Source organism: Nilaparvata lugens, chromosome 11 (assembly GCF_014356525.2).
Source record: "Nilaparvata lugens isolate BPH chromosome 11, ASM1435652v1, whole genome shotgun sequence".
NCBI classification, from domain to species: domain Eukaryota; kingdom Metazoa; phylum Arthropoda; class Insecta; order Hemiptera; family Delphacidae; genus Nilaparvata; species Nilaparvata lugens.
The window spans coordinates 11,000,412-11,288,769 of NC_052514.1; the positions used below are offsets into that span (position 1 = coordinate 11,000,412).

The 288,358-nt window shown below is 34.7% G+C and overlaps 1 protein-coding gene across 1 annotated transcript; it reads right to left on the bottom strand.

Annotated features, from left to right (window-relative positions):
- Positions 1-50,921: 50,921 nt before the first annotated feature.
- On the bottom strand, positions 50,922-162,221 carry LOC111045522. The gene is made up of 6 exons (XM_039437584.1): positions 161,581-162,221; positions 95,408-95,461; positions 75,112-75,177; positions 65,453-65,998; positions 56,848-57,286; positions 50,922-52,982 (listed from the first exon to the last, which is right to left on the bottom strand). Exons 1-6 carry the CDS (start codon positions 161,704-161,706, stop codon positions 52,897-52,899), a joined length of 1,317 nt encoding a protein of 438 aa, XP_039293518.1. The 5' UTR covers positions 161,707-162,221; the 3' UTR covers positions 50,922-52,896.
- Between the last annotated feature and the right edge of the window lie 126,137 nt (positions 162,222-288,358).

Here is a 288,358-nt window from a genome sequence, read left to right on the forward strand (position 1 = left end):
GTACTATTATTGAGGGAAATTGGATAATTTCATTCTGCTATGAGGTATAAAATCCATAGATATAAATATAATTGGCAACTATTGTCTTAATGCTTAATGGGTGATCACTTGCAGAACTGGCATGATGATTCCAATATTGTGAGTATTGTATCATAATTTTAATTTTATTCATTTACTCGTTGATATAATTACAAATCATATGAATATGATCGAGATAGAACAACAGGTATAGCCCAAAACTATTCTGTTCCCAAATTTTGATAAATAATGAAATGACCGAAAAAAATAGATTATGTTCTTACTAAGGAAATTTAAAGTTCAAAGTTCTGTCCAAGAATATATATTAGCTAGAAATTTTGGATTTAGAATGATTAAAATACCAAATTATAGTCAAATTTTGCACTTAATATCACCGCACTTTGAATAAATTAATTTATTTCAGAAAATTTTGGAGCCAAAAATATACACACAAATTTCAACTAGGCACAGCTGTTACATATCATAATATTACAGCTGTAATATCATAACATGTTATTTAAGGTGAATCTTAATCGATGATAATTGAGTTATGATTTTGATCATTCCTTAGCAGATTGATTCAGCAAGATGAAGGAAATGTTGAACCATTGCAACTTTTTGAAGCTATAAAATCTCTTAACTGTTCCAGTTAAGCTTATTGATAGTTCTTTCAATAAATAATACAGTAGACTATTAGATAGAAGATTAAGTAATAAGATTAGAGACTATCATAAAGCTTAGATGATAACAGATTAAAGTTATAGTTGATTGGGTAAGTTTGGAAAAAGTCACCAAATATCATCAATTATTGAGAATTATTCATTAGTAGCCTACTAGCCGGCCGGGTTGGTCTAGTGGTGAGGAGCGTTACAAACTTCAGTCTGCTAGCACCGCCTGGTTCGTGGGTTCGAATCCCGCCGATGTCATGGACGTTTGATTATATTATGAATTAAACAACGCACTTGCCATTACCCACGCCCAAGCAAAACGCTCATGTGAGCATCATCTGCAATGGAAAAAAGTATGGTTTAACTAACAATTGTACTGTATATTACTTCACTTATCAAGGTTATCCTATAAGTAATTAATTGTCTCTGTTTCTGTGGCCCCGTGGAATAATGCCACAATAATATCAAAGGTTCCTGATGTGAATCATCATGAGAAAATTCCACATTCTTAAAAAACACTTCATATTTGAATAAAAATATTCACAGTTAAATATTTATTCATTTACAAAGCAAATGAGACTAATGTGATAACATTGAAAGATAAAATAATAAGGTAGTCCTTGTGCTATTTTTCTTCCAAATTTATAGGTGAAAAAGACCAAGATAATGTAAGAATTTACAAATGTAAATTATATAAAAATGTATATTTACAAATGTACAATTTTTGTCCAAAATAAACATTAAAACTATAAATTTTGTATTTAGATATCTTGAATTAATAAATTGATTAGAAATATTCCACTCAATTACCACTTGTAACGAATAATATTGAGTTATTTAGGAAAATCTGGAACCATTGAAGAAACACAAACTTTTAAACACTACAATATTTGACTTCATGTCGTGTGAAATACATGAAAAAAGTGTGTTAATACATCGCAGCTCGGAATGGATCGAGAACCAACATCTCCATATTCTTCTTAGAATCTTATCTGTGGCCCAAGAATTATTTGTTTGTAAATTGTAAATTGTTTTTACACCCTTACTATCAGAGGCAACCTCAAGTTCCATTCACCCTCTACGAAATAAATTTCCCTCACATCTTACCCCTCGAATATATTCAAATCCAAGAGTGGAGCCTCATTTTTTCCAGCAACCCTTGTCGGTGGTAACTTTTTTGGTAGCTGTCGGGTTTCAACATTTTTCTGTAGCAAAATTCCGGTTGCAAAGATTCGCAAAGCACACAGCACAGTTTGTACTCAAGAACACCAGCGGAGATTTGCATTAATTTCAATTTCATTTCACACCATATCCATTGATTCTGGGCTAAGACCGCTTCTATGGAGGAGGCTCTTCCTCTTTCCTCCTCCCCTTTTCCTTTCTCCTTCCTCTTCTTCTACCTCTTCCTCTTCAACTTCCATGTACATGACCGGTCCCAAAATGTGCACGCTACCACTAACTCATTTATTCGTCGAAAATTTATTCAAATGAATATTCATACATTCCAAGTGGAGTCCCGTACCGTGCCTACATTATTTATGGATCTGGCAAACTGTTACTTTGAGCCTCTTTTTCTGTACTTTGTAGATTTTTGCAGCAGATTTCTCAGCCCAGATAGGAGTTGTACCAGAAATTAAAAAGCTTTCTCTCTCTCTGTACCCAGCCAAGTGTATTGGTGCTATGAACAACCCAGAGCGTGTTCGTTTGAGCAATGAGGATATTTTGGCTGTTTTGAACACCATTGACAGTGATGATGTCAAGTGACATGTGATGATGACACCATTAACAGTGATGATACTCTAAATGACAGCGATGGTGATGGTCATATTTTTGTTTTTTTTATTTTATTTATTTACAATGCAAATGACACTAATGTAATAACATTGAAAGATGTAATAATAAGGTAGTCCTTGTGCTATTTTTCTTCCAAATTTATAAAGAAGAATAGCACAAGGACTACCTTATTATTACATCTTTCAATGTTATTACATTAGTGTCATTTGCATTGTAAATAAATAAAATTAAAAAAAACAAAAATATGACCATCACCATCGCTGTCATTTAGAGTATCATCACTGTTAATGGTGTCATCATCACATGTCACTTGACATCATCACTGTCAATGGTGTTCAAAACAGCCAAAATATCCTCATTGCTCAAACGAACACGCTCTGGGTTGTTCATAGCACCAATACACTTGCGCGGGCTATAGGTGTAGCCCAAGCAACTTTGACCAGCATGTTTCAGTTTCCAATATTAAGCAACTGTAATGGGATTCCATGGAAATTCTTAATCACAATCATTATAACAATGTAGTTTATCATAAATCTCAAGAATTCAGAGATGTTTCTTCAATGTAACTATGCATTAGAATGAAAACGTCTGTCAGCCTCACAATACCCATGAATAGATAATTTTCATCGACTTCCAATCTTCACAGTCACTGATTAGGAATAGTGGAGTTCCCTCCACTCAGTTCAAACTTTATAGTATGAGTCTCTATGAATATTACAAAACATTGAACAGATGAGTAAAAGACTTCTAATCCTTGAAGCCATGCTCACTACGTTCAGTGAATCGCTAGCTAAAATACATCTCCTAGAGAAGAATATTTATGCAGCATTATTTCTTGGGAGCTTGATTTTATCCTCATCATGATGAGGAAGAAGAAGGAGAAGAGGAACGAGAAGTATCAAATAAGCTGGAAAGAAATATTATTTGTCATATGAAGATTTTGGGGAAACTATGCGTAATATTTTTTTTTTATTTATTCACAATGCAAATGACACTAATGTAATAACATTGAAAGATAAAATAATAAGGTTGCTATTTTTCTTTGTGCTTTTCCTTGTGCTATTATTCCTTGTGCTATTTACCTTACCTTTCCTTGTGCTATTTTTCTTCCAAATTTATAGGTGACAAAGTCCAAGATAAGGTTAGAATTTCACTTGTACAATTTTTATAAAATTTTAGTCCAAAATAAACATTAGAGCTATTAATTTTGAATTTAGATGGCTTAGATTGATAAATTAATTCGAAATATTCCACTCAATTACCACTTGTAACGAATAATATTGAGTTATTTAAGAGAATTGTAACTATTCAAAAAACATTAAAAATATTTATCCAGTCATGTACAATAATTATTACACAGATTCATGAGAGTAGCCATTTCCAATAATCTTTCCTAGAGTCACGCTATACCTATAGCGTGACTCTAGGAAAGATTATTGGAAATGGCTACTCTCATGAATCTGTGTAATAATTATTGTACATGACTGGATAAATATTTTTAATGTTTTTTGAATAGTTACAAATTTTCTTAAATAACTCAATATTATTCGTTACAAGTGGTAATTGAGTGGAATATTTCGAATTAATTTATCAATCTAAGCCATCTAAATTCAAAATTAATAGCTCTAATGTTTATTTTGGACTAAAATTTTATAAAAATTGTACAAGTGAAATTCTAATCTTATCTTGGACTTTGTCACCTATAAATTTGAAGAAAAATAGCACAAGGAAAGGTAAGGTAAATAGCACAAGGAATAATAGCACAAGGAAAAGCACAAAGAAAAATAGCAACCTTATTATTTTATCTTTCAATGTTATTACATTAGTGTTATTTGCATTGTAAATAAATGAAAAAATAAAAAAAAATATTACGTATAGTTTCCCCAAAATCTTCATATCACAAACAATATTTCTTTCCAGCTTATTTGATACTTCTCGTTCCTCTTCTCCTTCTTCTTCCTCATCATGATGAGGATAAAATCAAGCTCCCAAGAAATAATGCTGCATAAATATTCTTCTCTAGGAGATGTATTTTAGCTAGCGATTCACTGAACGTAGTGAGCATGGCTTCTCGGATTAAAAGTCTTTTACTCATCTGTTCAATGTTTTGTAATATTCATAAAGTCTCATACTATGAAGTTTGAAGTGAGTGGAGGAAACTATTTCGAATCAGAGACTGTGAAGATTGAAAGTCGATGAAAATGATCTATTCATGGGTATTGTGAGGCTGACAGACGTTTTCATTCTAATGCATGGTTACATTGAAGAAACATCTCTGAATTCTTGAGATTTATGATAAACTACATTGTTATAATGATTGTGATCAAGAATTTCCATGGAATCCTCATTTCAGTTGCTTAATATTGGAAACTGAAACATGAAGGTTTCACCCGCGCGAGTATTGGTGCTATGAACAATCCAGAGCGTGTTCTTTTGAGCAATGAGGATATTCTGGCTGTTTCGAAGACCATTGACAGTGATGATGACCCAGATAATATTCTGAATGACAGCGATGATGATGGTCATATTTTTGTTTTTCCTATTTCATTTATTTACAATGCAAATGACACTAATGTAATAACATTGAAAGATAAAATAATAAGGTAGTCCTTGTGCTATTTTTCTTCCGAATTTATAAGTGACAAAGTCCAAGATAAGGTTAGAATTTCACGTGGACAATTTTTATAAAATTTTAGTCCAAAATAAACATTAAAACTATAAATTTTGAATTAAGCTTGAATTAATAAATTAATTGGAAATATTCCACTCAATTGCCACTTGTAACGAATAATATTGAGCTATTCAAGAAAATTTGGAGCCATTCAAGAAACACAAACTTGTAAACACTAAAGCTCAGCTGACTGATCAATATCTGGAATGGAGATCCAGCATTGGGTTTTGGAACAAGCATTGATTCCACATTAAATCGATGTGACATTTGAAGAGTAAAATTTCAAGTGTGGCAGGAAAAAGTCATTTTAGCTTGAACTCGTCACTCCAACTCATTCTAGCCATTTTGTATAAATATGCGATTTTTTGTGAATATGGAAATTTTATAGGTTCACCAATGAATATTGTCTATTATCAAGATGGTTTTCACTATTTATAACCTGAATTTTTTTTAGTTTTCTATGATGGTCAAAGTGAGACATATTTTTCTTTGAGAATCACACTTTTTTAAAAGTATTTTTTGTTACATAATGGAGAAGAAAAATAAATTGGAATATATGTTCCATCATGTGCAATAATGCCATGAACATTCATGGCAATGTATATATGAATATTGCCATAATATGTTGTAATATTGCATGAAATGATCATTTCAAATAAAAAATGTAATGAGCTACAACTGTAGCCCGCGCGAGTATTGATTGGTGTTCCACTAGCAGGCGCGAGTACCGCAGGGTTAAGGACATGGGACAATGTGGCCTCTAAGTATGTTCAAGCAGTTATGAGACAATGTTGCAGAAAAAAACAGTCTATTAATCTCTCGATTCTCTCCAAATTATAGACTACTCATTGGCAATAGATTAACATAAGGAAGACGATAAGGGAAACTACATTGCTCTTACAAACAGTCTTTGAAAGGAACATCATGATAATTTTTTGCATACAACAAAGATGCATTAAGTAAATGAAACTGTTGATGACAAAGATGGGAGCACATCTGATTGACAGCCTGCAGATTTCGGCGTCAGAATTTTGAAGTGGTCCCACTCCAGAAAAAAGGGAAAATGGTTGCAGCATCAGACGCAAGGCTAATTCACCCTTTCTCTCTCATGCAAGTCCCTCTTATGCTTTTACCTCCCTCACACACTCCCTCACTCTTCCTAACAACTCTATCTCTCTCTCTCACACACTCTTTCTCTCTCTCTCTTATGCTCTCCCTTTTTCTCGTATGCAACTCCCTTTTCGCAGGATGTTTTTCATCTTCAGTTGCGAAAAGGGTTCTTCTCCCTGTATGTATGCACATCAGTGCATCCCACTCAGAGACCAATGAGGAGGGAGCAATGAGAAGGAGGAGGAGCATCTAGCTAATGAGTTTCAGGGACTCTTCAGACTGACTGAGAGAGGATACAATAGGAGAGAGAGAGAGAGTGAGAGAGAGAATATAAGAGAGTATACGCCTACTTTTTCACCCCCGCTTATGTCTGGGGGCAACCTAGGTATTGAAAAAGTTTTGCCATTTTGTGTTTCAAAATCTCCAGATGAGATGCAATTGAAAGTTAGAATGGCTTCTAGTAGCTATCAGTGTTCTATTGTTTTCAAAATGGGAATGTAGCTTGATGTTTCCGGAATAAAAAAGTTCTTGGAATGCTTTGGCTTTTTAGTTGTGATTATTTTCTGGTGATGGCGGCGCTCACAAGATCTTAAGGCTTGTGCGTGATAAATCTTCTTTATATGACCGATATGATAAGCTATAGTTTAGTTAGATTATTCAACTGGAAGACATAATATGGAAAAAAAATAATTTCGAACAATATGTGAGCTCACTTACCTAATGTATTTGAACCCCCACTAAATGTTTTTACTACTACACCTGCTCTAGTACATGGGTTTACCATAGTTGAGTAGGTTAATCTCCAAAAAAAATTAATTTATATTTGTAGTAAATTTCATATATTGTATTTTTCAATATTATGTATATCTTATTGATAAGATTGCTTGTTTGTATTTTAATTGAAATAAAATGTATTATTATTATTATTATTTTAAATTTGGTTATGTCATTAACAAATTCCAACACAATGCATGACACATATTTCATCTAAATGAGGATAGATAAGTTAGAATCTTGGATATAATAAATTTGACAAGTGACGAATTCAGATATTAATGAGGAATATTGTAATGGTATACATAGATCATTCTGGATAATATATAATATCTTTTGTACCTGGATAATCTCTAGTATTAATTATATGTAGTGATTTGAAACTCATCTCAAAATTACATTATAATATTCGTATGGCTTTTATTGGTGGAGAGTTCCTGACAGAAGTTCCACTCTCGCCTGAATATATCATTTGAACCGTCAATGGGCCTTACGACTGTCATACTTCAGCCGGGACCGACAGTTTAACGTGCATTACATTTAATCATCAAGTCTGAATAAGACTTGAAATACTCTGCATTTTCCTACTGGAAGTCGAAATGCACATTTTTGTAGACATTGGCGTAGGCATAATAAGTGACAGAATGCAACGAATCATGAAATTATTAACCTAGAACTGATAACCAAAGATTGCAAGGAAAATTACTTGACAACATTTTTTTTCAATAAAAATAGTAGTCAATACAACTAGCAACCATTCAAACTAATATTGGCCTAACATCTGGAGGAGAATTACTAGACAAATTCGTATGAAATCAAGTTTTATTCAATGACATCACTTACATAATAAAATTCCGTTACAAAAATGATATTACAGATCATTGAATACAATACTGTTTGCTTGAGGAAATTCTTGTCTGCAAACAGGAGTGAAATACATTCAGAACTCAGCTAAAAATGCTTATATAAACCCAAATGAAGAAAACTTATCTGAATCAAGTTTTATTATCCTAATTCATCCCACAAAAATTCATTCTAAATTCAATATTATTTTTCAATGAAAAATAAATAAATGTTTTATTGTTGTAGCAAGTGAGAACATCAAAATGCATTACAACGTCAAATGGTAACAACAAAAGCAAACACATAACAGATAAATAGAACAACTAGGTACTATACCATAACTCACAAAATTGTACATCGATAAATCACATCATAACTACGCCCAGAATTCTCTGATCTCAATGTAATAATCATCTAGTTTTCTTCATAAAATTGTCTCTATATCACCTTCCATCAAATTGTCTCCTTCCATTAAAAAGCGATAGAATTATCAACTGAATCTTTCAAGAAATTCACACATCTCTCTTTTATTGAATAATAAATTTCCCATTTATGGAGTAAGAGATGAGACAAAGTGAGTAAGCGAGAGAGAAAGTGTCATACGCATCTCTCACACAGCGAGCAAGTGAAACAAGGCTTCTGCATAGCACATAACGATCCCCGGAGAATAGACAGGAGTAACGCGGCGTTTGTAGGGATTACAAAACCTTTTGAAGAGTGCCATAAATTACCCGAATGCTATATTACGCTTGAAGCTGTAACGCTTAAGGGTTATTTATGGCATGCTCTAAAAATATCAGCCATGTTTTGAGCCCTTCCTGTCAGTGGAGAAGTGGCTCTCGGCGTGAGTGGAGTTGCACACATACACACACTGGTGAAATAACTTTAAAATTGGTACAAACCGAAAAACATTGTCTCGCTGACTAACTCCAAATAATGTGGGAGACAGACAGAATAGCGCGTTTACTGTATGTTTCATCAGTGCGTTTTAGAAAAAAAAACTGACTGAAATTCTCCCCCGTAACTATGGGTCATCTTTCTTTTCGCTGCTTTTTCACGTTTCAGTTTAGCACTAACTCAGTTCGAGGAAAGTTTCCTCTGTGTTTGTTTTCGAACTCGACACATATTTTGTTTTCTTCAAAGAAAATATTGTTCTTTCCAATTTTTCGAGCTCACATTGGATACATTGTCTGACGCACTTTTTATTGCACCACAAGATCAGTGTTGTCTCTAAAAAGGACTAGAACCAGAGTATTTCAGATTACTAGAATGGTTGATGATCAAAGCTCATTTTATTTTTTCAAGAAGCCTGTAGAGAAAATACAGCAGTGAATATTATCAACTGTGGTTTATAAATTCTGAAATCTATATTTGTCTATTGTTGAAAGTAAGGAAAGTAATAATTTTATCTATTGAAGAATGTTAAGAACACATAACCTAGCTACATTTGAACTGTTGTATAAATTAGAATTGGAACCGTTTTGGGCTTATAAGCCTGTGGTACTTTTTTGTAAATTGTGTAATTCTGAATGATTAAATAAATAAATGAATATTCAACAATAAATTATAAGTCATGATTCATTCTGTTTCATAATTTTTATAAAGCACAAATCAAGGGAGAAAAACTAAGGATAGCTTGCACTATTTCTCTCCCGTATTCAGGTGATATTGAAGAGTACAAAATAGGATCTTGTCTTCTAGGTTTTCACTGATTGTTTCCGATATTGAAAAACTGTATAAGTTAATCTAATATTAGCATTATAAGCAATATATGCATGATATATACATAATATTAGCAATATAAGAGTATAAATGTACAACATAGCATTGTCTCACTAGTCACAATACGCCTGTTCTTCATGTGTTTCGTTTGCACTGGATTCTAAATCAACTCACAACCTTTTTCAAATTAGCATTCATTTGAAGTTCAGGTTTTCCATTGTAGATCACCACTTGTAGGCCTACTCATTCCTAAGTTTATTGCAGATTCTTGAATGAATATAATTATGGGATCCATGCTTATCCATTCATTTTGTTTATTGGATTTATCAATAGAATTACAAATCATATAGCAATGACTGGTGGAGAACATCAAACAGCCCACAAACGCTCTTCTCCTAAATTTTATTAACAGTTAAATTTCCAAAAAATGAAAAGGTTTCAAGAATTTTTAGCTTCAATTTTATGTTAACTACAACTTCAATTTCATTGTTATTTGTTTATTGTGATAAAAACTGAATTTTGATGGGTAATTGATGCTGTTTGCATGAAATGACCATCACGAATAAGATTTAAACCTTGCATTAAAAACAATGTGATAGGAGCTAGATTGGGATTTTCTGGACTAGAGAGTCATCACTATGGACTGGAGCAATGACCTATTCCACTCCAAAATCGCTATTAGAAACTACAATAGACTACAATGAGGAAACAATTCTCTCACTGTGAAATAGGAACTGGAACAAGTCCAGTTTTCTGGACTTGAATGTCATCACTGGATTAGTGCAATGACCTATTCCACTCAGAATCGCCATTACAAGAATACGAAGGAGAAAACAGTTTTATCACATCAACTATACTACAAGCCAACCAACAACAATTGAGAAAGTGGATAGTAGTGAATCACACAGGATCAACTCCCACAGAACAACAAGGAGATGGAAAAATTGAGGTGTCAAACTTGTGTTCCCATGGACATTAAGAGGAATTGGAAGGGACAGTAGAAGTTTAGGTAATTGAGAAAGAGGAGGAGAGAAATGGGAAGTCCTGTGGGGGAAAGGAGTGGAAGAATAAGAGAGATGAAGAGAGAGAGCGAGTGGAAGAGAGGGATATAGTGAGAGAAGAGAGAAGAGAGAGAGTTAGAAAGAGAGAGGAAGATAGTGATATGGATAGGAAAAATAGATTAGATTTCTTTATTTTAGATTTTAGATTTATTTATTTATGTATGTTACAATATTTACTGGCTTTTACACTAATTTACATTAAATGACGATAATGCTAGTTATTCAACGAATTTCACAAAGTATAAATAATTAATCAATGAGAATAAAATATAAAATGCAATTATAATAACGATAGTATAATAATGTGATGTCACTTCAGAAATCGGTGGTGTTTCAACAAATAATTGTCGATTCTTTTAGAATCTCTTTAGAGAGAGATAGAGCGAGATGATGAGAGTGTTATAGTGAAAGGAAGAGAGAATGAGTGAGGAAGAGTGTGATATGATGGGAAAAGATGGAAAGAGAGAGGAGGAGAGTGATATAGTGATAGAAGAGAGAGGAAATAGAGAAATGGAGAAAGATTGAGAGAAAAAAGATAGAGACAAAAAGAACAGTCAAAATTAGCCGCAGTCGAAATGACGCGCCACTTTTAAAAACGTTCACCATCTACCAAATAATTTCCTCTTGTTTCATCTCATTCAATTTTATAGCGAGCATTGTGTGACGTCTAGTACTTCTGGATGTTTTCGAGCACCTTGTCCGATGCTACGATAAATGCAAAGGGGTAGAAGATGACTAGAGAAGAACAAGGAAAGAATTATCTGGTACATGGGAGACCAGAGAGAGATAACGATGATGAGGAGACAAACTAGTAGTAGTGTTGAAAAATAGAAGAAGGAATAATTTGGAAGTCCAGAGGAAGAGTACCGATGATGCTTTAATAGAGGTGGATAGAGTGAGATGGAAGATGGAATAAAGGCAGAAAATTAGCTGCTCGTTTTGAGTTGTACGTTCTCGGATGTGGCAGCTAGGCACTCTCAATGAGCTAATGTCACGCAATGCATCGGGGTTCAACAAAATACTAAGCAACAGAGCTACAGCTGATTGTTTAGAGGCTGCAACAGGGGTCCACTCTATTCCAGGGCTGACAAGATAAACACACATCACCTTCAGTTACACTCTCCAGTTTTTTATTTTCTTCCTACTCCCAGGCTCAATTTCTTAGTTTTAATAACAAGAATTAATAACTTGTTGTTGTTCAAACACACACATCGCAACGGGTGTACTTTTATTTCTTCAGTATCATTTCTGAGGTTTGGGAGAAAGGATTTATAATTTCAAGATAGAAATGGTTTGGAATACTCCAGGAACAGTTTAACATTCACTTCTATGTATCAAGATAGCCATCAAATTTTATAGTTGTTAAATTATATATGAACTTCATTGCAATTATAATCATATTGTAACAAAAAACAATAGAACAACGTTTATTACCCTTTTATTAAAAACTTAAGAATATTTTAACGAGTAATTTCGAAAAGTTTTAACATTGTTTTTATTTGAATCAAATAGCCCATATAAGTGGAAAGATTTCATACTGTGAACCATAATGATATTATTATGACTTGGAGGTATATCTTAAGAGAAGTTCAATTTCAGATGTACTCTATCAATCGAAAATTGTAGGTAGCTCAGTTCAAAGGATAGAATATTATAATGCTCTAAACTGTGCAATAAGCAACTCAAAACTATAAAATGGTTTAAGTAATAAATATTTTGAATACATTTATAAATTCTTGAATAATATAATTATCATTATTTCTATCCCTAATATCAGGCTGTTATTGTATCTCTCACTCTGACATCTTTAGATTTACTATTACAATCACATCAACTCCATTTTCTGTATTTTGAAATCGAAGCATTCCAATCATTCTATGCGCATGATCCTCTTCACCTTTCATTGTATTCTTTATTTCAACTAATTATCCAATTCTCAATAATAGAATTTTAATCAAGTGATCGAATCAACAGCTTGATCAAAAATCCCTAAATTAATAATTATGAATTGAATGAATTCAGGAAAATTGAAGTGATTCTCTCAATAAATTCAATTGAATGGATGGAACCAGTTGAAATGAAATTGTATCGATTATTGTAAACTACCTGTTATTTGTGGTTGAATGATATAACTTGCACAAAATCAGGACAATAATGGGGAGATAAATGACGTTTCTCTCCCGGATTGAGCCAGTCTAAATGAGATTATTGGTAGCTTATTGAATGACTACGGATGAATAACTTTTTTACTTTCCTTACCCTATTACCATAGGTAAGGAAAGTATTGCTTTCCGAAAAAAATTATTAAGGTACCCAAATTTCCAAATTCCTATACGTTTCAAGGTCCCCTGAGTCCAAAAAAGTGGTTTTTGGATATTGGTCTGTGTGTGTGTGTGTGTGTGTGTGTGTGTGTGTGTGTGTGTGTGTGTGTGTGTGTGTGTGTGTGTGTGTGTGGTGTGTGTGTGTGTGTGTGTGTGTGTGTGTGTGTGTATGAGTGTATGTGCGTCTGTGTACACGATATCTCATCTCCCAGTTAACGGAATGACTTGAAATTTGGAACGTATAGTCCTTACACTATAGGGATCCGACATGAACAATTTCGATCAAATGCAATCCAAGATGGTGGCTGAAATGGCGAAAATTTTGTCAAAAACTGGGTTTTTCGCGATTTTCTCGAGAACAGCTCCAACGATTTCGATTAAAATTATACCAAAAATAGTAATTGATAAGCTCTATCAACTGCCACAAGTCTCATATCTGTAAAAATTTCAGGAACTCCGCCCCATCTATGCAAAGTTCGATTATAGATTCCCAATTATCAGGCTTAAGATAAAATTCAAACAAAGAATTTTGAGTGGAAAAGATCAAGCATGAAAATCTCTACAATTAATGTTCTGTAACATTTTCACCTAAAATTGAAAATAAGCATTAAATTCCAGAAAATGTTATTATTCCAATTGCAAACTGTTGGCAGCTGTTGATTCTATTAAATGATTCATTATGAAGAGATAGCAGACCTCGTATGTCTCCAGCGTTATTGTCCTGTCACCAGCTGGCTCAGATCTTTGTTTATAAGTAGACTTGAGATGCGCGTGCACACTAGCGTCAGGTGATCGATTATCATAACGGCAAGGAAAGTTGTGTGAGTGCGCCACACCAGATTTTTTAACTCTAGCTATGATATGAATGTTTAATGATGAATCCCCATATTACAAACTCATGGGAAGGCTATAAATTGATGAATAATTCTGTTTCAACTCTTAATAAGATAGGATGAGCTCAAAAAAATGATTTTCTCAGCAATTGTGAGAAATGCCCGCGGCTAGTTTCACCTCACTGATTGATCCGTACCAAACGAGGAGACTTTTTCCTCTTTTTGTGCCCAAAGCCGAGAACTAATGAGGGCTGTAATGAGTGGCAGAGAAAGACAGCCAACAATGATTTACTGAGAGAAAAGAAATGGCCACAGAATAGATGATGGAGGGGAGTGGAAAATTCAGCATTTAGAATCGGAATGAAATCAAAAGAATTAACAACTTTGTAAGAAAGGTATTAGAATATCAATGGTGGTGGAGGATGGAGGAAGAGGAAGAGTGATATAGAACGAGAGAGAGTATCAGGAGAGAGAACGATTAAGTAAGACAGAGAGAGAGAGAGAGAGAGAGAGAGAGAGAGAGAGAGAGAGAGAGAGAGAGAGAGAGAGAGAGAGAGAGAGATAGAGTGTGAGAGAGAGAGAGAGAGAGAGAGAGAGAGAGTGAGAGAGAGGAAAGAGTCAGAGGGACAGGTAGAAGGGCAGACCGCATGCTGTGGGCTTTTGATCATTAAAAAGAACAAGGGACAACTGAGGAGAGTGAGTGAGAGAAGGAAAAAGAGAAAACCCTCTTCTGTTTGATGTAGTCGAGCAGAAGATTTTGAGGACTAGTGAGAAGAAAGAAGGACCATGAAAGAAGACAATGTCAAGTGGCTCTCTCATTTAGAATTCTTATTCTTCTCCTAGTCTTGTTCTCTTTGCCTCAATCATCTCAGTAGACGTAATCATCTTCAAACCACCAGAGCAACCAATGGCAGCGCTCTATTTTCTGCTGCTGCTTCTGTTGTTAGCGGAGATGTTGTTATCTCACAACGCTCTCTAGCTGCTGGCTGGAGAAATTGCCAGGCGACTTTGTGACATAGGTGGAAACTAGGTGAAGTGCTCCTCAAAATAGAGCAGGATCGTATGGGGTTTTTGGGATGGAGTTTGAATTTGAAGTATGAAATGAAGTTATGAATTCGTAATAGGATGAATCAAGAGAAGAATATTATTAATGTGTGCAAGATTTCATGTGATGAGACTCGAAAGATTGATTTCGAAAAGTATGAAATTAAGTTATGAATCGTAATAGGATAGATCAAGAGAACGATATTAGACTATTAACGTGTGCAAGAATTCATGTGATGATATTCGAAAGATTAGATTAGATTGGATTTCTTTATTTATGTATGTTACAATATTTACTGGTTTATACACTAATTTATATTAAATGACGGTAATGCTAATTATTCTACGAATTTCACAAAGTATAGATAATTAATCAATGAGAATAAATATAAAATGCAATTAGAATTACGATAATGAATAATAATGTGATGTAACTTCATAAATCGGCGGTCTTTCAACAAATAATTTTCGATTCTTTAAGAAGGATATAAAATAATATTCCTCCCATTAACACACGGGTTGTGATGGAATAGAGTTGTTAGGAACATTATAACATGTGAATATGTGATTTGAATCTTAGAAATGGGATGAATGGATAAGATGGATGATATTGAAATGAGTAATAGTGAATACAATATTGCATTAATGATTCAAAATAGATAAATGAAACAAACGTTATAGGGTGGGGTTTAATTAAGATTTTAGAAATTGATGGAGTAATAATGACGATATACAATACTAAAGAACAGAAAAAGTTGGGATGAGAAGATGAATATATATTAGGTAAGATGGATGAATGAATGGAATGAAGAATGGAAAGGAAGGGTGATTAGGATATTTGCCATGCAGTGCTCTAGGGTTGGACAGACTCAGTCATTTTCTCTATAAGATATTTTTGAAAGACGAGATAAAGCCTGCTCGGCTATCAATGCATCTAATAGAGTTGGGAAGTTTATTCCATTCACGACAAGCAATGACAAGGAACGATTTAGGATAGATAGTAGTTCGGTGATTAGGTATCCTAAGAGTATTTGCATCAGTTCCAGAATGGGAAGCATCTATCCTCCTAGCATCGGAAAAAAATTTAAAATCATTTTTGAAATAATTAGGATTGCCATATTTCAAAGTATCTCCAACAAGTTTGATTATTCTGAAACGTCTGTGATATTACGAGAGAGAGATTACACGAAAAAGATTGGAGAGAAGAAAACATAATAAAACATACAATGAATATTAGAGTGTAACTTTATGAATAAATTCACTCATATATCAGAATCAATTGAATTGAATGCAGTAATGTCAATAATCATTATTATATTAATGGAATTAAATTATTACTGAGCAATTTAAAATTTAATCATTGTGCTGGATGAATATGTTTATCTCATTCATATAAAATAACTTTCGATCAACAATGGGAAATTTCAAATGTCTAATAACTCACGGTCAGAACTCATTATAAATGATTCAATAACAGACAGCTCATGAGTTAATCAAATTCCAATTATTTTATATCCATCGACTAACTGAATGGGAGGGAATCAAAGAAATCTCAAGTGATCAGCAAAATGTAACTCACAAAGAGAGTCTCTTCTGTGAGAGGTGATATTATTATGATTGTGCTTGAGAAAACATGGCATATGTATAGTTTTTATCAATTTGGAGTATAGAATGAAGTTATGAATTCCTAGTGAGAAGAGTCAAGAGAAAAATTGATTATTCCAAACTTGAATTTAAAACACCTAACCATGGAGTGGAAAATGCACTTACTATTAACAGTGGCGATTGTTTAGACCTAGTGTAGTAGTATAAATTAATGTCATCAAACTCAAGAAACTAGCTTCAGTTTCAAGACTATGTATGATAGGGAATGTAGGCTAGCTTTTAATTTGTGCAAGATTTCATGTGTTGAAATTGAAAAGAGGAATTTATTAATTAATGTGAAAAGAATTGGCAAAATGTATTTGGGTTTCTGTGAGGGAAGATATCAACATATTATTATGATCGTGCTTGAGATAACAAAGGCATAAAAGTATCATTTGGTTTCAAGAATGAAAAGAAGGTAAAAATAAGAATAGAAAGTACATGAGAAACAGCGATATTTCAGTCATTTGGAAGAGCAGAAATTCAATATAATGTATATAATGTAATTCAATATTATGTATAATCAGAAAAGGGATTTCCTTGAAATAGTCAGTTTCGAACGGAATAAAATCTATTCAGATGGGATTAAATAGAGAATGCATTTATTCAAATGCTAATTAATATATAATTATATTTTTATAATTATATAATTATTTGGGATTTTCGTTAAATAGTAAAATCTATCCATTCCATTGTAGAATGAACTACCCACAGAATTATCCCCAGAGCCCCTGATATTGTTTTGATTGATAATAATCCAACAACTGAATTGGCATTTCCATACAGCATTCATCTCAATATATCTGATTGGTGAAATATTTCCACTTGATCAATACTTGACCACGTTCAAAATTACTTGTAGATTGATCAAAGACTAACCGATATTTGAAGATCTATTGCTGGAAAATTCAAAGTTCATGAGAATTGACATGGTAGCAGATGGAGGTGATGAGATATATCTCAGAAAACGAAGGAAATGGAAAATTCTATCAATGTGTAAACTTTCAAAACAGGATTTGAGAGAATGTTCCTCGATTAGTTATTACTAGAAAATTATATTGAATAATAATTGAAAAATAAGCTATGAAACAAGCGGATGCATGAGAAATTCTGTATTTCCGTCCCTTTTTTTCTATTTATGAGTACGAGATCCTCATGATAGAAAAATGTCCTACTTAGAGCATCCTTGTTGCCATTTTTTTGTAAGCTACATCAAAGAACGGAAGGACAGAAGCTCCTCTTTCTCTTACAAATTCTTATTACATATGAGTAATAAATTGATAGCTGTCATAAGGAACACTAGAAAGACAAATGGTAATAGAAATGCATACAATAGTCAGCCATTTTCTTGAATGCTATTGCAAAAAAAACCAAGATGGCGACCGGAAGTAATCGTAGCGGCGGTTTCCTGTCCAATGCAATATTGTGGTCGGTAATTTTTGTATCACATGCCACCTCCCAAGGAACACACAATTATAATCATTATCTCGTTTTATTTATTATATTATATTAAAATGAAGACACCATCACGCAAAGATAAGATTGTTATAGTGGCGAATAATTAGAATATTCAGAGCAGAGTTCCACCAATGTTGAATTGGCAATGTCGGATTACTCACGGTGGATAGTCAAAGCTCTTGATAAATAATTTAATAACAGTCAACTTATGAGTTAATTAATTTCCAATTATTTGATATCAATCGATTCTCATGGGCATGGGTCTTTGTTTAGAGAAACTTTACCAGGCCTAGTAATCGACTAAATCATTAAAAGCCTAAATTATAATTTTGAATTAATTCCCTCCAGAAAATATTAATTACAATGCTCTGTTGAATTAGAAATTGGATAGCAAATCATCAAGCACAATAATTAATTTTGGAGTGCTCAGTGATAATTTCATTCCATTTATATAATAATGATTACTGACAGTATTGCATTCACTTTCTAAGCGAAATTCATTACAATTGATTTGTATATGATTTGATTTTTTCATCAAGTTACATTCTATTATTAATTTCTTTTTCCATATCATCCATATTGAATAACTGTTGATCAAATCAAATCCTCATCAAGAATATTGGGAATGTATCCACTTTGATAATAATTGACTATAATGAATAATTGCTCTTGCAAAATCTGCAATTTGCATGCAATGGTTTTTCAGAATTCTACAATGAATAATAAATAGAGCTATTAAGTATTCGAATAGACAAAAATGTTGTCGCTTATATCATGAACTTTATCTAAGAATTGAATTATATTCTTGTTCATGATTATTTGGATAGAATTATCAGAAACTGCGTATCATGGGAATATGAGAACTAGATCAATTTTTCTAACTCCAAGCCTGACTTATATTAGGAGTTTCCTCACAATGTATTTCCATTGTGAATATATTCAATTTTTGAAGACAAAAACTTCAATAACAAATGGGAAAAATCATGTGAAAAAACGAATTGAACTAGCCCACTATAGTTCTATCCCAAACGTATTTTGAAATACGTAAAATTATGAAGTCACTAGTTAATACAAATGAACTCTTATCAAGCTATGTATACATCAGGATATCAGAAAACATGAATTGAGAATAGTATTTCCAGCAGTTGGTAACAAAATATGACAGAATAGATAATGCCAAAATGAGAAAGAGAGAAATTATTATAAAACAAAATTAATTGAAGATTTAGGATACCGTAAGGTATGCCAAAATGAGAAAGAGAGAAATTATTATAATAAAAAATTAATTGAAGATTTAGGGTACCGTAAGGTATGCCAAAATGAGAAAGAGAGAAATTATTATAATACGAAATGAATTGAAGATATAGGGTACCGTAAGGTACATTATTGTATTGATCGAAAGAATGATAAGTAATTGGAATCTTGTTAAGAACATCTAAACTAAATAAAAAATAAGGTACTTTATTTTAAAACATGATTGCTGATTTCATTGCTGTAATAACTATTATATCTCACAGGTTTCACGGTTAAGAATAGTAAACACACTGATTTGGGTTGGATAGGTGATTCACCACACTTTTTGCAAATCCTTGAACCATTTACAGCATATTTTTATGTGACTTTAAACAGTGGAAGATATCGTGCCTTATAATTGATCAATTTTATTGGCACCATGAATTTCTATTTCTATCTAAGGGCATCGGAGCACCCCGAGACTTATTCAAAGTTATGGCCGTCTCGAATAAACTATGTTATAAAACTTATAGGGGGAGCAGCCAACTATTATTCCAGAACTTTATCTCTGACTATCTATTGTTCGGCTATTCTCAATATAGCTCTGAGTACTCAACCTGTAGGTTGCGCTTGGGATCTCGGAGATGAAACACATTTGCAGAAAACAGCACAGCCAACTATAAAGAATTATTGTGCTGTAAGTCTCGGGTCGGTTTGCAACTTAATTGCCCTAAGGCCAATAACATTATGTTCTCAGAGTCTGCTGTAATTGAATATTAAACCCAGCCATAGAATCGTTACCATTCTTCTAGCGCTAATATCCACCCTATTGCTCTTGTGTCATAAACTTGGCCATGACCATCAAAGGCAAGCCTTTACCACCATATCTTTCCAGAAGCATTAGCAGTATCATTGTAAGCATCATGATCATCATCAAAGACTGAAGCCTTGTGAGAATCATCATAGAGTGCAGCAGATATAAGCAGAAGAACAAACTGTAAATTTAGTAAAACATATTTTACTCATGGAATAAATCGAAAACTGTTCTTAAATCGAACTATTGCTTAATAACATTGAATTTTTCCAATAAAATCACTCGTCAATGTTTGATTCCATCACGAACTGCTTGTTAAATAATCACTTTTGAACAATTAATTACGACATAGCAGTCAGGTAGTCATACAGGCAGTCATACCTGACTGCTATGTCGAAATTAATTGTTCAAAAGTGAAAAATTACTCGTTTGACAAGTAAGTGCCGTTTACACAGTCACAGTTCAAACTAAATTTCATTTCAAACTGGATTAAATTCGTATCAAGTCTTGTTTGTTATAATGTGTTTCATTTTGAGTCTAAGCCACCAGCTGATTTGATTTCGTTCAAGCTTTGACTTGGCAAACGGCTCTAAGTCGTTGTAATGTTCTGTTCAATATAATTTCTGTATTCGTGTTGAGTGACGGAATAAATAAATGAATAAAGTAGTAGGCAATTCGATTATTGAGGATAATTTTTATTTATTAATAAAGTTATTCATTTATTTATTTATTCCTCTGGATACAAAGAAAAAATGATTGGGGAAGGACCAACAGGCACAGCCCAAAACTGTTCTTTCCCGGAATTTTTATTAATACACTAGTCCAAATCAATGTACTTGGAATGTATCCTAGGTACCTTACCCAAATAGTAGGTTACGTTCTCATTCACTTGTGAATTTGGAATGAATTTATTAGAATAAACCAAATTTATTCCTTGAACGTCTTCTTCAATCGTACTTCAATTCAATTTTAATTCAATTTATTAAAACATATTAAATGAACATATCAAATCAAATTCAAAATTTCTAGTTTATTTATTTCTGGACTGAAAAGTGGACTCAAATCAATTTAAGTGGATAGCATAAACTATAATTTTTATTTATTCAAAACTCTACCTTCATTGTATTATCATTCATCCCATCATCATCACCTAGGCTTAAAATACTTCTAGAAACTCGCCTTTGTAAAATAATAGATAAATAAAAAAATATACAAAACAAGACAAAACAAAATGACAAAGAATTACAAAACAAATAAAATTCAATAAAATGTTACAAATATAAAAAAACCATGGGCTTTGTGGTTGGGTGTGTTGGAGAAGAGAAAAAAAATAGAGGAAGATACCTATAGCCAACTATGGTTTCCCATGTAATAGGCAGGCAGAGAAGAGAAGAGAGAAGTGATGAGAAAAAAAGGGAAGGGAGAAAAACAAATAGATGCAACAAATGAGTATGAAGGAATCCTTATGGATATGTAATTAAGATAGTTAGTCCTGAAATAAAAATGTCACGATAGAAATAATCGGCTTTAGGAATTGATTTCATCTATGAAGCGTCAAGTACGAATTAATTACAAATCATTGCAGGTGAATATAAGGAGGTTTATTGGAGGAAGAAAAATTATACAGGACACTAGTTTCAAAGTCCTCAGCAGAAATGAATGCTAAGAATCGGTTAAGGTATATTTTGTAACGATAATTTCCCTCTTAACAACTGGTGGTTGAATTTATAACGCCTCCATAAATTAAAATTCGCAAAGCAGTAAATTTAGGGCTGCATCTTTCACATGGCAGAAAGCTACAATAATTATCACAACAAACAATGAAAGACGTTTAGTGTTTACTATAAATTGAATAGAATATTACGTTTGCTGGTACAGCAACACTATTCATTACTGCGTTGAAATCATAGAATTGTCGTGGAAATATCCAAGGTAATGAATTGCCAATCAAGGGAGAATCCTGCTCTAAAGAGGGTCACTGCATGAGAACTGTTGAAGACTGATTCTAAATCTTATCTTTGACAGTAACCGCTAGGTTACTAGCTAGCTTTCTGAAATCCTATAAATGTGTACATGTTACAAACATTCAGACGTCGCTCTACAAATCTATGTGCGAAATTACGAGTATTTCAACCTAAAACGACTTATTTTATAGCATCACTGTCACTTGAATATGGATGCGAATGTTTCATCAGTGAAAAGGAAGGACGAAATATGAATGTATCTACATCACTTGTGATGCAATGGTTATATTAATGAATCTGCTCAACACATTCTCAATGAATCTGCACATAATCCTCCAACATTATTATTATTATTTGAAATATATATATATATATATATATATATATATATATATCACTGAAAAGTGGACTCAAATCAATTCAAGTGGATAGCATAACCTATGATTTTTATTCATTCATAACTCTACCTTCATTGTATTATCATTCATCCCATCATCATCACCTAGGCTTGAAATACTTCTAGAAAGTTGCCTCTGTAAAATAATAAATAAATATCAGAATAAATAATCACTTTTATAAAAGTGCATTAGTAGGTACACCATAAACATCTCATTTCTCCAATTCATACAATTGTCCATATACTCAGGCTTTGGGGTTTTATCTGTGTTTGATCTACTGAAACTCTGAAACGAAAGGAATAGAATGAATGTTGTATAGAAATAGTTAGCATAAACATCAATCACAAAAATCAAGAAGAACAATATTCGGGAACTGCAAAATTTCCTTTCTGAATTTCAAAAGTAGGCTTTCAGTATTTGCTGACAATAAGTGGTCAATAAAAGGAGTTCATCTCCTTCTTCTTCTTACAAACAAGGATTAGGCTTTAACCTGTTCCGACTCACATCTAGCCAATTATTCAAATAAGCATAAAAAATCCTATTTCCATATAAAATTTCATATTTATAAAGCGGCAAAATTAAACAGAGATAAAAAATAACCCCATTTTGATAGAATCATGGGAATTTAAATCCACATTATAGTTTCAGTTCATAAAATAATATGAATACACTAACATATGATCAAAAGAAGAATCTTCTAGCAGTATTTATTTATTTATTTCATATCACTAATTAAATATTTCAAAAAGGGTACTAAGATATTTATTTTTCTTTCTATCTCTATAAAAGTAGCCCTTTACAGAAAAGAGATAAATAAAAAATCCTATTATTGCCACCGCTTGCGTGGTCTGCCAACATCTCTTTCGCCTACTGGCTGATGATTATAGACTTAAAATGGTATTCTTCCAGCTGACATTCTTTAAACATGCTGCCTCCATTGATGCCGATTCTCCGTAACTCTTTCATTCATGCTGCAGATATTCAACTCTTTCCTAATATCTTCATTCCTGAAATGATCTCTTCTGTCACATCCCTTGGTTCTTCGGAGAAATCTCATCTCGGCTGCCTGCACTCTACTTTCAAGTGGCTTCATAGTAACCCATGATTCACTACCATAGAGGAGGACTGGAGCGGCTATCACCTTATAAAATTTCATAATCATCTACAAGAAGTTAACTTTCATTGTTATTATCATTCATTATTATATCCTATTTTATTTTATTTTTAAATATTGTATTATTTTATTTATTTCATCTACATGTAGGGTTCTGTTTATTTATTATTTCATTATTGAATGTTTAATGATTGTGAAATGCGTTTGTAATCTTGAATGTGATTGTAATGTAATTTATTTATTTTTATTGGTTGAATTATTTATTATTAATCATTTATTATCTATTAGTTTATTATTATTGAACAACAACAGGCTTCGCATGAAATTCCTCCTACTCTAATCTATACAAAAGTCTGAATATGCTTTTGGAAATAGATTGATAAATGAAATTTCTCAAGAATTTCATGTTCTTTCAAGTATAAAAGGGGACAAATTCGAAAAGTTTAGATATCGATGAACTATTGTAAGATCCAAACCATAGAGAACTATTCAAAAACTCTATATCCATAGAACCATCTATAGTTTCTATGTGATTCAAACAGAGTGTAGCTTCCAGTCCGTTCTGAAGCGCTGGAAAACTAAATAAAGAACATCGCTTTTCACAACGTAGAAGCTGCACTACAGATGTAGAACAGGCATGTAAATTGGGACCAGCAGATTTTCGTACATACATTTTCATGTAACTGACACAATAGGGCACACACTCTAGAGCATGCCACCTCCACTCCTCTCACAGGTGCAACAAAGATGAGTAATGTGAGAGAGTTGCAGTGCAACAAAGATGGGTGATGCGAGAGGGTACCAGCGCAACAAAGATGAGTAATGGAGAGAGTATCAGTGCAACAAAGATGAGTAATGCCAGAGAGTGCCAGTGCAACAAAGATGAGTAATGTGAGGCAGTATCAGAGCAACAGAGATAACAAATGTCAGAGAGAACCAGCGCAACAGAGATGAATGATGCGGAAGAGTTGTGAGGAACAGAGATGTGTAATGCCAGAGAGTATCAGTGCAACAAAGATGGGTAATGTCAGAGAAACCAGCCGAACAAAGATGAGTAATGCGAGAGAGTTGTGCGCGCAATCCCCAGAAGACAGACTGCACAAGTATTGTTAGATGAGGTTGGGGAATTGTCGTCGACAAGGCAGAATGGAGCCGCGAAGGACTGCCGCCTCGAAACCGTCGAGAGATTCTTATTCAAACAAGACTTGTGTCCCCGTGCAGAGCAGAGCAGTGTATGCTGGGCTATGCTGGGCTATGCTGGGCCGCCAATGCCGTATTTTGTCGTGCGAAGTGGTGGATGAGGGAGAGAGAGAGAGAGCAGTGTGGTTGTGGAAGTGAGATAGAACGAGAACGTTGGAATGGGGGAGTAGTATGATTGTGGAATGAAGACATGAGAATGAGGATGTGAGGAGTGAGTAAGAGGGGAGGAGAGTAAAGATTGAGGATTGTGGTAAGAAGAGAAGTAGATGAAGCAGGAGAAGAAGAAGAAGTAGAAGAAGAAGAAGAGAAGAAGAAGAAGAAGACGAAGAAGAAGAGAAGAAGAAGAAGAAGAAGAAGAAGAAGAAGAAGAAGAAGAAGAAGAAGAAGAAGAAGAAGAAGAAGAAGAAGAAGAAGAAAAGAAGAGAAGAAGAAGAAGAAGAAGAAGAGGAAGAAGAAGAAGAAGAAGAAGAAGAAGAAGAAGAAGAAGAAGAAGAAGAGAAAGAAGAAGAAGAAGAAGAAGAAGAAGAAGAAGAAGAAGGAGAAGAAGAAGAAGAATATGATGATGATGATGGTGATGAGAAGATTATGAGAAGAAGTTGAGAAAGTAGTATTGTTGTAGAAGTGAGACTGACTAAGAAGGTAAGTATGAGAGAGACAGAGCAGGTAAATAGTAAGTAAAAGGAGATAAAGTAGTATAACGAGATTGAATACAAAGAGATAGAGGATTGTGGTTCGAAGAAGATGGTTACAGATGGGGGTACACGGTGTGGAGCCAGGAAATGAGTAACGACTAAAATGTTAGAAGGAGTAGAAGGATACTATAGTAGAAACGTTTGTGATGTGAATTTACATGTTTTTTAATCAAAGTTTACATAATTGAAGAGACTTTAGATATTGTCAAAAAAACACTTTATTTCAATAAAAATTATTATTTTGAACATCTTGAAAATTATTTTTTTTTATTAAAATAAAGTGGATTTTTTGACATATCTCAAGTCTCTTCAATTCAGTAAATGGAAGTGAAGATGACTATTGTTTTGTTAAGGATAAGGAGAGAGGAAAACATGTTTAGAATAGTTTGAGACATTCAAAAAAAGTGTGTAAGGAGGGAAAATTTGGGACCTCTAAAAGGAAGGTTCGATGATGGAGGGGGAGGGATAAAGTACGAGTGTGAAAATTTATAATATGGTATGTCAAAGATTATAGAAATGAGGGGAAAAATTTAGACATGGAAAACAAATTGGTTCATAGAGCAGTCGTTGGGTCATGTTAGAGGCCCTGAAATTGATCAGTTGCGACCTGATAACTCTGAAAACCAGACCTGAGCCAGCCAGGTCACTCGATATTATTTTTTTATTATTATTATAATTATTGACGGAGCGAAGTGAGGTCAAAGATTCAAGTCGACGGTTTGGCATTTCTCTTAATGCTTGAATGTTCAAATGTTTGAATGTTTAAATGTTTATATGTTGCACATTTACGGCGAAAAGCGGTAATAGATTTTCATGAAATTTGACAGGTATGTTCCTTTTTTAATTGCGCGTCGACGTATATACAAGGCTTTTGGAAATTTTGCATTTCAAGGATAATATGAAAGGAAAGAAGAGCCTCCTTCATACGCCAATATTAGAGTAAAGATCAGACTATAGAATTATTCATCATAAATCAGCTGACAAGTGATTATACAGATGTGTGGAGAAGCCAGTCTATTGCTGTATTTCCATAAGGTCTATAGTTTCAATCAGGTACTCGTGGATGAAAATACTGCGTGAGGTCTACTGTTCACAGAACTACTAGTCAGAAAAAGAATAATAATAATATTATCATAGAGGAAGTGAAGTACAAAAAAGAAGAGAGTATTCGATAAAATAATGATTAGAGGAAAAATGATGAAAATATATTTTTGTGTAGAGAAACAGGAGAGAAAGAAAGAGGAATACATACTTTTGTACAATGGAAGTAGAAGCAGGGAGAGAGATAGACTATGAGAATGAATAGCAGCAAAATGAATAGAAGGACGAAGGAAAATAGAGACTTGTGGTGGACTTGAAACTTGCAAATACAACCCCCACCTCCAGAGAATTCCCACAACTTATCATACCTTTCAGAACTCGGCAACTTTCCCACCATTTTTCCCACTCACTGGAACCAGACTCAAGGGAATTCGCGGTGAAAGCCTCTCTACTCCCACAGCTGGAATGAGAATCATACACTGCAAACTGCCGGCACTAAGATAGCTCAATTGTTCCTGGCTCCTCCAATCCCATTGAGAAAAAAGTTGTTGAATAGACGTCGGTTGGAAAACTTTGGGGACCAAAGCTGTGGTCAGACAGAATATTTTTCGATGGTTTCTAGAGTCTGGATTGAAAATGTTTCATTGTTGTATTCTTTTGTAAGGAATTGCAGTTTATTCCACCTGAATCAGTGTTCGATTCAGTTTCAGTTTTGAGTTTTTACTTTGGATTAGGGAAGCACACCATTTTGGCTATTGAAACAATGTTCCCATTTCGTCTCATGTTCCTAAAAATTGTCAATGACCGAATAATTAATTGAGTGGAAGAGAAGATAGTGGGGAAATTGGGGATTGCAGAAAATGAGCGTCAAATTTTTTATACAAAATTGTGATGAATTTGTAAAGTATCTTGATTCAACGAAACTATCATCAACTAGTAAAGTTTACAGTAACAAACCAAGTTCAACAAAGATCAGAGCAAGGCAGTTACTTATACAGGTACTTCTACTCTTAATTTATCATGAATCATGAGAATGTATTGGAAAGAAATTATCACATTGATCCATAATCGAATAAGATATTTTTTATCTAAAATCGGACAGAATTATGAAATTTTCATTAATTTGTTGCTTTCATTATGAAGTTTCTATTCCACTACTATGAGAATCTTGTAGATCATTATGGATCTAAAAAAAACAATGCTGAGCATAAAAGCCATAAAAGCCTAACATTCACATAAATGCTTTATTCTCTATCTATGCCTATAAATGCTCATAGTTTCGTTTGATACATTTTCTCCTTCGATACAAACTTTTCTCTACAGTAGAGAGGATACCGTATTGAAAATTCAAGAAACTTGAAAAAATTCATTATTAGCTGAGAAATTATTAGCTGTACGTCTTCCAAAGCATTAACAATTTATAACCAATATTCATGTAAATATTTATATCATATGAAATATTTCATATTTCATCATATGGAATCAATGATTTCATAGATATTCTCATAAATATTGGTTATAAATTGTTAATGCGTTGGAAGCCGTACATCTAATAATTTCTCAGCTAATAATGAATTTTTTCAAGTTTCTTGAATTTTCAATACGGTATCTTCTCCACTGTAGAGAAAAGTTTGTATCGAAGGAGAAAATGTATCAAACGAAACTATAAGCATTTATAGGCATAGAGAGAGAATAAAGCATTTATGTGAATGTCAGGCTTTTGCTTTTATGCTCAGCATTGGTTTTTTTAGATCCATAATGATCTACAAGATTCTCATAGTAGTGGAATAGAAACTTCATAATGAAAGCAACAAATTAATGAAGATTTCATAATTCTATCCGATTTTAGATCAAAAATATCTTATTCGATTATGGATCAATGTGATAATTTCTTGTTCCAATTTTAAATTACTCGATAAGGAACAATGATACATTCTCATGATTAATGATAAATTAAGAGTAGAAGTGCCTGTATAAGTAACTGCCTTGCTCTGATCTTCGTTGAACTTGGTTTTTTACTGTAAACTTTACTAGTTGATGATACTTTCGTTGAATCAAGATACTTCACAAATTCATCACAATTTTTCAATTTTCTTGAATTTACAATACAGTGTCCTCTCTACTGTGGAGACAAGTTTGTATCGAAAGAAAAAAATGTATCAAACGAAACTAGAATATGCTCCACTGGGTGAACGGTATAAGCAAAAGGAGGTAACGGTTATTATTGATGACAATATCTTTGAGAAAAAATATCTCCGGGTGCATCTCAGATCTCAATAGAAGCAGGCCGAATCAGAACAAGATATTCGTAACTATAACAAGAATGAGAAACTGCAATAAAGTCGGAACAAAAGAATCGTAACAGCAAAGTCAAGAAGGAAATTTGTCGATGGGAAATAAATAAGAATCGTGAATTCATCGGCGAGGAATGACTTCATTTGAACGCGCCAAAGATACAGATTCAAACGGCAATATATTTCGTGAAAAAAGTTCAGATTGAGAGGCGTTTTGGGGCTTGGTTCGTGGAGAGGGGAGTTATTACAAATGTTAAAGCTCAAATCGGAGTCGAAATGATATAAATATGATCATAGAATTAGATAAAGGACCTAAGATGGTTCCTCGTGTAACACCACTCTAAATTATCCATCTTTAAACGAGGATCTCCTCCTTCTACTATTGCTATCTCTCTTTGTCATACACCACCTCCTATCATGACCTCTCATTTCTCTCAAACACCCCTTCCCCCTTTGAAACAAACCGATCGATTCGTGAAGTCTACAAGTTCAAGATAAGTTCAGTATCGTAGCTGTTTTTTTTTCCTTTACATACAATCCTCTCTCTCTAAAGAGCAGCGCTAAGATTTTTATCCAAAGGTGGAGGAAAACAAGTAAGAGAATCAGAACCTCACGATCAATAGCTTTTATTAGTTGGGAGAAGTTACTGTGAAACCTTGAGGATTCGGTTGGGATGAAACAGTTTAAATACTGATGATGGTGCAGAGGGGTACATCCAGCAAGATAAAAAAGGGGGAAGAGAAAGAGAAACACTAAGCAATGTAACTGTAAAAGAGGGTACAGTCCGTCGACTCTTATCCTGGAGCATCACGAAAATCTTACACTTCTAGATACGCTTTGTAATTCAGAATTGCAGTTTCACCGACTCAACTCATTTTTATCTAACTTACCTCCGAACAATTCCGTCGGGATTAATTATTATTCTATTGTTGAGAATCGTTTTATTTAAAAGTAAAACCCGAGCTTGGGTTCTGCCGCGGTATCTAATTGGATGTGTCTGCCTTGCCGCAGGCATTGGGAAGAGCTAAATCTATTTTTAAGTATTTCGCTACTTGTCTGCTAATGTAACAGCTGTTTTTGTTTATGGCGAATCAGTTAGCATTGTTCTGTCCGCAGTATAAATCTGTGAGCGCGGTCGGCGTCTGTTTTTATGCATGCTACGATAATTCTATTACATGCTAATTGATTGCCGAACTCGACAATTGAATCAGGGCTGTAACAAGGTGTGGCTACGGCTACCCCTTCGGCGATACCCACAATGCCACAGCTTCCACTTTGATAAGGTGAGGGACATCGCCTCCCCAAGCTTCTACAAGCAGAATCTCAAAACATGTGACGGTTTTAGAGTTTCAATTGGAATGAAAATATCTTTGATAAGGCGGAGTTTCGTCTCAAAGGAAATAGATCCAACACAATCGAGAATCCATCCGATTAAGCCATTCATTATTGAATGTACCTGGAAAGCAATAGGAATGATTCTTCTCATTTGAGAATCATGAATATACAAGAAATGAGTAAAAATTGAGATAGTTAATCAAGTGGAAACAAAATAAAAAAATAGAAAAATAATCAATAACATACCATCATTAATTCTATATAATACGATCATTAAGGAATTGAATATGAGCTAAGTACTGTTAAAATGGATGTGTTGTAATGAGTATCAATGAATATATATGACCAATGCAATGCAATGCCCCCAAATAGCACTTTATCTAATGTGGTTCCACTACCAAAAATTTGTAGTAGCGAGGTGTTTTTCCATAATATTAGCAGTTGTAATAAATTCTGACAAACCATATCCATTCTTACAAACTATTTCAAATATCTAGATTTTTGGTCACCAATGCGATAGCAATTCTAGAATCATGTTGTTTTTTCAATTCTGCTTCCTACTATGATTCATTCACTATTCATCATTTATCTACAACAAAGTCTTGATCTTTAAATATCTCACTTCGAACTTCTGCTTTCAGGTACGTCCTGGGAGAGAATATCTTGATTATTTCAACATCGTTCTTATACTATCACATTACCTATATCGAACAAATTTTATTTTGTATTCATGAGGCTAATAAAAGACTTATGGCAACTAGAGAACTTTGAAATAACACCTGCTTCATTGGAGGAGACCTAGGTTAAGTCCTTAAACCATAATTATGTAAAAAATATAACAATTTTTTGGTAGATCAAGAGTTATAAACACTTAACTCCAATCTTATATAAAATAAGTTTCATAGGATATCAAAACAAAGATCAGACCTGAGTGACAAAGAGAGCAAACCGGCAATGAGGTCTCCCAGATCCTTACTTGAACGAGACTTATAAGCAGGTAACTCTAATCTTTGATAAAAGGAGTTCCATAGGATATCAAACAATGATCAGACCTGAGTGACAAAGAGAGCAAAACCGACAATGAGGACTCCCAGATCCTTACTTAAACGAGTATTTGTTGTGCGCGTTTGCTCGTCTGTGTGCAGGAGCTTGCAGGCGCGTGTGCATGCGTGCGCTAGCCGGCGGGATATTTTAAAAGAGGATTCATTACGTATAGCCGTAGTATAAATTAATAGGAGGCAATCGTTTAAGGAGTCCTTAACAAGGGCCTGGTCACGATGAGGCGAGCACGCGTGATTGCTCACAGGCTAAAGCTAAGTCCCAAGTCCCAAGCCCCCGGTAACAAATTGGCCGGCTCCAAAGCCCCGGCTGCTGAGTTGTTCCGTTGCAAAGTGCATGATACACTGGAACAAATGATGCAACAAATAAGTACTGATTACCGAGTTTACATTAAATTGTTTGCGTTGTTTTGCAGCTGTATTCAGCGTTTTGAAGAGTGTGCACTACTTATCATACAAAAAATTACTCTTTTTTGTATTAAGTATATAATCTAGAGTTGAAGAGTATATATAATATACTCGTTTTACAAACACCATGCTCGGAAAATTGATTTATAGATTTAATAACATGGTAGGCACACCCTAATTCAAATCATTGTAAAAACATTTTTGTTGATGATGAATATTTTTCATTCTTCAGTAGCAATCAACCATCACATGTCACCAAGAAGGAAAAGAAATGGAACAGTATCAATGTGAATTAGAACAATAAACTTTATACTCAATATTGAACTGAATTTGTCTGTATTTGTGTATATTCCTTGTGATACTCGATGATACATTAGATGAGAAGTGTATCAGCATTAACGCAAAAATCAAAGAGTAGTTAAATAAAATGGACACCAATTGATTTAAATTAACCTATGTTGAACTTCCAAAATTGGGCTGTTCACAGCAGGGTTATTAATTTTCCAATCGTTTCACAATGGTAAATCATTCACATGAAGATGAATTATTGATCTATGAATCACTGGAAATGATTGACAGAAGAAACAAAGTAAATCTATAGGTGCGTACAGATATACTGATATACAGACTACAGATATACATCATAACATGAGCAATTCACTTTTAATCAGCTGACTATATCTGTATTTTTACATAAACGGTAAGATACAGATATTAAAAGCTTGGCATCAGCTGATTAAAAGTGGATTGCTCATGTTCGCGGCGCGTAAAACTGTACGCACCTTAAGAGCGTTGAAAAATTGTTAAAAAAGCAAATTCAGAAAATGAATGAGCTACTGGCTTGATGAGAAAGTAAGTCTCTGACTATTCTAAGATTGTCACGGATCTTCATTCTTTAATTGTTTTAAAATAAACATTATCTTGATCATCTTACATTAGTTGATAATCTTGTTATCAAGAATTACAAAATAATTTATAAAAAATGAAAGTAGAAATATTGTAATTGTATAATGAAGGACATGGTAACGAAGAAGGAGAAGAAGATGTAGAAGAAGAAAAAGGAGAAGGAGACGGAGAAGAAGAAGAAGGAAAAGAAGAAGAAGAAGAAGAAGAATAAGAAGAAGAAGAAGAAGAAGAAGAAGAAGAAGAAGAAGAAGAAGAGAAGAAGAAGAAGAAGAAGAAGAAGAAGAAGAAAAGAAGAAGAAGAAGAGAAGAAGAAGATGATGGAGAAAAAAAAGAAGAAGAAGAAGAAGAAGAAGAAGAAGAAGAAAAAGGAGAAGAATAAGAAGAAGAAGAAGAAGACGACGAAGAAGAAGAAAATGATAAAGTGGAAGGAGAATGTTAAGTTGCTTGCTGATCCAGTGAGTGAGGTTCGGTGGAGCTGATATTTATGCGACAGTAACGCCCCCAGGGTCATTGTCTCTAACATCTTGACCTCTAAATCCACTTTATCTATAGACGTGAGGTCTAGCTGCAGGGTGGGGGACTCGAATAGGAGGTGGAAAATGCTACTCTAATTGAGCCTCATTTCCATCTTTCATAAACATAAGTAATAGTTTATTTGTTCAACGAAGGTTTAAAATGAGTTACGATCGAATCGCGCTGGCTGTCTGGAGAGAGAACGTTGGTAAGAGTAAGAGAGGGGAGACCTAGCCGTTGTAGAATGAATTTAAAAGATGTGAGAGCGAGAGAGAGTGTGTGAGTGCTCGGCATGAGAGGAAAATTAATTTCAAAATAACCTGTATGCTCTCAGTCTTTCTATATTCCTTCATTCAGGCAAGCTCATCCATCTATCCTTTGGGTTGAACTTCTTCTATATTGTTTTTTACCCGCTCTTCCACGTTGATTCTCAATCTTTCTGATGTAGTATACTGTGTCCAGTCGGTGCCTCAGGGTGAGAATTTCGACGGCTTTTGAAAGTCTAGACAAGAAAGAATGGAATTGAAAAAAGACTGAGATGCTGTGGAGGTTTTGAAGGAATATTATGCATTCAGCATGGAACTCTAGTTTTCAATGGGAACTGCTGTATTCAGGATTATGTTTGACCAGATATTAGATATTATTATTCTCTTATCTATGGTTTGACGTTGAAAAGTAATGAATAATTGATTATCAAATTGAAATTAAATACAATTCAAATTTATTTATTTGCCATAAAATAATACAGATTGATAAAATAAATATTCTAACTTACAAAATGGCACTACCGGCAAAGAAAACTTGTGCGCCGGCAGTGAGTTCGAACAACTAGGTACAGCAAACATGTCAATAGAAAGAAAAAGAGCTCATTCAAACCACTAGAATAACTAAAAATTATGGAAACCAGGTCACATCTCAATAGGTCTCATCAGAATATGAGATTCAGTAAAAAATATCAACAAAAGCTTAGAGGTTCAAATAGAATATTAACAGAAGAATTAATAGAGCATTGGACCGAATTCAATGAATCATCAAACAATTCAATTAGTAAACGTTCCAACAATAAGACTTATTAATTACTTGGTAGTTCAATTGCGCACGAAATAACTCAACTTTTTCATTCTCAATATCTCCAAGAAGAATTATTCAGGACCTGATTTAGCAGTATGTTGTTCTAAGGCCCTATATTTTCTCCGCCCGACTCTAGTTAGAGCTACTTTAACAAATAACATAGCATAGCAATAAAATGAATATGAAAAGTGAACTTTCTATTATAACTCACATTGAAAATCAGTTATTCAATCTGAAAGAAATAAAAGAACATATAGAAATATTACTCTATGAAAATTATTTTAGTTATATTTATTTAATTAAAAAGTGATTAAAATCATAATTGAGTTATAAGCTCATATTATAGCATAACACAATTTTATAGCAAGAATTTTCTCAAACACCATAATATCACATATTGAACTTGATAATTATTGCTATGTTACCAAAAGTATACTGGTTTGTTAACTTTGAAGAGAATTTTAGAGATAACTCTTGCAGAGAAAGACAGAACTAGTCACCAAAAGATATGTGAGTAACTATGTGAATTCAAGCCACGCCCCAAATCCAATGAGTTGTCTCATTGGCCGATGACTTGCACGTGACATTATCAAGTTTCTCGCTTCCTATTGGTTGTGAGTTGTGAGCTATGAAGCTGGAATGGCGACTTGTCAACTCATTGACCAATCAGAGAGCTTTTTGGTTTTGTAGGTATTCAGCTACTGTTTTATCAATCTCATATTATTGCTCTAGGAAGTGTATTCACATACATATATGATATAATAGGAGGGTAACTTATCCATTCCAAGAACGACTAAAATTGAAAAGTTCAATTTAGATTCACAGGTTAAGCTGATAGGCGGGGCTGAAAATTCAGAGTCTCATTTTTTCAATAAATCATTTTCACGTTATTCTATCGATGAAATACGTTAAACCAGAGATAACAGGAATAAAGTATCATATAATATCACTTAGATAAATATTTACTCACTTTATGGTGAAACAAATAGATTTCTTGATTTTTTCACAAGGTAATTCCAACATAAAATCAAGTGTCTATGTTGTAACACTGACTATTATGAAAACAATAGTGTTTTTTCAATATAATATCTCCATTCGGTTCCAAATGTCTGAGTGGTTTTTATGTGTACAACCTGTACTGTAATCCTACATTCTCATTTTATTCTGATTTGATTTCTTTCTCATCGAATGATATTCATCTATTTCTTTTCAATTTTTTATTTAAGAAAATTGTAATTTTCAAGGTCGAGGAAATATATCACAACTCTTAATTTTGTAATCAATTTATCACAGACTGAACATCTATCTCAATTATTTAACTTTGTTATTACGGGAAATCTAAATTTCCAAGATCAAATAGTGAACACATCCAAATTCTTTTCGATTGAATTATGTGATTAATTGTTCTACACTAAAAATGAGATATTCTCATAGAATTGAGATGAGTTTCATTCTTAACGAACTGGGATAGTTATCGAGTGATCCTCGGTTTTAAGCAGTGTGAACACCACTGCAATTCGAAATTTTGCATTACAGTAAGGACAAAGCAGGCAGGCGACGATCCCAACCTTTTAATCACAAATCTGAATATCTCCATACAATTGCTGTCATACAAATTGCAGTATCTCTATCAACTTTTATACATTTATCTTATCAACTATATATCTATTCCAACTATTTATACATTAATACATACAATATCATTCTCGACTGTGAATGATTGGGAAAGGAACAAGAGGCTTAAAGCCCAAAAAAAGGAAGGCCTCACTTGTGTTTTCCAATGATTCCTTATGAGAAAGACAACTCATAAACTCGAGCCACTACAAGGACTTTTAGAACAGAAATATATTTGTGAAAATTAAATCATTTCAACTTCTCTTTTTAGAAGTTTGATAGAGATTTGGAGAAGATTGAAACGCTTGATGCCAGGGGTCATTAAGCATTTTGGACAAGCGTGCAGGGAACGAATGAGCTTTGAGCATTTCAGAGTACTTGTTGAAAGAGCTGAGTCAAAACATTAAAAAGACAAACCATGACCAGAACGGACTACGATTTGGACACTTGTCAGTTTTAGATAAAAAAAAAGAATTAGAAAGAGAGGAGGTGATGGAGTAGTGTATAAAAGGCGAAAAATGAAGAAAATAAATCGAAAAAAGGGCATGGGACCAAATCAAGAGATCACCTTAATGGATTTGTGCCAACATTTTGAATGTTGGAAGATTTGGAGATTGAGAAGTGAATATCCATTGCAGTGAAATCACACATGTTTTTCTTGACTAGAGATGATGAGATTTTGAAAAAATATGCGGATTTTAAAATTTTGTCTAAATTTGGAAGAAATATAGTACAAGGAGTATCCTTAGTTTTTCTCTTGAACAGTGCTTCTTTGTAAAATTTATCAATAAAATGAAAATGAAATACTCATCTATTTTACTATCCGTAATGAACTGCGAGTTATAATCCGTTTTTGAACTATTTTCAACGACACTACAGTCTAATTTTTGGAATATAAGTTATTAAAACTAGTACTCACTTGTGAAGCGCTTTCGGACTTTTCAAATTGGAAATGAGAGATTTTTGAGTGTTGAAAATGGGTTTGAAAAATCCGAAAGCGCTTCACAAGTGAGTACTTGTTTTAATAACTTATATTCAAAAATTAGATTGTAGTGTCGTTGAAAATAGTTCAAAAACGAAAAATAAAATGCTGATTTCCATTGCACAAGCTACAAAGCAGAATATGCTTGATAAGAGAACAATCACTGTAGACAAAGATAATCACATCCCCTCAAATCCGAACAAATTATTTTAATTTCTTGTCATTATTCAATCAAACTTTTCAACTGAAGACCAAAATCCATACCTGAACTTTTGTACAAGGCTTCCACAAACATTACTAAGAAATGTGTCTTTCAAAACTAAGCTTATTTCAGTGTAATTTTTTTCCTCATTCAACTTGACCTAGCGACCTTGATATTAATGGAGTTCTAGTAAGAAGTTGAATCAGTCAAATGTCGTATGTAGCCTAATGTCCGATGTCGACGTTGATTTATAAAGTGAGTGCTTGATTATTCATTGATAGTTTGATCATATTATATTACTAGTTTTATTATAAAAACATTTTTCGATTCCATTCAAATCATTCAACAAAAGATCTTCAAGAGATGGACCTGTCAAGAATTGAGCAGGATCATCCAACCCTTCTACTTAATATTCTATATATAATATTTTATCTTCTACTGCCTAAAAAGCGGTCGTTAGGACATGTCAGATGCCCTGAAATTAATCAGTTGTGACCTGATAAATCTGACACCAGACCTGAGCCAGCCAGGTCACTCGATATTATTATTATCATCACTGAATATTTTATTCTCTAAATATTCCTCCAAATAGTTATAATCTCATCTTCTTCCATTGTAAGAAACTTGTGAGGAAGACTGTTTTGTGTTTATTGCGTTTGAAGAAATGACAAATGCAAGTATAAAAAATATATTGATGTAGATGTTAAATATTCTCCTCCTTTCAATATGATCCATGAGTTGTAGAATCGCTTCCGGTGGTTCGGAACTCACCTAAAACTGTAGGTACATTCATCTCTCATCATAATCCACATTATTTCCCATGCACAAGCCTAGAGCTCATGTGGGCATCACCCTCAACAAAAAGAGAAAGAATGTGTATGTTTTGTACCTCTTGGTTTCATGAGATATATGCTTGAGAGCACAAAATAAACATCGTTCACAATATTTCAAATTACACAAAACGGAAGTCAGTTTGCTGGTAGATATAATATTGAAATTTTATCATCATTGCTAGCAGACGACACTGCAAACATCAGAAACGCTACAACAGGGCCACAAATTCGTCAAACAAATGATTCGTAGTGAGCTGTCCACACAGGAAAATGATATTCTCTGAAATTAATAAATTGTACACGCGCAGTATCTGGCGTGGTACCAGCAAGCCGGCCGGCCGGCGTTTAAGAAAAATGTATAAATAATTTGGGGAATTTACTAGCCACGTCAACAGGTCTGTTAGGCTCTGAAATACTGGCGCATAAATCAAACGCAGAACAAACATTTTGACGGGGTAATTAACGCTGCCGCCATACTGTATTAGGTAGGGGGGGCTGCGTAGGGGGTGGGGGGATCATGCCATTGCGTGTCTGCTCAGTGAATGCTGAAGATGTAGAGAGAATTGGAGAGTGGACCTCATAGATGAGGGGGAAATATTAAAAAATTCGAAAAGAAACAAAGAGAAGGAGAGGATTGGATGGAGAAAGACAGAACCAGGACTGTAGATATTTTAGAATTTAGTGGAGGAAGAGAGAGAAGATGGAAGAGGAGGGAAGGATGGATTGAGTGTAAAAGGAAATTGAGTGAGAAGAAGGCTGGAGATACAGTTGTGAGAGAGAAGGTTGGTGTGGAGTCTTGAATGATGTGGAAATATTATTCTGTTGAAATGAAGGAGGAACAGAAAGGCTCATAGATGGATGATTGAATGAAGTAAGAGAAAAAGGCCCGGTTGCACAAAAGCCCGTTAAATTTCAACCGTAGATTTACGAGAAACAAAACTGGACCATCTTTGAGAGGAAAAAGTAAGAAAAAAGGAAATGACGGTTGAGGTTCGAAAGGTTGAAATTTCAATAAGGGAATAATTATTCAAGAGTTTGGGAATTTTCAAAAATATTGAGAAATTCTACAGTAAGCGATGAACAATAATTAATTATGAGATAGAATGTGTAATGAAAATCAGATAGGATAATAATATCAAGAGAATGTAGTGGATGGTTGGAATGAGTTATAGAACGCAAAAATTCAGTGAGAAATAAGTTTCATTGGGGAGAAAGGCACAGAACGTCAAAATATGTAAGCAGGAGGAAACTAAGAGAGTGGAACACAGAATACAATAATTTTGATAATCATCAATATAAGGCTGGAAATCAACATTATTTGTGGCAGTACTCATAAACAAGAGAGACGACTGAGAGGAAGAAAAAGAGGAAAGAAGGTTTTAAGTGAGAAGGAGAACAAGAGAACAAATGTATGATGGATAAGCATTGAGGAATGAGATTAGACCAAGTTACAGCTCATTCGTGGTGAAGGAAATATAAATATGAAACAGAAACAGAAGATGTTGAAAACCAAATTAGTTGAGATGAAAGCAAGAATTGTCGAGAGTGACAGATGCAGTGGAGAAAGGAGGAAAGAAATATGAAGGCGTGGAAAAATATTATGAGAGAATGAAAAATAAACAACGCATATCAATTGGCTGGCTTGGGCACACACTACGGCAGACGGGAGACAGGAGACAGCGTCTTCAAGCTAGAAGGATGAGATGATGAGAAAGGTGCGGAGTTTGGAGAAGAAATTATTTTAAAATAGCTGAGGCTGAGAAAATGAAGATTTCTGAGTCGAAGTTTATGTGGATAAGGATTCTTCTTTCAACATATCTCTTCCACAGAAATCGTCTTCGAATAATATTTTCAAAAAAATCTGGTGTGGCGCACTCACACAACTTTCCTTGCCGTTATGAAAATTGATCACCTGACGCTAGTGTTCACGCGCATCTCAGGCCACTTATAAACAATGATTTGAGCCAGCTGGTGACAGGACAATAGCGCTGCAGACATACGAGGTCTGCTATCTCTTCATAGTGAATCATTTAATAGAATCAACAGTTGCCAACAGTTTGCAATTGAAATAATAACATTTTCTCGAATTTCGTGCTTATTTTCAATTTTAGGTGAAAATGTCACTGAACATTAATTGTAGAGATTTTCATGTTTGATCTTTTCCACACAAAATTTTTTGTTTAAATTTTATCTGAAGCCTGATAATTGGGAATCTAAAATCGAAATTTGCATAGATGGGGTGGAGCTCCTGAAATTTTTACAGATATGAGACTTGTGGCAGTTGATAGAGCTTATCAATTACTATTTTTGGTATAAATTTAATCGAAATCGTTGGAGCCGTTTTTAAGAAAATCGCGAAAAACTCTGTTTTTGACAACATTTTCGCCATCTTGGATTGCATTTGATCTAAATTGTTCGTGTCGTATCCTTATAGTGTAAGGACCTTACGTTCCAAATTTCAAGTCATTCTGTTAACTGGGAGATGAGGTATCGTGTACACAGACGCACATACACTCATACACACACACACACACACACACACACACACACACACACACACACACACACACACACACATACAGACCAATACCCAAAAACCTCTTTTTCGGACTCAGGGGACCTTGAAACGTATAGAAATTAAGAAATTGGGAAACCTTAATTTTTTCGGAAAGCAATACTTTCCTTACCTATGGTAATAGGGCAAGGAAAGTAATACATTGATCCCCGAATGCATTTATTAAGATCATCATTGTTCATCATGCATCATTATCATAGTGTGGTGAAGTCAAAAACTTATACTTTTATGAAAAGTTGATCTCTACTGGAAAAAGACTTCAACTTACGCCTCTAAGTAGTTGAATTATCGAATTGTGGAGAGATTGAAGTTTGTTATTGAATAACATAGAATATACTGATAACTCAATTTTGCTTATGTTTATCAAATTACTTCATTCATTTGATCGGAAATTAGACAACTAACTGAAGAAAACGACTTGGTATTTTTGCGTCAGTAACTGCATGGCGAGAGTTGATACCGTATTGTAGAAGCTTTAAAGTTATCAAGGAGTGTCCTGGGAATCTGAAAGAGTGAAAAACCTTGAAATCAATTGGTATGAAAGAGAATGATTTGGAGAATTAAGGAAACAAGCATAGAATGTTTGACTCAGAAAACCAAAAAAAAAACATGACATGTAAGGTCATCAAACCATCAGAGACTGTTGGAAAACTGTTATACGGACTGTAATTTTAGAATAGTTTTAGGGAAACACTTGGTCGGGTAGTCCCCACAACTTTGAAATAATTATATCTCAGGCTAAATCATTGTACTATCCCATCAAAGTTCACTGAATGAAGACTTCAAACATTCTATGAGAAAAGTATACATGGAACAATTTGGAGTAGATTTTGAGATACATTAATTGTTGCAGAGTTTATGTGATTTCTCAAGATCTATGATCTACCACAAATTTTGTTTCAATATCCAGAGTCTTCAATTTTTCATGAAGTGTGACGGAGTGCAGGGAGTCATGATGAAGTCAAATTGATTTTTAAAGAAATAAGGAGTCCAATATACATTAACATCTATCATCAAAATAAGTAGCATGCAGATCTTGTTTAAACAATTAGATAATATGTAGTATAAATAGTATGTAGATATTTATAATATGTAGTTTAGTTTTGTTTTCGGGTTGAATTTCGAAATAATTCAATGTTTTCAAGTTTTGAATTACAGTTTGGTGCAATATTTTTATTTTTTTTCGGTTTTCAATCTAATTAAATTCTAATTTTAGTTTGTATATTTCTGGACTCGGATTCTATTACTTTCCTTGCCCTATAAACCATAGGTAAGGAAGTATTGCTTCCGAAAAAATTTAAGGTACCCCAATTTCTAAATTTCTATACGTTTCAAGGTCCCCTGAGTCCAAAAGTGGTTTTTGGGTATGGGTCTGTATGCGGTGTGTGTGTGTGTGTGTGGTTGTGTGTGGTGTGTGTGTGTGTGTGTGTGTGGTGGTGTGTCATTCACGGAATGACTTGAAATTTGGAACTTAAGGTCCTTACAATATAAGGATCCGACACGAACAATTTCGATCAAATGCAATTGAAGATGGTGGATAAAATGGCTAAAATGTTGTCAAAAACAGGGTTTTTCGCGATTTTCTGGAAAACGGCTCCAACGATTTTGATCAAATTGATACCTAGAAAAGTCATTGATAAGCTCTATCAACTGCCACAAGTCTCATATCTGTAAAAATTCCAGGAGAACTGCACCATCTATGCAAAGTTGATTTTAGATTTCCAATTATCAGGCTTCAGATACAATTTAAACAAAGAATTTCAAGTGGAAAAGATTGAGCATAAAAACTCTTCAATTAATGTCCAGTAGCATTTTCACCTGAAATTGAAAATAAGCTCGAAATTAGAGAAAATAAGATTATTCAATTGCAAACTGTTGGTAACTGTTGATTCTATTAAATCATTCACTATGAAGAGATAGCAGACTCAGTGTGTCTGCAGCGCTATTGTCCTGTCTTTATCCACTGCCATTATAACGTGGACCACACTATATCAAAATTCGGAAAGTGAGCAGTTTTGGGATAGGCCTTTTGATCCTTTTCTAATTATTTATTCAATGTGTGTATTGTTGAATGTAAACAATAAATAAATACATTCAAGACAATCATACGTTTAAGGAGTAACGACATTATATTGAAAGATTAAACATCTTTCTTGTGTGTGGTCTTCTAATAGTCAGCTGTTCCTGTATTTAGAAACTCCTTGATTTCTATTAAAAGGTTATACAATTAGTCACTTCAATCGACGATGATTTGTATCTCTTTTCAACAGTCAATCCCATTCTTATCCCCCTCCAAATCTAATATCCATGAAACGCAACATCTGTTTCGAAGAACGGCTACGACCCAAATCTCAATCACAATCTGAAAAAGTCACGTCTATTCTAGCAGCAAAGACATTGGAATAGGAAGTCTCTGTCACAGGCAGCCAATGACATTTGGTTGTGAAACAGATTAAATTGTTACAGTTTAATCTAAATCTCATCTGTTGGATGGTGGAGCGTGGAAAGAGAACACACACGGCTTCAGGATGCCAAGCCATTTAGCAAGTTAGGACACCGTGACACTCACACACATGCGGGCAAGTCACACATGTTTGGCACTGACTGAGTGAGTCTACTGGTCTTCATTTCTTTCAATTTATTTTCTCCTTCTCCCTCTCCATATGTACTCTCTCACTTTCTTGATCTCGGTCTTGGGCCCGGTTGCACAAAAGCCGGTTAAATTTTAACCGTGATTAATTTCACGAGAACCAATCAGAGAAGGCCATTCTTTATTTACTGAAGACGGCTTCTCTGATTGGTTCTCGTGGAACTTGAGCGGATTTTGTTCAACAGGCACTGTGTCTTCATTTCTCTTTCCACCTTCCTTCATCTTCCTCCTAATTTTCAACTTTCATGCTCGTCTGCTTCTCATCTTGTTTATTTGCTTCCTCCTTCTTGTCCAACTCCTCATATTTAGTTTTTGTTTTTCTCTGTGATAGAACCATTCCATCATCTTCATCTTCACATGATCTCTCCCTAAATATAAGAGTTATTCAATTTCACATTATTCTCAAATCATCTCTATGTAGTTTCTCTTGATTACTTTACTCAGTTCCTATTCCATTCTCTTAGTTCTTTATCATTTTTCTGCTCAGTCCACTTCCTTTGTACCTCAACTCTCTTGTCACATTATTCCCAAATCATCTCTCTGCAAGTTCTCTTGATTATTTTACTCAGTTCCTGTTCCATTCTCTCAGTTATTTATAATTTTTCTGCTCAGTCCACTCCCTTTGTACCACAATTTTTACCTTTTTTCCGCATAATATTCCATTTAAACTTTATCAGCCTCAACAGATTACTCATAACCTTCTATACTGACTAACGTTATACTCTACTATTCAGTTTTATCATGTTCATCTATCTCTAAGTGCTTCATTTTTCAATTCTATTCTATCTCCATCTCATGATTTCCACATTCTCCACTCTTTCTCCTTGACCTTTACTTGTTACTCTCCTGTTCCAAGCTCTTCAATTTTTCCACCCTCCTCCCTCATCAACCTCTGTAAAGTCACTATTCCATCTCCTCTTTTTATAAAACTTCTTCTATCTGCTCTCCCTATCATTGAAGCATGACATGTTTGAACATATATTGTATCACTTAATTATCCTTTCGTACTTCAATATTGTCGTATTTTTTACTCTTCTCCTTCTACAATTTTCTTCATGTTTCTTTCAATTCATATCCTTCTATTTCTCCTCCAACACTTCTTATTCAATTTCCACTTTGTGGTCATTCGCTTCTAATTTCAAATATGGTTACTCAAAATAATCTTTCAGCTTCTCTTCTGTTTATCTCTTCGCTCATCTGTTACTTTCCTCTTCTTTCCCTCCTCTCTCTCTCTCCCCACTGTTCATCATCTTCTATATCTCTTCTCCTCTTCCTTCCTCTCTTTTGCTCATCTCTTTTACATTTACCCTCTTTTAGATCGCCCCCTCATTTTTCACACATCTTCCCATGCTCTAATTTTTCTTTGTCACTACTCCATGTCATCATTCCTCAAACCTTTTTCATTCTCCCTCCCTCTTGTCATCCTCACTGCCTATTTCTTCTTCTCACTCCCTCTTTCTCATTCTCCCTGCCTCTTTCTCATTCTCCCTTTTTCTCTCTTATTCTCATTCTCCCTCTTCCTCACTTATTCTCATTCTCCCTCTTCCTCTCTCATTCTCATTCTCCCTTCTCCCTCTTCCTCTCTTATTCTCATTCTCCCTCCCTCTTCCTCAACCTCCCTCATTCTTATTTCCTTCTATTTGTTTTTGTCTTTCTCTTCTAATTTCTTCATTGGTCGGCGCCTCTTGCTCGCCACACGCGTTGAATGCTCCGAATTAAATATCCAAAGAGGCGGAACAAGCGACTCTGAAAAAACTTGGACTCACAAACAACACAGTAGCCAGAAGGAGAAAGACAGAAAGAATGAGACAGAAAGAGAAGAGTGGTGTTTGGTTTTGTGACTACCGTACTGCAGACTGCAACGTGGGAGGTGGCACCTCAAATAAATTTAAACGTTTCTTTTCTTGTTGTCGTGTGTCGTCTGTCGTACATTTCTAATTTAAATTGATGAAAAATTGATCACATCCACAATTTTAATCATAGTCCCATAGTGAGACTTTTTTAAAATTGCTTTAAAAAAATAGATCTCTCATACATTGTGAAGTCCTACTACCTGTAGCTTATACTGTATGTGATAATTATTTATTCATTCATTTACAATCAACAAAACACAAATCAAATACATGATTAGAAAAGGACCAACCAGCCTAGCCAAAAACTGTTTCCTTTACGAATTTTGATAGTAGTAAGCCGATGTCTAAAAGATAGGTTAAGTTATGTTGCTTCACTTTGAAGAAAATTCCGATTCCAGAAATATATAAACCAAAATTTGGAATTTAATTAGAATCAAAACCGAAAAGAAATAAAATTTTGCACCAAATTTTGAACTGTAAAGTTTTCAAAACTTGAAAACATTGAATAATTTAGAAATTTAGAAACCAAAAGACAAAACTAAACTCACTCCAAAAATTATGCTATCAATTATTCCTTTCTCTTGCTGTAGTTTTTCATAAATTTGAGAATACTCTTCTACTAACCTGTAAATCTTTTACTAACCTTGTATATCACCTATATTTGAAATGAAAAATCAACAAGAAAAGGCAATTTAAGAGAATGAAGCAGGATTTTATAAATAATTCAAACATTCTTTTGCTGTAGTTTATCAGAAATATAAAAATTCTATTATAATTAAATTTCACCTGTATCTCAAATAGAACATCAAACAATACAAGACAATTTAAGAGAAGAAAGCTGGATTCGCATACTACAGTGACAGTAAACAGTGAACATATAAATCTCATGAGTTCTTATTGGACTATTCCCACACAGCCCGGCCAAATGACTCACTATGAATAAATTGATAACGATAGAACTTATGGGAATCATATTAATTTTCACTGTTGTGAGCGAATCCAGCTTGTGGGCTCCATACCATTACATTGAAGTTTTGGTCGGATTAAATATTCATATCGAGGTATCTATCCTAATAATAAAACAATATTATATCCTTTCAGGTGTTCGAGTAATAGGGAATCTACATAAAGTCTTAAGTGGAGTTATGTGGTTAGATGAAAACCGACATAGGTACAATTGTACCTATAATTGATAAGGAGAGAAAAAATAAGGTAAACTTGTGCTATTCCTCACTCAGATAAGGATAAGGTTACATATAGTCCGAAATGGATATTAGCAGATGGATTGCGAGAGTTGCAACAATTAAGAGCGTTGAATCCAATTATAATCTAATCTATAATCCAATATTACTTCCAATGTATGATTTCTATCGATTTTCATTGAATTACAGTTGAGTAGACAAAAAATGTGTCATCAGCACTATTTGTATGGAATTTCAACATTGATAGTATTAATTTATTAATATTGAATGGAAAAGACTAAAAAATTGTCAAAAACCAAAGATTTATTGATACTTAGAAAGACCGGTTTCGGTTATTACACCATTGTCAATCTCTGATAAACTACAACTGAATACAAAAGCAGCAGAATTTATACTAGTGGGCGAGTACTGCTATTGGTCAAGGGCATGAACGCCTGCCATTGGCCCAGCTAGACAGTCACCTCCCACTCAACGGTGTGACAAGATGGCGGCTTAAGCAACAGAATCGCCATGATAACAAAATTTACTTTCAGTGCAGAATAAGAACCAACTGAAAGTAAATTCTGTTATCATGGCGATTCTGTTGCTTAAGCCGCCATTTTGTGATACCGCTGAGTGGGAGGAGACTGTCTAGCTGGGCCAATGGCAGGCGTTCATGCCCTTGACCAATAGCAGTTCTCGCCTACTAGTATAAATTCTGCTGCTTTTGTATTTAGTTTTAGTTTATCAGAGATTGACAATGGTGTAATAACCGAAACCGGTCTTTCTAAGTATCAATAAATCTGTGGTTTTTGACAATTTCTTAGTCTTTTTCATTCAATATGAATAATTATCACAATATCAACTTCTCATCTACACAAAAAAATTATTAATACTTTTATCTATTTTGATTCTGAGCTTATCCAATGGATATCATTATACATTTCATCCTCCCAATCATGGTTGCCTGACAAAAAGTACCTATTCTTATTGGTTCTACTCTCTCACTTCAATCAATCCTCATAATTTATTAATCATCAATATTTGTCCATGAATATTGTTATTCGAAAATAGAATATTCTCTAATCTGTATTTTTCCCAAATTTAGTTTGAAATAATATCAATTTTCTTGAATTTAGTTTATAGATTTTAAATTCAGCTAATTACACCAGACCCTCACAAACACAGGCTTAAACCTACATGTGAGTCTCTCACAACGTAAGGGTATATATAAATGTACTGTAACTGAACTGGGTCCTATTATATCAAGACGCAATTTCTGTATTTATATCTCTGGTTATTTTTATATCTGGCTATTTTTATATCTGGTTATTTATGTTTAACGGATCTAGAAAACGGCTCTAACGATTTTCAAGAAATTTGGAACATAGTAGGTTTATGATATGAAGATTCGATTCCTCTAGGTCTCATTTTTGGGAAAACTCGCTGAACGACATTGAAAGGATAATTCATCCTTGTCTGAAACAGCTGTGGATAGTAAAAAAGTGAGTAGTAAAAAATCAAAATATCGCATCCCCGAGATTCATAAGATGACGTATAGCCAGCTGTTAAATATAAACACGATCATTTTAGAGGATTGTGTTCTGTTAATCAATAAATGAAAATAACGAGCGAAGTTCGGTTCCCCGATATTTATTTCTCAATTGTGAGAATGAATTGATTTGATTAGAACAACGCCAGCTGCAGTTGTACCTTCAATATCTCCTAAAACACATGAAACCCCATCAATTCCCATCACCCATCTCCCGGATATAGAATTCCAATACATGCAAACTGTTTTCAATTAACAAATCCAGTGTTTTCGTGCAACACTTGTCGTCCACTATACTGAATACGATTCTAAATTAATCAGAGCCGCATTGCATTGCGCACGTCGCACATACCGATGCTCTGTCAACAGACAGCTGAAGGCTTCTCTGCTGCCACCTCGGATTTCAATCTGTTTTCAGAGAACCGTCAAATTAATTAAGCACGGTGTGAAAATCAGTTGCGCGTGAACATAAAACGTCGACAAAAGAGTGAGAAGATATGGTATAAATCGTTGGTGGAAAAGTGAGAGAGGGATGGTATAGAACGTTGGTGAAAGAGTGAGGAAGGGATTTTATAAAACGTCGACTAAAGAGAGAAGGAGAGGGGGGTGAATGGTACAAAACGTTGTTGAAAGAGAGAGAAAGGGATGGTATAAAACGTTGGTGAAAGAGTGAGAAAGGGATTTTATGAAACGTCGACAAAAGAGAGAGAGTGAGGGAAGAGATGTTATAAAACATCGGTGAAAGAGTAAGAGAGGGATGGTTTAAAATGTTGATGGAAGAGAGAGTGAGTGAGACAGAGGGATGGTATAAAACGTCGACAAAAGAGTGAAAGGGAGAGTGGTGTGAGGCTACATGTGAGCACGTGTATTTTCAAGGGCCTGCTTTCACAAGAATACCGTTTTTCAGGTTGATTGCCTGCGGTAGATGTTTAATTAAACGCTATTTACATGTTGGGGGAAAAAAGGGTTGGTGAAGGACGGGTTGATGATGGAAATTATATGTGGGAAGAGGAAGTGTGATAGAGGAAGGCTGTAGAGAGAGAGGTGGTGGGAGGTGGAGGATCAAGGAAGAGTTGGGATGAGATCTGAGGTGTTAGGAAGCGTGTGGTGGTGGGAGGTGTAATGAGTGGCAATGGGGAGGAGAAGAGATAGTAAAGAGTTGGGAGAGGGATGGAGGCATAATGCCGAAAAAGGGATGAGGAAAATGGGGAATGTGGAGGAGAGGTGAGAATGACAGAGACTTATATATTAGTCAGGAAATATTTATTTCCTGAAAATATGGATTGAATTGTAATGTAAATGGTTTATCAATGTATTTTTGTTGATGGAAATAAATTGAATTGGATTGAATTGAGAGGATTAAGCAGAAACAATGACACTGGAGAGGAGAAATAGAAGATGGACGGTGGAGGAATGAGGAGAAGAAAAGAGAAGAATAGGCAGTGGAGAAAGAAAGAGTTGTAGTGGACTGAGAGGAGTTGAAGGGGATGAATGAAAAGAGAGAGAGAGAGTTATGAATATTGGAAAGAGGAAGATCGAGAGGGGGATTGGTGCAGATTGATGAAGGAGGTAGATGAAAAAATATAAAAGTGGGGGAGAAGAAGAACTTGACGATTGTTCAATAGGAGAATTGATTGATTGATTGGTTGATTGAGTACTTCATTTATGTAGATTACAATATATACTGGCTTATACACTTATATACAATAGCTTAAAATACAGCAAAATTACAGATAAATTTACATAATATAGACTAAGAAAATAATTATTGAAATGTATATGATATGAAAAAGCAATCTGTAATAACTGTAGATAAATAATTATATTGTTATGCATCTACATAAATTGGCATGGCTTTGGACATATCAATGTCCATTCTTCGGAAAGAATATTAAAAATATCTCACACCCCTCATTGTGACTCTCCCTATCACCCCTGTGGTTACACCATCAACACCAGTCAGTCTGTATTTATCTGTTTTTTTTTCTCAATCTCCACAGGTGGAGTGTTTCAAATTGACGCGTCGATTCACGCTGAAAAAATATATTGCTATTCTATGACTGTCTATTTAATTTGAAGTAAACCAAAGACCTTAAAGATGCATAGACTCACATGCAGCTCTAGTGTCGTACTTGGAATTGAAATCGGCCATTGAGGGGGTAACCTATAAGATTATTACATACCAATGCCTTTGTAATCCATAGTATTACAAATATATATCTATAATATCTCGTGCTAAAATACCCCAATGGCGGCCTTCAATTTCAAGTAAGAGCTATCATTGGGAAGGCATAGGCATTGTGGATCTATATATCTTTAAGGTCTTTGAAGTAAACATCACATTCAAATAGAAATGGGTTCAAATGTGTGTTTTAATACATTAATTTATTGTATTGATAGAGAAGCAGCATTGTCAGCAATTCAAATTGGCACTATTTTGATCTATTTGGAGAAATCACAACATTTTGTTTTAAGCTACCGTTTTAAACATTTCCAGCATTTCTCCACAACTTGTATTAGTATTTGTTGGTTAGTTTTTATTCACTTATCAGGCTTCAATCTTAGATGAGAACGTCTCTTATTTACTCATGGATTCTACTTGAATACGTTATTTTGTCATGTAGGTAAGGTATAAGGTATCAATTTTTTTATGTGATGTTGTGTTATATAAATTTGTAATGAGACATCATGAATTGATCCATTTTGATTTTATTGGAGATATTGATGAGTTTCTGAATATTCACATATTTCCCAACATTAGAATTTTCTCTCCAAATCAATCTACTGTAATTGAATTGAACAGGTGAATTTGGCATACGCCAATTTACATCGTCTAAATAAATATGCAAATGAAAGATACAATGATTGTCATGGTGGAATAATATTCTCAGATACGTTCTCATAACATTCATGTTAGATTGATCATGGATTAATAACCATCTTTCATTATTTGTTGATTTATTTCTTGAGTTTTCTCCAACTATTATTAGGAATGAGGGAGAGGATGAAATAGTTGTATCACAAAATTCAATTTGTACACAATTTTTATTGATTTTCTAAACAATATTCTCTTGATTATTTACATATTGCAGTTGATAAATGATACAATATCCATAATTTAAAATCCAGTTACGAAAATTGATAAACATGGCATTCCAGATAGTAATTCAATCACTTTAATAACCTGAACTACGAGATTTTACTCATATTCATCAATTTGGTTCAAATAAAACATTATTATATCAATTGTTAATGGATTTAGAATGGAGAATTACAAACAATTACAATATTATCAAAATTTGTCGCTATATTTTGCTAATATTATGAAGTGAATGAATTTTGAACCAATCTTATTCTACATTTAAACAATAATGGAACTGAAAAGAGTTCATCCATCAATTTTTCCACAGGAATTTAAATGAATTACAATCAATACTGTGAGAAGGAATAAATTACAGTTTTCTACGTTTTGATTGAAATTAATGATTAATTATGATTCTATCATATTATTATTCTATAAAAAAATTATACACGTTTGTATTATATTTACAAGATTTCAATTAATTGTCGAATTCATTCAACACTGAGAATCAGGTTATACACAAATACACATTTTGCAGGTGATAAATCACTATACTCATCCTTTCAATTGTACAATTAAAATGCTAATTCTAATTTTACCGATTATAAAGATCATTTTGAATATAATATATCAATGTTGTTGAAACAAAATGAATAAATACATACAGTCTTATGATAAACATTGAGTAGGCCTAGTAAAATGTACATTGAAAAAATCTTCTTGTTAATTTGAAATGCAATAAAATTGAAATGCGATTAAAAATGATTGATATTACGTATATTCGAAAGTGAAATACTATATGTTATATAATATATTATAGAATGAATTTCAAGTAAGAGTTGATAAGATATCAATATTTTGTATACTGGAACTGAAAGACTGTAATGAGCACCATCGCCTGATAAACTCTATAAAATACAGTATTGAAAAATTGTTTAAAAACTGACGACTGATAGATATTCTACTGTTTAAAATAGTTCACATCATACCTCAAAACGATTTACAAGTACAGTATATAACATTGTAATAACATTAATTCATAATACAAAACGGATTCAGTCGATTTGAGAAAGGAGAATCAGTTATGAAGTAATAAACATATTCAATATTCTAAAGTTATTGTAAAATGATAGAGTAGAAGATTACACAATAAATACTATTAGAGACTAGAATAAAATTTACAAACATTATTTCTTAAGCATTATGTACATTCTCTATAAGATGTCTTATAACAACAATAACAGCTTATATGAGATAAGTTGTCGCATTTAGAGGAAGAATATCATTGACTTTCATATTCTTCATTGAAGCTCATGAAAACCAAACCATTTTAGTAGGACCCCATACAGAATTCAATTAATTACAATAAACTGGGATAGTTCATGTCAAACAGAAGATGTAAATTGATATTCTAGACTATGAAACAGTCTATACACCGACAACACAGTCTTCAATCGAATGAATAGTTTCTTGCCGTTTATCAATAGATAATTTAATAACTTTTGAGAATTCAAAAAACCATTCATCAATGGGAATAAGGAAAGCGAAATTATTGAATAATAAATGATTAGCTTCGTTCATTCAGTGATTCGTTAACTTTTACTTTCTTTCGGAAATGTAGGAATCTTTCTCAAACTATAGATTTCTTTGCTATGAACCGTATTCTCAAAACCTACATTAATTATTCTCACAACTCCAGGTTCATCTGAAGATGTATCGCTTATAAATAAATTTTAAAATTTAGGTAAATATTGAACTTAGATCGAGAAATATTCGACTGCTCAAACTCCATCTTCATTGAGAAAAGTTGAACTAAGATCTCAAATAATATACACTACTGTCATTAAAACCATCTCGAGTATAAATTGAGTATAACTGGAGAAGCACCATACATAACACCATTGATTAACAGCTGATTCATTGATTACACTTCACAATACGTACATTTCTTATTTATTTGGAAGTAACAGTACTGATGGTAATATCAAGTGTCGAGATAGATGAGAATTATTGACATTGTATGGAAATCCAACAAACTGTTTCTTCGAATCATAAATTGATTCAACACTAATTGATCCGTTACAGTCACAATTTGACATCATGTGTTACGTTTTTGTTTCCAAATCTAACGCACAATTAGAGCTAAAAACTCCTCAACAATCAATTTTATCATGATCGTATTATTCTGAGACAACTTTAGTACAGACTTTGTTACAACCAGGAAAATAGTTCCATCTATCAAATAGTGATAGTTAACTATCCAAATCTATTTACAGTCTCATTTAGAATTCATAAACACAACCTTCTAAGCCTGGAAGGAACCGGGTTATTCTTTAGTTGAAATGTTCAAGTCTTTACTCAATAAACAGATCACGTGACTGCAAAAGCGGCTGAGTGCTGTGAGTTGCATGGCTTTAGAACGTCTGGAACTGTCACCACTGATATTGTTGGATATTCTGAAACAAATTTTGAATAAAAAATTTATTTCGTGCAGTAAGAGATGTTCTACTAACTATTCATCCACTTTTCCAAGTAGGCTATCCCACTAATACCAATCAACTACTGTTAATTACTCGTAAAACTAGTATTTACAAAATATAATAATTAGTACAGTAGTCTGTACTCGCCTAATTCTTAGTAAATTTACAGTCAATCCGTTAAACAAAGGAATAGTAAAGTCGAAGTTTCAAGATTTAAAAATCAAGTTATATGAAGTTCTAACGAATTGAATGGAGAAGACTAAGAAATTGTCAAAAACCACAGATTTATTGATACTTAGAAAGACCGGTTTCGGTTATTACACCATTGTCAATCTCTGATAAACAGAGATTGACAGAGTTTATCAGAGATTGACAATGGTGTAATAACCGAAACCGGTCTTTCTAAGTATCAATAAATCTGTGGTTTTTGACAATTTCTTAGTCTTTTTCATTCAATATGAATAATTACCACAATATCAACTTCTCAACTACACAAAAAGTTCTAACGATTTCCTGGTACAATTCCCAATCCAATCAATCCCATTGGAATCAAAAATTCGACTGAGTCACTATCAATGCTGTAGAAACGTTCCATAATGGAATAAAAACACACATATATCGGCGAATTCTACAGTTTTATATTTTAAAACCGTCAAATAAAACTGTAGAATTAGATGATATTTTTGTGTTTTTATTCCATTGGGATCAGTTCAATTGAATTAAACCTACAATGTCAATGATACAAATCAACTTACACAAAGTTTTTCACAAAATTAGCCTACATCCTTGAGCTGTATCTATTCGAAAACATCTACAATTTCAATTTTCGTATAGTATTTCGATTGACTATTGCAAGTTCTGCATTTTGAAACATATTTTTCAAGTTATAGTAGAAATGCTGATGAGTTTCAAGCTTGATTCACTTGACAGAATTTTCCCAAATATGGTAAAAAAACTAAAAATTTTCACTCCTCATTGATTTCATTGTCATGATTTCAACAATCCATCATCATGTCAACCCTGAGGCATGCCAACTACTATAGAACAAAGATCTTACCAGGAGTCTAACGAGAAGAAAGCCTTTTGAACTAGTTTTAAATCAATTTGTGATAGTGTATGCAGACTATATAATTTTTACTACTCTCATAATCTGAGAACTACTTGGGCCATCATCAATGGATGAACTGAAGTTTTATAGTGAAATGAATATTAATGGTTAGTCTCTGAGACTAGTTCTAATGACAATTAACATAAAAAAATGATTTCAACAAGTTTCTAATCCTAAGGATAATCAACACTATGAGTCAATTAATATGGTTTTTAATGAGTCTCATTAAGGATTATATTTGAAATTCGGCCTTGTTTTTGAATAATATAATACGAAACATCTTAATTTTCTGAATTTAATGTGAGATTTGACCTGTAATCAATGCCTTTTTGACTTCTACAGCTGGAGATATCAATCAATTCTAATCAGGCCTAGTCTTTACAATAAAATATAAAATATCTTCAATTATCACTGAGTCTTATATAGAATTTTATCAGTGATCAATGCCTTTTTGACTTTTACAGCTGGAGATATAAAACAATTCTAATCGTCTCAAGTAGTCCTTCCAAGCAAGGAGAGATATTTCCCTTCAAATCTGACCTTCAATATATTGCCTTACTCCCTTTCCTCATTACAACCTCCACTTAGCATGATACGCAGAAGCTTTTAGCAAATACATATAATTTTTACACTACACATAAAATAAATAAACAAGTCAATTTCGATAACTTCACTTCCATTACTATATTTGACAAGTAATGTTGGCCAATTGAAAGGTTTCCATTAAGCAGTTGAAAGATAGAAGAGGTAGGAGAATAAGAAAAAAGAGAAGAAGAGAGAAAAAGCTGGATGTAGCGGTTTGTTAGTAGCTCGTCTAACAGCATGTTAAATCAGACATTAGATAAGATTATGACCAGAGGTAGGAGGTTGATAAGAAACAGGAATCGTAATTCTTCGGAAGTGCTTTAAAGGAGAGAAAAAGACAGACAATTTCGAAAGAAGAGTGAATGAGGAAGATGCAGTAAAAAGTGAGAGGATGTTCAAATAAAGAAGATGATTTTGAAGGAAAAAGAAAACGGATATGAATCATGACAGATGAGGAACAGGTGAGAAGGAGAGGAATGATGGAGAAAAGAGAAGAGAAGGATGGGGGAGAGAGGAAAATGGAAAAGAGAAGAAGAAAAAAGAAAATATTCAACCAATCTCTTTTTTGTCACTAAATGATAAGAGAGAGACAGTTTTAGAGGATGGGAGCAGAGAAAGGAGAGAAGAAAAAGATGAGGGTTGAAGAAAATGAATATCATTGAAAAAAGAGAGAAAGTATCAACAAGATTGTAGTGGAGAAGAGAAAATAAGGGCATAGGAAAAGGATAATACAGGTCAGACGAATGGGATAATAGAGGAAAGAAGAAGTAGATCGTGAGTGGTAAGGATAGAATAAAAAGGTTTACAGAGAATGATGAGAGATGCTGAAATGAATAAGAGAATGATTGGGGAATGAAGAAGGATGTGAGATTTGGAAAAGAGAAGTAATGGAAAATATTCAAAAGTGCGTCGAATGTAGATTGAGTTGGGAAAAGGAGGAGTAGAATTGAGAAGGACAGAAGAACGACGGAAAAAAAGTGAAGAAAGAGGAAAAGAAAGGAAGAGATGGAAAAAGATAGGCTGAGGAGGAAAAAGATAGAAGAAGGAGGAAAATGTGGAAATGGATTGTGAGATGATGAAGAGACAACTGAGAAAATGGGGTGAAAAAGAAAGAAGAACGGGGAAAAGAGAGAAGAAGAAGAAGAAGGAAAGGTGAGACTGAGGAGGAAAAAGAGAGAAGAAGGAGAAAAAAGTGGAAAATGGATTGTGAGATGATGAAGAGACAACTGAGAAAATGGGGGGAAAAGAGAGGTGAAAAAGGGAAAAAGAGAGACTGAGGAAGAAAACGAGAGAAGAAGGAGGAAAAAGTGGAAAATGGATTGTGAGATAATGAAGAGACAACTCAGAAAATGGTGTAAAAAAGAGAGAAGTACGGGGAAAAGAGAGGAGAAGGGAAAAGAGAAACGTATGAGGAGAATGAGAGAAGAATGAGGAAAAAGTGGAAAATGGATTGTGAGATGATGAAGAGACAACTGAGAAAATAGGGTGACAAAGAATGATGAACGGGGAAAAAGGAAGGAGAAGAAGGAAAAAGATAGACGTATAAGGAATAAGAGAGAAGGAGGATAACGTGAAAATGAATTGTGAGATGATGAAGAGACAACTGAGAAAATGGGATGAAAAAGAAGGAAGATTGGAAAAAAAGAGAGGAGAAGAAGGAAAAAGAGAGACGTATGATGAAAAAGAGAGGAGAATGAGGAGAAAGTGGAAAATGAATTGTAAGATGATGAAGATACAACTCAGAAAATGGGGTAAAATAGAAAGAATAACAGGGAAAAAGAAAGGAGAAGAAGGAAAAAGAGAGAATAATGAGGAAAAAGTGGAAAATGGATTGTGAGATGATGAAGAAAACAATTGAGAAACCAACAAAAGTGCGTTAAAGGTAGATTACGTTTGAAGGCAAAGAATCACATAACACAGATAACAGAAGAAAGGTCTCGCAAGGGGTTCTTGAAGGAATGAGACAGAATGAGTGATTATGTTGAGAGGGGAAGAATCACATAACACAGGTGAGAGAAAAGGTCACGAAAGAGATTCTTGAAGAAATGAGAGAGAAGGGTAGAGTGAGTCAATTTCTTGTAGGAATGAGACAGTTGAGTAGAGTGATTCAACATTATGTTTAAACCAGGAGGTGGCTCCAGGACTCACCTTGCTGCGATGTCAATTGAGGCTTATCACTGCGCTCAGTCCTTGTGAGGAGGTAGATCCCCATGAGCAGCAGGAACAAACTCATCGCGCTGAGTACACCGGTCAGCAATTCCATATTCAGCGATAGCATACTGGATGAGTTGTTGCTCTTCATCGCAAACAAGTAGCTAGCGAGTTCTGCCTTTGGATGTCTTTGCGAACTTTTAGGACTTTTATCAACCACCAGGTTCTGTTTGACATCTCTGTCGTGGTCGCCATCTTCTATCGCTTTCAGTCTCTCCTCCACCGCCTCCAGTTCGTTCTCCTCCTCCTCCTCCAGCACTTCCATCTCTTTCGACCTTCTAGTATCGATTATTAGTTCTTCACTCTTGAGTGGCAGTGGAGCTGAAGATGTGTCGCCACTGTCTCCGTAATGGCGCACTGCCATCATGATCTCCACCTGTCAACAATCGAATAAAATAATAGATCGATTAGCCATTTTATAAAACACTTATTGACATGGGCTACTCTTAAATTAATAAAACAAAATGAATCTCATAGCACCCTTTAATCTTTAAAAAACTTTAAAATAGTTGAACAACTAGTTTCGGTGCTATAAGATTCATTTTGTTTGATTCATTTTTGTTTGATCGATATACAATATCGAGACAAGATATGGATATACAGTATCGATACATGATATTGATACAAAATATCGATGTACAATATCAATACAAGATATCGATATGAATAAGAATAGAAATCTAAGGGTGGGCACAAACCAGTTAGTCAAGACAAGACTAGTCACTATTATAGTGAGGTCCACGTTATAATGGCAGTGGATGAAGATAGAAGAATAGCGATGCCGATTTTCTACATTCATTAATAATTATATTATTTCTATACCTTCAAAAACATAATTGGTATCGTTGTGGACCTAGAAAAGGATAGTACCACCGGCTTTGTCGAATGATAGACAAGGATAGCAAAACCAAAGTTGATCAAATACTGTCATTATAACGTGGACCTAACTAGTCACAATAATTCACATGATTGCTTATGAAGCAGCACACACCGATTAGTCATTGTAATTAGACATGTCTTCATAAGCAACTATGTGAAGTATTGTGACTAAACGTGTCTTGTCTTGTCTTGTCTTGCCTAAGGCTAGGAGCACACCAGTTAGTCAAGACAAGATATGATTAGACACGTTCAGTCACAATACTTCACATAGTTGCTTATGAAGACATGTCTAATTGCAATGACTAATCAGTGTGAGTTGCGTCATAAGCGACTTTGTGAAGTACTGTGACTAAACGTGTCTGATAATGTCTTGTCTTGACTAACTGGTGTGCGCCTAACCCAACTACCCTTTTAAAAAAACTTTTAGACATGTTCTGGCTATATAATGCTATTATCAAATCAACTTATCATTCTCAATTCATTATAACTTGATAATAGCATTATATAGCCGAAACATGTCGTGATTAAATAATTTTAAAAAGTGTTCTCAGATTTCTATTTTTATTTATATTCAAAAGTATCTCTAAAGAAAAAATATAAGATATCGATCTACAATATTGATGTACAGTATCGATGTAAAATATTGATAATAATACAATCGAATTAATATTTTTAATATGACCATCATCTCATGAAAGAAAAAAGAAAAGTTATCGATCTACAATATTGATGTACAGTATCGATGTAAAATAGTGTTAATAATACAATCAAATTGATTAATATTTTTAATATGACCATCATCTCATGAAAGAAAAAAGAAAAGATATCGATCTACAATATTGATGTACAGTATCGATGTAAAATATTGATAATGATACAATCGAATTAATATTTTTAATATGACCATCATCTCATGAAAGAAAAAAGACAAGATATCGATCACAATATTGATGTACAGTATCGATGTAAAATATTGATAATAATACAATCGAATTAATATTTTTAATATGATTATCATCTCATGAAAAGACGATGTTCCTCTACTAATAGCTTGACCGCTGCCAACTGAGGTGACTCAGTCCAGGATTAATCGCCTAATTAGCGAAAGATGTGGAAACTACTGTGCCAAGAATAGCCGCTGTTTTCTAGATGCTGAAATAACCGAATGTGTAGGTTTTACAAACGGTAAAACGTGTATAAATCGCGCGTTACGTACATGGATGTTCAAAGCTTGATCGAATAGGGGGTCTGCTGTAATACTTGTAATGAAGACTCTTGTTATCTTTTCAACCAAAAAAGGAATAATTGTACAGTTACCCATCTGTTCCACCAAAAAAGGAATTCTACATTCTAATTTTCTGGGTATTCACTTGATTAAAGTTTAATGTTTTCACTTAGTTCAATCTTCAATATTGATTCTTGTAGAGCTCTCAACTCAAAATTGAATGAAACATTCCCTGATACTGTATATTATTATTAATATCGGGTACCGAGCTTTGCTCTGGAGTACAAAAGCATAAAAATTTATTACGGAAGAATAATTTATAATAATATTCATAGTTCATACAGAAATGTTCTATCTAGTCATAATAAATTGAGATTAATTACCAGAGGAATGCAAAAATTTCCCTCACAAAGGCCCGGTCGCACAAAAGCCGGTTAAGCTTTAATCCTGATTAATTTCACGTGAAAAGATGGTTCTACTCGAATTAATCAGGATTGAAAATAACCCGGCTTTTTTGCAACCGGCATCAAGTACCTGATTGAATGATTACAAAAGATCAACAGCTGAGTCATAATTTTGACACAGTTCCACACACATGAACTCGCTCACTCACTTCCATCATCATCAGACGACGAAATAATATTATCAGCTGTTTTTCCAAAGATGAGTTTTCTCAGGGATGAGACCTAGTGCAATCGAATTTTTATATTATAAACCTACTATGTTCTGAATCTCGTGAGAATCGTAGAGCCGTTTTCGAGATCCGGTGGAATACAAACATATAAACATCTTAACATATAAACAAAAGTTGCTCGTACAATAGTATAGGATAGCATGTGCAATGGACATTTCTGTATTCTCATTATTATGTGGTATCATTATAGTATGTAGTATTATTCAATTAGTGTAAAGTTTGTGCAGTTTTTCTGTTACTTGTGAGGTTCTTATGATGAAATCTGATTCTGAATTAAATCAACTTGTTTAGTGAACATTGGTAGACGAATAGAGTCTCATAGAATACGTTTACATGTTACGAGTGTTATAATTATTAATTTCTTAGAATATTTAAGTTGGGATAATCATTTTCTAATTACAACCTCCAGCGCAGCAATAGCTAACAAAAATTTCTATGTTCACTAAAAAAGTGATGTTCACTCATAATATAATCATGAATGAGTTTTGTAATGCCATGTATTGTAGATTGAATAGTGTATTTTTTGTTTCAGGTTATTTCAAATTCAAATTTGTTCATTCATGAAATATGGCATATTTACAAAGATATGAAAGTGTTATTAATTACATTGCATATTTTCCCAGCATTGATGATTTGTCCGTGTGCAGGGAGGAGTCGTAAATTGTCAGACGTAAATCAAAACTCTATCAATAATAAAAGAAGTAACAAACTATGAATAATAATGAAATTTGGAAGAATAATAACAAAGTTTATTATTTATTCCTTTATTTATATCACATGAGGCTTTCATTTATTTATTTATTATGATGATAAATACTGAGACTAAAGTATTTGAATTGAAGAAATGGAGTTATCATCAGGATAGAACAGAGTTTCAAAGGAAGACTTAAATCCACAGACTTCTTCCTCAATTAATTAGGATAACATTCTCAAAACTCTAGATGTTTGTCTGATAGTTGTAATCCAAACTAATAGCTGGGTTTCTCCACGTTGAAAGCTCAAGTACAGACCTTAGCTCAACCCATTGTTCAGTGGAGGTTTACTGTAGTCGAGTCTATTCTTCATTATCCGCTTATAAATCTGATTTGAAATCGGCAAGGAGTTCGAAAACCTTAATATCCAACATCTTAAGTACAAGGACAACGGAACATTTTAAATATTTCTTTTCTTCTCGTTGAATAGGACCAATCCAGAGCTGCCTCCCTTTTCTCCCAGCATTTGATAAAAAGTTCCAGCGAAAGCCTCTTAGAGTTGTTATCTCGCCTGGAAACGGAATCACGGCGTCTTAAAGGCTCTAGTGGGGACCAAGACTGGGACTTAGTTCTTTCTTGGCAACTTTTCTTCTCCTCTTCCCTCACTTCTTGTCGTGCTCAACATTTTTCGCCAATCTCTTCAACACATTTCTCTTCTTCGGGCATCAGTCATGCAAGCCTTATGGCCTCCAACACAAATCCCTACAAAGAAGTCACAAATAGGCTTTGTTCTGGCACTTGAGGATCAAACTTTTACGAGCTATAATTGGAATTGAAGATAAGTTGGCAATCGGTACACGTAGACAATATCTATCATTCAACTTCAGAATCTTTGCTGACGTCCAGTTGTGCTGGGCATGACAGATATCTGATTCTGTTTCATCTGTAATGAAACGAGATGTTCTTGTAAGTAGCATGGTATCTTTGGTAGGTGCCAATTTCAAAGCTGCTCAAGAGTGGAACGTGAATGATCAGGAAAAGGCATGATACGTTCATGAGTTAGATTTGAGTACCGCCAACGTCCAATATTGTAAACTGCGATTGAAGGAACTTCTGCGATTACATCTGAAAAGCAATAAGAACTTCACTCATGCCAGAAATCGTCAATATCCTATGTGAAATAAATTGTATTTCACCCACTCATGATAAAACAATCTCTAATTTATTTCCTCATATTTCTTTTCTGAATATTTTTGGTGCTCTGAATATCTGTAATATTGTTCTTTCTAAAATATTTGATGAACTCGATCAATTGGGGATTCATATCTTGATGTGGATCAACTATTCAAAAGTCGAATTTCACAATTTTATCCACTCTACATCGATTATGGTAATCTTTCTTTGGTTACATCATGAGCTAAATAAAATCAAATCAAGTTTTATTGTTCACATCGGTACACATCAAATAATTATAGACTACATTGAAAAGCAGCAAAATACAAAATCAAATATTGAGAGAAATAATTATACAATCATGTATAATAAAAAATAATAATGTAAACAATTACTTACAGATGGAATTGAATAGAGAATGGAATTATATATTAATTAGCATTTGAATAAATGCATTCTCTATTTAATTCCATCTAGTTGGCCGCTATGGTTTCGTATAAAATGAGCGCTGCTATCCAGAGATTGTCAGTTTGGTGTAAGGGCAAGCATTCCTGACTATCAATTAGGAGGTACCGGGTTCGATTCCCGGGCTGGCAACTAATTTTTGGATAGTAGTTCTCATCGAATTTCCATCTAGCTGTTAGGCCTGTTGTCAATGTCTGCAGTAGCAGAGGTCCTCGGGGTGATTTGCAGCATTTATTTAGGATTTTCGTTAAATAATGATTATCACTATAATTATATTATTATAAACAATTACTGTTCAAAAAATGCTTCATGGAGCCCTTGTCCGTGAACAGGAGTTAAGATTACTAATGTAACGTTACGCTTAGTTTTTAAGCATTTTTAAATTATTGTTTCACTGAGGTTACATATCAATGAAAATACTTATATGACGTGCTTCGAAAATATCAAATAAGTCATAAACATAACCTTTTTTCGGACAATTTCTATCCAAATTTGGGAAAGGAACAGGTTTGGGATTCAGTTGAGAATGATATTGTAACTATCAATATATAAATAAATAGGTAAATATTGGTTGTAGTTCTATGAACCTTTGCAACGATTGAAATGAATTTTACAACACTTCACGTGGAACAAAACTTTTGTACAAATAATTAATTCCACTACCCAAGTAGTTCATCCATTCATGAGTTTGTATCGTGAGCTTTACTGTAAAAAGTAATGCTATCATATAACATATCCTTCTTCAATGTCCATCTCCTTGAAATAGTTTCCATAATTAAAATGTAAGCGTTCCTTATAAAAACTTCAATGCTTCCAATCCAACCAATGATGAGAGTTACATTGAAAAACGAGTGAATTTAAGAACTAAAATTTTTAGTTTAGTCATTAGTTTTGGAGTGTTAATTGGACTTTTTGAAATGAAAAGTGAAATCTAACCTCATTCTTTTTTAAAACTTTTATTTGTAAAAATTTGGGAGAAGACAGTTTTGGGCTATGCCTGTTGTCTTCTCCCAATCATATTTCAATTATGATTTGTGATTGTAAATGAAATAAAAAACAAATAATCTCACCACTGACACAATACCATTCTGATAATATTAATATTATTTTATTATTAATATTAATATTATATTAATATAATATTAATATTAATATTATTCTAATAATATTGAGAATATACCATTCTCAATACCATCTGACCATTTACACTAATGAAATGTTCAATGTTCGTTGTACACTACACAGGAAAAGTTCCAGTATTTTATTGTATTGTGTATGAACTGATTCTCCATTTTCAATTAACTGTATTATAATTTCAAAATTATTGAATCATCTAACAGGTACGAATCATTCAAAAATGCTTGTGATATTGCATTACTATAACTTATGGAAGGTAATAATATGAAAACAAATGGTACGATGGGCAATCAACGAGTTCTGAGAATATCCCTCCCCTCTTCCTCCACCAATTCTCCCAGGAGCAGGTCATGTTATTTAAATAGGTCACGTCTCTCAACCAATTCCAGGAGCTCACGTATTATATGAGAAGGTGGCGGAAAAATGAAAGTAAAATACATTTGTTCGCGAATTCCTCCCTTTGCTCACATTTGTTTCAAAGTTCTGTAAGAGTTTCTGCCGCTCATACATTCGGCGCTGTAATTTTCCCGAACACATTATTACAGAGCACGTCTACAATTTCATTTTCAGAGATAAACTCCAGTTTTCTTCTGTCAATAGGAAAGAGAGAAGATAGGATTCGTTATGCGTCGCAATACAATAATGATAAGAGAAAAACGTGGAGGCCATTACTATGTATTGCCTTTGTAGTGCGCTTTTCATCGAAAGCTCCAAGTTTAAATTGTCGTTTTCAAGTATTCCTCCCCGTTGTAGCATTACTGTCGGTTATTTCTTGAACGCAGATATCTCTTTATTGTTATCTTCGCCATCTGAAACGAGCCGTTGTCGTCTGTTGAAATGTTTATTGTATACATGACGACTGGAAAAGGCGAAAGGATACGACAACGTTCGTCGTATTCCATCAATTCCGGAAAAATAAAACTGTGAACCATTTTTCTCAAGTACCGCAGTTAGGAACGTTATTTCAGATCGACAATTGCTCCGAGTATTAACTGAAAACGCTCATTGTGATGAATAAAATCTACGTAATGCATCGTTTTCAAACAGAATTGCTCCAAATCTTCGCATTCAAAGTACCTCATTTTCCTGCACATTATTTCTTTAATTGGCTTCTCTGAGTGCTCAAGACGTCTAATGGTATCTCGAATTGTTGCAATGAATTAATTTCTAGATAGTCATTTCTCTCGAAAGACATTATCTCCCGTCTCTGTTTTTCCGATGGTGTAGTCACAAGAGTAATAAATTAATAAAGATTCGAAAATTAAGATCGAATGTGAATTTTTAACAATGAATAGACTTAATCAGTAATTATTGCTTTGGAAGCAAATGAATAAGTAAGTAAGTAAGAACTAGTAAATTATTTGAAGACTATTCGTAATTCAAAGACAATTAAAATCAGCCACTGAATTGGACTTGGCTGCTTTAAGCATTGAATTCAAGATTCTTTTTATTATTATAACTTTCCAACATTGAAATATCCCCTAATTTGAATTAACAAAATAAGAGTATTCAAATCTAGTGTTCCAAGTATCTGAGGAGTGATTATGTTTTTCGTTTCTTCTCATCTCTTATCCACAAATTCTCTGTAAATTCTTTTATTCTTTATTGCTTCATACAATAAGAATATCATAAAAATATCGACTTTTCTTATCTGCAGGGAAAACAATGTTGTGTCATCCAAACATTTTAATCATTCCATTCCATTCAAACTGAATCGTACAGAATTCTGTACATCAATCTCGAAAGTTCCAACTTAAGAATAGAATAGAATAGAATAGAATAGGATATTTTTATTTGTCCAAGAACAATTACACGATTGCATGAGACATTGTCAAGATAGTTATAATACATTACAATTACATCTTAATATATTTCTATACAATATAAGTCATAATAACATCAAAGTATACATTTTTTAAAAGTCAAAAAAATGAATAAGTCACTAAAAATTGAATGTTACAAGGGAAATTGCGAAATGGGATCAATTGAATGCAAAAGAAGTAACAAAGACCAATTGTAGTGAGACTGGAAATTTGTAGAATATGAACGAAATGATATGGAAAGAGCTCTAAAGTGAGAAAAACCAGTGAAGTTCATTAGTTGCGGTAAAATAAGGAAGAAGGTTAGGTTGATTCGCCATAGCTTTTGAATATAAATAGAAATTTATAATATATTCATTTCAATTTATTTATAATAAAAGAGAAATATGTTGAATATAACTGAAACTACAAAATATAAGAGAACAAAATAATGTTAAAATTCAAGCATGGAACTCACCTGAACATGGAACTGAGTATCGGGCCACAGCGATAATGCAACACACGTGGATGTTGTGATGAGGTTTCCTCTCAAACCACCACCGGCCACCTCCCACGTCACCAGGTACAATCCATGCGGTTTCCTCGACTCCCAGGCCACCTCAGCAATCACCACCGCCTCCTGGTGAATCACGGACACCTCCCGCAGGTGCCATCCGGGGCCTTCCGCCGCGTTCGGCACCGCATCCTCTTCCTCTTCCGGTCCGTAAATGGTTACCAGTCCATCTTTCCCGACCACGAGGACTCTGACCATGCCTCCGGTAGGGATCTTGGCGGCGAGGTCGAGGGTTTGCGTGATCTGTCGCCAGGAGCTGCCCGGGATGGTGAGTCGCCGCATCACTAGATACACCCAGGGTCCCTCCAGCTCGGGCGCGGGTGCCGGCCATCTGGTTTCCTCGCCGTCTCTTTTTAAGACCTCTTCACCGCGTCGAACTAACACGGGAGCTCGCTGCGCTCCGCTGTCCGCTTCTGATGCGAACTGGCAGGCCGCTTCACAGCCGGGACCCTGCAACAATAAAAAAAATATATTGAAACTGGAAGTGTTGAATGGTTTTGGAAGAGAGTTTCCCACAGTACGGATGGGATTCGTACAGGATTGAAATGGAGGATTCTAAGGTCCGCCGCAAAGTAGACCCACACTAATCCACGAAAAGCAACCCACGCCATGGGATGTTTTGTAAACCATTGCTAGGCTTCTCCAGACATGTGTTTAATAAATGCAATGAATGATCCACTTGTCAGTTGATTGATTATGGATAATACTATAGCAATGGTTTACAAATCATCCCCCGGCGTTATTTTCGAAAGTTACAAATTAAGTGAATTTTGAAATTGACACTCTTTTCATAAGGTTTCATCCAAGGTACCTAGAATAAATTTGGTTTTTCATACATTTGTATTCTAGGTACATTGGTTTCATCTATTTTTCTGAACAATCGATGATTGGATTTCATTTTTCTATCAAAATTATTTGATATATTTGTTCCTCTTCTCTAGGAAATTCCAAAAAATTGTTTAAGATATTGAGCTACCTACTTGAACTACTTGAATAAAACTCTTGATGTCTTAATGTATTCCAATCTTCTTGAAATCAATGATTGTTCAAAACCAATACTGGTCCCTCGTTATTGCAATAGATATGATATTGCTGTGAACATTTAACGATAGTATTTATATATATTTTGGAAGAGGATGCATTATATTCATGGCTAGGATTCATGATAAGTAAAAATGATTGAAGGCGATTATTGATCAGGAATGAGGAATAATCATTCAGTTCTCCAATTGGTGATAAAAGTCTCAATAAAGCTCATAAAAATAATGGAGAAAAAATTGAAAAATAAGATCTTGGTTTCTTATAACTACTACCCACCATAGGGAAAGCATACAAGAGTATTATTATATATTATATTATACTAATACAATGCTACTACCTGCTACATAAGCACTGCAGAGGTGAAAATGAAGTAAGAAACACAACACTCATTAGAAACACCAAATAATGATCATAAACTATATTATTTTTTCAAAACACATCCCAACTAACAACGACCTCTATGGATGTGTTGTTAAGATTGGAATCAGTCTTGGAAAAATGGTACTCCACTGAGTCATCATTCTACTATCAATCATCGGTTACATGGTACTATACTGATTCCCTCATAGATGAAAATAGCTCAAAACCTCCAAACACAATTTATTGTTTTACATTTTAGTAAAGTGAAATCATAACTTTATTTTGGACTTTTAAAATGTTATCTAAATTTGGTAAAGAAATAGTACAAGGAGTATCCTAAGTTTTTCTCTCCCGATCAGTGCTTCTTTGTAAAAAATAAAAATATTGAGGACAATTAATCAATATGATAGTACAGTATCATTTATACTTATGATGGTATATATGATTTGTAACACCAGTAAATCAATAAATGAGGTGGAATATGATGCTAACAATACCCATAAACCCAGATAGAACGAAATAGTTTCAAATAAATCCAATCATATTAATTGTGGCCATAGTCAGTGAGCAGCTAAATCCGATTGGTTAGCTATAGCAGCAGTGGAGCAGCACTCATTTCTCATCCACTTACTAATGAATAGCGTCGCGTTTTTTTGAAAAAGTCAGCGTCGACTTGCTTTTTGTCAAGCGAGTTTCAAGATAAGTTTGCCGTGAAAAATGCATCTGACACAATAAGAAAGCGAGGGCTTTCAGCACGGAATACGCTCAACTTCGTTTCATTTGATTTTCTTTTAGTTACTTTTCGCAGGAGTGGGAAAGTGAGAAAAAGTTTCGAAAACTCAACCCTCTTCGACTGCAATCCAACAATCGGAATGTTTTTTTTTTCATTTGACGAAAGCTCCCCCATTAACCGACTTCACGCGGAATTTCTTCTTTTTTTTCCACTAAGCTCCTTCTTCTTGAACACCTTCCAATATTCTCTTTCCCACTATATTCCCCTGTTTCTTGTACTTTCTATCATAATCCCTAAATTTTCCAACTTTTACTTGTTGGTGTTTTCTAGCCCCACTTGTTTCATGATTCTCCCACTATCCTCCTCCTCATCTCATAACTTTTTCTTTTTCTTTTGTCTCTATCTTCTATCTTTCTTCTATATTCCTCTTCATGTTCCCCCTTCGAGTCCACCATCTACTCTTTTCCTGACTCTTGATATCTTCAATAAAATTCCAAAGTCTGTCTCAATTTTTCTAGCGTTCTCTCCTACTTCATCATTTCTTTCTCCCAGTCCCTTCTTCTCTTAGAGAATCAGTTCAGTATAATCCTCTCCACATCCCCAGTTCACCGTTTCCTTCTCTTTCTACCATATCTTCCTTCTCAACTGTTTCCTCCGCATCATGAACCATCCTACTCCTTGTTTTTTATCTTCTAATCCTCATCCTACCATTTCGACTTCTTATTTCTATTCTTATTTTTCTTTTCATTTCTTTCTTTCTCGTGTCCAGCTTTTCTTCCCTATTTTGTCTCCCCCTACAATTATTCATCCTTTCCAACACTTCTCCTTCCTCTTTCCTCTTCTCTCACTTCTTCTTCAACTCTCCCTCCCTTTTCTCCTTCTTCTCTTCCCCTTACAAGTCCTCTTCTTCTCCTTTCAACCTCTTCTCATCATCCTTTCTTGTTTCCATTCAATCCCCCTCCACACATCTACATCTTATTGTGTTTAGTGAATTTTGTTTTGAACTAGTGCTTTAAATAGTGAAGGGAGCCGAACTGTCAAGGCATGCTGAATGCACTCGAATCAAGAGACTTTTTCATTTAGGTTAAGTTTTATCAGTTTCATCCCCATTTTCCCCGTCATGTGTTGTTCTGAGGTCGGTTCACGATTGGTCTGCTGCTTCCATGATGCCTCTCACTGACACGTCAGCTCGCTCGCCCTCAAATAGGTATGATTATTTCAATAATAGTAATAATGACGCAGGTATGTTTCTAGCAAATAAGCTCCACTCTTTCAAAAAACTTTTCAAGGCTGCTCACCTTAACGTACAATCCCTCAGTTGCCACATTGATGAACTCAGAGCAATCTTCCGTTTTCAGGACTTCAATATAATCGGAATTTCCGAATCATTTTTGAAGCCTAGTATTTCATCAAATTTTGTTGCATTGCCTGGATATAATCTTTTCCGGAATGATAGATTAAATAAAGCTTGTGGGGGTGTAGCAATTTATGTGAAAGAAGGTATCAAAACAAAAGTTTTAATCACATCTAAACAAGAGTATTGTTCCAGACCAGAGTTTATGCTACTTGAATTATCCTTATCTAGTACTGATAAATTACTCGTTGGTATCTGTTATCGCCCACCAAAAATAGGTCATTTCACAGATTTCGAAAGTGCCTTGCTTTCTCTTATGCCTTGCTATAACCGTATACTAGTTATGGGGGATATGAACACCGACTTGAACATGACAAATCGTAACTTTGACTACTTTCAACTGACTACAATTTTCCAATGCCTAAACATGACTATTTTACCTCTCGATCCAACTCATCATACTAATGAATCAGACACACTCATTGACCTTCTCATTGTTAGTGATCCCAATGAGGTTGTTCAAGCAGGCCAAATCTCAGTCCCAGCTATTCTAGACATGATTTGATCTACTGTGTACTTTCCATAAGATACCCAAGCCAGAACAGAAAATAATCACTTATAGAGACTTCAAAAACTTGATGAAGCCGCCTTCCTGACTGATGTGGCTCAGACTCCATGGCATCAAATTGAAGCATTACCCTCAGTTGATGACATGGTCAAGACTTTCGAGAATGGACTTTGACTTTGTATGACAAACATGCACCTTATGTGACAAGGAGGATTAATAGAAAACGACGAGTACCGTGGATGACTGAAGACATACTTAAGATGATGGGACGTAGAGACAAAGCACATAGAAAATTTAAAAAGACATTGACTTGGACAGTTTGATAGAGTATAGGAGCCTTAGAAATAGGGTTAAACAGGAATTACGGAACTCAAAGATTAGGTACTTGAATTCATTTATGACAAACAATAGACAAGACTCTAAATCACTTTGGCAGGGAATAAAAGAATTCGGGCTTGGCAAAGAGAAATCGAATCCACAAATTGACTTACCATTGAATAATATAAATGACCATTTCGTTTCTCACTCTAACCAACGCGACGAAGTTGTCATTGCTAATCACATTGATGATCTTGAAGAGCAGGTTACAAACTTAGATTTACCGATCACTGATCAATTTCATTCCATCCAATCTCAGAAGAAGACACTTTCAGAGCAATTCAACGTATTCATAGTAATGCTATGGGTGTAGACAAAATTCCTATTAAATTTATCAAGAAGATGTTATTTGCTGTTTTACCAACCATTACATACATTTTCAACAAGTCACTTGAAGAAGGCATTTTCCCTGAAAACTGGAAGTTTGCTCTGGTTCGCCCTCTAAATAAAGTTCCATCACCCAATAAAGTTGAGGATTTTAGACCAATCAGTATTTTACCTGCATTGTCCAAAGTGCTAGAAAGACTCATTCATGCTCAAGTTGTAAAATTTCTAGACAACAATAGTAAGCTTCATAACTTTCAATCAGGCTTTAGAAAATTCCATTCAACTGAGACAGCTCTGCTTCGTGTCACTGATGATATAAGGTTAGCTATGGACCAAAGAAAATGCACCATCCTCACCCTATTGATTTTTCTAAAGCATTCGATACTGTTGATCATACAGTCCTTCTGAATAAGTTGGCTATTCTTGGTTTCAGTCACAACTCGTTAGTTTGGTTTAAATCCTATCTATTAGGTAGGAAACAATGTGTATCTGTCGGTGACAAAAAGTCAACTTGGAAAAACGTTATGCATGGAGTACCACAAGGTTCAATTTTAGGCCCTCTCCTCTTCACTTTGTATGCTAATGACCTTTCTTCCATTATCAAATTCTCCAGTTTCCATACTTATGCAGACGACCTTCAAATCTATTTAAGCTGTCCCATAACAAAAATTAATGAAACAGTTGGAATAATGAATCAGGATATCAATTCGATAGTGGAATGGACAAAGAAAAATGGCCTTAAGCTTAATCCCATCAAAACACAACCCATTATAATTGGATATTCTCGTCTTATAAACAACATTGACCTTGAATCGATCACAAAATTAGTGTAGACGGTAATGACATTCCTTACTGTAGCTCAGTTAAAAATTTAGGCATTATTATGAATAATACTCTTGACTGGTCAGAACAAGTGAACAAAACTTGTAAAAAGGTATTCTCAGCCATGCATGCATTGAAGAAAATGCACGATATCCTCCTAGAAACATTAAATTATTATTGGTTCAATCTCTCATCTTCCCACATTTAATGTATTGTAATTCTGTTCTTAACGATATGCAAGTCACTCTGAATGATAAACTACAGCGTTGCAAAATTATTGTCTACGTTTCGTCTACTCTCTCCAACGCCATGATCATATCACCCCAGCCCACATTGCTAGTTCAACATTAAAGCTCCCGATCAGAGGCTTTTTCGAATAGTCAAGCTTGTTAGAGATATCTTGATATACGGTAATCCGAACTATTTTAAAGATGATTTCAAATTTGTCTCTGAAGGTAGGAGGATAGATGCTTCACATACTAGAACGGAGAAAGTACTTTAAGGATACCCAATCATCGAACTACTATTTTCACAAAATCCTTCTTAGTCAGTGCCTGTCGTGCATGGAATGCACTTCCTGTTTCTATCAGGTCCATCGAGAGCCGAGCGAGCTTCATCCTAACTTTAAAAAAACATCTTTTGGAACAAATGACTGAAACTGTCCGGCCCTAGAACGATCACATGACATCCATCCCCCACCCATCCCACAAATACAAACCTTTAAACCATGTTATAGAACGAATTGTATATATATATATTATATAAACTCATGTTATTTCAATTATCCACTGCATAATGCTGTATATTACTGAAAGTTGATAACCTGATCTACTTTCAGCCTACTTCATTTTATTAATCAATTATTTGATCTTATCTACCTATATAATTATTTTACTCTATCAATTTTCTGTTTTTTTTCTCTTTAATATTCATATTGATTAAAACTTTTACAATATTTCATTAATAAATAAATCCTTAGTTTAAATAACGAAATTAACGTTTTGGTAGAGAGTTAGTGGGGAGGATATTTTTAATATTCTTCCCAAAGAATGGACATTGATATGTCCAAAGCTCCGCCAATTTATGTAGATGCATAACAATATAATTATCTATAGTTATTATATTACAAATTACTTTTTCATATCATATACTTTCAATAATTATTTTCTTAGTCTATATTATGTAAATTCATCTATAATTTTGCTGTATTGTAAGCTATTGTATATAAGTGTATAAGCCAGTATATATTGTAATCTACATAAATAAAGTACTCAATCAATCAAATCAATCAATCTCCTATTTTCTCACCATTTTGTCTCATGTTCCGTCTATTCCTTATTTATCCTCTACAACACTTCACCTCCTTCCTCTTTCCTCTTCTCTCACTTCTTTTCTCTTTGTTCTTTGTTCTTTGTTCATTCTCTTTTCCTCTCTCCTTTCTTATTTCCATTCAACCCCCAACCCCCATTATCTATTCTTCTTCTTCTACTCCCAACTTCTCCTCATCCTCTCGCAACTTTGTCTCCTCCTATTTGTTTTCTTTCTTTTCTACTTTACTTCTTCTCACCCCTCTTCTTTCATCTTCCTCCTTCTCCCATCTTCCCCGTTCTTTTCCCCTCCGCTGCACCACCTCATTCCTCTACATTCTCTCCTATTTGTCTTCTTTTCTTTCCTACATCCCTACTCCTCGCCCACTCTTCTTCAAATCTTTCTCCTCTCCCTATCCTCCTCTTTCATTTTCTTCTCCGCTGCACTCCCTCATTCCTGTACATCACCCATCTCTATATCCTCTGAACTTTCCATCTCTCTCTCTCCTCCTTACTTCAATCAACATAGCGTGGCTCTAAAGGGTTCTTATCAACTTTTCTTTAGATGCGTAGAACACTCCTACAGCCTCCTTCAATGGATCTCCTTCCCCTCCTTTCACTGGAACCCCCTCTCAGTAGTCCCCTTCCCCTCTACTTCAGAATCCCCTTTTCCCCTCCTACCAAGTAATCTCCTCTTCTCCGCACCTCGTCCTGCTGTCTCCAACATCAAATGAATGACTCAATTATCTTAATGCGACACTGATTTTGAAAGCGACTGGGTGTTCCTATGTGGTCAATACCCGTACAATGGATTTCTCTCTTTTTCCTTCAACTCACTACTAAGTTACTTAACGTATTAGGGGAGACCGAATGAATGCCACAATCTTGTTCCCAGTAGAAAAGAGGACACTTAGGAAAAGCTGCAACTTCTCGGGTGCTACAGGATTAGCGATGATTCAATTTTGTAAATCTGAGTGCTTTTTTGAGGCAGCTCAATGGAAATGTTTGTTCGCATTGACTTGGTTGATTGTTTTAACTTAGTACTAACTTGATTTGAAAGCTTTTCAAAATATACTAGCGGTTTAAGTTCCAAATTCATGGGAATCGTTAGCTACTTTGTTAGCTTTAGAAATTGTTGTTTTGTTAGCTTTAGGGATTGTTGTTATCTCAAGTTTTCTGTGGCAAAAATGGAAATGGAAATACAAAACTCTTCCAAAAAAACAACCCTTTAGCGATTCAAGTTCCAAATTCATAGGAATTGTTAGTTTTAGAAATTGTTGTTTTGTTAGCTTTAGGGATTGTTTGTTATTTCAAGCTTTCTGTGCCAAAAACGGAGCTGGAGATACAAAACTCTTACAAAAAAACAACTCTTGAAAAAACTGTGTAGAATTCAATAATTGTTGTCCAATTTTAGAGTCTATTACGATAATACGATAATATTATTCTTGAGAAGAAGAATGTTTTCAATTATAATATTGTACAAACGATTACAAGTATACTCGAAAATAAGAACGAGATAATTTATAGAATTCCCAATGAATTACATAATTTATATTTACATAATTTTGAGTTCAGATGACTTACCATTCAGGATTCATGATTCATAATAAGTATAGAATATTCTTAATACTATGATTCTGTTTCATAAATTTATTACATATTTCTTAATTCAGTATAATGAACGACTCTAATCTTTATTTTATTAAAATTGCATGGGACAAAACGAGATAATAGATTATCACTATAAAATCCTGGTCAAAGGAAACAAGTTATCCTGGTTAAAGGTTATTTATTTCTTAATTTGAATAAGGACTGTTATAATGAATGAAAAAGACTAAAAAATTGGCAAAAACCACAGATTTTTTCATACTTAGAAAGACCGGTTTCGGTTATTACACCATTGTCAATCTCTGATAAACTCTGGTTTATCCGGTCTTTCTAAATATAAAAAATCGGTGGTTTTTGACAATTGCTTAGTCTTTTCCATTCATTATGAATAATTACCACAATATCAACTTCTCAACTACACAAAAAGGACCGTTATTTTCATCACTAGAGACATTTTATACATGCAATATACATTCATACTTGAATCTTATTGATATTGAATTTCTTATCACTTCATATTTTCTGTTGTGATTTGATTCATGTTCATAGAAAGAATATACTGATGCTGGTTTCCATTTTAGAAGCAAAATACAATACTGTATCAATCTATGGAGTCCTCTGCCTATTATCAAAGTCTTCAGAATTTGAATAATTTTGAGCTCAATGAGAAGCAGAAAATAGAATGGAAGCTCAAGAATAGTAAGTTATACTCTTCACGCCTAATAATGTTACGCTTTATTGATTCATTCATACAATAAGTACATAATCAAATTTATAGGGAGACAAAAAATAAGGTAACCTTGTGCTGTTCCTCTCCCAAATTTAGATAAGGTTACACATAGTCCGGAATAGGTCAAGTCATGTAGTTGTTCACTTCACAAAAATTATTACTAGTATTGTTCATACTTTCAATTATTACTTTGATTATGACATTCCGATAGAAAATGCTACACAGGTTCCACATCGAGAAAAAATCGAATTGCTTGTCTACGTCAAGAAATCTAAATTAAAGAATTTACGACTTTACTGTTAAAAATGTCAGAATTGATCAAATTCAAAACTTACACAAATTGATGGTTGCGAGCATATTGATGAGACGTTTGGTTGATGAACCTTGCAGGCATCCCAACACTGAAACAAAATAAAATAAATTAATTAATCAACCGATCAATACTTCCTAAAGCAGAACCATCAAAAATCAGCAAATTCATAACTCATAACCAGATCAACAATACAATTCACGTTATTCCACCAAAAATATTTGTATTAAATAAAAAGACCGAAAGATTTTCAAAAACCACAGATTTTATTGATAGTAAGAAAGACCGGTCTCGGATTTTACACCATTGTCAATCTCTGATAAACACGAGAATGACCACAATATCAAATAATTCTTAACTACTCTAAAAGTGAAAATATTTTTTGTACAGTATTACAAGGATGGGATGGATAATCCAATATGTTGAATATTCCAATGTTCAAAGCAACTAATCGATAATTGAGGCTGTGCAAAGGCTAAAAATAAACTTTCTACTCGTGATATTTTTCATAGTTTTTCGATTTGTATCGAAAAGCTATCAAAATGAAAAATTTTTCTTAGGAAAACATTTTTTCTGATTATTGATTTTTGAGATATGAGCGCCTAAAGTTGATAAATCCATAAGATTCAGATGATAGATTCTTCATGGTATTGTTGATCTAGTAAAACCAGAATTGATATCAATTTTAGAAAAAGTTATTCAATTTACCAAAAAAAACTCAACTAAACCTTATTTTCGGTTATTTTTAGTAAATTGAATAATTATCTACAGATGGAAATTACTGAGATATTGCAACTATTCAAATGCTAATGAATTAATTATTATTATTAAACGAAAATCCAAATTACAGCATTCAATTTGGATTTTCGTTCAATAATAATAATTGAATAACTATCTTGAAAATTGATAGTTTAATAAAATTTTTGTTTCACCAGATCAACAATACCATGAAGAGTCTATCCTCTAAATCTCAAAGATTTATCTCTTACCGAATTTTAAATGTTCTGTCCCAAAAATTTCAACTTTACGCGCTCATATCTCAAAAAGTAATGATCAGAAAAAATGTTTTCCTTAGAAAATCTTTTTTTTTTGATAGCTTGATGATATACAAATCGAAAAACTTAAAAATATCACGAGTAGAAAGTTTATTTTTAGCCTTTGCACAGTCTTAAATTATCATGCGCTTACGATGTTTACTTGAAGGTGGTTTAATTTTATGAGGTTTTTACTTTTATCCTGTAAAAATCTCATTGATTTTCTTGATTCTAAATGTAATAATTGACTCTTCTCGAAATAAATTGAAGACTTTGAACATGAACGGAATCTGCACTATGATTCTGAACAATGGAGAAGAATCAGAATATTATATCTATCTGAAACAAGGAAAACAATCTGCATGTAATAATCACAAACGATGTCTGCTATGTTGATTATTGACCGAGATGATTGCATCACATCACAACAACGACAAATATCAAAGAAAATTGTCTGTTTGGAATCTTGGAGCGCCACCAAGCTGCAATACACAAAGAAAATTACGTTGAATAGTAACAGAAGCAATAGTACATTAACAAGAAACAGAAAGAGTAATTTCGAGATGTGAATAATATGGTCACGGAAAGTCATTTTAAAAGCTGCCATCTTCGTAATAACGTAATGACCTTACATTAGTGTAGCATGGTTGGGACGACTCAGAATTATATAAACTCGAATAACACAAAAATGACAAAGATTACGCTTCAACGTCGGTGGATCACGAATTCTAGAAGTGTGAAATAATCTAAAACAAAATATGTTGGTTGCAATCTGACAAGATATTATTTTTGGTTGCAAAACGCTATCTTCCATTCCAAAATAATGTAACTCATTTACAGGTAATTTTCGCTTCACAGAAGTTGCGGTCGATTCCACATTGACCTCAAAGAAGTAGCGGGATAAGATTTTCAACAAGAAATAAATGATGATTTCAACCACTGGAAACGCTTAACACCATTTATCATCAAACCTAACCATTCCACATTCGTTATTCCAAGGAATTAATTTTTTATGGTGGAGATTGAGGTGTACATCCACTTAATTCAAAAGTTTGTGATATTCCATTTTCTCTATCGCTAACCACAGAACAGTTTCTAAATAATCTCAGGCTTGTAGTAATTATATAATATGGTCATTACAGGGTGAAATTGAAAATCATCAAATTCAATTGCAGGAAAACTGGGAAAAACAACACTGGCAAATTAGGTAGAAAGCTGAGAACTTGGAGAATACCTAGAAGGTAGAAGGTGATACAAACTTAAATTTGATAGGAACATCGAGAAATTCCACTGGCTATGCCTTGCAGAAAATTCAAAACCATATCATAGACTGGAATTGATAGTGGATGAGAATGGATTCATCTATATCATAGATTTAAAACTCAGAAATGTAGCACATCATTCAAAACTGATATCATATAGAATTACAGATGGGAAATACTGAGATATTGCAGTTATCCAAATGCTAATGAATTAATTCTTATTATTAAACGAAAATCCAAATTAAATACTGTAATTCACCCCGAAGACTTCTGCTACTGCAAATATTGACAACAGGGTAAACAGCTAGATGGAAATTTGATTAGCGCTACTATTCAAAAATTATTTGTCAGCCCGGGAATTCATATAGAATTCTTGAATATGACAATAGAACAAACTATAATCATCTTCTATCTGCTATCTTGTTGAAAATCTCTTTGATACTTCGCCAAATAATAACTTCTTGTGTTTTGACCAAGCCATGTTCGTTATTGAGTTCTCTATACTGTCTTTGTTGACTGTCCGTTGATTGTACCGTAAGACGATAGTTAATTATTCATTCAGGCGATATCTTGTAAATGAACGATAAAAAATGAATAACGAACAGCCGATAATGAGAAAGAGTGGTGATAATGGAAGAAAGAGACAGAGCATAATAGAAAAGAGGAGTAGAGAGAGTAATAAATAAAGTCGTAGTAATTATCTAGTATAATTAGAGGAAGGTTGTTTGTTTCTTGGATCAATTTCTCATCTTTCTTTTTAATCTTCTAGTCTTTTATCATTTTTTTTGACTGGTTGTTGTTTTAAAATTAAATTCATCAGTAGCTGAAAACGAAATGAAATTGATGTTATGGAACGCCTGCCCAGTCGAATGAGTTGGTTTTTTTCGACGTGTGTCCTTCTCCTGCAGGCAGAAGGAAGAAGGATCCACTTTAAATGATACAGAAGTGGTTTTGCGTTGCTTCACTTTGATACACATATGTTTCAGGACTCAGGCTGTTTCTAAAGAGTGTTTCTCTGCCATATTCAAAAATATCACCTCACATTTATTTCTGTCAGCGAATAACATAATGATATATAGTCTAAAAGACAGAAAATCAATTCAAATCATACAATTATTATTCTTCAATAGGAATAGGTTAGAGGTCTGGAGTGATGAATTGGAGATAAGTTTTCCAAAACAAGCACAGATTTGACCTAGACTTGAACTTCTGATAGGTCGAAGGACCTATATTCAGGTTATATACCTCTATTCAGGTTAAGAAAGGTATGCACCATCAGTATTCTATGGTCTGCTGGGATGCAAATTGTTTGTATCTGATCATAAATATTCCTTGTTTGGAAGATTTAACTTCTCTTTGCATTTCTTCCATTTCCAATGTTCAGGTTCCTCTATTCAGCTATGGCCTACTACCCTGGTTGAGTTACCAGGACGTTAATAACAGTTTAGTCTTGAATGTATAAAAATAAGGATGGTTGATATGAAGAGTATTATTTATTCAATATCTAACAAGAACTATTACTATTCTGAGAAATTCAATCTCAAATTCCTAATTTCATTAGTAACTCTCCTCATCGGAATATTACAAATTTCTCTATTCAGGTTAAGAGATGTATTCACTATCAGCATTCTATGATAAGCTAGATGAGATTTTTCAGTGGATCCTTTGAATAGTTACTTTGTAAGATGTACTTTGTATGACTATGAGCATTTTGTAGTGGAATCAAATTCGCTGGTGAAACAATGACTCGTATTGGATTGTTAAGCGCCGAGCTATCAGTTCTCTAAATGTCATTGTGTCCGCTTCAAGCCAGTGAAAAATCACTTCCCAATGTCTCCAAAACCACTTTTGAAACTGTTTTTATTTCACTCTTTTCCACCGCACAAGCTCAGGTGATATTTCGGCATCTTCATCAGTAGGTACTCAAATAAAATTGAGTGTAATTCGGGTATTATTTCATGATTGGAATATTTTTAAGATTTATTCACACTAATGAATCAAGATGAACAAGATTCATCATCCAATCACAAACCCCTGACTTGCAACAACGAACCAAAATCTCAAATTACTGATCTTCCCGTATCCTGTGATACAAGAATAAAATCTAAGACATCCTGTGATACAGAGTGTTCCGAGATCACAGAGAGCATCCTTCTCATAAGCAAATTTATAATCCTGCCGCTCCTGATCCTGTGCACTTGTTCATTCGCCGTCAGGTCCATCATATTAATATGGAGCAGCCTGTAGCACGATCTAAAAAGGACAGAGAGACTACACAATAATGATAATAACGATAATCCTCATCATCTCCAACATGGAATAGAAATGATCATCGTAATCGCCTTCTACACCTCGGCTTCAAACGCACATCAATGCTCATAGTGCCGTAATTTTTTACGCAGACATCTACATGGTCCCTGTACTATAATAACATAGCCTATCTCCACTAGAATAGCTCATTTTTCACCCTTTTGACAAGTGAGGAGGAGGGAATGCGGTGTTGCCAAACTTAAGCCCCTTCTGTAATGAATTGTAATTAACCAGCCCACAAGTTTGACATACCGTATGAGAGTGAGTGGGTTTTACGACACAGCAATTCAGTGGTAACTCAAAACGGCCCGGTTTATGGTAGTAATTTGTGAATGGAGATGGCGGTTGCATGCGCGGAGAAAGTGGAAGTACATAAATTGTGGTGCAGCCTTGATCACCGAAACTTATCAAAGTTATACCATTCACTGAATCAACCCTATTAATCTGTTCAATGAACTTCATTGCCAGGGGAGATCACAGTATGATAAAGTAACAGACGCTGATGAATAAGTAGGTGAATCAATTTTATCTCTACAGAAATAAACATTGCAGAAAGTAGGATGGTTGTACTCTTTTTCATACAAATTCCTACTTGATGTAACATAGTATGAGGAATACAAGTATTTCAAGTAGGAAGTTGTCTTCCATCAAGTGTATGAGAGTGAACATTGTGCATGAGAGTATGAAGAGAGGTTGGTTTCAAACAGCCTTTTTTGACTATCCATCTTTTGAAATATTTTCAACTCTCTTTCACACAACTTCCTACTTGGTGTAACATAGCATAGTATGAGGAATACAAAGTATTCCAAGTAGAAAGTTATATGAATCAAAGAATATGAGGACTAGATTGTACGTAGTTGTCGTACAAGACTAGATCAGGACTAGACAGATCGTACAGGACTAGATCGTACGTAGTTGTACCAAGTTGCCTACTTGGTGTATAGCATAGTATGAGGAATACAAAGTATTCCAAGTAGAAAGTTATATGAATCAAAGAACATGAGGACTAGATTGTACGTAGTTGTCTTTCACCAAGTGTATAAGAGTGAACATTGTGCATGAGAGTATAAAGAGAGGTTGTTTTCAAACAACCTTTTTTAATTATCAATCTTTTAAAATTTTAATATCGAAATTGAGTTTCATTAAAGAAGAACTGATTATTGCAGGATAACTTCATAATATAACATGATATTATGCATTATCCTTTATCATCTTTGTTGATTCTTATTGACCGAAAGTAGTGAAGTCTATGTTTCAACCCGATTTGCTTTTGTATGTCTGTATGAAACGTGATAGAATTCGATAGGATTTGGCAGGAATATTCATTTTTCAACTGCGCGTCGATGTATACACAAGGTTTTTCTGAAATTTTGCATTTTAATGATAATATAAAAAGAAAAGGAATTCCTCCATACTCTGATATCACTATATATATTATCATCTACTTTGAAGATAGGATCTATCATACTATAGAATGATTCATAATCAATCAGCTGACAAGTGGATTGTTCATTGTATACATTACACAGATGTCTGGCCGTGTCTATTTCTATAAGGTAGTGTTTCAATATTTTATATGATACGTGCCCATCAGTGACAATATTCTCACATTTGAAAAACATATTAATAGGAGATTGAAAATGAAATGAAAAATGAATTAATGAACTGAATAATGCCGAAGAAATTATAATATTCTTCATTTAAAAAAATTTATTTTGAAATAGATGAGAAATATTTTTATCAGATGGAAAGATTATCACGAAACTGACTGAATAAATCATCATGTGGGATACAAATTCAAATGTGAACTGAGTTTATTAACATAAGTGAGTTTTTGATCTTAGAGAAAACAAATAACAGTTTTCAAAAGTGATTTATGATTCAACTGTGAATTGTGATTCAACTGAATTAACTAGAACAGGTGACATCAAATACTTGTGGATGTGAAAACTGCGTGAGGTCTACTGTTCACAGAGCTACTAGTTTTATTCTCCAGAGAATAACTGGGATTATTCATTGTGAAAAAAATGAAAAATGTATGAAGATTGGTTTGTTTAATTTGTCGTTTCAAACTGAGAACCGATATCTATAGTAAAGCTGTAGCTGTTTCAATCCATATAAAGTATGTTAACATCTATTTTGTATGATATGGAGCATCAAAACAGAGTCACTTATCCAAGGAAGCAGTACTGGAACCAGAGATATCTCATATATGAAATTTGAACACACATTTTGTTGACTTATTCACGCCTCTCAAACCAACAAATCAATCAAACCGAGATTGACTTCTGATTTGTGGACGTGATTCTCTGAATTTGAACGTGGAAGTCTGTATTCGAGCGAAAGCTGTTGCGAACAATTTTCGAGCGATAAAATTCGACAATTTAATTACTAGATGCGCTGGAGAATTAGCTCGTGTGATGGAGAAAACTGTGGCGAAAAACAATTTTCCACGGTGAAAATTTTCGCCGTTTTCCCGTAATTTATTTTCATTGGCGCGGGTTAGCTGTGTATAGTGCATAAACCAATCTCACGTTGGACGTGGCTGGAAATTAATTTGTCATTTCCAATTACCCGCTTCATTCTTCACTGTCGCCCGGTGGTAGTCGCGGGGAGGGGGTGGCTAATATTACAGTTCGTCCTGGGGGAAAATCAGACTGGCATACCTCTATAAGCCTGTATTTTACATTTAATCTCATAGTCCTCCTCCTTGCTTAATAATTTTGTATTTTATTCCATTAAATATTGATGTACTCTATTCGAAATTTTTGGTTCTTTAGTCCTTCATATTGTTTTTCAACACTATCTTTTATTATAATTATTTTATTTCATATCGTGGAATACTATCCCATAGCCCCATTAAGATAGGTTTTACCCTTTTGAAATATTACTACATGAATTTCACGATATGGAATACGATATGATATTCTCAAAATATTCTGAATTCAGATAAATATTCGATTAAATTGTTGGAGAACCAATGACGCGTTGAACAATACGTGATAGGTGAAGAAATCTGAGCTGATCTGAATTGAAGTGATCAACACATCATGAAATCGATAAATTATAGAAAACTATGACACAACAGTAATAATTGACTTTAGATTGAGAGTTTAGACATTTTCAAACCATTTCTCAATCGATTTCAAGCTCCCGCTCAAATAATAGTATTCATGGGACAAAGTATTTCTTAAATAAAAACTGCTTTATGTAGCCTACTGCCAATTTCTGTAAATCTGTTTATATTTTTATATCTAGTTATCTGGTTATTTTTATATCTGGTTATTTATGTTCAATGAATCTCGAAAACGGCTCCAACGATTTTCACGAAATTTGGAGCATAGTAGGTTTATGATATAAAGATCCGATTGCACTAGGTCTCATCCTTGGGAAAACTCGCTGAACGACATTAAAAGGATAATTCATCCTTGGCTGAAACAGCCAATTAAGAAAGTGAGTATGTGAAAAATCAAAATATCACACCCCCGAAATTCATAAGATGACATTTATAGCCAGCTGTGAAATAATTATAAACACGATCATTTTAGAGAATTGTGTTCTGTTTACTAATAAATAAAAATAACGAGCGAAGCTTGGTGCCCCGGTATCAATAGTATTCATGGGACAAATTATTTTTAAAATCAAAACGGCCTTATGTTGTCTACTGTCAAATGCAATATTTCCATTAACCGATACAAAAACCTCAGACAAATAGAATACAATAATTATTATAGAACGAAAATCCAAATTAAATGCTGTGATTCCTTAGCATTTGAATAATTGCATTATCTCAGTAATTTTCATCTGTGAATAGGATACAGTTTTTCAGAGTTCAGTAGTAGAGGATACTTTCAAGTCTTTTTTTCAATCCAGCCCAATGAACAATATTCTCATTTAATTTTTTTACTTTCCTTGCCCTATTACCATAGGTAAGGAAAGTATTGCTTCCCAAAAAAATTAAGGTACCCTAATTTCATGTTTTCTATACGTTTCAAGGTACCCTGAGTCCAAAAACATTATTTTTACTCATAGTTTCTGACTTCAAGCAGTCTTCCTAGATCTAAATCAATGAATCAATTTTTATTGAACAAAATATTTACATTGGAGGTCCCACTAGACCCGAAGGTTTTTCAGTTCTGACTTGAAGCAGTCTTTCTAGATCTTGATTATCATTTTTGACTTGGAATCATGGAACTAACTCATTCTCAGTCAACGAAATATTTTACTTATGAAGACTTTCCTCGCTTAAAAATTTCCTAAGAAAATCAATCACTAATCCAAGACTGTTCTGAGTCAAGACCCAATATCAATGGAAACCCTTTCCGGAGTATTAAAAAACAAAAAGCCAGATTTTGATTGTTATCAGGAGAGGAGAAGAGCATGTAAGAACGGCAACAGCGGTGAGGCTACTGGAGCACTCTAAACATCATGCATCTGGAGGTAACCGACGTCCTTGAGCATAGACGACAAAGATAGCTAGAGAGCGCAAGCAGAGCATCGAGTAGCCAGATACTGGAGAGTAGCCCAGGGCATCATTGAATCTGGTTCTTGTTTATTGTTATTTGAGGACCCAGTGAAGGGTTACAATTAAATACAACCCGGCTAATTGTGGCTTCTTACTCCTCCTCTATCCCTCTTCCACCACCACCTACCCTCATCATCTCTCCTTTCCTTCCCCTCTCCATCATCATCAAAAGCCTATCGGCCATTTTTTCTCTCTTTTTTCTTCACTGGCCTGCTTCTCCAGCGATTGGCAGGATGTTATTAGCATAATGCTCGATGCTCGATCATTATAAATCTATCCTTGCGCTTGCGTTATACGGCCGACCTGCCTGCCCAATAACTACCAAACCAAAAAGTTGGCCTTTGCTTGCTTTTCTCAGACTTTTTTCTATGCGTTTCTGAGAGAATACTTGTTTGACCACTTTTGGTTTTATTGGCATTTTTCTTCTCGATCAACTATACTACTCACCCAGAAAAATGGAATCCTTTTATTCAAAAAGACAGAGTATTTGTATTGGCTAGAAAGCATGTTTTGATTGTGAGAGATTTGTAGCAAGATCTATTTTATTTATTCATTCATATGGCTTTTATCGGCAGAGAGATCCTTTTGGATGTTCTGCCTTGCCATATTACGCAATGTCATTTCCTATTAACACTCAAGTTTATAGGTTTTATATTGAGTTCTTCATGTTTTCTCACTAAAAATTTGCACTTTCACTTACTGAGTTTCTATTTTATTAAGTTTAAAATTGAGAAAACTCATCTCTAAACACAAATTCATGTTAGAAAAGCAAACAAATATGAAATTTCGATGATAATATTGAAAGATGAAAATTTCCTATTACATTTTTTTCCATGGCAACCAAACAAGATCTATGTGGAAATATTAAAGCAAATGTATAAAATATAAGATTGAAGGTATAAATGAACAAAAATCGTTGGTATAATTTTGATTCTGTGATATAACGATCTCAGAAAAAACATGATATTCTGTAATCAGACGACGATTGTAGTTGAGAGAGAAATTTTTCATGAACTATTGGATTCTGTCACAGATCATAAGATCTATCCGGAAGTTTCCTATCGTTCCCATCATTCTGGACCGTAAAAATTTAATTATTTTGTATTCGAGAACATTGATGAGAATGGCACTGGCACAAGCGTTTTTCAAGAATTTAAACTTTTTCATTTTACCAAACTTTCCATTCTGATATAATTTTTAGTTTGAACTATTTATCAATAGGGCAAGGTTTAGAATACGGAATACATCAGTTTATGGGAAAATACTTCGGAGCTCTGTTTTAAAAACATCAGGTCCAGGAGAGGCTGCAACTAAGTCCATTCCAGGAACAGCTATTAAACATTAATGACCCATGGTTGAGTTGACACCATATTGATGAGAATGTCACTGGCACAAGCGTTTTTCTAGAATTTGATCTTTTTTCATTTTTCCAAATTTTCCATTCTGGAATGATTTGTAGTTTGAACTATTTATCAATAACGCAAGGTTTAGAATACGGAATACATAAGTTCATGGGGGAAATACTTCGGCGTTCAGTTTTAAATACATCAGGTTCAGAAGAGGCTAGAACTAATTCCATTCCAGGAACAGCTATTAAACGACCCATGGTTGAGTTGACACCATTAACTCACAAGTCACATGTACCTAGGTGTTTAGAGCACTTAAAAGCCTAACTAACAATTGAGTCCATCAATTACAAGCCGGGTTTTACATAGTTCCCGCACACCTGTCAATACTAAATGGGCCATTCAAATTTTCTCACTTCTGCGTACAGTTCGTTATCGAGTGAGGTGATTACTCATTGGAACACTCCTAATTACACACAACCATCCTTTGAACATCCCGAGATTATAGTCTGAAAATGAGCCAAACTATCATTAAAACGATGCCGTGAATTAATTTGTTATAATTGTTTGAAAATTAATTGAAAGCTAGAAGGAAATACAAGCACAGCCGGCAATTAGCATGTAACCGAATATGACTATTAGGAATAATTGTACTGGAAATATGGCGGGGAAGAGGAAGGTTTGAAGGAGGAGAATATGATAATGTACGCCAAGTCTGCGAGTATTTTGCATAATTCCTCGATCTTGGAAAACAGAATCGACAGGAATAAGCTGTTGCTATTTGCATATTATGCCGAGTCTTGGAAAAAATACTCGCGTCCACGCACTCTATTCCTCACATGAAAAAATAATGCCGGCCCACGCGAGGTTCTATTGATTGGGACAATCTGGCATTCCACTAGACTTAAATGGAACTTGACTTGTACTTCCACTGGACTTATAGTGGAGCTACAAACTAAAAAATGCACAACAATATTTGTCTTGAAGTAAGTTATGAATGAAATTGAGAGATCATGGGTCATTCCTCCATAGAACCAGCGAACACTTATACAAATCGTTTCATGAGTTTGTTATATTTTATTATTGTTATATTCTATGCTTGAACGTAGAGATTGTTTTGTTCAATGCTTGAACTTGAGGAAATTGTTTCTCATTATCATCTTGGAAGATCTTATAGTTCAAGAATTAATGCAAAAAAATGAGAATTTAACTTATTAAATACTAATAACTTATTATATTTCAACTTATCATAACCAATCCAGTGCATTTTGATTTTCTCTTTCCACATAATTTCTGGAATAAACTATTAACAATTTCACCATTCTTACTGATCGCAATGGAATGAACTTCGGACATGGATTTTCATGAAGCATGATTCTATAAAATTAGAAGAAATAACTTTTCCAATTTTCTCAACATTTTTAATAATGTATTGCATTATCACGATAATCATAACACTCTTCACAGCTCATAATCCTCTCCTCGACTTGAAAGTTCAAGCTGCATTATAGAAATGTTCTTGTACATCAAAATTGATCGAAATTCCCACAGATGTACGTCGAAATCTTCCTATTTTCTCTTTCAAAAATTTCAATTCTTCATTGTTCTACTTCTAACTTCTATAATATTAAATATTATAATCGCTAACCGCAGAAAGGAAATATGTCCAACTTTTTCAAAAAAAAGTTTTTCAATAAATCAACTATTTAATGTAAGATACATCGTTTACTGTAGTAGGGAAACATGTGCAACTGGAAGCATTGTAATGGCGACGTTTTAAATATATCGTTCACTGCGGGTTTAGGTTTAGGTTTTATCAAGTTTTTTGTCTCTCCTGTAAAATTATGAAAACTGGTCATGTTGCCTTTCTGCGGTTAGCGATTCATTTATGTTCGTCTCAGATTCTTAATCTCATATCATCCATCTTCCAACTTTCTACATAGCCTAACAACATACTCTTTCTCAGACATTCTTGAAATAAATAAAACGGAATCCTCTATGAGAATATTCTCGTAGTATATAAAAACCTATGCGTTCCGGTAGTGATTCAATTTTAGGTTTGATTTCTTGTGACTTACACACATTCAAAACCAAAAAATCCGGAAATATTTACGGCAAGAGGTGTTAAAAGGTGTAACGGTGGAGGGTGCAATATAAAAACGTCGGCTGACTCCGAAAGGGAGATAAGAAGGAAATAGGAAGAGAATAGAGAAATATTTCGGGAGTGGAAAACGCGGTGACTGCTGGTGACAGAGGGGCTTTTCGGGACGCAGTCGAATAATAATGGAAATACTCGTGGCTCAAATAATATTGTAGGCAAAGACCTTCCTTCACGTTTACTTCTAGTCGAGAGCGTATTTCTCTATTCCTTCTCCTTCTCATCCTATTCCTCCACCTCTCCTCCTCCTCCTCACTCCTTCTCACACGAATCGATATCAGAGACAATACACAACACATCGACATCAACGAATATAAAAACAAAAGAGGGGAGAACAACAAATAGAGGAGAGAAAATAAATTCGTGAAGTCGAGCCCCATATAAATCCCTCACAAGTCAGATCCCGCTGCTTCGATATTATCCCCACACACCACTACTAACAACATACAAACAAACAAACACCGTATCCTGCCAAACTCATACATACTTCGCTGTCGTTTCAATGCAAACCTATTCGCTTCTCTCTATATTCTGCCGCGCTATTCACGTACTATTCTCTAGCTCTGTAAGCTGTATCACAAATCTTCTTTCTTGGGACGTCTGGAGACATCTCACTTACATTACGGAACTTTGTGTATAGTAATGCGTTTACCAGCAGGTCTGAGTCTGACTCAGACACTAGATTATAAGTTGGCCGAAGGGGATCCTGGTATTTATACTGTATTTTTGAATAGCTGACTCACAAACGAAAAATAGACATGATAGGGATAAGGAATAGAAGTAATAATGTTATAGTCTGGGATAACTTTCCTTATGAGAGCCTGCTTCACATCAGCAAATATGATTATCAGATAATGGAATACAGATAGTCCTGGCAATGAATGCTCAAAAAAGGGTAGATATAGAGGGAAATGTTTGGAGACAATTTTCGACCCCGCAGTTCTGTTAAGAGTATAAAGAGGTGAACATATGAAAAGTCTCCACCTCTATCCCTTGTGCTAAGGGGGTGGGGTTGGTTTAAAGGTACCATTTTTTGGTTTCTCGCATAAAACTCGAAAACTATGTATCTTAAGGACTTGACTGGTCCATTTAAGCCACCACAACCCCATTAGCACAAGGGGTAGAGGTGAGGACTTTTGATATATATGTTTACCTCCTTACTACCCAGAACTGCGGGGTCAAAAATTGTCTTCCCAACTTTTCCCTCTATATCCTTTCCTTGACTGGACTAAGATATTAATTCATTTTAAACAAATTTGGAAGATTTTCTAGGAATTACAGTTAACCAACTGTTGGAATATTAACACTTTATAATAACTATTCCAAATATCCAATGAAAGTTATATAAATAGAACTAACTTCTACTCTTATAAGTGAACTAGCTTCTACTTCTTCTACTGTGAATATTGCTATTAACTTCTTCACTCATTATTTTCAGTAGAAAAATTCCTTAGTTCCATTTATATAGCTTTCATTGGAATTTTCAAAGAATTATTAGAAGTAAACAACCTTTTTCAGTTATCAGTTGGCTCTCGACGAAGTCAGACGCTCGAAATATTGTGCTCGTCTTTATCTGATTTAGCCTGCTATTTTCTGTTAATGAATTAGTTGAGCGAGTCATCTTCAGCCGTATTTGAAACTGATTACAATTCAATTTACGGGCAGTGAATTATTGTAGTGTATTGTTTATTTGGTCGTTTCTCATTTTATTGTTTATTTTACAATACCGTGAAAATGAGTGCTTGTGCGGTTTGTAACTTGCTGGTCGAAAGATCCGATAGGGACAAGCTTGCATGTGTTGAATGTAAGTCTCTCTTCCATAGCAAATGTATTCGTGGAGAAGTGGACAAAGATTTGAGCGCTGTAGAGATTGATATGCTGACAAACAGTTCGTGGAGGTGCAGAAAGTGTTTAGCAAATTTTCGTAAACAGCGTTGCTCTAGCGTAGACCTAACACCTGTGAAAAATTTAAATTCGGTTTCTTCTGGGACTACTACTAATAATCCTGCGGATTCGTTAGATAGTGTTTTGAATAAATTCAAAGAGGAGATTCTGGCAGGTCAGAATAAACTTCAAGAATCACTCAATTCTTGTCATGGAAAACTCGATTCCAGCTCAGCGATGTTGGCCAAGCAGGAGGAGTTGATAAAGAATCAGCAAAAAATCATTGAATCATTGCAGGCTGAAAATGGGACACTCAGGAGGAAGTTGAGTGTTGTGACAATGAAGCTGGACGATTTAGAGCAGTATGGACGTCGTAATACTGTTGAGCTTCACGGTATTCCTTCGGCTCCTGACGAAGATATAATCGGTCTGGTGGTGAAAACATGTGAGGCCGTCGGCATGCATGTTACAGCTGATGCGATCGACGCCTGTCACCGGCTGCCAGTGAGGGGACCACGCAAAGCGACGCCACCCATCATTGCCAAATTTGTGAGGCGTACTGACACGCATGCAATATTACAGGGTCGGAAAGTGGTAAAGGGTCTTTCTACAAGACATATTGGACTGCAAGGTGAGCAACGACAAATTTATATAAATCTATCATTAACTGCTCAACGTAGAAAGCTCTTTGCTGAAGCTAGGAATCTCCAGAGACAATTTCAATACAAGTATGTTTGGGTGGATAAATCCGGTTCAATAAAAATCAGAGTAGTACCTGATGGACGTATTTTTTCTATTAATTCAGAGGAGGACCTCAAAGCTGTACCTATCACTGCTCAATGCTAGATTACTCTTACTGTGGTTGTTTCTCTCAAAATTTTTGTTCACTTAATTTCTTACTTCATACTGATAAATGTTTGTTATTTTTTGCTCTTCTCTCTCTTTCTCAAACCATTTCATTAGTGACGGTTACTTTTATTTCAATTGTTTATTTACTGTTAAAGCTTAAAATACAGTGTGAGGTTACTTTTATTATTCAATCTTACTCATTTTAGAGTGATCTGATTTTAGATTATTTTTATGAAGTGCTCATTTATTGTTTATTATAGTGAACTTTATGATATGTTGGATGTGCTGTCGAAAATGTTTGGAATCTTAATTTTTCTCACGGAATTTCATTATTCATTTTTTATTCTGAATTACTTTTTATAGCTATATCTAGGTTTGTTTTTTTTTCACATTGAGCTATGTATTTATTGTATTGAGCTATGATTTGTTTTGTTTCATATTTTATATAAAGGGATGTGATTAATGAGTTGGGTTAAATGTTTTCTCACTCAAGTGGAATCTCATTATATTGTTATATTATTATCTCTATCAGTACTCTTTTTTTTTCTCAATACAATAAAGGATGCATAGAAAACATATTCTTGCTGAATGAGGTATCATAATGAACTTTATAATTCACCGGATGTGTTATCGGAAATGTGTAGATTCTTAATTCTTTTCACGTTTCTTTTCTTTCGCTTTTTATTTGATTAAATTCATTATTTATTTTTTAAAATTACTTTTTATAGTTTTATCAATATTTCTGTTTTTTTTTCTACATAATCAGCTTTGATCATTTTGTACCGTGCCAGATTTTATTTATAGGGATGTGATTAATGAGTTGTGTTTTTCTCTCTCGAGTCAAATCTATCTACATTGTTATGTGGATTATTACACTTTTTTTCAATACGAATAAGGATGTATAGAAAACACATTTTTGCTAAATGAGATTTTATATACTATGCTTATATGAGTATATTTCACTTTCTGAATAATCAACTCTCAAATACTTTTCTGTTTGATATTCCTTCTATCTTATGAGTTGTACAAAATAAATTGTTATAGAACTGTACCGTATTCCGATATTCTTATCGGCAGATAAGCTGCCGGTTGGATTGGAAGTAAATCTTCCGTTTTTCTGTGAATGGATGGAATCATGTTTATCAAGTTAAATTTAACTTACATCCACGAACGATCAAAGAGTTTTTCAAATGTCCGTTTTATTTTCTATCTAATATAATTTTTGCGGCTGAGGATGGCTGTAATAATATCATACTTATAATATATTTATCTTTCATTTTTATCTCAGTCTTTTTCTGGGGTATCAATACCCATTTATTTATTTATTTTTATTCATCCTATGTCATGCATTTCTTGTTTGTCTGTGTACTACCAGAATGTCAGGGGACTTCGTACCAAGACCTTAAATCTTTATGAATCTCTTTTGATTGCTAATTATGATTTGATAGTTTTGACTGAGACCTGGCTGCATAGCGGCATACTCAGTTGTGAAATTTTTGATGATCGCTACACTGTCTATCGGAGTGATAGGGGAGGGGGTGATGGTCGTCAGAGGGGAGGTGGAGTGCTAATCGCAGTGAGAAAATCATTGCAGTCTGAGCTTTGTAGTGAGCTTTGCGAGAATAATGGAAATTGTTTTGATTCAGTAGGAATTAAACTGAAATTGAACTCAACGTTTTATCATATATCAGCTGTTTATTTGCCACCATCTACAACATCAAATACTTTTCTTACTTACTGTGACTATATTGAATCTCTTAATGGATTACTTAGTAGTAATTTAATGATAATTGGAGATTTTAATTTGCCTGAAATTATCTCTAATACTTATAATCTGTTTTCTGGATCAACTAAAGCAAAAATCCTTAATAGCTTCATGTCATTTTATGATTTAATATCTTATAATTCTGTGCAAAATGAGCTTGATAGAACTTTGGATATTGTGTTGAGTAATTTCCCAGTTAAAGTTATGAAAAGCGATGATCCACTTCTCCCTGAAGATGGTCACCATCCTGCGTTGTGTGTGGAAGCCTCATACTCAGTGATGACGTCAGAGCTCGACTCTAACCGATCACCCGAGTTTAGTTATGACTTTTGCAAGGGGGACTTTCTTGGCCTCTATTGTGGTCTCCGTGACTGCAGTTGGGACTCCGTTTTGAGTTGTGATGATGTTGACTCTGCAGTTAATAGGTTTTATGAAGTACTCGACCATAATTTTGAAAAATTTATTCCAAGGAGGAAAATGAAATTTCCAAACAATAAGTATCCTCCTTGGTTTACGTCTGATATTATATCTGATTTGAAAATTAAAAATAAATGCTCAAGAAAGAGAAGAACTTCACCTTATCACGATGATCTATTTAAATCATTAAGAGCATCTCTAAAAAATAGAATTGCATTGTCTCATCAGGCGTACCTCAATAGAATTCAGAATAGCTTGCGATATGACATAAAAAACTTCTGGAAATATGTTAATTCGAAAAGGAAAACTTCTTTTGTAGAGTCGACCATGACACTAGACGGTGAGTCCTACTGTGGGGCTGATATTGTAGATGGGTTTTCCAGGTATTTTCAATCTGTTTATGGGGCTGACGCGCCTGATGCACGGATGGAGTTTCCGGAGATGTCTGGGTGCTCATTTCTAGATGGGAGCGTTGGCATGGTTTCTTGTGATGATATCCTATCTGCCATCAATGGGCTGAGGTCGGGCTGCTCTGAGGGTCCTGATGCAATCCCCACTTATATTGTGAAAGGCTGTGCTGCAGTGCTGCTGAAGCCATTAGAATACATTTTCAATTTAGCTCTTAGGTCGGGTAAATTTCCATCGAAATGGAAAATTGCGAGGGTTACTCCTGTTTTTAAAAGTGGAAATAGAAATAATATAAAAAATTACAGACCTATATCAATCTTAAATTGCTTTTCGAAAGTTTTTGAAAAAATTCTTCATTCCATAATTTATGAACAGAGTAAGAAGATTATATCATCAGAACAGCATGGATTTTTGCCTGGTCGCTCCACTGTATCCAATCTCATGATATTCAGTAATGAAGTGTCACAGACTTTGGATCGTGGGGGGCGTACTGATGTTATCTACACAGACTTATCTAAGGCATTTGATACCATAAATCACAGACTTCTGATTAGAAAACTCGAAGTACTGGGATTCAGTAAAAATTTAGTTCATCTTATTCAGAGTTATCTTGAGGCGAGGATTCAATATGTAAAAATTCATCATTTCAATTCAAAATATTTTCAGTGCCCATCAGGCGTACCTCAAGGCTCTAATCTGGGACCACTCCTCTTTATTTTATTCATTAATGACCTTCCATCTGTTATCAACAGCTCTTCCTGTCTCATGTATGCAGATGATGTAAAGTTGTTTAAAGAAATTAAGGATCTAAATGATTACTACAATTTGCAGAGAGATATTGATCATATGTCCAAATGGTGTGATTCAAATGGGTTAAAAATTAATGTAGATAAATGCAAATTCATGAGTCTCACCCGGCAATCCGCTCCTCATAATAATATATATTCTATAAGTGGTATCCCTTTGGAAAGGGTGGAATTGTTCAAGGACCTGGGGGTGGTGTTCAGCTATGACCTCTCTTTCAACTCACATGTTGAGTACACAGTTAATAGAGCCAATCAGCAGATGGGATTCATCTTGAGGACTTGCTCGCCCTTCAGTGATGTAGAGCCTTTGATACTTCTATATAAGTCAATTGTGAGAAGTCTGTTAGAATATGCATGTGAAATTTGGAATCCATATTATAATGAACAGATTTATCTACTGGAACGTTTACAGAACAAATTTTTGAGATGCATTTATTACAGAAAACATAATATCTTTTGTCCTTTTGATTATCCTTCCAATTCACTTAGAAATGAGTTCAATTTTACTTCTTTGAAAGTAAGACGCGATGTCAAATCACTTATTTTCCTTTATAATTTACTAAATAATAAAATTGATTCATCCCATTTGCTATCAAAAATTAATATATATGTAAATACCATTGCTCGCCGTTCTGGTTTTTCATTTCATATAGCGCGCTCTAGAACCGTAAGTCATTATAACTCTCCTCTAAATAGAGCTCAGAGAATCTTTAATCATTGTTCGGAGCACTTAGACGTCTTCTGGTTCTCCCCCTCCAAATTCCGTAAGATCTCATATAACTTGGTTGGGTAGCATGTGATCTGTCTTTTTGTGATTGATTTTGTAAAATTTCTATTATTATTAATTTGATTATTCATTCTTGGTTTTACACAGACATCCTTTCTCTCTTCATTCTTTCTTCTTCTTTTTTTCTCTTTTTATTATTACTTGATTCTATTTTGTTTAATAATTATTCTTATAATCAATTATTATTGTTTACAATTACTTCAATGATTATTTGTATTCTTTCATATTAATTGCATATTTCTTCATTTTTTATCTTCTTGTATTCCAAATTGTATAATGTGTTGAAAATATTGTATTGTGTGAAGGAGGCAAAATGGGTTTATCCTGTTGTCTCCATTAATAAAATTATTATTATTATTATTATTATTAATTATTATTATTATTTTTTCACTTGCTAATGAGATTTGAGATTAATAATCGAAACCTGTCGATTCTCAAAAAAGAAAAAAGAAAATAGGAATGATAGTTCTAGTACTGTATGTAGACTAGTCAAACTTTGTGTAATTTGAGTATACTAATCTCTTTTTTGGAGCAACACTTCTTCTCAAGAAGGGCAAGAAAAGGAACAAACTTTTCGAAGTGAACTTCAATATTATTCAACTGAACGTCTGATTCAAAATATTTCAAAACTGGAGAAGTATTTTCGTGGAATTTATTCTTCATTCTATCAGAAAATTGAGGGTATGAAAATAAATCTTCAACAAAAGTCACTGATTACTAGTTCATTACTAGTTACTAGATGTAATGGTTACTAATTACTAGTTACTTACAATGCTGCACTCAGATCCTTTCCGACATCTATCAGAGCCCAACGCTGGTTGGAACTGTAAAAACAAAAATAACTCAATTAGTGTGAGAAGGTTAAATTATTGTGAGACTAACATGGAACGATTTCAAGACATATAATTAAGAAGATGTTACTTCTTCGGAAGAGAGGTATTTAAAAACATTTCTACAGTGTTCAATTTAAGATGAATATAATTCAAGGAATACAATAAAATAATGTCAGAACTGAAATCCAAACAAATAATAATTATTCAAGAGTTTGTTCCAATGATCCTACATACTAAAATCCCAGCAAATAATACACAAATAGTTTGTTCCAACTTACATACATTTCATAAATTTAATAAATTGTACCTTTTGAGAAACTTTTTATAGATTCTACATACAGTTCATCTATGATTATACTCAATAATGATAGCAGATCCTTCCAATACCGTTGTAAAATATTTCAAATAATTCATAGAAGGTGTTTGAAATTACCTCACAAATAATTCCAAGCTGCAATATATTATATTCTTCCGTCTTATAATATGGTGTAGTTCTCAATAATTGTCTTTCCCAGGGAGATATAATGATATGCATGTCTAGGGTAACTTGTAAACCATACAACTTTATTTTCTCAGTTGATGAGGGAAACACAAGATGATAAGGAATACCGACACCGAGTGTAGGAAAATAGCAAAACACTGTAAAAAGTTGACTGTTGTGGAATAAGATGGGAAGAAAGCAAGGATCGTAAAGCACAGTAATAAAGAATTACCATAAAATTGATGGCGTCTATAATGTGTAATTAAATACAATAAAAGAAAAAGGATTGGCTGAGCAGTACAACATGAGGAACCACTTAATTGAATGGTGCTCAGTAGTAGGCTACAGTTTACAGCTAGCTTCTCTCTCTCTCACACACACTCTCTACCTCTTAGATATCCCTCTCTCATCCTCCTATCTCCTGAGATCCACTCGATTCTCTCTCAATCTGTAACCAAGCCCTCCATCCCCCCTTCATATGAATGCACTCAAGAACCTAAATCTTCTTTTACAGATCCAAACAGTGAATTTTAAGACTGTAATCATACGATTTTAATGATAGAACACAGACAGGACGGTTCCATATTTAATGACTCGGCATTTATATCGCCATAAATTTCTATGGTGCACTGTTCCACCTATAGCCTGAACAGACATTGTTTCTTCGACCATCACTTACCAGGCTGCTACATTCACAACAAGTCAACCCTGGATATTTATTTTTATCGAGTATCGTAAATTGTATAAATACCATAAATTATGCTGGTGATTTATCTAAATAGCACAATGTCATAGATCTGCAGTGGAGATGTGGGTGAATTGTAATTTGTTGAACAGGAATCTAATGGGAAGCAAAACGACTTTTCAAGTCGAACAAGTAAAGTTCGCTTTGGAGAAAGTTATTTAACACGGACTACTGATTAATTCATCGATTTATTCATTCATCATATGAATTAGTAGAACATTCTTCAACAATACTATTATTCTAGTGAATAGTCACACTAATACAGTTAAGAGTGTTGATTCTGATTTATGCAAATACGGAATATATCAAATCAGAGAATCCTTTGGTATAATGAGAGAATATAATGAGAGAATCAATTATATTATTGTACAAATCTTTTGAGAAGGTACGATGGAGCTGTATATAATTGAGCATTCAAAGTTATACCTCAAATCATACAATAAATATAGCTCGCAAGCTCAGTTTTTCAGCAATGTAATTAACAATTTTCCGCTATATATCTCACAAAGATACACTTTTAATTTGTCAATGGAAATCCATCTACAACAAAAATGAGAGCAATTCATCAACAAAATCCTAACCTGTATACACATATTATTGAGAACAAATAACTGAATGAATGTGAATATTCAATTCCTACTATAATAATAGAATCCTAACCTGCATACAAAATTCATTATTGAGAACAAATCACTAAATAGAACTGAATATTCAATTCCTACTATAATAATAATTATCACTGTCATTTACTATCTTCAGAATCCTATTTGGATACATAATATTGGAAAAACACTGATGAAAATTGAATATTTATTTCATCTTATGATAACTATTACTATTACTCTGAAATTAATTCTTATGGCTCTTATTCTCTGAGATATGAGCAAGATAAGCCAAAAATTATTGTTGTGAGAAATGATACTCCATTGCGACCCAAACTATTGTTTGAGAAAGAAAATAATACAGAGACCGGATACAAGTACAAACTATGAAGCCAGTATCCATTCTTCTCAACAATACATTTTGTTATGATAGAATAACACATTAAAGGAATCAGAAAGCTTCTTAATGAGTAAGAAATCTTTTTTGGAGAGTCAACTCCATTTTTACCGTACAAATACCACAGAAAATGAGAGAAAGGACCGGGATCTGGATTCAACCCACAAATAATGTGTATATAATGCCTCAGTGATAAGTGAGAAATCATATTTTTCACATTTGGGGTGAAATTGCGAGCGGCGAGCATTGTTCGTTCAGGTTAAAGTGGATATTAAGTCGCCAACTGAGCGGGAATTTATAACTGGAGACTGAGAAACAAGTATTTACTGCCACTGGCAGACCCATTGTACCCAATGCTGAGTTTGCACACAATCCTTCACGAGAGATAGAAAATAAGAGCGAGTGATGGCAAGAGAAAGAGTGATAGAGGCAGAGAACGAGAGAGATGAAGTGAGAGAGAGAAAGTGTATGAGAGAGTGAGTGTTTGTAGGGGCTGGTAGGTAAAGAATAAACAGGGAGGTGCTCTGAAATTTCGCTATCTTTTTTCATCTCCAGAAATATTTGTACCTTTGTGCTCCAAGTTCCGACTCATACTTCAATGGTGAAGATGGAGTAGTAAACCATTATTTCTCAAGTATGCTCCGTTTCTAGCGCTATCATTGTGCCCAGAATCCTTATCATAGCCAAACAACACCGCTATATCCGTTTTCATGAATCAAAGTAATGTGGAGCATGTCATAGCCACCACCTACAGCTGAAGGAATAGCTGAATAGGGTTGATAGATTTATCATATCAATAGAGAACTCAATCAATAGAGAACTCTCCATTATATCAATAGAGGTCTCTATAGAGAACTGATTTATCCGAAGGACCTATACTGTCACAATCATGTGGAGTCCGTCTGAACAGCTTCTGGATCGTTTTACTAGTTGAAATAACACTGAAAAGAAACTGTCAAAATTGTGACATCCTGGTCTGTGAGGGATATTGGATTATTTTAAGAGTATAAGCAAATAATACAATAAATATGTTCATAATCTAGTTGAATGTTTGGTATAAATCAGTAGAAATTTCTTTTATTCTTGATTGAATTTGTAATAGAAGTTGAATTTCTAGCTTCTGTATAAGCTCTATGTATTGTTGAATGTTCTCTGGATTTGAAATTCAGATCCAACTAAGATAATTTTGTGGAGATGAGAATACTGTAATATTAAGGAATCTTTTCTATATATATGAAAAAAATCATGATATGTTTCAGCACTGTAGATTATTAATCAAATGCAAACCATGGATATCAATGGAATAGAATTTTCATAACTTTGTTGTAGTCTAGACTGTGCTTCGAAGTAATTATTGGAAAAAATTCATACTCTTCGGGACTGTTTGGTGAGAAATGGGGAATGCATTCAACTCCTGAGGATAAGAATGGACATTTTTGAATTTTTATGAATCTGAGGTAAATCCCAATATATTACTTCCATAAAAGCTATAGGATTTCATTGAATTTGGATTGATTATGAATTAAACATTTTCAAATCATTATTCCTGGACCGGAAATCAAGTGACGAAGCAGTATGTTATTGCATAACCTTGACTTTTGGATAACATTAACATTTTATCAAAATGTTTGGAGAGAAATAGTACAGGCTCAGCCTAGTTTTTCCTCCAATGTCATAATTGTATTATGATTATAGTGTTTTATACAATGAATGAATGAATGAATGGTATCATGGATTACAAGTAGGTTGGAGAGGGAATCTTTAGAACTGCACTTCCTATTTGTACATCGTGTCTAACAAGTATATACACGCCTTAAGTTATAGCAGCCCCAGATAATTATATTGTTTATTCGGTATTAATTCTAGTATTGTTGATCTTACATCATCTTCCAATTTGTCATGTATTATTTGATTTCATGTTCATAGAACGTGTACGAATTTGTAACGAAAGCATTAATTATCAGATGAACATCATACTTTACAAGACTTGTCACAAATCTTTATTGGGACAAATGGCGGAATGCTATCAACAATTCATAATGTCCAACTCAAGAGCTCGCATTCGCTTTTTCTGAAGAACAGGAAGGTTCCTTTTCCGAGTGCTCCCTCCCCCGTCCATCCACAAAATCTACCCCCTCTACCATCCCCACCTGATTTATTATTCAGAGCGTCATTTAGCGAGGCTTGCGCTTTTTGGATGAGTGCCCGTTGAGGAGGGCGCTAGTCTTTTGTCACCAGTAAAAGTCCATTAAGTTTCAGGGAGGTGTTCTTCCTGTCTGCAATTATTGCTACGTTTGTCGCCAGCTTATAGCTCATGCTAGCTGCACACTACTATAACTATACCTATTGGAGAGAGGATACTCATAATCATACCTTCAAATTCATTGAAGAGAATGTATAAATGCAAAACCTACGATGTGTATTGTATTATTCTTATCGAAAAGGAAGAGGTAGAGCATTGTCAATAGAATATTGACAGATTATGATAAGATATTTCGAAAATTTTCAATAAGAGCTAGTAAGAGGTTTATCCTCTTACTCCACCAATACTAAATTAATGAACGACTAATAAATTCATACATTATTCATAATTCATACATATTTTTTCTTACATTTTCAATAATATAACAATATTCAAGTTTTATAAAATGATACCTCACTATATAATATACTAGCCGTCAGGCTCGCTTCGCTCGCCATATCCGTCTAGCCAGGGGGCTCCGCCCCCTGGACCCCCGACTTGATCGTCCAAGAATGAGATCAGCAGGCTCGCTCCGCTCGCCTGCATTTTTCATTTGAGCATTTTTATCATATGTTAGGACGATCCAGTCGGGGGTCCAGACTAAACGGATATGGCGAGCGAAGCGAGCCTGACGGCTAGTAATATAATATTCCCAAGATTGAAGTAGCAGTGCCCAAACAATTTTTCCGCGATAAATGCGTTTAAATCTTCAACTTGGTGCCAACCCAACAAAGTCATCTCAACTTAATGCCAACCTGACAAAATTATTAATTTAGTTGCCAGTTAACAACTGTTTCGAAGAGGTACTCTATCTAGATTATAGTTCTATAGTAACATATGATATGGAAATTTCAATTATAATTATTAAGAGATTGGGAGAAGAAGAATATACATGCTAAAAGACGAACTTTAAACCCTTAAAAACAACCCTTAGAGTTAAAATATTGCCAAAAGATTTCTTAGTGCGCCTCTAAAGGGCCAACTGAACATACCTACCAAATTTGAACGTTTTTGGTCCGGTAGATTTTTAGTTATGCGAGTGAGTGAGTGAGTGAGTGAGTCAGTCAGTCAGTCAGTCAGTCAGTCAGTGAGTGAGTGCCATTTCGCTTTTATATATATAGATATGTCGAGGTTATCATCATATTAATACTAATTTATGCTACAACAGATGATACAAAAATTCCAAAAAATCTAAAACTATATCTATTACCCTTAGCATCACCTAGTACAAAGATACTGAACCAAGGTACTATTTTACCTATAAATTACCTTATTTAAAAATAATACTACTTAGATCTAAATCCTACTTACTACTAGTTCCTCACTACTTTGTATCCCAATACTGAATAACCAATGTCTAATTTTTCTTTTGAAGCTATTGAAATTTTCCTCTCCTTTGATTTCCAATGGTATTCTATTAGAATTTGTCATGCATTTACATTAGCAATCATCACATTTGTGAAGGGAATAGATGAATTAATTTCTTGTTAAGCATTTTTTTTTTTTTGAAAATATAGTGCCAGTTGCAGAAAATCAAAAGAATTGCTGTAACTTTTACGATAAGAATTTTAGAATTGACATTGAAATTGAAAAAAAAATAATGTGGAACAATTATAATGACTAGAATTTGTAACAAACTGACTTATTGGAATGATGGCATGGATGTGACTTTGAAAGGGCATAGGACATCTGGGAAATAGGATCTTCAATGAGAACTTATTATTATATCTCTTGAAGAAAATATCAAATGGTCGATCGAAACATGAATTCACTGAGAAACCACAAAACGAGTGATAGATGAATTAATTTGTTGTTGAACAATTTTTTTTTGAGAATATGGTTCCAGTTGCAGAATCTCTGTAATTTCTACGAGAAGAATTGTAGAATTGACATTGAAATTGGAAAAAAATAAATGTGAAACAATTATAATGACTATATTTTGTAACAAAAAGACATTCAACACACATTTTGGGAAAGGATCTTTAATGAGAACTCATTAATATTATATCTCTTGAAGAAAACATCAAATGGTAGATCAAAGCATGAGATCTCATGAATTCACTGAAAAACCACAAAACTACTGATAGGACATTGTCTAGTTTTAAGATTCAAGATCAGATCTCTGCAATGAATTCGAAAATATATTATCCAATCTGGAAAGAAAACATTTACCAATTGAAATATCCTAATTAAGTACAATATAAATAAATTATTCAACATACTATGGAAGTAGAATTTGGAAGTTAAGTAACATATATGAAACAATTTGATATGGGAAGTGAAATGAGGGATAAACATACTATTAGTACGATTCTGTAACAAACGCATTTATAAGAGCAAATATTTTACAAACTTAGTCTTCTCTTCACGCAGAGAATATTGTTACAGTGAAAGATATTGTTCACTATGAGTGAGCGAGAGTACATAGACAAGGAAAGTGAAACATGGTGAAGTCATTTATTTTAAATTCAGGCTTCTTTCAAAATGGCACCCGCACAACCAGTAGTACGAGATAACAAAACACATCACTGTTTCACAACATATTGCAGGTGCAGCCAGTAGGCTATTTTCTGCAGAAGTCATTTCGTTGTTCGTAAATGACTGCGAAAAGTGTTCAAGTCACCAGGTGCAAGTCAGCAGCGTTTCGCCATTTATTATCTAATTCTGACAATAAATCATCGAAATTTGAACAGCTGAATGAGCTCTTGGTAATTTGTTTACGAGCTCATGACATTTCCAAATTAATTTGATGTTGTAAATCAATCATAATGCTCCAAATTTACTCTCCATAGTCCTCACACAAATGGACAAAGGACACGGTATTTGATATTCTGATTATATTTGTGCAGTAGAGTATAATTTACTAATCATGAGGAGAATTCATCTCTAATTAAACCATTCACTTGAGAAATTCGAATCGAATTTATAAAATTTTGAAGTTCAAATTTGTACAACTCTGAAGTTGCGCTTACACCAAAGTTACTAGTAGTTTTGTGACCTCACGCAGTTTTCTCATCCACAAGTATCTGGTCTCACCTGTTTACCGTTCTCAAAAGACATCTGTGTAATGCATGCATTGAATAATCCACTTGTCAGCTGATTGATTATGAATAGTTTCATATCTGATTAATCCTATCTTCAGTGTAGACGATATATTTATATAATAATATCAGAGTATGGAGGAAATTCCTTTCCCTTCCATATTTTCCTTGAAATGCAAAATTTCAAAAAACCTTGTGTATACATCGACGCGCAGTTAGAGAAGGAATATTCTTGCCAAACTTCATCTAATTCTATCAATGCGTTTGGCCGTAATTGCTTTACATACAGACAGGGAAAAGAAAATTGTAGTAAAATCATAGACCTCACTACGTTCGGTCAATTAACGAAATGTTAATAACTCAGTCCTTATAGATTCTATTAGATTGAAAGGAACTTGACAAACACATGTGTTCATCATGTGTATGATAAGTTATGTTCAATGTGATAGAATCTATAAGGATTAATGTATTAACATTTTGTTTATAACTTTGGTATAAACGCAGCTTTATGAGCTGTACAAACTAAAACTGTGGACAAAAATGAGCTTCGAACTAAGAAAGAATTGTTGCTAATAGACCTATAATTTCTTATAAAGGATATTGTACTATTCTACAATGTAGCATCAGAGACACTTCAAATACTCTATGTTCCATTTATATTTTATTTTTTATAGTAGCATTTATTATAATAATTTAGACACGTCGTCAGCCATTCACAATCCTTCCACTCGAACGTTTGAATTGCTCCCAGAAACTGTGAAGTTAAAATGATTTGTTTCAATAATTTATATATTTATTTGTGGAAACAATCACAAATCATATTGATATTATTATTACATAATTATTGCTGATATATATTATGTACTTCAGAAAAGATTTAACGTTTCCCTTGAAATTGAGTAATCCCACCAGATTCAACAATCCAAATATCTGTTGGGAGGTGTTTTTCTGCCGTTAATCGTCTCTTACACGTAGATTTGCTCGACTAAGTTATAATGATTTACTTTGTGAGCATCACAATGAAAAAACAGCTTATTTCAGAGGAAATCCAGATGACCAGATACAGTTTTTTCAAGCGAAATTTGACATTTAGTGTGTGGAATAACGGTGGGAAAGTGAGCAAGTTCGGTGCGAGGTGATCGGAAAAAAGTTAAGGCTCAACTTAATTAGCTGCAACATGGATGGGATGGCATCACAGCATCACACAGCTAAACTGAGAAAGCCCAGCCAACGGCTTTGAAATTTTATCCCGGCCTGATATGCGAGCTGGCTGTAGTGAAATTCACGTCATTCTGTCAGCATTGGTTGAATGAGAGGTGTCGGTGTTAGATGCATGAGGAATGCTGACGAAATTATGTGAATCTCAGGACAGGCCTGAGTGCGAGGCGGAGCAGAATTTCTCTTCTTTTGACCAAGAATAGGAAAAAGAAGTAGGTGAAGAAGAAAGAGAAGGGAAATAAGATGAAGAAGGGGAAGAAGAGGAAAGAGGAGTGGAAAGTGAGAAAGAGAGCAGATAACAGAGGAGAGAGAACTCGCAGTAAAAACAGGTAAGATAAAGGAGAGAAGTTGGAAGAGGTTAGAAGAGAGAAAATGAAAGAGGAAGGGAAGATGAGAGAAGAGAAAAAATGAGGGGAGTAGACGAAAGAGAAAAGAAAGATGTGAGAAGGGAGAAGAGAGAAAATAGATGAGAAAACAGGTAAGAGAAAGGAGAGAAGTTGGAAGAGGTAAGAAGAGAGTAAATAGAAGAGGAAGGGAAGATGAGAGAAGAGAAAAAATGAGGGGAGAAAACGAAAGAGAAAAGAAAGGTGTGAGAAGGGAGAAGAGAGAAAATAGATGTGAGAAGAGAGAGAATACAAGAGAGAGAAGAGAACAAAGAAGATAGAAGAGAGGAGAAGGAAGAAAGGAAAGATAAGAGAGAAGAGAGGAGAGGAGAGAGGAGAAAGAAGAGAGAGAATTCAAGAGAGAGAAGAGAACAAAGAAGAGAGGAGAAGAAAGAAAGGAAAGATGAAAGAGAAGAGAGGAGAGAGGAGAGAGGAGAGAGGAGAAAGAAGAGAGAGAATTCAAGGGAGAGAAGAGAACAAAGAAGATAGAAGAGAGGATTGAAATGTTTCTCATTCAACCAATCCTGATATCTGAACTATTCGCTATAATCTTTTTTGTCTACCAATCTAATCTATTTGCTGAACTGTGTCAGACATTTGCTAAGGAGAAGGGAGAAAGAAAAAAGGAAAGGGAAAAGAGGAGAGAGGAGAAAGAAGAGAGAGAACTCAAGAGAGAGAAGAGAACAAACAAGATGGAAGAGAGGAGAAGGAAGAAAGGAAAGATAAATGAGAAGAGAGGAGAGAGGAGAAAGAAGAGAGAGAATTCAAGAGAGAGAAGAGAGCAAAGAAGAGAGAAGAGGTGAGGAGAGGAGAAGGAAGAAAGGAAAGATGAGAAAGAAGAGAGGAGAGAGGAGGAAAAAGGAGATAAAATGGAGAAAAGTGGAGAAGGAAAAGATGATGGAGAAAAGAGGAGAGAGATAGAAAAGTGAAAAGAGAAGAAAGAAGAGAGAAGAGAGATGAGTGGAAAAAGAAGAAAGTGGTGGCAAGAGAGGAGATTGAAGAAAAAAGAAGTGAGAATAAAAAAAGGGGGAAGAGAGAAGATAGAGGAATGAATAGAAGGAGAAAGAGCGAATAGAAATGAGAGAAAAGAGAAAAGAAAAGAATGTAGTATGAAAAAGTAGAGAAGAAGAAAAAGGAAAAATATGAAGAAGAAGGAGGAATCAGAAAGGAGAACGAAACTGTGCTAAGATCTCAAACAGATATCAGAGCTTTAATTAGCGGATACTTGGTTGATGCTCGCCTTATTCTATCACCCTACACTTGTGTGCAACGTTACATGCGCCTTAGAGAAAAGAGAAAAAAATAGCAGCACGAAGCATTGTAGGAAAGAGAAATAAAGAAAAAGAAGAAGAATGAAGTACAAAAGCGGCGATGAGGGTGAGACGATGATTAAGAAGGAGAAGGGATGGTAAGATAGAGTATTAAAATATGGAGTATTTATGTATAGAGTATTTAAGTATTAATGTATTATTAGTATGGGGAATCGAATACGGTGGAGAAGAAATGGTTGGAAGGAGAATGAGAAAGATGATGACGAAGGAGAGGGAAAAGAGGGGTGAGAACGAACAAATTGTAGTGGAAAATACGGAGTAGAATAATAATAAGAACTGAAAATTGAAAAACTGTATTGTATCATTCACACAAAAAATATTATAATCTGAGAAAGGATAAATTGGAAAGCAATAGAGGGACCTAGTATCATAAGATGCATTCCATTTATTGTATAAAGCACTATAATCATGATATATTTTATAGAATATATAATTTATTATGACCTTGGAGCAAAAAACTGTGCTTATCCTGTAGTATTTCTCTCCAAAAATTTTGATAGAATGTTTTTGTTGCCCAAAGGTTAAGGTTATGTAATCACACACTGCTTTATCACTTGATTTTTGGTCCAGGAATATTTATTTGAAAATTTTGAAGGTTGACGTAATACTCTGAATAAATAACATAATGTATCACAATGAATAAAAAACTTTAGAGATAATATTGCACTTATTTGAAAAAAATTCATGAGGGGAGTATAATGAGAGACCTTAAACAATATGAAGTAGCTTGAGACTGATTGATAATATTTATGCCTCTATTAAGAAGAAGTTAGGACTCCATGTTCTCTCTGACAACCCTCAGAAGAAGATTAGATTAGATTTATTTATTTATGTATATTACAATATTTACTAGCTTATACACTAATTTACATTAAAATGACGGTAATGTTGCTAATTATTCAACGAATTTTACAAAGTAAATAATATTAATCAATGCGAATAAAGATTGAATGCAATTAGAATAACATTGATATAATATTGTGATGTAACTTCATAAATCGGCGGTGTTTCAACAAATAATTGTCGCTTCTCTAAGAAGGATATAAAATGATATCCTTCCCATCAACACACGACCGAGAGAGTTGGAGAGAGAGAAAGATAGGGGAATGAATCAAAACCTAGAAAAAAAACAAATAATATTAGGAGAAAAGGAATGGATGCATAATATTGGAATACGAAGAATGTAGGATAAGGAAGAAGATTCGATTATAAAAATGAATATCGGGGCACCGAGCTTCGCTCGTTATTTTTATTTATTGATAAACAGAACACAATTCTCTAAAATTATCGTGTTTATAGTTTACAGCTGGCTATACGTCAACTTATGAATTTCGGTTTGCGATATTTTGATTTTCCACAGAATCACTCGCTCACTTTTTACTATCCACAGACGACGAAAGTCTAAGCTGTTTCAGCCAAGGATGAATTATAATTTTAATGTCGTTCAGCGAGTTTTCCAAAGGATGAGACCTAGTGCAATCGAATTTTTATATCATAAACCTACTATGTTCCAAATTTCGTGAAAATCGTTAGAGCCGTTTTCGAGATCCGTTGAACATAAATAACCAGATAACCAGATATAGACATATAAAAATAACCAGATATAAAAATCTGGTGTGGCGCACTCACACAACTTTCCTTGCCGTTATGAAAATTGATCACCTGACGCTAGTGTTCCCGCGCATCTCAAGTCTACAATTCAAAGATTTGAGCCAGCTGGTGACAGGGCAATAACGCTGGAGACACACATGAGGTCTGCTATCTCTTCATAGTGAATGATTTAATAGAATCAACAATAATTTGCAATTGAATAATCACATTTTCTCGAGTTTAAAGCTTATTTTCAATTTTAGGTGAAAATGTTACTGAACATTAATTGTAGAGATTTTCATGCTCAATCTACTCCACTTGATTTTTTTTGTTTCAATTGTATCTGAAGCCTGATAATTGGGAATCTATCTGCATTGATGGGGCGGAGCTCCTGAAATTTTTTCAGATATGGGACTTGTGGCAGTTGATAGATCTTATCGATGACTATATTTTAGGTATGAACTTGATCAAAATCGTTGGAGCCGTTTCCGAGACAATCACGAAAAACCCTGTTTTTGACAACATTTTCGCCATTTTAGCAGCCATCTTGGATTGCATTTGATCGAAATTGTTCGTGTCGGATCCTTATAGTGAAAGGACCTTAAGTTCCAAATTTCAAGTCATTCCGTTAATTGGGAGATGAGATATCGTGTACACAGACGCACATACACTCATATATACACACACACACACACACACACACACACACACATACAGACCAATACCCAAAAACCAGTTTTTTGGACTCAGGGGACCTTGAGACGTATAGAAATTTAGAAATTGGGGTACCTTAATTTTTTTTCGGAAAGCAATACTTTCCTTACCAATGGTAATAGGGCAAGGAAAGTAAAAATATAAACAGACATACAGAAATTGCTCGCTTAATATAATAGGATAAAATATCGAGAAAGACTGGTGTCAAAAGAGAGAGGATTGGAAGGTAGAGACTAAGAGAAAAGTGGAGAAAAAATTGTGGAAGCTAGAAGGAGGAAGAAACTGAAGTGGAAGAGAGAGAGAGAAGGAATGAGAAATCGAAGGCGAAGTGAACCATCGAAATAGAGAAGAGAATAAGAAGAATGATAAGTGAATGAGAGTATAAAAGTTGCGAGTCAGGTGAACTAATGATCGGCCCGACATTAATAACCAACTCAACTTACTTGCAGCTCTCTTGACCCCTCTACCTGCCCCCCTCATCAACCCCAAAGACTCATGATAGCCTAGTCTGACACACGTACAGCCATGAACAGGAACACCCCATCGTTTGAACCTACTGATGGCCAGGCATTGATATCGATAATGCGTTCATATCCAGTGACGTGAAGAATTGAACCTAGCACAGTCATACTGCTGTAATCAGCTAATATCAGAATCGTGGCTTAGTATCAGATGAGAAGAGATAACTGGGGAAGTGCTCTGTTAAGAGTTAGAGTTGGGAGTCGAGAGTTAAGATTAAAGAGTTAAGAGTCAAGAGTTGAGAGTCAAGAGTTAAGAGTCAAGAGTTAAGAGTCAAGAGTTAAGAGTCAAGAGTTAAGAGTTAAGAGTCAAGAGTTAAGAGTCAAGAATTAAGAGTCAAGAATTAAAAGTCAAGAGTTAAGAGTCGAGAGTTAAGAGTCAAGAGTTATGAGTAGAAAGTTAAGAGTCAAGAGTTAAGAGTCAAGAGTTAATTGTAGAGTTAATTATAAATCAAGAGTTACGGATCAAAAGTCGGGAGTTGAGAGTACAAAGGTGAGAATAAAGTTAAGAGTAAAGAGTTGAGAGTTAGACTATTGCAAAGGTAGAGAATGCAATGATTAGAACATTATTGATATCTTACATGAATATTGTATGTAGTCCAGTCAATATAGACATAAAAAAGGGATACATAACTTTGAATATAGAAATTGGCCATTTTTTTGTATATTGGAATATGGGCTTTAGTACACTCAACAATAAATTTTCCACTTTTCGACCGAATTTGACTTATGATGCATGATTTTGGACCACCTTGACGAGCCGAGAAGGATGAAGTGTAGTACGACGAAATCTGAGCGTTGTGTCAGAAGTTATAAGTGTTTGAAATTTTGATCCTTGGGGTGTCCTTAAGCGCGCCTCTCCACTAGGAAATATTGACATGAAGTGCATCTAACGGGTGATTCTCATGGAACATAATTTCATGAACTTATATCATTGTGCGAAATATCAACGTAAGGGCAATGTAGTTGGTGATGATGGTTGAAGCTGAAATTCGGTGTTTTCACAATACAAGGAGCATTGTTGACAGGTGTACTTGGGAATCTATATGAGATAGCGTGCTCTACCTGATCTCAGATTGTAGAGCACAAAATTACGCCCAGAGGGATTTTGAATTAACATCTAAATGGTAACAATCGGAAGATGTTGTTGATCAAAAACTAAAATTCATCAAAATTGATTTTTTCTTCAAATTTCACTCATTTTTGAAAAATCATAACTTATTTCTCATTGGAGATAGAGAGTTCCGAATGATCTCATTCTATTCAGAATTTCATAATCTAGAAAAAAGACGGGAGTAAATTCTGTTCGATTACGAGATTTGGCAGGAATAGCTGAAAACTGGAAAATGAGCCGAAAATACGAGGTTTTTGGGCCATCCTGTATTTAGCACAAGGAAATTTTGCATGAAGAAATTGGTTCTGGACTTCTCTTATGTAACTAAATAATATATTGAAAAATCAGAACTACAATATAAATTGCATGCACCAATGTAGGCTATATAGTGACTGGACTGATGTGTGATCTACGCGTAATTTTCAATTTGAAGTGCATTTCTTGCGGAAGATTTCATGCACACATTGATGAATCTATTATCATTAGACAATAATATTCATATTGCAACAGAGAAACTACAGAGATCCATCAACAAAATTCAAGATTGGACTAGAAAGTGGAGAATGAAATTGAATGAAACAAAGTCAATTCACATCAATTTTACCAATAAGAAGGACCTGCCCATACCAATAACTATCAACAACCAAGTTGTACCATATGCTAATGATGCCAAGTATCTAGGTATGACCTTGGACGCAAAGCTTCGCTGGAAGGCCCATGTCAAGAAGAAGAGAGAAGAGCTTGGAATCAAATATAAGAAGCTGTATTGGCTGATCGGAAGAAAATCCATCCTTCAATCCGAAACAAAGTACTTCTGTACAAACAGATATTAAAGCCAGTATGGACGTATGGTATATACTTTGGGGGTGTACTAAGACAGCAACATCAATGTCATACAACGTTTTTAAAACAAGTGCTAAGGAACATTGTGGATGCTTCTTGGTATGTCAGGAACAGCGATCTTCATAAAGACCTGCACGTCGACCTGGTGTCCACCGAGGATTCAGAGGCATGCGGAGAGGCACGAGGGGCGACTGCACCAACATGACAACGTCGAGGCGATCCAGCTGCTAGACAATGGAGGGTTGGTGCGGAGGCTCAAAAGGAGGAAACCGTTTGAATTAGTGTAGTGCTTGTTCAAGTAGTGTCCAGTAAAAGAGCAGAGCAGTGATTGAGTGAATCTAGCTGCATTGATGGGGCGGAGCTCCTGAAATTTTTTCAGATATGGGACTTGTGGCAGTTGATAGAGCTTATCGATGACTATATTTTAGGTATGAACTGATCAAAATCGTTGGAGCCGTTTCCGAGACAATCACGAAAAACCCTGTTTTTGACAACATTTTCGCCATTTTAGCAGCCATCTTGGATTGCATTTGATCGAATTTGTTCGTGTCGGATCCTTATAGTGAAATGACCTTAAGTTCCAAATTTCAAGTCTTTCCGTTAATTGGGAGATGAGATATCGTGTGCACAGACGCACATACACTCATATTATATACACACACACACACACACACACACACACACACACATACAGACCAATACCCAAAAACCAGTTTTTTGGACTCAGGGGACCTTGAGACGTATAGAAATTTAGAAATTGGGGTACCTTAATTTTTTTCGGAAAGCAATACTTTCCTTACCAATGGTAATAGGGCAAGGAAAGTAAAAATATAAACAGACATACAGAAATTGCTCGCTTAATATAATAGGATAAAATATCGAGAAAGACTGGTGTCAAAAGAGAGAGGATTGGAAGGTAGAGACTAAGAGAAAAGTGGAGAAAAAAAAATGTGGAAGCTAGAAGGAGGAAGAAACTGAAGTGGAAGAGAGAGAGAGAAGGAATGAGAAATCGAAGGCGAAGTGAACCATCGAAATAGAGAAGAGAATAAGAAGAATGATAAGTGAATGAGAGTATAAAAGTTGCGAGTCAGGTGAACTAATGATCGGCCCGACATTAATAACCAACTCAACTTACTTGCAGCTCTCTTGACCCCTCTACCTGCCCCCCTCCAACAACCCAAAGACTCATGATAGCCTAGTCTCACACACGTACAGCCATGAACAGGAACACCCCATCGTTTGAAACCACTGATGGCCAGGCATTGATATCGATAATGCGTTCATATCCAGTGACGTGAAGAATGGAGCCTAGCAGAGTCATACTGCTGTAATCAGCTAATATCAGAATCGTGGCTTAGTATCAGATGAGAAGATAACTGGGGAAGTGCTCTGTTAAGAGTAAGAGTTAGGAATCAAGAGTTAAGATTGAAGAGTTAAGAGTCAAGAGTTAAGATTAATGAGTTGAGAGACAAGAGTTAAAATTAAAGAGTTAAGAGTCAAGAGTTGAGATTCTAAGATTTAAGAGTCAAGAGTTAAGATCAAGAGTTAAGAGTCAAGAGTTAAGATTGAAGAGTTGAGAGTCAGTAGTTAAGATTAACAGTTATGAGTCGAGAGTTATGAATCAAAAGTTATGGATCTTAATCTTTCTAAATTCAAGATTAATATTGTTTCAAGTGTTTGGTGAGAAAGTTGGACAAAATTTTATCAAGTGAAGAAAACATAACCTATTTTCTGGACAATTTTAATGAATCAAAATTCGGGGAGGAACAGTTTTGGGCTGTGCCTGTTGATCCTCCTCAAATTATTTTACATAATAATTTTGTATCATTGAATCAATAAAATAATAATAATAATAATAAAATTTGAGAGTTTAGAGAACAGAGGTAAGAGTAAAAATAAGAGTTAAGAGTAGAGAGTTTTAAGCTAGACTATTACAAAGGTAGAAAGAGCAATGATTAGAACGTTCTTAATATGTTTTATAAATATTATAAATTATGTGTGATCTAATTTTCAATACGAAGTGCATTTCTTGCGGAAGAGTTCATACAAACATTGATGAACCTTCATTATGAAGGATTCTATGAACCTGATGTACCTTCATTATAAAGTTTCCTGTGATCCTAATGTACCTTCATTAATGTTGGAACATAGGCCTACTCCAAAACATACATAACAAAAACAGAAACCCACAAAGAAAAAGAACCAATATATAGAGAAGAGGACAGCACATTGTATATCTATAGTGAGGTCCACGTTATAATGGCAGTGGATGAAGATAGAAGAATAGCGATGCCGATTCTCTTTATTGGTTAATTATGTTTCTACACTGTCAAAAACATAGTTGGCATCGTTGTGGACCTAGAAAAGGATAATACCACCGGCTATGTCGAATGATAGAAATGGATAGCAAAACCAAAGTTGATCAAATACTGTCATTATAACGTGGACCTCACTATAGTATATTCTACAACATGTGGTAAGTATTTCTCAATAGTAGAGAGATACTTCTCAATCGGCCCCCATATCAACGCCTCCACTCGATCTTACTAACAATGAATAAATTTAGAACCCTATCCAAATTTTATAGTATTGAATACAGGATCGAACATTTGTAATATTATGTGAAAATGTGGAGAAATCCAGATAATACAAAAACACCGATCCCATTTTTTAAATTTGGAAACACGACCAAAAATTCACAACATTCTTCTTTCTATTCTTTATTGATTCATATAACATGTACATCATCAAAAATGATAGGGGAGAAAAAATAAGGTAACCTTGTGCTATTCCTCTCTCAAATTTATATAAGGTTACACATAGTCCGAGATAGGTTACGTCTTGTAGTTGTTCACTTTACAGAATTTTCAGTTCTTAATTATCTTCACAATGTAGATTTTTGAATTTAGATGCTTCAAAACATTCAAGTACAAGATTTAGAAGAATCTGCATGGGATAACGAGACGAATCTCTGATTCTGAGTCTCATGTAAGGTTGAAGTTTTGATTGAAGTTTTTGACATTTGTCAGTCATGGTAGAAAGTGTTACTGATAGCACACACGTCTTGTTCTCTTTTGAAGTCAGAAGCAGAGTTCCAACCTCCCACTCAATTTAGGCAGGATATTATTTCGGAGATGTCGACGCGACCATTCATTAGCGTCTAAAATCACACCTCTCTGCTGAAGATGGGCACTGTCGCCATCCAAACTAGAAAGTAAATGTATTTAGTTTTTGTGTTAGCAGGGTGATTACCCTAAACCAGCGTCCAGTGTTCAAAGTTAATTGGCAGTTTAGAACCGAAAACACCAGCGATAAGATTGAGTTTTTATTACATCATTAGACAGTCGACTAGCGCACCATAATGGTGAATGTCATGGAGATGTGGGATGAACACTACAAGTAACCTTCCCGTTCCCAAATCCCAATTAGCATAGAAATTCTCGCCTCACTGAGTTTTTGATAGAAGCTGCTATGACGAGCTGGACCAGTATGTGGAATGTTGGACTTCAAACTTCAAACCGGCAATAAAGTGGGAGAATTACGTAAATTTTTTTGAACGGAACATGTTCAGGATGACAGGACCCTTACAGCTTTATGGCTGCCCAGGGTACATGGAATTATTTTCTCAAACTTAATTCAAATTTAAACAGTAGGCGAACCGTTTAATGTTTTCCATTTGGTTATACTACCAATATTTTATGATTACACAGACTATCATTATTTTTCCCACACGAAAATTCCGTGTAGATTTTTTTCGTGAAAATAAACTTTTTCAAACTATATGCGCATCATTTTGAGCAATAAAATCAGTTTTCCAATGTTTAAGAATCCTACAAGAATTTCCATCCAATTATATTTCCAAATTATTCCAGAATATCTTGTTTTCTGATTTTACACCCTTCACACCAAATTCTTCCACATCAACTTTGCCGCATTTCATTCGCTTTTTACTACTTTATTTGATTTTTCCCCTGTTATTAGAACATCGAAGGAGAAGGATTTGGTCTGTGTTACTCAATTTTTTTACATCATCAAAATTGGAATCTTTTTAAAAAAGGATACCCCCTTGAAATCACACCTTGAAAATGAATACTAGAATCTATCATGTTCTATCCACACTTGCAAAAGACTCCAATGAGTTGATATTAACTCTGATTTAATTGAATAGAAAAGACTTTTTGTGTAGTTGAGAAGTTAATATTGTGGTAATTATTCATATTGAATGGAAAAGACTAAGAAATTGTCAAAAAACCACTGATTTATTGATAATTAGAAAGACCGGTTTCGATTATTACACAATTGTCAATCTCTGATAATTCGATTCAATTTGAATAGAAAAGAGGTAATTGATCACTCATATTGTTTTCCACTGTGATGTTCATGATGATGAGGGGATATCAAATCATTATTGAAATTCAGATTCCTTTCACTGACCATTCAACTTCAGCATCGTTACTCCAAATGAGCTGGTGTAATGTGCAACATATATTTTTGTATATATATATTTTTGGACGAAAATTGAACTTGAACGTTTTACAGTAGAAACATAACCTATTTTTTGGACAAAATCAAAATTCATCAAAGTTTGGGAATGGAATAGATTTGGGCCAAGCCTGTTGTTCCTTCCTAATCATATTGATTTATATGATTTGTGATTCTGTCCACGAATAAATAAATAAATATGTTAATATTGAGAAAACTTCCTTAGATATTAGGAAAAAATGTCACGTTCTCGCAAAAAATGTCCCAGATAACTTATAATTCAAATTTAAACAACAATTTCTAGAAATTTGGGAAGAAACAGTGTGAAATTTCAGAGAGATGCCTGATTGAAGGAATTTCCTTATAAAATATCTAGATTCTTCCCTCATACTCTATCAGTTCGCATAACACAAGTACAATTCGCATACAACAAAATTATTGATGAAAAACATCCCCCTCAGTGCTAAATAGTCTATAAAATCCAATAGTTTAATACAAACTCGTGTAGTTACAAGAGTTGAACTGTGAGAAGAGACTCATTTCGATTACATGACAAATATATATTGACAAAATTCTTGATGAAAAACATCCCCCTCAGTGCTAAATAGTCTATAAAATCCAATAGTTTAATACAAACTCGTGTAGTTACAAGAGTTGAACTGTGAGAAGAGACTCATTTCGATTACATGACAAATATATATTGACAAAATTCTTGATGAAAAACATCCCCCTCAGTGCTAAATAGTCTATAAAATCCAATAGTTTAATACAAACTCGTGTAGTTACAAGAGTTGAACTGTGAGAAGAGACTCATTTCGATTACATGACAAATATATATTGACAAAATTCTTGATGAAAAACATCCCTCTCACTGCCAAATAGTCGATAAAATCCAATAGTTTAATACAAACTCGTGTAGTTACAAGAGTTGAACTGTGAGAAGAGACTCATTTCGATTACATGACAAATATATATTGACAAAATTCTTGATGAAAAACATCCCTCTCACTGCCAAATAGTCGATAAAATCCAATAGTTCAATACAAACTCATTATGCAGCTTCTATGCAACTATAAAAAACAGTATAAATTTGTTTGACCACTCTTAATATTTATTTATTGTGTTAAATGTTCTGTATTGTTTCAAAAATCATTCTAGTTTAATATAGTGTGTTATATATTTATTATAATATACTCATGTACATACATGTGCTGAAGAGGGAGAAGAGAATAATTTCGGCTTCATGACAAATATATTGACTCATATTGACGAAATTCTTGATGAATAACATTACTCTCAGTGCAAAATAGCCTATAAAATTGAATACAAACGCGTGTAGATACATGTGTTGTACAGTGAGAAGAGACTCATATAAGCACGTGCTCAAAGCTGAGGTCGAGAGTAACCTATTACCTATTCGCATATTCAATCGCCGCCATTCTCCAAGCTTCCGTTGCATTGTTTAATAGCATTGGTGGCTGGGTTCTTCAGTAGCAGGCTAAATACAAAGCCGGGGCATTAGAACAAGTGCTATAAACACGCCATTTCACTCTCACAATGCACAAATACTCGAACGCCCTTTCCCTCAGGAATTAGAAAGTCAAATTTGTTTGTTCCTGGATGCAGCATCGAAGTATAACACTGGTGAAATGGTGCGAGCTGGCACTAAACTCAATGAAGTTTCAATGGACATTTTTGTGATGTTTGGTAGTCTAGCATTGTTCTTGAAAAAAAAGTCTTTGAAGTGTTCAGAAAATATAATCTTTCTCTTTCTCCTTTTATTCATGCATTTAAAATTAGTTGAAGTGATATTCATTCCTGCTTGCAAACGTGGAGTATTGTATACTTCCAGCAGGTAGTATTTTTTATTCCGATTCACAAATTTACCGTATATCTAATAAAACATACCAGTATTTATTTTATTAATCTTCCATTAATTATTTTTTATCTTACTGAGCAGAGTGTTTTGTTTTTCTTATTGATTCTGAATGTGAATATTGTGAGTTTGAATAAATAAAATTTGAATTTGAATTTGAATTTGAATTTGAAAAATATTCGTCACAACTTGAATTTGCGTGTTAAATCTTTACTTTACTTCGAACATATGAAACTGCATCAATGAAGCAATGTTCCCGCAGTAAATTACATGTCAAACTGTAAAATCTGTAAAAGATACTGACGTTTTTGGCTAACCGTCAACTGGAACCGATACGTTCGGCCGTTCGATCGGACGAATCTGCCGGCCGTTAATTCGGCCAAATATGGTCGTCCATTGGAACCGTTTACGTCAGTCTAGTTCAGTAGTTGGCTGGTTGCCAATTATTGGATTAACTACTATTATAGCCACCAAAATTTTTCATAAACAATGATAATATTGAGATTTTGAAAATTGAATAAACAAATATCCACTGAATTAGTTATTCATTACAATAATCTTACCTCAAGATCCTATTTGTTCAGTAATTTTTGTCCACAGATTCCTTTAAACATCACGAAGATGATATCTTTTGTCTCGCATAACCCACAATGGAACATGCTCTTGAACCAAACTTATCAACTTTTCATTGTCCATAGTTACAACTTTATAAAACAGAACAACTCCAAAAAAACAAAAACAAATAAGACTGTGTAACAATTTTAGGTTAGTTAGGAACACTTTGTTGTCTCAGGTCGACTAGTTAGTTAGGCCGGATAGAGCCGAAAAATCCCATTCAATTCGGATCGAAAAATTGATCGGCCGGAGACGGCCATATGAACCTGTTGCAATGGACGAGCATCTATTCCTTTCTTTGTTGGGGGATCGTTCGGTCGCGTTCGGCAGTTTTCGGCCGATGCTAGTTCGGACGAAAACGGTTCTAGTTGACGGCCCACCTAAGAATCTCAATGGAATGAACGTCAAATTCCAATTTAATTATGGAGGAACTATGAGAAAGATGCAACAAGATCTTGAGATCTCGAAGGAAAATTGAGAGTCAGTGATAACTGAACTGGATTGATATGAATAATGAACACTGTTTCATCAACACTGTGGAATCAGCAACAATGTCACTACTGAAAAATATGACAAATTGGTATTTTTCATTTATCTGTGATCATTTCGGCTGTGCATTATGAATAGCAATAAACATATTATAGATAGATGAATGATGCGTAGTATCGTGTACTGGAATAGCTGCACTTCAAACAGTAATCTTGGATAAATCTATCTCAAAATGAGGAGTCAATATGGGAGATATTGCCCTTGAAAAGAAACAAACAAGCAAGTAGTACGCAAATTACTTGCTCAAATGAACAAACTACTCAAGGAATAATGCCATCAATACTATCGGGCTACAACGATAAAAAGTAAGTCGACGTAATATATTATGTAACATCATGAAAGGAAACACCTTTATGGAGTGATACAGACAGTTGAAAATTCCCTGAAAATAGTAACAACAACACAAATTTGTCCGTACTCCGTGGTAATGTGTGTTGCCTCATTTTGATCTACAATCGAAATACAACATTTTAATGTTATATATTCATTGTAATTCCTGTATAGCATTCTTCAAAAACATCCAGTTTCCCATTTATAGAAAACATTCGTTTTATAGAACAGCTTTTCAAAAATTCCACCCAAAACCTGTTCAAGGAAGCCGATTATATTTGACTTGGCCTATTTCTTGAGAACACGAGTGTCTTCTTGTCTGCGAGCTTAGGGCCCAGATATTTGATCTGAATCAAAATATTACTGTCACTATCTCCACCATCAAAATAAATCTTTGTTAGTTTCATATTTATCCGGTTTATGAATACTTTTAGTGATATTGACAGATGAATATTACGTTTAAAGGAGATCTGGAAGTGTTTAGAGTGATTTTAAATGCATTATGCCTACACAAATAAGTTTTGGAGGATGACAAGCTGGAATATTTTGAAAATCGGGAATTAGTCTTGCAGCAAGAATTATTATTAAGCTCGCACTGCTGTAGAACGGTTTCAAGATAACATGTCCAGAACTAAGACTTTGGAATTATTGCCCACATTCCAAAATAGGACTGGTTTCAAATATTTCACCGGAATTTGTCTCATCAAGATTTGCCGGATGGAGAGAAAAAATCTGAAAGAATCCAGGTATATTTCAGCTACCTGTGATTAATAGGATTCAGCCGAATATAATCATTACAAATAGCTATTTCCAATGCCTCCCGTATATATTTAGTGTCCCATTCTATTACCGCGGGCAATAAACAATTCAACCTGGATCAAGATAGCTGAGGCTTTGCTGGTATAGATGTATATTTATGGTCTCAGTTATATACATGATACAGACTACAGACGAAGCGCGATCGTGGACTAAACTGGTTTTCATTCGATAACTCTCAGTTTGTTCCAGCTTTGGGACCAGAAATCTCCGCAACTCTTGAATCCTACTGTTTCCTATCCCTCAGACTTGCGTGGAACCCAATTTATCGACACTGAAAATGGAGTTGTAAATCGGCTTCAACGTCAAATACATTTTATCAATCAGATTGTTGATCTGCTTCATGAAGTAGTGGTTGAGAAGCTTATCGGAGTCAATGAATTTTAGGGCTTTTAGTGGAATTACGTGGATTGTTTATCTTGATGACAGTTTTACGTGGTTTAAATTTTATCATTCGGCTACCATAGAGACAAGAAATGGAAAATAACTGTTTCAACCACGAATTCAATCACCAATACAAACCATCTCTGACAACGTGGAACTGCTATCAAGATAAAAAAATCCACTAGAATTCAACTAAAATATACATAAGTCTATCTACGTTTCAGTCACTCCTTACTGTTTATTAATGAACAATAGAGATCACATTATGAGTAAATTTGGTTCAGTTGGATTCCAATTTAATTTCAATCATATTTTGTGGAAATATGACAAGAAAATTCATTAAATTTAACTTGAATAATATGGAAAAATTTCTACCATGCTCACAAGTTTCTCTCGCTCAAGTCATTGTTCCAGATACGGTACATCTGTCACTCACCTATCAACTATACCCCGCTATCAATCTCGTGATTATTTTTCCAAAGAGAGAATCCCCGCAAAACTTCCAGTTACTTCAACGTTCATTTGGAAAGCAAGTTTTTATAGCTGTACTTTTGCATACAACTCTCCTAACAAGCTTGAATCAAGCTCTCTAAACACACTATATGCCAGAGGTCAATGTAACAGAGTTAGCCCAATAAACAATTTCGAATAGTTAGAACAAACATTTCATCCGATCGATTTGATCAAGCGTAGGTTCTGAGGAATTCCGGATATCTAACAGTGGTTGTCAGACATTGACATATGCTTTGCTCAGTTTCCCACTCATTTCTGTGTAGTTTGTTTGTATTCTAATCCTTTCATTTGCCAGGCAACCGACTTTTTCCAATAGCCGGCTTATTAGTGTTTACTTTGAAGGTTTTGAAACATTTTGTTTGCCTCAAATCTTGGAGAAAGCTGATTTTGAGGACTATCAACAGACTTGAATCTAATTCGATCATGAATCTAGGAAAGAATGAAGGAAATATATGAGCTTGGTGTTCATCAGGGAAGTGAATAACCTTTCCATCATTCAACAGATCTACAAGAGTTTCCACTAATTCACAAAGGAACTCCAATCACATGTAGCCTACTAACCAAAACTAAAATAGGTTCTTTGAGTAAGTTTACTCGATCATAAGAGGGATGTTTTCGAGGAAAGTCTAAATATACAGAGTAACCAAGAAGGTGGTAACAACTCCCACAACAATCATGGACGTAGACCTACGACCTATAAATTTGCACATCACAACAAATTTGCAGTAAAGCCACACACACATCGATTTTTGTTCGTACGAAATTTGGCCGTCCTTATAAACTCTATTAGTTCAAATGGATGATTTCAAACAGATGATGTCTGTCAAGTTCCGTTTAATGTGATAGAATTCATAAGGACGGCAAAATATCGTACGAACAAATATCGACGTGTGTGTGCAGGGCTTTAAGGTCGTTCTAATGTACTCTTGGATGGTGTTGTACTAAACCTTCCTCCATTACAAGGTCTCATTGGTTCAATATTGCAACAAGTTTCACGGTCCTATATTGTTGATTTTGAATTGGATTCCTGATCATCGCACGGCATTTACAAACTATCATTATAATCATGCAAAAATGATATTCTCATTTAGAGAAATGCACCTCCACAAAATATTCTCACATCTCTCTTTTCTATCCAATTTCACGCATATCATCTAAACATAACAATTCACCCACTACCAGAGAAAAGTATTATACAATTATAAGATTGTTTTATTTCATGCTACCACTATAAACTACCAACAAGAAAATTATAACCTTAAAATTGCCAACAATTATCCTCAACATTTTTGCTTTCGCAAGTGCTCTCATGCAATGCACTCTCACCTGCAACTTGAGTTTACCTTGGTTTGAGTTGCAATTGCAGCCATGTAATTACACAGTTATTACCATTATTATGGCTATAACCATAGGTTATAGTTATAACCATAGAGGCCGCCTCAAGCCATACAGGTGCATAGGCTGGATGAGTAAAGAGAGTGAGTGAGAGTAAGTGAGAGAGTACGAGTGGCTTATGAGCTGCAGGCATGAAAAACAAATCAAGGTAAGAAAATCAACGTGAATATTGAGATTAACAAGGGCCAGATAGGAGCTCAAGGACACCCATAAATGAAACAGGTTATTGGAACGGCTAGAACACTATAGACTCCTTCATAGTATACACCTGATAGTCTTCATAATACCTATGTATGTTGAGTTCTTATATAATTTATACTCGATATTAAAATACTCCTCTATAATCTCTTTTCTGTATAGGTCTACTTGTAGTATAAATAGAAATAAAAATAAACATTTTGAAACATGTTGTGATTGAATAATTCAAAAAGGGAACTGAGATTTTTATTTTTATTTCTATTTATACTCATCTATGACTCTCCATTTTAATCAAAAGAGGATTAGATTTTGAATCATTCTATTTTTCTATGGTTAATTCCCCTGTATAACTATGTACAATAACCTGGTTTTCTACATTTCATTATAATATACTCTATATAATATTATGTACAGATAACGGTTGCAATTCTTCAATACACTGTGAGTATAATATTCCGATATCAACGATTATGTTTATTGCATATCACTTCAATTATTTTCAATCGATTGTTCGTGTAGAACGCTTTATAGTTTGAAATGTATACCAATTCTCGTCAGTAAATACTATGATGATACATGAATAATTTCTGTGGTTGATGTATCTTGCTGAGAGTGATATTATGGAGGAATGGCCATCATTCAGGAATGGAGGGGATATTGAGATCAAAACAATCATATGAAAGGTGATAGAATAAATTATTGGATCGTCGTTATATAAGGTTACTGTGATGAAATCAAAAAAAAAAATTGATTTAGTAGTTAATATTTTCCTTTTTCGTAAAATACTATGTATATAGGTTTTAAGTGTGTTGTTTCTTTCCTAATCATTCTCAGTTAAGAATGATATTATATCTATCAATGTATATATAAATGAATACTACGTATTTTAATATTTAAACTACACTATCCCTCCATGATTCCCAATCAATTAGTAATTATGATTACTCACTATAATGGAATCATTTACATTCATTATGGAAGTGGTAATAAAAAATCCCTGAGTTCAAGTCAAAATTTTTTTTAATGTAAATTTTTCGTTCAATGGTTCAAATCTTTCAAAATCTAAATACATAATTTTTTTCAATAGATATAGAGAAGAAGGTTTGGAGATTAAGAATATTTTTGTTGAAATTATGTATAGGGATGATTCTGTAGATTGCGTTGTTCATTTTCTTATTTATGTATTAGGTTAGCACAAACAATACAATAATCGGAAAAAGGAAAAACATGCTATTGCCCAAAACTTCTTCAATTTCCTAATTTAGTTTCAAATTGTCCAAATATTATGAATATTATATCCACTAAAATTTCTACACCAATACATCTGAAAATATAAATTAGAATAAAACCAAAAAATTTGAATTTGGATGGATTGATAATGAAAATTTTGTGAAAAACATGAAACAAACTTTGAATTCACAAATAAAGATATAAAACAACTCAAATTTTGAGCTCCTAAAATATACAAAATATAGTTTTCATACGATATACACGTATGTACAGACAAGGTTGCAATTTTTCGATACCAGAGAAAACTCCTATAATGAGAATAACAACGTAGTGCATTTATAATATCACGCATAAGTTAGCATAAGTTAGTTCTGCATTGTCCCACCAGATTGCATAAGCATGTCAACAGTCGCTTGTAACGGCTTGAAATGAGTGGAAGGAGAAAAGTGGGCTGGCATGGGAATATGGAAGGAGAGTGTCAGTCTTTTGATCCGGTTTTTTATAGCTGCATCTGGCAGCCTGCCAGGCTTTCAACTCATTTCTGAGGAAGCCTCAACAATAATAATTATTGCAAGCACAACCAAAGGCCAATTAGTGGCCTATTATAAAAGACAAACAATTTCATTCCTTTGTGACATGTAGCTTTCTGCTCTGACAACACTAGAGCTGAATTATGAATATATATAATTTCTATTTTTCTATAATCTGTTGATATGATAAGTTCTTTAATATGATAAGGAGAAGAAAAGGAGGATGATAAGAATAATGAGAAAAATAAGAAAATTTTATTATTATTCTCAGCTCTTCATCTTCTTCACGTTCTCTTCCTCTTCCTCCTCCATTCTCATCTTCATTTTCTTCTTCTTCTCCTTATTCTTCTTCTGCTATTTCTTTGTTTCTTCTTTTTCTCCTCCTCTTCTTCCTCCTCCTAGAAGAATAAGAAGACACGAAGAAATAGCAGAAGAGAATAAGATGGAGATGAATAAAATGAAGATAAAAATGGAGGAGGAGGAGCTGAAGGAAGAGGAGGAGAAGGAGAAGAAAGAAGAATAAGAAGAAGAGGAAGGAGAAGAAGAGGAAGAAGAAGAAGAAGAAGGGGAAGAAGAAGAAGAAGAAGGGGAAGAAGGAGGTGATGGAGTAGGAGGAAGTGTGAGTGTTAACTATTGTTAACTATTATTAGGAGGAGAATCTCTTTTTTCAGAAAAATTATGGCTTCCATATACTTGATCAGGAATAGTTTTCTGGTTGAATCTCTCTAATTAGAAACTACAACAAAATATAGGGTGAATATAATTATATTAAAGCATGCATACCGCGTGGGGAATTTTCAGTAATTATTGAGAATTGTATTGAATACTTGCTCTCGTATTGTGAAACACATATTTCTCATTTATAATTTGTGAGAGGAATTCTCAAATGATACTTGTTCTCTTATTGTTAAACTCTCATTCTTTATTTTTTATTTGTGAAAAGGAAAACCAACTCTTTATGATCCAATAATAATGTATTTAATAAAATGAATCATTAATTGAAAAGTATATGTATGATTATGAATTCATACTATAAGTACCCTACAATATATATTCCTTCTGAAAAAATGATAATTCTCTAAGACAAGTGGATTGGTTGAATGCCTGTTTGAAAGACTACGAAAGGATGACAACCTCTTCAACCAACTCGGAGGGCATTTCTATTCTAGAAATTTAACTCTCATACACTTAAAACAGGATAATGTGTGGTAAATTCCAATTTCTTCCAAACTCCACATTATTTTCCTATAATCGGAGAGAATAGTTGGGCATATTTTAAGATATTTTTAAAATTGCAATTTATTCAGTTTATAACGCTTTTATGATGTGAGTGTTATCAAATTCAAAATTCAAATATTCTTTACTCCATACAAAAAACAGATTACATTGTAATACAGAGCATGTTTTACTGGAATACCCCTACAAGACTATTCGTCTGAGTGTAGGGGGTGGGTTCCTGTTACAGTGGGTAGCCAATAGTCTATTCATAATATTATATAGGTAATAGAATGTCCGACTTTAACAAGAAGAAGGTAAGTATAAGATAGTTTGTATTATAATTATGAAATTAAAATTACCTATTACATTGTACATTGACGAAATTTCATAAACAGAAAAAGATTGAAAAGAGTAACTATATATTATACAGATTCGAGAATTGGAATATGAATAAATTCTTGAGATTGCATGAGTGGAATATATTTTGTATATACTTATTGTAAAAAATAATGGTAGCTTCTCATATAAAAGTTACCGAGGACAGAAACCAGCCGATTCCACAGTGACTATTGAAAGAATATAGTATGAATGTGTAAATCTATAAACGATTAAATAAAGTATGTGGTAAATATAAAGAGAAGAAGGTAAGTTATGAAAATTTATAAGCTCTCAAAAATGAAAAAAAATCTATGTATGTATAAGAAAAGCTATCAAATTAATAGAGATGATCTTAGTGCCAATAACAGACTGAAGCAGCTTTCTGACGACTCCCAGCCCAGGCGGTATAGCACCCCTCCACCTTACTCTTGAATGCAGCCACACTGCATTCATCCATATCAGTTCTTATCTCAGCGGGCAAATTACGATAGACCTTTGAGCCAATAAAAAGGTGTCCTCAGCTCCACTCCATGAACCACCTGCGGCGTCGCAAAACCGAAGTTAGCTCTAACCGTGTAGGATAGGTATGTAAAATATCTGATAAAATTTTAAGTTTATTAGTTTTTATGTAGATCAATAAGATTTAATGTACAATTGCCTTACATTTAAAACTGTAAATTCTGTAAAAAGTTGTGCTTTTGGATATCGGCATTCCTTATTTAAAACAGTTTTGATCATTTATCCTAATAAATAGGATGCAAAGAACTTATAACAGCTCGTCTGGGCGCCTAGATGTCTTCTGGTTTTCTCGCGCTAAATTCCGGAGAGCGTTATATGATAATTAAATCTTGTGTAAGCATGATCTGATCAAATGAATAGTTGGTGTATAACTGCGCGAGGTCTACTGTTCACAGAACTACTAGCAGTTTTGTGAACAGTAGACCTCACGCAGTATTCTCATCCACCTGATTGAAACTATAGACCTTATGGAAATACAGCAATAGACTGGCTTCTCCACACATCTGTGTAATCACTTGTCAGCTGATTTATGATGAATAATTCTTTAATCTGACTTTTACTGTAATATCGACTTATGAAGGAGGCTCCTTTTACCTTTCATATTATCCTTGAAATGCAAAATTCCAAAAACCTTGTATATACGTCGACGCGCAATTAAAAAGGAACATACCTGTCAAATTTCATGAAAATCTATTACCGCGTTTCGCCGTAAATGCGCAACTTATAAACATTTGAACATTTAAACATGTAAACATTCTAACATGTAAACATTAAGAGAAATGCCTAACCGTCGACATGAATCTTAGACCTCACTTCGCTCGGTCAAATATCAAGTTATGATGTTCATTTCTCTTCTTTTCTGATACTTTTTTTAGCAGTCAGTCCAGTAGGAATTCATAAACTAAAAAAAACTACTCAAGTTTTGATATTACGTGATAATAAATATTAATATGTTATAACAATAAAATAAATAATAATTTTATTAAGTGCAATGAAAGTGAAACGAGCTCTAATGTGTCTCCAAATTTATTATTAATCTTGGTACAGATCTTAAAATTAGCATTGCATTATGTTGATGATGTTTATTATTGTTATAAAATAATGATATTGAATGTTGATTGGCGAAATGAAACATGGGTCTGATTTCTGATTACAAAGTTTCTTCCTTTAATTGACATCTAATGAATTGCGTGTGTTTTCTGTGTGAGTTTACCAAGGTTAATTGAATGGAACAATATGCCCACAACCCGGATGTTACACCGTTAGAGTTTTCTGTTGGGGGCATTAAGCATTGGGAGTCCGATGGTAGCAAGCATTCAAGAGAGACATCAGTGTTTTCAACACCCACCATTGAACGATTCTTATAATCAACCGTGACAAGTCCTTTCTGTGTGAAACACAAAATGCAATAGCCAAAAAGGTATCAGAGAAACGAAGTTCTCCATTATATTATAATGGTACGATACTCAGTTTTCAAAAAAGTGACCAGCACTGATGCCGACTCCATAAGGTCTGGGTAGGTAGGTAGGTAGGTAGGTGTGAGGCAGCCCACCCAAAAAATATTTTGGGGGGGCTGAGTCCATAAAAAATTCTGATCAATTATATGGAAAAAACCCCTTCCCAGACCCCTAACCATGAGCCCACCCAAAGATTTTGATAAGTCGGCGCCCATGGTGGCCAGGGTATAAAAGTGATAATTCAGAATCTTCATGTTCAAATGCATGTTAAACAGCTCATTAGTTAATAATAGTCCAGTTACGAGATAGTGAAAAAGGGCAGTTTTGATAATTAGTTCCGAAAACGCAACATTTTTCGGTAATGATTCTGGAGTATTGGATATCTTTACAAAAGTTGACCTTATAGAGCAAGTGAGAGAAAAATGAGTATATTGTGATTCCAGGCTATTAATTATGTATACTAACATCCTGCAAAAATTCAGCTTCACCAAATATTATGGATAGGGTGACTTATGTAGTTTAAATGAATGTAATAATAGTAATACATCAGCTTCTTCTTCTTTTCTCATGTTATCTTATTCTCTTCATCTCCTACTTATTTTTCTTCATCATCATGTTAGCTCTTCTTCTTTTTCTCCTTCTTCTGCTTCTTACTATTATCTTTTTGTCATCATGTTCTATTATTTATTCTTCTTCTTCTACTCAAAATCGTCATTTTATTCTTATCATCTACTCATCTTCTTCTTTTTCTTCTCCTCTTCTCCATCATTCTATTCTTCCTCTTCTTCTCCTTCTTCTTCTTATTTTTTCTTCTTCTCATTGAAGAAAGAGAAGAATGGGAAGGAGTAGCATATAGAAATAAGAAGTGGTAGAACATGAAGAAGATTAGATAGTGGAAGAAGAAGGAAGAAATCTTCTTCTTCTTCTTCTTCTTCTTCTACGAGGAGGAAGAGAAAAGAAGAAGAAGGAGTAGCATATGAGAGAAATAAGAATTAGTGGATCATGAAGGAGGAGAAGAGGATAAGAAAGATGAAGATATACTATACAATAGTGATAGAAAATAATAAATATTTAGAAGATGATGAACTGAAAACTTCATATTTTCTTCTTCTTCTACTTCTCTTTTTCTTATTCCTTTACTTCTTCTTTACATAGAATTCTCATTCTTACAGAACACAGAGTAATATAAATGATACAGTCATGATTCAGCTGTGAGAATGTTGGGATGAAATGCAAAGAAAACAGAAGGCGGTTGAATAATATTATTATCACAATAGTCCTATAATTGCTATAATTGCTTCACATGTTGACAGGTGTCTGTGCTGCTGGTGCCGATTGACTGTGTGTGTGCATCTGTGTGGTGTGTGTGTGTGTGTGTGTGTGTGTGTGATAGGTGAAGGAGTGAGGGGGACTAACCTGTCAGTGGAGTGGGTGATAGAGTTGTTGTGAGGACGGAGTGCGGAAGGGGGTGAGCGAGACCGGAGTAGGGTTCTGCGCGCAGTCTACAATCTGGCAAAGGAACTACCTCGATTACGCATGAACAGTATGTCCTATTCCGCTAGCCTTCTGTAGTAATTCTGTGCAATTTTTCGATACACTGTGAGTATAATATTCCGATTCAAGATTACGTTTACTGCATATCACTTCAATTATTTTCAATCGATCGTCGTGTTTTAGAAGCTTTTAGTTTAAATGTATACCAATTCTCATCAAAATACTATGATATACTGAATAATTTCTGTGGTTGATGTATCTTGCTGAGATTGATATTACGGAGGATGGCCATCATGAAAATGGTAATTGTAAAATATATTTTTTTGCAATGTGAAGGAAGATTTTGTTTGGACTCGTATTTGGAAATTGATCAATCTAATAATTCAAATTGTAGTACATACATTTTTTGGATTCAAAATTGTGTACGAATTATCATTTAAGTTACGTAAGTAAGTAGCATAACCTTTAGACTGTGTATTCCAAATTAAGGTTTGAAGCAGTTTTGGGCAAATGCCTGTTGTTTTTACCTGAATTGTATTTGCATATGAATAAATAAATAAATAAATAAATGAGTAATTATTCAGGAATGGAGGGATTAAAACAATATTATATGAGAAGTGATAGAAGATGGATTGTCGTCGTATTCGTTGTTATATGAGGTAGTTAGATTGGAGGAATGTATACAGAAATTATTCATACTGTAATGAATTCAAAAAATTGTTATTCAATAGTAATATTTTAATTTTACGTATAATACTATGTATATAGGCTTCAAGCCTATAATCAAAAAATTCAAAATTCAAATAAACGTTGTTTATCTCACAATCATTCATCGTTGATAATGATATTGAAAGAAAGGAAGAAAGAAAGAAAATAACTTTATTTACATGACAATATTATAGCAGAATTGATATTGAATGTTATACAGTAATACGCAGTAGACAAAAAATAAATAAATTATAAGTATCTCTTGATGATATTAACAAGTGTTCTAAGTTCATTTAGATGGCAATTTCTGCCGTCAGCCGAAGTTGAGAGAGAGAAAAAAAAGCAAAACCACCACTGAAAACTGTCGGTGATCATAGGAAAACTAGCAATATATTATAATATCTTGAACAGCCTACACAATTGAAGGGTGCTAATCCATTATTATTAATTAATTAATTAAAACTATTAATATTAATTATTAATCGATGAACAATACAAAGAAACAATGTAGCAAGGCTTGAGTTATAATATATCGAAAGCATGAAATCAAAATAGTACCTAATTTCCTATTCTGAATTGAAATTCGGATTATATTGTATCTTTAATGTATAAATAAATGAATACTACGTATTTTAATATTTAAACTACACTATCCCTCCATGATTCCCAGTCAATAATTAATTATGATTACTCACTATAATGGAATGATTCTCATTCATTATGGAAGTGGTAATAAAAATCCCTGAGTTCAAGTCAAAATGGATTCAATTTTTTCAAAAGTGAATTTTTCGTTCAATGGTTCAAATCTTTCAGAATCTGGATACATAATTTTTTAATTGATATACAGAAGAAGGTTTGGAGATAAAGAATATTTTTGTTGAAATTATGTGTAAGGATGATTCTGTAGATTGCGTTTTATTTATTTATGTATTAGGTTAGCACAAACAATACAATAATCGGAAAAGGGAAAAACAAAACTTATTGCCCAAAACTTCTTCAATTTCCTAATTCAGTTTGAAATTCAAATTCAAATTGGTTTATTCATAGAATATTACATATTCACAAAATAAAAAGTGTTATAAATTACATGAATAAATTCTCCCTGCCTGGATGATTTGTCCGTGTGCAGGGAGGAGTCGCAAATTATCAGACAGAGGGCAAACTCTAGCAATAATAAATAAATTACAAACTATGAATAATAAATAAATTTGAAATAATAATAAGAGAGTGTATTTTAATAATAAATTTTAAAACTAAATATAGGAAAAAACAATAAATAAATAAATTAAAAGTGTCAGCTCGACCAAATAATATACATAGCTTATGTCCATCAAATTTCTACACCAAATAACAATCTAAAAATATAAATTAGAATAAAACAAACAATTTTGAATTTGGATGGATTGATAATGAAAATTTCGTGAAAAACATGAAACAAACTTTGAATTCACAAAATAAAGAATATAAAACAACTCAAATTTTGAGCTCCAAAAATATTCAAAATATAGTTTAGACCTATAGATTGTCCACAACATATTATGTAGATTGTAATTTTTTAGTAGACTAGTTGTGGTTCAGGGAAGAAGAATTTTTGACTGATATAATCACATCAGGAGACTATCATTGAAAGAGATAAATGATCAAGATGGACACAAAGAAGAGAAATTCATAGAATGTGTGAACTTCTAAAAAAAGGTACAATGAATAACACTTCCAACCACACCATCAAATTCTCTCTGAAACTCAACTTGATCAAAAATCACCAGAATTACACTGCTAGAATATTTCAGATGTGAACTTGTGAAATAATAGAAACTGAATCGAAACCAAACCATGGTCCAGGCACCATTAGGACAGCGGTGAGCAACCCACGGTTTATTATTCTCGGGTCAATATAAGCCTGGCTACAACTCGGGTTGTAGAGACGAATGTGTATAAAAGCCTCAACCAAATTGAAAACTGGGAATTGAAGTTTGTGGTTTTCGTTACAATTCTCTCTTCCACCATCATTCTCTATCTCTCACTCTCTTTATCTCTCACTCTCTCTATCTCTCTCTCTCTCTCACACTCACTCTCTCTCTCTCTTTCTCTGTATATCTGCACAGAATACAAATATAGCAGATATTATAGAAGATTTCTCTGATATCTCTCTTTCATTCTCTCTCATTCTATCTGATTTGTAGTTAGGACAGGAGTTGGAAATAAGCACGTGTACTGAGATTCTGTGGATGTAATAACCAATCAGAATTACGGTTGTTACTACCAGAAAAAATCAAGGCCACTCGAGTCCTGCTCCTTCTTACTTTGAGACAGAAATCTCTGTTTTCTCAGTCAACATGTTCCGTTTCTGCACCTGATTTTCTCAAAATATCTTTCTTCGTTTTTATGTGATGATACAAAGTAGCAAGTCGATCTTGGAGAAATTAAATAAGAAGACTAATAAAATTGTCAAAAACCACAGATTTTATTGATAGTTAGAAAGACCGGTTGAGAAGTTGTGTAGTTGAGAAGTTGATATTGTGGTAATTATTCATATTAAATAAGAAGACTAAGAAGTTGTCAAAAACCACAGATTTTATTGATAGTTAGAAAGACCGGTTGAGAAGTTGTGTAGTTGAGAAGTTGATATTGTGGTAATTATTCATTTTAAATAAGAAGACCAAGAAGTTGTCAAAAACCAAAGATTTTATTGATAGTTTAAAAGACCGGTTTCTGTTGTTACACCATTGTCAATCTTTGATAAACATAGTTTTTCTGATAAACTGTTATTTCTAACTATCAATAAAATATGTGGCTTTTGATAATTTCTTAGTATTTTTATTTGATATGAATAATTACTACAATATCAACTTCTCAACTACACAAAAAGTGAATACATCTGGCTAATTAGACAGTTTTGGTTCAGTGGAAGTTTAGTTGTCAGGCTGAAAGTAATCAATGGAGTAATCAATGAAAAAATGAGAAGATACAAGTAAATAAATTTTTCAACAATATCATCGGATGAATGAGTGTCGCTCCCCTCTTATTCATTAATTCATGTTCATTTCATTCTAATTACAGTACTTTATCGCAATTAGCATCACAAACATAAGATACGAAGCTACTACATAGGGAATAGCAGAGGCCGAAGCATTTCAAATATAATAATTTGTAATAATAAATTCTCGATATTATAATTTATTATTAGCACAATGCTATTTTTCCTCTATGCTTACTATTATCATTATCTTACATTCTCTTACTTCTTTAGGATTATGTTCACTATTACTTTTCCGTCTTACTCAAACACACACTCTCCTCTATCACTCTCTTTTCGTCTGCTCTCTTTCTAGATGGACTACCGTCGTCGCACTACAAGTCTATACAACAGACACCAGCGTCGGTCGTATCTTTTAACGTGAATTTGATGCACCGCCAGTGGAAATTTAAAAGCTTTCTGATCAATTTCGAAACCGGTTTCCCGCGCTCAAGAAGAGCAAGCAACGCGTAGACCGTTAAAATCGGAGCCCCGTCGGATGGATACCAATAACACAGCAGACCAACAAACCAAACCACTAAACACTGTTCTTAATATCCGGCAGCCGCGGCCAGAGCAAATTACCGGGGAATAATTCCATAAGACTCTTAATAGATCCGACCAAACTGGTCCAAACATTAGGAATTTCTCGAGAAAATCGTCGGAATTCAAGAATAACACGTCGGAATTCTATATCGTGAGTAAAGAATGTGGTACTGATCAGCCACTGCCTCCTATACTCGATCAATAGCACCACTGCCACCATTATGGCACCGCATTCTCCGATGTTTGGTTTTCGATATTGTAAAAGGATACCGATTCGCTTCACACTAATAGCCTGATCGGTAGACGCAGAATTCAACATGGGATTTGGGATTCTGTTGAGAAACTAAGCTTAAAATGTGGTGAGTAGCCTATATTCTTGACAAGAGTTATTTTACTTACGATTTTATTTTAGAACTGCCATTTGATTTTGTAGAATTCAACTAGGGGTAAGATTCTGACGAGAAGCTCAGCCTTGTGAGGTGGGTATATTCTTGGCAGCAAATATTCCACTTACAATTTCCACATTCTTCCTTTTTACAATTTCTGATGTTTATGAGATTCTGTAACATTGAGACGTCTCTGTAGAATCATAAATCCCATGTTGAATTCTGCGTCTACCGATCAGGCTATTAGTGTAAAGAATTGAGGACTTCGTTGAAAAACAATTCTTACAGGTCTATATTCTGGTGGGCATATTCTTGATAACGAATATTCCACTGATGATTTTATTCACAAATTTGATGATTTGGGGGAAAAAACAACGGATTCTTGATAGCAAATAAGATGGAAATGAAGCTGTAGTTTACAACTCTAGAGAATATTATTCAAAGATGCTAAAGATGCCATAGTCACTATAATGAAACTCTACTACTGTATCCTATACTATTAAACGAGCAACTTCTGTTTATATGTTTATATGTTTGTATTTCACCGGATCTCGAAAACCGCTCTAACGATTCTCACGAAATTCAGAACATAGTATAGGTTTATAATATAAGGATTCGATTGCACTAGGTCTCATCCCTGGGAAAACTTGCTGAAGGACATTAAAATGGTAATTATTATTCATCCTTGAAAAAACTGCTGATAATAATTATTTAGTCGTCTGTTGGTGATGGAAGTGAGTGAGCGAGTTCATGTGTGTGGGACTGTGTCAAAATTATGACTGAGCTGTTGAACTTTGTAATCATTCAATCAGGTACTAAGTGCCGGTTGCAAAAAAGCCGTGTTATTTTTAATCCAGAATAATTCCAGCAGATCCTTTTTTTTAATGGTCTTCTCTGATTTGGTTCACGTGAAGTTAATCAGGAAAATTCAACCAGCTTTTGTACAACTGGGTCTTTATGAGGGAAATTTTTGCATTCCTCTGGGAATTAATCTCAATTTACTGTGATTAGATAGAACATTTCTGTATTAATGTTATTATAATTACTTCTTTCGTAATAAATTTTTTATGTTTTTGTACTCCAGAGCGAAGCTCGGTCCCGGTTTTTTTATAATAATGCGCCCTACTCTGACAATTATTGACCTATTCCTTTCAAAAACAACATCATACACTATTACAATAAGGCTAGGCAAACACCATTCAGTCAAGACAAGACAAGACATGATCAGACACAATACTTCACATAGTTGCTTATGACGCAACACACACTCATTGTCCTTCAGTCATTGCAATTAGACATGTCTTGATAAGCAACTATGTGAAGTATTGTGCCTGATCATGTCTTGTCTTGTCTTGACTAACTAGTGTGTTCCTAGCCTGAACTTCGTTGGATTAATTACAGAATAACTTACACATGTCATCACATTAAATGTGGTTGAATTATTTGTTCCAAATTTACTGCCCAGGATGGAGACATCAACAACTAAGTACAATACATTTTATCAAAAAATAGAATTATGAATGGAACCGCCCAAAGAAATGACTAGGCTTCAATTATTCAGGGAGAGGTGAGTCTAATAAGAGAAACAACATGATACTGCATTAGTCCCAACCCATTGTGAGCCAGCTCATCTTCTCAAATTAGAAAATATGATCCATTCATTGGATTCTGAAACATTATGCAGACAGAATAGGATTAAGTACGAGGTGATTATATCAGGCAAGAGACAACTATGGCTACGATTATTCCTACAGAGAACAATAATCATAATTACCGAACAATGAAAAATCGTAAGAAACCAAGTGACAATCCCCTACACACCTATCTTAATCTTCTTCCCATCCAGGTATATCACAAACTACATTCTGCTCTCGAAATTTATTATTCCTCCTTTGTGAGAGAGCGCTTACCAAATAAATGCATCTGGGACATCTGCATGATATTAATCAGGCATTGAACAATCCACTCCGGCAGACGAACCCAGCATAATTTATCATCACATTAGTATAAATCGCTTAAGAGATCTTGTTCATACGCCTACGGGATTTCCTCTGTAGTTTCTGTTCTGTGTCTCACCATAAACGTATGACTGGTACATGCTTACGCCTAATTCAATGGTACACTAATATGAGGAGGGAATTGTAGTTCACTTACTACAAAGCTTTACTCTATAAAGAGAAAAGCTTGTATGGTTTACTATTGGTTGGTTTTAATAAACAACAAATAACAATAAATAAACAACTGGAAAATTACAGATTATAATAATGGAAGAATAATTTAACCTCAAATAGAGTAGCGTACGTTCATTTACTCTATAAAGCTTTCTTAGGCTGGCCACTAACGGTAGGACATGCATGAATGTTCATCATGCACACACACATGTTCATCATGCATGTTTTGTCATTAGAGAAAGGCTTCTAACATAGAAGAAACAAACAATAACAATAAATAAACCACTGGAAAATTAGAAATTATAATGATAGAAGAATAATTCAATCTCAAATAGAGTAGCGAAGAGAAAATTAACAACAAAAAATTGGACATGCAAAAACCTAACCTCAAAAAGTTTTGCTCGGAGCCTTTCGCTGTAATAGCACAACCAATGTATGACAACATGTGTATCATGCATGTCCTACCGTTAGTGGCCAGCCTAACAGGTAAAGTACAAATAATGCAATAATGCATAGCCTACTATGACTGATAAGTACTGAAAAAAAGGAAATTTGAAGAGTCAAGTCACAAGCAGGAGAAGGGATTAAAGGGATTGTAACAGGGTTTATGAAAATCTGTTACTCGGGAAGGTCAACCAAGATAGTTCACATATCTCAATCAATGAGAATCGATAATGAATTTTTACTCTGGTTGGAAATGATTGACCTGTATATGTTTAAAATGAAGCATACTCTTCACTCTCATACAAACTACTGTTACCTGTTATTATTCATTGAATAACGAGAATAATAATGATAACAATGCATCAACAAGATCTTCAATAACGAAAGTCTCCCTCCTCTTGTCTTCAAGGATTACACAAATTTGCCTGTTCCAGCTCACAATAATAATTATTGTTATTCATATAGGATGTTTGGAAGATAGCAAAATTCATACCTATACTGTTAGGTATGATGATACATCACCTATGATTTATCTAATCTTATTATTATGATTGAGTCAAGATATAGTAAAAATTAATTTTATAATTATTCATAATTATAATGATTATTTGACTCAAGATATGAATTATTTGCAATAATGGGCTCCCGAAATCTTTTCCCCTAGATTAATATAACAGAGTTTGTAGTGGAATCCTTTCTGGCGACATGAGGCTGATAGTGGCATAAGTATACTATCACAGGTGGAAATTATAAATTGGATAGAAATATAGGTGAAAAATTGGAGAAACTTCCTCCATTTATCGTGATTTGTCATGAATATAGCTGGCATGAAAACTTTCCTCGATTGTATGTGGGTGCCAAGATCAAGAACTCAATCATTGTTGAAATTTCAGTCAGACTCGTGTCGGATCAACACAAAAGAAATTCAGCGGACTCATTTGATGAAGCCAAGGGATCCAACACAATACCTTTTAATGAGAAACTTTTGTCCATCGAAAAAGCCTGAGAAAACTTCCCCAAAAAGTAACGTTTCGCTGCAGTTACCATGGAAACCAGCTTCAAGTTCAAGATTCATGTCTGAATTCAAAGCAAGAAGCAGGAGATCAATAGAATCCAGATTGGAATCCTCCGACAATCTTCAACTTTGAGGAGATGGGGGAGTCCAGAATATGTTTTTATGGCGGTCATATTAGAAAACAGGAAAGGTTTTGGTGGTGGGGAGTCTTGAGAAGTGTTGCTCCCTCGTTTTGGGTGGAAGCACAAGTGGCCAGGGGTACGGGATTCAGTATTTTACACCAGTGGATTTCCCTAACACCAGATTCCTCCACTGTTCGGGTCCTTTGCAGTTTTCCAGCACACTCACGTTTTTGCCCATTTTCGAAGAAACCAAACAAAGCATTCTCTTGCAACCCCTCGCTGTTTGAAGAAGAACAGCCTGTGGGAGCCGGCCTGGCCTAAAGCTATGTAAATTATTCTGCCAGAGAATTATTCAAATATTGACATTAACATGGGACGATCCTTTTTTGTTCGCTTCAAAGCCTGTAAGAAATGTTTGCTGAGAGGAAAAGGAGGCAGCTATTTCCCCCAAAATGCTTTTTTACAGGGACGTTTGTGTGGAAGAGCAGGACGACTCAATTTTCTTACGATTTTTTATGACTTGACCACATCAGTTTCCTTACAAATAACTGAATCCCTCTGAATGAGGCGGAATTGAAAGCTTTTCATGACTGCAGAGTTTTCAGTATGTAATTTATTTGTGAGAGTGGTGATGAAAAAATTATTCATCAATAAGAAAAGAATATTGACAAAATCTCCAGAATTGCTCTTATAATTATTTTTCACACATCTCATCTCATCATGAATGGACCCCTTCAGAAATTCCTCTTACTCGCAAACATCAGACCAACAGCTCCATATTAGTTCAGTTTTGATTATCAATCTGTGAAATAGATTGCTGCTTTAAGCTGCATTTACACCAAAGTTATTTAACAAAATGTTGATAATTTAATCCTTATAGATTCTATTAGATTGAACGGAACTTGACAAACACATGTTCATCATCTATGTTTGATAAGTTATGTTCAATCTAATAGAATCTATTAGGATTAGGTTATCAACATTTTGTTGAATAACTTTGGTGTACACGCAGCTTAACCATGGGTTATAATATACTCAAAAATACTACATTTTCTTATCTTCCATGAGTCTGTAATTGTTTTGTGAAACAATGAATTCATTTCAATCCAATTGCCCATTGGAGAATGTTCAAATGACCGACTGCATTGAGCTAGCAAACTGCCCCTTTGTGATAAATAAATTGAACGAGTTGGTTTCTATGATCTCTTTCCATTATCTCTCGTCTCTCATCTCTCTTCTTTTTCTCACCATCATAATTCTTCCCTTCCCCTTCTCTATTCTCTTAGCTATTATTATTAAACTATTCCTCCTTACAACTATTCGTTCATGAAAACTGTGTATTATTCTTCGTGTTGTGATACAATTGGACAAAATATAACCTGATTCATGCATTCTTGTTTTCTGATTTGAATTTGATGGCATGTTGTTACAGTATCATTCCAAGCACCAGCTGCGTTGCTTGTTTGTGATTGGTTGACGTCGACCAATGAGGTGCGACGAGCGGTCTTTGTCGACCAATGTCAATCGTAGGCTCCAATTTGGCTCCTCCCCATTCTGAATGTGCTTTCTATAATGTATTTCTGAACTAAGCTTTTATCAGTAGTCACTGGCCTGAGCTCATATTTGATAAATAAACTGTATATATTTCAAATAAACTGTATGATGATAATATAGATCTGAAGATTTATTATATATTGGATTTATTTTCCAATCACTTGATAATGGCATCATACAGCTGAAACATTTGACCAGATAATTTTAAAATGGATACTTGGATTTATATTTTTTATTCATATTCAAAAGTAGCCCTGAAGAAAAAATGACAAGTATAATGATATATCACCTATGATGATATTTCATCTAATAATATTATTATGATTATGTAATCTATCTAAGATCTAGTCACAATCAATTTCAAATTTATTGTTTTATTACCATTATATTATGAAGAATCGGAACAATCTTAAATTAATGCGAAGCACAATGGAACGATCTTATCTGCGGAAATTCATAATCATTCATAACATTATAACTAGAAATAGTATAGTAGGAACATTATTCATCACTAATTTCACCCTACATTGAGCTAGAGCTTTATCATACTTGACAAATCCATACCTTCACCTATTTCTACTAATCTCTAATTTTACCCTAATTTTTCTGAAGCTTGTTTCAATTTTTGTATAAGTTGTATTTTTTCTTCTGTATTATTTTGTGTGGAGTGTGGTTTTGGGCAGTGTGCCTGTCACATCCACATTGATGTAATACATTGTATCATTTTATTCCAATAAATTGAAATCGCAATTAAATTCATTGAGCTACGGCTTCATCAATGATGACAAATCCATTCCTTCACCTATTTCTACCAATCTCATATCCAAAAACATCACAGTAGTACCTTAACTTTTGCATTTTTCATCACTTTTCTTGCTCAATATTATTGTAGAACTCATTAGTTTAATATGATTCACCATGTCATTTTACCGCTACTGGTATTTATTTTTAACGCTAGAACGTAAGTTGAATTATGTTTTGTTAAACACACGAATAAAGGAATCTGAATCCATTTCTATCCCAGAGCGACATAAAGTATTAACTCTCCCAAAACGTATCTCAAGTACCGATAACCTGAGAACTGTAAACTACTATAGACTGAAAGCGCATGAAGATTCAAATAATGTGTCTCCAGATCTCGAACACAGACTTCAAATGTTGCGAGGAAGTCCAATTTAGCACATTCAGAAACAGGAGCACAGTCATCTAAGCCAGAGTGTTATACCCTGCAGCCATTCCAGGGTTTTGTAGACGGCTAAAGTGTTGTACAGTGTTGTTAGAGTTGGAGGTCGTTAAGTAGGCAGATAACACGCGAACTACAACATCTATATGAATACAAGTAATGCACATATATAGATCGGTTCCACGCATGCGCAATGTCTCCCGGAAACAGCCTATCATACAAAACTTTGCTTGTTAACAGACTTTCTCTAAAGCTCTTCCGATGTCTGCCTCTTCAACGTCTAGTTACAATTAACAAGGCTCAAACATGGCCTTTTATGCACAGCAACTGTACCACAAAAGCATGTTGAGAGGCTCAGAGATGGAGTGGATCGGTCAATTCCTGCCGTAATTATAGATTTCTGAGAAAGATGTTGTGGGTTGAGTTTGGGAAATTGTGTACGAAAGTACGATTTCAAACTCAATATTGCAATTTGATAAAATGAGGTTGTGAATTGGTTTGATAAATTGTGCATGAAAGTACAATTTGAAACTAAATATTGCAATTCTATGAATAAGGTTGTGGGTTGTGTTAGAAAATTTGTCAACGAAATAACAAGATATTTATTTATTTAGATAGATTAATTCATATTGAACTGAATATTGAGATGAATCTGTAGCAAAGAGATTAGAAGACTAGATTATTGGGAATCATAAAGGGGTAGAGCTGTACATTAATATTTATTTATTTATCATTAATATCATTTACAATCAACTTAAGGACATATTCAAGGACTTTAATATTTAGGAGACATTAAACAGGAAAAAAATGTTAAACCTATATAAACGAGTGTGAGGAGCTTTATTCATAGATAGAACTTTGCTATTGATCTGATAAGATAAATTCGAAATTGACATGTTGAAAATAAAAGGAATATTATGTGGTTTCCTGTTCATCTTGGTCAACTGTGAATATTCATCTTGAGAACAAATACAACAATCATTACTGTACGGTACTTATGAGAACATTTTTTAGGAACAGACGGTAATATTACCGTCTGTTATTATATTATCGACTGTTACTATCTTCTAATAAATGTTAACTAATTATTAACAGTGATCATGGTGATGATTTATTTTAAAAAATGAGGGCCTTTATAAACAACTAAACAAAAGCTACTCAGATCAACCAAAAATATGAGAATGTATAGTAAAAGAGTATGGAGTGATCCGTGGTCTAGTGGATAGAGTGCCTGCGTAGCAGCATAGAGATCCCGGGTTAAAAGCCTCTCAATACCAAACGTTTTTTTACCAGATCACTCCCGTGTTATCGGATGGGCACGTTAAACTGTGGGTCCCGGCTGAAGTATGACAGTCCATTGACAGCTTTAATTATATATTTAGGCGGTGGGACCTTCCCGCAAGGGACTCCCCACCAACAAAAGCCATACGAATTTACTTTTCTTGTGAGAATGTATTACTAATTTCAGTATAAGTGGGAAGGGTTAACATTATTTTGTTTTGCATAGGATTTAGTTAAGTATACTTCTAACTTCATTGATAAATTTCCATGACTTTCTCACTTTCTTCATTTCAGTGTGCTATCATCCTAACTTTAAATATGCTAGTTTTCGAATAAACAATGATATAACAAAATATAATGTAGGCCTAGATTGATAAGGCTACTCCTATCAAACATTCCAATGATGACTTGAACAGTTCCCATTTTGAATGGACTCGTAAATTGAACTCAAGACTACAGATTTCAGAAGCATCTTGTCCTTACAACTGTACCGTCAGCTCAAAGAAATTTGAAACGATAAAACAGTCAGTCTCGCTGACAGTTCTTCGTACTCCAAAGTAAAAAATCATGAAAAACAACATGAGGATATCGGCTCTTATGGATTCTGCAGCAATACACATTGTCAACAGGCACCTATATATCGTGCACTGTACTTTTTCTGATGGACATCTGCTCCTGTGCTCTGGATTTAATTGATAGCGAACTCCAATTTGAGAGAGCCTGCTTCAATTGTTCCCGCCCGGCTTATTTAAAATTGTATGAGTTGACTTGACTGTCTATCACTGGTGCTTTATTTGACGGTTTTTGAGATCGCTCATTCCTGTCAGCTCTTTGCTTACCCATCTCCATCTCTCTCTAGATCTTGGCGTACCCATCTTCTCTCTCATCTCATCTTTTTCCACCTCTTGGAGTACCCATCTTCTCTCTTATCCCATCTCTCTCTACCTCTTGGCGTACCCATCTTCTCTCTCATTCTATCGCTTTCTACCTCTTCATGTTCCCATCTTCTCTCTACTGCTCTTGACGTACCCATCTACTCTCATCTCTCTTCTCTGTCTACTCCGGTAACTCTTCTCTTCCGTTACTATTCTTGGCAGACCTGGACAGTCTACCGGAGCCATTACAAGTATCTTTCAACTTACTTCGTTTGTTCAGAACATGATATTGCCTGTTTCTTTGCCAGTTGTATCTTTTTCTATCCCCTTGTAACACAAAAAACTATAATAAATATACCAACCAAGAAAAAATATTCCCAACAGAGGCACATCAAGAAAAACTTGAGGATCTATAAATGAGACAGTTTTGTTCCAGTGATGCTGTCTGCTTACTGATTATCATCAACTTGCTGCTCTACTATGATACACATGGATATATATAATCATTTTTTTCAGCTCAATGCAGGTTGGGAGAAGCGGCTGTCAATTTTAATGATTCCAGAGTTCAGACATTGTAACAACTTTGCTGTTGAATAACAAAGTTTCAAGGTCTAAGGTTTCAATTACTTTTTCTCACTCAGCATAGTGAAACTTGAGATTAAGTCGTGGAGATCGAATTGATATGAACACCTCTGCCAAGAAAACATACAGTATTATAAATATGGAATAATTTCCTCATCGAAGGAAGTAAGAAAAAACATTAGATACATGGAAATCACCATTGAATGCTAATCAAACTAGCCGATTGGAAACATCTCCTGGAGAAATTGAGTCGAGAAAATCTACCTCTATACACAGTAGTTTTGTAAACATACATAATTATTATCATCTTGGATGAAAAAGACTAAGAAATTGTCAAAAACCACAGATTTATTGATACTTAAAAAGACCTTTTTTGGTTATTACATCATTGTCAATCTCTGATAAACTCTCAGAGCAAGGTGATAAACTCTCTGTTTCTCAGAGACCCTGCTCTGAGAGTTTATCAGAGATTGACAATGGTGTAATAACCAAAAACGGTCTTTCTAAGTATCAATAATCTGTAGTTTTTGACAATTTCTTAGTCTTTTTCATTCAATATGAATAATTACCACAATATCAACTCCTCAAAAAAAATTATTATCACATTATGATCATGCCAGTTTTTAATTGATTGTATTTACTGTATACAAACATACAAATTTGTATATACTAGTATTAAATATACAAATTTGAGAATGAACTGTTATGTGCTGAATAATTTACAAATTTTGCAAAGCTACAATTAAAGTGAATGCTAATGCAAGGTGGAGCAAAGCTGCAATAGATCCATGCATGAAGTATCCAAGTATTATCATGGAGAATTCATAGTCACATCCACATTATTATTATATTATATTATTATTAACTTTACGAACTCACAGCTAGAGCACAAGTCTTACTTTGCTGGCTGTCCCAAAACATATTTAGATTTATGATAATAAAGTATTATTATTTAGATAATTCACATTTGTGTTATGTAAGTAAATTTTGTATTAGACGGTCATGATTGTTGATTGTTGTTTATAATATAAACATATAATACAATCATATTATGATTGTTGATTATAAGATGTTCAATCCAATTAGCAAGATGTTTAACAAAATATAGGTGAATCTATGTTTTGTTTTGAAGCATCTCAATTTAAAAATAATATCGGGGCACCGAGCTTCGCAAGTTATTTTTATTTATTGATAAACGGAACACAATTCTCTAAAATGATCGTGTTTATATTTCACAGCTGGCTATACGTCATCTTATGAATTTCGGGGATGCGATATTTTGATTTTTCATACTCACTTTTTTACTATCCACAGCTGTTTCAGCCAAGGATGAATATTATCCTTTTAATGTCGTTCAGCGAGTTTTCTCAAGGATTACACCTAGTGCAATCGAATATTTATTTCATAAACCTACTATGTTCTAAATTTCGTGAAAATCGTTAGAGCCGTTTTCGAGATCCATTAAACATGAATAGCCAGATATAAAAATAACCAGATATAAAAATAACCAGATATAAGAATAACTAGATATAGAAATAGCCAGATATATAAATACAGAAATTGCTGGCTTAATTTAATGGGATACTTCGTGAAAATAATTAAGGACTGAAAATATTGTGACAACTACAAGACAACCTCTTTCGGACTATTTGTAACCTTATCTCAATTTCAGAGAAGAATAGCACAAGACTATGATATTTTTTCTCTCATCATTTTGATATGTACTTATTGTGAGAATCAATGAATAATAAAGAATGAAGAATATAATCCCACAAATTGATGAATTTATTAACAATCTTATAATGATAATAAATGAGGATTACATTTGATTAGTCTGCTAAGGGAAACTGACCGACTAATCCTACAATAATACAAACTAACAAACAATAGCCTGATTCCCATCTGGGAAAAAAGAATATTATTCCCACAAATTAATGAATTTATTAACAATCGTATAATGATAATAATTGAGTATTACATTTGATGAGTCTGGCAAAGGAAACTGATCGACAAATCTTACAATAATACAAACTAACAAACAATAGACCGATTCAGAACTAGGATACCACTAGAGAGAGAGAACAAACTGGAGTGCCTCGAGAGGACACGGCGAAGTTCAAGTTCTCTGAACTAGTTTCTTTTCTTCTCAGTGAGAGGAGAATTATTGATCCCGTATTGTGCAGTGTGCACTTAATGGCAGAAAGGTTTTAGACTAGACAGCGTAATTGGGATTTCGTCCAATTTAGACGATCTCGGTACTTGTGTAGGCTCTCTCCCACGTGGGAAGAGAGAGTAAGAGGGGAGAGTAAGAGGAATGAGAAGAAGTGAAGAGAAGTGAGGAGGAGTGAGGAGGAGGGGAGAGACAAATAACAGAAGGAGAGATGAGATAAAGGTCTGAGAAAGCTAGCAACCAGCGTCCAGCTACAATTTATCGTAAAGTACACGAATTATCGCATACTGAAAGGTTTCCATGTACACAGTGTGTTAATGAAAAAATGGTAGGAGTAGAAGTAAAGAGTTGATAGGAGCAAAGGGAATTGAAATATTGTATTTTATTAATTTTCACTCACAGAAACGGGTGCAGCTTTTGAATCGTCAGAGAAATTTGAAAAAGGATATTTGAAAAATGTACAGAAAAGAAGCGGGAGAACATAAGAATATTGTGGAACAACAAATACAGAGGGATGATGTGATCAATGATAAGTAGTATGAGTGGGAGAGAGAAGGCTGTAAATGAGAGACTGTTAAATTGAATGAAAAAGACTAAGAAATTGTCAAAAAACCACTGATTTATTGATAATTAGAAAGACCGGTTTCGGTTATTACACCATTGTCAATCTCTGATAAACGGAGATAAACTCCGGTAATAACCGAAACCGGTCTTTCTAATTATCAATAAATCAGTGGTTTTTTGACAATTTCTTGGTCTTTTTCATTCAATATGAATAATTACCAAAATATCAACTTCTCAACTACACAAAAAAGACTTTTAAATGGAAGAGGGAGCAAAATGTGAAGAAAAATACGAATTGAGAATACAAAGGTATAGAATGTGAATGTAGGAAAAAATACTGTAATGGGAAAAATACGTAAAAAATGAGAAATAGAATAAAGCTGCAAAATTGAGAGATCGATAGAAGGAGAACAAGCAAGGAAACTTTTGATGAGAATACAAGAGATATTTCAAAATTCAATCAGTGGGAGTAGTACGAAGTAAACAAGAAGGGAAGGGTGGAATAGGAGAAGATTAAGGAGGAGAACGTGGTAGAGGAGGAGAAAAATGGAATAGAAGAGAGAGGAAGATAATGTGAAGGAAGAGGGCGGTGAGAAGTAGGATGGTGATGGGAAGGAGAAGTAGAAAAAGGAGGAAAGAAGGATAGGGAGGAGGATAGAAGGATAGGGAAAGAAGGAGAACGAGAACGAGAAGGTGTTGAGAAAGAAGGGAAAGGAGAAGAAGACGAGAAACTAAGAGGAAACGGAGTGATGGGAGTATGAGCAGAAAGTATGAATGAAGTGAAGGATAGAAGGGTGAAACGGATCAGGACTAGATGAGGAGAAGAAGGACAATGAGTGGGAGGAATAGTGAAAGGAGAAGAAAAACAATACAATGAATGATGAAGAGAATGTAAGATCAGAAACAAGAGGAACGGAAGAGAACGTAGAATGAAAGAAGTGTCTGGGAAGAACAGCACAAAAACCTAGAAGCGAAGGTTGGTCATGTGTTGCCAATAAATTCTATATCTTATTCACAGAGCACCACGTTCATTTATGCCGCTTATATAGACAGCCCTCCAACTCCAACCTCTAGAATTCTATATTGCTGAATCTCAAACCGAAGTCATGGGCCTCTTTTTACGGTATTTTATTAACGTTCCGTTTCAATTCAATTTCGTCTGCTACTTCCCCCCTCCACACTTGTCTCCACACAGAGACCGCGAGCAAAATACGTGGAAATCGTTCGACACATACAAAAAACAACAAAGCTGTTCTCCTGTTCTCATCCCCACACAATCCACTCCACACCCGAGAATAATTCAAACATTTTATGGCAAGCCAAGTTTCCTCGATAGGCTGTGTTTCCGTAAAGAATCTATCGTATTTTCTTGCGAGAAAATCGAACCAAGCTCAAGTGGAAAGTTGTATTTATGTTTGTGTTCAGGACTCGAGTGAAACATTCTATTATTTTATACAATCTAAGTACCGGTGATCAAGTGGAGACCACTTGGCTTCAACTTGTTTACACAGTGATTTTGTTAAGTAACAAGACATTTTGTTGTGTTGTTTGGGGGTCATTTAATGCGATAAAAAGTTTACCAACCTGGTGGGTTACATGATAGTGAAGCAGAAATAGGAAAATGTAGTTTCTTGACTCAAGTTTAATAGACTTCAAGTTCAACTTGATAGGATTCAAGATATGCATATGATGGTACTTCCATAGTATGTTTATAGAGTTGCTGTATTGTTGGGCTAAAACAGTTTCATTCATCGTTTATTCAGTCTGTGGCTAAAGACATATGGCTCACCATACCCAGATATAGAGAAAGATGAAAAAAGATAATCGACAAGTTATAACTTTTGTTAATTTGATTATTTCGGTTTTTAATTTTGCTATTTTTTTTAAACTATTTTTCATCTCATATATGAGAGGCTTTTGTTGTGTGAAGAATGTCGATAGGGCTTATAATTTATTCATGAAGCTCAATATGTGAACCCAGTGGTTTGAATGTCCAATACGAAGAATCGTGTTGGTATAGTGAAGTCCACGTTATAATGGCAGTGTTTGATTGGCAATGGTGGGCTATTGCTATCCTTGTCTATCATTCAGCAAAGCAGATAATTATATCTCTTCCTCGCTTTGCTCTGTTGACAGATTGTCTTTCAACAATGTAGAATTAATAATTAATTGACAAGATAATTTCATCTTAATTATGAAAAATTATTAAATTATGAAAAATAATTTTTCGCTTAATAAAATACAGTTGATTATTTTTAACGAGAATAAACAGTTAATATTACATCAATGAACCTTTATCAGCTACCGTCTATAGAAGACATTAAAAAGACTGAGGATCGGCAACGTTGTTCTATCTTTCTCCACTGCCATTATAATGTGGACCTCACTATGGATGTTTTTGTTTCTACTCTTCATTTTCTCATTGGTCAATAACTTGATTGAAAATTTTCCAACTTTCCATTCTATAACAACTTAATATATTTTTTGTTAGTTCAGAAAGTTGAAGCAAACACAAGAATTCAATCAAGTATAAAATATTAGTGAATAATATATTCAATAAATTCTCCCTGAAGTTGATCGTTCATCTTCCAACATCCATCAATAAGAATTGAATATGTACTACCGATCTTCAATCATTTTGGAGTGTGTAAAATGTTATATTGATAGGAACTGTAATTATAGTCATTGTAATAGAATATAATAGAAAAACGTTTATTGAATAAATAAGCTACCTCAAAGAGGCTAATTGAAAAGGTACCATAATTATATATTGAAAATATAGTTAACAATGTTGTAATCAATAACAGCATAATAGTTCAGTATGATAAGAAAGCTTCTATTATACATCCACTGTTGAATTAATCAATGCATTCAATTTCAAATAAAATTTAATAAGATTGGATTCATTAAAATCTATTGGACATGCTTGGAACGGGATCAAATTCAATTGAAAAGAAGTAACTGAGCTATAAAGTTTTATAGGCTACTTGAGACTAATCCACTATTATTTTAATAGGGGTTATTTTCAGTGGTATCATTTGACACAACCCAACTCAACATTGATTTATTGGTCAGATGAATTGCCTTAGTACTGTGAATTATATCAGGAATCCATCAATTTTATCTCCTTATTTACTCTCTATCACTTACCTCCAATTATTTGCTATTTGAGGTAGAATAATTACTCAAGATTAGAAAAAACATCAATTCATTAGAAAAATGCTCTATTATTCTAGAATATTTCCTTGTTAACTGTTCTTTCAAGCATTAAAACATGGAATAGATATTTCCTTTGTAGATCCCTATGCTATGTTTCCTATGCACTTCAATTTGAATGCATAAAACAATTAATTTCAGTTGTTGACTCAGCCTGTTGTCATCTCCTAATCATGATTATTTCTCCCTGTGATTTGCTTCTCTCTTAATAAATAAAAAAAATGAAACATTTTGTTTTCATATTCATAGATTCCAGCTTATAAGAGTCTCATACCTCAATTACCTCACATATTTTCCATTATTTGATGTAGTTAGTCAAGTTTCTCGTCATTCTGTTCTCTATTGTTATTGTTATTTCTCTCAATAAATAAAAATAATGAAATATTCTGTTTTGAAATTCATCAATTCCAGCTCATAAGTGTCTCATACTTCCATTATCTCTCATATTATCAACATTTTGATTTGGACAGTATAATATAAATTGGAAATTGGACAGTTTTGGGCATGAGCCTGTTGTGCCTTTCCTAATGTTAAGTATTTGTACACAATGTGAATAAATAAATAAATTAATGAATAAATATTGTCCATTTGTTGTTGTTATTGTTAATCTAGTCAATGCGATATCAAGTACAATAACCGTAACTGGAAATTAATAGGATTAAATTGGAAAATTCAATTAATCATCACTCCGACATTGAGTCAAGAAAGACTTAATTGGTAAATCTTGATGAATAAAGTCACGTGATTAGAGTTCACCAATCAATAACGACCTATTCAAGCAACATGACTGTTGACATGCATTTAAAAAGCGGCACAAAACTTAATTGTTCGTGAAAAATGTTGGAGTCTTTTTAGAAGATGAAAAATAGTCCTACTGATATTCTGACATCGTCTTTGTTATAGCCATCAATGGAGGGATGCTGAAACAATAGTGCCAACCATTTGCATTTTGGAAAGGGGTAAAGGAGTAAAGGGTGGATTGGAGAAGAAGTGGAGGAGGCAGAAGGAGAATAAGCAGAAGAACAAGAACAACAAGAAGTACTTTCAGGAGAAAAACTACAAGATGAAGAAGAACATCAACAACAACAACAACAAGTATATTTAGGAGGAAAACTACAAGAAGAAGAAGAAAAAAAAGAACGAGAAGAAGAAGAAAAAAAAGAATAACGAGAAGAAGAAGAAGAAGAAAAAGAAGAAGAAGAAGAAGACAAAGGAGAAGAAGAACAAGATGTGGGAAAAACGATAGGGAATGTGGAGAAAGACAAAAGTCATAGAGTCATGAAGGGGAAATCGGATGAAGGAAAAAAATAAAGGATAGTTTAATAGGACGAATAATAATGAAGGAATAATAATTGCAATCAAAACATAGTAAGAAAGGGGAGAAAGTATGTGGAAAAACTCAAATTGGGAGAAGAATCCAGGTGGAATAACAAAACATAAGAGGATCTGTTATGAAGAAGCTGATACAATGAAATGGATGAAGCACAGATGGATGAGGAAGTGAGTGGAATATTGGAAGAAAGAGTAAGAAAATTTGTAGTTTTGATTGATAAATACATTCGACAGAAGATGTGAGAGTGATACTTATTCATTTATCTATTCATTCATTATTGTATAAAACACTATAATCATAATACAATTATGACATTGGAGGAAAAACTAGGCTGAGCCTGTACTATTTCTCTCCAAAAATTTTGATAAAATGTTAATGTTGTCCAAAAGTTAAGGTTATGTAATCACACACTGCTTCGTCACATGAGTTATACCATAGAGAAACAATAGCGTAAGTAGATATCCCATGGTATAGGGTGTTTATGTCGCAACTTTTACTGTTATCTCAAGCCGATTACTGTCGATTATTGTCGATTCTTACTGTTTTGTTTGGGTAAGAGTGTATGAACGGCACAATATGAGAGACTAGCAGCGTCATGAAGCTTCACGGGAAGGAACTACGTGGACTATCGGCTTGAGATAACAGTAAAATTTGTGACATAAACGCCCTATGTACCATGAGATATCTATTTATGCTATTGTTTCTCTATGGTTGTACATTGTAGGACTATAATGTCAAGATATTTATTATAATATTATTGGGAGCATTTTCACGGAAACCCATCGAGAAAACACAAGAATACAAAAATCACTACAAATGAATATGATTAAGACATGAATTGAATAAGTGAATAGTGAAAGGATGGTAGACAATCTCCAAAGATGCGTACAGATATACGCGCCGCGAACATGAGCAATTCACTCTTAATCAGCTGACTATATCTGTATTTTACAGAACGGTAAGATACAGATATAAAAAGCTTGGCATCAGCTGATTAAAAGTGAATTGCTCATGTTCGCGGCGCGTATATCTGTACGCATCTCAAAAATGAAGCATCAATTTGAAGGTGACTTATATAAAACAAACCGGAACTGAATACCCCTTTGATGATGGGGCAGTAGGACAAGTTACATTGAGGTAGGATACATATAGAACTCCTGAGTAAGCTACAGATATACATTCACAAACATTACTCCACATACAAGTAGAATAAACCAGCCCATTGATATTTGTTCCCCCAACTACATACGACTCATTCAGTGCGATATGCTCTTTTATTGTACGCTGATGCTGTGACGAAAGCTTGTGTTGTTGAAATACAGCCTGGCTTTTCATAGGGCGAGTAGACCTGCTTTACACACAGACAAAAGAAGGAGAGGCCCATCAGCATGCACGGTACAGAGCCAGTTAATGAATTGAAAATGTTTCATTATTGTCTAGGCTTATTAGCAGATAGATGTACACGCTGACTATGAGACGTGCTCATTTTCATTCCACTCATTTCAACCGTCATAACAAACAACCAACGAGAGAAAATAGACAGAGAGAGAGAGAGAGAGAGAGAGTGAGAGAGAAAGAGACAGTGACGATGCTGGAGAATAGAGATTTTTCGTCTGGCTGCATTGTTTGTTCCTTCCACGCGTTTTTGTTCTTTATTCAACTGGAGTAGATTGAACAAAGTTTGAACAAACATTTTGGGCGACATGTAAGCAATCTACATAATGGTGGTTTTTCTGAATGTGAGCACATCATCTGTCAGTCAGGAATAATTTCAACAGACACATTGTATGCATTTTCAGGTGACGTGAATACGGTACCTAGGAATAATTCCAACCGGCACATTATGTGTATTTTCAGGTGACTTTGAATAAGGTACCTGGCTGACATTTATGTAGAATCGATCTTAAACAAAACTTGTACATTTTGGTGAATTCCACTGTTAACAATAAGCTGGAGACCTATGGATGAGGCTATTCAGTTACCAAAAGATTGAAATAGTATTATTATTCTATTCATATTCATTAGTTGGCCCAGTTCTGGAGGTTTTCACTGTAAACTGAAGACTATGGATGAGACTATATCATGTCTCCGAAAAATTGAGTTTCGATATTGATTCAATTTACTGAAATAAATAATAATACATTGTATAGAACACTTATTGACATGGGCTGCTTATAAATTAATAAAACAAAATAAATCTTAGCACTCTTCGTTTTATATCAATTAGTAAACAGTTATTGAATTTTATTTTATTTTAGAACCTGAAGATGGTGTAAACCGGAACTAGTTGTTCAACTATTTTTAAGTTTTTTAAAGAATAAAGGGTGCTATAAGATTTATTTTGTTTTATTACATTGTATAGATATAACCATAGAGAAACAATAGCGTAAGTATATATCCCATGGTATAGGGCGTTTATGTCGCAACTTTTATTGTTATCTCAAGCCGATTACTGTCGATTATTGTCGATGTTTACTGTTTTGACCGGGTAAGAGTGAATGAACGGCACAATATGAGAGACTACCAGAGTCATAAAGCTTCACGGGAAAGAACTACGTGGACTATCGGCTTGAGATAACAGTAAAAGTTGCGACATAAAGGCCCTATACCATGGGATATCTATTTATGCTATTGTTTCTCTATGATATAACCATACAGATGAAGAAAGTCTTCAGTTTTTTCTTGTACTGATAGTTTAATGAATTTGAATGAAAAGGAATAATAGGGTTGATGAACGTAATAGGGTATGGGGTTGGATGAGTAAAGCACATTTTATGAAGATTTTCAAGATTTTACTGGAACAGATTGTAAATTCGCCAAAATACAGCAAATTATAATGGAATCATAATAATATATTATTATATCTTTGTAGAATCCTGTACTGAATTAGAATACAAAATCATATCCACTCTATGATTAAATGTGATAAATGTAATAACAAAATGATCTTATATTTATCAAAATTATATTGATACCTGTGAATAACGTACCATTCGATAACGATCATATTCATCCGAGTAGTACATGAGTAGCCTACCTATTGAGAGTGAGAAGTATACTCATTCTCCAGAAAACGGGAAATGATATATTCCTTTGATGCGTTTTAAAGCAATATGGAATAATTTTATTTTCTAAAAGATAAATTGCTGAAAGAACTTCAACTGACCCTAGACGTGTTGAAAGTTGACCATTCATAGTCCAGTAAATGGTTAGTGCAAGGATAAGTTTGGATCACTGGTTACAAGATAAATTTCTTCTGTCGCAGACATTACTAAAGTCTAGCTAAGTAGTAGAATCTCCCCATCCAATAACGTAGGTCAGCAAACTCCCACCATCGAACATGAAACTTCGGAAAATTATAACTTTTGAAAACTTCAGAATGTTAGCTGGGAGATGAGAAGGAATTACAGTGGAGAACTTTCAAAACTCCGTCGAAAATCTACGAAAAAATCACCATCCACCAATCGTTTCCGTGACACGACTTTAAAGTGCATCTCATTGGCTGAAAAGCCATATAATTTGGAAGCAAACTGTAAGAATATAAAAAGAAAGGGGGTTAGGTCCCCCAACTTCACCCCCCAACCCTCCGATCATCAGGAAAAGTCAGTCTGCAGTCAGTTCTTCTTCTTCATCATCAGAGTTGAGTCGTTTAGTCAGAAAGTGGACGAACGATCGTCAGCTTCTTTATAACGCACTGGGAGGTCCCTAATATGAATTTTGGCCGTCGGATCAGCGTAGATCTCTTATCATCATCATCAGCATCATCGTCATCATAATCGACAGATTGCGAGCAAGCGCGCGTGCGCGAGTGGGTTTGGTTTGGCCTGCAAATTGTGGAGAACACGAAAAAGAAGAGGAAGAAGGAGAAAAAGAAGAAGGGGAGGAAGAGGAACTGGATGGCATCAGACGAAGTTTATAAGTTCACTGGATCAAGATGAACGAAGATATCGAGTTTTGAGTTTAATGAATAGCAACTAGTCAATATATCGGCTTTCAAAATATTGCCCTAGGCTGTCAGTGTTATCTGAAGAGTCATTTTTACCACGTAAGAACAGCAACTTCATCTTCTATCCTTCGTTCAAGACTCTGATGTTGACGTGGATTTTTTACTCCATCTATTATTATAGATCGTTGTGCGTTGTATTTTGTAGAATGTAGTTTCATGAATGAAATGTTATGAATGTGGATGTAGTTTCCAGGATGTTTTTGATTCTACTATAACGAATTATATTGCAAGTTCTACAAAATATTCCAGTATGAAAGTAATCATAATTCTGTAGTTCTGTGTCTTTTACGGTATAAAACCGTAATTCTGTAGTTCTGTGGCTTGGTCCATGAAATACCAATGTCAATTGACGTCGACAATGGCCTTTGGTCATTAGTAGTTCATACACTAGGCCACAAAATAACTATTCAATTCAATTCGTTTATTTCCACTTGGCATACAATACATGTACCTATTTATATTTTGATATTCAACAAAATAAGAATTGCATTTTTACAAAAACAGTACAAAGAACATATTGATTGAGTGGAATTCCCCCAGTAAGACTATGCGTCTGAGATTGGGGGACAGTTCCAGCAAGCAGTATTATTCAGTAGTTATATTTACTATAAATTACAATATGTGTGATTAAAATTACAAAAATAAGATTCAGATAACAGTAAGTGAATTATAAATGATAACATAATTATAGTGTTGGGTGTAGCTTGATATCTAGAGTGGGAGAGCAAGAGGACCCAAAAACCGGAGGTATTTTATTGTTTTATAAGCCTTTATTATGTTTTGAAACTAATGTTATGATTTAGCTTTGACAATGACATTGTTGGTTCTGAGACCAAGTCACAGCATTTACCGTATTTACCGTATTAATTTATATTAGTAATCCGATAAAATTATCCTCAGTCTTCACCCAAATTTCTCTGAATTTGAGAACTCATCTATTGTAGTGAGAACTCAATTAGCAAACTTCACTCCACTCATGTTTTTCAAGTAGAAACCAACTTTGTCACTTGGCTTCAACTCGACTATAGTGAGGTCCACGTTATAATGGTAGTGAAGAAAGATAGCAGAACATCGTTGCAGAACCTCTGTCTTGTCAATTCCTTCTATAGACGGTAGCTGGTACAGATTTATTGATGTAATCTTAACTGTTCATTCTCGTTTAAAATAATCAATTATATTTAATTCAGCAGAAATTATATTTTTCAATAATTTCATAATCAAGATGAAATAAATATTTTGTTGATTAATTATTATCAATTCTACATTGTTAAAAGACGATCTGGCAACAGAGCAAAGCGAGAAAGAGATACCGCTATCCGCTTTGTTGAAATATAGACAAGGATAGCAATACCTTTCCCAATTAAACACTTCCATTATAACGTGGATCTCACTGTAGTTTGACATAACTATTTTTTTCTTTTGAAATCCATCATGGTATCCAGTATCCTAGACAGGAGCAATTTCATAGTTTTTAAAATACTGTGGTTAACTAAAATTTATTTACTTTACAATATGTTTAGCAGGAGCATAAATATTATGAAAACTCGGAGCCTAGACAACACATGTCTATTTTATCCACAATAATTTTAGTCGAACAATATAACGCTTCGAGCTACTTCTACTATTACAACATAATCAGATCCTATGACAAGAGGTGGATCGGTTATCTCTATAAAAAGCGAAATGGCACTCACTGACTGACTGACTGACTGACTGACTGACTGACTCACTCACTCACTCACTCGCATAACTAAAAATCTACCGGACCAAAAACGTTCAAATTTGGTAGGTATGTTCAGTTGGCCCTTTAGAGGCGCACTAAGAAATCTTTTGGAAATATTTTAACTCTAAGGGTTGTTTTTAAGGGTTTAAAGTTCGTCTTTTAGCATGTATATTCTTCTTCTCCCAATCTCTTAATTATAATTGAAATCTCCATAGCATATGTTACTATAGAACTATAATCTAGATAGAGTACCTATTCGAAACAACTGGCAAGTAAATTAAAAATTTTGTCAGGTTGGCATTAAGTTGAGTTGACTTTGTTAGGTTGGCACCAAGTTGAAGATTTAAATGCATTTATCGCGGAAAAATTGTTTGGGCACTGCTACTTCAATCCTGGGAATATTATATTACTAGCAGTCAGGCTCGCTTCGCTCGCCATATTCGTTTAGCCAGACGTTTAGTCTGGATCCCCGACTGGATCGTCCTAACATATGATAAAAAAGCTGAAATGAAAATGCAGGCGAGCGAAGCGAGCCTGCTGATCTCATCCTTGGACGATCCAGTCGGGGGTCCAGGGGGCGGAGCCCCCTGGCTAGACGGATATGGCGAGCGAAGCGAGCCTGACGGCTAGTAAAATATAGAATTGTGGGTTATATATCACAGGAATTCACTGACTGTGTTGCTCGATATTAGAACTCTTCAAAAACTCAGAAGAAAATGATAGATCATCAGCATGAAAGTTGCTAACATGAAAGTTACTAGATATCACTCATATAAGTTACTAGAAAGTCACACAAATTACTGACTCCATTAAGTGTAAAATCAAATTTCTTGAGTGACCAAAGTGAATAATAGGAGGATTCAATAATCTTCCAGAGGAAATTGAGTACCTACTTCAAATCAAAAACTAAAAATTAATCATAATTTTATTGAGTTGTTTCACACATGGATGTTTCTAAAGAACATCACGTTTTGTCCGATCTTACTCAATCCTTCATGTACTTGAGTGTTCACTGTAATCAATTGGAGAGATTATTCTCCCATACTTATTACATAGCTGGCTGGTTGCAGCTGAGTCTATTCAGGTTCAACCGGATCCTAAACCACGTGATTAATTTCCGTTATTTATTAAGTACACCATTCAATCATTTAATCGAAGTACAAAAACGGTCATGTAGAGAATAATAAGAATAAGAATACTCTATCATGTTTTTCTCCCAACAGAAACCAACGATAATTCTACTTGAAGCAAGAGTATTAATGCTCATATTATTTTTCTATCATGAAACTTATACGGTTTAAGATTCCATCAACATAATAGAAACGAATACATCAATGTTGGGTATTTAGAGGATTATTAAGCTTTGGTTATTGGAAGAAGCAAGTTTATATTTTTGAAAAAATAACGAAAAGACTTATTTGAAGAAATGTATTGAGTATGTGTGGTGGATTTATTTTGTTTCTTTCCATTCACTCATCATTTAGATTTAGATCATTCCTTGTGATATTATGAAGAGGATTGTCTTCGTACTTTCTTGTAAGAATCCCTCTTCTTAGTACGCTGCTTCTACATTTGTTTGGAGCCTCGTCAATTTAGATTAGACCAATACGTTTAAAAATACGTTTTATCAAAATTTGGGAATGGAATAGATTTGGGCCAAGCCTGTTGTTCCTTCCTAATCATATTTATATGATTTGTGATTCTGTCCACGAATAAATAAATAAATGAATAAATAAAATCTTACGAGCTTGAATTCCTTCCCGAATGAATGTTATTGATAGATAGGTTCCAAGCTACGCTCTCAAACTACTAAACTTGAATTACCAATCAAATAGCTTTCAAGTCAAATTACTATTACTCGTTAATGGATATACTATTCTCATTTCAGGCTACTATTTTGAATGTGTAGGTTCTTACTGGTGAATAAACAGTGTGTGACCTGATCCATGATCATGATCCTATGATCCATACTATAAAACAAACAATTTCAGGAATGCACTTAATGCTCCAGAGAGAACTGGTAATCCTCAAGAAAATCCTGATGATGGTTACGGAACTCCAAAAGTAGAAGACATTAAGAAAATGTCGTCTAATGATCAAGACTGTACTTTCACTAGACGATTCAAGAACAGTCAAGAATCTGGAAGGCATAGAGGGTGTCAGCGGAAGAGATGTTTTAAGAAGTTGAAGACATAAATCCACTCAGACTAGAAATAACAAAAAATCCAAACGGTTTGAATATCTCACGCCAAAATATTAACAATGAATATCTCCCACTGAAATCAAAACAATCATACTTCATGCAAATCTTCTTCAGACTAGGAGGAATTTGCGGCGCAGAGAAATGGAGGGAGATCAGCCAATTGCAGTGATGGATTGAGTCATAGGTGGAAGCGAAGTTGTCAATTTGTCGAATAGAGACAGTCGAGTCTGTGATTGCAGAGAGGAAACTTCCTAAGTTTAACATGAGCGCTTGAATACTCACTGGAAATTAGAGAACGATAGCCGGCAAACAACGGCAACATAGCAGCCGTTGTATCCCTGCCGCTATATGCCTTCTCTGCTGCGCATGTGCATCACAAGTCGGAAGTTAATTTGAACAAAGTATAATTAGATGTGGTTGATTGGATTACTTGTTGAATTTGTGAATGACTGATTGCTAATCAATGACGGATACATGTGCAATCCATTAATATCAGGAACTACATTCTTGTTTCCCCAATTTCAGGAGCTGTAAGAATATTATTTGGGGAACCTCCTATCCTAAGAACTCGTTACAAGTTTCTCATATGTTTAACAAAAAAATCTGGTGTGGCGCACTCACACTACTTTCCTTGACGTTATGAAATTTGACCACCTGACGCTAGCGTTCCCGCGCATCTCTAGTCTACTATTCAAAGATCTGAGCCAGCTGGTGAAAGGACAATAACGCTGTAGACACATAAGGTCTGCTATCTCTTCTTAGTGGATGATTCAATAGAATCAACAGTTGCCAACAGTTTGCAATTGAATAATCACATTTTCTCGAATTTCGAGCTTATTTTCAATTTTAGGTGAAAATGTTACTGAACATTTATTGTAGAGATTTTCATGCTCAATCTTTTACATTTGAAGTTTTTTGTTTTAATTGTATCTGGAGCCTGATAATTGGGAATCTAAAATCACACTTTGCATAGATGGGGTGGAGCTACTGTAATTTTTACAGATATGGGACTTGTGGCAGTTGATATAGCTTATCAATGATGTTTTTAGGTATAAATTTAATCAAAATCGTTGGAGCCGTTGTCGAGAAAATCGCAAAAAACCGTGTTTTTGAGAACATTTTCTCTATTTCAGCCGCCATCTTGAATTGCATTTGATCGAAATTGTTCGTGTCGGATCCTCATAGTGTAAGGACCTCAAGTTTCGAATTTAAAGTCATTCCGTTAATTGGGAGATGAGATATCGTGTACACAGACGCACATACACTCACAAACACACACACACACACACACACACACCACACACACACACACACACACACACACACACACACACACACACACACACACATACAGACCAATACCCAAAAACCACTTTTTTGGACTCAGGGGACCTTGAAACGTATCGAAATTTAGAAATTGGGGTTTTTTTTTGGAAAGCTTTTTTTCCTTATCTATGGTTAATAGGGCAAGGAAAGTAAAAAATTGTCATCTCTCAAGAGAACTGCCACTTATGATCATTGATTTCTGATTGAAGTCATACCTCATACCTTTCACCTGTTCATCAGTTATTTCGTAACGATTCATGCATATCTGAGTCAAGTACTCTATTTCAATTGAAGTTTCATTGCTGTGGTTTGGGGGTCTCAGCATAGCGGGCTGCGGTATAGTACGAGTAGTCATCTGAATACTTATTACAGTCCAAATCGTAAATCGAATCCACGTTCTGTGGTGAACTCTACAGCTCCATACATTCCATGACTCTACAGAAAATAGGTTCTACAGAGAAGACAGGTTCACAGAGAATTTCTAATTCGGAGTGAGAGACCCTGAGCAAACCCAAACACAAGTAGGTTCACATCATCAAGAAGAGCATATTCTTGAGTGAATCAAATATAAAACTTATGATAAATGAATGAGGAGACACAAGTGGCATAAAAAGATTCTTAAACCAATAGAATCCAACAAGGCTCCCACTTATTGTTTGCTATAGTGAGGTCCACGTAATGATGGCAGTGGATAAAGATAGAAGAATAGCGATGCCGATTCTCTGCATTAATTAATAATAGTTTTACACTGTCAAAAACATAATTGGCATCGTTGTGGACCTAGAAAAGGATAGTACCACCGGCTTTGTCGAATGATAGACAAGGATAGCAAAACCACAGTTGATCAAATACTGTCATAAATAGCGTGGGCCTCACTATATTATAGCATAGACATAGTATGAATTAATATGTTTAGAATAGCATTAGGCTAGCACACAAGATGAATTCAACATTAATATGTCCCATAATAATTATGCGTGCTAGCCGAATGATATTCTAAACATTGTAATTCATACTGTGTCACGATTTGTCACGATCCCTGGGCTGCTCAGTGCACAAAAACAATAGCAGAAGGAAACTAAGCACTGCACTGGGAAGGTGGAGTCTCAGCATCACATTCATCTGTTTAAAAATAAATATAATCTCAAGAAATCCTCCAGTTTGATATTATATAACACTAGCCGTCAGGCTCGCTTCGCTCGCCATATCCGTCTAGCCAGGGGGCTCCGCCCCCTGGACCCCCGACTGGATCGTCCGAGAATGAGATCAGCATTTTTCATTTGAGCATTTTTTTCATATGTTAGGACAATCCAGTCGGGGGTTCCCCGATCTGGACCCCCAGACTAAACGTCTGGCTAAACGGATATGGCGAGCGAAGCGAGCCTGACGGCTAGTAATATAATATTCCCAGGATTGAAGTAGCAGTGCCCCATCAATTTTTCCACGATAAATGCATTTAAATCTTCAACTTGGTGCCAACCTAACAAAATCAACTCAGCTTAATGCCAACCTGACAAAATTATTAATTTAGTTGCCAGTTAACAACTGTTTCGGAGAGTTACTCTATCTAGATTATAGTTCTATAGTAACATATGATATGGAAATTTCAATTATAATTAAGAGATTGGGAGAAGAAGAATATACATGCTAAAAGACGAACTTTAAACCTTTAAAAACAACCCTTAGAGTTAAAATATTGCCAAAAGATTTCTTAGTGCGCCTCTAAAGGGCCAACTGAACATACCTACCAAATTTGAATGTTTTTGGTCCGGTAGATTTTTAGTTATGCGAGTGAGTGAGTGAGTGAGTCAGTGCCATTTCGCTTTTAGATATATAGATAGAGGATAGATTCAAGCAGCAGTTCATAAATTTAATAGAAGGTGGAAATTGAAGTAGCAGTGCACAAAAGAAGATGCAACGCCTTACAAACACTTCAGTTTCTCCAGGGGTCATTTTTTGGGACCTCCCAACATTTGATTTTCTTGCAGGTAATGAATTTTTAAAAATTCAGCTCCCTCCCAAGAGTTTTCAAGAACGCAATATGCGTCCAAACAACACCCCCCCCCCCATCGAACCACAAATGGTCACCAAGATTTGGAAATGATAGGCCTACAATAATTTCATTCACATTATAAAAACTTGTGAAAAAACCAACTGAGAGTTAATTCATGCAAAAAATTATCACATAAGATGCATATTTTATTCAAGGTCTCTCCAAAAACATAGGCTACTATAGTTTACCACAGTTTTTCGTAGGAAACTAGACTTGAATTCGTGAAAATATCGTATCGATTGAAATATGTAAGGCTACTGAATTCATTTATGATTCTATTCTGATAGAATATCATCCATGCATGATACTAACCACTATCGATTACTTTTACAGTCAATAGTCCGTTATTCATTACATCCTACACAGATAAACATTAAATTTGAGCAATAAATTGAGAATGAAATATGAAAAAGTAAAGTATGTAACTTACAATATGTACACAGGACGCCCTGCACTGCGCCACCCTCAGCGGGGATGCGATCTCCTCACTCAAAACCACACAAAAGTTTTCAATTAAATAGAAAATCGAAACGGCAAACAACAGAGATTTCATCATTGATTAGGAATACAAACACAACCGCACAAGATACACAAAAGGTGGTTTACAGCTGTCAAAACAGATCACTGAGGAAAAATTACAAAAGAAGGATGTTGAATTATTGTTCACTTTGGTGGGAAAATTTGAGGATCCAATAACTTTATGATTGATTAATCAAGTTATGTTTTTTGATCCTTGTAAACACATGAGTCTGAAAACACTAGTCATGTTCGTGTAGTGAAAGATTTTAAGTTCGAGATTTAGATGTGTGCATTTGTGAAGGGGGTACACAGAATGTTTGTTACGCGCTCGAAAACTAACCTCAAAATCGATACGCACGCAACGGCGGTCAACACACGACTGGCAACCTCCCGAATCCGGGATGGTGTCTACTTCGAATTTTGGCCGCTAGGGGCGCTGGGTACGCGGAGCTGGGCCTTCTTTCCACTCTTGAGCAGGGGCCAATTTGTGGTAGGGCCTTCTTCAGTATTTCTTTCAAGTCCAAACAGTGCTTGCTTTTCGAGAGCCTGGCTACTAGCATACAAGCAACGGCCGACCGACCGCTTACTACTACTTTGTGCGTGCCAGCGATGAGTTAGAATCACGCACCTGAGTGTCAGACAGAGAGGAGAAACCACGCACCTTGATGTAAAACAGAGAGGGAGCGACAAAACCTCAAGAAAAAAGAAGAGATTCGAGTGTACTACGTGCACGCCACAACGAAAATAATAATAAAAAACAAAGAAACCGTCGACGACCGTATATAGTAGGAAACTACAAGAAGTACAGAAATAATAATTATGGCCGTGGATGATAAAAAGGATTTCTAGCATCAGGTGTACACTTCTGTGAGCTTGGAAACAAACACTGCTTCGCCCGCTAAGTCCACACTAAAATAACGGTCAAGACTGGTAAAGCAAGATTAATGTCGGTGGTTCCATCTTTGCACGTGGACTGGCAAGAAACAAACAAGCCACAACTTTATTCGCACTTTTACACAATGTTTGTATAGCTGTGTTTGCTCGTACTGGACAAATAACTGCTACACAACCTCTGAATCAAGTTTTCTTTGTACAGTACAATATTTATGATGGTCTTGTTAAAGAGCGATGTTGATTCCAAGTTGATCAAATCAAATCAATTTATTCTCACAATTTACAAATAATACAGTTACAATACATTTATATATACCCTTACGTTGTGAGAGACTCACATGTAGGCTTAAGCCTGTGTTTGTGAGGGCCTGGCGTAATTCGCTGAATTTAAAATCGATAAACTAAATTATGAGAATTAATATTATATTAAACTACAATCTACTAGATTATTATAGACTCTAATAAAGATTACAATATACCAGTAGATATACAATATTCTAGTGGGTAGTCTATTTGTTACATTGTGTATAACTATTGTTATTTGAACAGAATAAAAATTATAAAACTTACCCTATATAGTTGGCACTAATAGTTTAAACTCGTCAAGAGCAATTTCTAAGGCTGATCACACACCACGACAAGACAAGACTATTGAAAATCAACTCCACAATTTTGATATGGCTGGATTTTTAATTCAACGTTCAGTAACTCAGAAAAAACAGTATGCTCAGGAATCGCATATCCACTGAAAAATGATGAATCAATGTGTATAAAATTTATTACTGACCTATCAAAGAATAACAACGAGAAAAACTTAGATTGGAGGAAGATTTATTATGACATTCCGAGAGTGATATATGATGGCGAATTTTGTGAGATTAAAATTTTGTTCGCAGCCGGGAAAAAGCAGTGGATGTTGCCGAAAATGGATAAAACAAGAAAAAAGCAATTTTTTCAGGAATGAAACAAAACGAGCTCAAAAGTAATGGAAAAAGAAAAGTGCTGATAAGTGTGAAGAGCAGAGAACTAGAGTTTGCTGGTGGATAGAACGAGAAAACTCTTTTTCATGGAGAGGAAGGGAGAAAGAGAGAGCCTCAGTGAGTGAGTGAGAGAGAGATAGAGACAAATATCTGAAAATTCCGTCCGAGTTTCAATTCTCGATCCAACGAGCTCGGGGAAAAACTGATTTCCACAGGCCTTGGGTTTGAGATTTCCGTAAATATTGCAGCATCGTTCAGTGTACGAACGAGGCCACATAGGAAATTAATATCCACCAGATATTGCTGCGTTTGAGGGAGAGAGAGTCACGGTGCAGGAAGAAATCGAAAAAAGATGGAAATACGAGAGTGAAATGGGAATGAGGATTGTGGGAAATATTCTCTAACGAGTGATAGAAAAGTCGCATAAAATATTATTGAAACATATATTTCGCTTTTACTCATGCAATATCAATGAAACATTGAAAAAGGGGGTGGTTTCCTGTATAATATATAAAAAAATCACACACAAAAAAATGGAACCAGTCCAATATAGGCTAAAAAATACAGAGCAGATTACATTGCAGCTGAAGATATGTTGGGCTCAATACCAAACTGCAGTCCTGTGAACAAATCTAATCAATCAATTTTATTCAAATACATAATATAATATACATAGAAGAAAACAAAACACAAATAATCACAATAAAAAATACATTTCCATATACACAATACAATATACATAGAAGAAAAAAAACACAAAAAATCACAATCAAAAATACATTTCTAATAGAATTCAAAAACAGGCTTCATGGTGGAGTGTGCTGAAAAGAAAGAAAGGAGGAAAAATACCTAGACAACTATAGTTCCCCATGTAATAGGCAGGTAGAGGGTATAATACAATATAATATACATGAAAGAAATCAAAACACAAAAAATCACAATCAAAAATACCTAGGAAATTACTATTCCTAGTAAAGAATGAAGGGTGAAGAGGAGAAGAAAAGGGAAGTATTAGATAAGAAAGTAGGAAAAAAATGTGCTAAAAATTGTAAGCGAGTACGAATGATGAAGAGGAGAAGAAAAGAGAAGTAGGCTATTAGATAAGAAAGTAGGAAAAAATTGTAAGCGAGTACGAATGGTAAATTCGTACGAATGGCGAGTAAAATTGTAAGCCGTACTTTCAACAAATGTATCTAAAAGAATTGGACTTGCAGTTGTGAATAAATGAGGATGTGACAAAAATAAATTTTTGGTTTACTTAATTAAGGAGGAGATCCACAGTACTAATCCCTACCCAACAATATCTATCAAAAATATAGTGATCAGAATAGAATCATCAAGGGCACTGGAAGCGAAATGAGTAGTTTGATAAATTATCGATTTAGTTAACTATTAAGATTACTATTGAGACGAGAAAGTAACACAAGATATTGATATGAAGAGGTTTTGGAAAATTTGTTCATTCTGTTTTTTGGAATAAACTTGGAGTTTGTCGACAAACTTCAACAAGCATTAATGATTTTCTACTCTAGAATTTCAAAAACTTAGATTAAGTGGAACATACAAATAAAATTGTATACAAATAAATTTTACCCAGTTCTGGAGTTCAAAACTAGGTTGAAAACTTTGAGTCTGAACAATAGTGTAGAGTATTGTTAGTGGTATGAGGTAGTGGATGAATAGGTTATTGAAGAGTGCAAAAGTTTTAGATAACAAATAAAGAAGATCAAAGCCAAGATGGCCAGAAAAAGCAGAGAGATCAGGTTAAGAGACAACAAAAGAAGGAGATCTAGAACTAGACAACAGGATAATCCATTTTGGCCCATCTGCCATACAATATGGCTTCTTCTAGATCTAGGGGATGGAAGTAGTTCTGCTCAACCGATCCTCCGAATAGAGAGAGAATCACCACTTAGTGGTTGGGGCTCAAGTGTACTGGGCCAAGCGATAATCGCATTTCAACTTTCTTCTGCGTTTTTGAAGCGGAGCGAGAAAGATTGAGCAAGAGTAGGTCGATGAAGAAAGAAAAGGAGAGCTTGGAGGAGGTGGTGAAGAGGGAAAGATAAGCTTTATGAGAATTGGGGAATGAAGGAAAGATGGTGGAAAAAGAGAGAAGAAGAATACTGTGATTCCCCAATAGCACTTGAATTTGGGTAAATAATTCTTGAATAATAGATGCAAATATTTCAATTCTTTTTGAATAAAATAATATCAAGATACTCTTTTCATTATATTTTTACTTTCCTTGCCCTATTACCATAGGTAAGGAAAGTATTGCTTTCCGAAAAAATTAAGGTACCCCAATTTCTATATTTCTATACGTTTCAAGGTCCCCTGAGTCCAAAAAAGTGTTTTTTGGGTATTGGTCTGTAAGTGTGTGTGTGTGTGTGTGTGTGTATGAGTGTATGTGCGTCTGTGTGCACGATATCTCATCTCCTAATTAACGGAATGACTTGAAATTTGGAGCATAAGGTCCTTGCAATATAAGGATCCGACACGAACAATTTCGATCAAATGCGATTCAAGATGGCGGCTGAAATGGCGAAAATGTCAAAAACAGGGTTTTCCGCGATTTTCTCGAAAAGGGCTCCAACGATTTTGATAAAAGGTATACCTAAAATAGTCATCGATAAGCTCTATCAACTGCCACAAATCTCATATCTATAAATATTTCAGGAGCTCCACCCCATCTATGCAAAGTTTTATTTTAGATTCTCAATTATAAGGCTTCAGATACAATTCAAACAAAAAATTTCGAGTGGAAAAGATTGAGCATGAGATTCTATACAATTAATGTTCAGTAACATTTTCACCTAAAATTAAAAATAAGCTCGAAATTCGAGAAAATATTATTATTTCAATTGCAAACTGTTGGCAACTGTTGATTCTATTAAATGATTTACTATGAAGAGATAGCAGACCTCGTGTGTCTCTAGCGTTATTGCCCTGTCACCAGCTGGCTCAAATCTTTGAATAGTAGACTTGAGATGCGCGGGAACACTAGCGTCACGTGAACAATTTTCATAACGGCAAGGAAAGTTGTGTGAGTGCGCCACACCAGATTTTTATTTCAATGGAAGTGAAAGCTATAACAGATTAACAGTTACAACAAATTGAGAATAACTATTCCAAGTCATATCAAATAGGGAGCTTTGAAGTCATTTCAGGAATCAGTGGATGTTGGAGGGGAGAGGGGATCAAGTCAGTGAAGGAGATATCTGAGGATAGCTTTGAGAGGAGAAGACGAAAATGGCAATGAGGAAGGCAGATACATGAAGAGATCATGGGAAGTAGAATGATCGGGGAAGGAAGTCATCATTCTTACGAGGCAGTCTGTTAAAGTATAGTTGGAAAGGAGAACGAAGAGTAAGTAGAGAAAATTATGTGATAAAGATGAATATGAGAAGCCTATGTGGAGGAAATGTGTGAACAATTTAGACAGATCAAGAAAATTGTTGAAATCAGGAGAGCATAGTCAATGAGAGACGAATGGATTGAGGAATTCATGAATTGAGTAAACATGTAGACAACAACAGAGAAACAGAAAAACAGCATAAGATAATGGATACAGCATAAAAACATAGTTGAATTGGGAAGAATATTTCAAATTTAATTTCTTCAACATTTATTAAATAAATGAACTTTGAATCAACACGCATTTAAGCACTGTTTCCCATACTAAGTGCAAACAAAAACAAAATAAGAGTAGTACTAATGTTTTCTCTAAAAATGATGATACAGGGAAATATGAAGTGAGATACCACAGAAATGGATAATAACAGAAGACATCGATGATGTGGGAGAGAATGAATGAAATATCATTGAAAACCAGCTGGGGAGAATACTGTAGTTAGATAAAAGAGCATAAAGTGAGTGAGAGACGTAAGAATTTGAGAATAACAAAAGAAAAGGAATGTGGAGAAGGATAAGATGAAGACAAGCTAACCAATTGCTTGAGCCAGCGGCCCAACTAGAGAATCTGGTTCATTTATCATAGTTTGAGAGAGGCTGTTGTCGGTTGAAGGCAGGAAAATGGGGTGGTCCACACAGGCGGTAAGTTGACCGACAAAAAAATCGCCAACAATGTCCAACGACAAAAGATCCAACAAAGAAGGACAAACTTATCGTCGCCGACTGGAAACGGTCTCCGAAATTGATGGTCATTTCTGGGAAACTGAACCTTTCAGTTCCACTCCCGCAATCGGTATCGCTCCGTCTCACTCTCAGACCTACATCACGACAGCTCCCTCTCAAAAAATAGTAGGAAATCGAACCACTTCTCTGTTGTATGGTAGTGATGAATGTCCTTTTGACTCAGAGACCGAACTCCTTTGACGGAAAATCCCCCGAAAACAAACAGGCGTTACCAACCTGTGGAGCAACAAGGAGAGTGGATTTGAACAATGCGAGCTAACTACCTGCTATATAGAAATAGATGTGAAATTTTCGAGCAGTAGGCTCGTTTGAAGAAAATAAATTGATGGTTTGAAAACTGTATTCAAAGACCGTGAGTGATCCTGGGCGGTCGTGTTTGAAGGAATGTTACTAGGTTAATCAGTTTTAAGAAAAGTAATTTATGAGCTGTGAAATTGGAACTATTTGTTGGAATTCATTGGAGACTACTCCAGTATTGTCTCAACTTGTTTTTTGTATGAATGATATGAATTTGATCCAGTTTCGAGTATCTCAGTAAAAACATTGAGAAAAGATTGCATAAGTGTAATATAGCATGTTATATAAATAAAAATCAGAAATCCAAGTACCCTTTTCAAATTGTTCAATCACTGCATGTTTCAGCTATATAATGTCATTATCAAGACTTGATATAGCCAAAACATGTCGTGATTGAACAATTTTGAAAAAATACTTAGTTTTTTAATTTTTATTTATATTTAAGAGTAGCCCTGAAGAAAAAAATACAATTTGATGGCATGTTATACTATGCTTATACTAATTAATAAATAGTTATAATTAATAACTAGTTATGGTCGAATCTAGTCGTTGTAATATTTTAAATAATAAAAGGTACTACAAGTTTTCATATCGTTTTTATTAATTTGTAAAAAATTAGCCCATTCAAGTGAAGTCTTTTTATGCTTATACTATATCTATATCTAAACTAACTCATGCTATCTCCATGCTTTCTCTATGGCGAAAGGCACTTTTTGCATCAAGTGTTAAGCTTACAAGATTTAGAAAATCAGAAAATACAAGACTAGATCTCAAAGATGATACTGGATTGCTGAAAGTAGATTCCACTTCAAGATGATAGTGAACTGGACATTTTTAGTATATCTCTTGTAGACTATAGATATTTTTATGTGGTTTCTTCAGTACATGAATAGCATACTACTTTATTATACTTCTTCATCTACAACACCACTCCAAATGGCAGTCTACGTGAACTCATAGGGATGGAATCAAATATTTGATATTCAGTTTCATTTATTATTAGGTTGTTATATCAGGAAAAATTCAGGATACAAAATAGTTCGCTCATTAGTTTTCATACTAGGACTTTTAGAGGCTAACACAGATCTGACTGATGATCTGCCAGGTATCTGCTATACTATACCTTTCCCAAGCTAGTAATTTTCGTATTCTTGTGGAACCTCTACTTCTTCACAAATATCCAAGCTCAAATGTGAGCTACCAAGACCCATGGACGTGATGATCATCAAATACCATGTTGTCATGATGACCTTGGAAGAGATCACAAAAAATACAATTTACTATCGACCATCGATACCCGTCGACTACTCCAAAATTCTCGATAATTAAAATCTCAATTATTCAAGGTCCTTCATGAGCAGCTCACCATCATACACAAGTATGTTGACTCTGTACAGGATGAGGGGTTATTGGTGAACAATCGATTATTTCCAGGCAGACTAGTTATAAACAACCGTTAAAATCGACTGGGTGCCTCAGTCCATAGACATTGGGTAAACAAGTATACCGGTAACGCTAGCTAACCCCGGCTATCATGCGATCGAATGGGAGGTTCTGCTGTATACTTGTGGGTGGTTACTCAGCCTATTAACATACGGAACACACAAAACGCAACCGATGATCATCATTGAGAATCGTCCACCTTATTATGCTGTACCACACACACCCACGGCATCAATACCCAACACACCAACACTAACACACACTGATTGAGTCATCGCTGCACACACGATAAGCAGACGAATAAATAATAGCGTACAAAAAATACACACTATTATTGTCCGTATTATATGTAAATTAACTAGGTAATCGTTGCATAAATTCGCGTTAACATTTAGTTTCCATAGAGCGTGGTCGGAACCACTATATGCTGTATTGAGGAGGCTGTTAACCGATGGGAAGAAACGCTACAGACAATTATTGGATGAGTATGTATTGTGGACGTATATGTAGCGTTTGATTACAGGGTAATGGTTAATTTTGGAGACGGGCCAAGATTGAGACATTAGGATGGTTTGAGCTCCAAGTAACAGTAATGGATGTGGGATTTAGGATTGTTGGTTTCGTATTGATCATAGTGCAAACTTAGTGCAAACTTTCTGCCTCAATAAATTGTTTTCAATTCTTGACTTTTGAATTTTTCAATATTTGGAAGAGAGAGTTTCATTTATAAACTTTTGTGTTTGAACTATCAAATCAGTAACAAAGACTAGTCTAGACTTCTCTTGTGGGTAGTTGGTCCTTGGTCGCTCTAATATGATGAATATCAATTTTCACTTTCCGCCATTTGTATTAATATTCCATTTTTTTCTTTTCAATTTCCATAGCACCTAGTTAAATACTAATAAGCTGTTTTATTTTGACTTGAATTGATAAGAATATTGTTTGTGAAGGTAAAATCCACTGGTCAAGCCGTCTATATTGGTCAAGGATTAAATTGATTGATTTGTACAAATATGAGAATTAAAAATCACAATACCATTTCAACATTCATTCACATTTCTCGAACATTCAAGCTTCATATCTGGACTGAATCAAGAGTTGATCGCATCTGAGCTATCGACCAATCAGGAGCGAGTAGGCGGAGTTAGTAAGTTTCAGTGAGCTAGCTCGCCTGTGATTGACTGTCAGTTGGAATTGAAACCAACTCTGCATTCACGCAATAGTTAGCAACAGCTACTGGGTCATGAATTCCATCCATACATTAAATGTCTCCGACAAGAAGATAACAGAAAATAAATGTCCCCGACAAGAAGATAACAGAAAATAAATGTAATAATCGTAGTTTTTGAAAATGAATCCACTCATGACATTAATTATACCATGATAATATTATGAAATATTATATTATAATGATTTCTTTTCTATGTTATTATATTATATCAAATTATGATGTAATATTCATTAATATAGAATATAGAATTATACACCCTTCTTCAGTGAAGTATGCATTTTGCATTCTAAATTTTTCTATTTTTGGTTTTATCTCTGTATACCTTTTACTTATCATAATGTAATTATTTCATCATTGTTTTCATCTGATGAGCTACTGTAGCAGATTTTTTTTCTTTAATGTTATAATTTATTATGCTAAGTTTATTTTTAGAGCGGAGCGGCCTTACTTCTCTGAGTATTTTTAGTTGTTTTATTGAGAGTAGTACACCCCAATCGGGCTTATGCCTGGAGTTGTCCACTTTCATTTCACATCTTTATATGTTTCTTTGTTATTTTAATATTATGTTTGTTTGTGAAATGTATGAATTGATTGATTGAATATCTGCATAATATAACATCTTATATTATATTAAGAATATTAATATCGGAGTACCGAGCTTTGCTCGTTATTTTTTTATATCATAAACCTACTATAGTGAGGTCCACGTTATAATGGCAGTGGAAAAAGATAGGAGAACAACGTTACCGAACCTCTGTCTTTCCAATGCCTTCTATAGATGGTGGCTGATACAGGTTCATTGATGTAATATTAACGGTTCATTCTCGTTAAAAATAATCAATTATAATTTATTCATAAGAAAAATATATTTTACAATAAATTCATAATGAATTTTCATTGTTAGAAGACGATCTGGCAACAGAGCAAAGCGAGAAAGAGATAGCGCTATTCGCTTTGTTGAATGATAGACAAGGATAGCAATACCTTTGCTAATCAAACACTGCCATTATAACCGGGACAACACTATTAATGATCCAAACTTCGTGAAAAACGTTAAAGCGATTTTTGAGATCCGTTGGACATAAATAACCACATAACCATATAACCATAAATCAATACAGAAATTGCTCGTTTCATATAATAGGATTCTTATGTTGAAAATACTATTGAAATATATTTGAACCTATAAGATATTTTCTACTTATTTACAAGTTGTATACCTCTTATTTGTTATATTGTAAATACATGTTTATCTATTACTTGATTCTATGATATATTTTCTGCTCATTTACATGTTTCATACCTCTCATTTATTATTTTTTTAGTAGGATTCATGTTATTCTTAGACTTCTCCATCTCTTCTTTCTTAGTTCTTTCTCATTTTATCTCTTCTCCATTTTCTTCTCCTCCTTCTTCTCTCATTCTCTTTCACTTTCACAAACATTCTCCTTCTATTTTGTCCGAGGACCCATTAATCCTTGACGACGTCGGAATGTTTATTCAAGAGGATCCACTTCATTTAAAGGACATCTTTCAAGCGGCGCGGAGACCCAACCGGCAGAGTTAGTAGTGCTCTGAAAACTTTTCTCCGAGATGACCGCGCGGTCTCAGAAAGGAGACGAGAAGAAGAAGCTCTTTTGGAGATAAAAGGACAGCTTTTTTCTAATTGGGAGGCCGCTTCATTTGTCATTGCTTTTAGTATGGCGCCATAGGACACCTGTTTCCTTGTACTGGCCGTATATTATCTCTGCCGCCGGTAGCATCATTTCATGTACCTTGAATCTATCGCTCAGACTGGATGTTGCCCTTTCTATAATATACTCAGCTTAGTTTCCAGGACTTTGATACTGTGGACTTTAATACGAACTCATCAAGTGTGGCCTTTCCCATGAATCACAATTCAACCATAGATTCTCCGACGAACTGTTTGTTACTCTTGTATTCTGTTACTTGTAACTGTTTCCAGCAATTATCTAATGGGCCATAAATTCTACACACCTCTGACAGCAATATATGGCTTTTTAAGTCATAATATAATCGGAACTCAATTTTGCAAGTCAAGAGGATGCATAAATAATATTATCCAATCTAATTTCACAGGTATGGCATTGATGTGGTAATAATCCTGCACATAGACTATGTTATTTGAGTTTGTGAAATTATTACTAGAGTATGGGAACAGTGCAGTTAAAGAACACTCATCAATCAGGAAGAGTTGACATTGAACAATGTATTCATTTGAATCCATTGAAGCCAATCAATTCCAAAACTAATCGAATTTATTTTGATCTCCAAACTGATCAAATTATTGTATCATTCATAACTCTATTTTATTGGAAGTTCTGATTACTTTAATATTCTTTGATACTGGTATAACAATCTCTATTCATGAATATTCCGAATACAGAACAAAAGATTCAATACCATGATTAAAATTAAAATACCATGATTAGAATTACATGATTAAAATTCACTTTATTTGTGTTTAATTACTTTGCAATTTGATTTAAAAGAGTAAAATGAAATGACACAATTATTACTCTGTTGTAGTTCAGACACTGTGTTAGGTACTTGTAAATATTGGTCATGGAAAGTAGCATCAATTTCAAACACAATAATTATTTCTTATCAGATGGAAATAAATTGGAATTTGCATTTGTTCAAATGCTAATCAATGAATAATAAATTATTATTGAACGAAAATCCCAATTTAATACTGTAAATCACCCCGAAGACTCACCCTGATAACAGGGTGAACAGCTAGATGGAAATTCGATGAGCGCTACTATACAAAATATATTTGTCAACCCGGGAATCGAACCCAGTACCTCCTAATTCTTGTATAGTAGCGCTCATCGAATTTCCATCTAGCTGATTACCCTGTTGTCAATATTTGCAGTAGCAGAAGTCTTCGGGGTGATCTACAGTATTTAATTGGGATTTCCGTTTAGTAATAATTATTTCTTATCACTTAGGAGTGTGAAAATTAAATGAAATCTCATTGATATAATTTGATTAAGCTCCCAACACGCTTTCTGACACAATACTGCAACATAATATAACATGACTCTGATATGAAACAATAATCCTTATACATCTAATTTACAAAGCAACAATCATGCAATTTTTTCAACATTTGTGATTTGGTTGAAATTGATGAGAATTGGAAATTCCGGTCCAAATCAATCTACAAAATTGTTAACAAGATGTCAATCATGATAAAATTTAATTCAGGCTTTTTTAATCCTCTTCAACACTCAACATTAATCAACATTCCATTTTAATTAATATCAACAGATCCATCACTGTTAATTGCAACTTATGTCACACTCATGTCACGTTCACTCAAGTCACGTATTATCATTTTTTGTTTCCATTTTCACGTGAGATTAAACCCCGATGATTGAATTGCATGTAGCAGTTTTTATTCGATTATATAGCATGCGTAGAGCTTCATTTGGATTGACTGCACGTACTCAACCACATGGCAAATAATTTTAAAATTGATGGACTTTTGCAGTTCGGATTTTTTCCCTGCAGAATTGTTCCAGCATTGACGTTTATTGTCTACAGTCTCTATTCGTTTACTGCCAATACCTGCAATGACCGTAATGTGCACTCAATTTTTGTAGCGGATTTGTGGCGCATTCTCTGTCTCTCTCACTCACTCTCTCTCTCTCTCTCTCTTTCTGTTCAATATTTTTTCTATTACACTGATTTTCGAGTCAATCAATCAAGTTTTATTGAACAAAATATTTAAATTTTCAGTAGGTGCATATATAAGTTTACATAGTAAATTATAGAATCGTACATTACAAAGAAACAAAATTAACAAATCTGATAAGAGGAAGAGAAAAAAAATTTTTTTGTATGCAAAGGGAAGTTGAGAAGTAAGAAGAGGATGTACTGTAAAGGAAGGATCGTGATGAGGAAGGTAAACTTATCTAGGAACTAGAATAATAAAATTTAAGAAAATAAATTAGATAAACTACTCAAGTCAAAGAAGAATATTATTCATTCATTTATTCATTTTTTTGTATAAGATACTTATTCATTCATTTATTCATTTTTTTGTATAAGATACTATAATCATAATACAATTATGACATTGGAGGAAAAACTGGGCTGAGCCTGTACTATTTCTCTCCAAAAATTTTGATAAAATTTTAAAGTTGTCCAAAAGATGAGGTTATGTAATCACAAAACTGCTTCGTCACTTGATTTTCGGTCCAAGAATGATGATTTAAAATTTTGAATTTTGAAGGTTGATTTTATACTCTAAATAAATAAATTACAGGATGTATCACAATAAATTAAAAACTTTAGAAATATTGCACTTATTTAAAAAATTTGAATTCAAAATCAAAAACCTACTCACTATTTGTTATTCACAGCTGTTGTTATTCATCAAATAATAATATAAATAAAATCGAATAATAAAAAATGAGTATTCACTATTTATGAAAACAAGAATTATAATAAACATACATGGGGGAAAAATTGAGAAATGAAGTTTGAATTTCAAGAAATAATTATAAGTGGTTGCTCTAGCTGGCGGCAGTGACTCAATAAAATTAATGTACCAACAAAATATCTACTAGCTGTTTCTTTATATGAGATTATTGTTATTTATTACATAGCTAAGAACATCACTTCTCAATAAATAATTATTATTCCATTCTCAATATTGATTTGGAAAACAAAATGAGAGTGAAAAACTTGAAAATCTGTTTTCTATTTTTTTTCTAACTTTTTTTCTTTTCTGTAGTTTGCTCCTCCTACTTTTCGTCTTCTTAAAAAAATTATGCTCTCTTTCTCGTATTAATATTCATTTTCTTTAACATATTGTTATTAGATTTTCACAATTTTGTTATCCGTTTCCTACGCTCCTCAATCAATCTATTCCTATTTCCCCATATTTTGTTCCTTCGAACATTTTCCCTACTTCCCTGATCAATTAATTTTCCTCCTTCCCTTGAAACTTTGATGTCCTCTTTTCCTGTAATCATTATACAGATCTATTTTCCTAATTCCTGATTCATCACAATAGAGTCAAAGAGATTTCCGGAACGTCCACAACACAAAATATATCTTTCTTAATAATTAATGATGAACTAAATTGATGAAAAATGAATAAAGCTGTGTTTACACCAAAGTTATAAACATAATTTTAATAATGTAATCCTTAAGGTGCGTACAGATATACGCGCCGCGAACATGAGCAATTAACTTTTAATCAGCTGACTATATCTGTATTTTTACAGAAACGGTAAGATACAGATATAAAAAGCTTGGCATCAGCTGATTAAAAGTGAATTGTTCATGATCGCGGCGCGTATATCTGTACGCACCTTTATAGATTCTATTAGATTGAACGGAACTTGAAAAACACATATGTTCATCATGTGTATGATAAGATATGATTAATCTAATAGAATCTATAAGGATTAAGTTATTAACATTTTGTTATCAACTTTGGTGTAAACGGAGCTTAAGAGTTTTATATTCTACAATAACATTAATAATAATAATAATAATATCGAGTGACCTGGCTGGCTCAGGTCTGGTGTCAGAGTTTTCAGGTCGCAACTGATCAATTTCAGGGCCTCTGACATGACCTAACGACTGCTTTTTAGGCAGCCGGGACCGACGGCTTAATAACATTGAATCCCATGTTGTAAATTTTTAAAATCATTGTGAGGTCTTGTGAAGAAGATGGTCTCCAATACAAACAATACAATCTCAAATCCTATTGTGAAGATAAAAACGGGGTTCTCAAAAAATATTAACTAATTCTTTAATTCATTCCATCTCATCATATCATTGTGATTCTTCACTAGCTCACTTCCTCCCTCAATTCCTCCATCTCTCTATCTCATTCACTCATCCATTCTACAGTGAAATCAACTGCAAACTGTCAACATTGGTTGAAAGGGAAGTGTTGATGTGATTCATAAATGATGCTGACAGAAAGAAGTGAACCCTCACTCACTCATTCTTCATCTCATTCACTCACTAGCATGATACTCATTTATTTATTCACTCTTCTAACTCATCCACTAATTCACAGTATAAGTGAAAATCGTTCTCTTCTAATCTTTTAATCTCTCTTACTCTTCACTAAAAGTGAACTCTAAAGACAGATATAAAAAATACTCTTTTCCTCTCTCAAAATTAATTTCATGCTAGAAGTATTTATTTATTTCCTTATTTTCTCATCTTGCTTATAAGGTTTGTAGCCATATTGCTGTTTTTGCTCCTTCGATCCTATCATTCCGTCGTAAATGTTGTATTTATTTTCCAACAGATCTTTTTTATTTTACATTTTAAGAATGGTCTACTTTTAAGTTTATACAATGTCCTAATCAGTTGATAGTTGCAGTGATAGTAGTTTTAATTTTTCTGCTCAAAATTTTCAAGTTTATTTCAATATTATTGAAACTTTCGGATTGTTTAGTGTTATTTCCGGCTCTTATCAACCCTTCGAAATTCAAAATTCATCAGTCTTATCTCGAATACGTATTCTCTGAGTGTTAATCTTTGGTGAAAACAGAAATTTTAAACTTAACCTCACTTTGGACTATTTATGTACCAAAATCAAGGAATTGAAGAAGTTTTGGGCAATTGCCTGTTTCTCTTTCCAAATATCGTGTTTGTCACTGTTCTAATAAATAAATAAATAAAGATTAAGTTTATTCAACTATTCTACTTATTATTATTATAATATTTTTTTTACTTTTTTCATTTAAAATATCGTTTTGTTTTATTTTATTTTACTGAGTATTGCTTGTTGAATTAAAATTTAGTATTGTATTAGAGGTTTAAGTGTAAGAGAGGGCCGACTGCGCCCTAACTTCGCCCTCCCAGGTATAAAATTGAGGCAGTCATTCTATTCTATTCTATTCTATTCTATTCTATTCTATTCTATTCTATCTATTCTATTCTATTCTATATTCTTCCTCCCACTACCTCTCGAACACCGAATCTTTCTCCATTTCACCTACTCGCTCACTCCAATCATCGACAATTTGACGTTAATTATATTTCTAGTCACCGGCGTCGATTTGAAATTCCATAGCCGTTGAGAGCTATACGCCAAGCATGCCATGCTGCCTCCCCTTACTGGGTCAACTACGTGCAATAATCCAACTCAAATACTTCGTTGCTCTGCTCTGCAATAGTAGAATCCACTTTAAAGTGTCAGCATTGATTGAGTTGGGGATGAATAATGTCGGTTTTTCTTTAGGACTACTTTTTGAATATGAATAAAAATATAAATCTGTGTACCCGTTTTAAAATTATTTCGACATATTCCAGCTATATTTATGAACTGCAATTCAAATCTGAGCTGCGTGATGGAGTCAGCCATTTTTGGTAGACACCCAGCTGATATAATTGTTACAACTTTGGCCGATAGATAGCGCAATCGGCAGTGCCAATCAGACGACCGGTTTCTAGGTTTTAGATTTTAGGTTATGTTGTTAGGAAACATTGTCACCAATAAGTAAGTTATTAAAATGATTTTATTTGCAGTTTCTATAAAAAATTGTAGGTGGAGGAAAAATGTTGTGTACATCATGAGTGAAAAATCCTTTTTCTCCCTCAGGAAAATTGTTGCCCTCGGCTTCGCCTCGTGCTTCAAACTTTTCCCACAGGGAGAAAAAGTCGTACTTTTCACTCTAGGTATACAAATAACTATTCTCTCTCTCAAAATTAATTTCATGCTAGAAGTATTTTATTAATTTCCTTATTTTCTTATCTTGCTTATAAGGTTTGTAGCCACATTGCTCTTTTTGCTCCTTCGATCCTATCATTCCGTCGTAAATGTTGTATTTATTTCCCAACAGATCTTTGTTATTTTACATTAATTTTAAGAATTCTCTTCTTTTAAGTTTATTCAACTATTCTACTTATTATTATTATAATCATTCTTTTTTCATTTAAAATATAGTTTTGTTATATTTTATTTTACTGAGAATTGCTTGTTGAATTATAATTTAGTATTGTATTGGAGGGTTAAGTGTAAGAGAGGGCCGACTGCGCCCTAACTTCGCCCTCCCAGGTATAAAATTAAGGCAGTCATTCTATTCTATTCTATTCTATATTCTTCCTCCCACTACCTCTTGAACACCGAATCTTTCTCCCTTTCACCTACTCGCTCACTCCAACCATCGACAATTTGACGTTAATTATATTTCTAGTCACCGGCGTCGATTTGAAATTCCATAGCCGTTGAGAGCTATACGCCAAGCATGCCATGCTGCCTCCCCCTTACTGGGTCAACTACGTGCAATAATCCAACTCACATACTTCGTTGCTCTGCTCTGCAATAGTGGAATCCACTTTAAAGTGTCAGCATTGATTGAGTTAGGAATAGTTGATGTTGTCGTTTTTTCTCTAGGACTACTTTTTGAATATGAATAAAAATATAAATCTGAGTAGGCCCTACCCGTTTTAAAATTATTTCGTCACGACATATTCCAGCTGTATTTATGAATGATGTTATTTTTAAAGAGCGCTGAGAGCTTGGAGTATTAATCCCTGCACTCGCACATCGATTTTTGTTCGTACGATATTTTATGAATTCTATTAGATTGAACTGAACTTGACAAACATCATCTGTTTGAAATCATCTGTTAGATCTAATAGAATTCATAGGGACGGCAAAATATTGTACGAACAATAATGGATATGTGTGTGTGCAGGGCTAGCTACACACACATCGATTTTTCTTCGTACGATTTTTTGCCGTCCTTGTGAATTCTATTGGATTGAAAGTATTGCTTTCCGAAAAAAATTAAGGTACCCCAATCTCCAATCCCTATACGTTTCGAGGTCCCCTGAGTCCAAAAAAGTGGTTTTTGGGTATTGGTCTGTATGTATGTGTGTGAATGAGTGAATGTGTGTCTGTGTACACGATATCTCATCTCCCAATTAACGGGATGACTTGAAATTTGGATGCTTACAATATAAGGATCCAACACGAACAATTTCGATCAAATTTAATTCAAGATGGCGGCTGAAATGGCGAAAATATTGTCAAAAACAGGGTTTTTCGCGATTTTTCCGAAAACGGCTTCAACGATTTCGATCAAATTTATACCTAGAATATTCATTGATAATCTCTATCAACTGCCATAAGTCACATATCTGTAAAAATTTCAAGAGCTCCGCCCCATCTATGCAAAGTTTGATTTTAGATTTCCTATTATCAGGCTTCAGATACAATTTAAACGAAAAAATTTAAGTGGGAAAGATTGAGCATGAAAATCTCAATTAATGTTCAGTATCATTTCTACCTGAAATTGAAAATAAGCACGAAATTCGAGAAAATGTAATTATTTAATTGCAAACTGTTGATACTATTAAATCATTCACTATGAAGAGACAGCAGACTTCGTGTGTCTCCAGCGTTATTGTCCTGTCACCAGTTGGCTCAGATCTTTGAATAGTTGACTTGAGGTGCGCGTGAACACTAGCGTCTGGTGATCAATTTTCAAAACGGCAAGGAAAGCTGTGTGAGTGCGCCACACCAGATTTTCTCTTTAGGGCTACTTTTTGAATATGAATAAAAATATGAATATGAGTACCCTTTTGAAAATTATTTCGTCACGACATGATCCGGCTACATTTCTGAATCATGTTATTTATAAGGAGCGCTGAGAGTTTCAAGTAGATCTCACTATTCTCTATACTTCTCATATTCACTTTACAATGTCATTATCGGTTGAATAAGGAACATTGACGTTATTCATGATAGATGCGGAGGGTTTATTCTTTATTCATTCATACAATAAGTACATTATGAAAGTGTTAGGGAGAGGAAAAATAAGTAACCTTGTGCTATATTACTCTCCCAAATTTAGATAACACATAGTCCGAAATAGGTTTGAAGTGGAATGTTCATTATATAACTTGGATTCGCCTTACACTGTCATTATAAGTTAAATAAGGAGCATTGATGTTATTTATATGAAATGCTGACAGTTTAAAGTGAATTCAACTATACACTATACATCTTAAATCCATTTAGAGTTGTCAGCGTTGATGAATTGGAAACATTGTTGCTAAATGAGGAATGCTGACTCTCTTACATGAGGAATAGAGCAAAGCAGGTGGACTCTTCTTTTTCATTTAATATCATAGAATAACACAATATATAGCACACTAGATACACATAGCAAATAGAATATAATATATTATATAGTAAACTAGAATGCTTTCCAATCACAACGTCAATACCATCAGTGAAAAGCTTAGAATACTTCGAATTATTCCACCTCACTACACCAATTTCAATTACTCAACGATGTTGTCTCCGTTGATTTTGTTCTGGTATGTTGAACAATTATCTGATTAGAAATTGTGTCAAAGTGCTTCAGGATTGTGATCGTTCCATTTCAAGTTTTCATTGCACATATTTTTCATCTCCGAGAATGCTAATTAAGAATGTATTACAGAAACAAAGTACTACGAATAGCAATAATTTTAGCGATGATACAATTGTATTTCTACAATTGTAGAAATATTTCTGCAATCCCCGAGAATGCTAATTGAGAATGAATTTATCACAGAAACAAAGTACTACGAATAGCAATAATTGTAGCAATGATACAATTGTATTTCTACAGTAAGTATTGTAGAAATAATGATTGGAGAATTTATGAGAACACTAGGAAGTAGTCTCGCTTTGTTAACAATATATATTATCGAAGGCTGAGATCTAATTTTAAATTTCCCATCTACGTTATTTCTTACTAATAATTCTTCCAGTATTTCACAAAATGAATTCCGAATAGGCCTACACTTACGCGGGTCGTAAATTGAGACGCGACGCGACGTGACATGACGTGATGTGAGTCTGCTTTATGAGTTTATATCATATTTTGATCATTTAACCAATGTAATATTCACTATGTGATCACATTGAGACGATGCTAGTAAATATAAACATTAATACAGTAATACGATATTAACCCATCTAGCAGACTCACGTCACGTCACGTCACGTCACGTCATATACCGTCGCGTCTCAATTCACGACAAGCCTCATTTATTCAGGGGATAGCTTATAACATCAATCCTGGATAATGAACTCAGTCAATCAATAATTTTTCGAGTAAACTTAGTACTGAATTTCACACCGAAGTTACGAGTATCTCCAAAGATATCAAGAAAAGAATTGGTATAAAATTGGATAGCAAACAGATATTCTCTTCATTGGATGGGCTAGAAATGACCGTCTACAGTGAGGTCCACGTTATAATGACAGTATTTGATCAACTTTGGTTTTGCTATCCTTGTCTATCGTTTGACAAAGCCGGTGGTAATATCCTTTTCTAGGTCCACAACGATGCCAATTATGTTTTTGACAGTGTAGAAATATAATTAATTGATACAGAGAATCGGCATCGCTATTCTCTTATCTTCATCCACTGCCATTATAACGTGGACCTCATTATAGTAATATAGATGATACCGTCTATATAAAATAACCGTCTATAAGATGAAACAACTAATTTGCTATGTAACCAGTAGCTACTACCGTTCACTACGCTGGCAAAATTGTAGAAGAAAAAAAACAACAGATATGAAAATAATTAGTCGTAGTTTACAATGCATTTTTCTTGTTATCTGTCCAATTTTATCGGGACGCCGAACTAGGGTGGAACTAATTATTCAACAGTGCTCGCTCGGCTGCAAGTGCATTATTCAAATGAGAGCGCGCCAGAAATGATCAAGCCATTTGCTACGAGAATCAATTATCGGTGGTTGGATATTCATAATACCGAGTGAGAAAATGTCAGCCATGTCCACTTGCCAATCATTTTCGGTCCGACAATTTACGAGTGCTGAATAATGATCATGATTAGAATGATCATTCGCCAATCATTTGGTCGGAGAATGACTCTGATCATTCGCCTGTCATTTTTGGAAGTGAACAGTCAATATTCAAATGGCGACTCGCTATGAGAGGAATAATAAACTCGAGTTGATGTCCAGTAAGTTGTCAATTTTGTGGTGAATGTAGTAATTTAAGGTTACAGGGTGATTTGACAAAAGCTGACCAAGGGTTTTCAGGAATCACTGAATCTCATATGAATAGACTTCCCGTTTAAATGATTTGTCCGTTCGATTTGGATGAATTGCAACTAAATTGCATTGGTGGGATGTAGATTGATGAGATGTAAACGAGGATTTGAAATTTCCTAATTTGTTATCTAGAAACCTAAACAAGCCTCAAATTTGTCAAAACAAATCTAAACCCAAACTAACGATCTACACAGTTTTTAACCAACTCTATTGAGAATTGTATTCTGTGGCTGGGGTGTGAAGCAGGCCCGGACGAAAATTTGAAACTTCCAAATCTGGTATCTAGAAACCTAAACAAACCTCAGATTTGTCAAAACAAATCTAAACTCAAGCAGAACTAACGATCTATACAGTATATAACCTACTCCATTGAGAATTGTGGTCTGTGGCTGGGGTGTGAAGTTGGCCCGGACGAAAATTTGAAACTTCCAAATTTGGTATCTAGAAACCTAAACAAACCTCAGATTTGTCAAAACAAACCTAAACTAACACTAAACTAACGATCTAGACTATTTTCAACAAATGTTATGAAAATTTCCGCCTGGTGTGAAGTTGGCCCGGAAAATTTGAAACTTCCAAATTTGGTATCTAGAAACCTAAACAAACCTCTAATTTGTCAAAACAAACCTAAACTAACACTAAACTAACAATCTAGACTATTTTCAACTATTTTATGAAAATTTCCGGGCTGGTGTGAAGTTGGACCGGAAAATTTGAAACTTCTAAATTTGGTATTCAGAAACCTGAACAAACGTCAAATTTGTCAAAACAAACCTAAACTAACGATCTGGACTATTTCCAACTAATTTTATGAAAATTTCCGGGCTAGAAAATTTGAAACTTTCAAATTTGGTATTCAGAAACCTAAAAAAAGGTCAAATTTTTCAAAACAATTTTAAACTAACTATTTATAACATTTTCATAGAGAGGGCTGACTTCATCTGGGCCAACTTCACAGACGTATAAAAAGATAAGTATTTACAGAAAGATACTGAAGATGGTGTTGATCTTAGATGGAATATAGTTCATTATTGAGAAAAATATGCTGTCGTCAGTGTCCAATTCAATTTATAATAATATTATAAATTGAATTGAACACTATCGTCAGTATATTTTTTCATCTTAAACATCTGATAAACAGACAGAGGATGAGTCAAAAAAGAGCAACCTAGGGAAGGTTCTCTACTTGTTGGTAAGAAGTGAGAAGTTTCAATCTCATCCTAGAACTGCAGTTACTACCACATTGCTTGTCGAGGTAAGCAGATTTTGAGTACTTGATTCTGTTGTCTGAGCCGCCATTTTGTGACATTTCTGTTATACCGTTAAGTGGGAGGAGACTGTCTAGCTGGGCATGAACGCTCTTGACCAATAGCAGTACTCGCCTACTAGTATAAATTCTGCTTCTCTTGTATTTAGTTTTAGTTTATCAGAGATTGATAATGGTGTAACAACCGAAACCAGTCTTTCTAACTATCAATAAAACTGTAGATTTTGACAATTTCTTAGTATTTCTATTTAATACTCATATACTGAGTTATTTTGTAATTCACCTAACGGATGAAACTGAGTTAACATATCATCCTCCCTATTTCATGTACTGCAATTTCCCTCATGAAAATACATTTGAAAAAACATTGATTGAACTGGATGCTATCCAAAAGCAGAGGACGTCAGTGAAATTCACTTTTATCTGTCAGCGTTGGTTTTATGGGAAGCATTGATGTTTATATCATAAGAAGTGCTGACTGAAGTGAGTTTTATTTCTAGTTGTAAGCATTAGTTTTATGGGGAGCGTTGAAAGTTTTTTATGAGGAATGCTGACAGAAAAAAGTGAATCTCACAATAGAAGCTCATCCGTCGTATCTCATCTCCGTTGAACAAAATTTAATTTCGCGACCAAATTAACGTTACTTCTCAGCTGACTTTTAAATCTCCCGCTTCCCCCTCTTCCATCAACTTGGAGGACACCACGTGCCACCTGAGATAGAAAGAGATCGAGAGTGAGTGTGAGAGAGAGGGAGAGAAAGTTCAACTCTTTGCTTCTTGATTAATACGTCCAACTCATTAGAAAAACAGGCGGCCGAACGACATTCTGGGAGGTCCTTCTTCTATATAACGAAGGCAGCCAAGATTAAAAGAAACCTCCCAAATTCCCGACTCAATGAAAAAGTAGTTCCCAATCGGTTACTACGCTGAATAGCGTGAATTGTTCCAGAATAGTTGAAAAAGTAATCGAGGTTTTTCAACTGTAACTGAAGGCTGCCTGTATAAGCTTGATGAGAAGTCCTAAATTGACTGTCAATTAAACTAGTTTAAATTAGTTTAAACTAGTTTCTGAAGAGCAACTCATGCCCAATCATAGAACTAGATTGATAGCTGAGCTTGTAAATGCCGTTTGATTCTCATGTAACATGCCAGTAATATCGATATTTAAGCTAATACAGTATCTCTTATTCAGAGGAAATGTTCAGAGGTGAATTTCCTTGAAAAATGGAAGGAGTTACTTACTACTCACAAGCAGTTCTTATTACACTGTCTTATTTAAGGTGCGTAATGACTTGAGCGTCACGAACATGTGCATTTCACTTCCCATTAGCTGATGTTCAGCTCATTATAGCTAAAGAAACTATATAACCATGATTATATAGTTACTGTGATTATAGTATAGTATAGTAAAGAAACAGTTGGGTGCAGATATGACAAGCATAGCATCAGCTGATGATAACTGAAATGCTTGTGTTCTGGCGCTTAAGTCTGTAGGCTACGTAGCTGTAGGCTTTTTGCGATTTGAGACGAGACATGCGATTCATCATATTGATACACAGAACACAATTCTTTCAATTGATTGATATTATATCATTCTAAGTCAGGGTTCACTATCTTGGTAAGGCTACCAGTATAAATAAATACACGAAAAATGTTGTATGAAATAAAATAATGATTCCGTATTTCGGAGGAGACGATGAGTCGTCGGTCCCGATTACCTAAAAAGTAGTCGTCATCTCTCATCATCATCCCTCTTACGCATCACCCACGCACAAGCCTTAGAGCTTATGTGGGCATCACCCTCAGTATTAATATTATTATTGAACAGAGTACTTCGATTTTTACTGGTTATGTTGAAGCCAGAGATTTTTTAGTGACTAGTTTTCACTTTTCTATTCTTTGTTATATTTTTCAGATCTTTCGTCTTTTCCTTCTTTTCCTCTCTCTTTTTCTCCCTACTTCCTCTTCTTCTTCTTTTAGCTAGTTCGACTTCCCAGGTGACATTTGTAACTGCATGTCACCCAAGTATCGTGTTGTTGTCACATCACTTCCCGTTCGTGTTCTCCAACGTCAAACTTGCCAGTCACTGCACTCCGAACTCCGCACATCCTACCCTCCATCACAGGTTGACAACAGCATTAGTGTCCTCATCACGACGATAATTTCCCATTTGACATGTCATCACCATTGTCAGCCGTCTTAACTCACATTTTTTGTCCATTTTCAAGCCAGCCAATTTTCAGGTGGTGGTCAATTATCAAGGATGGTATATAGCTGTATACTATCCTAACTTCCTATATACTGTCCTTGGTCAATTATAACGTTTCCGGTTGGCAATGATGAGTTTTGAGGTTGATGGAATCGTCGGCCTAGTCAGATTATAAGGGCGCTTTGCTTGTTTTGTGATTTTTTGTGATGTCGTGGTGGAGTTGATTGGCTGCTTGGGATAATACGGAGGGAGTGTCATCACTGGCGCCTCCATGCTTTGTAACAAAAGCTATTATGGAAGGACGCCAAATGACGATTTCAACAAGATCACTGTGTCCTGCCTCTTGCCTCTTGCCACTTGCCCTCTTGCTACTTGACTCTTAGGTTGGCCACTAACGTCAGGACGTCAGGACATGCACAAACATATGTTCATCATTTACACACATTTGTTCATCATGCATGTTATGTCATCAGCGAAAAGCTTCGAACATAAATAACATCTGTCATAAGAAATAAACCACTGGAGTGTTACGCATTATTGTTTATAATAAAAATAATAATAAAGTAATTGATTATTAATTACTCAATTATTAGTAATTATTAATAATAAAGTAATAAAATAATAATAATGTAATAATAAAGTGTGATAAAAATTGTTTGATCTCTCCTCCCTACGCCGCGGGGGTGTAAGTTGTGTCAACTCTGTAGGTGACAAGTACGGTAGTCAGGGTGACACCTTGATGCCAGCGTGCAAGGTTTCATGTAGACGTGAGCCATCCCCGTCTACATGTCTCCTTTCTGAGGAGGTGTCAACTAGTCGAGGGGACACCCTGACGCGAGGGTGCGAGGTGTCAAGTTGTCGTTTACGGTCGGGACTAGTTTGAACCTTTGGTCCAGTAGGTGACAAGTAGTCGGGGGGACAACTTGACGGCAATGGTATATTTTTACGAGGGTACAAGTAGTCGCCTATGACCAAAATGACCAGGTGTCAAGTAGTCGGGGTGACAACTAGACGGCTACCCATTATAATAATACAACAAGAATAATTTATAATAAGAGTAGTGATGAAAAAATCAACAAAAAAAAATGGAAGATACAAAAACCCCAGCCTCAAAAAGTTTAGTTCAAAACCTTTTACTGTGATGATACATGTACACACATGTTCATCATGCATGTCCTGTCGTTAGTGGTCAGCCTTAGGGTACTTACAGTAAAGTCAATTCGATGTTTATCTGTCACTCTAAATCGCACTCGAGATCGTGTCCTTTGATGTAACACGAACACATTATGAATAATCGGTGGGGACAGAACAGTAAAGTCTCCAATAGGAGTTCAACACGATGAAAATCCAAATGTTTCTATAATATCCAGCTGATTAGTGACTTGTCTCTTACCACTTGCCTCATGCTTCTTGCCTCTTTCCTCATGCTTCATGCCTCTTGCCTCATGCTTCTTGCCTCTTTCTCTTGCAACTTGCCTCCTCATCACGACAGGACCACAAAATCGCGCCTGCTTTTCTCGGAATCGCCCGAACTAATCTGTTGTCGAATATTGCTAAAAGGACTCGGGGCAGGCGAAGGCACACTTCCTTATTATCTCCCTACCTGTGAGGGCTCAGGGCTCAGGGCACACTCCCTTCCAAAACTCATCACCTACTATTTCCAATTTCAATCTTCATTACCTTTGTCATTATGTATTTTACGGTCAGTTTCCGGGCATCAAAGAAGGTGGACGTTAACTGAGTTTCAATAATATAGGCTACACACTGCAAATTCCAATATTGGATTGGAAATACTATAACTTGAGTACGGTATAAATGCAGTGTTATAAGAAAAATGGAGTTACTATTGTTACTATTATGTTGTTACTATTGTTATTACTATGTTATGGAGTTACTATTAAGCTACATGTGTTTGAATGATTCAAATTAAATGGGTTATACAAGTAATGTGATAAAATTCATGGAAATTTTGATATTTTTATCAGACCTCAATACAAGTATCATTATCACACTTTGATTATAATCACTTGGTATTTGTTATTAGAAGGCATTATCAGAAGTACAAGATACAAAACATCATATCATTTTGCAAATAATCGTAGCCTGAGGATGGGCATAGGATGTAACCTTGGGAAATAAATATCAATGACTTGATCTATTAAAACTTCTCTCTCCTCATTTTCATTTCAATTCTTAGCACGAAGTTTCACAAATATGTTTTATTATGTATAATTATTGCAATTATTTTCTCATCATAAAAGTGTTATTATTTTGTTTATCATTACCAGTATTTGCCATAATATAATATCTTGTTAGACCTGGCAATGTAAGATGCATTATTTTATCGCTGTGGCTACAGTTACGGTAACCGTAACTCCATTCGCGTTCCGGTAAACATTTGCGCAGGCGCGGCTACCGCTATTTACATGTGCATTGTGGTGTTGATGGTTTTTGGTGACATGGTTATGATAACCTATCGTTTCAATGAAGTTAGTTAGAAACAAGTTAGTTAATAATGAAGTTAGTTAGTTACTTAGAAATCATAACCATGTGACCAAAAACCACAAGCACCACAATGCACATGTAAATAGCGGTAGCCGCGCATGCTCAAATGTTTACCGGAACTCGATACGAGCTACGGTTACCGTAACTGTAGCCACAGCGTTATTTTATTGATTCATACAATAAGTTCATCATCAAAATGATAGGGAGAGGAAAATAAGGTAACCTTGTGCTATTCCTCTCCCAAATTTAGATAAGGTTACACATAGTCCGAAATAGGTTAAGTCTAGTAGTTGTTCACTTCACAAACTTCTCAGTCCTCAACTTTTTCACAAAGAAGATTTTCAAATTTAGATGCTTTAAAACCAAACATAGGATGAATATTCCATATTATTATTACTGAAATAGAAAACATTCAAATATTCACATATTGAAGAAATTATAATTATTGCAGGATCAGAAAACAAAATAAATAAGTATCAAATATCCTCTACGATACAGGCTATTAAAAGTGGAGATCAACAGTTTCATAATTAGATTTTCACAGAACTGCAATAATTTTTAAGTTTTGATTTTTCAAAACTAATAGCACAAATCTATAGTTTTATAGATCCATCGTTTTTGTCCAAAGCAGGCCCAAGATTTTTTTCGTTAAGCTATTTTTAGATGGGACTACGATTTCAACATTTCCTCTCTCAATCTCCTTTCTCTCTCTGTCTCTCCACACAGGTTGACAAAATGTTGACAGAATCGAATAACAACATTGACAGCAACCGGAAAACGTTAATCAGATTGTTTTTGGAGATTCCAAGTGAGTAGGCTTACCTTGTTGACGACATCAGGAGTTTGGGACCTTTCCTCCAGGCCCTAATTGAACCTTTCCAGGTAGAAATGTGAGTCTGCAGATTTCAGTTCCCGAAACATAAACAAACGACGGACTTGTTAGTACCATAGAATGAGAATACAAAAACCTATGCTTTCTCTGCTAGTACTTAGTACCAGAACTCAGTAGTACCATAGAGAAACGATAGCAAAAGTAGATATCCCATGGTATAGGGCGTTTATGTCGCAACTTTTACTGTTATCCCAAGCCGATAGTTCACGTAGTTCTTTCCTATGCAGCTGTGTGACGCTGGTAGTCTCTCAAATTGTGCCGTTCATACACTATCACCCCAACAAAACAGTAAAAATTGACAATAGTCGACAGTAATCGGCTTGAGATAACAGTAAAAGTTGCGACATAAATTCCCTATACCATGGGATATCTACTTACGCTATTGTTTCTCTATGGTAGTACTTAGGAAAACTTAGTAGAACTTAGTAGTACTTAGAAGAACTTGGAAGAACTTAATACTTAGAAAACTTGGTAGAACTTAGTAGTACTTAGATAACTAGGTGGAACTTGGTAGTACTTAGAAGAACTTAGTATATAAAAGAAATGAGGCAAACCATAGAATAAACCTTCATTAGAATATAGCTTAGTTTATACTTAGTATATACTATGCATGCACTCTTGGATTAATACATTGTGAATAGACAGATATAGTAATTGCTGCAAAAAATTAATTTACCAACATTTTCACGTTATATAATCGAAAAAGTTTTGCTCAATAGATCAATCTATCCATTCAAATCAATTGAAAAAATCCATTTAATAGCGTTTTCAATTACAATAACAGAGTCAAATGAGTAACAATAATGTAATATACCCATGGTTTTTTATATTTGTAACATTTTATTGTGTTTCATTTGTTTCGTAATTCTTTGTAATTTTGTTTTGTCTTGTCTTGTGTGTTTTTAATAAATTGAAATTGAAATTGAATGTGAAATTCGTAACTTTGACAGCTAGGTTTGATATAAGTTATTTTTAAGTTTTTCAGTTGAGTTATTCTTCTCATATTCTATGTTGAGAGGATATAAAACCAATGTTTTTACCGAGAGTCATCTCAGCAATTCACTTTCTCAGAGGTAGTATTCAACTTCCTGATTGATGGTTAAATCTGCCTTGGAGATTCTAATTGAAGCGTCACTCTAATGGTCCTTTGAATGTGAAAGTGAAGATTCACATCATTTGATGGAATGAAACTTCTCATACTTGCTGGATAATATTGATAATCAATTATTATTAAACGAAAATCCAAAGTAAATGCTGTAATTCACCCCGAAGACTTCTGCTACAATATTAAACAGCTACATGGTAATTTGATGAGCGCTACTATTCAAAAATTATTAATTGTCAGCCCGGAATTTTAATCTGTATAATGATAATCGATGAAAAAATTATACTATACAAACTATGAGCCTTAATCCTTCAATAGGATAGAATAGAATGAGTGCTTTATTTTATACCTGGGAGGGCGAAGTTAGGGCGCAGTCGTCCCTCTCTTACACTTAACCCTCCAATACAATACTAAATTATAATTTAACAAGCAATACACAGTAAAATAAAATAAAACAAAACAATATTTCAAATGAAAAAAGTAAAAAAAATTATTATAATGATAATAAGTAGAAAAGTTGAATGAACTTAAAAGTTGAGCATTCTTAAAATGTAAAATAACAAGATCTGTTGGGAAATAAATACATTTACGACGGAATGATAGGATCGAAGGAGCAAAAAGAGCAATATGGCTACAAACCTTATAAGCAAGATGAGAAAATAGGGAAATTAATAAATACTTCTAGCATGAAATTCATTTTGAGAGAGAAAAAGAGTATTCTTTATATCTGTCTTTAGAGTTTACTTTTGAAGTTGAGCTTGATTCTTTTAAAATTACTCTAAAGAAATTAATTTTGAGACTGAATAAATGAATGAATCAAAACTATGAAAAGTATGAAAGCATGAAAAGAAAGCTCACACACACACACACACACACACACACACACACACACACACACACATACACACACACACACACACACACACACACACACACACACACACACACACACACCAACACACACACACACCAACACACACACACACACACACCACACACACCACACACACACACACACACACACACACACACACAACACACACACACACACCACACAACACACACACACACACACAACACCACACACACACACACACACACACAACACACACACACACCACACACACACACACACACACACACACACACACACACACACACACACACACACACACAACACACACACCACACACACACACACCCACACACACACACACACACACACACACAACACACACACACACCACACACACACCACACACCACACACACACACACACACACACACAATGATGCACCCCCCCGCTAAGCCAAGCCGCCCCCATCATCGCTGATCAACCGGAAGACAGCCGCGCCGAACCGACGATGACCCTCAAATGCGCTTCAATTCAGCCGGCAATGAATTTGACAATCCACAAGCTGTCACAAGAGAGGACTTGTTGAACATGACTGAGAGAATCAGAGAACTATGAATAATATGTTAATTTCTTACTCTGTTGATCATTTCTCACCTTTCTAATTTCTTACCTGTCAGTCTCCTTCATGATTATATCACTTTTGTGAGAGAAATGAATACGACCTTTAAAAAAATCATTTTAATTAGAGGGATCTTCATTCAACGGACAGATATTTCTATTTAACGATAGCTTCTATTCTCTTCTAAACGAGGAGCCAGAAGTAATTAAGCATCAGAGACTAAAAACATGAACAGGAACTCTGAAAAGTGACTACTGAAAGTTCTTCGGGCATTTATCGGAATTTACCTTCATTTTTTTAAAGCTGTAACGTCAAATAGGTCGCTGTATGATTGAAAACATAGGATCCTGGAATGAGGTGACTCAGTCTCCTGAATGTCGAAATTTGGTCACGGAAAACTGTACAGCAAAGATGGAAAATGTCTGGCCCGAATAAAGTCGTGAAAAGTCTGTGTCGTTTTTCCAAAAAGAAAAAAGAAAAAACCGGAGCAGGGAGGCAGTGAGTCTCCAACTTTTCATTCATATTCAAAGACGTGAAGTACGCGAGGTGGGATTTTCCGAGCGTTTTTCTATAGGGAAATCTTTTCAGCATAGCTGGAAAATATGCGCGTCAACGTGAATGTATTTTAGCGGGAAAATCTAGGCAACACGAGAGAGAGAGAGAGAGCGTGGGAGAGAGAGAGAGAGAGAGAGAGAGAATCGTGAAAACTCTCTTTAAACGAAACCGGAGAGGACCAGGTCCCGTTAAGATAGCACAATGACTTTCCAACAGACTGAATACATTTCCACTCCATAACTGTAATTAAAATATATTTTCGAAGCGGATTGGGGAGCAGGAACCTGTGAAGAATATGAATATTCTCTCCTTATGAATCACCAGACAGAATATTAATGCAGACTTTTCAAAGAGGTGGACTGGATTGAGATAAACTTCTCATAAATACAGTGAATAAAAAAGTCTCGGAGCTTGAAAACATCTCATTTCTTCAAGTCTTCTAGTTTTGTTAAGTTTTAATTTGCGCTTGCTAATTCACACTTCGACTACTGCACCTACGTAGTAAATCACAATTTCTCATGAGGAAATTTACTGCAACAAAAGAAGTTGAATATGATATGTTAAAGATTGAATCATTGTTCTATCCAGTTCTCTCATATTTTACTTTTAGAGTACTCTGTTCCATCTTATGCCATGTAACTAAAATGTTATGTTGGAATTTACAGACTTTTTGTGATAGGAAACCTAGAATAAAGTTAGGAACCCAGATAGAGATAGGAAGATAGGATAAAGATAGGAACCTAGATAAAGTTGCAAACGAGTGCTCTTAAGCAGTTATGTTATACTTCAAGTAGAATATATTTCTCGGTGATTGTAAAGTCTATTGTTGTATTATTGTGTCCTTTGATGCAACCTCATTGAATTGTGAAGTGTTGAAGAAATTGGAATATTATTTTCTATTAGATTAATGTTCATTGTTCCTAGAAAAAAACAAAATATATCCTTCTCATTCAATTTTGACTGTAAATTGGAACAATCAATTACTCACATTCCTAGAAACAACAGAAGGCCTACGCAGGAAAGCAGGGGATTGCTTTTGATTTTGTGAAGGTCCCTATCACAAATAAAATAGAAAATACAATTTGAAACTTGATGAACTCCTATGTACATGAATGAGAATTCAAGTTGGATATGTATAATCTATTCGCTAGATATAATAATGTAATATCTTCTTCAAATCGACAAGACTTTCCAAATTAAAATCAAATAAAATTTATTCACAAAAGTGTAAAACGACAAGTTACAAGTAAACAATATACTACTCACAGAAAGTACAGTATGTTACTGGACTTTGTCCGCGAATAGGAGACAGATCCAAAGTGTTATAAGTAAGATTATTCAATTTATCACTTGATATAGTTGAAGATTTAGTACGAGAAGGAGTTGAAAAGAATAATGATATTGAAATTCAAGTATGATGTGATGAAGATGAAATGAAGATGATCGAGTGCAGACTCGCACATACATACAAAACAAGAATTTCTATATCATTTACCATTTCCACATATTCCACATTTCATATCGGCAGTGCTATTCTGCGAAATTTAGGATGAGTATTGAAAAAGCGTTGCTCTTGCAACAAAGTTGAAAGACTAGTCTTCGAATATTAAAAAAATGAAATACCAAGATGAAAAATGCTACTACGATCATCAATAGCCACAGCATATCTGAGATGCCGAACTATGTTATCTCAATCAAAGGCTGAAACCGACAACAGTGTTGTGCCATTTGAAGAAAATCGTTTAAATGCTTGACTTGTTCGTATCAAATTTCGGACAGAAGTGGATCACTCCAGAAACCTGTTCAGCATCCTGAAGCAAAGTCAGAGATCTCCAGAAGGAATGAAGACGTTGCAATTAAGATCCGGCAATTAAACGAGGAACGCGGAAATAAAGCGATGGCAGATAAGAGAGACGGAGAAGAAAGAGATATAGCACGCAGACTCCGAGATCAGCGGTGGAATAAAAAAGGCTCAAGATACATTGCAGTAGTTTCTACCTTCTGCTGATCCACCCGCCTTGTTTATCCCAGCACTTTGCTTCTATACCATCTACTCTCCTTCCTTATCTCTTAGCATTTGACAAGTTTTACGGTTGAAAAGGCCAGGAGAAAGAAAGTAACGACACTATTAGGAAAGCTCCAGCCGCTTCAACTTTCAACTCCTAACTTTGGAGAGCTTTTTCTTTTGTCTCTCCACATACATCACGGCTTGTAGTGTTGCACTGCCTTAAAAAACAATGCAAGCCGATCTACGGCTGATCGCAAAGTAGCTGGCGTTTTTCAAGCTCAGCAATTTAGTGGAATTCAAGGTGGATCTGGGAAAAAGCTCATTGTAGGCGTTTTGGGGGATTACAGGTTTCTTCCATTCTACTTTTTACAATGATTCAAAATCATATGAAATAAACAGAATATACATTGCACGACTGAAACTTATTCCAGGTTTGAAACTGTGAAGATAGCTATCTCATGACTCCGTTTTTTGATAGGATTCAAAAGAAAAATAGTAGTGGAATGGCTTCTTCCATTCTAACTTTAATGATTTAAAATCAAACGAAATGAACAGAATATGCTTTGCACGACTGAAACTTATTCTTTTTGTGTAGTTGAGAAGTTGATATTGTGGTAACTATTCATATTGAATGAAAAATACTAAGAAATTGTCAAAAACCATAGATTTATTGATACTTAGAAAGACCGGTTTCGGTTATAACACCATTGTCAATATCATGACATGGTTTATCAGAGATTGACAATGGTATAATAGCTGAAACCGGTCTTTCTAAGTATCAATAAATCTGGGGTTTGAAACTTATTCCAGGTTTGAAACTGTGAAGACAGCTATCTCATGACTCCGTTTTTTGATAGGATTCAAAAGAAAAATATTAATGAGTGAAAACTGTATTTTTCACTTCCACCCCAACTATCCTGATTCATGTATTCTTTTCGGATAAGAATTTACCTGATCAACCTCTATCAGAATACACTATAATATTTCTTTTATAATTTTAGTTTCAAAACTAGAAAACAGTCTGCGTTCTATTCTTTCCTTAGAATATTTAGTGCTTCAAGTCCTAGATTGTTCCTCCAATCAATTATTGGTCTATCAATATTCGAATAGGTAACACATTAATTAGATCAGTTTTCCAATATGGGAAGAATAAATTATTGATTGTCGCAGACTCATTAGCCATTTGTTCAGAATGAGGAACTGAAATATATTGATTTATTCTTCATTGATTGGTTGATGAATCTTCAAGTTGATTTGATTAGTTTTTCATTCAATTGGTTTTTAAATTTGGATAGGTTAAATGTCATGAACAGTTTTCAAATGGCTGGAGAATTTATTTATTTTATTTACAATCACAAATAATAATTACAATATAATATGATTGGGAGGAGAAACACGGAATAGCCCAAAACTGTCTTCTCCCAAATTTTTATAAATAAAAGTTTGAAAAAAGAATGACGTTATGATTTCACTCTTCACTTCAAAAAGTCCAATTTTTACTTCAAAATGACCAAACGAAAAATCTAACTAAGAATTGGTTGTCCACTTATTCATTACACAATAAACATCGATTTATTCTTCGTTGTTTGGTTGATAAATCTTGAAATAAACTGCAATTGAAGTTCAGGTCGATCTAGTTTCTTTTTTGTCAACATCTTAATCACTGAATCTCTTTGTTGTTGAGATGGAGCACTCACATTTCTCCATTACAGTATACGTGGAAAAAGCCAGCTCTAGTGTTGGAAAAATCAACGGTAATAGAGCCGCAGCCGTAGAACGAGTCCTTTCTTGTGGCTGGCAGAGAAAATCGTTCAATTCTCATTGTGATTCCTAGTTTGGCGACGACAGCCTTCCAAATGGAAAAAAGCGAGTTCATTTCCTCAAGTATCTCAGTTGTGCAGACGGAGAAATCTATACGAATTCGAGTTAAGTCAGCCTTGAAATTATTTCATCTTCGGCTGGGTCCAACTGATTGAGGTGAGTTCGTAGGTGGGGTTTCCCCCTCAACCACCCCCCCCCTACGAAGGGGTTTCACTTCCACTTCAGTCGTTCCTTGATTCATCCACCCCCCACACTCCTGTACCCACTCACCAGTTTTGTGTGATTTGAGCTTTGGACATTGGGGGATAAAAAATCTCTTCAGAGTCTGGTTAAATCGATCTGTCGTTTCCATCACCTTTCTGGCTTCAAAAATGATGGCTTTTTTCCAATCACTCATTTATTGTACACCCTGGGGAAATAGGTTTCTACCATCACATTCGCCCACACAATTTAACCAGTTATTACTCAGTGTACTGGAGATTGGATTTGAGCTAGAAGGGGTGGATGGATTAATTTTTGATGGAAGGAAAAGATTTTGGGAATATTATTTCAAATACTGATTGATTCTTTTGTCTTCACAAATGACGATGTATTGTCAGGTCACGCAAGACCCATTGCATACTAACACTACATTATAATGGAAACATATAAAAATTCAACGTGATTCAAAACAGATAATAGATAATGTAGATGACAAGATAACTTATAGAAATAGAGAGTAGAACCTATTAATTTGTTGAATAATACAGGATAGAAATAAGAATACTAAGTAAATAAAATGACTCAACTTTTCTAAACAGATACACATACATATACATACACACGCTCAACGAAATTTCAACTCAAAAGAAAAATTTAATAAGATTGAAGAAAAAATACTGCAGAGAAAAACAAAACTAACCATTGCCCTCCAAAAGTAATTTGAAAAATCTCCTTTTGAAAACGATAAGCGAAACAGGAAACACTACATGTTTGTGAATATCTGTCGATCATTCATAGAATGGTTTCAATTACGAGTATTTATGAGCAGATTGGATAGTTGAAGGAATAGTAACAGATACATTATTGAAAGGTACAACTTGCCTCCTTATGAAATCAATTACTTTCCAATTTGGCAATTATTTTTATGATTGGATTGTATACTATTGTATTAGATTTTATAATATTTATTCAACTGATGTCATAACATAACTTGTCCGAATGAAGTTATCTCGGTGATTTGAATTCAATCTTACAAATTCTTTATTCAAAAAAATATAAATAAACAATCAAATAAATCCCAAAAAGCAAGTACAATAACTATTGTTTCCTAATTTCTAATATGTGTTCCCTATAGGCTACCCTGTGTGGGGACACTTGAATATTCTTTTATTTCATTAATTGTATAGAACACTATAATCATAATACAATTATGACATTGGAGGAAAACTAGGCTGAGCCTGTACTATTTCTCTCCAAAATTTTGATAAAATGTTAATGTTGTCCAAAAGTTAATGTTATGTAATCACACACTGCTTCGTCACTTGATTTTCGGTCCAGGAATAATATAATATAATATTAATATAAAAATGTAAATATCATTATCATGAAGAACATAATAATTTAATATGATATTATATTGAAATAAATAAATTTGTGTAAGTATTAATATCTCTAAGAATCATTTCTTTTTCAGTGTATGTACTAATAGATGCTCAACCGTACATTGAAAAGGCTATCATGCGGATGATTCTTCTACCAAACTTCACATTTCCTAAACAATACTACCATTGGCCGAGACAGGACACGCCCAAGTATTCCAAGTCTCGGCCAATAGCAGTAGAGCTCAGCCGGTCGACAGTTGATGGCCAATCGTAGAACTTCACCCACATTATGATATATTCTGCTGCACGATGTTCAAGCATTCAGTTCACCAGATATTGATATTTGCGTAACAAACGAAAGTATCATTTCAATAAACCAGTGGTTTCAAAAATATCAATTCCTTTTCAACAAGTTATCACGAAGTTCAATTGATATCAATATTCTTGAGCCGCAGTTTATCGCTCATAAGATGAATGGGAAGAGAAAAAGAGATAGAAATAACAAATAGCATACAAGAACCCATTAGTATTAGATTCTTCATGCCAATAGTAATGACATTCAACGATAAAGTTTTCATTATTCATGGAATGGAGTACCTCCTTACTATGATAGGTAGAGTGAAATGACTGAGAGGACAATAGGGGAACAAGTAGAAAATAATTCGCTACTGTGAAAACCGACCTTTGGAGCATGAAAAGAAAAGCTGAGAGAACTCTGCAGCATAACATGAGGTTAGGGATAGTCCGAAAATATTACTGGATTTGGTGAAATCTCAGACATCAGTTGAACAAACGTTATCTCACTTAAGCTACTTCTCTGATTGTTGCGTCTTAATTGCAACCGAAATCTTCCTTCACTCCATGAGAAATATCAGGACCTTATCAGTAAGCACATTCGTTGAATCCCAGACTCTGAAAATCCTATTCTACTTCAACATGTTTCTCAATTTGAACTCTTTGAGATTCGAATCCATTGACAGCATGTATCCCTGCTCCAAATTGTCCACTCATTTCCAGTGGATTATGTCGTGGCATGGACGTCCTAATCCTGAAAAGGCAATTGCTGTTTTTGCAAGAGAGTCTAGGGTTCACCCGAAATAATAAGATCTCATTTTCACGATAGGACAAGACAGAAAGTATACTAGAGTCTGGTGGAATAAGGAAAATGGAAATAGTAGGAAGAAGATAGGGGAAAAATAGGAAAAAGTAAATAGAAGAGAAAATGGAGATAGTGGGAAGAAAATAGAAGAGAATTCCACAGTAGCCCATTTTCTTTAGGGAAATGGAATAATTTTAAGCCAGGCTTGACATGAATTTACATTGCTTTTTATCTTGTTTGCTGGCTTTTGTCCATTCAACTATTCAGGCCAATGCTTTTAACCCACTTAAATTTTAATTTGTCCTATCAACATTTTCCCATTTTTCCGTTAAAATTGAGTCCTTGAATTCAATAGTTGGTGTTTTTATAAGGATGCATATAGTATTTGCTTGTGCCTATTGGGAATGGTTACTGGATGAAGAAGAGGAATTTATAACATGGAGTACTTCAGGGTCCTATTGCATTTATTTTCAATAATATAATTAGATTGCCTTGAGATTCATGATCAATCACCCCACGATGCCTTTTGAAAAACGGAGGATTATATTTAGTTTAAATATTATACAACTATTCATATGATAATATAAATTCATATACAACTACTCTACTTTCAATGATTAGTTTATATTTCTCACAAATATTTCCTGAACAGACATCTTTCAATATTAATATTCCAATTCTTTCTGAATTACAATTATTGTTAGATCAACTGAAAACATCCCTCTCACTCATTACCCACGCACAAGCCTAAGAGCTTATATGGCATCACCCTCAGTATTATTGATTAATATGATACTAGAGCTGATTTACATACTGCTATAAACATTCCAATATATTCTCCACAATGCTCGATATTCTTCAAATTTGGTTTAGTTTGTTGAAGCTCTTAATAGAGCATATTGTTCGAGAGTAAGTGATGAGAATATGCAAGCCTATAGAATCTTCCCCCAGAAATTGATCTCCAGAATCCCCACTCAATTCATATTCAATTCCAATAGAAATTCAAATTCCGATTACTATGCAGCAATCATTATCTCGCAATCGTCTAATAGAATCGGATAGAAGCATGCATTTGGAATCATTCAAGTTTCTTAATTTTTCTAATCCAGTATAATTTTTCTCCATATCATATGAATAGATTTCAATAAGATATTAATTGATATTGAGAATATTCAAAATACCAAAGAATATGATAATAGTTGGATCTCATTCAAACAAATTAAGTATCTGCACATAACTTATAATGAATTTCGGCAAGATTATCTATTATGATTCACGAACTCTCATACATTTGATTCAATGATTCAATTCAATTCAAAACCAATTTATTTTCTCTACAAAATTCAAAAGTTACAAAATTTGTTGCAAATAGTCTTCTCCACAGAGTGTTCCTTAAATTAGTATAATATCTTCTATTGGTACTAACAAAATTGACTAAGGCACAGAATTGATACATTTCAAATAATAGAGACGTATCAGCACACAATTAGCAATAAAAATAGCCTCGGCTTCTTCTTATTACGCATTTTCTGTTTGTTCACAGCCCTCTCAGTACATACAAAACGCTTTACTGGAAAGAGCTACATGGCAGAGAAAAATTAAAACGTGTAAACTTTGTTTCAAAACATAGAGATCGTGCAAAATGTAATAAGGGTAGAACAGTTTCACCCTCACACATATTTCCAATTAAAACTTGCGTCGTACTTTTTTCCAGCCGAAATGTTTGTTGTTCTGAAAAGTTTCACGATGTGTTTTTTCGTTTTTGCATTTTTATTTTCAGAAAACTCACACACTTCAATCAATAATTCAGCAGAGCTCATTCACAGAGATGAATTCATGAAAAAGTATCTTATTAATAGTCCAGTAACTGGTTATCTATTGCCTCGTGGAAGAGTTTATGTCAGTCTCACACAAAATAAAGATAAACTTTTTTCAAATTTCCTTATTCTGCAATGTGTAGAATATGTGTATAATTTCCTTATTAATTTTGTTATGTCAGTCTCACACAAAATAAAGATAAACTTTTTTCAAATTTCCTTATTAATTTTGTTATTCTGCAAAGGTGAGTAAATTAATTCGTCCAAATATAACTCAAAAGAATGTATTTGCATAAAGCAGTGTTTTCCTTGAAAATTTCAGAATGAATGTCAGCAAAAACTTTTTCCACAGTTTAATAAAAATTGTGCATGAGTCTGAATCAGCATTTTCTTGCAGAGATGAAAATATCTCATCCCTTAGGATCTCTGGTACGTTATGTTTGAATCTCAACCGAATTCCCAAGTTGATATTGATAATTGTTTGTCAGTTTCAACGGCGTGATGACAACATAGCATAAATTGGAGCTAAAATATTTCAAAAATTCTATGAATTTTCAATCGAACAACATAAACTTTCAAGCCTTGTTGATAGTGATATTAGATGCTTGAAACCAATGTACCAAGAATAAATGAAGGCCTATTATATGATTGTACATCGGCTTAAACTGATGCTAGAACTGTTAAGGAATTCCGTCTAACTTTTGTACGGAACAACATGAGCTTCCAATATTCAAAGTTCCAATATTCCAACAACATGGGCTTCTTATGTTAGCTTCTCATGATATTCCAACAACATGAGCTTCCAATATTCAGATATTCTTTCCCTCTTCTTTTCATTTTTATCTATTATTATTATTTGATTTTATGTTGTCAATTGATTATTCTCATAATAAAAATAATTTTATTATGTCAATTGATTATTCTCATAAAGAAATATACAATTAGTATGGAAGAATACAAATAATCACCGAAGTAATCGCAAACAATAATAATTGATAAAATTGATTATGAGAATAGCTGTATATACTATATATATGAGAAATATATATATTTCATATATATATATATATATGAGAAATATTATTGTTTCTGATTACTCGAGTGATTATTTGTATTCTTCCATACTAATTGTATATTTCTTTAATTTTTTAATCTTGTTATCAAATTGTGTAATATGTTGAAAATATTGTATTGTGTGAACGAGGGAAAATTGGTTTCAGCTGTTGTCTCCATCAAATGAAAATTATTATTCTTATTATATTAAAAAAAAAAAGATCCTGTCAATATTCAAACTTCGCAATTACAGGCACCAAAAATACCAAAAGACAGTCAAAGGCTTAGAATTCTGAGACGGGAATTGAATTGCATCGGCATCGCACTCACCAACTTCAATAGCTACTTTTGCCAGGGGGAAATTCCCTGGAAGCCGACGTTTTTCCTCGCGAAAAGTCCAGATGAGGAGAAGAAGAGGGAAGGAAGAGGAAGGCGAATTTCCGCTCTTCATCAGTACACGGATGTCGAGAGTAATAACACCAATTTGCATAATACAACAGACGCGGAAGTATGTGGAGATAAGGAGAGTGAACACAAATGCTAAAAAGGAATTGAGTGACTGGAAGTGGGGAGGGGGAAAACTTTTGAAAGTTTTAGGTCTACTGAAGGTGATGAAATGGAAGGGGAAAGGGTAGGGGCAGGACTTGTTCTTTTGACTGGTTGAAAGTTGTGCATAAGAAAAGATGCAGCACCTCTGTAGGCAAGACAACCATCTCGTGATGATGTTCTAACATGCCGGCTTCGAGAGGTAGAAAGGAAGTGGGGGGAATGAATGGAAGAGTAAAGGAAATGTGTGAAAAAGTAGGAGGAGAAGAAAATAAATTGAATTTGAAAACAGTTGATGGAAACAAGAGGTAAAACAGAACATGGAGAAAAGAGGAAAAAAAGGTATGACAAACGAGAAGAATTAAAGTAAGATGAAAATGGAGAGGAATGAGAAGTGGAAGAAGGAAAAGAGGGGAGAGGATAAGGAGGAGATCAAGAATAAGAACAAGAAGAAGAACAAGAACCTAGAAGACGATGGAGAAGTAACAATAGTAAGAGTATAAGAACACTTTCGTAGACTCTAGGTTTTCCACAAGGAGAAAAGTCTTTAGAATCATCATCATCATCATCATCATCATCTTCATGTTACTGCGTTACCTATTCTCTCATCGTGTCCTTGTCTAAATGCATCTCTGTGAGAGCATCTCTCTTCGTCTAACTACGAAGACAGACAAATAAATTGGGCCTTGGTTTGGTTTGAGTTTGGAGAAGGAGGTATATTCTGGCATGGTTGAGTTTGAGGAAGGAGGCTTCTTCTTGAAATGCAAATATCGAGAAAAGCCGAAGAAGACAGCCATTTGCATTTTAAAGCGTAGTTGTAGTCCTGTTCTTGAGACTGCTACAACTCAGTCTGCAGTCAATCATCAGCCGGTGTTTCTCTGCAGGCAAGATCACCCATCCACCCCGTGCCCTGTCTGTGCGCCGCTCAACTTTTGAGTAGTTGATTCAAATTCAGGAACAAACAGAATGGAATCACCATCTCACCAAGTCTGGTGACTTGTGTAGTCTACCTATTTCTTGATCTCCATGTCTCCTAGTCTAGTTGAATATAACATTTGAACACGTAACTTGACTTCACATAGTCAGTTTATGAGATAGTATTAACTGTTTTTAGTTATAAAACCTAATGGTTTGGAGCTGAACATTGAACAATCAAAATTATTGATAGATTCACCTAAATTCACCTACCGTGACAAATTTGTTACAACTATTTTGAACTTGTAATGATCTCTTGTGATATTTCAAGAAATCTATATATATAAAAGCGAAATGGCACTCACTCACTGACTGACTGACTGACTGACTGACTGACTCACTCACTCACTCGCAGAATCAAAAATCTACCGGACCGAAAACGTTCAAATTTGGTAGGTATGTTCAGTTGGCCCTTTAGAGGCGCACTAAGAAATCTTTTGGCAATATTTTAACTCTAAGGGTGATTTTTAAGTGTTTAAAGTTCGTCTTTTAGCATGTTGTATATTCATCTTCTCCCAATCTCTCAATTATAATTGAAATTTCCAAATCATATATCATAATGTTACTATAGAACTATAATCTAGATAGAGTACCTCTTCGAAACAGTTGTTGTTAACTGGCAACTAAATTAATAATTTTGTCAGGTTGGCATTAAGTTGAGTTGACTTTGTTAGGTTGGCACCAAGTTGAAGATTTCAATGCATTTATCGCGGAAAAATTGATTGGGCACTGCTACTTCAATCCTGGGAATATTATATTACTAGCCGTAAGGCTCGCTTCGCTCGCCATATCCCGCTAGCCAGACGTTTAGTCTGGACCCCCGACTGGATTGTCCTAACATATGATAAAAATGCTCAAATGAAAAATGCAGGCGAGCGAAGCGAGCCTGCTGATCTCATTCTTGGACGATCCAGTCGGGGGTCCAGGGGGCGGTGCCCCCTGGCTAGACGGATATGGCGAGCGAAGCGAGCCTGACGGCTAGTATATGTAATATTTACAGATGGAAATCACTGAGATATTGCAATTATTCAAATGCTAATGAATTAATTATTTTTAAACGAAAATCCAAATTAAATGCTGTAATTCACCCCGAAGACTTCTGCTACTGCAAATATTGACAACAGGGTAAACAGCTAGATGGAAGCGATGAGCGCTACTATTCAGAAATTTTTTGTCATTCCCGGGCTGACAAATAATTTTCGAATAGTAGTGCTCATCGAATTTCCATCTATAGCTGTTTACCCTGTTGTCAATATTTGCAGTAGCAGAAGTCTTCGGGGTGAATTACAACATTCAATTTGGATATTTGTTTAATTATAATAATATGTAATATTTATCCATTCATGTTTAAAAATATCATAATGTGAAAGTTATTGTAATATGATGATGCGATTTGGACGATTTTAATTGGGAAACATTCTCATCATCCTCTGTTGGGTGGAACTATATCGTATCGATGTCTGCTATCTTGATACTGAATATTATGATTCAGTCTTCTCTATTTTGAGCCTTATATATTTAAATTTGTGTACAATTCTTGATTGATACTCATCATCTAGCAAAGTATCTTGAAAATTCCAGTAGCCCTATTGAAATACTTCATTAAAAAATATGAAAAAACCAAAAATTGTGCACCAATCATGATCCAGATTTTGGATCTTCAGGTTTCATACTTTGGATGAAACTTGGACTATAACTCAAGAGTTTTGTCCTACTTAAAACATTATTTCAGAATGTACAATATTCAATTTTCAACAAAAATGTATTTTTGATCCAAATTATATGTATTTTTCCATACATGGATAGTTTTACTGAACTGAGCAGACTAAGTAGTCTCGATAAAAAATAATTTTCAAGTAAAGTAAATTCGTATGTCTTTTGTTGGTTGAGAGTCCCTTGCGAGAAGGTCCCACCGCCTGAATATATAATTTAAGCCGTCAATGGGGCATACTACTATCATACTTCAGTCGGGACCGACAGTTTAACGTGCCCATCCGATAACACGGGAGTGATCTGGTTAAAAAACTTCTGGTATTGAGAGGGTTTGAACTGGGACCTCTATGCTGCTACGCAAGCACCCTATCCACAAGACCACAGATTTTCAATTGTTTACTAGCAAAATGTTCTTGAAATACTTTTTTTAACAATTATTATATAGCCCGAGAAAGAAGAGTGAATATCAACATGTTGCATGAGCAGTGGAGAGATGAACGAAGAAAAAAGATACAGAGGCAATAAATGTCTGGGATAATTATTATCATTATTCATTGTGGAAAAACACATTCCACGAAAAATCCACACAGAAATCTCCTGCGTATACAAACACTGAATTGCAATTTACCGGGCAAAGTAAAGAACTTTGAATTGAAAGTGGATTCCTGGAACCATTCAGGAAAAACGGCATCTCTCATTTTCTGTCGAGGATAAATTATTATCGTTAAGCAAATCTCATTCGTTGGAGAATATTAAAAGTGCTCACTACGAGTGGAGGGGGAAGGAAAAATGCAAGGAAAGTGGGGAAAAATCGAAGAGCAATGATTGAAATACGCGTTCCAGTTCTCTATCGGTGCCTGCTAAATCGGATTTTCCCCTGGTGGATTCTCCCACCTATCTTCTTCTTTCGTAATTTTCATTCTGATTGATCGCGTTTCAAGTACCACAGGCTGAGAAGCTCGACTCAAGGCCAGAGATATTCTCCGTGAAAATCCGCCTCGAAGATTTTTCCAACCGCTCACTTTCACTCACTGATGGCTTGCGATCAGTTATCTCAAAAGAGAATCGATACTGAAGAAAGGGAAAAGTTTTACAGATAATATTCTTTCTCAAAGATTTCACCATAGCAGTCATGCAATTTATTTTAATTTAACTCGCTATAGGGTACTCAATCAGAGACTGTATTTCATACTGAACCAAGAGAAGATTCTTGTATCGACAAAATACGAGTAGGTGATTCTTTGGACATCAGAGAACAATTCATGACTTGTACTCTTGATATTCAGAGAGCAATTCATGACTTGTACTATTGATATACAGAGAGTAATTCATAACTTGTACTACTAATATTTAGAGAGAAATTCATGTCTTGTACTATTAATATTCAGAGAGCAATTCATGACTTGTACTATTAATATTCAGAGAGCAATTCATGACTTGTACTATTAATATTCAGAGAGCAATTCATGACTTGTACTATTAATATTCAGAGAGCAATTCATGACTTGTACTATTAATATTCACAGAGCAATTCATGACTTGTACTATTAATATTCAGAGAGCAATTCATGACTTGTACTATTAATATTCAGAGAGCAATTCATGACTTGTACTATTAATATTCAGAGAGCAATTCATGACTTGTACTATTAATATCCAGAGAGCAATTCATGACTTGTACTATTAATATTCAGAGAGCAATTCATGACTTGTACTATTAATATTCAGAGTGCAATTCATGACTTGTACTATTAATATTCAGAGAGCAATTCATGACTTGTACTATTAATATTCAGAGAGCAATTCATGACTTGTACTATTAATATTCAGAGAGCAATTCATGACTTGTACTATTGATATTCAGAGAGCAATTCATGACTTGTACTATTAATATTCAGAGAGCAATTCATGACTTGTACTATTAATATTCAGAGAGCAATTCATGACTTGTACTATTAATATTCAGAGAGCAATTCATGACTTGTACTATTAATATTCAGAGAGCAATTCATGACTTGTACTATTAATATTCGGAGACAATTAATTACTTACTAACTAATAACTTTCATTAGGCCTACACGCGACTGATCTAATGAGATCAGGAAAGAGTAGGCTATCGTTGGTTGAACAGTCCACGGGGGTGGCATCACTGAGTTCATGGCCCTAGTACCTCCCTAGCTGTTGAGAAGAAGTAGGTTAGACAAGTTTCAATTGTTGTTCATCATTCAGTGGTTTCTTAAAATGGATATAATTCCATATTTCTATTTGATCGAATTCATATTATGATTATCGTTATGGATCCAATAATTCTATTGGATCATGGGATCTTGGATATCAGTTGCCTCAACGTCTTCTATTCCTTCAGTATTCTCCACTATTTATATCCCATGTTGATTGAAATTTGATTTCACAGGTCACTGAATGGTTAGGAGGAGTAACTGTCGTTCGAGAAAATATCAAATAACACATTCCTTACAATAAAGATGAATACATCTTCAAAATACTGTATACTAAAAAGTAAATTCGTATAGCTTTTGTTGGTCCGTCCCTTGCCGGAAGGTCCCACCGCCTGAATATATTAATTGGAGCCGTCAATGGGCTTCACGACTGTCATACTTCAGCCGGGACCGATTGTTTAACGCGTGAGTGATCTGGATGAAAAACTTTTTTTAATGAGAGGGTTTGAACCCGGGATCTCTATGCTGAGTGCAAGCACTCTATCCACTAGACCACGGATAACTGTATACTATTTTATATTAATACATTTTTATCAAAGTTTATAGTTGATAAAGCTGATCGATTACTAGTACACAGTTAGTTAATGGATCAATTAAAATAGAATGGAAAACAGAGGACGGATAAGAACTGGAAAATAATGGAAGAATGAGAGATACTTCATCAGTAATCTGAAAAATCGTTTGAAATATTTGCAGTATCAGAAACTGAAAATTTTAATGCACATCAGTCCCAGTGGAGAAAATAGGATCTCCATACAGTATCAATTTCGACCCTAGACAATTAGATGAATAAAGTACTGTACTGTATTCCCTATCCAAGCCCTAATGGAAGGTGGGAAGCACTCAAGTTAAATCAACAACTGAATCCCATTCACTTAATCAGACAATACAATTTACACCCTAAGGCCAATCACACTCTTTGTAATTTTCTATAAAACAGTTTGAAGGCTATTTTCCAAGTACTTTTGTAATTCTCTATGTACGAACTTTCTGAATCTGCCTCTCACACAATACACAGATTCCAACTTTAACACCTATAGGAATACATCGGTCAGATTGACCAGTGCACATTTTTGACCTGTTGTTGTGACATAACTTGTTAAGTGTGAAGCCAGCCAATCATAGTACCTTTCCCACCACTAAAGACACGCCTATATCGCACATTAACAATCAGTTCAAGGCACGGAGTCTTGATATATAATAAATATCTTATTCATTTAGTATTCTAACCTACATATCCCAACCCACTTGTAAATAATCTAGAGCCGCTGATTTATTCATTACTAGATATATAATAATAATAATAATAATAGCGATAATAATGTGTAAGTATAATCTAAATAATGTGTATATATACAAAATCATTATTTATTATTAGACATGGATAACCACTACCTGGATGTACATTATACAGTTTGCTTTCGAAAACCAGCTTTCCAGCATGAGTTTAACCCTGGAACCTAGCAGTATTACTAATTACATTGATCCTTGATGATATATTTCATGAGAAAAGTCTTCAAAACCAGACGAAAAGCTGTAAAAGTCCAAATATCAGCTTATCGGTCAAAATGACCGTCTGTGTTCCTTTGTGTTTTAAAAACTATGTTGTTTCATAGGTGTTAAGCTGATTTCTCACTTATCAGTATCAGTGTATATCTCCGATAGAGTGGAAATATTATTCTCATGAGCTCTAATGGGATAGTTCATACCTGTTTGGCTGGGCTAAGTGTGAATAGTTCTATTAGAACTCATATTATATTTTCACTGTACTGGAACACTGATACTGATAACTGATATTTGAGAATCCACCTACATCATACATATATCTGATATCTCCGCTGATCCCGTAATTATTTTTCATTCAATTTTCTCCGGGATGATTCTGATCCATCCACATTTAATTCACTGATGATGGACTAAATAAACTGGCTGTAATTATAGGAGGATAATCAATCAGCTGTTTGAAAGCAGTCCTTCATCAAGTGGAGTGGATGTGGTTCCACTCCTGCGGCGTTGATTAATACAAAGATAGGATGCCGCCAGATTATATTGAACAAACAAACGGGCTTAGACGCCACACCAAGTCCATTATTTGTCTCAAGTATTCCTTGCCATTATAGTGTGTGGTGTCAATCGGAGAGATTCTCGCCTACAGCCTAGTCATGATGTGATTACTATTCACGGGTGAAAGTTGCTGAAAGTTTTATAAAGATTGAGTTCTAAGTTAATGAGTTATGAAAGAATAGCTAACATTGATGAAGATTGGAATTAATTAACGTTGGTAGGTCAGATTATCTTCCTTAACATGTCTTACAAAAGGCCAACTATTCATGCCGAAATCTATCTTGAGGCCTTCCGAAATTTGCACGTCCAAGTATTGATTAAGGTTATTCCATGTGGAAACTCGATTTATTTGTCCCCGTGTGAAAGATAGTGGCAAGTTTGAGTTTGCCACATCATCTACAAATTAAGGTCTGAATCACTTCTTTGTATTTCCAATCTTAAACGAAATAACTGAGCTATTCCTCTTGATATGATCACAATAATCGAAAGAATTGAGGAGCATATCTAATTCCAGCTAATCACACAGTTATTTTGATAAGAATTGAACAGTGTAACATTGGGCAATTGAGCTAGATTCCCATATCCCAGTATCTTAGTACTGATCCTAATAGGCCTACGTGGGAATCAAACGAATCAATATAATTTGATTGTATGAAAGGAGAAGCTATGACATTTCACCATAATCGGAGAAACCCATACTAATTTTGACTATATCACTATAAAATTATATTTGTTCTGGAACACTTCACAATTTCAGTACTCATGTTCCATTGCCAACATTTTCATAACTACAATCTTAGCACAAATTGAATTTCCTGTTCCATGCAATAACCATAAGCACAGCTATTCAATTTCAATTTTTTCAATTTTCAATTTTCAATTTATTTATTAAAAACACACATAACAAGACAAAACAAAATTACAAAGAATTTGAAACAAAAAAAACACAATAAAATGTTACAAATATAAAAAACCATGGGCTTTGTGGTTGGGTGTGTTGGAGAAGAGAAAAAAAGAGAGGAAGATACCTAGCCAACTATGGTTTCCCATGTAATAGGCAGGCAAAGAAGAGAAGAGAAGTAATGAGGGAAAAAGGTAAGGGAGAAATGGGGGGAAGGAAGAAAACAGAGGAATAGGTACTCAAAATAAAGGTAAGCGAGTCCACTGAAAACTGAAAAAAAATGCTGGAGCAGAAATCTCGAGTCATATATCTAAATGGAAGAAGAAATTACTGTATGTCCAGTTTTTTATATCCAGTTTAATTTTTCCGCTGATCTTATTGTCCATGAGAAAGTGATTTGGAATGAGGTTTATTATTTTAGTACCTATGTAAATTAACTGTCTCCTTATAGCCTACATTCAATATTAGTGTTATAGGTTACATATTTGTTAGCAGTGGACCTTAGGAATTGGTCCAACATTGGCCTAATTATTGATCTAACAGGGTTTGTCATAAAACCAGGGTACTGAAATTAACACGTGTTTTTACATAATTATTTATAATGTTATTGGCAATATCAGTGTATTTTTCTCTTATTATGGAGAAACACTACAACATCTCTTCTAATACAATCAAATTATATTGTTGTGCTTGATTCATGCCAAATTTCCATATAATTAACATCAATTTGAATGGGAATATTCCCACTCAACTAGGCCGAACAAGTACGAATAGTCCCATTAAAATTCAAGGAAATAATAGTTTGTCAATAACTAAAGGGATTGAGTGGTAGCAAGGTCTATAAATATAGGTCATGACACTCGTGTTCCTTATGGATCGGCCATTATGTGGGGTCTTTATGGCGGTACATTTGAAATTCCAATCTGCTCATAACGAAATCATGCATAATGCTTTTCAAAAACAATACTCTGGTTCAGATAATATGTGAATTCAGGTTTTCGATTTTTTAATAATGAAATTTCAATAATAAATGGTTCAATAATGCATTTTTATATTATTAAAAATCGTTCTTATTCTTGTAACTATCTATGATTCATGAGGCATTGGGACAAAAGGCTAACCTAAAAACAGTTTGAAGTTCCCAATCAATTAAATCTAAGAATCAACAATTCAGTTCCTAGTTGGAATCTGAATATTACTAGTAGTTCTGTGAACAGTAGACCTTACGCAGTATTCTCATCCACTGACAAGTACCTGATTGAAACTATAGACCTTATGGAAATACAGCAATAGACTGGCTTCTCCACAAATCTGTGTAATCACTTGTCAGCTGATTTATGATGAATATTTCTATAGTCTGATTTTTAATCTAATATTGGCGTATGAAGGAGGCTCCTTTTTCCTTTTATATTATCCTTGAAATGCAAAATGTCCAAAAACCTTGTATATACGTCGACGCGCAATCAAAAAAGGAACATACCTGTCAAATTTCATGGAAATCTATTACCGTGTTACGCCGTGAATGGGCAACATATAAACATTTTAATATTAAGAGAAATGCCAAACCGTCGACTTGAATCTTACACCTGATGAATTTGAAAATTGGTGAACTAAAACCCCATAAAATGGCGATTCTGCAATGCATCACGGGATTGTGTCATGACCTGTATTTATAGACCTTGAGTGGTAGAGGGGACATAACTTTCCAAACTTCGCACTGTCATCAAATAGAAATGTCATCCTATCCTATTCTATTCTAATATAGATTTGCAGCAGGATTTCACAGTTGAATGAGTTGTCCAATACTACATTAATTTACTGTGATATGATTGAAAGCATTATTTAATTATTGGGAGAGATATTCTGGCTCAAGCTCACTCTAGTTCTAACTCTAATCACTTTGAAATTCAAATCCAACTACTATTAATATTGGGCATTGAATTAATTGAATTACTGGGGACTCCTGTGTAACCTATCAGATGCAGTCTAGACTCTAGACACATTCAATAGCATGCATCCAATAGATTAAAGTGCTTGAATACATTGGTGCAATTGCACCTAACCGGCTGCAATTACTAGCATTTAATAAAGACACGTCGGACTAGTGTGAGACCATTGTTATCGGGATTTGGGTGACGGTATGGGGGGTGGAACAGAGACAGGGTTACAATCGAATCCAAGCTGGTTTCGGTGGTCTATTGTCCCCCAAACGGGGGGAACGAGGATGAACAAGGGTGAGGGGGGATTGTCATCTGTTACAGACAGCAACTCAATTAAATAGAGAACGGGTGCACATTTGGTGAGAGCGTTTGTATGTGCGCGTGCTCTGCACGTTCGTTTGTGTGCGCGTTCTGTTCGTTGCTACAAATGTGTATATGATGCGCGTTGTGAGAGCTAGCCGACTGGCGGATCTACACAATGGCTTCGCTGTTCCTGTCCTTGTTTATAGCGTCTAATCGTGCGTGAATTACGCGTGGATTCTACGTTCTAGAGAGAGATAGCTGTGGAAGAGCTGGGAGATTGTTGAAGGAGTTGTGTTGAGGGTAACGAGTTGAGGGTTGGGGTATATATAGTGTTTACTATGGTGACTGAAAATATAAAAAAATCTGGTGTGGCGCACTCACACAACTTTCCTTGCCGTTATGAAAATTGATCAACTGACGCTAGTGTTCCCGCGCATCTAAATTATTAGTCTACTATTCGAAGATTTAAGCCAGCTGGTGACAGGACAATAACGCTGCAGACACATGAAGTCTGCTATCTGTTGATAGTAAAAGATTTAATAGAATCAACACTTGCCAACAGTTTGCAAATTGAATAATATTATTTTCTCGAACTTCGAGCTTATATCCAATTTTAGGTGAAAATGTTACTGGACACCAATTGTAGAGATTTTCATGCCCAATCTTTTCCACTTGAAATTTTTTGTTTAAATTGTATCTGAAGCCTGATAATTGGGAATCTGAAATCAAACTTTGCATAGATGGGGCGTAGCTCCTGGACTTTTTACAGATATGAGACTAGTGGCAGATGATAGAGCTTATCAATGATTTTTTTAGTTATAAATTTGATCAAAATCGTTGAAGCCGTTTTCGAGAAAATCGCGAAAAACCCTGTTTTCGACAACATTTTTGCCATTTTAGCCGCCGTAGGGGAAGGACCTCAAGTTCCAAATTTCAATTCATTCCGTTGATTGGGAGACGAGATATCGTGTACACAGACGCACATACACTCATACACACACACACACACATACAGACCAATACCCAATAACCACTTTTTTGGACTCAGGGGACCTTGAAACGTATAGAAATATAGAAATTGGGGTACCTTAATTTTTTCGGAAAGCAATACTTTCCTTACCTATCGTAATAGGGCAAGGAAAGTAAAAATTTTGTAAGTGTATCGAGTGAAGAAGCACATGAATTTAGAAATGAATATATCATATTTTCATTGGCCAATAAATACAAGTACAGCACATTTAGGCCAAGTCGCAATGCATTGTTTCATTGAATTGAATGAAAGTAATTCAAATTGGATACAATAAAACATTCAAACAATTCAACTTAATCATATAACTAACATATAATCTACTAAAACCGTATAATTTGAACAATTAAAGAAACAGGGCTAGTTTCAAGAATATGCACACACAAAACGCGATAAAGATGTAATAAAAATGGATTAATGATGTTAGATCTTCTTGTAGATGCTTTATTCTTTGAAGCACATCGATTGAAATGAAACTGGAATACAGTGAGAAGTTTAAGAATAGAAAATGAAGAGACAAAGCAAGGGAGAGTCAAAGCATTTTTTGAATTTGCTGGCTGCACAAAGAGTAAGAACTTGGAACATAAGGATCATGAATTCTAGTCAAAATTAAGAGATAGAAGAAGTTTGAGAAGAGTTAGAGACTCAGTGAGGTGGAGAAAGATGGAAAGTGAAAATGCTTAAAAAAGTTTGTTGTACAAAGAGTAGGGATTTGTGATGGAGAAAGGTTGAAATTGATAATTAAAAATGCTAAATAGTAAATACTGTGAAATGAACTAGGATGAAACTTCTGCTGAGAGGAAAAGGGACAAGGAAAAGAGAGTGTGATATGAAATACATGTAGGAAATACTGTGAAATGAGTGAAAATTGAACTTACTGTGAGAAAGAGAGACAAGGATGAGAGAGTATGAGAGGTTGAGTGCGTTAGTGAGAGAGCGCTATCTTTCAACAGATATTCCTGTTTTGTCGCGCAATATAGTCAAAAAGGGGGGAGCTTGTTTGATAGTCGCCCTCCTGCAAGGGGAGATGTCATGCAAACACATTTGACAGTGCTATGCTGCAGAACTACTATCTTATCTACTGTTAGCGACTTCATTAGGGAATGGCTTCCTCTACCAACGTATCATATCTACGTATACACTACGTATCTACGTGTATAGTACGTATCTACGTATAGTTGAGTAGTATAGAGATGCACAACTGCATGGTTGTGCCGCGTTGCGTGGGATTTGCTTTGGTTACAGCTTGTTTTGTTCTGATTCAATTACTGTATAAGGCTTTGATGTACAAAGTGGTATTGTTGAGTTGAAATAGTAAGTAATTGAGAGCTTGATTTGTGTGTTGTTCTTCAGCGCAGGAAGTTATAAGATCCAGTTGACATGTTTCATCCATATTCTATCAAAGTAATAAATATTACCAAGTATTTCTTGATTGAGTTTGTAGATTGAATATTGATGTTGTGGAACTTTTCGATAATAATTGGAAATACCTGAGATATTGGCAAAAGATCAACTTTATTTGACAATATCTCAAGTACCTTCATTAAGTTTTGTTTTTATTCTGTACTCTGAATATTATTCGATTTATATATAAATAGAAGAATGTTGGATTGGAATTGAAGCAATCAAAAGGTTATGATTATTATTCAAATTCACAATAGCCGAAATGAAAATTATATAAAAAAACAGAACATTAGGCTATAGATCACTTGGGAACAAAACTGAAAGAATAATTCAATTCGACTGAATACTCGACTGTAGAATCATAATAAACCATTTCACAATATTAAAGACTAGCAGGAACTCATGCTCCGCAAGGATCTAATTAAAAACTTGACGTAATGAAATCTGGAAAAATTGAAAAAAGGCATATAACCATCCTCGGTAGATTCTATATGCAAAATTTCTAGTAGTGATGATGCGTCATTCGTGAATTTCCTATACCGTACGTGTATAAGCCAGCTCTTTCCTTTCTTATAATACTACTCATCCAAGTATTTCCTCAGAGGTTCTTCTATTACTGGGTACTATTGCATTCCTTGAGAGGTAGTCCAAATTGTATGATGTTCCAAATAGCCAACTTCTCACTTGATCACCTATCATCATTGATCACATGATCAATGGATCATTCACTTATCAACTATTGAAACTTTTACTAATCACTTATTTTGGAAACTTTCAATAATTATAACCGCTTGTTTTGAAAACTTTCTATAATTATAACCGCTTGTTTTGGAATATTTATAATTATTAATTGAAATCTCTTGTTATGGAATCTTTCTCACAACTTATTATTATGAAAAATACGACAAATTGTTCATTGTAGCGAAAAGTCTTCTTTATTATTGATCATCTGTAACCTACTCATGAAGTCCCAAAACTGATAAAAATAACTTATTCTTAAATCTTTGCTAATAACAATCACTTGCCTTAAAACCTTCATAACCCATAATCATCCCTTGTTTTGAAATCATCTTCTCAACGTATTCTCTTCAAATACTATAACTTGCTCATAGAAGCGCATGGTCTTCTTAATGTTCCAACCAACGTTGATAATATTCACTCATTTTGAAATTCATTTATATATTTATTTATAGTTACAATATCATTCTTAACCATGAATTATTGAGAATGGTACACTTTTGGGTTTTATGCCTGTTGTTCCTTTCCCAAATTTGGATAGAAATTGTCCAAAAATAGGTTTTTGTCCAATTTTGAGTCCAAATATACGAGAAAGTAGGAATTCAGAATTTATAGTTGAAAACCAAATTAAATAGAAATATTCCAATAAATCATTACTGATAACTGGAAAATACTATATTAATAATTGAAAATTTTAAAACTTGTAAAGAAGCTCAAACTTACTTCTAAAAAAAATCGTTCAACTAATAACAATCACTTGTCTTAAAACCTTTATAATTCATAATAATTATGAATTAATACTATTACTAATTCAGTAATATTAGTATTATTACTTATTCCATAACAAGTAATAATATTACTCAATAAGTAATATTACTTATTACTTATTGAGTAATATTATTACTTATTAAATATTATTACTTGTTATGGAATCTTTCTCACAACTTTTTTTTTTCAATACGATAACTTGTTCGTTGTAGCGTATGGCCTTCTCAATGTTCGAGGTCCGTTTCACAGGATCAATGCTTTTAATCTCTGAGAGGATTTTGAGGGAGGTCTCAAAAAATCATCCGGCCGGCAAAGGATAAAGCAAGACCGCCTTAATAATGAAGCAAGCAGGAAAGGAGTGAGTTTGGTTGATGCGGAGGGATGTTGTTTATCCATGGACCCAGTTATGCTTCCCCTCTCCCCAGCACCACCCGTTCAATTCCCCCACTCTCCGACCAAGATTTCCCCTTCACTTCCACTTTGCTCCTGAATTATTACCGCTTAGGGAAGTTGTCGGTTGTTGGATAGCTTTCCGATCCCCGGCTTCGGGATTAAGATTTGAACAGTTTTTGCAATTCGTGATCACGAAGCTCTGAGATCAGAATCTGTATCGGGTTTCACGATAATCTGTCAGGTGCTAGTTAGCTATTGCTGCAGCAATAAATTGAAGATTATCTTCCTGCAAAGTACGAACTGAATTATGGTATTGTATTAATAGCCTTCCGGTATCTCTTTCCGCAACGTGATCATGAGGACTCACTATTATTTTTCAATGTTTAATACAGCATGTACAATGTAATATAACAGTGTTTCAAATACAAGAAAAAATATCGGGGACCAAGCTTCGCTCTGGAGTACAAAAGCATAAAAAATTACCGTATTACGAAAGAAGAAATTATAATATCATTCATACAGAAATGTTCCATCTAATAACAGTAAATTGAGATTAATTCCCAGAGCAATGCAAAAATTTCCCTCACAAAGGCCCAGATGCACAAAAGCCGGTTTAATTTTAATCCTGATTAACTTCACGTGAAACAAATCAGAGAAGACCATTTCAAAAAGATGGATCTACTGAAATTAATCAGGATTGAAAATAACCCTGGCATTTTTGCAACCGGCACCAAGTACCTGATTGAATGATTACAAAATTTCAACAGCTGAGTCATAATTTTGACACAGTCCCACACACATAAAATCGCTCACTCACTTCCATCACCAACAGACGACGAAATAATTATTATCAGATGTTTTTCCAAGGATGAATGATAATTATCCTTTCAATGTCATTCAGCGAGTTTTCTCAGGGATGAGACCCACTGCAATCGAATCTTCATATTATAAACCTACTATGTTCTGAATTTTGTGAGAATCGTTAGAGCCGTTTTCGAGATCCGGTGAAATACAAACATATAAACATCTAAATATCCAAACATCTAAATATCCAACGACGAAATAATTATTATCAGATGTTTTCCCAAGGATGAATGATAATTATCCATACAATGTCATTCAGCGAGTTTTTTCAGGGATGAGACCTAGTACGATCAAATCTTTATATTATAAACCTACTATGTTCTGAATTTCGTGAGAATCGTTAGAGCCGTTTTCGAGATCCGGTGAAATACAAACATATAAACATCTAAACATCCAAACATCTAAATATCCGAACATATAAACAGAAGTGGCTTGTTTAATAGTATAGGATATTATTTATAATCTGTTCAATACAAAGTTTCATCAACAAGATTGGAGTAGCCGTAGTCGAGTGGATCAGATGCTGGCTTTATGATTCAGAGGCCCGGGTTCAAATCCCGGCCCGGGCAAGATATTCATCTCGGGCTACTCCCGTGTTTAGGATGGACACGTTAATCGTCGGTCCCGGCTGCCTGAATAGCATTCGTTAGGTCATGTCAGAGGTCCTAAAATTGATCAGTTGTGACCTGAAAACTATGACACCAGATCTGAACCAGCCAGGTCACTGGATATTATACAGGGTGTTTCAGAAGTAGTGTCGAGAATTTTAGGGTATTGTACCTGGATGCTAGGAGACTACAAATGTCATATTTGAAGTGTCCAAAACTCAGCGGTTATCCTTATAGCTGCCATTTTGTTTTTTTCACTTAAAAATTTTTATCTCAAGAACGAAATGTTGTATTGATCTGAAATTTGGCATGAATATTTATGCTATAAAGACTCAACTATAAAAAATAAAAAAAATTTTTCGTTGAAATTTTTCAAAATGGCGGCCATTTTAAATTTTTGATGGCGAATATCTCGAAAACCGTCCATTTTACAGAAAATTTACAAGAGACAAAAAAGTTAGAAAATTTTTTCACGATTCCAATGATACCTAATTTATTAAGATTGGTCGAAGAATAACAGAGAAATTAATTTTTTTCGTACTGCATGCATGACCACTTTTCACCATTTAAAGATCAATATTAATTTTTTAATTCCAGATGTATTTAAGATGAAGCTTTGAAACTCGGTATGGCTCCATATGGGCAAACAGATGATTTTACAATGGTTTTCAGATGATAATGTTTGTGATGATGATGTAGTGCTTCCTATTTCTTAGTCTCACGTTTCCTAGGTCTTATTTCTATCTTAAATTTCCAGTTTCAATATTTTCTTACGTTGCTTCTACACAAATATTTAATTATTGTAATGGAATTTAGTTCGCTGGAGTACACCGATATTCACTTCATGTATGGAGCGGAGCAGCTCTTGGCAATGCGACCGAAGCAAGAAGAATGTATGCAGCTGCATTTCCAAACCGCCGTCTCCCTTCCGACAAGGTGTTCACAAGAACTCACAATCGGCTGAGAGAAGTTGGTTCATTTGAACGGAACAGGGTAATTGCTGGTAGGCCTCGAGCAGTTCGAAATGTTGCTTTTGAAGAGGAAGTATTGCAGAAATTCGATTTCAATCCTAGAACGAGTACGAGAGCAGTTGCAAAGCAAATCAATTCAAGTGCTTCTTCTGTGTGGCGTGTACTAACAAGGAAAGACTTCACCCCTTCCGCTTTCAAAAAGTTCACTCATTGGTTGAACGCGACTATGAGCCAAGAGTAAACTGTGCCCGTTGGTTTCTTCAGCAAGACATTATCCAACCAAATTTTCTAGAAAATGTGTTATTTACCGATGAGTCCAGCTTTACAAGAGAAGGAATCTTCAACTCTCGCAACAGTCACGTCTGGGCCTTAGACAATCCTCATGAGGTCAAAGTGCGTGGTTATCAGCATAGATTTTCGCTGAATGTTTGGACGGGTATCTTAGGTAATCGCGTGATTGGACCATACATTCTTCCTAATCGTCTGAATTCTCCCACGTACATTACTTTTTTAAGAGACATACTACCAGAACTTTTGGAAGATGTGCCTCTTGCAAACAGATATAATATTTGGTTCCAACATGATGGTGCCCCTGCTCATTTCGGAAATGTTGTTACGGACTTTCTGAACATGACCTATCGTCAGCGGTGGATTGGGCGGGGTGGACCAGTACCGTGGCCCGCACGTTCACCTGACCTCAACCCTTTAGATTTTTTTTTCTGGGGCCATATGAAGACCTTGTTTACAGCACGCCAGTAGAAAACGAAGAAGACCTTGTGGCAAGAGTGGTTGCTGCAGCAGGTGCCATTCAAGATGATGAAAATGCTTTTATAGCAGTTCGACGGTCCATGATTGAAAGGTGCAGACTGTGTAATCAAGTTGAAGGACGGCATTTTGAGCAATTGCTGCATTAGTATCAGTGAACCGATTTGAGTGAAATTAATATTTTTCAATGTAAAATAAAATTTGGAGGAAAGTTATTCTTGTACATTTCTGTAATAAGAACGGTTTTCATGAAATTATAAAAAAAATTAATATTGATCTTTAAATGGTGAAAAGTGGTCATGCATGCAGTACGAAAAAAATTAATTTCTCTGTTATTCTTCGACCAATCTTGATAATTTAGGTATCATTGGAATCGTGAAAAAATTTGCTAACTTTTTTGTCTCTTGTAAATTTTCTGTAAAATGGACGGTTTTCGAGATATTCGCCATCAAAAATTTAAAATGGCCGCCATTTTGAAAAATTTCAACGAAAAATTTTTTTTTTTATTTTTTATAGTTGAGTCTTTATAGCATAAATATTCATGCCAAATTTCAGATCAATACAACATTTCGTTCTTGAGATAAAAATTTTTAAGTGAAAAAAACAAAATGGCAGCTATAAGGATAACCGCTGAGTTTAGGACACTTCAAATATGACATTTGTAGTCTCCTAGCATCCAGGTACAATACCCTAAAATTCTCGACACTACTTCTGAAACACCCTGTATATGAACAAGATACATCACACAATCTGTCAGGTTCAAGATCTATTGGCTGGAATTTGAGAAGATTTTTTGAAACCAGGTATAACTGCACTCAATTTTTTGAAACAACTTGATTAAGTATCGCGATTCATTAAACAGCCTATTTATCAACTCTGGGATCTACCGAGAGGAACTTGATATAATTCTTTGAAACCAGGTTTAGCTTCACACAAGCTTTGACATGCTTGAAGTACGGTAATGATGTATCATATCACTGGATTGAAAATTCATAAGCAACTGGAAAATTTAACATTGTCTGAAGGAATTGACTGAAGGCTGTTTGCACACTGAGAGCCCAAATTGGATTGGATCAGCTAATCCTTCAAAATGAACCAATCAATCTAACGCTATGCGCACACCGCACACCAGTTAGTCAAGACAAGACAAGACACGTTTAGTCACAATAGACGCAACTCATACTGACTAGTCATTGCAATTGGACATGTCTTCATGAGAAGTATTGTGTCTAAACGTGTCTGATCATGTCTTGTCTTGTCTTTACTGACTGGTGTGCGCCTAGCCTTAGAATGAACCAGATAACAAAATAAAACATGATATACTTGATATCCAATTTAAATTGAGATTTCGGTCAGACTGCCTATGTGCAAATTTTACTAAGTATCATATGCAGTTTCATACAGCAGACAGCAGACTTCATTGATTCATACAATAAGTACATAATGGAGAGAGAAAATTAAGGTAGCCTAACCTTGTGCTATTCCTCTCCCAAATTTAAATAAGGTTACACATAGTCCGAAATAGGTTAAGTCTTGTAGTTGTTCACTTCTCAAAATTTTCAGTCCTCAATTATTTTCACAAATTAGATTTATTTGGATGCTTCAAAACCTTGCATGGAAGAGATATTTCACATTATTATCACTAAAATATGAAATATTCACTAAAAATTCTACATATTTAAATATTTAACACTTTTGAATATTTCACTCATGTGAAATATTCACAAAAGGAATAATTTAGCAGGACTTAAAAACAAACTCAATTATTCTGAAAAATATCAGTTGATACTGCTAAGTCCATAGGAATGATAACTGTAATAACAAGAAATGGAAAACAGAAGCCCCGAATCCATTAATAGAATCAAAACCCAAAAATCAAAGAATCAAATCATCGGCAGAACTAACTTAGAACGTATACTCAACCTGTGATAATCTGATTCACTTTTATTGATTCATACAATAAGTACATAATAGGGAGAGAAAAAATGAGGTAACCTTGTTCTATTCCTTTCCCAAATTGAAATAAGGTTACACATAGTCCGAAATAGGTTAAGTCTTGTAGTTGATTACTTCGCGAAATTTTCAGTACTTATTATTCTCACAAAGTAGATTTTCAAATTTAGATGCTTCAAAACCAAACATGGGAGAAATATTCGACATTATTATCACTAAAATAGGAAATATTCACTAAAAATTCTACATATTTAAATATTTAACACTTTTGAATATTTCACTCATGTGAAATATTCACAAAAGGAATAATTTAGCAGGACTTAAAAACAAACTCAATTATTCTGAAAAATATCAGTTTATATTGCAAAGACCATAGGAATGATAACTGTAATAACAAGAAATGGAAAACAGAAGCCCCGAATCCATTAATCAAAGCAAACATCGATGATCGGTTATTGCAGAATCCTAAGTAGCTGCTATTTTGACATTCATCCTGTCTGAGACTGAAAAACGGGAAAAATTATCTTGGAATAAACATTTGAGCTGAGCATTCCGATTGGGACGTAATGCTCATTTGCATATACTGATACAGTTAAGTGATGGGATCCGTTCAAGCACGCACAGAGAGCGTGACGGAATTTCATTTTTTAGAAAAAATATTTTTTAAAGAGCTCAACTCGGAAGCTGGAGAAGTGGGAGGTTGACAGCACAAATTAAACGGATGAAAAGTTCTGGCTTTACAGATGATATGCGGCTTAGTAGAAGGAGAAGGAGAGAACAAGTAACAGTGAGGAGGAGTAAGAGAAGAGGAGCGAATAGTGAAGGAAGAATGGCAGGGAGAGGTGAAAAGAAGGTTGTAGAAATGATGGAGTAGGAGGAGAGAAAGACAAGAGATGAGAGAGAAGAAGGGATGTGAAGAGAAAGATAATTTGGAGGAAGATGAGTGGCTTAGTGAAGTGAGAGAGAGAGAGGAAGTGACAAGAGACAGGAGAGGAAAATGAAGTAGACGATGAGAGAGAAGAGCAACTTAGTAGGAGGGGAGAATGACAAGAGATGAGAGAGAAGAAGGGATGTGAAGAGAAGGATAATTTGGAGGAAGATGAGTGGCTTGGTGAAGGGAGAGAGAGAGAGTGACGAGAAACAGGAGAGGAAAATGAATTAGAAGATGAGAAAGAAGAGCGACTTAGTAGGAGGAGAAAAAACAAAAGACACGAGGAAGAATAATAGAGGAGGGTAGAAGGAAAAAGAAGGATAGCAGAATAGGTGAGGAGGAGGTTGAATAAACGAAGGAAAACAAAATGGAGAAGGGGGAGGTTTGAGGGGAGTCAGATTATGATTGGAGGAGAGACAAACAAAATACATAATTTAGGAGAAAGATAATGAAAAGGGACCATGGAGAAAATGAAGAATATAGCAGAGAGAAGAAAGAAGGAGGTTGTGAAAATGATTGTGAAACAAGGAATATATCATAAGAGAAAGGAGAAGGAGAGAGGTTTCTAAAGGAGTGAAGGAATTGGTGGTTGAGGAGGAAAAGGAGGAAAGGGGAAGAGGGGAAAAGGTGGCATAGGTAGATAAGAAGTTTTGTGGGTAATTGTACTACTGAATGAAGTGGATGAGGGGAGAAAGAATATATTGGTGATGTGTTGATGTTGTAGGTTAGAATGATAATTGATCGAGATGAAGGGGAAGAAAATAAGATGAGTGGAATAAGGGAACAGAAAGAGGATTGAGAAAAATATTGATTGAGAGAAAATGATGGAAAAAATGAAGGAGAAGATGAAAGAGAAGGGTAAGGAGTAGGAGTTTGGAGAGGAGGAGGTGGAAGAGGAAGAAGGGGAGGATTGAGAGAAGAAGAAGGAGGAAAAGTAGAAGGAAGAAGAAGAGGATGAGTAGGAAGGAAGAAATGAAGAAAAGGAGCATTTGAGTGGAGAGCCAGAGAGATTAAGTAAGAAGGGTATGAGGGGCTGAAAAAAGTGATGGGTATAGATTAAGTTAATCCTTATTTAGGAAAGAAATTATTTTTCAGAGGTGAAGAAACAATGAAAAAGTGGAATGAGGAGAGAGAAAGATGGGTAAGTGAGAGAAGAGAAGATGTGGACGAGAGAGAGTGAAATCCGTTAATTGTGGAAGTATGACGGAGCATTATCTGAGCAGTAGCCCGACCAAATGATATCAGTGCAGCATTAAGTAGGATTATAGACTTGAACCGCTAAGACCAACAGCGAGACCCTGATGAAACGTTGATGGAGCTCAAATCTCCACTTTCCACCGAATTTTTCAAGATAAAAACTCAAATTTAAAACGCATTTTTTATCATGATTCGCCCGCAGAGCGATGTTCGCCTTTTTCGGAAATACATTTTCGAAAAACCACTCGCCAAAGCTCTTTGAGTTATCCGTTTATTGGAAAGAGCCAATAGATTTTTACCTTTGGATGACGTAAATGGCTCCCGTTCAACACACTAAGATTAACCGGTTCGATAAAACTCACGGGAACAGTTTTTTCTGAGTAACTGTAGCTTTTAAGCTTCTACAAATAATGCTCTCAAATTCGACGGAGAGCCGAAAATCATGAATTTCAAAGGCGACCTTCAATGGTCTTTAAACGATCTACAAGTTTTGGTTCTACAAAAAAAACTTTGATTTCAGTAAGTTGAAAGAAATCTGATTGATACATGGATCATTCACATGAGTATTATATTCATAATTTAAGCATGTGGTAAATATGAATTTATAATTTCAATGAACCTAGTTTTCAATATGATAACCCACTATTAACCTATTATATCAAGCGAGCAATTTCTGTATTTATATATCTGGTAGTTTTTACTTTCCTTGTCCTATTACCATAGGTAAGGAAAGTATTGCTTTCCGAAAAAAAATTAAGCTACCCAAATTTCTAAACGTTTCAAGGTCCCCTGAGTCCAAAAAAGTGGTTTTTGGGTATTGGTCTGTATGTGTGTGTGTATGTGTGTGTGTGTGTGTGTGTGTGTGTGTTGTGTGTGTGTGTGTGTGTGTGTGTGTGTGTGTGTGTGTGTGTGTGGTGTGTGTGTGTGTGTGTGTGTGTGTGTGTGTGTGTGTGTGTGTGTGTGGTGTGTGTGTGTGTGTGTGTGTGTGTGTGTGTGTGTGTGTGTGTGTGTGTTGTGTGTGTGTGTGTGTGTGTGGTGTGTGTGTGTGTGTGTGTGTGTGTGTGTGTGTGTGTGTGTTGTGTGTGTGTGTGTGTGTATGAGTGTATGTGCGTCTGTGTACACGAAATCTCATCTCCCAATAAACGGGATGACTTGAAATTTGGAACTTAATGTCCTTACAATATAAGGATCCGACACGAACAATTTCGATCTAATGCAATCCAATATGGCGGCTAAGATGGCGAAAATGTTGTCAAAAACAGGGTTTTTCGCGATTTTCTTGAAAACGGCTCCAACGATTTTGATCAAATCCATACCTAAAATAGTCATAGATAAGCTCTACCAACTGCCACAAGTCCCATAGCTGAAAAAATTTCAGGAGCTCCGCCCCATCTATGCGAAGTTCGATTTTAGATTCCCAATTATCAGGCTTCGTATACAATTTAAACGAAAAATTTTAAGTGGAAAACATTGAGCATGAAAATTTCTACAATTAATGTTCTGTGACATTTTCACCTAAAATTGAAAATAAGCTCCGAATTCGAGAAAATGTGATTATTCAATTGCAGACTGTTGGCAACTGTTGACTCTCTTAAATCATTCACTATGAAGAGATAGCAGACCTCGTGTGTCTCCAGCGTTATTGTCATGTCACCAGCTGGCTCAGACCTTGGAATAGTAGACTTGAGATGCGCGTGAACACTAGCGTCAGATGATCAATTTTCATAACGACAAGGAAAGTTGTGTGAGTGCGCCACACCAGATTTTTATTCTTGAGCTTATGTGTTATGTGAGTATTCCTCATGTTTAATAAGTAATAAGTAGGAAGCTCAATCATGTTTAATAAGTACAGTGTTTCAAACTTAAAATGGCAGCTTATAAAATCCCTGATCATATTGTTAAGACGATTTTTTTCAATTCAAGGCAATAATAATGAATCACTTTCAGTAAAACCTGGTTCACAAAACAAGTATATTCGACTGATTTAATAATATATACTTATTACAAGGATAAACTTGACAAAGTAACAAGATAATTCTATTAAAATATCAAAACTTCCTCCAAGGAGAAATTTTGTGCTCATAACTGTAAATTTCCAGGCGTCCACTCTTCATTTACATTGAATAAATAATCATACATCGCACTGATGAAGTAAAATGTGAACAAATATTGCATCACGCACACACATTCAAATAAACACCGAAAAACACACACAAGGAAAGTTTTGTAGGCTACTCATCACATATGAGTTGTGCGTACATTTCAGATATGTTTTGACGGTGAATAAGAGCGTATGACGACGACCTTTGAAGTTGGCTAACATCAAAAACCAGCCTATTACTTTAGCTGCGGGGTAAAAAACTAATTCAACTGCCTCTTCTGGGTTTCCCCTCGTGAGCTGGGGGAACTCAGCGAACACGTACCAAAGTAATAATAAAATGGAGGGTAGTTGACAGAGAGAAAGGGGAAATAGCCGACAAAGATGGCATGAATCAGAGTCGGATTTCACTAGAAAAAGTTGATGGGATAAAGCATCAACTTTCTTTAGAACAGCCGACATCAAAATTGAATAAATAGTGGAGAGTTTTTTGTGGAGCTTGTCAATAAGATATGTACTTTACTTGTATGATTGTGCGTTGTCAATGAGTTGCTGATTCTATTCACTAATCATATCATAAACAATATACAGGGTGATTCATAATTATGGTAAAATAATTTAATACGTGATTGTAGAGGGTAAAAATAAGAAGAAAAGTTCCTATAAACATATATCCATAAACGCTTCATTAGCGAGCTATACAGGGTGGAAGATTTCGCCCGGAATTCAGTTCCTCTGGTGAAGTACACCGATGCTGAATTGTTTGGGGACTAGGTTTTGAAAAAACACGCACTAAATTATTTTACCATAATTATGAATCACCCTGTATACTGTGCAGGTACTACGGTCTATGAATATGGAGTATATGAGAAAAAATTAAGAAATCTGAGTAGTTTGGGCAATAGCCTGTATCGAATTTTTGAATACTGTGTTGTTTTTGCTTCATCCAATGATAGATGAATATCATAATATCGAGGACCGATCTTCGCTCTGGAGTACAAAAGCTTTCAAAAATTATTAAGAAAGAAGAAATCATAATAACATTCATACAGAAATGTTCTACCTAATCACAGTAAATCAAGATTATTTCCCAGAGGAATGCAAAAATTTACATCACAAAGGCACAGTTGCACAAAAGCCGGTTTAATCTAATTCTGATTAACTTCACGTGAACCAAATCAGAGAAGACCATTTCAAAAAGATGGATCTACTGGAATTAATCAGGATTGAAAATAAACCGGCTTTTTGCAACCGGCACTAAATATCTGATTGAATGATTACAAAAGTTCAACAGCTGAGTCATAATTTTGACACAGTCCCAGGCACATGAACTCGCTCACTCACTCCCATCACCAACAGACGACGAAATAATTATTATCAGCTGTTTTTTTAAGGATGAATAATAATTATCCTTTTAATGTCCTTAAGCGAGTTTCCTCAGCCATGAGACCTACTGCAATCGAATCATTATATTTTAAACCTACTATGTTCTGAATTTCGTGAGAATCGTTAGAGCCGTTTTCGAGATCCGGTGAAATACAAACATATAAACATAAGATGCTTGTTTAATGGTATAGGATGATTCATCATTCTCGTGAATTCTACGCCTGCTGATTCATTCACTCGCTGTTGAAGATGTTTTATCCTCCTTATTGTATTAATTCCCCTCAACCAAAAATTTGAATCATTTTTCAAAATTGGGGATTGTTTAAACCGCATAATCAGGAATTATATGATCATTTTGGTATCTCAAGGATCTCCAAATCTCTATAATCATAATCAAAATACAGTATAATTTAAATCATAATCATAATCAGGATTGAGGCTGAATATGACCATCATAATCCGAATGGTCTTTAATCCATGATCTATAAACCGTACCACATATACAAGCCTGATTGTCTCTGTTCTTACTTAAAAACATTCTCAAGAACAATCCTTAAGGAGGAATCTATATATCTACTTTCATATAATACTATCCTTCCAAATCCAATGATTTGAATCAATGTTCCAGATTATTTTAATCAGCATGATAGGATTATAAAATCATTTTGGTATCTCAAGAATCTTTTTAAATCTTTATAATAATAATCAAAATACAGTATAACTTCGATGAACCTTTCATCTATAATGCATGCATTAGTGAGCAAATCCCTTGAAAGTCGGCTACTTTCTGTTGAAACTTCCCCCAGGAGCTCCAACAATAATCTTGGATTACTATTTACCCTGCCCTTCAACCATTGATGGCCAAGTGAGCAATAAGGAGCTCTCTGATTGGCCAACGGCGATTCAGTTTCTTGTGAGTAAACATTGGCGGGCATTTGGTGCCTCTTCACTCAAGTACCCCACGATAAGATAAGGAGGCTCCCCAAATAAAGAGGGGAAACATTATTCGACCGTGCAATATGCTCCAATATTGCTGAGTGATACCAAATTGATTCTCGTAGAGATTTAGAGAATTCGTGATTCGGAGATTGTGGAGAGAATATTCATTCATTCGAGATACATATTTATGGAAGATCAAAGTTACAGACATATTTGAAGAGATACCTAAATGACATTTTGTATCAGGATGATATTTATTTATGAAATTGTAATGCATATAGCCTACTAGCTCATTGTTTTATTTAAAAATGTATATTTTGATGGTTATTGGATGATATTTTCTTTGGGAAGCATATTATTTATTCATTTTTTCATCTTCAGAACTGATTTGCATATTAAAGCTCAGTGTTATATTAGAATCATCATCATCATCATAATATCGGGAAAATTGGTCTACTCATTTATTCAGAATGCCATCCAATAGGCTCCCAATATTTGCATGGGAGTACAAACCCGAAGGAAAGCGAGGCATAGGAAGACCAAGGAAGAAATGGATGCCGGTACAGGTCAATAGAGCCTAAGAAGATTTATTACAATCTATTATTATAATTGTCAATAATCATAGACTTTATATCATTGTTGTACTTTTGTTGTTTGTTATAGTTCATGTGTTTACGTGTTCACTGATTTCCAAATTTGGATTTGTTGGTTACTAAGTTCCTCATCATTTGTTGTTTTTTAGCTTCTACGGTTCTAATGATCATATTTGGAATACTTGGGCGTGTCGATTAGTCTCGACCAATGGCAGTACAGCTCAACCTTCATTGGTTAGCAGCTAATGGCCAAACGTGGGGCTCCACTCATACTATATTTTCAGCTGCTCAATGTAAAAAAGCGTTCAGTTTCCTAAAGATTGATAGTGGTGGTGTGAACCGGAATAGTATCGCAAATTGTTATAATAAATCATCGATTCCGACAATTATCAAGTCGTTCCCATTCCGAAATTGTATTTGGAGAGATTTTAAATGATGTAGAGTGAATATTGATGAACTATTGTGGAACTTCTCCCTAATTAAAGAGACTTGAGTTATTGTCTAAAATATACTTTTTCCTACAGATACCTTGAAAAGTGACCATTTCTGCACTGATTGCTGGCCGCAAAGAATCACTTTTCCGCACTAGTGCGCAAAGTGTGTACTTTGCGTACTCCAGATTTGCAGCATGACAATACGAAATAGTTAGTAGGTTATATGGAGCACCAGTGCAGGAAAATCAAAATTAAGTTGGTAACACTCATAGTGAGGCCCATGTTTTAATGGCAGTGGAGAACAGTGTTGCCTTGCCATTATGTGCCTTGATTATAGTCATTTCAATGCTCACATAAGATAAACCTCCTTCAAGCAGTTGGATACATTTTCAATTGAAATACTAATCATTATAATTCAATTATTATCATTCAATTTTAAATAAATTAAGGTTTTTATCAATAATAAAATTACACAGGAAAACATTTGATGGATTTCAGGGAATTTTACCCATAATTCCCTCTTTTCATATTCAATGGTAACTGTAGGAGAAATTTAATGTGAAATATGTGCGCAAAGTTCGTTTGCTGCACTCAAGAAACAATTATTCCGCACTCGCCTACGGCTCGTGCGTAAACGTTTCTTTCGGTGCAGCAAACGGTCACTTTGCGCACGAGTTGCACAAATAACTATTTTTAATATTATGGCAGTTCGGTACACTTTTTTATCATCTAAATTGGATAATATTTTTTAATATAATTATTAAAATCATTATAAGAGTGAGAAAAAGTGGCAACTGAAATTTTTAAGTGGTCTAATAAGCGAGTTATGGATTGTTGAAGTGCTAACTTTCCAGATTCCGTTTTCTTTCCAGTTCATAAACGGTTACGACTTTATTATTAGAACTTCTCTTAAAAATTCAAAAAATGTATCTTTCCAAACTGAATCATTTTATTCTCCATATCGTTCATAAATAAAAAAGTAACATTCTTGTAAATTTGGTTATTTGTTTACTTTGGCATTAATCGCGAGAAAACGCATGCTAGAACAAAGCCAATGATATACTGAATGTATTAGAAAAAACTCCAATGGAAAATTTAAATTAAACCGTTTAGGATCTGGAAAGAAAACGGAGTTTAGCACTTCAACAACCCATAACTCGCTTATTAGACCACTTAAAAATTTCAGTTACCACTTTTTCTCACTTCTCACGATCTTAACAATTATATTGAAAGAAATTATCCAATTTAAATAATAAAAAAGTGTATCGAACAGCTTTAATATTGAATAAAGTTGATTTCTGACAATAACTGAAGTCTCTTCAATCATGAAAAAGTTCCACAACATCAATATTCACTCTACATCATCTAATATCTCTCCAAATTGAATCCCAGAATGGGAACGACTTGATAATTATTGTCGAAATCTATGATTTAGCCTTTAATGATATTTCTTATGCAGAGAATACTCAATTATTCTTCATTTCAGTTTCATTTAGAACGTTATTATAATATTCGTGTCAATGAATTTGAAGAGATATTAAATAATATTTCGTATGCGAGAACAATGACACATCTGAAACCATTTTGATTGAATGATATTCAACAATTGACAAAGCAATGTCAAGTGGATATAAACGTCACAAAAAACAGACATGATTTAATCCTTGACATGAACTGAGTGACTATGACATGGATTCATCATGAAAGTCAGATACCAATGAAAGCAGTTATCAAGTGTGTTTTAATTGAGACAAAGCCACCAGACGTTCCTCACAGTTGTTGATAGCTATTGTCATGAATAATCAATCATCAACACAAGCGAAACGATTTTCAATAGGCAGCCCCGTTTATACGGAACATGGCAGGAGGGCTCAAACTTGCATCAAAGATGAGGGACGGAAATCGGAAAATCATTTTTGGGTTTTCCCGGTAAGTGAAAAAGATCGAAGGGTGGTGGTGAACAGTTGAGCGAGGGAGAAGAATATAGTGGGGAAGATAAAGGAGGGAAAGAGATAGAAGAGTCTACCCTGAAGTTGACGCAAACAGCTGATAAAACTGTCAATGCCTGTTATCTCTTTGGTTCACCTGAAAATAACCCAGGCTTTATCTCACATTACAGCAGGAACTCTCTTGAAGTAGAGGGCTTCGAAAACTCAACAATTTTCAACAACTATTCACTTATACATACAAAACTTCACCTCTCACAAACTCGTTTCTGAAAAGTTTTGTAAAGTTAAACTTACACCGCTCGATGATGAGTTTTGCTGTAACTTTGTTTCATTCACCTATGTATCGTTTTCAATGATAGAAAAGATGGGATAAAATTACTTCACTTATATGAGCTACTTTATTCATATTTATACATTTATTTATTTATACATTGATAGATACAATATCATCCTCAATTATGAATGATTGGGAAAGGAACAACAGGCTAAAGCCCAAAACTGTTTTGTTCCTTTTCAAAACAGTTGATGTACCTTTCCTAAATTTAGATAGAAAATGTCCAAAAATAGGTTATGTTCACACTTTGATTTTTGCCCAATTTCGAGTCCAAAGTATTCATAAACTAGGAATTTAAAGCTGGGTTTACACCAAAGTAATTAACAAAATGTTAATAACTTAATCCATATAGATTCTATTAGATTGAACGGAATTTGACAAACACACTTGTTCATCATGTTTACAGTATGATAATTATGTTCAATCTAATAGAATCTATAAGGATTGAGTTATCAACATTTTGTAAATAACTTTGGTCTAAACGCAACTTTACATTTTGAAAAGTTCAAAACCAAATTAAATAAGAATACTTCACTAAATCATTACTGATAACTGAAAAATAATATATCAATTATTGAAAATGTTAAGACTTGAAAAGAAACTCAAATTTACTCCTAAAAGAACAGCTGATATTATGAAAAATAAATTGATAAAAACAATATGAAAACTTGTACTTTCATTAAAAACTTTAAAATATTTTAACGACTAGTTTCGACCATTGGTCATTTCCAAGTTCAAATATTTTAAAGTTTTATATAAAAGGATACTATAAGTTTTTATATTGTTTTTACTCATTCAAACGATGAGATGTATTCCACGAGATTCAAATAGAAGGTTGAAAAATAAAATATTTAGATCAGATTCCAAATGAGGAAGATAAGCGTCTAGATAATCAACACTCTGACAACAGAAATTGTTCAAATAAATGGGTAAACATCTTAACTGATGATGATTGCGAACTATCAAATAGCTATTGAAATTCAACTTAAACTGAATGAAACTCAGTTTTATGTAGAATAGTTCAATCGTAGCTTTCAATTGCTTTGTATTGCTGAATGATCTCTTGTTGTTTCTAAACAGGAAAGTCTCTAGTGAGAGTGAGGTTCATCTTATAATGGCAGTATTTGATTAACGTTGGTGTTGCTATCATTGTATAACATTTGACATAGCAGATAGCGTTATCCTTTTTCCAGCTCCACAACACTGCCAGATCGGTTTTGACAATGTAGAGATAATAAATAGTAAATTAAGAAATAATTAGGAACATATTTTACTAGCCGTCAGGCTCGCTTCGCTCGCCATATCCGTCAAGCGAAGGGGCTCCGCCCCCAGGACCCCCGACTGGATCGTCCAAAAATGAGATCAGCGGGCTCGCTTCGCTCGCCTGCATTTTTCATTTAAGCATGCTTCCTTCATTCCATCAGAAAGTCAAAGTACTGAGAAAACGCAGAAAAGCTGAGAGAAACGTTGGAAAAACGCTGATTTTGGGCGTATCTTCGATGAAATATTAAAGTCACCTCATCACAAAATTTTTAGATAGCTGAGCTTCTGTACTAAATTTTTACAACTTATGTTCTTTTGTTCTCGATAAATCTGAGAAAAAGCAAAAAAAAAAGGCTGGAAAAATCTTTTCAAAAATTTTTGGGCGTATCTTTGACGTTATTGCAAATTCCTTCCAACACAACATTATTAGACTACACCCTAGCTGTGCTTCTGTACTAAATTTGAACATTTTCTATCCATTTGCTCTCGATAAAGCTGAGAAAACACTAAAAAACGCTGGAAAAACGCAGATTTTGGGCGTATCTTTGAATTTTTTTCCAAATCCGTTCTTAGTGCGCCTCTAAAGGGCCAACTGAACATACCTACCAAATTTGAACGTTTTTGATCCGATAGATTCTTAGTTCTGCGAGTTCTGTCAGTCAGTCAGTCAGTGCCATTTCGCTTTTATATAATATATGGATAGACGAATAAGATAATTATGATTGATTATTTCGAACAATAATGAACAGTCAATATTACAACAGATATACTGGTATTAGCTATCCTCTGAAGAAGGCAGTGGTAAGGTGGAGAGTCAGAAACGCTAGTCTTCTATCTTATTCCACTGACTCCTTACTGACATTACATCGTGGTCATCACTATAGAAAAATAAATTGATAGTGAAACAATGATGGAGAAAACAATTATTTTCATGGAAAGTCGTGAAGGATAAAATAACAAAATGAAACGGAAAACCAGCAAGAAGTACAAACGAGGTGAGAACAAAATGCATCTGAGTTACATGATCCTCCATGGTAGATATTTTGTAGTAGATTGGCGAGAGGAGAAGGGAAGGTGGAAATTTTAAAAGGGAGAAAAGGAAATTGCGGTGATAAAACATGGAGAGAGGGCGTGCAAAACAGAAACATTGAAGTGAAATACGAAAAAAGTGAAGTGGAAAGTTGAAAAAGGAGGGATGAGGGTTGAAAGAGTAGAAAAGAAGTGAAAGGGTTAGCAGGAAAAGTGGCCTCTACTATCCGTATTATTGTCGGAAGCGAATGTTTCTCGCCATGGCCCATAAAACTGTTTAGCCCTAAAATATGCCCTACATTAAGGAAGGCAATAAAATTTCGCACAGTCAGCTGAAACGGCACAAGGAAGCGAAATGAAGATGTAATGAAGGTGAGAAGAGTGGAGAGGGAAACTAAGAGCTGAAGGAAATGGAAAGAAAACGAGACAAGAAGTGGTGGTTGCTCGAAATCTCTCAATAAAACCGGCTCTGATGGGTTTCATTGAAACCCTGGCCACATCGGCTCAGATTCTGTGTTGTTCAGTAGTAAAACAACTTTGGAAATCTATTTGGATCATGGTGGAACAAATCAGAACAACAAGAATGACGGAGTCAGATAGGAAATTGAAATATAGGGCGAAAGTTCCATTTTTGTTTTAAAGAGATTTTTTCTGAAGGTGTTTATGTACCAATAGAGTGTCTAACCAAGAGATTCGACACCTGGACTTCATCAATGATATATATGTGATGGAGATAGGGATTGTGACTTGATCTGAATTGAAATCAATTGAAGATTGAATTTCATAGCACCATAAATGGAAAAGTGATAATTGACAATACAGTCCTTTAAATTCGAGAAGAGATTTCCTAGTCTTAATTTCTATATTTTATGTCAGATTTCGCACTATGCATTGTGTTCTTGTCCCAACTTGTCGCGTTAGTGCGCAAGTCACTTTGTCATCGGTCCACTTTTACTGTGTTTTCTGCAGTTCACGGATTACATCAGTTTTTTGTCATGCTACATTTGTACATTAATTTTATTGTACATTTTGTATTATTTAATATTATTTGGAGTATTTCCTACCGTGTCTAGACGTTTTTTTTACGCATATCTTTTTCATCGACGTGGCTATACGTAGCTTCTTACATCGCAATTCGTGCATGCACTTTCCTGTTTCCTTCTTCACACAGCAATGGCGTAACAGTTCACATCAGCTTTTTTCCGTTCTTCAATTTTCGTCGCTTTCAATTCAAAATTTTCAATTCTCAAGTTTTAAATTCATGTTTATTCAACGTAGAATGTTTCTTCCAGTGCTTCGATAAAGTTTCAGTATTTTCGGTTCGTTAGTTTGTGAAATATCTTCAATCTCAGTATTTGGTATGTCAGAGCACGTTTCATTCGTCACGATTATTTCGAATTTTTATCTTCAATCCAAATTTATTCACTTCTCAGTGTGAGAACTCAAATCATTTTTATATTACTGATTATGAAAATCAAGTTTCCAGAACATTCAACATTCAGCAACAAGTTATATGATTGAACTGAACATGCATTTAGCGGTAGGCATTTTTGGTAGGGCTTGAGGCCCAATTTCGCATTCATTCGTTTCATTGAAGTATTCTGGTCTCGCGGGACATTATACTGGTGTGTTGCTTGCATTCCAAGATCACACTCTCATCATTTCACGGTGCAGTCAGACGTTCTGCTCTGTATCCGTTTTTGTTAGGTTAGTCAGCTAGCTACCTAATCATTCATTGCTAGATCGAAGTATTAGCAATTTTCATGTCTACCCCCTAGATGGTGTATCAGTTTCAACCAGTTCTTTTAGTGATCTACGAACATTTGTTACATTTCATTCACCATGCCAAGCATTTGGATGGTTGTCTATTCAGACATTCACTATAGCATCAGTGTTGTGAATTTTGGCCGTCGCCACTCAATTAACTTTGCATTTCATTCACCGTGCCTAACTTTTGGACGGTTCATTCAATTCAAATTCAGTGAATCTTCAGCTTCGTTACTTTCAAGTTTATGTGTTGCATATCTCAACTGTGTCACACCGTCATTGTGTCAGTCTTGCCCGTATTGCACTGACAATAGTTAACCTGACATTACCCACTCATCGCTGTGTCGCCGCCTTCCTGTGTCGTCACCACTGAGCCATCGCTGTTGGCTATCCTGATTCGTCACCATTCCAGTCCGGAGTCTGTCGCTCGGATTGATTCTTGTCCTGCCTGCGGGTCATCCAAGTCGCCGCTCTTCATGGCTCGCCTTCCAGTCCAGCTCCGGTAGCTCGCTCTGGTCCGCTCCACTTCGTGGGTCCATCCAGGTCTCCACCATCGTCCGGTATCATCGAGGGGGTCTCGATGTACTGCCCATCCAATTCAAGATTGGATCTCATGCTCTTCATGCATTTGATAAGTATTCTGTATCAATTTGAATCATTATCAGCATTTTTCATTATTTGTTCAATTGCCTTGTTTGTTTAATTATTATTTGACCTTTTCAGGGTTACTTGGAATTATTTATTCTAAAGTCGCGATTCCCATTTGTAGACACAAACTTTTTACCAATATTTTTGGAAGTATTGCAAGTATTTGTACTTTACATTTTTCATATCAGACTTATTGATCTATCATTTAAAGTTAGTCTAAGCCATTGTCAATTACGTTCTTGAATACAGTGTCTGTTTCATTTCACTGTACTACCTATTTTATATTGTCTTTAAAATTATTAATTACATTGAATATATGCTTTTCAATTGACGTTCAACTCATGATTATTTAGTGTATCTAATAAAACCTATCCAGAACTACAAAGGTTTAATATGTCCTGAAAACGTTTGTTTATTACTCAACATTTAGTATATATATTTAATTGTCTTTATGTCAAACTACATTTACCTTTTGTATTTTTTGCGATTACTCATTGACCTGACTTTTCTCTATTACTTATTGTCATTTGAAAGTTTATTTTCTCTTTGAATTTATTCATTAACTCATTACGGAGCATTACATATAGTAGTTTTGTACTTGTTCATTAGTCACAAATTGTTTTGTTTACTAGGAATTTGGTCTAGTACCTAAATTAAATTTTCCTGTTAGCAATTCAACATTTATCAACTGACAATCTCAATTTTTTACTATGTATTTTTTATTGTTTTGTACTCCTGACTATTGAGTCAATTATTCGTATCTCGTCAGTCAACTGCCCTGTGTGGCATTTCCTAAATCTAAGACAATATGTCACGTTTCTCAAAGTATACAATAAATCTATTAAACTGTTTTACTTAAACCTTATTTTTTATTTGGCGTCTTTCCCAGCTACCAGTTTTATTATAAATTATCATTCATTTTTGGCATGTTGGATTGTGCAGTAGTACAATAAATATACAATTCATACATCTTAACAATTTTTATTTACAAAAGCATTTCTTACAGTCCACTATTATTTCATTCAGTGGCACAGATCACACACTCTTGAATGAACACGGCTTTACTGAATCGTATTTTTTCACTATTATTAATTGGAAGAGGATAAAGTTTTGTGGAGGATTAGCCTATAAATTATTATTGTTATCAATGAATCAGGAATTGATTGAGCTTATATACAATAATCATGTTATTACATCAATTTATAAATAATTATGTGTAACAAGAAAGCTTTGTAGAGGAAGGCTCGTAAACATCGATGAATTATTACTTATATATAGTATAAAGGAAAGAACTGGCTTATAAACGTACGGGATAGGAGGATTATGTTTTCCTACTGATACCTTGAAAAGTGACCATTTCTGCACTGATTGCAGGCCGCAAAGAATCACTTTTCCGCTCTAGTGCGCAAAGTATTACTTTGCATACTCCAGATTTGCAGCATGACAACGCAAAATAGTTAGTAGGTTATATGGAGCACCAGTGCAGGAAAATCAAAAAAATTGGTAACACTGACTGTGATCCACGTTTCAATATGGCAGTGGAGAACGGCGTTGTCTTGCCATTATGTTACTTCATTAATTTAATTATTATTATTCAATTTAAAATAAATTAAAGTTTTATTAATAAGAAAATTACACAGAAAAACATTTGATGGATTCCAGGGAGTTTTACCCATAATTACCCACTTTTCATATTCAATGGTAACTGTAGGAAAAACTCAATGTGAAATACGTGCGCAAAGTTCGTTTGCTGCACTCAAGAGACCATTATTCCGCACTCGCCTACGGCTCGTGCGTGAACGTTTCTTTCGGTGCAGCAAACTGTCACTTTGCGCACTAGTTGCACAAATAACTATTGACGCATCATTACGTTTGAACTACTGAACCGATTAACTTGAAATAATTTTGCAAATAGATTCTTCATTAACGAGGATGGCTATAGGCCTATTTTCAATTCTTCAAGATTTCATTACAAGTTTCAAAATAGCCCCTTGCGGAGCACGGGTTACCTGCTAGTCAGTAATAATGGAAAGAAAGGGAGAGAGGAGCTGATGCTGACTCAAAAAATGAAGATTGTAAGTAGAATTGATTTGATATTATACTTGTAACTTTGTGTAGTGATTTTTATTTCAACGAAGATCATAATATTATCCAATAACTTTCTATATTTTAAAATACTCCAGATTCCTGTTGAAAGACTTCCATGCTCAGAAATCAAGGGAATTCCTTGGTGATTCTTTACATGCTACACATAGATGTAAAATAATGATTTGAGTAGAATAATTCGATTTTACAAGTTGACCAAATTAAGGACATGTAAAGCAGAGTTTCAACATATTTGGACTATCTGATAAACCGACTTCATCCGTGTTCCCTCGGATTCTCATGGCGTTGTTAAGATGCCTCGAAGAAGTTCGTTAATCTCTCAAACTTCATTTCGCTAAGAAAAACGACACCAACAAAAAACATCGGACTGCCCAATTCGAAATAAGACCGCATAATTCTGCTTCCCAACTTGATTCCGGTTTTATTTATTGGAGGTGATTATCGCTCTAATCCTTGTAGAAAAACAATTTGTTATGTTTATTTATCACTCTGACTTCTGTTCTGCGAGAGCTTCGCAGTAACTTCTTCTCGGCTTCTATTTTATTTATTAGTTTCTAAAAATATTAGCGACCTGTTAAATTCTTGGCGGACATTTTTCTACTCGAGAGGCTCGTTGTTCACAACCAAAGAAGTCATTTCTTCTCTCTTCCTCTCATTAACGTTACCATTTCTTCTCACTCCTTCTCATTTGACTAGTCATTTATCTTTCCCTTCCTCATTTATTTATCTGCTTGTTTTAACCACAACCGCAGTTCCAGCTCTATTTTCTTATTTCATATTTCAAGCTTGAATGCTTGTCAACTCACAAGCTTGTTGAGACTAACACATATTTCTTGTGGACTGATTGCTTTTCCAATCTTGGAGTTCCTTATCTGAGATGAAACTACTTGATAGTCACTTTCTAATCTCCAAACAAAGAAAAATATGTTTTTTCTCCGAAAACAGGCGGAGAATATAGATTGATTGTCATCGATTGATCAATATTATCACTAATCAAAGATTGTTAAATGAATACGAGCAGGGATTGAGAATCATTATTAAAAATGACGCTTAAATTATGAGACAAATTGAGAATTATAATAATATATACTTATTCAAAGGGATTTGCCCTAGAATCAACTAGATGATTCAACTAGAGATATGCCAAAGAACTAGGCAAAAATCTTGCTTGAAATCATTGTTCAAAATCAAGAAAATTGAATGATTGAAGTAATAAAATAGTGATTAATATCATGAGGAAAATAAAGCGTAAGCTACAATAGATAACTTGAGTTATAGATTTGAAAATATATAGCTCATGCTACGGTAATATTGACGTGACAACGTCTTATAAATTGGTTTGCCGGGTGACACTTTAAGAAACTGCGTTACGTTCCCACGTTATGCGGTCACAATGAGAGCGAGTAAGAGCGTTTGTTTCGGTTCACGGTCGTCTGGAAAGAGCACGAATAGGAGCAGTGGCGAGCAACGCAGCAGCAACCCGAAGGCATTCACCTGGAGAGAGAGTGAAACGGAGCAATCTCCTGCGACTGCGCCACTACTTAGTGAATAGGTTATGTGAATAAGTATAAGTGAATAGGTATAAGTGTAAGTATAATAGGTATAAGTGAATAGGTTATGTTGTAGTAATCACAATGTTGGGTAGTTTTCAATCACAAAAGTAGTATAAATCGTTTCTTAGGCAATAATAATTGTTTAACTTGAAAAAATGAGCGCGACTTGCTATGTAAAAAATTGAATCGAGCACAGTTAGCCCGCCTAAGAGCGAGAGAGACAGAGTGATTTTGTTGAGGATGTTGTGAAGGTAAAAATAAAATTTGTTAATATGAATTCAGTGCGAGATTTATTGTATAATTCATGTTTTAAATATAATTCTTTGTATAAATAAATGTTTTAAATTGTTACTATATTTCATCCTTCTTCTACTATAGGAATGAATATTCACATTAAAATTATTTTACCACTCAAAGTCGTTGTCAAGTAAAACTTTCGCCCGTATACCAACTTTACAGGCAACCATGCAATTTTTTTTATTCATATTATCTCTCTCATATTCAATAAAATAATATGCATCAATCAATAAATTAAGCATTGATAAAGAGAAAATAGTTATTTATTCTTTCGATAATTGATTGTGAAAGCGGGTAATTGTTCATCATTGTGATCCTGATTTTTGTAACGTGGACTTATTTTGATATTCATCCCTTATTTTGATTGTCATTACTGATTAAAGTATTTATTGGATCGAGTGTATCGGAATAAACTCAACTTAATTCTGGACTAAATACCCTCAAATACATCAAGTACCATTGGAGCATTAGAAATAAATCTGGTATTTTGCATTTTATGGATAATACAAAAGGAAAAGGAACCTCCTTCTAACGCCAATATTACTGTAAAAGCAAACTATGAAATTTATTAATCATCATAAATCAGCTGTCGAGTGGATTAATTATTGCTTGCTTCATGGCATGCTATTTTCATGCACAATTAAATGCACTATTAATTGCATGCAATGACGCATGCCATTGATAACTAAAATAACTTTTTTTTTCAATCGACCTTCCTCTGCTTTGAGCTCGGGCTGTCCTGTTGCCAGTATGTCTTAAAGGTGATTAGCTTTTGATGTTCGCATTTTTGATACACCAACCCCAACAGCCATTAGCTGTTTTTCACACCGATATCTCGCCGACACGACATACAGACAGGATTTACTCTGATGGACAGTATACGAGGAGGCTGTGGCTTATAGCTGCGCGAGGTCTACTGTTCACAGAACTACTAGTATAAGTAGTGTGTATAATAGCATTATGTGCTGTTTATTCTCTGTGATAGTTCTTAACTTTTCTCACACCTCACTTCAATTGAATTTCTTGATTCGGCCTCTCTTTTGTCACATCATTTTCGTTCACTTGTAACGAACGCTTCGACTGTTTTCGAAATAATACAATTTCAGAGGAGAATTTCCAGATGCGGCTTGATTGGGAGAACTGGAGTGAGGGAGAGAGCGAAGCTGGGTGAAAAGTAAAAGAAAGATATACTGATGAAATAGTAGTGTTGCCAACACAAGAAGTGTGAGTGTGTGGGGGGGGGGTTGGTAAAGGAAGAGACTGTGACTTTGATGACGTTAGGGGTGAAGAATCTAATAAAACTCTACGTGACAGTTTCCGAACAAGGGGAAGTTGGTCAAGAAGAAAGGGTGCAAGAATGAAATTTGTTGCAGGCATGAGTGAAAAGAAGTGAAAGTGAACGGTGAAGAAGATGGAGGTGAAGGAGGAGAAGAAGAATATGAAGATGAAGATGAGGTAGAAGAAGAAGAAGAAGAAAAAGGAGAAGAGAGAGAAAAGAGGAAGGAGAAGGTGAAGGAGAAGGAGTAGGAGGAGAAGGAGGAGGAGGAGGAGAAGAAGGAGGAGGTGGAGGAGAACAAAGAGGGAAAAATAAGAAAAAGAAGAAGAAGAAAAATAAAAAGAAAAGGGGAAGGAGAAGGTGATGATGAAGAAGGAGGTGGGGGTGGAAGAGTAGGAGGGGGGGGAGGAGAAGAAGAGGAAAAGGATATAAAGAGAAATAAGAAGAAAGAGAGAAGGGGAAGGAGAAGGTGAAGGAGAAGGAGGAGAGGAGGAGGAGAAGAAGAAAAAGAAAAGAAGAAAAAGAAGAAGAAGAAGAAGAAGGAGAAAGAGAAAGAGGAGAAGTTAAAGATGAAGGAGAAGAAGAAGAGAATAAGGAGAAGAATTACTAAAAGAAGGAGAAGTAGTGGTGAGAAGAGTTCGAAAGGAGGAAAATGAGAGTAAGAGGGGCTGGAGAAGATGAAGAAGAAAAAGAAAGGAGTATGACCAAATGAAGGGAGAAAACTGGAGAATGTGATGGAGGGCATGAAGGAAGAGTAGAATGAGCAGGTATAGAAGGAGAAGGAGATGGAGAAGAAGGGGGAAGAGAAGAAGGAGGGGAAGAAGTCGGAGGAAGAGAAGGAGGAAAAGAGAAGAAGGGAAGGACGGAGTAAAGGACAAGAAGAAGGAGAAATAGAAGGAGAAGGAGGAAGGCGAGAAGAAGGAGAAGAAGGAGTATGAGGACAAGGAAAAGTTTGAGAAGAAGGACGAGAGTAGGGGAAGAAGAGGGAGAAGACTGAGTCATAGAAGAACGAGAAGTTGGTGAAGAAAAAGCAGAAAAAGAAGAAGAAAAAGAAAGAGTTGAAGTGATGAGAGGTGGTAAATGGGTGAAGAAAAGAATGATAAGGGGAGAAAGATAATTTTGAGTAGAGGAGGAGAATGAGAAGGAAGAATTTGAGGAGAGGGGAGGTTGTGAGAAGGAGAAGTAGGACTGGTAATAGTAGTCGGAGGAGGTGGTGAAGGAGATGGAGGGGGAATAGAGGGAGAAGACGGAGAAGTGCGAGGAGGAAGAGAAGTAGAAGAGAAACCAAACCCTTGAGGGCGGATATGGCGGAGGAGGACTTGGGAAATGAGCAGAATTCAACTGGGATACAAGTAGAGTACGTGAAAAGAATGCCCGCCCGGATGAGACGTGCTGCTAGATCTAATAGAGGATGGGAGAAAGTGATGTGAGTGAGAGAGCTGAGAAGAGATAATGAGAGAAAACTCATTGATACGAGAGAAGAAAAGGATGGAGAACGGTCTCCTGTAAGAGAGTGAGAGAAAGAGATTCATCCTTTACTGGAATACAATCAATGATAATTCATCACAATATTTCTAGGTAATCAATAATGTTGAATGGGATAGTATTATCGGAATTGGAAAAGAGAATATTGAGAATTGATAGAAAGAAATGGAATCAACTGAAAAAATGATTAATTTCTAGAATCTAAGGATATTATTGAAGAAAGGAAGAACTACAAGGTGGAGTGATTGGATATCCTGTGTAGAGTCACTGAGTAGGGAGAAGATCAATTTATAACTTTGAATTATATCATAGAGAAACAATAGCATAAGTAGATATCCCATGGTATAGGGAATTTATGTCGCAACTTTTACTGTTATCTCAAGCTGATAGTTCATGTAATTCTTTCTCGTGAAGCTGTGTGACACTGGTAGTCTCGCATATTGTGCCGTTTCTCTATGATTATATCTATTCATTTATTTAATCATTCAGAATTACAATTTCAGTTGAGTACCACAGGCTTATGCCCAAAACAGCTCAAATTCTAATTTATATGACAGTCCAAATGTAGCAAGGTCAACTTTCAATCTAGACATCTTTACTCTATGGTAAGAGGATTGGTATGAAGAATAAATTGTCCCTTTTCCTACCCTTCTTTGTAGTAGTGTTTCTTGAATAACTCAATTACTGGTTTTACAAATTACTACAGTCACTTTTTTAGTAAATTTAATTACCTATCTATTGATACCTGATTTTTCACGATTGGACCAATATTAACTGAGACATAGCAGCTTTAGTGATAGGTGACCAAGTGTTCAATACAATCATTTAAGAGGATGAATAGCTGCAAATGTAGTCTACAAATGCGTTCAGACGTATGCGTCACGAACAGTTCGATCTCCATCATTTGATGTTATGCTTATATGTATGCTTATTATATGTTATGCTTATTGTATATGTATCTGTACAGAAGCAGTAAGTTACAAAAACACACGGCGCTCATGAACAACTAAACATCTCATGAAATGTGAAAAGCGCGTTCTCCTGGGGCATAAGTCTGTAAGCACCTTGTAATTTCTGCTTCCATTCAAAGTTACTCATGGCTTATCCTGGGCTCATGAGAGCATCATCCTAAAGCCGTGTCCTCACTGAACAAATGTTCGACATACATCTTCGGCAATCACGTTTGTTGAGGAGCTCAGGGACAAACATTTTAAAAAGTTTGGACTATCATGTTTATCAAACCAAAAATTACTGTTTTTTCAAACATTTTCAGTGTTGACAGCTGTAAATAGTTATTTGTGCAACTAGTGCGCAAAGTGACAGTTTGCTGCATCGAAAGAAACTTTTCTTTTGAATGGTTTGTTGATTGCAGTAGAGGAACTTTGGGCACGTATTTCACATTAAATTGTTCCTACAGTTACCATTGAATATGAGAAGTGGTTGATTATGGGTAAAATGATGGCCGAAATCCATAAAATGTTCGACTGTATAATTTTGTTATTAATAACAACTTCAATTATTTTAAACTTGATAATCCAATTGAAAATAAATAATCGAAACTTATTCAAATTAAAAATAAAATTAATCACATTAATTTTAAAATTTGAATAGTTTTGAGTAAATATTTTTCCTAATAATTTTTCAACCAATCAATTTATGAATGAGAAAATATATTTGAAATAATTATTAATATTCAAAATGTTAATTTAATGTTCTCATTTTTATTTATTCGAAAATCAGAAAAAATATGGATAGAACGAATTCGCATTCAAAATACACGCCAACAATGTCAACAGCAGATTGGGATGGCTGCAAGACTTATACGCAAAGTATTAAGAGTACACAAAGTAATACTTTGCGCACTAGAGCGGAAAAGTGATTATTTGCGTTCTGTAATCAGTGCAGGAATGGTCACTTTTCAAGGTAACTGTAGGAAAACATAAAACCCGTTCTCCTCACTTACAAATATTTTGTTTGGAGACGCGTCCACACTGGCCACGTGCAAACATTGTTTGTCAAACATAATAACATTCGCCTAAAGTGTTTCAACAAACATGTTTGTCGAACATTTTTGTTCAGTGTGTACACGGCTTAAGAAGTAAAATAAGGGTGAGAAATCTTATTCGGAACGTATAAATAAAATGATAAAGTTATACGGTTCGTAAAGCCAGTTAAGCCCCGCACACACTCATATAGATTTTTGTTCGTACGATATTTTTCTTTCTACATAAATTCAATTAGATGAATTCAAACAGATGATGTTTGTCGAGTTCCGTTTAATCTGATAGAATTCATAAGGACGGCAAAACATCGTACGAACAAAAATCGATGTGTGTGTGTGTGTGTGTGCAGGGCACAGACTCATCGATTTTTCAATGAACGAACATTTTTGGTCGTACAAAAATCGATGTGTATTTGCAGGTCACACACTCATTGGTTTTCTGGATATACGATATTTTGTCGTCGTTATAAATTCTATCAGGTTGAACGGAACTTGACAAACATAATCTGTTAAATCTGATAGAATTTATAAGGACGGAAAAATATCGTGCGTCCAGAAAACTATGTGTGTGTAACTGGCTGAGTGATAAGAAGAGATAGAGATGCGATGAGATTCGGGAGAAAGAGAGAAATTAGAAAGAAAGGAGAATAAGAGGAATATCGGAGTAGTTAGGAACCGAGCCGATGGAAAGACAAGGTAGAACGGGTAGGGAGACGGAAGTTTGTGTGGTAACAAAGTGCAATAGTGTTAGAAGTTAGCGAAAGAGCCTTGGGCATTGCCAACTTAGTTCCTTCTCTCAGATAAGCTTGTTAGGAGTCAAACTTGCAACTTGGAATATAGATGAGTGACCATTTGATACCTTCTAAGAACTTCAATAAAGTTTAACAAAGGAGGTTCAATAAGTGGTCATTAGAAATTAAGAATTACAAGGAGTGTAACTCTGTAATGATTTATTAATCAATACTATGGAACGCATTTAGGAAGTCCTATTAGTACAGAATAAGAATATTGTTCAATTATTCAATTTTAAGCAGCTCTATGTCTACAAACTCTTTCAATTATTTCCAAAAATCATCCACTTTGAAGACGAAACAGAATAATCGTCAATCTCGAACACTAGGCTACAAATTTCGTAAAATAATTAGGTGAGTTTTAATAGAACTAATCAGTGCCTATAATAGTGGAATATAGCAACTTGAACATTATAAAAAAAGCCTATCATCTATTCAAACCTTTATTATATTGTAAAAAAATTGATCATTGCTAGATTGCAATGAACAAAAATCAATTTGGAATACCTCTACAATTCAGCTATCTATATGAATCCAAACCCCCTCCCAACCGCCCTATCAAGGTAAGATACCTCTAAAATTAATTAAAACAATATAAAAACTTGTAGTACCCTTTTATTGAAAACTTTAAAATATTTTAACGACTAGTCTCGATCATTGGTCATAGTTTTATATTGGTACAAGTTTTTCTTAATTTGAATAAAGTAGCCAATATAAGTGAAATGATTTTACCTAAAATAATTTAACTAATTCAACTTCTCTCATAACATCTCATTCATTAATCAATTAGTTGCACAGATAATCACAGATCAATCACCCTGATAATAACATCCATAAATACAAATTCATTACAAATAAATTCATTAATAATTACATCAAATTCAAAATTTCAAGCTTATTCATTTCTGGACTGAAAAGTGGACTCAAATCAATTCAAGTTGATAGCATAAACTATAATTTCCATTCATTCATAACTCTACCTTCATTGTATCATCATTCATCCCATCATCATCACCTAGGCTCAAAATACTTCTAGAAAGTCGCCTTTGTGAAACAATAAATACCTACATAAAGGTACCATATGATAATTCACATCTTTCAGGATCTTACTATGAACGCATTATCAATAAACCCTTTGTTACACACATCATATAATCTGAGTCACCTTGAATTCAATCCCGCCAATATCAAGTTGTTTTTTATCAATATGAAATCCTGTTCGTGGTACACTTCTGTAATGAACAATAACACGCTTAATGTTAGGCAATCAGCAATACTTAGATTTGTTATCGTAAAAGACAAATTAAGCAGAATACATTCAATTAAACTGCGCCGGTGTAGATTACAAGCAAATTAAATATGGAAGCTGGTCTCTTAAGAAAGTAGTTGGCAGAAAAAAGAAGGCGAAAATGGAATTATTCTGTTTTATTGATGTTGAATTATTAATCTAAACCTGCCCCGTGCCTGGCTCGGCTACGGCTTAATTTATTTTGTAATTACCTTACGCGGAGTGAGAGGAGGGAGATGGAAGATGAAAGAGAAAAAAGAGTCGGAGAGGAGAAATGAAAATGAGAGAATGAAATATAACAGAGAGAGAGAGAGAGTGGTGTGTGTGTGAGAGAGAGAGAGTGCGAGAGAGAGTGAGAGAGAGAATGAGTGTGTGTGAGTGAGAGTCAGTGCAAGAGAAAATGAAAGAGAGTGAGTGAGAAACTGTCGAGAGTGAGCTTTGTCTGTGGTGAACGATACCGATTATAAGAGAGGGGCGGAGTTAGCCAGGCAAGAATTCATGTATGCTGAATGATGCCGCGGGGTAGCGGGGTTGGCTAAAATTATTAAACTCATTAAGACGAGAATATGATTTATGACTTTCCTTGCGATCTTCTCTTCCGATTTTTTCTCTCTGTCCTTCGTTCTACTCTTGAAGATCTTCTTCTTTTTTCCCATCCCGGGATGGATTATTAGTTTTCTTTCAACTTCCCCCCCTCTCTCACACACTCTCTCACTCTCTCTCTCTCTCTCTCTCTCTCTCTATCTCTCTCTCTCTCTCTCTCTCTCTCTCTCTCACACACTCCTCTCTCTCTCTCTCTCCTCACAGCACTAATGAACTGGACCATCTGGTCCATTGCTATTCTTCATCACTGCGACCAACTTACTACTACACCAAACTCCATTACACTCATCGGTTCCGTCCATGTCTTTCAGCTCTGTAAACATCGTACATCACGATTGATCGTCATTTACAAAATGAGAAAAATGAGATATACTCAGCCTGATAGAGAAATGATAATGGCCGAATTGATAATCAGCCTTATCGTCATTCAATATCCTGCAGAAAATTTACTTGTGAATAAAGTTTAGAGGAAATGATTTCCAGTTGTGAGTGAATGTTGCAGAATAAGTTATCAAGAATTTGCATTGTCTTCAGAAATGTTGTGGTACTTCTCCATGATGGGGTGAGAAAGTTATATTATAATAAAATAAATTAGAAGCGATATTTATGTGATCACTTTTTAACCTCATTATCAAGAATTCACGTTTCTAGTTCCAAATTTGAGTTTTGAAAGTTGAGCCTTCTTCTATGTATTATTGTTTCTGAAGAATTTATACATTTGTGTTCCTGTGAGAGCTGGAGAGAAGTAAGCCCCAGGAAGAAGTAGACTATATATCCTCATTCAAATTTGAATGTTTCTTCAAGCATATGGGATATTATTGTTTATTGTTTTTGAAGGGGCGGATTCAAGGATCCAAAGGTTCAAAGAACCCCACACGTCAACCGAAGCTTATTGTGTTCCTAAGTTAGTTAGTTAAACAAACCTATACCTGTGAGTCTCTTCAGACTGATTAGTCCTCGTGACCTACGTGAGTTCTACTCCTGGCCTTCTTTGAAGGTTCCCCGCTGAGGAAGGGGTGGCCAAGTTGCCTCTAGGGCGCCCGGCCACCCTCGACTCAACCTCTTGGCCCGCATTTGTGCCTTGAGTTTCACCAATCTCTGGTATCTTTGGTTTTTTCTCTCCGAAACCCTGATAGGGCAGATCCCGTGGTTTGAAGGCAAGGCAACTTCTGGAGTTGCCTTTGAGTCCCTTTAGTCGCCTCCTCCGACAAGCAAGGATACTGTGTGTGAATTTCTGTTTTTAAACATTCTTAAGTTCGACTCAAAGCTCCCCCAACCCACAGAAGGCACGCATATGAAATAGCCTATTATTTATATAATATATAAAAATCATTATTCCCAACAAAAAAAAAAGCTAAGGAAACTATGGTTTGAATGGAACAAAGGCAGATAAGATTAGTAAATCATGAAGAAATTGGTGTACAATTGGGCTTGAATGGAACGTTTCACTCTGAAATGAAAAATGTAGAATCTCGAAGATGCTTGAAGATTGAGAGGATCCTTCACTATTACTGTTTATCAGAGATGATCGAAATATGGTTTTCGTTTCTCTATGTGTCTATGAATTCCCGAGTAGACATTAATTTCTTAGTCATGTGTTGATGTTTTCCGTTATCATCTTGGAATCATGGTCTGGGACAGATGCAATTGATATAAATATTCCTGGTTAGAATGCATTAAAAATGTGAATTTAAATGAAAAATAAGTAAATAATATTGAGACTACGACACATAAAAAACAAAAAGGTGCATGAATGGAGTACTCAACTCATTTGATGTATGTTAATTATTATCTTTACACGTAAATCCGAATAAAATTCTGTTAATCACCCCGAAGACTTATATTGACAACAGGGGGAAAAGCTACATCGAAATTCGATGAGCACTAGTATTCAAAAATTATTTCAATCATTTGATGTAAATAAAGGAGGAAACAAGGGAAGTGATTCAAAAGTAATAGAAAACATAGTCGTGATCTGAGCAATAAAAACGTTTATGAACATAAAAAGGGTATAACAGAGAAGTATCGAAGAGGAAAAAAAGATTTGGAAACATTCAAAACAATGAAGAAGAGAGGAAGATAAGGAAGAGACCAGAGGAAGATAAAGAAGAGGACAGAGAAATATAAGGACAGAACAGAGGAAGATAAGGAATAGAACAGGGGAAGTTGAGGATGAAAAGAACAGGAAAAAATAAGGAAGAGAACAAATTGAGATAATGAAGAGAACAGAGGGAGATAAGAATGAAGATAACAGAGGAAGATGAGGAGAAAACAGAGGAAGATAAGAAAGAGGATAGAGGAAGATAAGGAGAGAACAGAGAAAACAAGATTGATAGAACAAACATAGTTATCTCAGGATAGAGATTATGGTACAACAGGTAGAAAGAGAAAATAAATTTATGAGGGAGATAGTGGAGGGACCAGAATATTGATAAGACAGGAAGATTTCGACTAGAGGTAGAATGCAACACCACAGACAAGCTTGTATCTGTGGTAGTACTATAATGCTGGTTTGAGAGTTGTGGTAGGAGAAACACACTCACAAACTGTAGACTGCTAGATGATTATTTCGGGACCTGTCCCACTAACCATCTGACTTTTTAATTATCGAATTTATTTCTAGCCAGAAGCAATATCTGTTAGTTCTTTATCCCGTTATCAATCATAATGTCTCTCCTCTTATTAGTATAATACTCATTTTGTTGTGTTTCCGAACTTTGAAATATGGCTAGCAATAACTCCTCAAAGGCATGTCATCCATCACATATTTCCAGTTCTCTCCCAGTGAGATGTCAGTGGAACGGTCCACTTCTGGGTCAGCTCAGAAGGAAAAATTGAGTGAACATTTGAAAGAAATGTTGTTAATGAACATGTTTTTCCTACTATAGACTGGTGTGATTGGGAATAAGTATTGGGTTTCTTTGCTGAATACAAGTGGGCTATCTATGTAATTTGAATACTGTAACAAATTTTTTGTCATAGTCATTCAATCTCAGCTGTTTCCCATGCATGAAATCAAGCTGGTAAACCGCTGTTCGCAGAACGAATAAACATATTATGATTTTCATTACAGCAGACTCTAATGTAATGAAACCTTAGACCAGTTATAGAATGAACACGGCTCATTGTATATTCATACTGAAAGTCGATGAAGCCAACATCTACTGCCAAATCCACCCATCTTGATGTCACAACAGTGACGTCACGCATCGTAGTGTGTTTGTGGTGTTTAACTTACATTGTTGTTAAACAATGCATTGTTGTTAAACATAGCTTGTTTTCCATAGCAGATTGTTATTTATTTATGTAATTATTATTGATGAAATGGTAATCTCCTGCGCAGCATATAATTGCACTGAAAGTTTTAGGAAAAAAAGTGGAATATCTTTTCATGCGTAAGTTGAAATTTATACACATAAATAGTGTACGTTACTTGGTTGTCAATGTCTTTTGCAGTGCTTGAATGAAATAAATGAGGTGTTGGCCCCGACTAGGAACATCATTCTCGACTGCAAAAGTCCCCTTCCAGTCCTTGTGACGTAAGATACCTCATACCTTATCAGTTCTCTATTCTCCACAAGAGAATATACAATCTATATGTGTTTCTGAAACTGAAATCTGTTGTAAACTGAGTCTATTCTAAACTGATATGATTCAGAACCTATATTTTCTATATAAGTTCATAGCATTCTTAGTGAATAATCGGATCAAACTAAATTTATACCAATAATCCTCAAATGATTGCAATGATTTTTCAAATTGAAACCAGGCTCATTTAACAATGACACTTGTCACTCAGAACCCTTACATCAATCGAATATTTAGAGGAGAGATTTTTTATCAAGTCACCTCGAAAATGATTTGCTAAAAATACCTGGTATATGATCGTATTGTTGATAATAATTATTTATTCTCTATTCTAACAAACTCAGCTTATCACTAACGAGAGCTATCTAGATAGATATTGGCAATAGCCAGTTTTAATTTCGTTTTAGTTCCGACTATTGTATTGTTTGCTCTATTCAATAAATAAATTAATAAATGATTAAGAGAGAAAATATGAGGTTATAACCTTAAGCTAGCTACTTTTTTCCCTAATTTCCATACCATGACAAAGTCCTAATCATTTCCTATCATCTCAGACAGTACAAAGCTGATTGTTTTTGGCCATTGCATTTCCAATGTTTAATGCAAAATACATTCAATCTATTCCACATTGAACAGTACTTAATAAGGAACATCCTGCTCGATTTCGAAACCGATAACTTGTTCAGTTGATATTCCTCCTTCTATTGGTGCCTAAAGACTTATGCGCCTAAAGACTTAATATCTCACTGCTTCTATACGAATACTGAATAATATATCAAGTAAAGCACAACTGATGAAATGTGAAATGCACGTGATCGTATTGCATAAGTTTGTACGCTACTTATTGTTATACGCAGTATACAATGAAATGAAATGACAAGGAAAATTCTTTATAAGGCGGAATTAGGACTTTTAAGTCCTCTCTACACTCAACCACGAAATCAATTACTACTATGGAATATATTAATGTACATTTGAAAGAAATGTTGTTAATGAACATGTTTTTCCTACTATAGACTGGTGTGATTGGGAATAAGTATTGGGTTTCTTTGCTGAATACAAGTGGGCTATCTATGTAATTTGAATACTGTAACAAATTTTTTGTCATAGTCATTCAATCTCAGCTGTTCTCCATGCATGAAATCAAGCCGGTAAACCGCTGTTTGCGGAACAAATAAACATATGATTCTCATTACATCATACTTTAATGTAATGAAACTATTATGTTCTCCTTACAGTCGAGTATGTAATATTAGTTATGATTCTCATTAGAAAACATCAAATCATCCCATCAGATATAAACTAGTAGTTCTGTGAACAGTAGACCTCGCACAGTTATAACCCGCAGCCTCCTCTTATACTGTACATCAGAGTAAATCCTGTCTGTATGTCGTGTCGGCGAGATATCGGTGTGAAAACGGCTAATGGCTGTTGGGGTTGGTGTATCAAAAATGCTAACATCAAAAGCTAACTCCTTCAAGACATACTGTCAACAGGACAGCCCAAGTTCAAAACAGAGAAAGTTCGAGAGACAATACTATGTTATTTTAGTTATTAATTGCATGCGTTATTGCACGCAATCAATAGTTCATTTATTAATTTATATATTTATTCACAATGGAGACAACGGGTCTCCCCAAATATGTCTCCTTAACAACAAACGTTGTACAGATACAAATGAAAAAAGAAAAATAATGATAAAAATAATACGATCTTATGCAATAATAAATAATACAAACAACAAAAATACCACCTAATTCGAAAATAAAATATACAAAAATCTCAAATACTTATGAAAAAAGTAAAAAAAAATGGGAATTCAAAATTTATGAAAATAAAGAATATAATAACAAATAATGAACATTTTATATTATCCTTGAAATGCAAAATTTCTAAAAACCTTGTTTATACGTCGACGCGCAATTTAAAAAGGAACATACCTGTCAAATTTCATGAAAATCTATAACCGCGTTTCGCTGTAAATGCGCAACATATAAACATTTAAACATTAAGAGAAATTCCAAACCGTCGACTTGAATCTTAGACCTCACTTCGCTCGGTCAATAATATAATGATAGGGAGACTTTTGATAACATGTTCAATAGAAATAATAAATAATCAGTATTGTTGCTTACAAACATTTTAACTTCAAACTTACAATGGTTCATATGATGTAATTTACAGTCCTGGGATAATTGATTGATTGATTGATTAGCTGCCTTTATTAAATACCTGGGCTAGCGAAGTTAGGACGCAGCCGGCGCTCTCTTAAGGTGGGCGCTCACAGATCGTCATCGGACGAATCGAACGATTAGATTTATTGCATTGTTTTCAATAGGAGTGCGCATACCTATCCGCATCGCATAGGCATGCGCACTCCAATTAATAACAACGCATCAAATTTAATCGTCCGATCCGTCCGATGCGTGCCGTCCGTCCGATGATGATCTGTGTGCGCCTTGCTTTACACTTTACCCTCCTGGGATGACGAAAATGTACCTCAAAATTACCCACGGACAAGCTAAAAGCTCATCCGCAGAAAATGGATAGTCTACCTTTGAACAAACCGTTGAAAATTTTCGTCTATTTCTAGGTACGAAAATGTACCTCAAAATTACCCACGGACAAGCTTAAAGCTCATCGGCAAAAAAATGGATAACTTTGAAGAAACCGTTGACAATTTTCGTCCATTTCAGGGGACTGCCCTATCGCTTTACCAGAATATTGGCACAGTGGAGTAGTGGGTCGCTGTCTACCAACTACTAGAAGTGATATTGATTCTTGGCGTAGTTTGGCCCACAGAGCACTCCAGTCAGTGACTGAGAACCATGTTTACCGCTATCAACGGGAACAGTGGAAGGGTTAAAGAGGCGCTGTGAATTAGCCTTTCCCCTAAATCTTTGCATCCTGTTGTTTCCCTCTCCACTCCACCGAAATCCACCCCTCAAAGCATCTTCAACTGGAGAGCAGCTCGAAAACAAATGGCCTTGTTGGGATATAGAACCGGTTGATGGTAGTACCCTATTTTGCGCAACCCTTTTGCCACTGATCAATGGGGGGTTTCGTGTGTTGTTGCTGCATTCTATCTCTCTCTGTTCTTCCTATTCTCCTCTCTGTTGCTCAATCTCCCTCTTCCCCCTTTATTCGCTCTCTTATTTCCCATTCAAGCACACTCTCCGTTCTACTGAATTTCTCTTTTTCACATACAATCCTTGTTCTCAGTACCTCCTTCTCAACTTTCTCATTATATTTTCCTCTTTCCTCTTCCTTTTTCCCCGTCACTTTATCTTATTCACCTCCCTCCATCTTCTTTTCTCTTTGCTCTTCTCTTTTTTTGCTCTTACCTCCTTCCCAAGTTTCTACTTCAATCTCTCGTCCTCCCTTCTCCCCCGTCCCATCTTCACTTTCTCCTCCCTCAATCCTTACTCTCTCTCCGCCCCTCCCACTTTCATCCTCTTCTCCTTCTTTCCATTTCCTCTTTCCCAACTTTCTCATTGCATTTTCCTCTTACCTCTTCCTCTTTCCCCATTACTTTATCTTATTCACCTCCCTTCATCATCTTTTCTCTTTACTCTTTTTTTTTGCTCTTACCTCCTTCCCACGTTTCTTCTTTCCTCTTCCGTCCTCCTTTCTCCCCCGTCCCTTCATCACATTCTCCTCCCTCAAACCTTACTCACTTTACCTTACTCCCTCAAACCCGCCCCTCCCACTTTCATCCTCTTCTTCTTCTTCTTTCCATTTCCTCTTTCCCAACTTCCTCATTGCGTTTTCCTCTTACCTCTTCCTCTTTCCCCGTGCCGTTACCCTATCTTCCTCTCACCATCTTCTCTTTTCTTTGCTCTTCTCCTTCTTCCTCCTCCAAGTGTGTCCTCCTCAACGCACAAAAGAGCTCCTTAGCCAAGTAGCTTTAAGTGAGCTAGTTGGGCCACCACAACGTTCCCCTTATTAATGGTTGGTAGGCAGATCAGTATGTCTTCATCAAGTTCGAATCTCCATACTCTCTTACTAACTTTCTCTCTCTCTCTCTCTCTCTCACACACACACACTCCACTATCCCACTCTAACTCTCTCCTCCTCTCTCACTCTCTTCCTCCACAACTCTCCATACTCACTCACTCATTCTCTCAAGAGAGAGAGAGAGAAATCTCTCTCAAATTCTGTTGCTGCTTGCCCTACCACAATATGTCCATTGTAAAGAATGAGGCAACAGATGGGAAGTTTGATCAGTGATACGTGAATATTTATCAGGTGTACTCGTACAGATAAGGTTCAAGACTATTCCAAGGATTTATATTTTATGAAGCAATAAACTATAATATGAAATTGATTCTCCTCCTAGCAAGAGGACTGAAGAAATAAGGTTAATCTCGAGTCTTCTTCTTGTGCTCCAGTAAAGAAAGCTTGTCAGGTACTGTAGAATATAATCCGGAATATCCATATCGGATTTAAATATATTTAAATCATATAGCATAATATTTATAATAGCGATAAGTCAAGATAATGTCGTGTTTTTGATTATGAAAGCTTGTTAGGTACTGTAGAATATAATCCGGAATATACATATTGGATTTTAATATATTTAATTCATAAAGCATAATATTCATAATAGGGATAACTAAAGATAAAGATTTGTTTTATTATCACTTAATAATGGCATAATATAGCCGAAACATTTTATGAGTAAATAATTTTAAAAAGGGCACTTAGATTTCTATTTTCATTTAAAATTAAGAGTAGCCCTGATTAAGAAAAGGCAGCTATGTTTGGGTATGTTTTAAGACTTATCCTACTCAAATAATGGAGGGGCAGAAGACTAAAGTAGAATTCTGCAATAAATATAACAAACAATTCATTCTCGATGTTTCCTTTTCCAGATGTTCATCTTGTCAGATAATTATGTCATCTTGTTCTTGGCAACCATCAATCTGGCGTTACCAGCCAAGGGAAATTTCATAAAGTACATTGAGAGGAACAATATGCCGAGGAACTAAGAACGGATTTCAGGCAATGAGAGACAATGAACATGTTCAAATGTCTCGACCGAGCTTGGTGAAACCATAGAGGAACAATAGCGTAAGTAGATATCCCATGGTATAGGGAATTTATGTCGCAGCTTTTACTGTTATCTCAAGCCGATTACTGTCGATTATTGTCAATTTTGACTGTTTTGTTGGGGTGATAGTGTATTAACAGCACAATTTGAGAGACTACTAGCGTCACACAGCTGCATAGGAAAGAACTACGTGAACTATCGGCTTGGGATAACAGTAAAAGTTGCGACATAACGCCCTATACCATGGGATATCTATTTATGCTATCGTTCCTCTATGGTGAAACCGTGTAGCTTATAGAAGTTTAGGTCTATGTTAAATGGTGAGAGATTTGATCAAATCACTGGTTTGATCTCCTGAAAGGAATCAATCCTTTGGAGAAGAAATATCCTGGAATAAATCATTTAAAGAATGTTCTAAGAAGTATAAAAAAAATATTTTTATTTCATCATTGAGGCTAAAGCTTCTCCTGACAGTTTGATCTTTTCCACAAATCTGTGCTTTCGAAGAAGGGAATCCAGCCAACATTGAAGGTCTCAGTGAAGAAGTGATGTTCAGCGTAGCCACAACGTGAACAAGATGAACTCGGCTCAGAGACCGCACATGAATAAACCTTGTCAGAGGTCGAACCAGCATCCTCTTATTTTGCTACTACCAAACTCGCCTAACAAGCAAAATTCGGACCAGAATTCGCCGGGGAGCAAGAAAGAGACGATGTGGTCTGTTTCCCAGACGTCTGCCTAACTAATCGCATAGAGTTCGTGTGATTTGTAATGGTGGCTGAAAAAGTACTGGAAATTCTACAGTGGGGTACAAGTCAGAAGGATTCACAGTAAGTCTGTGGAACTAGATTCTGCTTGAGAAATAGAACTGAGTATCCCCAAAATGTATGTTTTACGGAGAAGAATGTTAAAACTATGTGAAGAATATTTTTGCTTCGGAATAGGAATATAGTTTCAAAACGACTATATGAGAATGAAGATGACTTATTCAACTGCGTTTATACTACCTTGTCAAGTTCACTAATACTTTAATCCATAACTTTTATTAAACGAAAATCCCAATTAGATGCTGTAAATCATTCCCGAGCTGACAAATAGTTTTTGTATACTAGCGCTCATCGAATTTCCATCTAGCTGTCTACCCTGTTGTCAATATTTGCTGTAGCAGAAGTCTTCGGGGTGATTTACAGCATTTAATTGGAATTTTCGTTTATTTTTAATTATTCATTGATTAACATTTGAACTAATGCAACTTCCAATTTATTTGGAAGCTCCAATCAACTTCCAATCTGTATTCTAATCCATTTTATTCCAGAATTCACATTAATCTGTCTTCGTATTTGATGCATTTAATATCAATCAGTCAATGTTATGGTTTTGATGCGAACATTGGCCTTCAATTTTTTCTACGAAATGAAAATTAAGTCTAGACCCTCGTCTTCAAAAAGTAAAATCAAATGTGAGAAACAGACGTGACCTCTGGAGACAATCATTCTAAAATCAATTTTTAATCCAAGGTAATAGTAATATTGCAGTTATTTAGATGTATTCTAATCACCTTGAAACAAATTTGCCCATTCGGAAAACACTGTCATTTTCATAATCACATCTATATCGTATGTATTCATCCACGGGCATACATGCGGATTCGTAAATGATAGGTACCTACAGATCTCTAAATGACTGTAAGTGGGTTTCCTGCCATTGTGCATATACAGGGCCCGGCATAAAAACCTGACGATTTTTGAGGGATAATAACTAAAATGTCTTTCGTACAATTAAATCATAATGACATATAAAATTGGAGATCAAGTTTTGCAATTTATAGTGAATTACAAAGATTACTCACAAAGTTTTTTATTTGTAGATTATGTCATCCAAATGATTTCCGTTACTTTTCACACATTCATTTAACCTAATTCTAAAATTAGCCATTGCTCGCTCAATCATAGCTTGTGGAATTGCTTCAATTTCTCGTTGAATGACTTCCTTTAGTTCTATGGATTATTGGCTGCTCAATGATGGTATTTTTTTTATTCACAAATCCCGAAAAATGAAAAATGTTCTTCGTCACTTGAAAGAATAACGGCATCCTGGTGGAAATTTTTGAGAATGATCTCGGAAACGATCTCGCAATCGGCTTTGCAATGTGCCCAATAATTTGCATTAAGTTGTTACACTAACATTATCTTATACAGATGAAATTTTTGGTCGGAATGAAGAATCCGTCGTACACTTCGATCAGAAATGTCTAGCGCAACTACATGTTTCGCTGTTGAACGTTGTGGAGACCTTGAACAGCTACTCAGGCGTCTTTGAGGCGTTCTCACGGTTCGTTTTCGTCCTTTTGGTTTCGTTTTTAAAGCAGACAACGTATTCCTGGATTTCTTCACCCACAACAAGATCGTATTCCTACTGGGAACAGGCGCGTGTCGATTTAAATTATTGAAATGTCTGCGACATAAACGCAGTGTTAAAATAACTGAGTCATTTTTTTTAAATAAGCTTCAATCACAATTGCTTGATGTTCACTTGACCACGACATACTGGCTACTGAAATGGCAAGAATAGACCTATCGATGTACAACATACCCGCCTCTTCAATGACAGTGGTTCAAACATATAACAATTGCTACAAAATCGTCAGATTAATATGCCGGTCCCTGTATTAATGCATTTAGTACATTATATAATAGTAATAGAGTACATTTTTTGCAACGCAGCGTTTGCAGTATTATTTACTAGCTGTGTAACATTATTGATTGATTGGAAACTGATGATTATATTGTGTATTTATGCTGTAGGGATATCGTAAATAGAGATTAAATTTTGCATAATAATCTCAAGCAAACAGCCATTCCAGATTCTCAACAAAATTTTGAAAGAATGAAGTTTTTAAAGGAAAATCATAAGTAGCTCAAATACAGCACTTGCACTCTTTTGTAGACGATAAGAGATGTTATTAGTTGAAACCTGGAGTTTCATCCTATACAGCAGGTAAATTAAAAAAGTTACGAGAGAGATATAGGAGAAGTTATCATCACAACGTAGTAAGTAGTTTGTGAGCGGGAAGCCTGGAAGCTGGAAGGCTAGCCGTTGGTAAACAGTAATATAGGAAAACGTTAACTTCAGCCTATAAACTTATAATGCTTTCGGCCATAGAATACCGTTTGGAGGATGGTATAAAAAGTTTCACAAGTTGCATTGTGCGTGGTCTCGATCCCAAAAGCTCGATTCTTCCTGGTTTCATTACTACTTGTGTCCCATCTCCAATTCCAAACCAGAAAGCTCCCGAAATCCCTGCAAAACTGCTTCCCTGCGAAGTTGAATGCAGGAAATGATAAGACTCCGAGTAAACTTTCTTGAGTAACTTTCAAACAGACCATGTAGATCTGTAGAGGAAGCTGAGTGCCTTGGTGGAAAATAATAAACGATATTATTCCATTGCTAATAGATTTCCAGTTAAAAACAGACACTTCGCTTTTCAATACATCCTACATTCAATAGTAGACATTTCCATCCATGAAATGAATATGAACCTCTCAATAAAATTTGAAATAATAATGAAGAACAGATTTACTCTTTAAAAAAACAGTAGTCATTATGTGTTAACAAAAAAAAGAACTATTTCTCTTAAATCCAGTCATAATTTATTGAATACTTATCGTACATGGAATAAATGAACTCTACTCATTATCAATTTGTCGAGGGCTGTTTATAACAAATACATAAATTTTATTATTTATTCAACCGTTTCAAATTCTAAATTTCAAGTGGAAAATTTTTGAACAGATAATTGTAATGTGGAATGGAAAGTAAAAAGTGACTTAGAAACCTAGAAACCTTGTTTCGAACACATAATCTAAATTTGGGATCGATAATGAGAACAAAATTGTTTTAATTCATATAAAAATTTGTGAATAGAAATAATAAATCGAATCAAAAGTAATTCGAATCACAAAATAGATGAATAAGTATCTCAAAAATAGGAATAGGATATTAAAGAGTTTTGTCTGTTTTTTCTCTTCCAATATAATTTTAATGATAAGGAGTTTTGTACCAATGTATGAATAAATAAATAAATAATCACCTTGTATTTGATTCTCAACAAAATTACTATAATGAGAACAAAATTGTTTTAAATCAAATAAAAATTTGTGAATAGAAATAATTAATCAAATCAAAAGTAATTTGGAATCACAAAATAGATGAATAGGTATCTCATAAATAGGAATAGGATATTCAATAGGAATTTCATGGTCACGAAACCATGGTCCTGTACGAAATAAAACTATGTAGAATTTGACAACATCTGTGTATTTTATTTAATTAAATGGGAATTTATTATTTCTAAGTAGCATGGTATTGTACGTAGAAAGTCAATACAAGGGTGGTGTTGGAAATATTTTTCGAAAAGAGCTGTTTTTATTCCAATGAAATGTGTCAGAGCTTTCGAGGCTAGAAAAACTTCCACACAGTTTCTATTCCAGATTTTTTTCAATTTCGATTTTCGAAGCTCTAAACTTCTCTGGAGAGCTCGCTGTTCTTTTAATCCTACAGATACACACACAATCGGCGTCTGGAAAGATTGTAGAAGTTTTCCTCGACTTTTTCTTTCGGTATCGATCAGTTTTCCCAGCGAAGAAAAAAGTTGGAGGATGAGAGAGAAACTTTTTTTCTCGCCTGTGAAAGAATAAGACGAGAGCAACTTTTTTCTTTCGATGCTCAACGGGAAGGAGCACCAGATGGTGTTCGCTTCCTCTGCGATCTAGAGGGCGGTGTTTAACTTTGTCGAATCCTGGTAATCTCCTACAGGCTCCTCTTGAATCCCTCCCCCCTTTCCTGACAACCCCCCCTTCATCATTGCACCAATAAGAGCAACCGATCTGTCTTGGTAGCAGACTGTATGGACGTATCATTTTCGGACAAAATAATAAGCGCCTTTCAATTTGAAAATAAAATATTTCGCGTTTTGTGAGTTATGACGATGTATGTTGTTCCTACTAGTTACAGTCCCAGGGCGATGTGATGACCCAGCATGATGCTAATCGAACTACATGGGTCCATGCAAGGAATAATAATTGTTGTAGCTGAATTGGAGTGATAGAGTATCGAATGTAGATCACTTTTAACTACTGCTTTCGCGAGCCCTATGAGTTATATGGGAATCACTGATATGAAAAGCATTTGTACTGACCATCAATGGTATGAGAATCTTTGATTCGGAACTCATTACTACTGAATATGTCTAGTAAAAGAAGCATTGAGGATGACAGGTCTTGAGAATATATAAATGACTAGCCGTCAGGCTCGCTTCGCTCGCCATATCCGTCTAGCCGGGGAGCTCCGCCCCCTGGTCCCCCGACTGGATCGTCTAAGAATGAGATCAGCAGGCTCGCTTCGCTCGCCTGCATTTTTCATTTGAGCATTTTTATCATATGTAAGGACGATCCATCGGGGGTCCAGACTAAACGTCTGGCTAAACGGATATGGCGAGCGAAGCGAGCCTGACGGTTATTCCCAGGAATAGCTCTGATTGAAGTAGAAGTGCCCAATCAATTTTTTCGCGATAAATGAATTTCAATCTTCAACTTGGTGCCAACCTAACAAAGTCAACTCAATGCCAATCTGACAAAATTATTAATTTAGTTACCAGTTAACAACTGTTTCGAAGAGGTACTCTCTCTAGATTATAGTTCTATATTAACATAGAACTAACCATCATGAAAATCATGAAAAATTGAAATTTTATTTAATTAAATGGGAATTTATTATTTCTAAGTAGCATGGTATTGTACGTAGAAAGTCAATACAAGGGTGGTGTTGGAAATATTTTTCGAAAAGAGCTGTTTTTATTCCAATGAAATGTGTCAGAGCTTTCGAGGCTAGAAAAACTTCCACACAGTTTCTATTCCAGATTTTTTTCAATTTCGATTTTCGAAGCTCTAAACTTCTCTGGAGAGCTCGCTGTTCTTTTAATCCTACAGATACACACACAATCGGCGTCTGGAAAGATTGTAGAAGTTTTCCTCGACTTTTTCTTTCGGTATCGATCAGTTTTCCCAGCGAAGAAAAAAGTTGGAGGATGAGAGAGAAACTTTTCTTTTCGCCTGTGAAAGAATAAGACGAGAGCAACTTTTTTCTTTTCGAGGCTCAACGGGAAGGAGCACCAGATGGTGTTCGCTTCCTCTGCGATCTAGAGGGCGGTGTTTAACTTTGTCGAATCCTGGTAATCTCCTACAGGCTCCTCTTGAATCCCTCCCCCTTTCCTGACAGACCCCCCCCCCCTTCATCATTGCACCAATAAGAGCAACCGATCTGTCTTGGTAGCAGACTGTATGGACGTATCATTTTCGGACAAAATAATAAGCGCCTTTCAATTTGAAAATAAAATATTTCTCGTTTGGTGAGTTATGACGATGTATGTTGTTCCTACTAGTTACAGTCCTAGGGCGATGTGATGACCCAGCATAATGCTAATCGAACTACATGGGTCCATGCATGGGATAATAATTGTTGTAGCTGAATTGGAGTGATAAAGTATCGAATGTAGATCACTTTTAACTACTGCTTTCGCGAGCTCTATGAGTTATATGGGAATCACTGATATGAAAAGCATTTGTACTGAGCATCAATGGTATGAGAATCTTTGATTCGGAACTCATTACTACTGAATATGTCTAGTAAAAGAAGCATTGAGGATGACAGGTCTTGAGAATATATAAATGACTAGCCGTCAGGCTCGCTTCGCTCGCCATATCCGTCTAGCCGGGGAGCTCCGCCCCCTGGTCCCCCGACTGGATCGTCTAAGAATGAGATCAGCAGGCTCGCTTAACTCGCCTGCATTTTTAATTTGAGCATTTTTATCATATGTAAGGACGATCCAATCGGGGGTCCAGACTTAACGTCTGGCTAAACGGATATGGCGAGCGAAGCGAGCCTGACAGCTATTCCCAGGAATAGCTCTGATTGAAGTAGAAGTGCCCAATCAATATTTCCGCGATAAATGCATTTCAATCTTCAACTTGGTGTCAACCTAACAAAGTCAAATCAATGCCAACCTGACAAAATTATTAATTTAGTTACCAGTTAACAACTGTTTCGAAGAGGTACTCTCTCTAGATTATAGTTCTATATTAACATAGAACTAACCATCATGAAAATCATGAAAAATTGAAATTTTTTATTTTCTCGAAAATCCATGATGTAAATCTCAGAAAATCCATGATGTAGGCTAACCATCATGAAAATCATGAAAATAGTATTTTTTTATTTTCTCGAAAATCCATGATGTAAATCTCAGAAAATCCAATTGTATGGACATTTTCAATTATAATTAAGAGATAAGAAGAATATACATGCTAGAAGACGAACTTTAAACCCTTAAAAACCACCTTAGAGTTAAAATATTGCCAATAGATTTCTTAGTGCGCCTCTAAAGGGCCAACTGAGCATAACTACAAAATTTGAACGTTTTTGGTCCGGTAGTTCTCAATTCTGCGAGTGAGTGAGTGAGTGAGTGCCATTTCGCGTTTATATATATACGATAGATAGATAGATAAATTCCTTTCATTTACACTTTACAATTACAAAAGTAATGTGGGCGAAATTTGAATGCAGAGATCGATCAAAACAATATTTTTTGATGAATATTGTTCTTCAATGTGTATGCAATTAATTCTTTAGTATTGCATGGATCATTTGAGATGGATGATCATAAGATGGATGGGATGAGTTGACTTTATGAGTTGGGAAATAATATTTAGAAGGTACTAAATGTATGAGTTGAGAAAATAATATTCAGTGCTGAATGCAGGAGTTGGGGAACTAATATTGAGTAGGCCCACTAAATGCAGTAATGGTGATGAGAAAAAGCAAAATCCAATAACCCGAACGATTTTTATCTGTTCACTCCCAATTTTCTTCCATCAAGTCACAGGAAACATTTGGCGATAGAAACAGCTTTTTTGGACAAGTGCCATTTTGATTTCTTGTTTCATTTACCGTGTCCCTCTCCTTCACTTTTCTTCTTACTCAATTTTTCGAAACCATTTTTTTCTTCTAATATCCTCATCTCTACCTCGCTCGTTTTACCTTGATCATAGCAAACCATCATGAGACTCAGTTCTTCAACCATGTATGAGAATAAGGTTCTTGTTTTCAATTTACAGTGGGCTGGTTATGAAGTGGAAAATACTCATCAGCGTTCGCTCCGCTCTGCATGACAAACATCGATCAAAAATCATCACTAGTTTCGTGTCAATCAAAAATCAGAAATCTCGTCTGCCGACAAAGCCACTCGCACGCGCATGCGCGCGCACACAGTCAAAACGAACTGAAATATCATTATCTTGAGCTTCATTTTCAATCCGGAGTCTCCAGAGACTGGAACTCGTTGCTGCTGGAGAACTCATCTGATTAGAGTAATCAACAGTCCAGCTCCAGCTGAACTGGAAGCATGTAATGACATCCCAAATGTCAGAGCAGCTAGAATCTATGTCAGTAGCCAGTAGCGGAAACTAAAAATGAATTTGCACTTGCGAAGAGTATTTCAGTCGACACTAAAAACCATTAAAATAGCGGGATCGATCGTCGGCTGCTCTATAGGCTACATTAGACCTATACACTCGATTATTATGATTGACATGGTGGTTCAGTACATAAGCAAGAAGTAGGTCTTCGAGATGAGATGGAATGCATTTAATGGATAGTCGAATTTGGCAATCAGGGTGTAGACTCTGTAGATTAACCAACTGTATCAACTATGTATTGTGTGATTCTTCAAGACGAAAAATACAGAACAAGTACATGAATGCTGTATGTGGAGTAAGTACGAGTATATTTTTAATGAAAACAAGAAGACACGCAAAATTGAATATTCTATAACAAGTATCTCTTTTCTGTATAGGGCTACTTGTAATATAAATATAGACTAAAGAAAAAGAAAAATCTCAAACCCTTTTTTCAAATATTTTATCACAAAAAATATTTCAAAAAGGGTACTGAGATTTCCATGTGTGCTTGTTCATCTATGACAAGTACTTTGATAAGAGATACATGAATTTGCTCATAATTTACAATCATTAGATAGAGAATTGAGTTTGTTCTTTGTGGCCCTTCAAAATTATTTCTTTCATATTATGTGAATATTTCCTGTTTAGTGATAATAATGTGTAATTTCTCTTCTGTTTGGTTTTGAATCATCTAAATTTTAAAATCTGCTTTGTGAAAATAATTAAGAAATGAAAATTTTGCCAAGTGAACAAGTACAAGACTTAACCTATTTTTTTCAAAGTATTCAAAGTTTTTATTTTTTATTCATTTACAATGCAAATGACACTTATGCAATAACATAATAGAAGATAAAATAATAAGGTAGTCCTTGTGCTATTTTTCTTCCAAATTTATAGGTGACAAAGTCCAAGATAGGGTTAGAATTTCATGTGTACAATTTTTATAAAATTCTAGTCCAAAAGAAAAAAAACATGAAAACTATGAATTTTGAATTTAGATGACTATGTGTAACCTTATTTAAATATGAGCAAATATATATCTAAATATATAGCATAAGGTTACCTTGTTTTTTCTTTCCCTATCATTTTTGATGATGTACTTATTGTATGAATAAATAGAGAATTTTTTTTAAGAATGCATGGAAATAATAAGTTCATACTTCACAATTATCAGATAGGAAATGCATGCATTTAAAACTATGATATACTTAATAATTTCAATCATATTAATACATTCAACGCAATTCAATAAGACGCCTACTGGTCTATTATATTATTGACATCTATTGATCAATTTTAAATATTGTAAATTCATTTAAATGATAATCTATTGAATCAATTCAACACAAGCATCGAACAACAACTATGATACACGCGATAGATTGTAATTTATTTATTTATTCATAGACAATAGATACAATGCAGGTAAAACAACAGGCATTCGCCCGAAATCGATTTGAACCTTAATTTGGAATACACAGTCTAGGGGTTATGTAAATGATAACTTAATTCACACACTATTTTGAGTCCAAAAAGATATTGTGTAGTGGTAGCTATTTTTTTGAGAAATCTTTTTTGCTTACATGATCCCATGAATAGATTAAACGAATTATAGAAGCCTATACTTCATGCATATCTCAACAAATTCTTGAATTGTGCAGTGTTGTATCATTATATCTATAGCTTACTATCCTAAAATCCATGTAAACCTACATCATACTAAAAATTGAGAGTCATATCCTACCAACTGCTAGTGAAATAATTACACAGCAGCCAGGAGTTATAAATGACAACGTTGAAAACCCTGTTGATTTTTTTTATCAGCATCTTCAGCCGGAGAACATCCGATTGTTACCATTGTCATCAACGTCTCTATAACATTCATAACTATCCTCTCAAGCGAACATTTTCAGTGCCTCATCATCCTGTCAATTCATAACCCCTTCTTCTTTTGTATGATGTTAGCTTTTTTGATGGTGATTGCCAACTCACCTTTCAGATCTCTACCTCCGGAACTCCATTGAGCCCTTCCTTTCCTCTAATAATACATAATTTATTTGTAAGCGGATTATATCTACTTAGTGTCAGAAGGCAGTGTGTGCTCAGGCTTGAAGAGACCGCTCTGGATCTGCTATCCTTGTCTACCATCCAGTTCTAGTGATAATCTTGGGCTACTATCCTTGTCTAGCATCCAGTTCCAGTGATAATCTTGCGCTATTCTTTCTCACACACCTGTCTTCAGTCTTTGATATTTGATTTGGTTTCTTTGTTCAACAGACTGCCTTGTCTTGCGCCTGAGCCTCCCTCGGAGATATTAGGCTGGCACCAGAGTCAACTGGAAACAGCCTGAATTTGAAAAGGTGTTGGGAATTGACAGGGGATTTCTTCTTTAGTGCATCTCTAGGAACAGGGCCTTATGGCATCAGGAAATACAAGCTTTTATTCTAGTAATTTCCCATTCTAATAACTAGTTGACAACTGATACTGTCTATTGTTGTAGAAAAATACTTAAAATTTCTGGAATCTAATTTATTGCCAAAAACTGATGAATGCGTAAATGTACAATAAATATGAAGAAAAATATAAATCTGAATACCCTTTTCAAAATTATTTTCCCATCACTTGATAACATAAAACATCACTCAGAAGATTGAAACAGAACATTGAACATTGAACAATTATATTCATTTTCTGTTTCAATGACAATGTTGCAGCAATACTTATTTATTCCTAAAAATCATCCTTTCCATAGAACCTACTGATAGGATTAGAATAAGCTGACATCAAAGGGTTTAGAATTTTTTCTTGAACTATTTAAATGGGGATGACCATAATCTGAACTCTCATAGAGCTCACACTTCATTTTGATCCAACTTTAGCCTCTCTCCAAAAGAATTGGACGCCTCAAGAGAAGCAGGTGTATCCAAGTATCTCTTAATTTGATTCTTACAATGAAATAATATACATGGGCCACTAGTGGAGGTGGAAAGATTCTATTTTAGTTTTCATTTCATAATTAATGGAATATATTGGAGGCGAATTATATTTTGAATATTTGAATGGGGATATTTAATGGAAACTTATTCCAATCCTATCAGTGGGTTCTATGGAAAGGATGATTTCAATGAACAAATAAGTATTGCTGCAACATTGTCATTAACACAGAAAATTTATATCATTTTTTTCTATTTTATATTATTTTAATGAGGAACTACACCTTGATATTTTTAAAACCATTGATGTATTGGAACAGTTCGAGATACTATTTTCTTTTATTCCATCATTATCAATCTTTAATGAACTGTGAGCTTGGAAATTAAGCAGCAGAGTATATACTGTGGGAGAAGCCCACATTGCGGATGACTGTCGACTAATAGAGTCTGAGCTCTACTGTCATTGACGGAGACAAGACACGCCCAAATCTCAGCCAATGGCAGTAGAGCTTTGCCTTTATTGGCTGACAGTGTTCATTGGCCAATCATAGAGCTTTCCCCCCACTATATTTATACTCTACTGCTCAATGTTTCAGCTTTGAATTCAAATATTGATGATGGTGTAACAACCAATAGAATATTGTTTTAATAGACCAGTGGTTTTGAGAGTATCAAGCCGTTTTCATTCAATATGGATATTCACCACAACACAAAAACAATAAGAATATTGTAAATATTCTTCTAAAGATTGTGAATAAGGAAAAAGTCGTTGAATTTTCCTATTCAAAAATCAACTTCAATGCTCAGTTTGAAATGATATATTACGTGAGTTTATTTAAAATATAGTTGAACAGCAATGTGTCACAACAATAAAAAATACCCAAGCTTTTGCTCTTTTGTTTTGCTCAACGATACCAAAATATGTTGTTTAATTTGTAATTGATTTAATTAATTTTAGAAGTATTTTGTCAATTTAAAAATGATTTTTGTGTGAATGGATTGTAAATTGAGTGTGTACTCTTCAATATTATTGGAGAGTTTGGAAGTGACACATAACCTCTAGCTACATTATATTTGGACTGTTGTATAGATTGGAATTGGAACCGTTTTGGGCGTGAGTTAGCCTGTGGTACTTTTCTGTAAGTTGTATAACTCTGAATGATTGAATAAATAAATTGATTAAATGAACGATAAATACGAAATATTACTCCTCTAAATACAGTTCCACAATCCTTCTTTATTCGAATTATCATAGAGAAACGAAAACTATAAGAACACGATGTATTGCTGCAACATTGTCATTAACACAGAAAATTTATATCAATTTTTTCTATTTTATATTATTTTAATGAGGAACTACACCTTGATATTTTTAAAACCATTGATGTATTGGAACAGTTCGAGATACTATTTTCTTCTATTCCATCATTATCAATCTTTCATGAACTGTGAGCTTGGAAATTAAGCAGCAGAGTATATAGTGTGGGGGAAGCATCCACATTGCGGATGACTGTCGACTAATAAAGTCTGAGCTCTACTGTCATTGACGGAGACAAGACACGCCCAAATCTCAGCCAATGGCAGTAGAGCTTTGCCTTTATTGGCTGACAGTGTTCATTGGCCAATCATAGAGCTTTCCCCCCACTATATTTATACTCTACTGCTCAATGTTTCAGCTTTGAATTCAAATATTGATGATGGTGTAACAACCAATAGAATATGTTTTAATAGACCAGTGGTTTTGAGAGTATCAAGCCGTTTTCATTCAATATGGATATTCACCACAACACAAAAACAATAAGAATATTGTAAATATTCTTCTAAAGATTGTGAATAAGGAAAAAGTCGTTGAATTTTCCTATTCAAAAATCAACTTCAATGCTCAGTTTGAAATGATATATTACGTGAGTTTATTTAAAATATAGTTGAACAGCAATGTGTCACAACAATAAAAAATACCCAAGCTTTTGCTCTTTTGTTTTGCTCAACGATACCAAAATATGTTGTTTAATTTGTAATTGATTTAATTAATTTTAGAAGTATTTTGTCAATTTAAAAATGATTTTTGTGTGAATGGATTGTAAATTGAGTGTGTAACTCTTCAATATTATTGGAGAGTTTGGAAGTGACACATAACCTCTAGCTACATTATATTTGGACTGTTGTATAGATTGGAATTGGAACCGTTTTGGGCGTGAGTTAGCCTGTGGTACTTTTCTGTAAGTTGTATAACTCTGAATGATTGAATAAATAAATTGATTAAATGAACGATAAATACGAAATATTACTCCTCTAAATACAGTTTCACAATCCTTCTCCATTCGAATTATCATAGAGAAACGAATGACTCCCATTAAACTAGCTCTGACAGATCAAATTAGAACTGAACTATTGAGATTCAATTATAACTGTCAGTATTATCCATCAATAACAACCAATGACTCCCATTGAAATAATGCTGACAGTTCAAATTAGAACTGAGATAGTGGAATTCAATTCTGTCAGGATTCTTCGTAAATATTATCAATGATTTCCACTCAACCAATGGTGACAGTTTGAAATGAATCTGACTAGAGAAGCCTTGAGCAGCAGCAGCAGCATCTAGGCCTTTTTTCTTTCAGATGGGAAACCGGCCAACTTTAATCATAGCCCAACAACTATTCATTATTGATTTCTGGCCCGGATTTCAGCTACCAAGTTGTGGGTGGGGCTGTAGTCTCAGTATAATACCACCGTACATGTAGCAGCAATTCAAGAAGGGATCCTGTGTTGCGATGATCAGTACATAACTTATTCTCCGGCAAGCATTTTGTGTGTTGCTTGCATCTAGACCATAGATCATGATTGCCGATCCTGGACCGACTTGTTGTCTATGTTCTGTGAGATTGGATAATTATATAGCAATGAGCAGGAGCATTACATGTGAAGAAATTCTGGAAGGAGCAAGAGGGGTGGTGTATTGAACTCAGATTATCCTATAAATGAAGTATTTTAATAGGGGTACTTAAATGTTCAATTATTATGGGAAATAAAGAATTAGTACATTTTTTAAACTTTTTATTTCATATGAACACAACTAAAGTATGTGAAATATATTGGCTACTTTTAACATGAAGAGGAGAACCCCATTTCTCCTTCCACAGTTTGTAGCGTAGACACAGACGGACATCCTGCGCACAATTGAATGCGCCGTGTCATTTTCTTTCACGTTCTTGTGATGAACACATCTCCGTAACATACACAAACCAATATACCTGCTGGCCTTTAAACGACTTGGAACATAGACAGCAATAGCTGGAGAGGAGCTCTCTCAACACAGATACAAAAGAAGGAGGATGCTGCTAGGTAGTGAAAGTGATTAGTAAAGGATAGCGCATCGGACCTCTCCGTCTTCGAGAAAGAGCCGTGTTAAAAGTAATTTCTCACGTACTTTAGTTTTGATATATTTTAGATATTTATCGAAATCTTTTAATATATTCAAGATGTTTTGACACTTAAAAGTAAGGCATATATGCTTGAAACTATGTTCATATGAAAACAAAACATAGAGAAAAGTACCAGTAATTTTCCATAGTACTTTCCTATCAGAATACTTTTTTAATCATTTATCTTGATGTCGACAAAATCACTCCCAATGTTGAAATATGTTTGGTTGTAATGAATACCATTCATCTTCAATATCACCACAAAATTACTGCGCTATTTTATTTGTCAACTGGTACTATTAATTATTACAATAAACAAATTATTGAATCAGATGGATTATACATTATGGTCCAAGCATCGAAAACCTCCTCAATTATTGGATTTTTGGATGGAAGAAATGATTTTATTAAATATCACTTAATATAGATTGAACAATTAATGATAGATAAGAAATATAAATCGATGAAGGGTTCTAAGTAATGATGGAGGATTAATATTCAATTATCTATGTGATATTCTTGTCGTTCTCGATGGATGAAAGTTTCCCACATTTTGCTATTCCAATCCTATAGAGTTTTTTCTCAATGCTAGTTGGAATGATGAAAAAGATTGCAACATTGAGGTTGATTTGATATTTCTGTGGCTTGGTGCAAAAACTACCAATGTCAATTTTTTTCAAAAATGAGTTTAATACATCAGTAATATCGATATTATTTTCAGTTCCAGAAGTGTCAATGTCTCATATCAAAGCAATAAAAAGTTACAAAATTTATACTACTAATGTCATGATTTAGTTCCACTCTCAGAGTGTGAGAGTATTACACTCTCAGGGTGCGAAAACTACCAATGAAGACATATGTTTTTAGATTGGCATTCATACTCCGTGTCAGATCTACCAATGTCGACTTCTGCACTTCTAGCACTCGCATTTCCGTATCGAAATGCCGTAGATCGAAAATACAAGGTGATCTTTCAAGCTGATTTGTGAGAAAGTTGATATTTTGACATAGGTAGTTCTTACACCAAGCCACAGATTTATTTCTATACGATGTTGAGTTTTATTATCTATTAAATCGAACATTTGTCACCAATGATTATTGAAGAATATTTGCCCTGAATCCACTTGAGGGTCTGAATACATCACTCTTTATCATTAAATTTAATGAGATTAAAATGACATTGTAAAGGATAAAACGAGTTTATGCAACAGAACTACTTCACAAGATACATCTAATTGAGCTTAAAATATCATTTCCATCATTCCTCATCACTTTTTTGCACTGCCCACTCTGCAATTAACAGTTGATTTATTCAGAGCAATCCTGTTTTCCTTCACTTGCTTCAATTTGTAAATCCTCTTGTCATCAAATTAACGTTTTTCCTTGAAAAACATATAAATTGCATTGGTTGACTTTTACAAACTGTGGAAAAATTACTTGGTTCAAGCGGTGTGTGTCCATTTTCAACTGCCTCAATTTAGGTTGATCTGTATAATTTGAGGAAACTTTGTCAGGTTATCTAGACATTGATAATCCAGATTCCACAAGATTTATACTACTTGAGAATCCATTAAGTCAAGTCACACCGACTCTGAACATTGATATCCAGTTTTATGAAGTGAGTGAACAGCCAAGCTCTTTGCCAAGTAGCTCCTTAGCCTTTAATTAACCAGGCTTAGAATGCAAGCTCCCAGCGCTGGGAACGGTCTTGTTGCTTCAAGCAATCCTGTTTATGTTACCTGAACTTTACTCAATACTTGACGTATTAGCATCACTTTGATTAATTCTGCATGCGCAGTGGAGACTGTTCATTCGAGTAATAAGTAGAAACTCATCGGCGTAACCACTTCGCATAAAGTGTGTCATGAATATTTATCGAGTTTTCTTGGAGTTCTTGCATGCATGGAAAAACTTGGTGAACCAGGTAAATGTGGTCAAGCTACTCTGAGTTGAGAAGAGGAGGAAGAAATAACAGATCATGTAATCTCAATTATTCAAGTTTTTTTTCGTATAATGGAAAAAACGAATCATGTAACCTAACCACTCAATAAAACCTAATGATGCTTAGATCTTACCTGCCATGTATTTTCAAGAATTTCAGTGAACATGCTCATCTACTCACTAGTTCCAAGTGATCATGATCGGCTGAAAAGATATTCTAATTACCAAGCTTCAAGACGTTTTTGCAGAAGGCTTTGATTTAGATGCAAGCTTTAGATTATAACAGGAAGGGCTACGGCTATTGAATCATCATAATTATAACTCAGTAGTTTATGGAATAAATTTTTTTGGAATATCATGAAAAATTTATATTGATCAAGTGAAGCAGAGTGTGGGATCTGAAAAAAATTAATCAAATTAAATTTCAATCACCAATTTTACATGTGTTACCACCAGTGTTACAAGAAAATAAAAGATAACTTTTTGTTAATTAAAAAATATCGAAATAGTTGGAAAGCACACATCGACATAATGCCAACCGGTAGAATCCCTGTGAAAGCACTTAACTATAAATCAGCAAGTAAGAGAGACGTTGGAAGTCCAAGGAAAAGGTGGTCTTTTCTAGACATGATTTTGAAGTTAAATTTCAATTATATTTTTGATAAATTTTAATTTCCAAGGCTATTTTAAAGACCGAAACAGGCTACCATGCCTATACCGTGAAAGTCAGAAGAAAAAGAAGAAGAAGAAGAAGACTTTTTGTTCAATAACTAGCGTGGCTAGAAAGAGAAATATTGTGATCCAGTCACGAGTCCAAACATTCATCACTATATTTAACATGATTTTAGAATTACTGAAAGCATCGAATGTATCTTTCAAGGATCATGATACCAGAGATGACAGAAATAATAATCAATAATATAGATTTCTTTACTGTATGGTAATACTCAGGTATCAAACTTCATCATTTTATGAGCATTCTTGACATAGAGTCCCATTTTTTCGGTTGATAGTAAATGGGCTACACATGAACTTCTATGATGATTCACCAAAATCATGGAACTTTTGAGTATTTACATCTGAGGCTGTGATGCTATTGTATTTTGCAGTTGAATAAATTGATAAATAACCATTTTACATCATATTTTATTGGAAGTTTATGATTAATTCATTCATTTACGAGTAGAACTTCATTCATATGTATAGAGAAATATCCACCTACAATCAGCTTACAATCCATTTGACTGTACTCTACTGTATTCTGAAAACGTTTCACTTTCCTTGCCCTATTACCATTGGTAAGGAAAGTATTGCTTTCCGAGAAAAATTATGGTACCACAATTTCTAAATGTCTATACATTTCAAGGTCCCCTAAGTCCAAAAAAGTGGTTTTTGAGTATTGGTCAGTATGTGTGTGTGAGTGAGTCTGTGTACACGATATCTCATCTCCCAATTAACGGAATGACTTGAAATTTGAAACTTGAGGTCCTTACAATATGAGGATCTGACACGAACAATTTCGATCAAATTCAATTCAAGATGGCGGCTAAAATGGCGAAAATTTTGTGAAAACAGGGTTTTTCACGATTTTCTCGTAAACGGCTCCAACGATTTTGATTAAATTTATACCTAAAAATGTCATTGATGAGCCCTATCAACTGCCACAAGTCCCATATCTGTGAAAATTTGAGGAACTCCGCCTCATCCATGCAAAGTTTGATTTTAGATTCCCAATTATCAGGCTTCAGATACAATTTGAACGAGAAAATTCAAGTGGAAAAGATTCAGCATAAAAATCTCTACAATTAATGTTTGGTAACATTTTCAGCTGAAATTGAAAATAAGCTCGAAATTCGAGAAAATGTTATTATTCAATTGCAAACTGTTGGCAAGTGTTGATTCTATTAAATCATTCACTATGAAGAGATAGCACACATCATGTGTCTCCAGCGTTATTGTCCTGTCACCAACTGGCTCTTATCTTTGAATAGTAGACTCTTATGCGCGTGAACACTAGCAACAGGTGATCAATTTTCATAACGGCAAGGAAAGTAGTATGAGTGTGCCACACCTGATTTTTTGTATTTTCTGTGGAATATGGACTATTTTTAAGCTTGATAAATGAACTTTGATCTGTCAAAACTTCCATCCACAGCTATAAAAAACCATTTGCATTGTTTTCTCTTCTTCAGGGCTACTCTTGTATATAAATAAAATTATAAATCTAAGTACCTGAAGCCCTAAGTAGTAAGTAGCGGAAACTTGTGACTAAACAATTTTAAAAAAGGTAGATAGATTTTTCTATTCTGATTTAAACATTTGCATTATACATCCAGGCTTCTACAAAAAAAAATTGAAGAAAGGAGAAGCTACATTTATAACTCCTAATTAGAATTGCAGAGTCTAGTCACAATCAAGATCTGAAGATATCAATCTGAGTAAGAAAAGCTATAGAAGAATAAAAGCGATTTCAAATTGACAGGTAAGTTGCCCATCCCTCTTACCGTTCTTGCTTTCTCTTTATCCCCTTTTTACCGCTCTTTCACCTCTTTACTCCTTCACCACCTCTTCATCAGTCTCCACTCTAATTCTTCTTCTTCTTCTTCTTCTTCTTCTTGTTCTTCTTCTTCTTCTTCTTCTTCTTCTTCTTCTTCTTCTTCTACCTGCACTTTTTTGCAATTCTCACTTACTTACTCTTTCACCCTCTCTCCATCACTTACTCACTTTTTTGCATTTCTCACTAACTTACTCTCTCACCCTCTCTCCATCACTCGCTCTCTCTCCAACTCTCTCTCTCCTTCACTAGCTCTCACTCTTTCTCTATTCTGCTCTCTTTCCAATACTCTCAATACTTCCTTCACTCTGTCCTCCAGATCAGAGCAATCGTGTTGATAAGCGGGCAACAGACACTGATTTATTCGGCGCGAATTCTGAGTAATTGTTAATAGAATCCGTTACAATGGATGATTGGCTGGTGAGGGAGAGGGGGGGTGGGAGAGGGAAGGATTCGCCATTGTTTGGACACCTTCTGAACAATGAGAGTGAGAACCAGATGCAGCTGATTTGCATTGGAAATCAGAGTGTCTGCACAATCAGAGTTGCTTTCGACGAGAAATCAGAGTTGGCGAGGAGTCGGGAACATCGGTCATTATTAAAGACAAAGTGAAGGGTAATAAGGAGATGAAGAAGTGGAGGAGAACAGATGGGTTAAGAGGTGGAGGAGGGGTAGAGAGTGGTTATGAGGTGGAGGAGGAGTAGAGAGTGATAAAGAGGTGATGGAGGAGTAGCGTGGTGGAGGAGGAGAAGAGGTGGGTAGAGAGGTAGAGGAGGAACATCAGAAGAAGATGAAGAGAAAGGAAGAGAAGAAGAAGAAATGGATAAAAGGTAGCAGGAGAAGATGTGGGAAATTAATTAAAAGAAGAGGAAGGAGAAGGTGAAAAAGGAGGAAGTGGTCAGAAAGAAGGATAAGTAGATGACAGAAGAAGACAATAAGAAAAAAAAGATTTGTTTTTTCAGATTGATTTCTACAGATCTGCAGGATGGGAGGAGAAGAGGGAAGAATAAGAAGAAGAAGATGAAGAAGAAGAAGAAGAAGAAGAGAAAGAAAAATATAAGATGAAGAGAAGAAGAGAAGAAGAAGAAGAAGAAGAAGAAGGAAGAAGAAGAAGAAGAAGAAGAAGAAGAAGAAGAAGAAGAAGAAGAAGAAGAAGAAAGAAGAAGAAGAGAGGAAACCGTGGACGGAAAGAGCTCGATTAGTGTGACGTTGAGACTCGTAATTCGCCAGTACTTCTTATTTATTAACCATGAATGTTAATAGCGGGCGGTAGCTGTGAGAGATAAATCGAGGCGAGAAAGAAGACTGCAATGAGAGAGAGTGTGAGTGAGAGAGAAGAGTGTTGATGGCAAGCAGTCACAGCATTTCACGTTGTAGTCCCAGTTTTATTCAACTGCATCACGTTAGTGAAACAAAGTAAACTTTCAGATTTTCCAATAAACTTTCAGATCTATAACATGGATGGTTACATCATACATCATCTCAGCTTTTCCATGGCCTATCAAATGATCTTCATCCTCACGTGAAATTTGTTTCAGAATCAAACACTTTTGTAAAAATGTTCCGTAGAGTCAAATATTTTGAATACTCTCCCTGTTCAGAAGCTGTGAGTTACAGAATAATGAAAATTTCCATTGGAGTTGAATTGAATTGAAAACATCTTCTTCAAAATCATGTACAGCTACATTGAGACAATGTCGATATCAATTTCCAAAGATAAATGTCTATCTTTATAAAATCACTTAACTTATATGGGCTATCTTATTCAAATAAATAAAAAATATATAAAACTTGTAGCACCCTTTTATTGAAACATTTTAAAAAAATGTGTTAGAGTTTTTAAAATGTTTCAATAAAAGGGTACTACAAGTTTCATATTGTTTTTCAAGTTAATCTTTGGATAAACATTACATGAAAAAAAATGAGAACAATAAACGATCATTTGATAAACAATAAACGATCATTAAATTAATAAAAACCTCGATCTGTAAACTCTGTGAGGAAGTGCTACCAAATATCATTCAGGTCTTCAATTCAATGTTTCAAAATTTTCTATTGATTGTAGTTCTATGGGTAATATTGCAAAGTTTTTCTTCTCATGTAATTTGTCTTCTCTTGGAAAAAACCAACCTGTACCTCTGCGATTCTCCCAAATCTAGAACCAAAACCACGAGCCTCATTCCTTCAAAAATTTTAAGAGAATGATTATGGATAAGACTTTAATTCTCTCTTCATAGGATGAATAATTTGAAACTGAGAAATATCACCTTTATTCATTCTGCTACTAAATTTTTCAAGATTTGATAGTCTGAAACTGATTGATCAGGAAGCTATTGATTCTGAGCTAAGATCCTAATTACTCAGATAAGTCAAGACTTCAATTTTATCTTTAATGGATAATTAATTTGAAACTGAGAGAAATTACCTTCATCGATTCTGATATTTAATTGTTCAAGATTTGATAGTCTGAACCTGATTAATCAGGTATTGATTCTGAGCTATTGATTCTGAGCTAAGATCTTAATTGCTCAGAGAAGTCAAAGAAGCGCGTGATACTCCCGTTGAACAGATAACCACAAGTCGACTCAATTTTTTGACTTGGTGGTTTAGAACTACCTGTATTAAACAACCATGGAGAAAAGATAGCATGAGAAGATATCCCATGGTGTAGGTCGTTTATGTTTCAAAAGTCGAAACTTTAAAATAATCTTTATCTAAAACTAAATAATCTTTAGCCGATTATTGTCGACTGCTGTCAATATTCCGGAAGAGAGTGTAAGAACGGAACAGTAGAGATTACCAGTGTCACATAATAGATTTCCTATCACAAAAAAAACTACTATACTTCATGCAAATCTTCTTCAGACTTGGAGAAATTTGCGGTGCAGAGAAATGGAGGGAGATCAGCCAATTGCAGTGATGGATTGAGTCATAGGTGGAAGCGTAGTTGTCAATTTGTCGAATAGAGTCAGTCGAGTCTGTGATTGCAGAGAGGAGAAACTTCCTAAGTTTAATATGAGCGCTTGGATATTAACTGGAAATTAGAGACCGCTGTATGCCTTTTCTGCTGCGCATGCCCATCCCAAGTCGGATTTTAATTTGAACAAAGTGTAGGATTATCAGCCTGAATTAACAGTGAAATTTGGAACATGAACGCTTCATAGCATTTTCTCTTTGATGGGACCATTCAATTATGCTATGATTAAGCCGGGTCCATACTGAACAAATGTTCGACAGACATGTTTGTTGAAACATTTTGGACAAATTTTATCATGTTTGACAAACAATGTCTGCCCGTGGACAGTGTGGACGCGTCACCAAACAAAATATTTGTAAGTAGTGAGGAAAATTTTTGGAAAACAGTAATTTTTTGTTTGACAAACAATGACTGTCCAAACTTTTTAAAATGTTTGTCACTGAGCTCCTCAACAAACATGTTTGCCGAACATTTGTTCAGTGTGGACCCGGCTTTAAACTCATTGAACCCATAAAACCCACCCAATTGTCTATTATCACCCTGATGTTTATGTGTGCATCACCCTCAGCAGAAAAATGGAGTAGCAATCCAATAGTGGTCAGTTTGTAACTGAATATTGGGGGACCGAGCTCCGCTCTGGAGTTTGAGAGCATAGAAAATGTGTAACGAAGATTGAATTTAAAGTGTTGATAATTATTTATTCATTCGTTTTCTCAGTCGTACAATTATTTTTTACAGTCTGTTATATGAGTAGGCACTCTCTTTGGGCTTATGCCCAAAACTGTACCTTTTCAAATTAATACTACAGTCCAAATCAAAATCTAGGTTAATCTAGGTACTATCACTCATCAAAAAAAAATTCATTAACACTTCAAAAAACAAGCACATCATTAATTACAAATAGATATAGTATAAATTCCATTTAGAATGATATACTCTGTCTGCTAAAATATTTATTTGTTGATATACTTTATACTATTCTGCACTTACAGAAAATAGTAACTATTTTGGACTTTCTGAAGTAAACATGATTTAAAAAAAAGAGAAATAAACAACAATAAGTTTTTCTTGTTGGATTATTTTTCTCGTGAGATCAGCTGAGGAATAACCCACACATGCACTCGCTCACTCACTTCCATTACGGTATCGACAGATGACTAAAGTTCCAGCAGTTTTTCCAAGGACGTATTTATCTTTTTAATGTCTTTCAGCGAGTTATCCCAGGGTTGAGACCTAGTGCAATCGAATTTTCATATCATGAACCTACTTTGTTCCAAATTTCGTGAGAATCGTTAAAGCCGTTTTCGAGATCCGGTCACATACAGACATAATATAAACATATAAACACCTAAACATATAAACAGAAATTCTCGTTGAATAGTGAGAGATAACCAAAAGCTATGTGAAACTGACCTGAATGATTAGTATTTTAGTATCCGAAAACTTCAATTCTCAAGTTCAATCCTTAAACACCACCATAGTATGAGATAACCAAAAGCTATGTGAAACTGACCTGAATCATTAGTATTTTAGTATCTGAAAACTTCAATTCTCAAGTTCAATCCTTAAACACCACCACAATATACTAATAATACCAGAGAGAACTTATACGTTTCATTATTCATGACTGTTTTATTCTATGATAATACACCGCACATTCCTATACTCATTATCAGTCTGTCAGTCAGATAGATTGTGCCCAACTCAAGCAAAGACTTTATTGAAGCTAAAGCAGTCCGATCATGTCGCTGAGCCAGGCTAAGCACATACATCTTTGCGCATTGACACTTCATTTTGTCGTCTTTTTTCAACGGTTGTGCATTGAATTTCCATTTTGCTGTCGATTATTCTCAGCTGCTATCCTCCGTTTTCTTAACTCTCCATCTTCACCATTCTCTTAGTCTTCCCAGTACTTCTTCTATAGAGTATCCAGTGCTCTTTTAAATCCTGACTATCTCATCTCTCCATCTCACCTACCTACATCTTATCTTCCCCTTCGCTCTCTTTCACTCACTTCCTCACTATGTCAATTGCTCATCCACTCTCTCCCTCAAACACACAATCACTCACTTTCCAACGCTCTATCAAGCTCTCTCACTCACTCTTCCTCATTCTCTGCCTATCAATGTGTTTCTCCCTTCCTCAATCACTCCCAAATCAATTCGTGACACTATTTATTTTTATTTCTATTTTCATCTTCTTCTTCCTCTTTTCGTCGTCTTCTTCTTCTTCTTCTTCTTCTTCTTCTTCTTCTTCTTCTTTTTCTGCTTCTTCTTCTTCTTCTACTTGCCGCCTTGCATTTCTTCTTTTCCAGTTTCTTTGTCTTCGCCGTTTTATAAATCCACTGATTTGGAAGAGCGGTGACATGGCAATTGCAAGCCAAGTTCAAATTGGAAGTTTTATATTCTGATCTTTAGAAAGTCACCTGGTTCCCGCTTTATCAATTCAACACGTTCTTCTTTAATTCTGTTGCTTATTTTCAAACCCACTCATTCATTTTCCTCATTGACAAGTAATCTGAAAAAGTAGGTACTGTATTGAAGTATTTCACTCAATTTTTCTTTGAAATACTGAAGAAAGTTTGGAATCAGAGAGGAAAAGAAATTTCGGAATCAAAAGGATTGTATCAAACTTTTCTGACTCCGGTTAATTTCATATGCACTAACTTAAAATATAATTGAATTTGGTATGTGAATTCACAGTTCAGATTGAGTTGAAAAATACGTTTTCTTATACTGTATTGGAACGAGGATGGTATCTACAAGCATGTTATGCATGATACCCTGAAACTGTCTGATACAACAACAAAATTTGAGGGGACGTTCCCTTCTCAGTACCACAGCTACATTTTCCCGAGATTCAATAAACCAATGGAATACAACGCTCCAGTTCAACAGGCCAAATTATACGAACATCAACAGCATTGATACTTCTCAGAAAGCAGACTTTGTTAGTTTTGTGCAGAAAACACACAAAATGGGAGCCGGTTTGTGGTTGAAGCATAGAATATCTATCTTACAGGTTTTCTATCTGTATATGTTTTCCATGTGTATAGGTTTTCTCTGGTTGAAGGTATGTGGTAAAAGCAGCGGCAACAAAAACTTTTCTTTTGCCGCCAGAAGCAAGTCGGCGGGAAAATAATGGCGGGAAACTCATCGGATGCGTGTGCGTGCGTGCGTGTCTGCGAAAAATCGCGTGATGTCGCAACGAAAACGAAAACAAAGTTTGTCGTTGTGACATCAAAATAAATAGGCGAGTTCAACAGGCGAACCAACAAGCAAACACAGCTGTGCGCGACACGCGCTAAAAATCCAAACTCTGTTACCGACGTTTAGTTCCCGCTTCCACCGCCGGCAGCTATCAGCGCTGCTGTGCAAACCAATAGCAAAGCCGACAAATCGTAATGGCTTGTTAATCCGCCTTTGAATTTCGATAAATCATCACTGTTCAGCTATGAATTATGTATGGCGACAGTGTGTGGTATTGCCAACAGGCAATTGCACAAACACACACACACACACACACACACACACACACACACACACACACACACACACACACACACACACACACACACACACACACACACACACACACACACACACACAAAGGCCGCATTGAAAATGCACCATCAGCAAATATTGAGAAGCGTCAAGTAGACCTATTGCCACCGCACCACAAACCTTTATCACGTTCAATCACGGGTTACAATCGTAAGATTCACTTTGAACTTTCAGTATCAGTTTTATGGAAAATTTTGATATTATTTATGAGGAATTCTGACAGTTTGGAGTGGTTTCAATTTTATTGAAATTCACTTCAAACTTGCAGTATCAGCTGTACGGGAAGCAGTGATGTCATTCGTAAGAGATGCTGACAAATGAAAGTGGATCTATCTCTATTGAGCGCATCCATTACTATTTTTCCTAATTAGCGCGTCTATATTAATAGTACGGCAAATGTATCAACAGAGGGAATATCATTTCAATAATTGAACCAACCACAGGTTACATGTAATGATAATAATTCTCTAAAAACAGTGAGCTGTATTACCAGAGAGAATATTGCTAAAGCATCAAAATTTGTAATCTGTGTTTGAAAACAGAGCTTTAGGATAATTTGAACATCCACTAAGCTAGGTGAATTTTGAAATGGGGAATCTGTTTTGAACAAATTCATGACCTTTCCAAAAGGAATAAAATTTATTTCCAAATATACAACTCTGTTTATGAATAGAACAGGATGAGCTTTTTCAGTACATTATAGATTGTACGCAGCCATTATAATCTTCACCAGTTTTAGCAGTGATCATTTTCAGTTTATTAGCTTCAGGCGTTTGAAACAAAGCCGTTCAACAAAGTATTCCAACCAACAAACAAACGCGTACATGATGCGTTTTGAATTACACACAAAAATCATTTGAAATAAATGTTCTACTGTTGACTTAAATTGTATGCCTTGTCATGGAATACATAACCTCATTTCGGACTTTTCAATGTTACCTGAATTGGGGAGAGAAATTGTACAAGGCATTCTTAGTTTTTTTCTCTCGATCTGTGCTTCATTGTAAAAAAGAATAAATTAATAAAATGAGTGTTGTGACAGTTGGGAACAAAGTTGAATTTTCAGTCAACAAACAAGTTTGTTCTTGTATTTTTTGAATTAGAAGGTTCCATGGGGCAAATTTCAAAATAATAACATATCCTCTTCAAGAGGAATTGAATCTTTTTTCCTTATACGAACCTGTCCAGATGAAATTCTGTCTGATTTCATGAAAAATTATACTACTTTTTCCAAAGGGAAAGGAAAGAAAGAATTCACTTTTTGTGTAGTTGAGAAGTTGATATTGTGGTAATTATTCATATTGAATTAAAAAGACTAAGAAATTGTCAAAAAACCACTGATTTTCACTGACAAAGAAAGAATTAATCAGGAAAGCTTCAATCGATGTAATCCTATACTATTAATGGAGCAATTTCTGTTCATATGTTTAGATGTTAAGATGTTTTTATGTTTATATATATATCTGTATGTGACCGGAGCTCGAAAACAGCTCTAACGATTCTCACGAAATTTGGAACAAAGTAGGTTCAGGATATGAAAATTCGATTGCAATAGGTCTCAATTCTGGGATAACTCGCTGAAGGACATTAAAAGGATAAATACGTCCTTGGAAAAACAGCTGGAAATTTGGTCGTCTGTCGATACCGTAATGGAAGAGAGTGAACTAGCGCATGTGTGGGATCATCCAGCTGATCTCACGAGGAGAAAAGGAAAATTCAGCAAGAACTTATTTTTGTTTATTTCTCTTCTTTTAGAAAACATGTTTTCTTCAGAAAGTCGAAAATGGTAACTAGATGCTGTTAGTGTAGAAAAGTATATAGTATATTAACAAATATTGTAGCAAACATAGTACATCATTCCAAATCGAATTCATAGTAGCCAATATCTATTTGTAATTGATGTCTCTGCTTTCTGAAGTGTGAATGAATTGTTATTTTGATGAGTGAAAGTAGCTTAACCTAGATTTTGATTTGGACTGTAGTATACATTTGAAAAGGGACAGTTTTGGGCATAAGCCTGTTGTGCCTCCTCATACAACTGTAAAAATAATTGTATAACTGAGAGAATGAATAAATGAATATAAAATATGAATTCAATCTTTCGTTACAAATGTTTTTACACTAATGTTTTTATGCTTTTACACTCCGGAGCAAAGCTCGGTCCTCCGATATTTTACCTTACAGGTTGAAAGAATCACTTAAAATTGATATGTGAAGTAGAAGTTGCGAATGTTAACATTGCAATTCATGATGGATCAAGCAATTTACAGTTTATATCATTCAAGAAAAATCGTTTGTTGCAAACATAAAACCTAAAACCTTTAACATAAAACATTTTACTTGAGTCAAAATTTGAATAATTCCTTCAAACCAGCTCTTGCAGTTCCAATGACATCCTATATAGGTCCAGTTTCATAATTTTTCCTGTTTTCTTCATACAGTCGACAATTGTAACCTACAGACACATAGTTATGTATCATCAAGAGCAGGGATAAGTCGATATTAAATTGTACACATTACATAGGAGCTTGACTGCGGCTCGAGTCCAAATTACATATTTCCACCTCATCTTCAACCGTATTATGCATAGTTATTCGAAATGAGAGCCAGTTTATGTTGGGCTATTGAACAAGTATTCGCCTTTTTAATGTCATTCTTTCTGTTCAATCTCGAGGTGGCGCTCTGGCACTACAAGCACTCCATAATAATCCATTAGACAAAATAATTCTACAGCTTCGGAATGAGGAAAGAGATGCCAGTCAATTAAAAGACTATTAGACGAGTCTTCGCCTGAACCAGAACTGTGGTTCCAACATTTTTATGATTACTTGAAGCTCTGATTTTCGGTTTCTGGACCGCGTACGTGAATAAAATGCATTAACTTTGTGTACAATTTCAATTCCGAATGTAATTTTCTAGTCTATGATTTAGTTTCCCATCAGTGTTCGAGGGTAGCTCAACTTGGAATCTCTCGAAAACAAGGTTAATAATATATTTTGAAGATCTACTCAATATAAGATTAGTACTGCAGCCTCCATGAGTTGTTCTTAAAAGTCCGCTTTGTCATGATTAATAAATATTTACGTAGGTAGCAATAGATGGATAATGATATAAGTTGTGTAGTTCAGTACGCGATATAAATAAAATAGGTACTCTCAGTCACTAGGTAAATTCATGTCATCAAACTGTAATTACAAATGTGGAAATGCACAGTTGAAACAGAGAGAAGAGAGCTCCAATTATCCTTTTGACTATACTTACCTCATATTAGACTTTTCCTGAAGAAAAACAAAGTAGCAGTTAAATGTAATAAGTTCAGAGCATGTCATTCTTCATGTTAATATTTTAGTGGATTGTGTTTTTACTTCTAGAATTATAACATCCTAGATTCTAGTGTCTGAAACTTCACTAACATTAATTTTTCTCTACTGAAAGTATTTTCTTTGTAATGCACCTGACACTCTTGAGATCATGGTGGGAGTATAATCTAACATTATTAGTAATTATTAGCATTAAACGAAAATCCAAATTAAATGCTGTAATTCACCCCGAAGACTTCTGCTACTGCAAATATTGACAACAGGGTAAACAGCTTGATGGAAATTCGATGAGCGCTACTATTCAAAAATTATTTGTCAGCCCGGGAATCGAACCAAGTACCTCCTAATTGCCGGTCAGGAATGCTTACCCTTACACCAAACTGACAATCTCTGGATAGCAGCACTCATTTTATACAAAGCTATTGCGGCCAGCCAGTCTACAGAAGTAGACTGTATAATCTGACAGTGTTTATTATCAATATAAGGTGACGAACATCCAACCTTAATAATATTACTTTATAAATTAACTTCACTGTGAAAAGTCATGAGTATTTTCATTCCATGTTAGTAGTAAATGTCGTGAGGTCCCATCTGACCGAATCCCAAAAGGTCGAAGAGTATACTTTCCCATATAGTCGAATCTCATCTAGCCGATGAGATTCGATCAATTGCGACAAACTACAACATTTTTCTACCAAATGGGATTCGACTGTTTGAGAATCGGTCAGATGGGAAAATCAAATTTTCGACCTTTTGCGACAGTTGAGATTTTCGGCCAAATGAGATTACTATTAAAACTTTTCGATCATTTGGGATTCGACCATTTGGGAAAGTTCAAGTTATAGTGGCGTGTCAAATGACCGTTCCCATTTGGCCGAAATTATTATTTTGTCGCAAAAGATCGAAAATTGAAGATTCCCAAATGGTAGAATTGAAACTTGTACTTTTCCCAAATGGTCGAATCCCAATGATCGAAAAGTTTTAATAGTAATCTCATTGGCCGAAAATCTCAGCTGTCGCAAAAGGTCGAAAATTTGATTTTCCCATCGACCGATTCTCAAAAAGTCGAATCCATTTGATAGAAAAATGTTGCAGTTCGTCGCAAATGGTCGAATCCTATTAGGTAGAAGGAGTTTTGTTTTCCCATATGGTCGAATCCCATCTAGCCGATGAGATTGCGACAAAATAATAATTTCGGCCAAATGGGAATCGGTCATTTGGCATGCCACCGTAAATGTTGGTGTTTTCAAAATCCAAATTACTCAAACAGTATAATAAGTTATGGTGACTGATCCACGATCGCTAGGTTTCCTGTGGAGTTGCGAGGGTGATATTGTGGAAGTTATCCCTACTGAATAGAAAAATAGATATTGTTCAACCACATATTCAAATTAACTTGAATTAGTATCTAGTTTACCAGAGATTGATAATGGTGTAACAACCGAAACCGGTATCTGGATTTTTTAAAAAATAAATTTGTAGTCGGACAATTCTGTTTAGTAGATCAATAGGATCGAGATAGTCTACATGAAATCAATAACATTGGAAAAAGTATGGACTATACTGAAGGATCAGATATTGTATCGGTATTGGAGTTTGCTAGGAGAAAACTCCTAGCAAATTCATTATTCATTTTTAATTATTATTATTAATAATAATTAATAATTATAGTATTATTAATAATTATTATTCATTTTTATCATTATTTATTATTCATTTTCTAATTTGAAACTTCTCTTTGATTGAGAACACCAATTGAATTGCTAATGCCACTGTCATATAATACTCAATGAAGTGGAACTAACAAAAATAAAACAGTGTTCTCAAATCGCAATTCTGATAGTATTTAATATATTATTGTATACGTGTATACGTGTTTAAGCCAGTTCTATTTCGATCATATGATTTGGTTTTTTTTATGAAATCGTATGTACCATCAATGGAATTTAAACATTTATTCTGAAGAATCTAGAAGGAAAATTGAAATTTGGGTTTCGAGGTGCAAGAGATTGATATTTTTAGAATCTATGTGCAAAATTTGGATATTTGAATCATTCCCGTTTTTCCGGTATGCAATCCACAAGTTGACATGTTTTGATGCGAACACACGAACAAACACAACCCTACTCTCTCTTATCATATAGATGAATAATTACAACAATATCAACTTCTCCACTACAAAAAAAATCTGATATTGTTTAA

What these genes read in the sequence shown, in the direction of transcription:
- LOC111045522 (XM_039437584.1), bottom strand. Translation starts at nt 161,706, where the DNA reads ATGATGAAATCTCTGTTGTTTGCCGTTTCGATTTTCTATTTAATTGAA. An exon ending in GCTCGCAACCATCAATTTGT is followed by an intron (nt 65,999 to 75,111) that starts GTAAGTTTTGAA and finishes TTATTGTTGCAG; the next exon opens with GGTCCCGGCTGTGAAGCGGC. An exon ending in TCAATTGACATCGCAGCAAG is followed by an intron (nt 52,983 to 56,847) that starts GTGAGTCCTGGA and finishes AATTTGTTTCAG; the next exon opens with AATATCCAACAATATCAGTG.